The 288,358-nt window shown below is 44.4% G+C and overlaps 4 protein-coding genes across 5 annotated transcripts; 1 reads left to right on the top strand and 3 right to left on the bottom strand.

The window, feature by feature from the left end:
- Positions 1-55,863: 55,863 nt before the first annotated feature.
- Positions 55,864-169,269, bottom strand: KCNQ2 (potassium voltage-gated channel subfamily Q member 2; the record flags this gene model as incomplete). Of its 2 annotated transcripts, none has more annotated exons than XM_083360836.1 (16): positions 55,864-56,586; positions 59,092-59,215; positions 70,494-70,580; positions 72,665-72,796; positions 73,630-73,741; positions 74,997-75,216; positions 93,633-93,705; positions 101,387-101,416; positions 116,962-117,056; positions 118,042-118,137; positions 119,953-120,063; positions 122,188-122,313; positions 125,058-125,233; positions 126,375-126,501; positions 128,616-128,706; positions 168,968-169,269. In XM_083360836.1, the coding sequence occupies 16 exons, from the start codon at positions 169,267-169,269 to the stop codon at positions 55,864-55,866; spliced, it is 2,625 nt and encodes an 874-aa protein (XP_083216962.1). The 2 variants fall into 2 exon arrangements, with proteins under 2 accessions (XP_083216962.1, XP_083216963.1); XM_083360837.1 differs by lacking the exon at positions 70,494-70,580 and adding an exon at positions 89,804-89,837 and having other exon boundaries at positions 93,637-93,705.
- A 27,311-nt stretch (positions 169,270-196,580) lies between these two features.
- On the bottom strand, positions 196,581-226,052 carry EEF1A2 (eukaryotic translation elongation factor 1 alpha 2). Its single transcript, XM_083360917.1, has 8 exons — positions 225,963-226,052; positions 221,896-222,143; positions 213,740-213,919; positions 208,397-208,693; positions 205,310-205,460; positions 203,506-203,762; positions 201,814-202,048; positions 196,581-196,935 (listed from the first exon to the last, which is right to left on the bottom strand). The coding sequence occupies exons 2-8, from the start codon at positions 222,037-222,039 to the stop codon at positions 196,808-196,810; spliced, it is 1,392 nt and encodes a 463-aa protein (XP_083217043.1). The 5' UTR covers positions 222,040-222,143; positions 225,963-226,052; the 3' UTR covers positions 196,581-196,807.
- An 18,018-nt stretch (positions 226,053-244,070) lies between these two features.
- Positions 244,071-260,722, top strand: PPDPF (pancreatic progenitor cell differentiation and proliferation factor). The gene is made up of 5 exons (XM_083361025.1): positions 244,071-244,274; positions 252,849-252,936; positions 256,082-256,159; positions 259,562-259,658; positions 260,302-260,722. The coding sequence occupies exons 2-5, from the start codon at positions 252,882-252,884 to the stop codon at positions 260,414-260,416; spliced, it is 345 nt and encodes a 114-aa protein (XP_083217151.1). The 5' UTR covers positions 244,071-244,274; positions 252,849-252,881; the 3' UTR covers positions 260,417-260,722.
- Positions 260,723-267,550: 6,828 nt separating this feature from the next.
- On the bottom strand, positions 267,551-285,220 carry PTK6 (protein tyrosine kinase 6). The gene is made up of 8 exons (XM_083357719.1): positions 284,903-285,220; positions 283,344-283,465; positions 280,650-280,813; positions 277,302-277,455; positions 276,902-277,063; positions 273,061-273,242; positions 271,262-271,415; positions 267,551-269,708 (listed from the first exon to the last, which is right to left on the bottom strand). Exons 1-8 carry the CDS (start codon positions 285,139-285,141, stop codon positions 269,512-269,514), a joined length of 1,374 nt encoding a protein of 457 aa, XP_083213845.1. The 5' UTR covers positions 285,142-285,220; the 3' UTR covers positions 267,551-269,511.
- Positions 285,221-288,358: the final 3,138 nt, after the last annotated feature.

Genomic DNA, 288,358 nt, shown 5'->3' with positions numbered 1-288,358 from the left:
ACGGGGAAAAAAAAGAATTTCAAATATTTCTGGATTGTTTCCTACAATAGGTATTGATCAGAGTCGCTGCCACGTAGACAGAGGAGAAAAGTATATGAGCCGTGACTCTAGGTTCTTTGAAAATCTATACTAGAGACCCAGTTTGGCCAAATGGTTAAGGCACTAGGCCTAGAAACTGGGAGACGTGAGTTCTAGTCCCTCCATAGGAATGAAAGCTGGCTGGAGGACTTTGAGCCAATCAGCAGAAGACAGTAAGTTCTAGTCCCTCCTTGGGCATGAAAGAGCCAGTTGGATGACTTTGAGCCAACCAGCAGGAGACAGTGAGTTCTAGTCCCTCGTTAGGCATGAAAACTGGCTGGGTGACTTTGAGCCAATCAGCAGGAGACAGTGAGTTCTAGTCCCTCCTTAGGCATGAAAACTGGCTGGGTGACTTTGAGCCAACCAGCAGGAGACAGTGAGTTCTAGTCCCTCCTTAGGCATGAAAACTGGCTGGGTGACTTTGAGCCAACCAGCAGGAGACAGTGAGTTCTAGTCCCTCCTTAGGCATGAAAACTGGCTGGGTGACTTTGAGCCAACCAGCAGGAGACAGTGAGTTCTAGTCCCTCCTTAGGCATGAAAGCCGGCTGGGTGACTTTGAGCCAATCAGCAGGAGACAGAGAGTTCCAGTCCTGCCATAGGCATGAATGTCAGCTGGGTAATTTTGGGCCAATCACTCTCTCTCAGCCCAACCCACCTCACAGTGTTGTTGTTGAGGGGATAAGAGAAAGTGGAAGGAGTATTGTGTGTGTGTGCCGCCTTGTGTTACTTACAAAATAATAAAGGCGGGATAAAAAATTACCAATAAATACGTAAATAAATACGTACCTCGATGTCCATTGATTCAAGATTGGCTTTGTGTGTCCCTGTTCCTAAGGATTGGATACCCATTTCTCTTCCGTTTCAGTATTTCTGCATTGAAACAAGCTTTCATAGTCATAAGGACTAGAAACTTGTGCTTTTAAAATTAAAGCTACGAGTTTGGTTTTTTTTCCCTTCCCAAAGTTGGATTCTGAAATGGAGACTGTTCTTTTTACCTTCTCAAGGATTGTGCTGGATACATTGAATGCATTCCGTTCTAAGCCCCGCCCACCGCCGAGCCCTGTGGTGTGGCTACTTTATTTGATTGCAGTTTGTGTTATTTTGCCGCTTGCAACGCCACAGCCAAAGGTTTCGTAAGTCTGTCGGTCTCTGATGATTCAGCAAAATTTTCTGCTCCGGAGGTAGAGCAGTAATGGACGTTTAATTGAATGTTGTATCCCAGAGAAGAGCTTGGAGGTGTCCACAGGACACGTCCAAAAATTCAAGATCACATGTGTGATGGACATATAGCATATAGCTGCCCTCTTCAGTTATGTGGACATGCCTGGAAGGAGATGTAGTTGGCCAAACAGGGTTTCTCTGTGACATGGATTTTTTTCCATCCAAAACAGGCCATTTCATTGTCAGTTAGTTTCAAGGTCCAAGCCAACATGTTCGTATCTGTATAAGATCACATAAGCATCCATCGCTTTGTGGAATATTGCTCTCTCACATAGCCTACTGCGATGTAAAGAAACTTAATAATGTAAAAAGAATAATAGAATTGGAAGGGACCTTAGAGGTCTTCTAGTCCAACCCCCTGCTCTGGTCGAAAACCCTATACCAGGGGTCCCCAACCCCCGGTCCGTGGACCAGTATCAAACCACGGTATGCCAGTAATCGGTCCGCACAAACAAGCAAAGCCCCATCCGCGAGATGCAGGTAGCACACAAAACCACACACCTCCGGTCCACAGAAAAACCTCCACAGAACCGGTCCCTGGTGCCCAAAAGGTTGGGGACCTCTGCCCTTTACCATTTCAGACAAATGATCATCCAATCTCTTCTTAAAAACTTCCAGTGTTGGAGCATTCACAGCTTCTGGAGGCAGGTTGTTCCACTGGTTAATTGTTCTGTCAGGAAATTTCTCCTTAGTTCTAGGTTGCTTCTCCGCTTGATTAGTTTCCATCCGTTGCTTCTTGTCCTGCCTTCAGGTGCTTTGGAGAATAGCTTGACTCCCTCTTCTTTGGGGCAGCCCTTGAGATATTGGAAGACTGCTATCATGTCACCCCCTAGTCCTTTTTTTCTCATTAAACTAGACATACCCCATTCCAGCAGCCATTCCTTATATGTTTTAGTCTCCAGTCCCCTGATCATCTTTGTTGCTCTTCTCTGCACTCTTTCTAGGGTGTCAACATCTTTTTTACATCGCGGCGACCAAAACTGGATGCCGTATTCCAAGTGTGGCCTTACCAAGGCATTACAAACAACCACCATCCACTACTCTTTAAAATTGGTCTATTTAAAACTGCATTTTGCATTCCTTGGTGCCTCCACAAAATAGGTCAGTCTCTAAATAATAATTAACTTAGTATATACTGTAGAACAAAACAGCTATCAGGGAAGGAAGAGTGGGTTTAACTTGGTTTTAACCTGCGCTACGCCAATGATGCTAGCTTGATAAGAGCTGTGGTGGCGCAGTGGTTAGAATGCAGTACTGTAGGTTAATTCTGCTGACTGCCGACTGCCAGCAGTTTGGCAGTTCGATTCTCACCAGCTCAAGGTTGACTCAGCCTTCTATCCTTCTGAGGTCAGTAAAAGGAAGACCCAGATTGTTGGGGGCAATAGGCTGATTTTGTAAACCGCTTAGAGAGGGCTACAAAGCACTGTGAAGCAGTATATAAGTCTAAGTGTTATTGGGAAGGAAGGAAGAAAGGAAGGAAGGAAGGAAGGAAGGAAGGAAGGAAGGAAGGAAGGGAGGGAGGGAGGGAGGGAGGGAGGGAGGGAGGGAGGGAGTAATGGTTAGAATGCAGCACTGCAGGCAAACTCTGCCCACAGCCTGGAGTTCAATCCTGACTGGCTCAAGGTTGACTCAGCCTTCCATCTTTCTGAAAGTTGGTAAAATGAGGACCCAAATTGTTGTGGGGTAAGAGGCTGACTCTGTAAACTGCTTAGAGAGGGCTATAAAGTGCTCTGAAGCGGTATATAAGTCTAAGTGCTATTGCTGTTACTATAGCCAAAAAGGCAAAGGACCTGCTGGTCCTAGTACAGATAGTCCTCGACCTACGACTACAATTGGGAACAGAATTTCTGTTGGCGGTTTTTAAATGAGTTGCATTCTAGTTTATGAATTTTTTTGCTGTAGTTGTTAATCGAATCCTTACAGTTTTAAGTGGATTGTGCAGTTGTTAAGCGAATCTGCTTTTCCCATTGACTTTGCTTATCAGAAGCCTGCTGGGAAAGTCACAAATGGCGATTACATGACCTCAGGATGCCGCAATCATCACAAATACGTGCCAGTTGCCAAGCGCTTGAATTTTGATCGTGTGGCTGTGGGGGGAAATGCTGCAATGGTCATAAGTGCGAGGACTGGACAAAAGTCACCTTTTTCCAGTGCCTTTGTAACTTCAGATAATTGCTAAACGCATGGCTGTACGAGAGGATTATCTGTAATTAAAATCAAAGAGCAGTGGGGGGGGGAAAGATCTAACATTAATTATAAAGCAGACCAAACTAATGTCAACAGGTAGAACAACCTGCTTTAAAATTGGCAATGAAGATATCAAAGTGGTGGAGAGCTTCTGCCTTTTAGGGCAAGAAGGACTTGATAGCACATCATCAATCAAACAAACTTAAATATGTGTCAAGCGTGAAGGGTCAGGACCACACATTTAAGTTGCAGTTAAGCTGATTTATTGCTCATGCCTTAGTGTGCAATTTTCATTTAGTGACTGTTCAAAGTTACAACAGCACTGGAAAAAGTGACTTATAATCAGTGGTGGGGTTCAGCCGGTTCGCACCACTTCGGCAGAACCGCTAGCTAATTTTTTGTTGCCTAGGCCCAGAATGGACTTCCAGAAGAGGCCTCCACACAGAGAACCAGTTGTTCACATATTGGAATCCCACCACTGCTTATAACTGCTTTCCCACACTTACGACCACTGCAGCATCCCCACGGTGGCAGGATCAAAATTCAGATGCTTGGCAACTAACTCCTATTTATGACAGTCCTGGGGTCATGTGATCACCTGGGGAAGCCAGATTCACTTAACAGTCATGTTACTAATTTAACAACTGCAGTGATTCACTTAGTAACTGTGGCAAGAAAGGTCGTAAAATGGGGCAAAACTCACGAGAGTGAAAATTCGTTCTCTGAGCTTGTGGGTTGGTTTCAGAATGTTTCATTACCAGGCTAGGTAACATCTTCAGTGGAGTTCAGGGGATGTCGGTGTTCTTCTGTTTATAAGGGCTTCGGGTGTGGGTGTGTCAAGTGAGGGTCTTGTGACGGGTCTTGTGAAGCTCACTTAACAACTATCTTGTTTGTTGCTGTTGTTAGTTGCGAAGTTGTGTCCGACCCATCGCGACCCCATGGACAACGTTCCTCCAGGCCTTCCTGTCCTCTACCATCTTCTGGACTCCATTTAGGCTCACACCTTCTGCTTCAGTGCCTCCATCCAGCCACCTCATTCTCTGTCATCCCCTTCTTCTCTTGCCCTCAACCTTTCCCAGCATGAGGCTCTTCTCCAGTGAGTCCTTCCTTCTCATTGGGTAGCCAAAGTATCTGAGTTTCAACTTCAGGATCTGGCCTTCTAAAGAGCAGTTAGGGTTGATCTCCTTAGGACTGACCGGTTTGATCGCCTTGCAGTCCAAGGGACTATCTTGCTTAGCAACAGAAATTTTGGGATCAATTGCGATCGTAGACCGAGGACTACCTATCTCCAAGAATTTAGTCAACTGACTGTCAGCACTAACTTGGCACTAAGTAGGAGTTAACGGAATTCAAGAAGGACTGGACTTGAACCACTTGTGGGAACATAATGACCCCAGGCTGATTCCTCATTTGACTCCACCTCCAGGCACTGCCCGTCCTCCTACAGTATGCTAAATTAAGATCTTCTCTCTGGGGGGGGGGAAAGGCCAACACTTTCAACCTAAATTGCAACCTAAATATGATGCCAAAATCTTTGCAGTGAGCCATCTGGGGTGCTGGATGGAAACGCTTGCCCCATCTGCAGACCAAAAGGGACTTTGTCGTCAGGCAGGACAAACCGTCTGTCTGACATTTCAAGGCACAGCTGCGGCGGCTTTTCCGTGTGCAGTTCAACTTGCGTCCTGGAAACTTCCCGGCTGATGTTTTCCCCTCCTTGGTGTTTTCCGCTTCACTGCGTTAGTCAGTCTGATGCCCTCATCTTCCAGAATGGGCCTCGCCGTTGGCAGTAAATGCATTATTAACTTTCCATTTCTGAGCACAAGCAATCAAAAATTAATAAACTCATACCAAGTCTTTCCAGCTCAGCTTCTTCCCTTCCGCTTCTCTCCCGCCCTTTGTGTGTGGGGGGCTCTCCCTTCCCTTCTCCCCGCAACCCGCAACCCGGCACTTTTGTTAACAAATATTATTGATGCAATCCACTCCTACAGCTGTCACAACTCATTGCTCCACAAATGCCATTTCACGTGAGTGAGTGGGTGAAATTTTCGTCTCTGTGTCTTAATCCAATTCTTTGCCTTTGTTCCATCAGGGGCTTGGCAAACCTCTGACCTCTATACAGTAAGTTCTATTTTTATTGGAGATTTAATGGATCCCTGCTTTAAAGGAATGGAAGGAGAATAAGTAATGCGTCCTTGCGATTGGGTTTGGCAGGAGCCAAATGCTATAAGATGAACATTTCTAGCAAAATATCATGTTAACCCTTGAACGCCAAGCGTGAGCCCGTAGCAGTGTTCAGCGTCAGGCCTTTTGCAGCTCAATCAATTCTAATTTTTAGATTCTGGGTGCCATAAATAGGAGCTGTTAGTCATACGTACAGAGTGGCAAGGCTGGAAATTGGCGGAAAGAGAAATAACAGCCATAAAATACTGTAAAAATTACCTACTTCCTGGATGATCTTTGCGAAATAATTTTACACAATTACATGGGCTTTCTTGAACCAGTGAGTAAATGTTCTTGTTTTAATGCTGGAGATAGTAATACTGGAGAATGCAGATAGATAAATTGGTATAAAAATGTAAAGGTTCCCCCGCACATGCCTGCTAGTCGTTTCCAACTCTAGGGGCCGGTGCTCATCTCCGTTTCAAAGCCGAAGAGCCAGCGCTTGTCCGAGGACGTCTCCGTGGTCATGTGGCCGGCATGACTAGACGCCAAAGGCGCACGGAACGCTGTTACCTTCCCACCGTAGTGGTCCCTGTTTTTCTACTTGCATTTTTACGTGCTTTCGAACTGCTAGGTTGGCAGAAGCTGGGACGAGTAACAGGCGCTCACTCTGTTACGCGGCACTTGGGATTCGACCCGCCAAACTGCCGACCTTCTGATCGACAAGCTCAGCGTCCTAACCCACTGAGCCACCGCGTCCCTTGGTATACTGATACACATAACCTTTACCCTTGGGTGGGTAATAGGGAAAATGAGCTTTAGAGGAGAATATTTGTAGCTCAGGGTTGAAATGATGGTCGCTTGGTGCTCCCTCAGCAAGGTTGTTTTCTTGCAGATTAGGCAACATCATCCGTGCTAGAAGGCAAAGGTGTTTGTGGAGAGGAGGAGGAGGAGGAGGAGGAGGAAGAGGAAGAGGAGAAGGAGGAGGAGGTCTAAGGAGTCCTAGGTGTTCTCTGAACTTATTTTTTTTTCTTGCAGACATTTCAATACCCAACTAGGTAACATTATCAGTGCTAGAAGGGAATGTGGTTTGTTCCCTGTCAAACAGTAAACCAAAGCCTAATCAAGCAACTACTAAGAAGGAAACTACATTCCCACCAACACTAACAGGGCCACCTGTTAGGATCTTTCCCCCTTCCCCCTCTCTCTCTCTCAAAAAAAAGCAAGCCACTGTATATAAACAGAGAACAAACCCTAATCTCTTTTAGCATTGAGGGCGTTACCTAGTTGGGTAATGAAACATCTGGAAGAAAAGGACCAAGCTCAGAGAGCAACACAGAAAATGACCTTGACAAAGATAAGCCAGGTGTCATGTTTCCATTTGCTGTTATGAAAATAACAAGGAGGAAATCACAGGTTAAGTCTAAAAGTCATGCAGAAGTAGCTGGAACAGACACTTCCCTAATTCATAGAGGCACAGAGGCACAACGCTTAAAAGATCCTATCACTATAGTTGCTTTCCAGTTTGGTCTAGTGCAGGGGTAGGCAACCTTGGCTCTTTTATGACTCGTGGACTTCAGCTCCCAGAATTCCTGAGCCAGCTGTGCTGGCTCAGGAATTCTGGGAGTTGAAGTCCACGGGTCATCAAAGAGCCAAGGTTGCCTACCTCTGGTCTAGTGGTTAAGGCACCAGGGTAGAAATCAGGAGAAGGTGAATTCTAGTCTGGCCTTAGGAACAGAAACCGGCTGGGTGATATTGATCCAATCACCAGGAGAAAGTGAATTCTAGTCCTGCCTTAGGCATGAAAGCTGGCTGGGTGACTTTGGGTCAAGTACCAGGAGACTGTGAGTTCTAGTCCCAAGGTAGGCATTTAAACCAGCTGGGTAAGCTTAGGCCAATCTCTCTCTCTCTCTCTCTCTCTCTCTCTCTCTCTCTCTCTCTCTCTCTCTCTCTCTCTCTCTCTCTCTCTCTCTCTCTCTCTCCAACTCATCTCACAGGCTTGTTGTTGTACAGAAAGTAGAAGGAGGAAGGAGTATTAGATATGTTTGCCCCCTTGAGTTACTTTTAAAGACAATGAAGGTGGCAAATAAGTAATAAATAAATAATCTTAGCCTTCCTGGTGGAACTGAAGCTTGGTCTGCTCTACTTGAGAATTGTGACAGCTTCTTTAAGCACGGAGGAGAAACTGAACCTCTTAGAATAATTATAGTTCTATCATCTCTCTTTTTTCCCCCCAATAATGGTTCTTGGGCTATTGCTGACAAATTAAGATAAAGCATTTGTCATCCTGAGCAAAACTCCTGGGGATTTCATCAATGGCTCCGTGAATTTTATTTTGTTTTCCCCCAGCAACAATATGAAAGCCGCATGCAAACCTCCTTTGTTTCATTTTCCGGTCTGACCTAACCATGGTGTTGAAAGAAAAATCTTCATCAGGGTCCAGTCCAAGCTGGGAATAAACAGCATGGAGACTGCTTTGGGAAGAAGGTCGTAGTTTACTGAAGAGGAGAGCCAGACAGAAATGTGGCTCTGGGAAACCTGATCACATGTTGCTGGGACTGGTGGGTTTTTATACCTTCCTGGACTTTTGTTTGGAGTTGTTCCTGTGGCATGAACTTTGACCTGAGTCTGAGTCTGCTCCTCTGGTATTCTGATGGTGGGTTTATTTATTTATTTTTATTTTTTATTTTAATCCCATTTATATCCCGCCCTTCTCCGAAGACTCAGGGCGGCTTACAATTTAAGCACAAACCAATGTGCTTAGCAATAGCCTTCATTCTATGTATATGCCTGCTTATTAGGGATTTCACCCCCCCCCCCCAAGCGGCATTATTACAAAGTCAGCTTATTGCCCCCAACAATCTGGGTTAATCCTATTATACCCCAAAGTTCATATCCTGCTTCCTTGGGGTGTGTGGCTGATGGCTATGTCCTGTGTTGGATTTTTTTGGTGTGAGGGATTGTTGATTCTAGGCCCGTGGTGGTGAACCTATGGCACGCGTGCCACAGGTGGCATGCAGAGCCCTCTCTGTGGGCACGCGCACCATCGCCCCAGTCCTAGGCCTTCAGCTGAGTTTAATAAAACCTTTTCGCTATAGGCCTCCGCCGCCATGTGCAAAAAAAAAAGGTTCAATCAATCAATTTCAACTTCTCGCGGGAAAGAAAAGATCTCGCAAAGTTGGAATTGATTGAACTTTTTAGTCCCACCCAGTCTGCCGCTACCACCACAGACACGCCCACCCCAATGGGCAACGCCCACCCAATTGGACACACCCACCCAATGGGCCACGCCCACCCGGCACCCGACGATACATAAGTGGGTTTTGGGTTGCAGTTTGGACACTCGGTCTCTAAAAGGTTCACCATCACTGTTCTAGGCCATCTTTGTCTTTCTAGCCAAGCTTCCTGATTCCAATCTTTCTGACAAGATCATCACATCTGCATTTCTGCAGACCTGGTTTCTGTTTGGGGCAGAGAGACTTAGGGGGCGGGGGCTGGTATTCTGCCTTTAAGATCCTTTGGGGAAATATAACATTCTGCCTTTTTAATATTTCCCAAAATATTCTCTTTCTCTGGATTCTTCCCACAGTGGGATATCTCCGCAGTCTCCCGCAGGTACAAATAGGGGCATCGAAATGGAGATTTTGCCCAAATGACTTCAGAGCTTCCTGCCTTGAATGTCTCAGTGTAAAATGCAAAAAGGGCAAAGTTTTCATGCACGGTGTCTATGCATTTATAGGCAGTCCTCGATTTACAAGCATTCATTTAATGACCTTTCGTACTTACAGCAGCACTAAAAAAAAAAGTGACTTATGACCGCGTTTCAGCTTACAACCTGTTCTGTCCCCTCCCAATGAGTAGCCTTAAAGAGGCTCAAAAGTCCAGCAGAAGCAAACACAGGCTGAATAAACGGAAGCTGGTCTTTTAACAGTTAAACTCTTTCCCAAAGTTTGACTCATATAGCACTTTTGTAATTACCAGGTGATGTTCCAAGGTCTTTGGCAGACGGCCAGCAGCTTTAAAGTCCAGATGTAGACAAGCAGACACGTTACAAATTTCAAGAACAGTTTGTAATTACACGGCACTCAAAACACCAACAAATTGTTCACCACGCCTTTCCTGCGCAGCCACACCCCTTTTATACTCTGTAGGGTGTAGCCCTACATCTCCTGGCCACGCCTCTTGGGACGTTGCAATGGTTGCTGCTGCTGCTGACAACGTATCCTACATCTTTCTCTTGCATCCAATAGGGGCTCGCCCTTGCTGCTGCCAGCCTCTGCTTGCTGTTCTGTTTCCTCCTCTGTTTGGCTGGGGTCCATATGCACGTCAGCCATAGTCAGTTCTTGCTGATTCACCAGGGGAGTCGGCCCCTCCGGCACGTTGCTCATGTCAGTTTCCTCCTCTTCCATATCATCCTCCGAGTCATCCTCCGAGTCAGCATGCGAAGATAAAGCACCCTCCGGGGCTGGGGTCACCACACAACCGTTACAGCATCCACGTGGTCAACATGATCAAAATTCAGATGCTTGGCAACTGGTTCACGTTTATGACAGTTGCAGTGTCCTGGGGTCCCCTTTTGCGACCAGACAAGCCTATGGGGAAGCCAGATTCACTTAACGACCGTGTTACTAACTTGACACCTGCAGCCATGCACTTAGCAACTTTGGTGAGCGAGGCCATAAAATAGGGCAAGCCACACTTAACAACCGTCTCACTTAGCAACAGAAATTCTGGGCGCACTCGTGGCCATAAATCGAGGACTACCTATATTTCTTCCCCACGCCCAGATTTCTAGGCAACCATGCTTAGCTGTAGGAAGTTTTGGTTGGAATTCTCATTTTTGTTGACGGAGACCTTGGCGCTAATTCTACCTCATTAACTTAGCAATCTGAGTTGGTCTTCCCCATCCTTCATTTTGATTCGTCATTTTTCAGCTGTTGCTCTTCCCTAAACTTTGGTTCCTCTTAAATACTGAATCACAGAGGCACAGGTGTAGCAGGAACATAATTACATTACATCTGAATTGGAGCGTGCAGAACTTCCTTTTTCAATTTGCAGTTCCCAACGCCAAATCCTGTAAAGGGCTATTCCTGATGCGTTGTTTTTGTTGTTGTTGTAAGTATTTATTGCATTCTAAGACTGTGGTTCTTTTTTTTTCTATATGATTTATGATCCAGCAAATCCCAAAGCTACAGAATATGAGTGTATCCTCAGATCTGAGGCCCACTGAATTTAGCATCCTGTTTTTTGTAAAGCACAAGTGGTTTGTCTATTTTATATGCCATGCTGAAACACATTTTTTCCTCTCATCGTTAATAACCCTATAGCATCCGTGCTGGATCAGGGAAGACCACTCACTGGTAGCCTAAGGGGTTGTGCAAGCCTGTCCGGATCAAACACATATACTAATGCCTAGAGCCTAACTCACAAAATCATCACTATATCTGTCTTATTGGTATTCAGTTTGGTCTCTCACTTCTAGTACTTCTAGCTGGAAGACACACAGAGGTTTTCCAGAGACGCAACCCCAAGGAGGGATACAGCTGAGTAACAATAAGTTTTGAAATCACACACAATCCTTTCCAAAGGAAGAACATACAATAATGGGTGTGGAAAGGACCTTGGAGGTCTTCTAGTCCAACCCTCTGCTCAAGCAGGAGATCCTACCATTCCAGACAAGTGGCTGTCCAGTCTCTTCTCGAAAACCTCCAGTGATGGAGCATCTACAACTTCTGGAGATAAGCCATTCCAGTGATTAATTGTTCTCACTGTCAGAAAATTCCTCCTTAGTTCTAGGCTGCTTCTCTCCTTGATGATCTTCCATCTATTATTTCTTGTCCTGCCCCTCAGGTGCTTTGGAGAATAGGATGACCCCCCCCCTCTTCTCTGGGACAACCCCTCAAGTACTGGAAGACTCCTATCATAGCACCCCTAGTCCTTGTCTTCATTAGACTGACATACCTAATCCCCTCAGTCCTTCATCATATGGTTTGAGAAGAACTGTGAAATAAATTGGATTCCAAAATAAGTTGGAATCTTGCAAGAAGTCAGTAGTACAACCCGAGGAACTGAACAAAATTCCCACCATGCCACCACCTTTGATAGCACCAGGAGAATAAGAATAAAATCCCAGCAAATAATGCTCTCTTCTCTCATTGCCCCAACACCAACACACCCACCAACAATCCCTGTGATGTAAGCTTGGCTGAAAGAGAACAACTTGTCCCACATCACTGAGGGAATTTCAATGGCTTAAGGGGGACTTGGATTGGTGTCAGTACAATGGCTTCACCACCACATCACATGGTCCATCATGCTGTAGGAAGACAGATTGTTGCAAGAACTTAAGCCAACATTTGATTGATTGATTGATTGATTGATTGATTGATTGATTGATTGATGGTTGGTTGGTTGGTTGGTTGGTTGGTTGGTTGATTTGTTGGCATACCATATCTTCCATGAAAATGGACAATGTGTTTTCATTAGCTGGACATAGGGATTAACTGGTCTGTGTAAAAAACTGCTGTCATGGCTATAGAATAGTGTTCCTCAACCTTGACCACTTGAAGATGTGCGGACTTCAACTCCCAGAATCCCCCAGCCAGCTTGTCCACACATCTTCAACTGGCCAAGGTTGAGGAACATTGACATACATGATCCATAACTCATCTGGATCATGAGTTAATCCAATATGAATATTTGCACAAAACACTGAATCTCGAGCTACTGTACAGCCAAATGCCCTGGAATCATATAACACACCAAAACCTAACAAAGGCTAACAGTAGCCAAACTCAGTCCATTGTGTGAATACAGCCACTAGATCCCTGATTTAGCACTTTTGTGTGTCCACAGCCAAGCTGGCGCCAGATCTGAAGGCTCAGAGAAATTCAGATGATACAATACAAGATCATGGAGGACCACAAGTCGAAATACATCGGGATGAAGTTGTCCCAAAGAATCATCCTAGCAGGAATTAAAAAGCCAGAAGATTCAACTCTGTTCATGCTCTTGAGCCATGCTCTCTCATTCATAACTACCACCTAGCCAGCTGAGGGACCACCTAGAACAGTGTTGGCAAACCTTTTAGAGAATGAGTGCCTAAACCACACCCCAAAAACCACTTATTTATTGCAAAGCGCCAGGGCCACATAAGCATTGTGGTGCCCTGGGGTGGGGGTGGGGCATGGATGCATGGCCCACTGGGTGGACGTGGCTGCAGTGGTCACAGCAGACTGGGTGGGCATGGCTGGGATGGGCACGGCCACCTCGATGTTGCTCAGGGGGGGAACACCTGTGGGGGCCGGGAAGGGTTGGGGGAGGTCCAGGAGGTCTCTGGTAGGTGGGGTGGTGGGCAGGAGACCCAGCATAGATGGGGGGGGAGGCACGCAATGCTAGCCGGCACTGGGGGGCCATGGCGACAATGGGGATCCAGCTTTCCCCGCTCGGGGTGGCCTTTGGCTTGCTGGGCGTGGGCGTGCTCTGCCACCTCTACTTGGGCTTGCTAGCCGGCCGCTTCACCTCCTTTGTGCTGGGTGGGGCTGCCTAGTGAACCTGCACAAGCCGCTGGCAGCGGCGGCACACGTGCCCACAGAGAGGGCTCTGGGTGCCGCCTCTGCCACGCGTGCCATAGGTTCGCCACCACTGACCTAGAATGAGGAAGTCACTAACTTGTATTGGGGGAAAAAATGGAGGGCGTCTAATGAAGCATCTTAAATAAACTGCATTGCAAACTCTGCCAGAATCAATCAGACACTCGGAATTTTCAGCTGTAATTATGTGCTAACAAGATAAGCGAAAGTGTTAACCACAAGAATGCAGGCCAGCTGCAAAGGATTAACAATTAGCGCTGGAAGCACAACATTTTTAGAGAGCAGACAGGCTAAAATATCAGTTGAGCTACTGAATTTTAGGGCTTTCTTCAAACCACCGGATCCATTGTGTGGGGAAGGCAAACTTCCTTCACACCGGTCCTCCTTATAGATTCAAACATGCATATGAATTAAAACCCAATCAACAAGGCTAAGTTTCTCAGTCTCATTGCCTGCTACATCCTATCATACAACTAATAAGCATCTGCAATTGTAATATGACCAACTAAATAAAAATATGATTTGCATAGGTTTATAAAGAGGGCTTGTAAACACACTCATCTTTTGACTTCTGTTTCTTTGCCTCTAGGAATCCGTCAATAAACCAATTTGTGCTTTGCTGTAATTGAATCCTGCTCTCTCGTTCAAACATATCCTTTGGGGAAAATTTCTCTGCACCTGGATGGGTTTAAAAGGTAACTGGAGAAAATCCGTGGATGATGCTCACATCTGTCAAAGGTTACCAATCTCAAGACTCTGTGCTGCCTCTGGGTTGGGGATAGCATAGCCCAAATACCCCGTGGAGAGGAACAGTGGCAGGATAGCATGAACATCCCTGAAGGCTCCGACCGGGAGGAAAAAAAATGCTGGAATAATTTGGACCTTGGCCTGAGGTAGCAGGCTACTTTGATGTGGTCAGCTTGAACGAGTGCTTAGATGTTGGCCTAGAAATCAAGAGACTCTGAGTTCTAATCCCGCTTTAGGCATGAAAGGCAATTGGGTGATTTGGGGGCCAATCACCAGGAAACTTGAGTTCTAGTCCCACCTTAGGCATGAAAGACAGTTGGGTGACTTTGGCCAATCACCAGGAGATGCTGAGTTCTAGTCCCACCTTAGACATGAAAGGCATCTGGGTGACTTTGGGCCAATCACCAGGAGATGCTGAGTTCATGAAAGGCAGTTGGGTGACTTTGGGCCAATCACCAGGAGACTGTGAGTTCTAGCACTTCCTTAGGCATGAAAGCTAGCTGGATGACTTCAGGCCAATCACTCTGTCTCAGCCCACTTCACAGGGTTGTTGTGGAGAAAAATAGGAAGAGGAAGGAATATTAGGTATATTCACCACTTTTATAAATATAATAAAGGCAGGATATAAATAAATAAAAATGTGGTTGTTGTCATTGTTATACTCACTGTTCTCCTCACCAACGCACTGACATTTGTATTCTCCCTTTTCTTCTAGGAGTTCAAGAAGCATCAATATGATTAACCTCTGACATTATTCTCACAACAGCCCTGTGAGGTAGGTGGGGCTGAGGTCAAATGACTGACCCAAAGGCATCCTGGGAGCTTCTACCTATTTGTGACCAAAGGTGGATTATTAATCTGGATCTCACTGCTTCTGGTCCAGAACTGTCTCAACTATTCCATAGCTGCTCAAAATTAGGATGCCTTTTTTTGTAGCCCATGCATTTAACTAAACAACTTCCATTGTAATCCACATGAAAAAAACTCCACTGTTGTTCTGATTCAAAGCAAAGTGATTTGCTTGTTAATTATCTGGAAAACACTACTATGAATATGTAGTATTTGTCTCTTAAAATATAAAACAAGTTTGCTTCTTTTTTCCCTTTCTTTCTTTCTTTCTTTCTTTCTTTCTTTCTTTCTTTCTTTCTTTCTTTCTTTCTTTCTCTTTCCCACTTCCCCTTCCTTCCCCTTGTTTCCTCCTTTCCTGCTTTCTTGCTCCTTCCTTCCTTCCTTCCTTCCTTCCTTCCTTCCTTCCTTCCTTCCTTCCTTCCTTCCTTCCTTCCTTCCTTCCTTCCTTCCTAGAATATAGAAGGTACAATATATATGAGCCTTGGTGGAGCAGTGGGCTAATGCCTCCTTAAGTAACACCAGCTGCCTGCAATTAGTGCAGGTTCGAGTCCCACCAGGCTCAAGGTTGACTCAGCCTTCCATCCTTCCGAGGTAGGTAAAATGAGGACCCAGATTGTTGGGGGCAATAAGCTGACTTTGTAATAATGCCGCTTGGGGTGTGTGTGAAAGCCCTAATAAGCAGGCATATACATAGAATGAAGGCTATTGCTAAGCACATTTAATTTGTGCTTAAATTGTAAGCCGCCCTGAGTCTTCGGAGAAGGGCGGGATATAAATGGGATTAAAAATAAAAAAAATAGAAGGGGAGGATTGTGACAAAAAAATGGGATTTTCAAGGGCAGCCTCCCAGGTTGAGATCCATTTTCCCAATATTGACAGGCCGTTTTCTCTGGACATGCCAGGCTGAATTGCAAAATTCTTTTAGGTGGAAAATTGCTTAAGTTGCTCTAAAAATAACCAGCATCCAAAATGTTAAGGGAGGAAACTGCAGGGGTCAAAAGCTGGACATGTCGACATAGATTCTTCCACAAAATAATCCAAATCGCTTTGCAGCTGATCAAATGGATTTTCTCAGCCAAGACTGAACTGTCCATTTCATTTGCTCTTAGAGTATTAATCTGTCCTGCGGGATTTCCACCACAGATTTTTAAAAAGGGGGTATGGTCTTTGATCACAAGAGGGGGATTGCTGTTTTGGCTTTTTACACAGACACACAAACACAGAGAGAGTGAAACACACAAAGAGAAACAGAGAGAGAGAGAAAGAGAGAGATTAAAACCGACATACACACAGAGAGAAAAGAAACAGACAGACACAGAAACAGAAACACAGACACAGAGAGACACAGAAGCAGATTTATTTATTTTTTAATTTTAATTCCATTTATATCCCGCCCTTCTCCGAAGACTCAGGGAGGCTTACAAGCTTAGCAGTAGCCTTCATTCTATGTATATGCCTGCTTATTAGGGCTTTCACACACACCCCAAGCGGCATTATTACAAAGTCAGCTTAATTGCCCCCAACAATCTGGGTCCTCATTTTACCTACCTCGGAAGGATGGAAGGCTGAGTCAACCTTGAGCCTGGTGGGATGCGAACCTGCACTAATTGCAGGCAACTGGTGTTACTTAAGGAGGCATTAGCCCACTGCGCCACCAAGATACACTGCTCCACCAAGATACACAGACACACAGAGAAACAGAGAGGGGAAAACAGACTCACAGAGAGAAGGACCTTGGACTCCTAATGGACGATCACTTAAACATGAGCCAGCAGTGTGCAGCAGCAGCCAAAAAAGCTTATACAATCCTTGCTTGCATGAACAGAGGCACAGACTCAAAATCACGTGAAGTATTAGTACCACTTTATATATCCTTAGTAAGATTTACCTGGAATACTGCATCCGATTTTGGTCGCCACATTACAAAAAAAAAAGATGTTGAAACTTTGGAAAAACTGCAAAGAAGAGCAACTAAGATGATTAAAGGCCTGGAGCCAAAAAAAAAAAACATATGAAGAACATTTGCAGGAATTGGCTATGGCCAGACTAGAGAAAAAAAGGACCAGGGGGGGACACGATAGCCGTATTCCAGTATTTGAGGGGCTGTCACAGAAAAGGGAGGGTCAACCTATTTTCCAAAGCACCCAAAGGCAGGACCAGAAGCAATGGATGGGAATTGATCAAGGAGAGACTCAACCTGGAAATAAGGAGAATTTTTTCTGAGAATGAGAAGAGTTAACCAATGGAAAAGCTTGCCTTCAGAAGTTGTGGGTGCTTCATCACTTGAGGCTTTCAAGAAGAGACTGGACAGCCACTTGTCAGAAATGGGATAGGGTCGAAGAGAAGGGTGAGGGGTGACATGATAGCAGTCTTCCAATATTTATTTATTTAATTGGATTTATATACCGCCCTTTCCCGCAGGACTCAGGGCGGTTTACAGGGTATTTAAAACAAGAAATACAAAAGTTAAAAACAATTAAAAATAATTACAACAGTCCCTGAAAAAGTAAAAAAAAAACCAATTAAAATTAAAATTAAAATCTCAGGGGCTGCCCCAAAGAAGAGGGAGTCAAGCTGTTCTCCAAAGTGCCTGAAGGCAGGAGAAGAAACAACGGATGGAAACTAGTCAAGGAGAGAGGCAACCTAAAACTAAGGAGAAACTTCCTGACAGTGAGAACAATTAACCAGTGGAACAACCTGCCTCCAGAAGTGGTGAATGCTCCAACACTGGAAGTTTTTAAGAAGAGACTGGACAGCCATTTGTCTGAAATGGTATAGGGTTTCCTGCCTGAGCAGGGGGTTGGACTAGATGACCTCCAAGGTCCCTTCCAACATTATTATTATTATTATTATTATTATTATTATTATTATTATTATTATTATTATTATTATTATTATTATTATTATTATTTACTTGAGCAGGAGGTTGGACTAGATGACCAACAGGGTCCCTTCCAACTCTGTTATTCTATATTCTATTCAGTCTTTCGCCTCTAAGAAGTCATTTTCAGCAACGGAGAAGATGTTTTTGCACTTGTGTGCACCCGAAGCAATGTTAGTCTTAATTCCATGTAATTTTTTTGCCGAGGAGAAATCTCCGTCTGCCTGTCTCAGCTCATCCATCTGCTTCTTTTGTGATTTTAGCTAACTACATGGGTCACTGTCAAGAATTTGCCAAGCTTGGACATGCAACAGAAATGGAGGATGTTAATTTGACAGCCCTTCTCCCTGAAGGTCGGCTGAGGGAGAAGACACTCGTGTTAGTTTATATAAATCATGATGTAAATTATACGCTTTTGTCCTTTCGTATCGCCACACAAAACGGTGCAAGGAGGTCATCTGTATCATTTGATCCATGATGTCAGGTTGAACTCCATTTCATTTTGATGTCAGGCTGGCTTTGTCAGTTTTCTGGGAGGAAATGCCCTCCCCCCAAGATCCAGATAGCCCCCCCCCCCGCAATGGCATTCCAGAAGGCTTTGAAGATGTAATTATTCCCAAAGTCTTGGGTTAGGGCAGGGGTCTTCAAACGTGGCCCTTTTATGACTTGTGGACTTCAACTCCCTGAATCCCTCAGCCAGGCACGCTGGCTGAGGAATTCTGGGAGTTGAAGTCCACAAGTCATAAAAGAGCCAAGTCTGAAGTCCCCTGGGCTAGGCGTGTAGGGAACCCCTTAGCTGTACTTGATATTTAATTATCGTATTTTAATCCTGCCTTTATTACTTTTATAAGTAACTCAAGGTGGTGAAGATGCCTAATATTCCTTCCTCCTCCTATTTCCCCACAACAACCCTGTGAGGTGTAGTATAGGTATAAGTATAGGGTTGAGAAGGGGTTTTTTTTTTCTTTCTCTTTCCTTTTTTTTTGTCTTTAATATATATTTAATACTATTAAGGTTTGTTCCATTCTATATAAGTTTATATTCTATATAAGCTAGAGAGTGTCCTTTTCTCATTCTAGATTTTTTTTTTTATATATACTTAATATTGTTAAGGTTTGCTTTATCCTATATAAGCTAGAGAGTGATGGATTTTAGAATTTATAGTTGTTAGTATATGGTTGTTTAGGTCTGTTTTTTTTTATATATATATATATACCTTGTATTCAGCTCTGGGAAGTAGGGGGGGAGGGGGGGAGGGAGGGGGGGAGGAGGGAGGGGGGAGGAGGGAGGGGGAAGGGGGGTTCTTTAAAGGAAAATTGTATTTTAAAACTTTTCAATAAAAAAAAAAAAACAACCCTGTGAGGTGGGTGGGGGTAAGAGAGAAACTGGCCCAAAGACACTCAGCTACCTTTCGTGCCCAAGGCGGGACTAGAACTCACTGTTTCCTGGTGAACTACTACACCAAACTGGCTTTCACATATGTTGTACTGTATGTGAGATAGGTTGCCTATGTTTTGGTGTCAGCTGTTCACTTGCTTATTATTTTTATTTTCTTTTTATTTTCTTTTTTTTGTGCTGCGAATCACCCAGGTTTAGTCTGGAGTGGGGCAGTGCTGAAATCAAAAGTAAATTTAAATAAATCATGCAAAGAGAGAGAGAAAGAGATTGGGTAGGTATCTATTACAGAGGGAAATGCAGGCAGTCCTCGAGTTACGACCACAACTGAGCCGAATAATTAATGCTGCTAAGTGAAACATTTGTTAAGTGAGTTTTGTCTTATTTCACGACCTTTCTTGCCACAGTTGTTAAGTGAATCACTGCAGTTGTTAAGTTAGTAACATGGCTATCAAATGAATCTGGCTCTCCCATTGACTTTGCTTGTCAGAAGGTCACAAAAGGGGATTACATGACCCCAGGACACTGAAACCGTCATAAATATGAGTCGGTTGCCAAGCGTCTGAATTTTGATCGCTTGACCGCAGGGATGCTGCAACGGTTGTAAATGTGAAATATGGTCCTAAGTCACATTTGTCAGTGGTGTTGTAACTTTGAACGGTCGCTAAATGAACGGTTGTAAGTCGAGGACTACCTATAAATGGCTTTTTAAATTTCTCCACCCCATTGGTAATCAGAGAAACTGCCTCGAGACCATTTCTCTGACCTTCTCCAGAGGAAGGAGAACGTTCTCCCGCCATTTCTGAGGCGCAAAGCAACTCTTTCCTAACACCGTAGTGAAGGGAACAAAACCATGAAGGAATTCCTCTGGGGCAGCTTGTCTTGGGATTTCACAGACGCGAGGGAAGTTGCAGGCCAACCAAGAGATGAAAAAGGATATTTCATTTATTTAATTTGCCTAGAATTAAAAATTAAAGATAGCCGTTAATTCCCCATCTGTCGAGAATTTAATCATTTCCCAATTCTGCTTCATTAAAAATACGTTTGTGATAACAACTTTCTGAGGTTTGGGGTGGGTGGGCTGCACCTGGGAATGGTGAGGGGTGTGTGTCCAAGGACTTGCAGGATAATTGGGGGCTTCTGGTTTGGTGCCTCTAGATTAAAAAGATGAGAACCAGCGGATTATTACTTAGAATCCAGTTCTCAAGCATTCTGGGAAAAGAGTCTGCCACAACTTCTCAGAAACAAAAGACTGAAAAACAGTTTTAATTAAATCCAGGAGAACAAGTCCATCAAAAGATATGTAGCACTTTTTTTTTAATTTGGTGCCAGAAATATAATTCCACCGAACAGCAGCCAGACAACTTTGAGCTTTGAGATAAGGGGAGGGGGGGGAAATAGAAAAATTAATGCTTTGAAAAGTTTGGGGAGAGTAAAAATAGGGCTTTGGCTTTGCTTGGAATTCAGACTGCAAGATTAGAGGGGAGAAAATACAACACAGTATAATTATTAGAATAGCAGAGCCGGAAGGGACCTTGGAGGTCATCTAGTCCAAACCCCTGCTCAGGCAGCAAACCCTATACCATTTCAGACAAATGGCAGTCCAATCTCTTCTTTAAAACCTCGAATGTTAGAACACCCACAACTTTCGTAGGCAAGCTGTTCCACTGGTTAATTGTTCTGTCAGGAAATTCCTCCTTAGTTCTAGGTTGTTTCTCTCCTTGATTAGTTTCCATCCGTTGCTTCTTGTCCTGCCTTCAGGTGCTTTGGAGAATAGCTTGACTCCCTCTTCTCTGTGGCAGCCCCTCAAATATTGGACCACTGCTATCATCAAGAAATGCTATTTCTGTCTCCCTGCTTGCATCAAACTCCCTACAAATATTGAAAGTGGGATGTTCCACACATCATCTATGAAATTTATCAGTTTGCAGTTAAGTAAGTCATTAATATTGTGTACCTTTTGCAGGCACCAAAATGAACTTGTTCTAATACTACCTGGAGGCTGAATTCACCTGTCCTTTAGCAGGAAGTGAAAAGCTGTGGTTCAGCATACTACGGATATCCAGCCAGGTTTACAGTAAGCAAGGATATATAGGTATCCTTGACTTATAACCATCCAACCAGCCAGGCTTACATTAAGCAAGGATATACAGGTATCCTTGACTTATAACCATCCAGCCAGGCTTACATTAAGCAAGGATTTACAGGTATCCTTGACTTATAACCATCCAGCCAGGCTTACATTAAGCAAGGATATACAGGTATCGTTGACTTATAACCATCCAGCCAGGCTTACATTAAGCAAGGATATACAGGTATCCTTGACTTATAACCATCCAACCAGCCAGGCTTACATTAAGCAAGGATATACAGGTATCCTTGACTTATAACCATCCAGCCAGGCTTACATTAAGCAAGGATATACTGTACAGGTATCCTTGACTTATAACCATCCAGCCAGGCTTACATTAAGCAAGGATATACAGGTATCCTTGACTTATAACCATCCAGCCAGGCTTACATTAAGCAAGGATATACAGGTATCCTTTACTTATAACCATCCAGCCAGGCTTACTAAGCAAGGATATACAGGTATCCCTGACTTATAACCATCCAGCCAGGCTTACATTAAGCAAGGATATACAGGTATCCTTGACTTATAACCATCCAGCCAGGCTTACATTAAGCAAGGATATACAGGTATCCTTGACTTATAACCATCCAGCCAGGCTTACATTAAGCAAGGATATACAGGTATCCTTTACTTATAACCATCCAGCCAGGCTTACTAAGCAAGGATATACAGGTATCCCTGACTTATAACCATCCAGCCAGGCTTACATTAAGCAAGGATATACAGGTATCCTTGACTTATAACCATCCAGCCAGGCTTACATTAAGCAAGGATATACAGGTATCCTTAACTTATAACCATCCAGCCAGGCTTACATTAAGCAAGGATATACAGGTATCCTTGACTTATAACCATCCAGCCAGGCTTACATTAAGCAAGGATATACAGGTAAGAAAGAACGACCCTTGACTCCGTAGGCGTTAGAGAAAAGATACTTTTACTAGAGACATCGGGTGCAGCGTGAGCAAAGCAAAGTTCTGAAGGCAAACCACACAAAAATCATATATCGAAAGCCATTCTCAACATCCACCCCTGGGAAAGTAGTCCATTCAGATTCTGTTCTTTTTTTATTTATTTTGTTTTGTCCCCTTTTTAAGACTAATAGGTAGAATAGTCCATTTCTGTAAATATAGGAACTTTGGGCCAAAAGTAGAAAGGCAGTAAGTCCAATAAATCAGTATGATTTAGTAGAAGGCTTTCTCTTTTCTCTCCCAATGTAGACAAAGGCCGCTAAGGAGGGGGAAGCAAATTGAAGAAGCTTTTGACAGAGAAAGTAGACGATTAGGAAAACAAGAAGGCAATTCTCACCCAGTTTTCAAGTGCTTTGTTGTGTTTTTGGCTTTGGCAGGAAACGGCTAAATGATGGGCCATGGGAGTGGCCAATCCTTTCTTTTTCGGTTCGGACAGTAGCTCCAAGCCAACAGGAGGACCACCTCTCCCCCGCTCATCGCCACTCCAGGGCAACTTTTGACCCCTTTACAGGGACCACCACCCCACTCCCTGATGAAGAAATCCAGGCGACACGAGGAGCGAATCCCACGCACGTCTGGGAGCACCGAAATTCCGGAACCGGAAGCCCAGATTCTGTTCTGATATTTTGGGAAATTGATGCCTCAGACGCTGCGGCAAATTCCTTTCCCAGGGCCGGCATCCTTGAAGGTAGGCAAATGGCTTAGTTTGGTGCCTCTGGATCCTGTTAGTGTCCATACTGCCCAAATTTCCCACGGCATTCTTTCACACCTCCAGCACTTTTCCCCCTCCCCAGTGCCCCCTCCCCCTTGATTATGGCAGTTGCTGGCGAGCTTCAAAGAAAGCCAAAAGGTAGGCGTCTGGAACCATGTTACTAACTTAAGAACTGCAATGATTCACTTAAAAAACGTGAAGTCGTAAAATGGGGCAAAACTCACTTAACAAATTTCTGACTTAGCAACAGAATTTTTGGGCTCAACTGTGCTTGCAAGTTGAGGACCACCTGTAGTGAGATTGTGTTGTGATTCCTCACCAGCCAGTGGAGCCGGCAGCTGAGTCTGAGGAATCAGATGAGGAGGAGGAGGGGCCTGGAGTGACATCAGAGTCAGAGGAAGGCTCTGAGGAGCTCCAAGACTTACAGTTGGCTGAGGAGCCTGGCCCCTCTACTCGCGCTCAGGCTGAGACACAGCTGTGCTGGGAGTCTGAGTTGGACAGTGATGAAAAACATTTGGAACTAATCCAGGATGCACGAAAGCGCCGGGAAGAGAAGCGAGTAGGACAGAGGAATGCATTGGGGCGGTTCCAAAGGCAAAGGAGAAGGCATTAGGAAGCCACGCCTTGGCTGAATTATAAAAGGGAAGATGTGCGAGGTGCTGGTTGCCGAAGGCAGCCGTTCGTGTTGAGGATCGAGTTTCTGTGGACTGTGTTTGTTTGCCTTGGACATTGACCCAGGTCTGTGAGAATAAAAGGGGTTGGTTTTTTTCTTGCGGTTCCTGCCTTTTTCTTGGAAGAGGGGTTTCGCCTTGTGAGCATAACAAGGACTCACGTAGGCTGGGACAGAACAGATTGTTAAGTGACTCTAGCATTTCCCCCATTGATTTTGCTGGGCAAAATCTGGCTGGGAAGGCCACACATGACAATCAGGTGAGTTCGGGATGCTGCAAACTGTCATAAATACATGTCATTTGCCAAACATCTGGAAAAGGACAAATAGATAATTTGTGGCCTGTGTCAAAGAATGCATTTGAAAGCATTTGTTTATAATAGTATGTTTCTGCCTAGTTTTGTTGTTTTTTTTTAACGTATAGAAGGAAAAGCTGAGTATCTTAGAGAAAACATAAAAGGGAATAGGTGACATGAGAAGTCTATTTTGGTAAAATAAAAAATCTCGGGACCTGGAATGAATGGATCCTGAATGAAAGCAAAATAGAGTGGTGAGCATGAAAGGAAACACATTAAGTTAATTTGGCCATAGAGGGAAGGAAGGAGGTTCAAATAATAATAGGAAGTTAAGAAGGAGGCTCAGTGGGTTAGGATGCTGAGCTTGTTGATCGGAAGGTCGGCAGTTTGGCAGGTCGAATCCTGAGTGCCGCGTAACAGAGTGAGCCCCTGTTACTCATCCCAGCTTCTGCCAACCTAGCAGTTCGGAAGCACGTAAAAAATGCAAGTAGAAAAATAGGGACCACTACGGTAGCAGCGTTCCGTGCGCCCCTTTGGCATCTAGTCATGCCGGCCACATGACCACAGAGATGTCCTCGGACAAGCGCTGGCTCTTCGGCTTTGAAATGGAGTTGAGTACCGGCCCCTAGAGTCAGAAATGACTAGCACGCATGTGCGGGGGAACCTTTATACCTTTACCTTTTAAGAAGGAAAATATCTATGGAGATCCTCAGTCACTCCTCCTCTTCCTCCTCCTCCTCTCTTCCTTCCCCCCTCCTCTTCCTCTCTTGCTTTTCCCCTCCTCCCTTCCTTTTTTAAGATAAAAAAGACTTAGCAGGAACTCCTCCATTAACAGACGAAGAAAACAATAAACGAAGCAAGGTAGTCATTCCATACATTGCAGGAATATCGCAAAAACTCAGGAGGATCTTCAACCGACACAACATACCTGCACACTTCAAACCAGACACTTGTCCACCCCAAGGACAAAACACCCGGACACAAACTGAGCAACATGGTACATGCAGTGCAATGCAGTGAGACATTTGCAGATCTGTACATTGGGGAAACAAAACGAACACTTTGGAAACACATGGCACAACATAGGAGAACAAACCCATCAGAACAAGAGTCAGCAGTCCATCTGCATTTAAAACACAAAGGCCACTCTTTAGAAGACAGCAAAGTCCACATTCTGGACAGAGAGGATCGCTGGTTTAAAAGAGGGGTCAAAGAGGCCATTTAGGTCAAAACTGAACAGCCCTCTCTCAACAGATGGGGAGGGATACGACATCAACTATCTCCAGTCTACAACATGGTCCTTTTAGCTCAGGGGTGTCAAACTCAAGGGCCGCATCAGCATTGCAGTTGCCCTCAAGGGGCCGGGTGGGTGTGGCCAGGGTGAGCATGGCCGACTGGGTGGGCATGGCTAGAGTGCGTATGGCCTACTGGGTGGGCATGGCCACCTCTACGTTGTTCGCATCAAGGGTGCCTATGGGGGCCTGGGCAGGAGTGGGACAGATCTGTGGGTCTCTGGCAGAAGGAGGGTCTCTGGGCCAGGGCCAAGGCAGTGGGGGCCGTTCCCTCACTGTTTCCAGGATGGCTTCACGGGCCGCATGAAACCACTTCGCGGGCCGGATCCGGCCCCCGGGCCTTGTGTTTGACTTGTCTGTTTTCGCTGTTCCAAGAAGGCTCCACACCCATTTGCACCACTCAAGTGACCCTGGAGACACAGATAAGCCTCCAGGTAACTTGAATGACTCTCTAAAACATCTGGAAGCCACGCCCACCCCATTACCATCCCGATACGTTGCACGACATCACGTGACATCGCGAGTTTGACATGTCTGCTCTAAAAGAATGCAAATGACCAGCTGTCTGCAAGGAGTATAAATCTTTCCATTCCCCATCATCCAGTCAGAGTTGAAGAAGCTTATAACCATACTCATAATAGTAAAGTTGGAAGGGACCTTGGAGGTCATCTAGTCCAACCCGCTGCTCAGGCAGGAAACCCTATACCATTTCAGACAAATGGTTTTCCAGTCTCTTCTTAAAAACTTCCAGTGTTGAAGCGTTCACCGCTTCTGGAGGCAGGTTGTTCCACTGATTAATTGTTCTAACAGTGAGGAAATTTCTCCTTATTTTGGGATTGCTTCTCTCCTTGATTAGTTTCCATCCGTTGCTTCTTGTCCTGCCTTTGGGCGCTTTGGAGAATAGCTTGACTCCCTCTTCTTTGGGGCAGCCCCTGAGATATTGGAACACTGCTATCATGTCACCCCTAGTCCTTCTCTTTATTAAGGACTTCTCTTGGATGCGAAACGAAACGTCTTAAAAAAAAACAAGAAGAAAGTCCAATTGCCTGATGAAATAGCATCTTTGGGATAACTATGACCACACCTGACAGTTTTCCATAAAAGGGAAAACAGGTAGTCCTCGTTTAGCAACTATGTCATTTAATGACCACCGTTATAATCATGGTGAAAAAGTAACTTCATGGCCAGTCTTCACACTGATGACCTTCACTGGTCTGTAAAGCAAAGAAAAGCTAAAATCCCATAGAAGACGATATTGACCACTCAGGATTGGCGGGTCAACTGTGCTAGTATGGGACAAGCTACTATAGATAAACAGGGAACAAACCCCACCTAGCACTGATGATGTTACCTAGTTGGGTATTGAAATATCTGCAGGAAAACAACCAAGCGCAGAGAGCACTAAGTGTTGTGATTCAGGGTCAGCCTGTGGGTTCGGGAGTTGGGTCGGACGACTCAGAGGAGGAGGAGGGGGGTGTTGAAGACCTTGCTGAGGGGGTTGAAGATCTTGCTGATGATAGCCCTCAGGCAGGCCCCTCCCACTTGGTCACCATGGAGACCCAGCTGTGTCAGCCTGACAGTGTGGATGAAGATGACCCACAGCTGGCCCTGTTCAAGGATGCCCGACGCAGGAGGCAGTCAAGTAGGAGTAAACAGAGGAAGGCAATGGGGCTTCTTGGAAGGAGGCAGAGAGAAGCCACGCCCTGAACTCTTTATAAGGGGAATGTGTGGGGAGGGCTGGTTTGCTGAAAGCAACCGCTCGGATAGTGTTTCAAAGCTCCTGTATCTTGGTTCGTGTCTTGTTTGTTTTTGTAGTAATAAATTTGGCAGACGAATTCCAGCCTCTTGCCGTTTGTAAAGGGGTTGCCTTTTCTGCAGGGCCGGTAGCAGGCTGGTACAGAACACTAAGGACCTCAAAGCTGAAGTCCAATAAAAAGCACAGTAATGGTTTCACTTAATGACTGAGTTGCAGTCCCAATTGTGGTCACTAAATGAGGACTATCTGTGTATACTTAGGAAAGCTATGTGAATAAAAAAAGCAGAAGCAAGAGGGGAAAAAATGATAAAATAATAATACAAAAGAGATTAAAAAGAAAAACAATGTCCCTGGCAAAACAAGAGAAATTCATATAGCTAGGGATTTGTCATAGACAGATAGGAAATTCTATATAACACCTTCAATAAATGATGAATATATTTTACTGGAATCGCTCATACATAATTTATGCCTATAAGCAACTTGTTCAAAAGTTGCAAGTAACATCAGTTTTTCAATGAGTTGAAGAAAATATATTAAGGAAAAGCAACATTGTCTTAGGAGAAATTGCTTGCAAAAATGTTGGGTTTTTTTAGAAAAAGACTGCACAACAGTGGATATATCCACGAAGAAGCTATACAAAATGATACGTACTACAGATAACATGCCAAAAATCCAACTCAATTTTTCTCCAGATTTTTTTTTAAAATGAAACGATAGAATAACGAACTCTATTTTAAATCAGAAATGTGGAAAACTAACCACACTCCAAATCAGCATAGTTACATCTACTTACTAACTCCTTCTTCGAGATGGGACAAATCTAGCATGACAGCAGACGGCAGCAGTCAATCTGAAAAAATGAGAGACTTGGGTTTTCAGTACCCTTAAAACCAGAGCCTGTTCTTAAAAAGGAATACAGAATTGAGCTGGAAGGGACCTCAGAGGTCTTCTAGTCCAACCTCCTGCAAAAGCAGGAGACCCTTAAAAACCTCCAGTGATGAAGCACCCACAACTTCCACAGGCAGTTCAGTTCCACTGGTTAATTGTTCTCACCGTTAGGAAGTTTCTCCTTAGTTCTAGCTGACTTCTCTTCTCAATTAGTGTTCATCCATTGTTTCTTGTCTTGCCTTCCAGTGCTCCTCAAATATTGGAAACCTGCCATCATGTCACCCCTAATTCTTCTTTTGTCTAGACTAGCCGTACCCAATTCCTGCAACCGTCCTTCGTATGTTTTAGTCTCCAGGCCCTTAATCATCTTAATTGCTCTTCTCTGCACTCTTTCCAAAGTCTGAATACCTTTTTTATATTGCGGTGACCAAAACTGGATGACGTATTCTGGGTGTGGCCTTCCTAAGGCTTTCTAGAGCGGTACTAGTCCTCATGTGATAGAATAGAATAGAGGTGGAAGGGACCTTGGAGGTCTTCTAGTCCAGCCCCCCGCTTAAGCAGGAGAACCTACAATCAAGAAGGATCTTGATTCAATCCTACTGTTAATGCAACCAAGGATTGCCTTGTTTTTTTTGGCTGCCCACACACACTGCCATCTCCTGTTTAAGTGATTATCTATTACAGGGGTCTTCAAACTTGGCGCTTTTATGACTTGTGGACTTCAACTCCCAGAATTCCTCAGCCAGCAGACCTGGCTGTGGAATTCTGGGAGTTGAAGTCCACAAGTCATAAAAGGGCCAAGTTTGAAGACCCCTGATCTATTAGGACTCCAAGATCCCTTTCACAGTTACTGCTTTTGAACCAGGTTTCACCGAATCTGTTTCACAAACAGCTCAACGGTTGTCAAAGGTTATCTTGAAGTGTAATGTTTGCATTTAATCGTGGAGGGATGTGGTCCGCAGAAAGTGGTTCCAAAAAAGTCAAGATGGCAGCTGACCCTTACCGTTCTTTTAAATCTGTGATATCCATGATGCATTGTAAAAAGGGGCAGGTCTTTAGATGAACAGTGTCAGCCGCTATCTTAAATTTTTTGGCCCTACCTCACAAAAGCACTTGGCTACTACTCTATAGCTCCAATCCTTGATGCTTAGCCAAGAAAGTCAGCCTGTTGGGTGAGCTTTGGGTCAAACTCTGTTGGATTAATGGCAGGTTCCAGGCCTGGAGTTTGCAAGCCATTCTGAAAATGTAAATAAACTTTTTCTCCCCAGCTTCTCTTGGTGGTTCCTTCCATTTATTCTTTCAAAACATCTCCGAAGGCTTTTTTTTTTTTTGCTCCATCAAGCCTTGAGGGAGGGTAGCTGCAACTTTTTTTGCCCAATCAGATGATTCTTTGAATATTTAAATTCCCAGTTTACTTATGATTATATGGCAATGCATGCTCTTCAGTTTGAATCTTCATCGTGTTTCTGATGATGTTTATCTTCTCTGTTTATCTCATCTGCTTTTAATCCGAGTTACAGCTTCAGGTCCCAAAGATTCTTTTTTCAGGAGGCAACTGGGCTTTCTGGGGTGTGTTTTTTTAAAAAGATGTTTCGCTTCTCATCCAAGAAGCTTCTTCAGCTCTGACTAGATAGTGGGGAGTGGAAGGATTTAAATTGCTTGCAGGTGGTCATTTGCATTCCTTTAGAGAGTCATTGAAACCATTTGGAGGTTTGGAGGGACAACCATACCTGGACGACTAGTCACCACAATGTAAAAAAGATGTCGAGACTCCAGAAAGAGTACAGAGAAGAGCAACAAAGATGATCAGGGGACTGGAGGCTCAAACATATAAAGAACGTTTGCTGGAATTGGGTATGTCTAGTTTAATGTAGAGAACCACGAGGGGTGACATGATAGCAGCCTTCCAATATCTCAGGGGCTGCCACAAAGAAGAGGGAGTCAAGCTGGTCTCCAAAGCGCCTGAGGGCAGGACAAGAAGCAACGGATGGAAACTCGTCAAGGAGAGAAGCAACCTAGAACTAAGGAGAAACTTCCTGACAGTTAGAACAATTAACCAGTGGAACCACCTGCCTCCAGAAACTGTGAATGCTCCAACACTGGAAGTTTTTAAGAAAAGACGGGACAGCGATTTGTCTGAAATGGTATAGGGTTTCCTGCCTGAGCAGCGGGTTGGACTAGACGACCTCCAAGGTCCCTTCCAAACTTTATTATTATAATTAAAATAAAAATAAAATTTTCCTTCGTGTTCCCCCAGGGAGAAGACAAATTACGTCTCGAATAAGCCATGAATCATGAGATTAAATGAATCATGTAAAGATTGACGGGCAAAGAGGCCATCAGTCCGCCTAGCTTCAGCAGATAGGACAGAGAAGTTGAAAGCGAAGTTCCGGTGTGTTGTTCTGGGCCTGTTGTTCTTGTTGACAATTGGGCAGGTTTGCCAAACTGTGCACAGCGTCTGTCAGGAGGCTGGGATGCGCCCCACAAAGAAATGTGTAAGAAAATCTCAGTTTGCTGATGTCACTGCACCGATCAGCTTAGAGACTCAGCAGCTTACAAGATTTAACTCCAGGCACGTGCAAATGCAGAGATCTCCATGGGGTCCTCCCAGCCCTTCCTCCATGTTTGCACCACAGATGTCACAACCGTGCGAGGTTTTACAAGCTGTTTTCCAACAGCTACGGGGATTTGTTTGGATGGCCTTCGAGGAACAACACAGGAGCCTCTGCTTTGCAGGCAGGAAGTTGATTCATGAAAGGTTTACATGAAAATACACTCTGCTGGACACCAACAGGACTTAAACCTCGGAGCGGATAATCATAGGATTGCGGTAGTAATCTGCACATCATGATGAAGGATGACAGTTGAATATCTGGATTATTTAAGCCATTGTTTTTCCTTTGGAGTGAGGGGTAGGAGTTTGCTTCCTTGCACATGTTCAGGGATGGGATAGGCCGCAGGGGTAGGCAACCTTGGCTCTTTTATGATTTGTGGACTGCAACTCCCAGAATTCCTCAGCCAGCCACGCTGAGGGGAAAGGGAGAGGTTTCCAAGCTGAGCCTTCCTGGCTCAGGAATTCTGGGAGTTGAAGTCCACAAGTCATAAAAGAGCCAAGGTGGCCTACCCCTGGTATAGGGTGATGGTGTGTATTCCACCACTGGATGTCCCAAAGGTGCTTTTTTCATGAGGCAACTGGACTTTATTGAGGGTGGGGTTTTGGGGGTTTTTTTGGGGGGGGTTTGAAGAAGCTTCTTCAGCTCTGACTGGATGGTGGGGAACGGAAGGATTTATACTCCTTGCAGACAGCTGGTCATTTGCATCCTTTTAGAGAGTCATTAGGGACGCGGTGGCTCAGTGGGTTAGGACACTGAGCTTGTCGATCAGAAGGTCGGCAGTTTGGCGGGTCAAATCCCGAATGGCGCGTAACAGAGTGAGCGCCTGTTACTCGTCCCAGCTTCTGCCCACCTAGCAGTTCGAAAGCACGTAAAAATGCAAGTAGAAAAATAGGGACCACTATGGTGGGAAGGTAACAGTGTTCCGTGCGCCTTTGGCGTCTAGTCATGCCGGCCACATGACCACGGAGACGTCCTCGGACAAGCGCTGGCTCTTCGGCTTTGAAACGGAGATGAGCACCGGGCCCTAGAGTCGGAAACGACTAGCACGCATGTAAGGGGGAACCTTTACCTTTACCTTTTAGAGAGTCATTGAGGCCACTTGGAGGTTTACCTGTGTCATCAGGGTCACCTGAGTGGTGCAAATGGGTGTGGAGCCTTCTTGGAATCGCTGAAAGGACTGTGTTGTAGACTGGAGATAGATGATGTTGTATTCCCCCCCCCCCATTGAGAGAGGGCCAAAGAGGCCATCTATGTCAAAACTGAACAGCATTCCCAGAGAATTCTGGAAGTCCACACAGCTTAAAGTTCCCAGTATTTAGAGACATTGATTTAAGCAATGAATGCTTCCTCCCATCTCCAACCACAGAAAAAAAAGATATTTAAAAAATTAAAAACAGGAGTTGTTTTCCAGGAAGTGGAGGATTAGGGTAAAGTAGCTGTTTACGATCCTCCTCTTCTAAAGCTAACAGTCTTCACACAAAGATGTTTTGTTATTTGTCCAGGTAACATCTTCAATGCTAGAAAGGATCTGCTTCCTGTTTATACATCGTGGTTTGCCCTGACAGCGTTCATGGGAGTGTTGCTTTCTTCATGGTAGTTCCTTCATTAGGTTGTTCTTTCCTGGGTGTTGATCTAGTGTTAATCCCTGCTCATCTGGTTGTTGATTGGTAGTCAAAAGGTGTTCTTTTTCACTTTTTTATTGTCTTTTATGAATGCTGTGTAAATGTTGTTAATGTACCTGTTCATGGCTGGTTTGTCTTCATGCCAAACTTCCAGGATTCCTCCTCAGCAGGCTTCCTTCTCACCAGCCATCAACACTCAGAGAAGCAAGGATTAACACCAGACAAAAAAGCAGTGAACAACAGCGTAATCAAGGAACTACCATAGAAGAAAAAATACGCCCACCAACACTACAGGCCAAGCTATTCAATATAAACAGAGAACAAACTCCACATTCACTAGCACTGGTGGCGTTACCTAGTTGAGTAATGAGACATCGGCAAGAAAACAAACAATGATCAGACAGCCCCGAGTTCAATTTTGAGCTATTCCGTTCCACTGGTACCAGAACACAAAGTTTGCAGGAGATAGAAAACTACTGTTGTATGGTACAAAAAGGCAGTGCAACCAATTACATTATCCTCACAAGAATCCTTTGTGGCAGGTTAAGCGTGTGACAGACCCTAGTTTTTGGTTTGGTACAACATTACCTTAAAATATGTGGTTAACTGACTCCATGTCAAAAGGCCTAAATGAGCAGAATGTCTTCCGTTTTTATGCAAAGATACAACTGCTGAAAACTACAGACTACACCAGGGGTAGGCAATCTTGGCTCTTTTATGACTTGTGGATTTCAACTCCCAGAATAGCTGGGTCAGGAATTCTGGGAGTTGAAGTCCATGAGTCATAAAAGAGCCAAGGTTGCCTACCCCTGGACTACACCATCATTGTTCCAAGAAAGGTGGAACATTAAGACATTTTTATTTATTTATTTATTTATTTATTTATTTATTTATTTATTTATTTATTTATTTATTTATTTATTTATTTGATTTATATACTGCCCTTCTCCCGAAGGACTCAGGGCGGTGTACAGGGCAATAAAAATAAGAATACAGGATACAAGATTTAAAGTTAAATGATTGTGCCCAATGTAGTAAGTTAGTTAAAAATAATGTTAAAACTCCAAACCCATCAGACCAGGCCAGCTTGTTCGAATAGATAAGTTTTTAGATCACGCCGGAAGGAGCGGAGGGCGGGGGCCATCCGTAGTTCAGCCGGTAAGCGGTTCCAAAGGACTGGTGCACCCACCGAGAATGCTCTCCCCCTGGGGGCCACCAGCCGACATTCTCTGACCGGTGGTACCCTGAGGAGGCCCTCTCTGTGGGAGCGTACAGGACGGAGGGAAGTTGACGCCGGCAGTAGGTGCTCCCGTAGGTAATCCGGACCCATGCCATGTAGGGCTTTGTATGTCATCACCAGCACCTTGAATTTCACCCGGAAGGCAACTGGAAGCCAATGCAGCTCACGGAGCAGAGGTGTAACATGGGAGTATCGGGGGACCCCCAAAAGAACTCGTGCGGCTGCATTCTGTACCAGCTGAAGCTTCTGACAGACCAGAGACATTGAAATTGGAGTATTTGCTTGATTGAATAAAGCAACGGTTCCCCCAATGATGCTGGGTTCCGATGATCTCTGTACCACTGTGGTCCGTGGTCATAAAGAAGAAGGGGGAAAAAAATAAAGGCAAAAGAGACCTGACTAACTATATCCAAACAGAAACATTTCCTGACGGCCTCTATGTAACTATTTCTCTCCACAACGCTCTCTGGATCTGTATGGAAACTCAGGACCTCACTTAAGGAAGTAGTAAGTAACTAGTCTCCCTAAGTTGACTGCACTGATATTAAAATTTGTTTGTGTGTGCCTGGGTAGGGGAGCAACTAAAAGAAAAAAAGATAATACGTGGAGCATAATAGAGGACAAACGAACAGACCATAAGCTCCTTTTCACATTTAGAGATTTGGCCCCATTCATTTTATAGAGGAATTTTTCATGCAAACCTTCCCTGTGTGTAGGAATCAATGGTCACACAGCTACCCCTTGTGCTTCAGAATGGCACAATCTTTATAGATCGGTATTTCTAGGATTTGGGCAGGAAGAGCCAAACCTTTTTTTTCCTTTTTACCTTTCCTAAGACTTTCCTGAAGGAAGCTGGTCTTGTTAGAAGTGCTTCACTGGGCAGGTTAGGACGTCAGGGTGTTCATACTGACTAAGATCTGCTTAGTCACCAGGAGACGGTGAGTTCTAGCACCTCCTTAGGCATGAACGCCAGCTGGGTGACTTCAGGCCAAATAGCGCTCTGTCTCAGCCCACTTCACAGGGTTGTTGTGGAGAAAAACAGGTGGAGGAAGGAATATTAGGTCTATTCACCACCTCTATAAATATAATAAAGGCAGTCTATAAATAAATAAAAATGTGGTTGTTGTCATTGTTATTCTCACTGTTTTGCTCGCCAACACACTGACATTTATATTCTCCCCTTTCTTCTAGGAGTTCAAGAAGCATCACTATGATCTGAGATTATTCTCACAACAGCCCTGTGAGGTAGGTGGGGCTGAGGTCAAATGACTGTCCCAAAGGCATCCTGGGAGCGTCTACCTCTTTGTGACCAAAGGTGGATTAGAATCTGGGTCTCACTGCTTCTGGTCCAGGTTTTTTCTTTCTTTCTTTCTTTCTTTCTTTCTTTCTTTCTTTCTTTCTTTCTTTCTTTCTTTCTTTCTTTCTTTCCTTTCTTTCTTTCTTTCTTTCCTTTCTTTCTTTCTTTCTTTCTTTCTTTCTTTCTTTCTTTCTTTCTTTCTTTCTTTCTTTCTCTCTCTCCCTTCCTTCCTTCCTTCCTTCCTTCCTTTCCATGGTGGCACAGTGGTTAGAATGCAGTACTGCAGGCTAATTCACTGCTCACTGCCAACAGTTCGATCTTGACTGACTCAAGGTTGACTCCGCCTTCCATCCTTCCGAGGCTGGTAAAATGAGGACCCAGATTGTTGGGGGCCATAGGCAATAGGTAAAAACCAGATCGAGAGGGCTGTGAAGCACTGTGAAGCGGTATATAAATCTAAGTGCTATTGCTATAAAAAAGGATCAGAGTTTGATCACATGATTGTGGCTGCCATCTTGATTCTTTTGACCCTTGCAGGCACCCCTGCAATAGATTCTGAAATGCGATTCCTACCAAGCCATTCATTTTTTCCCCTCAAACTTTTCAATGTCGTTGTAACACAATTCACCTTAAAAAAAGTAATACTGAAGAAAAATAAATAAATGGGGGGGGAAAATCATCTTTGCCTCCAGCTAATATTCCACGGGAAATGATGTAGCAATTTTTAGACAGCCTGGAAAGAAAATAAATTTCAGATATTGTCACATATATAATGTAGGGAGTGGGTACGAAAAGATTAAATTTGCAACTGCAGAAAAATTGAGGCACATACAGACGCAATTTATTTTCCCCTGTTAAAATTGCTGTAATAAATATTTTTACAAGGGAAAGATAGGCTCACCTGACTGGATACCTAATTGAAATAAAAAAACACCTTATTTCTGAATAAATATTATAATAGTGTGGAGTGTCCCCCTTCCATTCCATAATAATGGCTGCTGTGTGTATATATATATATTGATAGCCCTCAACTTATGACAGGTCAAAGTTACCCCAGACCCAATTAAAAATACTTATGACCCAGGTTCAAAGTTCCAATGGCTGCTCCTGCCCCTTGCAGTCATGTGATTTCATTTTGGGTGCTTGGCAACTGGCCAGCATTTATTACCACTTGCAGCAACCCATGGTCACGTAAGCATGATTTATGATGGCTTTTTTCCCCCAGAAACCAACATTTCTCATTTCTGTGGTCTCCCAAGCAGTAACATGTCCATGTATCATCACTGCTATGCAAGCTGCATTATCAGCCAGTCAGCTCCCAAGTACAATTCAAAATACAGACTAGACTAGACTAGACTAGACTAGACTAGACTAGACTAGACTAGACTAGACTAGAATAGAATAGAATAGAATAGAATAGAATAGAATAGAATAGAATAGAATAGAATAGAATAGAATAGAATAGAATAGAATAGAATAGAATAGAATAGAATAGAATAGAAGCTTGAAGGGATCTTGGAGGTCTTCTAGTCCAGCCCCCTGCTCAAGCAGGAGAACCTATACCATTTCAGACAAATGGCTGTCCAATGTCTTGTTAAAAACCTCCAGTGATGGAACAGCCACAACTTCTGGCAGCAAGCTGTTCCACTGGTTAATTGTCCTCACTGTTAGGAGGTTTCTCCTTAATTCCAGGTTGCTTCTCTCTTTGGTCATTTCCAACCATTGTTTCTTGTCCTGCCCTCTGGTCACATCACACCCATGTCAGTAGCTCCAGGGCGTTTCTGGGCTGAAAGAATTAGCCAGTGATATCACAGTTGCTTAGGGGATGCCCAATAGTCGGCTTCTTTCATGTTCCCAGCAGGAGCTGGAGTAAAGGACAGGAACTCACCCAATCCCATGGTAGTAACACTCGGGTCTTGAATGCAGGCTTGCTAACTTGCAACCCAGTGTCCTAACCACCTGAACCACCGTGCTCCTAAAATACTCGTTATTACCTCTAAAGGCTGATATGGCAGAGAGCCTAGATATCTGAGAGAGAGAGAGAGCTCTCTCCAGCTGCTTCTTCCAGCACAGAGAGAACATTCCAGGGTTCTTCAGGGTCTTCTGGGGCAGGAGTAGGCCACCTTGGCTCTTTTATGACTCGTGGACTTCAACTCCCAAAATTCCTGAGCCAGCATGGCTCAGCTTGGAAACCTCTCCCTTTCCCCTCAGCGTGGCTGGCTCAGGAATTCTGGGAGTTGAAGTCCACGAGTTATAAAAGGGCCAAGGTTGCCTACCCCTGATCTAGGGCATTTCAGTGTATTAGTTAAGCATTACCTCAGGGATAGGTAACCTTGGCACTTTTATGACTCGTGGACTTCAACTCCCAGAATTCCTGAGCCAGCCACGCTGAGGGGAAAGGGAGAGGTTTCCAAGCTGAGCCATGCTGGCTCAGGAATTCTGGGAGTTGAAGTCCACGAGTCATAAAAGAGCCAAGGTGGCCTACCCCTGATCTAGGGCATTTCAGTGTATTAGTTAAGCATTACCTCAGGGATAGGTAACCAGCTTAGCAGACGGGCCGCGGCAGCTTCCGCAAAGAGCGGCGCCCCTGCCCATTCCGAGAGGTGCGCGCGCACCTCTCCGAACGACCGGAGGTGCGCGCGCACCTCCCCAAACCTTTGGGGAGGTGCGCGCGTACCTCCGCGCGAACGGGCAGCGGTGCCGCTCTTTCAGGAAGCTGCCGCTTTCGGCAGCTTCCTGAAAGAGCGGCGCCGCTGCCCCTTCGCTTTCGGCAGCTTCCTGAAAGAGCGGCGCTGCTGCCCCTTCGCTTTCGGCAGCTTCCTGAAAGAGCGGCGCTGCTGCCCCTTCGCTTTCGGCAGCTTCCTGAAAGAGCGGCGCTGCTGCCCCTTCGCACGGAGGTACGCGCGCACCTCCCCAAAGGTTTGGGGAGGTGCGCGCGCAACTCCGGTCGTTCGGAGAACGGGCAGCGGTGCCGCTCTTTCAGGAAGCTGCCGCTTTCGGCAGCTTCCTGAAAGAGCGGCGCCGCTGCCCCTTCGCTTTCGGCAGCTTCCTGAAAGAGCGGCGCTGCTGCCCCTTCGCACGGAGGTACGCGCGCACCTCCCCAAAGGTTTGGGGAGGTGCGCGCGCAACTCCGGTCGTTCGGAGAACGGGCAGCGGTGCCGCTCTTTCAGGAAGCTGCTGCTTTCGGCAGCTTCCTGAAAGAGCGGCGCCGCTGCCCCTTCGCTTTCGGCAGCTTCCTGAAAGAGCGGCGCTGCTGCCCCTTCGCTTTCGGCAGCTTCCTGAAAGAGCGGCGCTGCTGCCCCTTCGCACGGAGGTACGCGCGCACCTCCCCAAAGGTTTGGGGAGGTGCGCGCGCAACTCCGGTCGTTCGGAGAACGGGCAGCGGTGCCGCTCTTTCAGGAAGCTGCCGCTTTCGGCAGCTTCCTGAAAGAGCGGCGCCGCTGCCCCTTCGCTTTCGGCAGCTTCCTGAAAGAGCGGCGCTGCTGCCCCTTCGCACGGAGGTACGCGCGCACCTCCCCAAAGGTTTGGGGAGGTGCGCGCGCAACTCCGGTCGTTCGGAGAACGGGCAGCGGTGCCGCTCTTTCAGGAAGCTGCCGCTTTCGGCAGCTTCCTGAAAGAGCGGCGCCGCTGCCCCTTCGCTTTCGGCAGCTTCCTGAAAGAGCGGCGCTGCTGCCCCTTCGCACGGAGGTACGCGCGCACCTCCCCAAAGGTTTGGGGAGGTGCGCGCGCAACTCCGGTCGTTCGGAGAGGTGCGCGCGCACCTCTCGGAATGGGCAGGGGCGCCGCTCTTTGCGGAAGCTGCCGCGGCCCGTTTGCTAAGCTGCCGCTTTCGGCAGCTTCACAGACGGGCCGCGGCGGGCTTCCTGAAAGAGCGGCACCGCTGCCCATTCGCGCGGAGGTACGCGCGCACCTCCGGTCGTTCGGAGAGGTGCGCGCGCACCTCTCGGAATGGGCAGGGGCGCCGCTCTTTGCGGAAGCTGCCACGGCCCGTCTGCAAAGCTGCCGAAAGCGGCAGCTTTGCAGACGGGCCGTCGCCATCGGGCAACCGGGAACCGGTTCCATCTCATTTTTTTAAAAATGGCAGCCGCGTGCGTCCGCGCATGCGCAAAAAACCTTTTTGCGCATGCGCGTGCATGGACACACGCACGCGGCTCCCTCTTTTTTTAATTTGTGATGGAACCGGTTCCCAGTGGCTCTTTTTCTTTTTTAGGTTGCCGACCCCTGCCCTATACCATTTCAGACAAATGGCTGCCCAGTTTCTTCTTAAAAACTTTCAGCGTTGCTCCTGGGAGTTGCAACCTGAAAACTTGTGAAGGGCTGCCTCCATGCCAGGTCACTTGAGAAGAGGTTTAGAAGTATAGAAACATAAAAAAACTGACAGCAGGAGAACCTAGTGGTCCATCAAGTCTGCCCTTTGAGTTTATTTGTTTTATGTTTTATTTGTTTATTTATAATTATTATTTTTATATTTAGAATAGAATAGAATAGAGCTGGAAGAGACCTTGGAGGTCTTCTAGTCCAGCCCCCTGCTCAAGCAGGAGAACCTATACCATCTCAGAAGCGGTGATTGTCCAGTCTCTTCTTGAAAATCTCCAGTGATGGGAGCGCCCACGATTTCTGGGGGCAAGCTGTTCCACTGGTTCATTGTCCTCACTGTCAGGAAGTTTCTCCTTAATTCCAGGTTGCTTTTCTCTTTGATCAGTTTCCAACCATTGTTTCTCATCCTTCCCTCTGGTGCTTTGGTGAACAACCTGGCCCCCTCTGCCTTGGGGCAGCCCCTCAGATACTGGAATATTTCTATCATGTCTCCCCTAGCCAAACCTAAGTTCTGCATTTATTCTGTTCTGTTCTGTTGTGTTCTACTCTATTTTCTGCTCTATGTTCTGTTCTGTTCTGTCCTGTCCTGTCCTGTCCTATCCTATCCTATCCTATCCTATCCTATCCTATCTTCTCTATTCTATTCTATTCTATTCTGTTCTGTTCTGTTCTGTCCTGTCCTGTCCTGTCCTGTCCTGTCCTGTCCTGTCCTATCCTGTCCTGTCCTGTCCTGTCCTGTCCTGTCCTGTCCTGTTCTGTTCTGTTCTATTCTATCTTCTCTTTTCTTTTCTGTTCTATTCTATTCTATTCTGTTCTATTCTGTTCTATTCTATTCTATTCTATTCTATCCTATCTTCTCTTTTCTATTCTATTCTATTCTATTCTATTCTATTCTGTTCTGTTCTGTTCTGTTCTGTTCTGTTCTGTTCTATTCTATTCTATCTTCTCTTTTCTTTTCTTTTCTTTTCTTTTCTGTTCTGTTCTGTTCTGTTCTATTCTATTCTATCTTCTCTTTTCTTTTCTATTCTATTCTATTCTATTCTGTTCTGTTCCGTTCTATTCTATCTTTTCTTTTCTATTCTATTCTATTCTATTCTGTTCTGTTCTGTTCTGTTCTGTTCTGTTCTATTCTATTCTATCTTCTCTTTTCTTTTCTTTTCTTTTCTGTTCTGTTCTGTTCTATTCTATTCTATCTTCTCTTTTCTATTCTATTCTATTCTGTTCTGTTCTGTTCTGTTCTGTTCTATTCTATCTTTTCTTTTCTATTCTATTCTATTCTATTCTATTCTATTCTATTCTATCCAGGTGACTTTAGGACCTGGTTCCTTTTTACCTATTTTCCTTCTTAGCTATCTTTGGAAAGGGACTTTTAGGCAAAATTCCTGGGTCTTTGTCCACACTGCTTCCATGCCTGCTTCATCTTTAGGTGTGGAAGCTTCAGCTTATTCTCACACAACTCCTTTTGTGCTGGGAAGCTAAGCAGGGGCAAACGTGGTAGGTATTTGAATGGAAGACCACCCCAGAGTCCCAAAACTGGGTATCCGACTGAAATTGAATAACGTACATTCCTAGCAGATCATAGCTACAGATAACCCTCGACTTGAGAGCATGGAATTTACAGTCCTAAGTCACGTCATTTGTTAAGCAGGTCATCCTACGACTGATCCGATTTTACGTTATATTTCGTGGCAGTCATCAAGCAGGCATGAGTTGAGTTACAAGCTTCAATTTAGCAGTCCTAGAAGGACTTTATTAAACTTCTTACATGGAACTGTGGAAGATCAAACAGGATTCTAAGGATGGCTCTGAAAAAGAAACTCTGTTGAAATGATCAAGCGAGTTGTGTTGTGTAATATAAACTAGCTCCTTGCCATCTAAGAGGTTCTGACATGTATCTGTCTGTCTGCCTCTGTTTCTCTGTCTGTATCTAGCATCTATCATATACCGTGATGCCCCAAAAGTTAGAGCCGGCCCAATAGTAAGGCCTAGCCTGATTTTGAGGGGTAAGCCTAACATAAACCCTACTCCAAAACTAAGCCTTAGTTTTAAGGTGAGGTGCACCCCTAAAAATCAAGCTAGGGCAGGGGTAGAGGAGGGTGAAGCTGCCCCACACGGCCCGCACCTGCTTACCTTACCGGTAGGACCAGCACAGCCAGGCTTCCCACACCCGGACACCTAGTGCGCCACTGCTTGACTTCTGCAGCCGGACACCATGTGGCGTATTGCGGTGTTGCTGCTCCTCCCGGCAGGATGCGCCATGTGGCCTCCCCGAAGCACCACGTGGCCTCCTGCGGCAAGCAACCGAAACAGCCCAAAGTGGGTGAGCAACAGCACCATGCGGCCTTCTGCCGGGAGGAGCCTCAACGGCGCAATATGCCAATGGCATCTGGCCACAAGTGACGGCAAGCGGCGGCAAGCGGCCACAGAAGACATCAAGCAGTGGTGCGACAGGTGTAGGGCCGTGGATGGCCTGGCTGCAGTGGTCCTAAGGTAAGACATTCTCCAAAATTAAGACCTAGTGCCTCTTTTGGATGCAAAGAAATATATAAGACCAGGTCTTAATTTTGGGGAAACACAGTATCTATCTATCTATCTATCTATCTATCTATCTATCTATCTATCTATCTATCTATCTATCTAATCATCTATCTATGTATCTACCATCTATCTATATCCATCATCTATCTATATCTATCATCTATCTATGTATCTATCATCTATCTATATCCATCATCTATCTACATCTATCATTTATCTATCATCTCTCTATATATATCCATCATCTTATATCTATCATTTATCTATCATCTAGCTAGCTAGCTAGCTATTTATCTAGCTATCTATATCTATCTATATCTATCATTTATCTATCATCTATCATCTCTATTTAAGCCTAGGTAGATAAAATGAGGACCCAGATTGTTGGGGGCAATATGGTGACATTGTAAACTGCTTAGAGAGGGCTGTAAAGCACTATGAAGCGATATACAAGTCCTATTGCTATCTCTATCTATCTATCTATCTGTCTGTCTGTCTGTCTGTCTGTCTATCATCTATCTATCTATCATCTATCTATCTCTATCATCTATCTATCTCTATCATCTATCTATCTATATCTAGCATCTATCTATCTATATCAATCATCTATCTATCTATTTATGTATCAATCTATCTATCTATCATCTGTCATCTCTATCTAAGCCTAGGTAGATAAAATGAGATTATTGGGGGCATTATGGTGACATTTTAAACTGCTTAGAGAGGGCTGTAAAGCACTATGAAGCGATATACAAGTGCTATTGCTATCTCTATCTATCTGTCTGTCTGTCTGTCTGTCTGTCTGTCTGTCTAGCATCTATCTATCTATCATCTATCTATCTCTATCATCTATCTATCTATATCATCTATCTATCTATATCTAGCATCTATCTATCTATTTATCTATCAATCTATCTATCATCTGTCATCTCTATCTAAGCCTAGGTAGATAAAATGAGATTATTGGGGGCATTATGGTGACATTGTAAACTGCTTAGAGAGGGCTGTAAAGCACTGTGAAGTCTAAGTGATATTGCTATCTATATATCATCTGTCATCTCTCTCTCTCTCTCTCTCTCTCTCTCTCTCTCTTAAATCTTTTAAATCAGAGACTGAAATGACTTTCAAGTTGTACAAAAGGACGTTTCTGCCCTCTTCTGGCAAACGAGCTGCATTACAATCCATCTCTTGGATATTATTGCACCAACGTTGTTCGTGTGTTCTGAGAATCGTGGGAATGTCTTCCCAAAACATCTAAAGAAGAATATATTGAGGGAAGCTAGCACAACTGAATGGCCTATTTAAAGAATCTACAGTTCTTTTCAGCATGTAGTATACAGATAGTCTTGAACTACCTGCATTTCTCCCTGGGACTTAGCTTTCAGCTAAAACTTTGGTCTAGAAATCAGGAGACTGTGAGTTCTAGTCCTACCTTAGGCATGAAAGCCAGCTGGGTGATTCTGGGCCAGTCTCTCACAGCCCAACCTACATCACAAGATTGTTGTTGTGTGGAAAATAGGAGAAGGGACATTAGATATGTTTGCACCTTGAGTTACTTCTAAAAGTAAAAAAGGCAAGATAAAAAAACTAATAAATAAATAAAATTAAGGCAGATAACTTTTCACCCAAGTTCATTTTTTCCCCATCAATTTGCTCTAGTGGGAAAATATGCCCATCTTCTTCTCCCTTTCTTTTCTTTTCTTTCTTTTCTTTTCTTTTCTTTTCTTTTCTTTCTTTTCTTTTCTTTTCTTTTCTTTTCTTTTCTTTTCTTTTCTTTTCTTTTCTTTTCTTTTCTTTTCTTGGTAGGAGCTGTTTTGAGAGAGCAGTTTTGATCAAAAATGCAATGTTTCTCAATTTTGGTGACTTTAAGATGGGTGGACCAACTCCCAGAATTCTGGGAGTTGAAGTCCACCCATCTTAAAGTTGCCAAGGTTGACAAACAGTGATTCAGAGGATAAGTGTGAATTACATTGACCAATGAAAAGATTTAACATTCTCAAGGACACTTTTTAGAGGGACGCGGTGGCTCAGTGGGTTAGGACACTGAGCTTGTCGATCGGAAGGTCGGCAGTTTGGTGGGTCGAAGCCCGAGTGAGCGCCTGTTACTCGTCCCAGCTTCTGCCAACCTAGCAGTTCGGAAGCACGTAAAAATGCAAGTAGAAAAGTAGATGGGAAGGTAACAGCATTCCGTGCGCCTTTGGCGTCTAGTCATGCCGGCCACATGACCACGGAGACGTCCTCGGACAAGCGCTGGCTCTTCGGCTTTGAAACGGAGATGAGCACCGGCCCCTAGAGTCAGAAACGACTAGCACGCATGTGTGGGGGAACCTTTACCTTTTTAAAGGACACTTTACATGCAAGCCCCCCCAAAAAAAATCAAGAAGGCATGTAAAAAAGAGGTAGAGCTTTGGTCATGTAATTTTGGCTGCCATTTTGACTTTTTTGGGCTGCACCTCCCCCAGATATCCCAAGAGGCTAAAATTCAACAGAGACACACATACAACATGTACACAACTCCTGTTTTGTTCTGTTGTTTGGCTCCAACGCTTTCTCCTTTAGCTTGATGATTAAGAATTGAAGAACCATCAAAGATACATGATTTTATTCCTTCCCCCGCCCCAACGTTTGAGAAAAAAATAAGATGAAACCAAAGACAAGTTTTCTCTTTGTTTCTCGCTTTTCTTTCTTTTTTGAAATGTACAAGGAAAATTACACATTACAAGGAGAAGTTCAACCAAGGTCCAGTTGCTATAATACAAGATAAGGGGAATCCCATTCGATGCATTTTTAAAAAACAGGGGGGGGAATCATAAAATTGTACATCTGTACCAAAGGCATTATGAAATATTCTTTGGAGCAAGAATAAATGTGCAGGAAAGCCAAGACGGGTTCAGCAAATTAAAAGAAACTTTGTGATCCACCAAGCGACCCCAAATAATAATGCTCGGCTGAGTGTGACCGGTAACCAGCATTGAACCAACTTCTCCCTAGGGAAGTCACCCATTTTAAATCATCTCAAATAATCATCCAAATCAACCAATTGGGAAAATTAGATCTCATCTGCCATTCAACCATCTGGCTTGGTGCCTCAGGCAGAAGCAGTGGTGTCCACAAGGTGGTAACTAAGAAATGAAGGAACTCCCGTAAAAACAAGGGACACTTCAATCGCATTGCCATGGCTGCCATTTTGACTTTTTTGACCATATCCTGCAAACATCCCCAAACAGAAGCGATCACAACCACAGTTGTAGAATATACAGTTGTTGAGAATGAGTTGCTCACAGGCAGGTTTTTGGATCAATATTTCTCAAGCCTGGTGACTTTGAGGCCCATGGACTTCAACTCCCAGAATTGCCCAGCCAGCCATGCTTCGGCTGGGGAATTCTGGGAATTGAAGTCCAAAGGCCTTAAAGTCACCAAGCTTGAGAAGCACTACTCTGGGTTAATTTCGACCCAGAGATAATATGCTGTGATCCAACTACAGCAAGGGTCTTCAAACTTGGCCCTTTTATGACTTGTGGACTTTAACTCCCAGAATTCCTGGCTGAGGAATTCTGGGAGTTGAAGTCCACAAGTCATAAAAAGGCCAGGTTTGAAGAGCCCTGAACTACAGTTTATGTATATTAGTTGCAGATGCTGGATGGTTGGGAATAGAACAGGGTAAAAAGAGCTTTAACGTTTATTCCTGTTCCCATCCACAGATTCACACAATCCATTTGGCGTGGCATGAATAAGTAGTCAATCATTGCCATGAAAGCCAGCTGGGCGACTTTGGGCCAGTCTATCTTTCTCAGCCCAACCCACCTCACAGGGCTGTTGTTGTGGGGAAAATAGGATGAGGAAGGTGTGCTGGATATGTTTGCTGCCTTGAGTTATTTGTGAAAATAACAATGAAGGTGGGATATAAAGAAATAAATGTCTAAGATGCATTTATAAATAAAGAAATAAAAATAAGTCATGCGAAATCTCTCAGCAACGTATATGGAAACTCATACAGGTTGGCCCTCGATTTATGACCCATCATTGAGCCCAAAATTTCTGTTGCTAAGCAAGACATTTGTTAAGTGAGTTTTGCTCCATTTTACAACTTTCTTTGCCGCAGTTGTTAAGTGAACCCCTGCAGTTGTTCAGCTAGTAACATGTTTGTTAAGTGAATCTGGCTTCCCGCATTGACTTTGTTTGTCAGAAGGTCACAAGAGGGGATCACGTGACTCCGGACACAGCCACCGTCATAAATATGAGTCATTTGCCAAGTGGCTGAAATTTGAACTCTTGACCATGGGGATGCTACAATGGTTGTGTGAAAAACCATCATAAGTCACTTTTTTTGAGTGCTGTTATCACTTTGAGCAGTCACTAAACAAATTCTTGTAAGTCGAGGACTTACCTGTACATTGTTCTGCCTCATTGGATACAGGTTATTTTCCTAACATTGTTAGCAATCAATATATCTTGATTATTCTCATATTACAAATAACCTAGTCCACAAAAGTGCTTGTCTGATGCTTCCAGAGGAAACCTTTAAAACGAAAGATTTTGAAAATACAGGCAAATGTAGCCGATCATGGCTTAACAGGGCTTAATTTCAGAGGCATTCTCTGGCTAAGTTTGCAATGTTTCCAAATGCAATTTTTTTTAAGGAAGCATTGCAGATTAGCACATTTATTTCTTTATTTGATTCCTATATATTCTTATTTTCCCTTTGCAAACGTGACGTAGGTTATTTTAACTTTATTTCTCGTTTTTCTCGAGAAGAAACGTTGTTTGGTAATAGAACCCATGTTTTTACATTCACACATGTCCAGTTCTTGGCAAAATCTTTCTTGGCTCCCCAGAAAAAAACAACTGGACAGTCTTTATACATCAGCACTGGCAAACTTCTAGATGCATGGACCAACTCCCATAATGCTCTGCTCAGTGGCTGCACTGGCAAGGAATTCTGGGAGCTGAAGTCCGAGCGCTTAGAAATTGCTGCATCTTACTGGTAATCTCACGGTCAATTGATCTGATGGTCTGCGTGCCAGTTTCTTCCAACATCCCCAAAGCCCTTAATTTAATCTGTGTGTCAGACATAAATTTCCATCTACTGACATAATATCTATTTGCCTGTTGCAAGCTGCTGAGCTGCTGAGCTCACAGACGGATGACATTCGTGTTAAAGTTTGGCCTCTAGTTCTTTAGTTTGAAATCCACAGGTTTTTCTTTCCTGCTAATCAAAGATGTCTATGGGATAGGGTAAAAAAAAAAGATGAAATGGCAGCCACAGTGCAAAGCTCCACCTTTCCTTTTTTTTTTTAACTTGCTCATAATAACAGGTAAAGCTTGATTGCACCTTTGCAAGTATCCTCTTGACCAGCGGCCCCCAATGTCTCAGTCACCAGGGACCGGTTCCGTGGAGAGGAGTTTTTCCACAGACCGGAGGAGACATGGTTTCACGCGCTGCCTCCATCCCACGGATGGAGCTTTGCTTGTTTGCACGGATCAATTTCTGGCCCGTTGCTGGTCCATGGACTGGGGGTTGAGGACCCCTGCTCTTGACCACACCTTGTGACACCCCTGATGTTCTTACTAGAGCTGGTTCTGATGGAACAGATAGACGGGTCTTTATTTTTCAAAGAAGAAGTCATACAGTCTAACTCAAGGTTCTCCAAACCTGCCCACTTTAAGACTTGTTCTCTTCAAGCCAGGGTGGGAATTCTGGGAGTTGAAGTCCACAAGTCTTAAAGTAGCCAAGTTTGGGGACACCCCCACACACACCCCGGTCTAATGTCTGGATCGATCCTACACAAAGTGCTTCTTTAGCAAGGAATGAGATCAATGCAACCACATGTCAAAGTTACAAACAGGCTCTTGGAGTTGTTGCACAGGTGGTATCGTATGAACTTTGACAGCTGTAACGGTGCAAGGTACAATCCCCCCGGAGCGTTACACTGTATATGGCCTGGGTCCATGGAAGCCAGTAAGACAAGTATCAAAAGTTCACAAAGTCCCATAAATTTGCAAGTCAGCTTCCAGACCATACTCAAGGTGCTAATTTCACCTTGAAAGCCCTTCATGGCCGGGGACCTGCGCATCTGGGGAAAGATTAGTTCCCCTTCATGAGATCCTTTTTTTAAGACCAAAAGGTATACAGATGACCATCAGCTAAGGCTATTATGAATAAATCAGGCAAAAGCGATTTTTTTTTCCTGCAAGAACACCAAAGTTTAGGGATGAGTTCTCGTAACTCAAAGCATTTCATCCCTTTCCAGAAAGAAAATTCAGAAGTGTGTTTCTGAATGAAAACAAGACCCGCCAGCTGTTGCTTTACAAAATTATGAACTGCGGTGTAGTCTTTAGGCATGGCTTATCATTCTAGTTTGAAAGATGCTTTAGAAGAGGAACAAAGAGCTGGGGAACATTTTAAAGCCACCTTTGTGGTGGGGTCTCCAAATCGGTTGACCTGGAGCAATTCTCCTCTTCAGCCAGCAGGTGTCAGGCTCTGCCAAACAGAGAGAATGGGACTTGTAGTCCAAAGCAGGTGGTTGACTAAGATTGCTTTTAGAGAAAGCAACTCAGATGTGTTGGTTTGGGCATGGTTGCATCAACAGATCACCACACATAAATACAGCAGGCAGAAGAAATTTGCCTCCTGCTTTTAGACTTGTGAGAAATTTTCCATGGCTCTTCTCCTAGAGGCGATGTCCCTGTCCTTTTGCAATATTTAAAAGAGAATGCAGTCTCTATAGATTAACAGCCCTCATGAGAAACACCAGTGCATAAATAGAAATAGAACATCAGCAGGCAGGCCTCGTTGCCATATATATATTGGTGGTTTCGATCTTTTTTAAAAAATAAATAAATAAATAAATAAATAATCAGGAAACAAATTCCTCTATTTTTGCGTTCTGGTAAAATATCGATCTGACTAAAGTATACAAAAGCATTCGTGTGCAGCGATGGGGAGAGAAGGATTTTGTCATTTACAAAGCCAAGGCATGCAATTGATGTGTTCAGCGTTTCAATCCTGAATACGTTGTAGGATGGTGATGATGGGATTATTCGATTGCACGCTCGTTGCATGTGACTTTGGTGAGAAGATGCAACCATTTTAGATCTTGGGGGGGACAGGCAACCTCTGCAAAGAGGAGCTATATATATATTTTAATGATTGTTTTATCAATCAGCACCCAAACTACACCTCTCCTGTCTGGTGAAGGAATCAAAAAATACTTCAGTTGCACAACTAAAGGGACCAGCAATGAGATAGACTAGTTGAGGGGTCTTCAAACCTGGCCCTTTTATGACTTGTGGACTTCAACGCCCAGAATTCCTCAGCCAGGCCTGGCTGAGGAATTCTGGGTGTTGAAGTCCACAAGTCATAAAAGGGTCAGGTTTGAAGACCCCTGATGTACAGCCTTTTGTTTTAAGAGAGTTACTCCAATGAATGAGGTGTCTATTTTTTTGTATATTTCCTATCGCAAGATCAGTATTTTTCAACCTTGGCAACTTGAAGATGTGTGGACTTCAACTCCCAGAATTCCACAGCCAGCATGGAATTCTGGGAGCTGAAGTCCACACATCTTCAAGTTGCCAAGGTTGAAAAACACTGAACTAGATTCTTAAGGTATGGTGATTAGAACTGTCTGTAAGTGTGTACACAGGGATATTCTTGTGTCGGCAGTTAGTTCGAGTTATGTTCTTAATGATTCTAAGTTTGGCACTTTGTCTTACAGAAATTGCATGCTAGGCTAACCCATTCATTGAGCTGTTCTCCTTGCTTCCATGTCCTTTCCTGTTTAGCCACCTTCAGCTTACAGCCTATTAATGTAGAAAGGTGATTTTTAACTCCTGCAAAAAGCTATAATTTCCCTTTGCAGACCTCAGCCCATTTTCTGACCTGAAGACTGTAACCAGACATACTAATGTAGTACCTTTCCAGATTCTGTTGTTCATCAGATTTGTTAGGTAACTTTTATCTACTAGTAGAGGGAGAGAAAAAAAATAATCCTTCCCTGTCCAAAAGAAAGTCAAGAGGAGATGCAATTCCTTCCCACAGTTAGAGGCTCCAAGGCAACTCTAGCCATACCTAAACATGGTATCTACAATTTGTTGTGTCTACAGATGGAGTTGTCCAAAGATGCATCTCCTTCAGAAAATCTGTGCAGGATTCAATCTGGGTTGGTCACCAGAACCAGAAGTTTAGTCTTCCAAGCTGGAGCCCATTTTCAAGGAACTTCTCTCTAGCAGACTGTGTGCTGTTCTTTGTGTAGTATTTATATGGTGTCTGTTGTGTGTAGCTGTTTTAGATGTTGATGTCTGACTATTAAGTCACTGGCTGTTGTTTGCTTGTGCTGCCAAACCCTCGCCTCCGAAGTACTTGATAAGTTGATGGTAAATCACCACTCCTGCTGACTGATGTGGGACCTGTTTCCCAGGCTTCAATCACTTCCCTGGCTGTTTTTGTGCCTGCTCGTCCAACAATCTTATTAGCTGCAAAACTGAACGTATGTCCTTGTTCACTGCAGTGTAAGCCTACCATACGACAGCCTATGATTTAATAGCCAGCCATCAACACCTTAATCAACATCTAAAAAGCCACATACAGCAGGCACTATATAAATACCACACCCAGAACAGAGTGTGTGCTGCTAGAGAGAGGTTCCGTGAAGATGGGCTCCAGTACGAGTCCTAAAGCTCAGGAGACAAAATCTCTGGTCCTGGTGATTGACCCAGATTCAATCCTGCAACATTATCTTGGGACACATATATTCATTTGTGAGAAGAATCTATGTTGTTTATGCAAAACATCAACTTGGTGTGTCTCTGAACCATAAGTCACTTTTATGACTTGGTTCAGAATGTAAGCATTGAGCCTTGAAGGTTAAAGACAATATTTTAACACAGTTTTAGTTACCTAGAATTCTATCCCTCTCTTTCCTTAACACTAAACCCTCTTTCATTCCTTCAGATGTTCAGAATGCACGTGAATATGAGCTACAGTATAGCATAGTGTGTCAGAGATTGGCAGATCCATTTTTAAATTCCTGGGTCAAAGATCTTTCTCTGCTAGGGCACTGTAGGCAGCCCAAAGGAAACCTTTGTTCTTCTCATGTTGAGTTTGCACTCTTAACAGGACAATCTAAAATTTTAATTAAATATGAGATGCCTTATCTTATCCCAGTTATAGTCAACAGAATCCAGACCATTCAAAGAGAATTGCCCTTCTGGTCAACATCCATGGGGTAGCAAAATCCACCAAATTGACTAAGATAGGTAACACGATTATGTCCAGCATGATGGAGTTGCTTGCTAGCATTTTACACATGGGAATACATTTTGCAAGTGCATTGAGCAAGCCTCTGGTAGCACAGGTGGCTTTAACCAGAGTTTTCTGCCTAGGCAGGCATGCATTAAGGCAAAAGCTAAGAGTTTGCTTTTACATATTTGTGTAAAATAAGGGTATTTTTAGAAAAGCTTTCTAGGACATTTCAGCAAGGAACCAGGTTATGAATACTATTATCCCAAGACTAAAAACACCAGCCTGGTTAACAGGTAGCAAAAGATTTGGTTGGTCTCTTGAAGGACACACCGTTTAGGCACACAATTTTGTGCCTGGAGTCAACATCTTGAAAAGAAAAAACAACAACAATCAAACACAAGTGATCTAGTGCCACTGAAGGCCAAGGTTGAATTTGGAATTCCATCAGTGTTATTGCATTGCATTGTGCCTTTCATGTCAATCGCAGATCAAAAATGATTGGCAGTAGATGGTCTCTCTCTCTCTCTCTCTCTCTCTCTCTGTTAAGAAAGGTCAACAAACAAAATGATCCAGAAGATATTGTATAATCCAGAATAAGCAAAGTCCTGGGAGCTTCGTACAGGCCTCAGTTTGCAGAAGACAAGAAGCAATTAACCTGACATTCGTTCCTCAGTGTTGCAAACATTGACTGTCAGGTTTGGAATTACAGGAGTCAAAATGTGACACATCTGGAAGGCACCAGATTGAGGAAAGCTAAGCTACCATTACAGTGATGCCTCAAACTACTTACTCCTTCAAACTAACATGACTACAATTCCCCTGTATAATTCTTAACCTTACCAGGTTGATCAGACAGGAAAACATGACCAGATGAGCTAATTCTACTTCATTACAAGGCTATGTCGACAGAGTCTTGCCAGCTCTGAAAGTACAAGTCACATACTGTCTCCTTTGCAGTCTGAAAAACTAGGAAATGTCTCTTCTGAGCCTTTTCCTCCACCCATGATGGAGCTGGGGGCTATGCCATCTCTTATCTGACTCTTCCCTAATCAGCATCTCTTTGTCTGTCTCCCAAGGTCTTTCCTCACATACAATTGCAATCGTTTATCCAGAATAAACACGAGAGCATTGCAGAAGGCAAAAAGAAGATTTCAGGGCAGGCATTCAGCTTCCAGTTCTTTGCCATGCCACAAGTCTTAAAAATCGGGCTGTAAAACTGGAGCTTCTTTTTGCCAGGATGGTATCATAACTTGGCTTATTTAACAGACACAACAGTGTCGTGAGTGGTGACATCACCCTGATTATAAAGCCCAGCCCTGTCTGCTAATGCTAGGCCAGTGTTGCTTATCCTTGTCAGGTTTGAAGCTATGTGGACTTCAACTCCCAGAATTTTCTAGTCAGCCTGCTGGCTGGGGAATTCTGGGAGTTGAAGTCCACATAGCTTAAAACTCGACACGGTTGAGAAACAGTGGCCTAGGCCAAAATATACTGGTGGGCTTGTGGATCCCTTGCCGACGAATATCACGGGCTGCAGTTGGTTGTTAAATTCATGCACTAAATAGACACTCTTAAAATTTTCCTTCTAAATTTATGCATCCATGAGAGGGGAGTGGGAGGAAGAACCACAATTGATTAGGTTAGTCATTCAAGGAATTTCAACAGGTTTTTAATAAACCATTACTTATCACATTGACCATTGTCAACTCTATAGTAAACTCTGATTAGGCATCCCCCCCACAGGGTATCACTCAAGAGATAGTAACTTCTTGCAAGCTCCATCCGAGAGGGCTTGCTTTCAAAGGGTTTTCATTTCATTGACTTATTTACCCAGATCTGATTAATTTGTAGGATTTCTAGGATTAACCGAGAAGGGTTAGTGAAACTGCATGCCAGCTATGATCCTGATTTCCCCTACGTTAAAGAATTTATTTATTTATTATTTATTTTATTAGATTTATATACCGCCCTTTCCCGAAGGACTCAGGGCGGTTTACAGGGCAGTATTTAAAACAAGAAATACAAAAGTTAAAAACAATTTTAAAAATTACATCAATCCCTGAAAAAAGTAAAAACCCCAATTAAAATTAAAATTAAAATTCTCAGCCTGGGCCAGAGAGCTCGAAGAGCCAGGTCTTCAGGTCCCGGCGGAATGAACGGAGGTCAGGGGCAGTCCTGAGCTCCACGGGCAGCTGGTTCCAGAGGGCAGGCGCACCCACTGAGAAGGCTTTCCCCCTGGGTGTTATCCGCCGGCAATCTTTTACCGGCGGCAACCTGAGCAGACCCTCCCTGTGGGAGCGCACTGGACGAAGGGAACTTGATGCTGACCCAAGCCATTTAGGGCTTTATAGGTCATCACCAGCATCTTGAATCTCACCCGGAGGGCAACCGGGAGCCAATGAAGCTCGCGGAGTAGAGGTGTTACATGGGAGTATCGGGAAACCTCCATCACAACTCGCGCGGCCGCATTCTGCACCAGCTGAAGCCTCCGAGCAGTCCTCAAGGGCAGCCCCATGTAGAGAGCGTTGCAGTAGTCTAAACAGGAGGTCACGAGCGCATGAGTGACTGATAGATTTCACTTAGGCTTTTAAAACCTTCTACATTTTTATTCAGCTGCTTTAGACTCACATAATTCAGTCTCTCTTTTTCTTCCTATAAATGTGTCCCAAAACAAAATCACTCAACTGTGAGTTATATGAAAGATTAAGTAGATCCCACCCATTAAATTTTTAATTTATTTTTAATTTTTAATTTTAATTTATTGCACAGATGACTTTAATTTTAATTTTATCTTAATTTCTGTACTTATTATATGTTATTGTTGTTAGCCGCCCTGAGTCCTTCGGGAGACAGGGTGGGATATAAGTCCCATTAATAAATAAATAAATAAATAAATAAATAAATAAATAAATAAATAAATAAATAAATAAATAAATAAATAAATAAATAAATAAATAAATAAATAAAAAAATAAAAAATAAAATAAAATGCCCACTTCTGAATCTTTCAGACCCAAATCCGTTGAAATTAATCAATCGGTTTCCAGAATATTTGAAAGTCTACGCAGCAAGAGCTGTGGTATGAAAGAAGAGATTAGAGATATCCTTTAGAAACTTCCAAGGTATCCTTGAAAGTCTACTGACTGTTGGAAGTTGCAGAATTAAGTAACTATTCAATTTCACATCGTGAATCGTTACCGTGCAGACATGGCAGTCGACGGAAATAAAAGCAACCCGTGGAATTGAGCTGTTTCCTGTTTCAAGAAAAATGGATTTGAAACGGCAACCTACGATCAAGTCCATCTAAGCGAGGGGAAGACAGAAATGGACCTTCCAGCCCCCATGTCTATGATAACCCTAGTTAGAAGGGATGTTGTGGACACATCTCTTTGTTTTTTCTCAGTTTACTCTCTACAGGAGCTACACCAGGCTTTGAAACTGTCCAGCAAGAAGGAAAACGGGGCTATATTCAAGCAGATAAATGCAGACCAAGAAACTGAGAAGTAATCCGCCAGGCAAAAACAGAGCAAGGAGCCCTAAATTTAGCAAACATTAACCAGAACTCCAGAGAGCATCCATCCCGCTCTGGAAGGCGCTGAATTTTTTAAAAAAATGTTTTTGGAGAAAGTGGAGCAGTGTTCCTTGACCTTTGGTCAGCTGAAGATGTGTGGACTTCAATTCCCAGAACAGAATGGCTGGGGAATTCTGGGAGTCGAAGTCCAGGCACTTTCAAGGAGCCAAGGTGGAGAAATATTGTGCTAGAGCCACGAGGCACAACGCATTGCAGAGGTCATCCCTTCCTACCACCTACTGGTTAGCGCCCAAACAACTCTTCTTCTTCCTTCTACCGTCAAGAATTCTTCTCATCTTTCCAAGGACGGAAGCTTATTCTCAGATTCCTGCCGTAGGATTCTACGCAAGTTCTTTTCCTTCCATCGTTTTGATCTTGCCAACCTGTCTATAAGCGTCACAGTGACTGTAGCAAGCCAGGATGAGGGCAAATGGGTGACCTGGACATCATTACATCATTACCCAAAGGGTGTGCAAATATCACAGCCTAAGTCCACAACTCGTGCCATTTCTATGATGACAAATGTCACTCGTCCCCCGCGGAGACCCATAATTAGGAGGTGCGAAGCAGGAAGCTGTCATTACAGACTGGGTTGATATTAACCTAGATATATGCAAACGCAGAGTTTAGTGTTCTCAAATTCTTGGCTTTCCATCTTAACAGTGGTCACAGCATCCTAAGCAAGATAAACCTACCTAAACCTCTGAGTGTGCACACCGAGAACTGGTTTGATGCCTCTACCCTTCAAATATTTTATTTAACAACCAATATCAAACTCAAATGAAATCGGCCTTGCTTCAGAAATAGACTGGGCAACCATTGACTGAGATGATATAAAGTCTCCTGCCTTGAGCAGGGGGGTTGGACTAGATGACCTCTCAGGTCCCTTCCAACCCTATGATTCTAGGTTCTCTTGAGATTTTGCTGTCTTTTTTAAAATTCAGACGTTTCTTTCAAGTTATGGCCCTAATCCCGATCTAAAACCTCAACGCCGTTTTCCTTTCTGCTACTAAGAATTCATGGACGTGCCATTTGGACATGTGGCATGAACCGTTTTAGATTCCCACTGCGTAACTGCTGAATAATTATTATTATTATTAAGCCGCCATTCCTCAACACCTATGATAGATATGTTTCTTCTTCTCCGAAAGCATTATTTTAAAAAAAAAACACTAGCGTGGTCTCTGTGTGTGATTCGAAAGCTCGGGGCCGTAACGTCTTCTCATTCAAAACTGATTGTTTACCTGTGACACAACCAAGCTCTGACACAATGCCTGCGTAGTAGAGAAGGCTACTACGAGTTGCAGCTATCTACCCAAGCGTATGAAAAGAATTTCACTTATCCAATTTTAGAAAGTCATGAAGATAAAACCATGGACATCGCAAGATGTCCAAGTTACGCGTTCCAGGACTCTCTTGCTCTTTGTAGGTCACAGGTGCCCCATCTCTTCCCCCACCCCCAAGGTAAACTATGATTAAGTGCCCCCTACTTCCGGGTCCCAGAACATGACCTTCCCATCTGCTGAAGAGGTCCTACATGTAGACCTGTGACTGCCTCATGTTCTTGACATTATCTTCAGGTGGCTTCATGGTTTCACTGTCTTGGGGTTGACCAGCCTAGATCACCAAAAGGCCCTTCACCTGTGGCTGATCTCGGCGGAGGGCCACAGGGCGTGCAGAGGTCAGAATCTGTGTCTGACTCGCCTTCCGCAATGTAAGGTCTGATTTTGGCCACCGCGGTGTAGCAACCGTTGTTCAGGATGTCCAAATTTTCTTTGGACTGAGAAATGCTGAAGCCGCTGAAGGAACGCTCCAGTTCCTCATGGTCGACCGACGGGATGGAAATAGAGGTGTCGCTGTCTCTCAGGGCACTTTCGGGGTGTCTAGCAGTCACATCTTCATTCTTGGCATACTCGGAGCTGGCTCGGTTGCCCCCATTGTAGGCCGATAAGGAACGCTCGTGGGACGGCGGCGGTGGGATTCTCACCAAGGAACCGGGATCGCCAACTGGGGACGTCCCGTAGCTCGGACGGGGATAGTGCTGCCAAGAGGTGGAGGGAGGACATGAGTTGTTTGGCATCGTTGTGGCTGGTGGGGCAGAGAAATTCTTCTGGCCTATGGAACTGGTTGAGCGGATGATCTTGATAATGCAGCCGTTTTTATCAATGTGTTCCCGGCTGTCCTCTGGACTGTGATAAGGTGGCGCTGGGTCAGGCTCTTTCGAGCCAAAATAGGCCTCTGTTTCGGTAGGAGGGATCCCCATTCGTTGCATGTAGATGTTGACCAAGAAATCCAACTTCTTCTCCATGGAGAGAACCTGGAAAATGGCCCACAGACCCCCAAGACACAATTAGCCAAATTATTTTAGATCTCAGCTACCTTGATTCAGCCATCAAGAATCTCGAGGACAGCGCCAAGTTTCCTAAAGATTAACAACTGCCACAGTAACACTGAAGGAGGTTGTTTGTAGCTCAGGATTGAAATGTGGGATCCGCGGTGCTCTCTGAGCTGGGTTGTTTTCTTGCAGATCTTTCATTACCCAAACTAGGTAACATCATCACTGCTCAAAGGGAGTGAGATTTTCAGAGTGAAGAAATCAGAATGGGAGGAGGAGGAGGAGGAGGAAGAGGAAGAAGAAGAGGAAGAGGAGGAGGAGGACTGGGGTCCTTGGTGCTCTCTGAGCTTGGTGATTTTCTTGCAGATGTTTCATTACCCAAACTAGATAACATCATCAGTGCTACAAGGGAGTAGGCTTTGCGAGGAGGAGGAGGAGGAGGAGGAGGAGGAGGAGGAGGAGGAGGAGGAGGAGGAGGAGGGAGTCCTTGGTACTGTCTGAGTTTAGTTGTGTTCTTGCAGATATTTCATTACCCAACTAGGTAATATCATCAGTGCTAGAAGGGAGTGGAATATGCTCCCTGTTTATATACAAATAGTTTGGCCTGGCAGTGCCTTGACTAGGATAAGCCACTTATGTATAAACAGAGAGCAAAACCACTCCCTTCTAGCACTGATGATGTTACCTAGTTGGGTGATGAAAGGTCTGCAAGGAAACAACCACACTCAGCGAGCACCAAGGATGCCTTGACTGCCAGAGTGACGTAACAAACTTCCAATTTCTTGGGGGAAATATCCAAATTAAGGAAATGTTATAAATTCTTCCATGTTTTTTTAAGTAACTCTTAGCATTAATTGTTTTTTAAAACATATTAGCTCTAATTCACATCTCTTGTTTGAGTCTAATCAATCTTGGCTTCCAGCAAACACTGCCTCATAGCGAGCAGTGGATTGGCTTCACTACCACCGTTTTCACTTAAGGACTGCTGTAGAAAACATTGTTAAGATCAGGTCCGATCATATAGTGACCTGCTTTACAACCATCACAACTTACAATCATAATTGCAGGACTCAATTATGGTTGTTATTCAAGGTCTACCTGTATACCTACACCAGGGGTAGGCAACCTTGGCGCTTTTATGACTCGTGGACTTCAACTCCCAGAATTCCTGAGCCAGCTTGGCTCAGCTGGGAGACCTTTCCCTTTTCCCTCAGCATGGCTGGCTCAGGAATCCTGGGAGTTGAAGTCCACGAGTCATAAAGCAGCCTAGGCCTAGACCAGGGGTAGGCAACCTTGGCGCTTTTATGACTCGTGGACTTCAACTCCCAGAATTCCTGAGCCAGCTTGGCTCAGCTGGGAGACCTCTCCCTATCCCCTCAGCATGGCTGGCTGAGGAATTCTGGGAGTTGAAGTTCACAAGCCATAAAAGAGCCAAGGTTGCCTGCCCTTGACCTAGACTGACTAGCCACCCAGTAATCTGAAGGTGAAGGTGAAGAAGGGACAAAGGAGAAAAGAGCATCCCCATTTCAATATATTTCAACCATTATATTGCAGAAATGGGGTTTTTGTTTGTTTGTTTATTAAAATTTATATGGCTGCCCAGCTCACTCTCAGTGGCTCTAGGCGGCTTACAAAGATAACAACCCAATATAAAAACAATAAAAAAGCAATAGCCCCTCCCCCCATTTCCTGGTGACAAGTGAGCCATTTGATGGGCTCCATTCCACTCTGGGGTCCCCAGACTCACTGGCCACTTCCAACTCTAGGGCCTTTCAAATGAGTGTCAAATTGGAGGCCAATCTTATTTCCACAAAGATAATAAGGGAGGGAGCCACCACAGAGAAGACCCTTCTTCTTGGCCCCACTAGATGGACCTCCTTAGGAGAGGGGACCTATAACATCCCCTGCCTCCCTGCTCTGGTGGGTCAGATAGACGTTACTGTAGAAGTCAGTCTGTCAAATAACCTGACCTTAAGCCAGGTAGGTGTCATGGTTCTGACTGATGAACCCAACTGAGCACACACCTTTGAGACATTCCAATCTCTTAATGTAAAACTGTATTGAGTACATCACTTTGGCACTAACGAAAGTAAAACCAGCTCTGGCAAGACCCCTCCCAAATCCATATAGTAAAAGCATTGAATTTTCCCTCCCTTCCTCCCTCAGGTCACGTTGCCCAATCAAGCAGAAAAAAAATACTGTTATGAGAAAGTGTCTCTGGGTCTAGCCAGACACCTGGTGTAACGTCCTTGAGTCTCAAGGTAGGGCTTCTTAATCTTTGAAGTCTGCATTCCAAACCTCCTCCCTCCTGCCCAAGTTCGTTGGCAAGCTGAGAAGCAATATTTGTTGCACCAGCAAAAACCGTGCTTCGAAACTTGACAGTAGGGCTTAAAAGGTGACAACCAGCACCTTGATTTGGACCCAGAAGCAAATCAGCAACCAGTGGAACTCTCACAGGAAAGGGGACAAATAATGTTGGAATCGTACCTGTTTTTCCACCTTGCCAAGTCTGCCCATCATACTTGGATCTTCTTGCAGTTCCCCTTCAGCCGAGCCTTTGGTGCGGTCTTTGTCTGTCAGTGATGGTCCGCGCCCAACAATCTGGTCCACTCTGTGGAGAGCAGAGGTCCCACCCAGGAGAAACAAAACAAAACAAAACAAAACCAAATCAAATGAGCAAGCTACAATCAAAGAGATCAGATCTCCATCCTTATCTTCCAGATCTTCAAACATGTATTGTTCCTCCAGTCTTTTATTGTCCAATGATTGACAGAGGTAGCATCAGGCAAATACAGGTAGCCCTCAGCTTACAGTGGGGCCCCAAATTTCCAAGAAAGCAAGACAATTGAAAAGTTAGTTGTGTCCCATTTTTATGACCTTTGGGGCCACCTTTGTTAAGCGAATCACTGCAATGGCCTCCCCCGTTGACCTTGCTTGTCGGAAGCCAGCTGGGAAGGTCGCCAATGGTGATCACATGACCCCAGGGCAGTGCAATTGTCATAAATGCATGCCGGTTGCTGAGTGCCCAAACCTAGGGATGCTACAAAGGTCATGAGTGTTAAAAATCAGGCATAATTCACTTTTCTCACTGCTGTTGTAACTTTGAACGGTCACTAAATGAATAGTCGTAAGTTGAGGGCTACCTGGATTCCACCAGCTTTACTTTTCTAACGATTTAACAAAAATAACATCAGACAAGTAAGTAATTACTCAGATGCAAAGTAATGCGCCTCTTTATTTCTCCTTGCATCTTATAGTTCAAAACACTGTTTCCCTTTCTTAGAGATTAAATCTGGCACAATATGCACAGCAAATTTGCCCCTTGAGATCAAACCTGCATTGTTTTTCCAAACCTTCTTCAGTTTTTCGTCTCTGTTTATTTAACGTGGATTATATTGCTCATTTTAAGTGTTTAGAAGTAACCCAGAAAGAAGACCAGGAACGTGGGTAGTTTTCCATTATATGTCACAGTTCTAAAATAAGTAACGCGCGCACACACAAACACACACACACACACACAAAGAATAAATTTGGAAGTTCAAATAAGTAATACTATTTACTTGACATTGCTGGTGATGTGATAAGGATAATTAGTAATGCTGGATCAACTTCGGTGGTTTCCAATATCCGAATCTCACACTGTATTCTAGGTTGCAGGGGGAAAAATGATGTTGAAAATAGTAGCACCTGCAATATTTCCCAAAGTTATTTTGTTCCTCACTATCCTTTTTTTTTGCTTTTTCACATGGCCATGTATCCTAAAAAAAATTGTGTGTGTTTTTTAAAGGATTTATATTACAGGAAAAAAACACAAATCTAAATCTAACTTTTTGCACAGGTCACTATTATCAAAGATGGGAAACAAACTTATTTTTTACCCAATATACTTGCATATACAACATATAATGCCCTTCAGTTAATACCTATATATCAGCGTATTTCAAACTTGGCAACTTGAAGATGGGTGGACTTCAACTCCCAGAATTCCCCAGTCAGCCCTGTGGCTAAGGAATTCTGGGAGTTGAAGTCCGCCCATCTTCAAGCTGCTAAATTTGATAAACGCTAACTAAGAGTCTACTCTGTCTTCCATGAATAAACCAGCTTGAATCTTAGTTTTGCCTGAGAGTTTATGGACTGAGTCCTTAGCCTTTTCACAGAACTACAATTCATAAGCTCTATTTTAATAACAAGATTAAAAGGGGCAATTATAGAATGTGCATATCCTCTCTCCCAAAATGAAAGTACGCAAGCAAGGAGAAATGATAAACCATTAAGGTATAAAAACTGGTTCCCCCAGTTTGGGCCATAAACAATTAAAAGTAATCGCTACTATGAGGATTTTGTTCAGAAAATGAAATTTTCTGAAAACCACAAAGTGATTTTCTGAGGAATGCTAAGAAATGATTGCTGGCTTGAATGAAAAGAGGAAGAATTACAAAGAGCTATCAGCTCACTTGAAAAATAAAAATGCTTTTGCGGGCTTTGTTAGTCAAGAATTCAGAAAATGGTCAAAAAGGGAGACACTGTTTTGCTGTCCAGATCTGAGTTTGTAAATTATCTGAAGGTGCGACTTTAGGCAGGAGTCATCTATCATTTTCTTAAATACGATAAATAAAATAAAAAATATTCTGAACTCTCTAGAACTGTAGGAAGTTTCCATGAATATGAATTACTAAAAATCAGCAGTCATGTCCCTTTACTTATAAAGCTATATATATAACCTTTAGCAGAATTTTAAACATGGGCTTTGACTTACTGGACATAATCAATTTTATTTCTTGGAGTCTTTTTCTAAAGATTTTTAGAAAAATCTAAAGACTTTTTTTTGAAAAGTCTTTTTTCTAATTTTTATATGGCAATTATCTTACCTCCCCTTGTGTGATCTTTAAAATCTGTGTGTTTTTTCCCAGGAGACCCCTTAAATTGGCAGAGGAGAGGGGGAGAATGGAAAATGGTTTATGATTTCCTCAGAGTTATTGTTTTACGCATGGCTATTGTTTTATTTAGAATTTTTAAAAAACAAATTGGAGAAGATACCAGGAGTCATTTTCAGTTTGGGGATGCCTAAATATGTGTTAAAAAAATAACTAAAGGTAAAGTAAAGGTTCCCCCGCACATGCGTGCTAGTCGTTTCCGACTCTAGGGGCCGGTGCTCATCTCCGTTTCAAAGCCGAAGAGCCAGCGCTTGTCCGAGGACGTCTCCGTGGTCATGTGGCCGGCATGAGTAGACACCAAAGGCGCACGGAACGCTGTTACCTTCCCACCGTAGTGGTCCCTATTTTTCTACTTGCGTTTTTTACGTGCTTTCGAACTGCTAGGTTGGCAGAAGCTGGGACAAGTAACAGGCGCTCACTCTGTTACGCGGCACTCAGGATTTGACCCGCCAAACTGCCAACCATTTGATCGACAAGCTCAGCATCCTAACCCACTGAGCCACCCCCTTATTATAGACCCATCTGTCTTAACCTCAAAAACTTAATTAGCCCCGGTCAATTTTACTTTTGCATAATGTGCCAGATTTATACAGGTAAACTTCTAAAACCCCCAAATGACAATAACCAGGTTATTAAAACCACAAACAAAACAGTATATTCATCATTCTGTAACAAAATTTGTTGTCTGAAGGAGAATTTAAACAGTACTTCTTCCACAGCTCTGGAGCAAAGGCGAGTTCCATGCACAAGGCGTGAATGAGTTATGAGTTCAAGGTCAGGCAAAGAAAGGGGGGAACGGATTAATGAAATGAAACGTTTATGAACATCTCAAAAAACTAAAAGTGCTCCCTTGATTACACATTGTTAACACAAAGCAAAGGAAGGGTCAAGTCATCTGGCTGTTTCAAGTCATACCAAATTGCCTTACTTTGGCAGAAGGATGCTCAGAAATTTGTATGCAAATCTTTTAAAAGAGCTAGGTCCTCTCTGTGACTCATTAAAGCAGCTGTGTATTGTTCACTTGCAATATCCGTCTTCTGTGTGGAAAGCATTTGGTCCCCAGGCTCACACCTTTGCTTCACGAACAGCTAGCAGGAAGTGAGGTGGCTGTGTGTATCACTGTCATGGGCTGTGCAAATTCTTCAAAAGAGCTGTGTCTTCTCTTCGACTCATTAAAGCAGCTGTGTATTATTTATTGGCTGGCAATATCTGTATATTGTGGCACGAATTTGACCTCCAGGCACACATGGCTGCTTCATACACAGCTCCTAGGAAGCGAGGTAGTTATACATGTCAACGCCAAGGGCTGTGCAAATCCTTTAAAAGAGCTGTGTCCCCTATTTGACTCATTAAAGCAGTTGTGTTTCATTTATTTATTTATTTATCTTGCAATAGCTGTATACTATTTCAAGCATTTGGGACTCCAGACCCAATGGCTGCTGGATGAACAGCTTTCAAGAAGCAAGGTGGCATATACGTCAATGCCATGGGCTGCGCAAATCCTTCAAAAGAGCTATGTCTTCTCTTTGACTCAGTAAAGCAGCTGTGTATTATTTATTTATTTATTTTTGCAATATTTATTCTACTATTGCAAGCATATGGACTCCACGCTCCATGTCCACCTTCCAGGAAGCGAGGTGGCTATGGGCATTCAACACACGAAACAGCCTGAAGCAACTTCTATAACATCTGCACATGCCTCAAAAAAAGTTCCAGCTGTTTTAATGTTTTTTAAAAAAAGTCTTTTCTATGTACATCTTCTATGCACATTTTTTTTTAACAACGCAATTACTTGGACCTACATTTGTTCTGGCCCTTGACCATTAATGACCACATTTATGGTGGTTGTTACTATTTATCACAATTTTATTTGGAAGCACAATGGCAAGGGGACAATTGCACGGCTTCACAGAATTAACTAGGCCATTGCTAATGGTAGAAGAGTTACACTGTTTTTCCTTTACTATGCATATTAAGTAGCATCTCTTGGGTGCCATTTGTGGCCATGAGACTTCTACTTTCAAGGTTAGACATCTCACCACAAAACATGGGGTGAGCAACAAATCAGGCTGACAGATACGACTCATCTCATTTCCATGACGAAAGCGAAAAGGTACGGGCAATCCAAATTCTAGAAAATGCAGACCTTGAAGGAGTCAAGTTAGGAAAATAACGTTTACGGTATTTACTTCAATAAGGATGACCACGCTTGGTCCACCTTGCCTAGCAACAGCAATAGGACTGAGACTTATATACCGCTTCATAGTGCTTTATAGCCTTCTCTAAGCGGTTTGCAGAGTCAGCATATTTGGCCCCCAACAATCTGGGTCCTCATTTTACCAACCTCGGAAGGATGGAAGGCTGAATTAACCTTGAGCCCTTCGGAATCGAACTGCTGGCAGTTGGCAGAGTTTGCCTGCAATATGGCATTCTAACCACTGGGCCACCATGGCTCTTTCAGAGCAGGAAAGGCAGGGAACCCATCAGAGTGGGAAGGGAGGGAATGTTACAGGTCCCCTCTCTTAAGGTGAGCCATCTAGAACAACCCTTTGGGCACCAGAAATCAGTTCCATGGAAAACCATTTTTCCACGGAGCAGGGTTCAGGGTTGTTTTGTGTACTACCTAGAGAGGCTTCCACAGAAAAGAGGGGGTTGACCTATTCTCCAAAGCACCAGAAGGCAAGACAAGGAGCAGTTGATGGAAACCAATCAAAGACAGAACCAGTCCAGAACTTTCCAGAGAAAGAGAAATTTCCAGAGAGTTAGAACAATTAATCAGTGGAACAGCTTCTGCCTCCAGAAGCTGTGGGTGTCATTGGATGGCCATTTGTCTGAAATGGGATAGGGTGTCCTGCTTGAGCAGAAGGTTGGACTAGAAGACCTCCAAGGTCCCTTCCAACTCTGTTATCAAATCAACAGGAGTTTGGCGGCACTCCAATCTGCAATATACTTTTAGATCAGACATAGCAATAGCAACATCACTTAGACTTATATATCGCTTCACAGTGCTTTACAGCCCTCTCTGAACGGTTTACAGAGTCAGCCTCTTGCCCCCAACAATCCGTGTCCTCATTTTACCAACCTCGGAAGGACGGAAGGCTGAGTCAACCTTGAGCCAGTCAGGATCGAATTGCTGGCAGTCGGCAGAGTCAGCCTGCAATGCTGCCTTCTAAGCACTGCGCCACCAGGGCCCTCCCTCCCTCCCTTCCTTCCTTCCTTCCTTCCTTCCTTCCTTCCTTCCTTCCTTCCTTCCTTTTTTCCTTTTCCTTCTGGGTCCTCATTTTACCAACCTCAGAACGATGGAAGGCTGAGTCAACTATGAGCCAGTCAGGATCGAATTGGTGGCAGTCGGCAGAGTCAGCCTGTAATGCTGCCTTCTAACCACTGCGCCACCAGGGCCTGCCCTTCCTTCCTTCCTTCCTTCCTTCCTTCCTTCCTTCCTTCCTTCCTTCCTTCCTTCCTTCCTTCCTTCCTTCCTTCCTTAATCTTCCTTTCTTCCTTAGGACTTAGCAATAGCACTTAGACTTATATACCGCTTCACAGTGCTTTGCAGCCCTCTGTAAGCAGTTTACGGAGTCAGCATATTTGCCCCACCCCCAGCAATCTGGGTCCTCATTTTACTGACCTCGGAAGGATGGAAGGCTGAGTCAACCTTGAGCCAGTGAGGATCGAACCCCTGGCAGTTGGCAGAATTAGCCTGCAGTCTAACCACTAACCCCTGCAACCGTGAGCTGATTTCATGCAGAGCTTGGCCTCATTTCAAACCTGTATGCCAGAGAGTAATGCAAAACTGCTACCCTTGTTTTGCAATCTGCCACCTGGAAGAAGGCAAAGAGGATCTCAGGTGGGGGGTGGGGGGGAGAGAGAAAAGGCTAATCCACCTCCTGAAAAAGCATCTCTTCTACTTGTTGACATTACCTTGGCATTGCTCCCTGCCCTAGATTAAACCATGGACGGATGCAGCTAATCAGGGAAAGAATCAATCCAGCAGAAATTTCCGGATAATTAGAACAACTGAGCTTGCTTGTTTTCTTGCAGATGTTTCATTAGAACAATTAACCAGTGGAACGACTTGCCTCCAGAAGTTGTGGGTGCTCCATCGCTGCAGGTTTTTAAGAAGAAATTGGACGGCCCTTTGTCTGAAACGCTATAGGATCTCCTGCTTGAGTAAGGGGTTGGACTAGAAGATCTCTAAGGTCCCTTCCAAGTCTGTTATTCTGCTTTCATTTCCAAGACGGGTTGGTTGTGGACTTAAAACATCTTTGTTTTTCTTACACACAAGTGGCATTCTCCTTACGTTCCCTGAGATATTTTTAAATAAGGGGCCGTGAAATAAGCATTCCTTCTGCTCCTGCGGTTGTATTTCTCTATTTTTCTTTTGACAAGTAGTAACGGATGGAAACTTATCAAAGAGAGATCCAACTTAAAATTAAGGAGGTATTTCCTAAAAGCGATTTAACTAAGAGAACGGCTTGCCTCCGGACGTTGCGGAGGTTTTTTAAGAGATTGGACAACCATTTGGAAGAAGTCGCTCTGGTGAATGATCTCTGGAGGGCTCGGGACAGGGGATATTCCTCTGTCCTAGTCCTATTAGACCTCTCGGCGGCTTTCGATACCATCGACCATGGTATCTTGCTGCGGCGTCTCAGGGGATTGGGAGTGGGAGGCACGGTTCTTCGGTGGTTCTCCTCCTATCTCCTGGGACGTTCGCAGTCGGTGTTGGCAGGGGGGCAGAGATCGGCCCCTAGGTCTCTCGTTTGTGGAGTTCCTCAGGGGTCGGTTCTCTCGCCTCTCCTGTTCAACATCTACATGAAACCGCTGGGTGAGATCATTCGTGGTTTTGGAGTTGGGTATCATCAATATGCCGATGATACCCAACTTTTCTTTTCGACCCCAAACCACCCCAGTGATGCCCTCGCTGTGATGTCCCGTTGCCTGGAGTCGGTTCGGGTCTGGATGGGGAGGAACAGACTTCAGCTCAACCCTGACAAGACTGAGTGGCTGTGCATTCCGGCATCCCGGGATATTCAAAATGTTCCATCTCTTTCTATGGGTGGTGAGCTTTTACCCCCCGTGGATAGGGCTCGCAACTTGGGAGTCCTCCTAGATTCACGGCTTACCCTAGAAGATCATGTAGTGGCCGTGACTAGGCGGGCTTTTGCCCAGGTTCGCCTGGTGCGCCAGTTGCGGCCCTATCTGGACCGGGATGCCCTGTGCACGGTCACTCATGCGCTCGTGACCTCTCGCCTTGACTACTGTAATGCTCTCTACATGGGGCTTCCCTTGAAGACCACTCGGAGGCTCCAACTGGTACAGAATGCGGCCGCGAGAGTTGTCTTGGGAGTTTCCCGGTACTCCCATGTTACACCTTTGCTCCGCGAGCTGCATTGGTTACCAGTTGTCTTCCGGGTGAGGTTCAAGGTCTTGGTTATGATCTTTAAGTCCCTACATGGCATGGGTCCGGGGTACCTCGGGGACCACCTGCTGCCGGCTTCAACTCCCCTCCGCCCTGTGCATTCCCACAGAGAGGGCCTCCTCAGGGTGCCTCCGGTCAGGGAATGCCGACTGGCGGCCCCCAGGGGGAGAGCCTTCTCTGTGGGTGCCCCGGCTTTGTGGAACCAACTGCCGGTGGAGCTCCGGACGGCATCGGACCTCCGAACTTTCCGTCGTGGTCTGAAGACCCATTTGTTTGAATTGGCCGGTCTGGCCTGATGGGGGAGCTGGGTTTTAAATTGTCATTTTAGATTGCATTATTGTTTTTTAATTGGGCACTGATTTAATCTTTGTTTTAACTTTTGTATAGTATTGTATTTTTATTTATATGCCCTGTGAACTGCCCTGAGTCCCCAGGGAGAAGGGCGGTATATAAATTAAATTAACACAACATAATTAACATAACATAACATTTGCGTGAAATAGGATAGGGTCTCCTGCTTACGCACAGGGCTAGACTAGAAGACCTCCCAGGTCCCTCCCAAATCTGTTACTCTTGTGATTCTGTTTAATCTCATTTTAATTTGTATACATTGTGTGTTGTTTATAGCGTTTTAATTGCCCTGTACACCGCCCCGAGTCCCTTCGGAGAGGGGCGGTATATAAATCCAAACAAATAAATAAATAAATGATGTGATTCTGTTCCAATGCACTCATGTCAAGGAAACAATGATATTTAATTTCACCCTGATCGATTTCCACTGAACGCACAAAGGGGGGGGGACCTCTTTTGAAATATTGCTTTTCTTTCTTTGAAATGACACCCGAAAGAAATGTGGATTGTGACACGGTGCATTTTATCTCTCATGCTATATTACATTCCATGCTTACAGAAACATGCAAAGAGGAACATCTGCGTCTCCCGCCTCTGCCAAAAGCAGTTAGCGAAACCCAAAAATTGCTTGAGTGGAATCCAGCCAAGAGGGGAAAAATAAAGAGAGGGAAAAAGAAAGATAAATGATTTTTTTCTTAATGAGAAGCAGGGAAATTATGTTTTCTTTTCAAACACTGCACATCCGAGGCACTGGTGCCAACCCCTTTCATCTAGGTAGGTAACATCATCAGTGCTAGAAGGGAATGGGGTGGAGGAGGAGGAGGAGGAGGAGGAGGAGGAGGAGGAGGAGGAGGAGGAGGAGGAGGAGAACTGTGGGGTTTTGGGTGCTCTCTGAGTTTGTTGTTTTCGTGCAGACATTTCATTACCCAACTAGGTGACATCATCAATGCTAGAAGGGAGGAGGGTTTGGGAAGAGGAGGAGGAGGACTGTGGGGTCCTTGGTGCTCTCTGAGCTTGGTTATTTTCTTTCAGACGTTTCATGACCTAACTAGGTAACATCATCAGTGCTAGAAGGGAATGGGGTGGAGGAGGAGGAGGAGGAGGAGGAGGAGGAGGAGGAGGAGGAGGAGGAGGAGGAGGAGGAGGAGGAGGACTGTGTGGTCCTTGGTGCTCTCTGAGCTTGGTTATTTTCTTTCAGACGTTTCATGGCCCAACTAGGTAACATCATCAGGGCTAGAAGGGAGTTGGGGTTCGCTCTCTCTTTATATATTAATGGATTATTACTAATTATGCTACTGGATTATTATTACTTATTCATTACTTTGAAAGGGTAAACTTTCTTGCTGGGTTTTAGTAAGAAGGCCTGAAAAAAAAACTCTATTCTATCCTAAATAATATGACCATGCTTTCAAACCAAATGAGTAGCACTGTTTCATCTCTCCTTCTATTATTTGAGGTAGGGTAAAAATGCCTATAGGTAGTCCTCGATTTATTGTGGCAACTGAACCCAGAATTATGACACTAAGCCATTGCGGTTGTAAGTCCAGGCATCCTTTGACCAGACGCAACTAATTATACAATATGTTTTGCAGTGGTCGTTAAGCGAACACCTTGGCAACAGGTTGAAGATCTATGCGTATGATATGTCTTCTCTTCCATAACAGAAGGTCAACAAGTAGGAAACACTCACTACATTTGCAGCTGATGTTCCAGGAACATCTGGCTAGTCTGCCGAGGGAGCTTCTCAGTCATCCAGGCAGAGTTGTGTGAAAGATGAATTGTGACAACTGGAGGTCTTTTCTTTGGGGTTTCAAGAGGCTATTCAGAGGAGCAGTGAAACATTTCAAACCAAAATAGAAATGCAGTCCAGTTGCCGTGACTCAACTTCCAAACTCTTGGCTAGTTGAAACTCTTCCCCGATGTATTTCAGCATCGTTGTACAGGTAGCTCCTCGATTTAGGACCACAATTGAGCCCAAAATTTCTGTTGCTAAGCAAAGACAGTTGTTAAGTGAGTTTTGCCCCGTTTTACGACCTTTCTGGCCACAGTTGTTAAGTGGTTAAGTTAGGAACACGGTTATTAAGTGAATCTGGCTTCCCCATTGACTTTCCTTGTCAGAAGGTCGCAAAAAAGGGGAAATCACATGAGCCCGGGACGCTGCGACCGTCAGTTGCCAAGCGACTGAATTCGGATCACATGACCATAGGGATGCTGCAATGGCCGTAAACTGTGAAAAACAGTGACAAGTCACCTTTTTCAGTGCCATTCTAACTGTGAATGGTCACTAAATGAATGGTTGGAAGTCGAGGACTATCTGTCTGTGGTGATTCTCAGTCATCCAGGTCACGATTGTCTGGAAGGTGCTTTTTCCAGAGGCAAATGGACTTCCTTTGTTTTTCCTTGAAGACCTGTTGCTTCTCATCCGAGAAGCTTTTTCAGTTCTGCAGAACTGAAGAACTAAAGAAAGCTTCCTGAAGGAGAAGCGACACGTCTTCAAGGAAAAACAAAGGAAGTCCATTTGCCTCTGGAAAAAGCACCTTGGGGTCAAGAACTACCTGTTAACGGGAGCCCATTGTTCTCTCTCTCTCTCTCTCTCTCTCTCTCTCTCTCTCTCTCTCTCTCTCTCTCTCTCTCTCTCTCTCTCTCTCTGAAGGAATGGCGTTTATCAGCGCCAAGGCTGCATGTCACCGCAATAGAAATTACAGCAGCTAAATGCATGTAAGTCCAGTTGCCTCTGGAAAAAGCACCTTGGGGTCAAGAACTACCTGTTAACGGGAGCCCATTGTTCTCTCTCTCTCTCTCTCTCTCTCTCTCTCTCTCTCTCTCTCTCTCTCTCTCTCTCTGAAGGAATGGCGTTTATCAGCGCCAAGGCTGCATGTCGCCGCAATAGAAATTACAGCAGCTAAATGCATTCCATGCATAAAAAATATAAACCGTCTTGAATGATTTCACCACAATGAAAATCAGACTATTGCGTAAGTGCTCTTGGCCATGTCTAAAGCTGCAGGGTGTGAAGACCCATTTTCAGTGCCTGTAAAAATAAAAAATTAAGCGCATCCAGCAGAGCAAGCCATTCAGAGGGAAATGAATCGGCAAGAGGTGATCAAGAGCACCACTTGAACACGGCATGAAACGTTTCGACAGGAAGCATACCCAAAGCTCAGAACAAAATTGCCTATTATCCTAACCTAGGCGAGTATTGGGGCGATCCTTTGGCTGAATACTTCTTATGCCGGGGAGTTGAAGAGGGTGGGGGACCCACAATCATATCTATCCTGGCAAAAATAAATAAGAAAAAACAAACACACCAGCAAAACACACAATGAAGCAACATGTCGGAGAAAAGAATTGATTTGGGAAACTTTGCAGCGGGAGAAAACTTTTGAAATCGAGACGGCCGAGAAAAGAAACCAAAAAGGGGAGATTATCTTTGCTCAGATAATAATAATAATAATAATAATAATAATAATAATAATAATAATAATAATAATAATAATAATGCTTGTAAGCCGCCCTGAGTCTTCGGAGAAGGGCGGGATATAAATGGAATTAAAATAAAATAAATAAATAAATAAAATAATAATAATGTAAAAAAAAGAAAAGAGTATCCAAACAATCTAATCATTTGGCATGGTTGTCAAAAGCGGTGGACTTTTCAGCAACAATGGAACAATCCTTCTTTGGGAAGGATCCAAAGGAACTCCTTGTTAAAGGATTCCTTGTTTGGCAATGAGCAGGCTAAGTATGAACGGACAAGTTGGAAAATGTATGAAAATATCCCATTGCAACCACAACAAAATCCACAGCTTTGTGCTCCTCTTACTGATGAAGTATTCGAGGCCATTCACGGCTCTAAAAATGAAAAATCCATATTGCTGCAATGAATGGAAGGGAGATCAAACCCGTTAGCTTGAAAGCCAATACACATATATACGGGGTAGAACGAGAGACAGGAGTGACAAGACCTACTTGCAAAAATAGCAAAAGGAGGACAAGAAGAACACAGAAATGCTACACTCTGTTGTAGAATCAGCAGCTGAAATTGAAAGTAAGTTAAAAAGTTGAACGTTCTCTCAGCCCTAGGAAGGAGGGTATGGCAAACCACTTGCCAAGAAAACCGCAAGGGACAATCTCCCAGAATCGTACACAATTGAACGGATACATCAAAAAAAGAAAAACTCCCTTCTGACCTCTTATGGGTAGCTTCGGATCCTCCAACAGAGGCTTAAGAGTTTGAGGGTTCTGCGCAAGATCTTAGCTTAAGCAGGGGGTTGGACTAGAAGACCTCCACGGTCCCTTCCAACTCTGTTATTCTGTTATATAGAATACATACAGACGCAAATTTTGGATATTGAACACAGCAGATAATGGGACAGTGGGGATCTTCCGGGTGTGGGAGCATCCAAAAAGTCAAAATGGTGGCTGTGATTGTGATCAAAGCTCCACCCGTTGTTATTTTTTTAATTTTAATTGACTCATCGAATTCATGGAGTAAGTGGCTCCCGGTGGCTACAAAAATATGTAAAATAAGAAGGTGAGGCTTTTGAACAGCCAACTACATTCTTCATCTTGACTTCTACAAATGTTCCTACAAAGGTGAAAATTTTAAAATCTCCCAGAGTCAGAAAGTACTACAGGTAGTCCTCGACTTATTACCAGAATTGAGCTCAAAATTTCTATTGCTGAGACAGTTGAGTTTTGCCCCATTTTATGACCTTTCTTGCCACACTTATTAAAGAATCACTGCAGTTGCTAAGTGAGTAACACAGTTGTTAAGTGAATCTGGCTCCCCCATTGGCTTTGCTTGTCAGAAGGTTTCAAAAGTTGATCATGGGACCCCGGGACACCGCAACCGTCATAAATACTTGCCAGTTGCCAAGTGTCTGACTTCTGATCATATAATCATGGGGATTCTGCAATGGTTGCAAATGTGAAAAACGGACATAACTCACTTTTTTAGTGGCATTATAACTTCAAACAGTCACTAAATGAATAGTTGTAAGTTGAGGACTACCTTTACTTTCAAGTATATTGTCCAGTCAGGAGAGCAATTTGCCCAGCTGATGTTCTTGCTTTTTCTTGTTTTACAAAAATTTAAACAATATGCCAAATATAATTTCCATTCCTGCTAAGGTTTAGTTCTCACTTCCTGCATATACCCCAAAAAGTATGCTAGTTTCCAGGACAGCCCAATGCAGACCAGAGGAGATGGTCTGTCCACATTCAAACAACCACTTTCACTCTTCCTGGCATACTGAACATCTCAACATTGTGCTCCAGAATACCAAAACCTACCTAGGTCGAGTACAAGTAATAAGAGATACCAGAAACCACCAGAGATGAAAAAGGGAAGACTTGCCTGGACTGAAGATTTTTAATCCGGGAAAGCATGTCCAGATGTCCTGCTGAATACTGTTCAATGACGTCCATCACGTCATATGGTCGCAGGCTCTCCTTGAATTTTCGCTTGGAAACCAGGAACCGCATGATGCTAAAGCAGAAAAATCAGAGTGACAAGCAGAAACCTACAGTGGTTTATTCTTTCTAACTGTCCATCTGTATTAGGATGGTGTCACAATGGGAAACTAGAAATCTATTGCCTCTTAAACCAGCATTTCTCAACTTGAAAATGTGTGGACTTCAACTCCCAGAATTTCTATGCTGGCTATGGAATTCTGGGAGTCGAAGTCCACAAGTCTTCAGGTTGCCCAGGTTGAGAAAAACATTGTTCTAAACAACAAAGCTTTCAATACCTGATAAAGCTATTAAATGTCAACCTTGCAAGGTAGTCTAGGTAAGAGTACTTGATTTACAACCATCTGTTTAGTGACCATTCAAAGGTAGAACAGCACTGAAAAGTGACTTATCACATTTTTCACACTTACGACTGTTGCAGCATCTCCATGGTCACATGATCAAAATTTGGATGCTTGGCAACAGGCATGCTTTTATGATGGTTGCAGTGTCCCAGGGTCATGTGATCATCTTTTGTGACCTTCTGACAAGCAAAATCAATGAGGGATGCAGATTCATTTTACAATCGGGTTCCAAATTTAACAACTGCAGTGATTCTCTTAACCACTGTCGCAAGCAAGTTTGTAAAATGGGTCAAAACTCATTTAACAACTGTTGTGTTTAGCAACAGAAATTTTGGGCTTAATTGTGGTCGTAAGTCAAGGAGTACCTGTACACCAAATCACACAGTCTCTCCCTCATATTTCTTTCCTTCGAGGTTGGCACAGTCCCTTATTCATTAATAACAGTGGACTTTTGAACTCCACTTCCTGTGGTCACAGTTTTATGTAATACGGACCCACAGCTTACCACACTGCCCGGATGCTGGCTTTAAGACCCGGTGTAAGGTCTTCTGTCAAAAATTCACAGTTGCAGCTCTTGTTGTCAGGATCAGCCATGTCTTCTCCTGGGAGGCATGCTTCTAGTTACAGGAGGGGAGAAAGGGGTGAGAAGACAGATGTTCAACAGGGACAGCCTCAGGCTGGGGCAGAAAGAACAGAAACACAAATTAGCATGAAAAGCAGGCAATGAAGAAGATGATGTTGGGAAAAACATATTTATGCATTTTCTGCTGAAAAGTTCATCTGGAGAAGCACTTAGTTTTTACTCGCTGTATTTAATGATCCATTTTGTGGCTGTCCAAAGGCCGCTGGATGGTTTCCAGAATTAAAAGGAAATTAAAAGGTGCAATTTATAACTGCATAAATGCTATATTAAAAGAAAAGGACTAAAGAGAGTTGTATTATCCTAAGTGGATGAAAGCACACATCACATTTCCCTGCAAAATCAGGAATAGAAAAAGGATGTCTTGCCTAGAATGACGTTTGCATTTCAGACAATACCTGGTTTGATAACTTATGCCCCAGTTAAACAGTGGGAAAAAGATATATCTAGGTTTGTGTGACGGGGGGGAAAGAAACACGAGTTAAAGATAAGGAGTTAGAAGATGCAACGGAAAGTGGAGGAATTGGGCTTACCTGATTTGAAATTATATTTTGCAGTTGCTGTAGGTAGTCCTCATTTTACAACCATAATTGAGCCCAAAATTTCTGTTGCTGAATAAGACATTTGTTAAGTGAATGTTGCCCCATTTTACGACCTTTCTTGACACAGTTGTTAGGAGAATCACTGCAGTTATTAAGTTAGTAACATGGTTGTTAAGTGAATCTGGCTTCCTCTTTGACTTTGCTCATCAGAAAGTCACAAAAGGGGATCATGTGACCCCAGGGCCCCATCATAATAGCAATAGCACTTAGAATTATAAACCACCCCATAGTGCTTTACAGCACTCTCTGGGCAGTTCACAATATTAGCATGTTGCCCCCAACAATCTGGGTTCTCACTTTATCGAGCTTGGAAAGATGGAAGGCTAATTCAACCTTGAGCCAGTTGGAATTGAACTCCAGGCTGTAGGCAGAGTTAGCCTGCAATACTACATTCTAACCACTGGGTCACCAGGGCACCGTAAGTGCTAATTAAGATAATTTGTGGCAACAAAGGTCGTAAACTGGGGCAAAACTCGCTGAACAACTACCTTGCTTAGCAATAGAAATATTGGGCTTAGTTATTGTTGTAAGTTGAGGACAACCTGTAATTTGCTGCTTTCTCCTTTCTCCCAACAAAATATCTCCAGACATACACAGACCAAGCCTTGCATGGATCATCATCCACCTCACCTTCTGAATTCTGACGGGACGTGGCTCCCTTGATGCGGAAAGCTTGCCTGGCCCGAGTTTGGTCTCCAAAACTCCAGCTCTTGGGGACTTTACTCGGGCTGTCTTCCACGCTTTGGTCTGCACTGGGGGATCTTCGGACACCTGGACCCTGAGGAGAACTTTTACTTTTCGTGGTGGCACCTCGGGGGCTGGAGAAGACACGATCTTTCAAGCTGACCTTCTGACTGGACACGGAGACAAATCAAAACGAGACAAAAGAAAAAAGGGAGACAAGCGGGGCGGGGAGTCACTTCCAAAAACCACCACAAGGGGGGGGCGCTCCCTTTTAGCCATTCAAAAAAATCAACAGTCTTTCAAAGCAGCAGCAGTAGAAGCAGGGGCCGTGGCGAGATGTGGCTTTGGGTCATTGCTGACTTGAAAAGGCGTCTCGGGAAAGGTTTCCATGGTCAATGAATGGAGATGGAGGGGACACCCATTAAGGAAGGAAGGAAAGAAAGAAGAGAAAGAACCGAGGGGATGAATGAATGGGAAAACAGGAGGTGGTCCGGTCAGATGGAATACTGTAGAGTGCAGATGGAACGTCGGTCATGAAGATTTAGATACGAAGCACTGGGTCCGAGCAGCTCCGTGCAAGGGGAATCGCCCAATGTCGAAACCTGGCCTTTGATTTCTGATTTTTGCTCCCCGAGATATGCCTGTCAAGAGCCATTTCTGCCCCTCTTCCACTTTAAAGCACCTGGCTCCTGTGAGCAAGCAAGAAGGAGGACTGAGAAGACATCTTGCAGACCTCTCTCATATCCTGGATATAAACTATGTCAACGCCTTCCCTCAGGGTGGCCCTGTAGGGCATTGCACAACAACTAGACAACTAGACACCGGGACAAATGGAGGGAGGAGGGTTTGCAGGGAGGAGGAGTGGGGGACGGACTATGCGGTCCATGGTGGTCTCTGAGCTTTGCTGTTTTTCATTAACCAACTAGGGTAGCACTGATGACGTTATCTAGTTGGACAATGAAACATCTGCAAGGAAACAACCATGCTCAAAAAGCACCAAGGGCCTCAGACGATGATGATGATGATGATGATTACTGTTGTTAGTCCTCCTCCTCCTCCTCTACTTTTCCTTCTCCTCCATTCCCCACTCCCTTCCAGCACCGATGCTGTTACTTAGTTGGGTAATGAAACGTCTGCAAGGAACCAACCGAGCTCAGAGGTCCAAATAAGATGTAACTGGCCACATAATACCTCCTGGTGATTAATGCATTTGTATACAATGGAGAAGCATAAGGTGATTTCCGTTTCTTACTTGCTTCCTTACCACACAATATCCATTTCTCCACTGATGGAGACATTCATTGGACATTCAGAGATACACTCCTACTGCAGGTTTTCCTCTGACTTGATTCAAACACGCCTGATGTGATTGAAGACCTTTTACAAAATCATCTTGATCCTCACAAACACTAGCCAATCATACTCTTCACCAGTTCTAAACGCTGGTTTGCTTTCCTGCTATACAATATCGACTTCGCTTCCTAGTTGTAAAAAAAAAAGGAGTATAGAAAAATCTATCATAGAGAGAGATCTACACTATTTAGGACAGCTTTTCCCAACCCCCCACCCCACCCCACTCTCCTACATCCCCCATAACACCCAGCAAGCCCAAAACTTGAGGGCAGCTTGATTACAAACCTATGATTGCTCACAAAGCTGGTTTGAACTCTGCTGTCTTCCTGGGGATTCCATAACTGGCTTTGGATAAGCAATCCAGGGAAAATGACTGACAAACCATAGGTCACTAAATTGGACTAGCGTGCAATGAACATCCTTGCTTGCCAAAGTCCTCTCTTTTATTTCTTACCTCTGGTGCAGGCGGGCTCTGAAACAAGACATCATGCTAGAATCATGTGACCTCAGTTACCTATATATTACAGTTAAAATCCTGGGAATTTCCAGGTGGGTGGACTTCAACTCCCAGAATTCTCATCCATAGTCACGCTGACTGCGGAATTCTGGGAGTTCACGTCCACCCTCCTGGAAATGCCCAAGGTTAGGAAACCCTCAGATAAGGGAAAGATCATTTCTCAAGGCACAAGTCTTGCATGCAGAAATCCCTAGCTTTACTGCCTGGCCTTGTTAATTTGAACACACTGTCAGGGATCCAAGGATGCTAAAATCCATGCTTTTCAGAATCCAAGTTGGATTCTTAAAATTTCCCCTCTGACTGGGAAATCTGGAAGTTGCACAACCATCCAGAAGACTCGAAACTGGAGTCCCCTTACGACCCACCATTGAGCCGAAAATTTCTCCTGCTAAATGAGACAGTTAAGTGAGTTTTACCCCATTTTGCGACCTTTCCTGCAACGGTTGTTAAGTGAATCACCGCAGTTGTTAAGCTAGTAACCTGGTTGTTCAGTGAATCTGGCTTCCCCATTGACTTTGCTCGTCAGAAGGTCACAAAAGGAGATTACATGACACCGGGACACTGCAACCGTTGTAAATAAGAGTCAGTTGCCAAGTGTCTGAATTTTGATCATGTGACAAAGAGAATGCTGCAACGGTCATAAACGTGAAAAAGGTCATAAGCCACTTTTTTTAGTGCCATTGTAACTTTGAATGGTCACTAAACAAATAGTTGTAAGTCAAGGACTAGCTGTATCTAATGTTACATTAAGCGTCCTTTAGCCAGATAGCTACAATCTGTGCTAAATAGCTACAACATTGAGGTAGACTTTGGAAAGATGGTGATATTGGAAAGCACAAGTGAATGAAGAGGAAGACAAAAGAAATGAAGCCTAAATTAAAAGAAGTTTTAATTTATGCAAAGCTTTTTTTTGCATAGACACTTTGAATAATATCTCTCATGGGGCCAATAAACATTTATGTGTATTAGGTTTGTGTATTAGTGTGGATAAAAGTACTTACAGGGGAGATGTGACAACTTAAGTCACAGTTTGTCAACCATGGCAACTTGAAGGTGTATAAAATACAATAGAATAAAACAGAATAGAATATGGAATGGAATGGAATGGAATAGAATAGAATAGAATAGAATAGAATAGAATAGAATAGAATAGAATAGAATAGAATAGAATAGAATAGAATAGAATAGAATAGAATAGAATAGAATAGAATAGAACATATGGAATTGAATGGAATGGAATGGAATGGAATGGAGTGGAGTGGAGTGGAGTGGAGTGGAGTAGAGTAGAGTAGAGTAGAGTAGAGTAGAGTAGAGTAGAGTAGAGTAGAGTATATGGAATGGAATGGAATGGAATGGAATAGAATAGAATAGAATAGAATAGAATAGAATAGAATAGAATAGAATAGAATAGAATAGAATAGAATAGAATAGAATAGAATAGAATAGAATAGAATAGAACATATGGAATTGAATGGAATGGAATGGAATGGAATGGAGTGGAGTGGAGTGGAGTGGAGTGGAGTGGAGTAGAGTAGAGTAGAGTAGAGTAGAGTAGAGTAGAGTAGAGTAGAGTAGAGTATATGGAATGGAATGGAATGGAATGGAATGGAATAGAATAGAATAGAATAGAATAGAATAGAATAGAATAGAATAGAATAGAATAGAATAGAATAGAATAGAATGGAATGGAATGGAATGGAATGGAATGGAATGGAATGGAATGGAATGGAATGGAACGGAACGGAACAGAACAGAACAGAATAAAATAGCAGAGTTGGAAGGGATCTTGTCGGTCATCTAGTCCAACCCCCTGCTCAAGTAGGAGACCCTATACCAATTCTGACAGATGGCAGTCCAGTCTCTTCTTGAAAGCTTCCAGTGATGAAGATCCCACAACTTCTGGAGGCAAACTGATTGTGCTCACTGTCAGAAAATTTCTAGGCTGAATCTCTCTCCTTGATCAGTTTCCATCCGTTATTCCTTGTCTGGCCTTGTCTGTGTGGAGTTCAACTCCCAGAATTCTCCATGGCTGGGGAATTCTGGGAGTTGAAGTCCACATATCTTCAAGCCACCAGCATTGAGAAACACTGACTTAAGTTACAACATTAGGAAGATTTGCAGCATCATTTTTAGTGCACTGTATGGGTAACCTAGGCAAAATATTTTAAAAGTATTATTTTTCTATAAGTTGTTATTTTATGGCTTCTGGTATTGTACCTGTCGCCTATTTTCCACAAGACATGATTTCTAATGATCCTATCTCATGCCTCATGCCTGTCATCTTTGATTCCTAAACCTGGTGAGCATAAAAGAACTTCATGGGGCTATTTCACACTGTGAATTAAGTGAATTGCATAACGGAAAAACTGCATAATGTAATACAGGTAGTCCTCAACTTATGACCACAATTGATCCCAACATTTCCATCGCTCACCGAAACGGCCGTTAAGCGAGTTTTGCCCCATTTTACAAGCTTTCTTGCCACAGTTGTTAAGCGAATCACTGCAGCTGTTTCAGTTAGTAACACGGTTGTTAAGTGAATCTGGTTTCCCCATTAACTTTGCTTGTCAGGTCGCAAAAGGGGAACACGTGGCCAAGGGGGACACCGCGGCTGTCATAAATACGAATCAGTTCTCAAGTATCCAAATGCAAATCAGGTGACCCTGGGGATGCTGCAGTGGACATAAGCGTGGAAACTGGTTGTAAGTCACTTTTTTCCCAGTGACGTTGTAACTCTGAACCAGTCACTAAACGAATTGTTGTAAGTCCATGACTACCTATAATTGTTCTCAGAAAATTTCTCCTTAATTCTAGGTTGAAGCGCTCTTTGATCAGCTTCCATCCATTCCTCGATGTCACAAAAAAAGTGGAAGAATACATCCATAGGAATAAAGGAAATGCTTTTTTACTGCTCCTTACTTAAAAATATAAGGGACGCGGTGGCTCAGTGGGTTAGGATGCTGAGCTTGTCGATCGGAAGGTCGGCAGTTTGGCGGGTCGAATCCCGAGTGCCGCGTTACAGACTGAGCGCCTGTTACTCGTCCCAGCTTCTGCCAACCTAGCAGTTCGAAAGCACGTAAAAAATGCAAGTAGAAAAATAGGGACCACTACAGTGGGAAGGTAACAGCGTTCCATGCGCCTTTGGCGTCTAGTCATGCCGGCCACATGACCACAGAGACGTCCTCGGACAAGCGCTGGCTCTTCGGCTTTGAAACGGAGATGAGCACCGGCCCCTAGAGTCGGAAACGACAAGCACGCATGTGCGGGGGAACCTTTACCTTTACCTTACTTAAAAATATCCCAGGGAATGTTTGGAGAATGCCATTTGTGTTTAAGAATATGAAAAATGGTAACACCTACTGCTAACGCTCTTTGGAAATGAAAGCCATTTATGACAGTTGCAGCATCCCAGGGTCACGTGGTCCCCTTTTGCAACCTTCTGACATGCAAAGTCAATGGGGAAAGCCAGATTCACTTAAGAACTGTGTTATTAACCTGCTTAGCAATGGAAATTTTGGACTGAGTTGTGGCCATAAGCCGAAGACCACCTGTAGCCAGTGAGGATGTGGCAGGGATAAACTGCTGAGAGGGACAAAGCGAGAGGGGAGCAAATATTATGAAACAGAAGCAGGTGCTCCTGAATCTGCAATACATTAGAGGTTTGCAAAGACATTTTATTTTCGCTCGAATTTAATAAATTGGCTGACGAGCCCGGGTAATTAATTGCGGCTTTCAACAGTTCTGAATTTCTCCTTTGTTCCTGTTGCTGAAGTGCAGCTTTGTGGTGGCTTGACGAGTCAAACACCATTTTATTATATTCTGTTGCCATTGGCGTAAAAGGAAAACATCTTTCCTCCCGCCTCTAATGCAAAATGCATATAGTTCCAAGCAGTGCTTTTTTTGTAAAAGAAAAAGGTGCTGGAACTCACACATGTCATACAACCCACCTTGCCTACCCTACAAGGTTCCATCCAAAAAAGGTGCCGGAACTCCGTTCTGAGCGTTCTATGACAAAAAAAGCCCTGGTTCCAAGATTTTAACAGAGGAATTGGCACATTCCTGGCAGATGGCTGAAGGAGATTCACAAACCTGACAAGCATGCACGGACACACAAATAACATAGCATAGAGCTGGAAGGGACCTTGGAGGTCTTCTAGTCCAGCCCCCTGCTCAAGCAGGAGAACCTACAGTATGCCATCTCAGACAGGTGATTGTCTAGACTCTTCTTAAAATTTCCAGCGATGGAGCTCTCACGATTTCTGGGGGCAAGATGTTCCACTGGTTGATTGTCCTCACTGTCAGGAAGTTTCCCCTTAATTCCAGGTTGCTTCTCTCTTTGATCAGTTTCCAACCACTGTTTCTCGTCCTCCCCTCTGGTGCTTTGGTGAACAACCTGGCCCCCTCTGCCTTGTGGCAGCCCCTCAGATCCTGGATTACTGCTATCATGTCTCCCCTATTTCTTCTTTTCTTTAGACTAGCCCAACCCAAATTCAAAGATTCTAGGACACCCTCTCCCAGCCATGCCAAGAATAAATTTAAGCTTTGATTATGCTGGCTTCCTTTCCATTATTTAGAATAGCCCGATCACCATTTTGCCTCTGTCCCTGTCTAAGGAGATTCTCAGTCATCCAGATCATGGTTGTGCTAAAGGTACTTTTTTTCAAAAGGCAACTAGAGTTTGTTTTTCCTTGAAGACATTTCGCTTCTCATCCAAGGAGCTTCTTCACTTCTGCCTGAAGGGCGGAGGATGGAAGCATTTATATTCCTTGCAGTCATCTGGTCATTAGCATAAACCTCCAAGTGGCCTCAACGACTCTCAGAAAGAGTGCTAACAACCAGATTTTTTTTATTATTTATTTTAATTCCATTTATATCCCGCCCTTCTCCGAAGACTCAGGGCGGCTTACAAGCTTAGCATTAGCCTTCATTCTATGTATATGCCTGCTTATTAGGGCTTTCACACACACACCCCAAGCGGCATTATTACAAAGTCAGCTTAATTGCCCCCAACAATCTGGGTCCTCATTTTACCTACCTTGGAAGGATGGAAGGCTGAGTCAACCTTGAGCCTGGTGGGATGTGAACCTGCACTAATTGCAGGCAGCTGGTGTTACTTAAGGAGGCATTAGCCCACTGCTCCACCAAGGCAAGGAATATAAATCCTTCCATCCTCCACCATTCAGTCAGAACTGAAGAAGCTCCTTGGACGAGAAGCAAAATGTCTTCAAGGGAAAACAAAGAACAGTTGCCCTTTTTTTAAAAAAAAAAGAAACAAGAAAAGCACCTTTGTAACGTAGGTCCTTCTTGCTACAACATAAAAAAATGACAATAAAAAAATTAGGTAGGTATATTTTAGAGAGAGAGAGAGCTTCTGTCGTTTTCAGTTAATCTGGGATGCCTTCAGGAACCAAGCTGGATTTCCAAAATGGACACTCATCAACCAATCAAGCATTTGTGACTATCTCACAGGGCCTTGCACCAACAGGTCCACCCTCAACTGAAAAAAAACAAAAACCCGCCACGCGGAGGGAAGAATTAGCAGCTGAAGCGCTACCAGATGTGCATCCTAAGAGTTTGACTTTTACAGAAAGGAAGGAGCTTGGTCACAATAGTTTTTTTAGATCTCGTCAAAGTTACGGGGCGCACGTTTTCCTTACCAATCACGTCAGGTGAAGCAAGCTGATTTAACTCTCTCAGAGTCAACCAGATAACCAACACTGCATGATCTGAAAAACCATGTCCGAACCCTGGTTTGCCACAGCTGAAGTCATGCCCAATTCCCACTAAAGGGGACCTGGCAGTTAAAGTAAATTCAGACTAATGTATCTCTTCCTCCTTAGTAGAAGTAAGAACGGGGGTCCCCAAACCCTGGACTTCAGCCCACTACTGGTCCACAGCCTATTTGAAACTGGGCCGTACAAGCGATAGGCTGGGGCGCACACGCGCAGCTACACTAACATAAGTGGTGCCCCCAAGGCTTCTCTTCTTGTGTGAGTGGAGCTGCGTGCGCACACTGTGTGCCGGCCTGCTGCTAGCGTGGCCCCAGTTCCCCTGTCCTCCTCCCTCAGCCAGGCCACCAAGCCACCAGCTCCCGAAGCTCCAAAAGCAGAGCCGTGAGAGCACAGTCTGAGTGGGATGAGAGGGCCGTGGTCACTGAGACTGCCTGCGCAAGACACCCAATCCACTTTCGGGGCATTGGGCAGCCTCGGTGCATCTGAAGGAGTGCGAAAACCTCGCCCGCAAAGACTTCTCCGCCCTTCAGGTGAGCGATCTGGTGCTGCTTCAGGCCTTCAGTCCCTTTGCAAAAGCTTTTGGTGCAGAGAAGCCTGAAGGGGCGCAGAACCGCACCCCAAAGACTTTTTGTTCTGTCTTGCATGAGTGAAGCTACACGCACCCACGCCAGCCCACCGCTTGTGCAGCCCAGTTCCCCTCCTCCCCCACTTAGCCGGGCCGTCAAGCCACAAAGGTTGGGGACCATTGTGCTAGAACAGGGTCCCTGACCCCCCCCCCAGTCCGTGGAGCAGTACCGTGCCGCGGCGTGCCAGCAACCGGTCCACACAAACAAGCAAAGCCCCATCCGCGCGATGCAGGCAGCACACAAAACCATGCAACCTCCGGCCTGCAGAAAAACCTCTCTCCACGGAAACAGACCCTGGTGCCCAAAAGGTTGGGGACCTCTGTGCTTGAAGATCCATAGGAGGGAAAAGCCCTCCATTTATTAGCTTCTAAAACGAGAATTATCTAGGGCAGAGGTAGGCCATCTTGGCTTTTTTATGACTCGTGGACTTCAACTCCCAGAATTCCTGAGCCAGCATGGCTCAGCTTGGAAACCGCTGCCTTTCCCCTCAGCATGGCTGGCTCAGGAATTCTGGGAGTTGAAGTCCACGAGTCATAAAAGAGCCAAGGTTGCCTACCCCTAGCCTAGTCCGTGACTTACCATTACAATTGGGATCACAATTTCAGTTGCTAAGCAGGGCAGCTGTTAAATGAGTCACACCTGATTTTATGAACCTTTTACCATTGTTCTTAAGAGAATCACTGCAGTTGTTATATGAATCACAAGGTTGTTAAGCAAATCCTGCTTCCCCCGTTGATTTTGCTTGTTGGAAGCTGGGTGAAAAAAGCGCAAATGATGATCACATGACCCCTGAGAATGCTGTGATTGTCATATTGTGACATTGACAAGTGTCCAAATTTTGGTCATGTGACCACAGCGTTCTGCAACAGCTCAAGGTGTGAGAACTAGTCACAAGTCACTTTTTTCAGTGCTGTTGTGACTTTGAATAGTCACTAAACAAATGGTTATAAATTGAGGACTTGCTGTATTGGAACTACAAAAGCATAAAAGAACAAACTTTCCCTTTAATACAGGGGGTTCTTGGCTTACAGAAGCTCATTTAGTGACCATTCAAAGTTACCACAGCAGTGAAGAAAGTGACATGACCCTTTTTCACACTTAATGACCACTGCAGCATCCCCAGGGTCAGGTGATCCAAATTCAGACGCTTGACAGTTGACTCATTTATGACGGTCGCAGTGTCCCGGAGTCATGTGATCCCCTTTTGTGACATTCTGGCATGCAAAGTCAATGGGGAAGCCAGATTCACTTAACAACCGTGGTACTAACTTAACAAGTGCAGTGATTCACTTAAGAACTGTGGCAAGAAAGGTTCATAAAACCGTGTGTGTGTGTGTGTGTGTGTGTGTGGAAACACTCATTTAACGAATGCCTCACTGAACAACAGAAACTTTGGGCTCAATTGTGGTCATAGGTCGAGGACAACGTGAATTACGCGGCAGATCAGAGTGCGGCGTTGTTGCTTTGCAAATTAATACCAGTTGTCCTTGAACCCTTAAATGTTTTGCTTTTCTCCTGCCTGGAAAACATTTTTTGCTAAGTTACACTCCCCGAAGCAAATCGGCCTCTTTGGCAGACCCTGCATTTTTTCCGTCTGCCGGGAAGAGAAAGATGCTGCCAACGTCTTTCACTGAGCACAGCTCACCTCTATTAAGCAGATGAATGGGCAGAACAGAAGGTAGCAAGAAAAGAAAAAAGACACAGAGAGAAGAGAGAGAGAGAGAGAGAAAGAGAGAGAATGAGCGTGCAGCTTTGGATCGGTTCGGTGCAAAGCGATTGCTGTGGTACCTAGAGGTTCTTGAGCAGCATCCACAAAAAGATTTTCTGCACGAAGTGGCTTGACTGGAAATGAGGGGAGAGTAAAAAAGTTAGACCAGATGGCTCCTACCCAAGCAGACACGTTTTCTAGAAGCAAGGGGGAGGGCTATGTTGAACAGAATAACAGAGTTGGAAGGGACCTTGGAGGTCTTCTAGTCCAACCCTCTGCTCAAGCAGGAGCACATAATATCAGACAAATGGTTGTCCAATCTCTTCTTAAAAAACCTTTAATGATGGAGCACCCACAACTTCTGGAGGCAAGTGCTCGAGAAATTCCTCCTTAGTTCTATCTAGGTTGCTTCTCTCCTTGATTAGTTTCTATCCGCTGTTTTTTGTTCTGCCTTCAGGTGCTTTGGAGAATAGCTTGACCCCTTCTTCTCTATGGCAGCCTATCAAATATTCAACCAAACCCAACAAAACCTCAAGTAAAGCTAATCTTGATCTTAACTTCTGTTCATTACTTCAATCCAAAAATTAAATAGATTTAAGTTAAATTAATTAATTAAAATATATGATTAGATTAGATTAGATTAGATTAGATTAGATTAGATTAGATTAGATTAGATTAGATTGAAAAACATGCAGAAGCAATTTTACAAACAAAAAAAAGCCTCTATGTCTTAACAATTTATTTCGAGAGACCTAATAAGAGGTTGTTATTTGGGATTACAATATGGAAATTTATTAGCAGTGTTAGTAGTAGCCTAGTTTGCAATTCTTCTTTAACTGAATTATGCTTTAATTTTTTTCCAAAAAAGATAGTATTTGCCTCTAAAAATTAGTTAGATTAAAGCACCCCCAGGATCCTGGAAAGAGGTATTCCAGGGAAGTTGGATGATGTACCCCCAAAAGTGGAAATTATCAAATAGCTAAAATACATTCACACTAGGGATTGTTTTTAATACAGAGGGAGTCAGAGAAGCACTAATTTAATTTTCTATTAAATTACCCATTCCCATCCCGATACTTCTGGATTCATTCGATTTCACTCCAAATATTCTTAACCAGCATGGCTTCATCTATTACAGAGGTGTCGAAACTGAGACCTGTGGACTTCAACTCCCACAATTCCCTAGCCACCCATGCAACCTAGAGAATTCTGGGAGTTGAAGTCCACAGGTCTTAACATTGCCTAAGTTGGACACCCTTGCTCTACAGCATATTCCGTATCTTTTACAAAGCATCTGGCTTGGCTCAAGGACCATCATGTTATTTCAGGTAACCTGTTCTAGTAGATTCTAGAAAGCATCAATCTAGAGATCCACATCAAATAATTTATGATACCAGCTTGTCTTCATAGCACACCAGACCAATGAGTCAGGCTATCTAATTTGGCCAGTCCTTATGAGTATATTAAAATGCTCAAAAAGCAATAACCAAAATAAAACCAATTTTGTCAAAAGTGTGTTTTTTTTGTTTTTGTTTTGAGGACTGCATTTGTGGACTGGAGCTTCACCACCAGCTGGTCTTCACTTCACCCGTTGTTCACTTCCTACACAGAAGATTCCAGAAAGTGGATCAAAACCTTGTTTATGTCTAGAACAGGGGTCTCCAAATTTGGCGACCTTAAGGCTTGTGGATTTCAACTCCCAGCATGGCTGGCTCAGGAACTCTGGGAGTTGAAGTTCACAAGTCTTAAAGTTGCCACATTTGGAGATCCCTTGACCTAGAACAGGGGTCTTCAAACTTGGCCCTTTTATGACTTGTGGACTTCAACTCCCAGAATTCCTCAGCCAGCGTGCCTGGCTGAGGAATTCTGGGAGTTGAAGTCTACAAGTCATAAAAGGGCCAGGTTTGAAGACCCCTGATCTAGAATCAAAACAATTTCTCCACATCTATTAAAATTCTGCGTATATTTCAGACAGACATTTGTCTAAGAGCTGAATAGGAGATGCCCACATACGTGTACGCACGACTAAAAGTTTGGAGAAAACAAAACACCGCCCACACTTTTCAGCAGGAAAGTGCATGGCAATGACCCTTTTGGAGGCAGTCCTCAGCTAACAACCCGCAATCAAGAACAAAATTTCCTATGTTAAGTGAGGCAGCAGCCAGGTGAATCGTGGCTGATTTTTCAACCTTTTTTTGTTGTTGTTGTTGCTATGGTTAGGTAAATCACTGCAGTTGTCAAAGGAATCAGCTGGTTGTTAAGTGAATGTGGTTTCCTGTGACTTGGCTTGTCAGGGAGTTGCAGAAACTGATCACATGACTCTGGGACACCTCAACATCATAAATACACGCCAGTTGCCAAGCATCCAAATCCTGATCACGTGATCGCAGGGATGCTGCAATGGTATAAGTGCGAAAAATGGTCGTAAGTGACTCTTTTCAGTGTCATTGTAAGTTCAAACAGTCGCTAAATGAGGTTGCAAATCGGGGACTACTTGCAGTGGATTATCTATCATGATTATCCAGAGATGATCACCTAACAAGACTGCAGAAGGTCCATTCTCAATCAGAGTAGGGATGGAAGAGTCCTTAGAGGTCTTCTAGTCAAGGGGTCCTCAACTTTGGCAACTTTAAGACTTGTGGACTTCAACTCCCAGAATTCCTCAGCCAGCTTTGCTGGCTGAGGAATTCTGGGAATTGAAGTCCACAAGTCTTAAAGTTGCCAAGGTTGAGGGCCCCTGTTCTCGTCCAACCCACCGCTCAAGCAGGAGACCTTATACCATTTCAGACAGGTGGCTGTCTTGTCTTTTCTTAAAAACCTCCAGAGATGAAGCACCCACAACTTCTGAAGGCAAGCTGTTCCACTGGTTAATTGTCCACACTGTTAGAAAGTTTCTCCTTAATTCCAGATTGCTTCTCTCCTTGATTAGTTTCCATCCAAACTGGATCTCTCCATCAAGACTAGCCAGGATCAGGTCAACAGATAGTCTAAACGCTTTTTATGACTCATCCAGTTTTCCCCAGAAAGTAGACAAAGTGATCAGAACAGTCAAGAAAGAGGTGGGGATCGTGCCTTCCTATCCCATGGTAAAATTGAGATTCCAGAAACCATGGGGATGCTGCCAGGGTTATAAGAGTGAAAAACAGTCATAAGTCACTTTTTTTTAGTGCCGTGAAAATTTCAAACGGTCACTAACCGAATGGTTGTAAGTCAAGGACTACCTGTAACTAGATAGTCCTGATCTGTCACTGTAGCTAAGTTGAATCCTATATGCAACACACTAGCATCTTCAAGTCAGGGCAGAAAGAGGCAAATTAAGAATAGTAAGAATTTTTATCTTGAAGAAGTCTTGACTTTAGCTTACAATCTTTGGAGGTATAAATGCAGCCTGCTTACTGACTCAACACCTTCCAGAGTCACTGAGATAGAACACAGAATCATAGGATTGGAAGGGAGCTAAGAGGCCTTCTAGTCCAGCCCCATGGTCAAGGCAGGTGTCCTTCTACCATCACAGACAACGAATCTCCAAACTTTTCTTGAAAACCTCCAGCCATAGAGCACCCACAACTCCAGGAGGGAAACTATGTTGAAGTCCACACTTTGTTAAAGTTGCCAAGTTTGAAAAACATTGGGCTATACCAGGGATAGGCAACCTCGGCTCTTTTATGACTCGTGGACTTCAACTCCCAGAATTTCTGAGGCAGTCTGGCTCAGGAATTCTGGGAGTTGAAGTCCATGAGTCATAAAAGAGCCAAGGTTGCCTACCCCTGGGCTCTACCCACTGAACCTTCATTCGACCCACTGTTCATGAATGCTAGAGACCTAACGGCAGCCATTTTGTCCGATCCACATTTGAAGCGGATGAACTGCTGTGGCTCCACCTCATGTTACCGTGGGTTCAGACGAAAGCCTGACTGGAACTAGGATTAGTTCTATTAGCAAAGCTGCCTCCCATAGATATTTAGGCCTTTCGCTTGAACTAAAACCTGCAGTCTGATTTTCAGCACTCCGCCAACCATCACCCAACGTGGACGGCGGATAGTCAGGGGACCCTAGGTGCTTGGAACAAAGTTGGCAAGGAACTGATGTAGCCAGAGAGAACCCTGCCTTTCTTTGCTTAGAAACGGGGACACGTGACAAATGTTGGTGGTTATATGAAAGTCCTTTCTTTCACTGTTGTTGGGACCAAAAGAAAGGTAAAGAGATACAGGTGAGGGAAGAGAGGATTATGGGAAATGATCACCGTTTCGTTGTCACTTCGGAATCGCCTTTCCCAGCCTGGTGTTCTCCCACTGAGCAGCACTATAACTCCCATCCTTCTTCAGCCACCATGATTATGAGCTGAAGACAGATGGGGCACAGCCCAACACACCTGGAATACAACCACTTGGGGAGCCTGGTTTAAGTCCTTAATTTAGGGGATCGAGACCCATTATGCCAGCTCTCCTACAAGGGCTGGATCTTCCTTGTACTTTTTCATTTTTGATAATGCAGTGCCAGATCTCAGCAGTAATCTGGAGGCGGCTGCAGAACCTGTGTTACAACTCCCCCCTGCTAAAAGTCGTATTGTCACGGGAAAGGCAGAAAAAGAGGATCAAAGACCCACTGCTACGGGTTGTCCATACACGGCATGTGGACATGGTTTCCTAGCACGAGATGCGAGCGGGTTGAACATTCACAATGTTTGTTTGAATGGCTCTCAGATCCTTGTTGCTAGGATGCATCACACACATGACATAAAGAGAACGGGCACACCGACATAAAAAGAAAGAGAGTGAAGTGGAAAGGCATAAAGGATAAATTTTGGTAAAATATACAGACCTTGGAGATGATTCTGGCTGTTGTTCTTTCCTTAAAGAGAAACAGAAGTATTTTTATTTATTTTAATTCCATTTATATCCCGCCCTTCTCCGAAGACTCAGGGCGGCTTACAAGCTTAGAAACAGCCTTCATTCTATGTATATGCCTGCTCATTAGGGCTTTCACACACACCCCAAGCGGCATTATTACAAAGTCAGCTTAATTGCGCCCAACAATCTGGGTCCTCATTTTACCTACCTGGGAAGGATGGAAGGCTGAGTCAACCTTGAGCCTGGTGGGATGCGAACCTGCACTAATTGCAGGCAGCTGGTGTTACTTAAGGAGGCATTAGCCCACTGCTCCACCAAGGCTACAGTAAGTATGTTATTCATTCATTCATTCATTCATTTACTCACTTACAGATAGCCCTCAGCTTACATCCACAACCGTGCCCCAAATTTCTGTTGCTAAGCGAGACATTTGTTAAGTGACTTTCGCCCCATTTCACGACCTTTCTTGCCACAGTTATTAAGTGAATCACTGCAAGTGTTAAATTAGTAACATGGTTGTTAAGTGAATCTGATTTTGCTTGTCAGAAGGTCGCAAAAGGGGATCACATGAGCCCGGGACATGGCAACGGTCATAAATATGAGTCAGTTGCCAAGCGTCTGAATTTGGATCATGTGACCACGGGGATGCTGCCACATTCATAAGTGTGAAAACTGGTCCTAAGTCATTTTTTTTCAGTACCAACTGCAACTTTTGAGTGGTCACTAAACAAACTGTTGTTAAGTTGAGGACTTCCTATATTTATTAAATTTCTATGCTGTCCATCTCATTGATCCAGCGGCTTACCGTAAGATAAAAAGTAAAAAAAAAAAAGTAATACAAGTCAGTTAAAATTAGAAGAATTAAATAGAAATTTGAGCAATGAAGCCACGTCTGCAGTGAGGAAAAACATGGATCAGGAACTCCAAACAAAACTGAGTAACAAAACAGAGGAAAGACTTATAGGCTCATGCAAAGAGGGTCTACGCCAACTCGCTCCCACCATCTTACCGCCAACTCACCATAGCACAAGTCTCTATGGGACAACGTAACGTGAGAAAGCTGTTGTCTAGATTCATTCGTCTCTTAATATTATTAGTAACATTATTAATATTATTAATAATAATATTATAGTTATCTCGTATTGAGTTGTCCCATGGTGACTTGTCCCACTGCAAGCTGGCCATGGAGAGCTGGCCACAGCGAGTTCTTCTATTCCAGTGCAAAGATACCCCCCAAAAAAAGACCCAAGACCCAAACGGGATAAGACAAGATAACCTTTATTGTCACTTTTTTGTGTGAACACACTGGCACACGTTAAAAAAAATGCTCTCAAAAGAATCCACCCAAGCTAACATCACTATCCGGAACAGAATGCTTTAACCCACAGGTCTGCAACCCGCGGCTCCGGAGCCGCATGTGGCTCTTTCAGACGTCTCCTGTGGCTCCCAGTTCTCTGCCATGTGCAGTCCAAAAAAAAAAAAAAGTGGGACTAAAAAAGTTCAACCAATCAATTCAAATATGCAGGGTAGGTGCATATCTTGCCTTGGCTCCACTCTTCAGTCAAACCCTGTTCTGCGCATGTGTGCATGTACGCGCATGCGCACACATTTTTTGCGGCTCCCAGTTTTTCCTTTTGTGAGGGAACCGGTTCCGAGTGGCTCTTTCACTGTTTCAGGTTGCTCACCCCTGCTTTAACCAATTGTCTGTTGCAATGATGACACAGCAGTTTCTCACCAGCAGCAAACTCCGCCCCCCGGGTTGTTCTTAAATCTAGCTTCATGTAATCCATTTTAGGCTCTAAGGATCGAACATTAGCAAACAAAATAGACGGTGGGGATACTCTCCACATAGATTAGCTTTTAGCCTAGTTCAGGGGTAGGCAATTTTGGCTCTTTTATGACTCGTGGACTTCAACTCCCAGAATTCCTGAGCCAGCCATGCTGAGGAGAAAGCGAGAGGTTTCCAAGCTGAGCCGTGCTGACTGAGGAATTCTGGGAGTTGAAGTCCACGAGTCATAAAAAAGCCAAGGTTACCTATCCCTGAGTTAATGCTTAACTAATACACTGAAATGCCCTAGAGCAGGGGTAGGCCACCTTGGCTCTTTTATGACTCGTGGACTTCAACTCCCAGAATTCCTGAGCCAGCCATGCTGAGGAGAAAGCGAGAGGTTTCCAAGCTGAGCCATGCTGGCTCAGGAATTCTGGGAGTTGAAGTCCACGAGTCATAAAAGAGCCAAGGTTGCCTACCCCTGCCCTAGGCAGAGTATGGACATTTGCAGTAGCTATTTAAGCCCACTGGCTTACGCAAGGGAAGTAGAAGGAGAGATGGCTGAACCGGAATTCAGAGACGACCTTGAAATTCAATCAGAGATGACCTTGAAAAGAAATACAGAAGCTAGTAGCAAAACATGAATTAAGTTTGGAGAAAGTAGGAGGGATGAGAGAGGAACTTAAAACTGCACTCCTTGACTCTATGGGGGCAATTGCTGTAAGGGTTTCAAAAGTCCGTTATTATGAGCTATTTTCATAAAGCAGACTTGCAGGGGCTCTTAATGGGGTCTGTTTCCTGATTTAGCTTATCTCAAAGGGCTACCTCAGCATTGCTGGCTGGAATATTCTGGAAGTTGAAGTCCACACATCTTAAAATGGTGGAAGGTTGGGGAACATTGTCTTATACCAGGGGTAGGCAACCTTGGCTGTTATGACTCGTGGACTTCAATTCCCAGAATTCCTGAGCCAGCCTGGCTCAGCTTGGAAACCTCTCCCTTTCCCCTCAGCATGGCTGGCTCGGGAATTCTGGGAGTTGAAGTCCACAACTCATGAGGGGGCCATAGTTCCCCCATGCTGGCTCAGGAATTCTGGGAGTTGAAGTCCACGAGTCATAAAAGAGCCAAGGTTGCCTACCCCTGCCCTAGGCAGAGTATGGACATTTGCAGTAGCTATTTAAGCCCACTGGCTTACGCAAGGGAAGTAGAAGGAGAGATGGCTGAACCGGAATTCAGAGACGACCTTGAAATTCAGTCAGAGATGACCTTGAAAAGAAATACAGAAGCTAGTAGCAAAACGTGAATTAAGTTTGGAGAAAGTAGGAGGGATGAGAGAGGAACTTAAAACTGCACTCCTTGACTCTCTATGGGGGCAATTGCTGTAAGGGTTTCAAAAGTCCGTTATTATAAGCTATTTTCATAAAGCAGACTTGCAGGGGCTCTTAATGGGGTCTGTGTCCTGATTTAGCTTATCTCAAAGGGCTACCTCAGCATTGCTGGCTGGAATATTCTGGAAGTTGAAGTCCACACATCTTAAAATGGTGGAAGGTTGGGGAACATTGTCTTATACCAGGGGTAGGCAACCTTGGCTGTTATGACTCGTGGACTTCAATTCCCAGAATTCCTGAGCCAGCCTGGCTCAGCTTGGAAACCTCTCCCTTTCCCCTCAGCATGGCTGGCTCGGGAATTCTGGGAGTTGAAGTCCACAACTCATGAGGGGGCCATAGTTCCCCCATGCTGGCTCAGGAATTCTGGGAGTTGAAGTCCACGAGTCATAAAAGAGCCAAGGTGGCCTGCCCCTGTCTTATACCAATGAGAATCAGAGGAGGTTTCTCTCCAACATCTTCCCATCCCAGACTTAATTCATATTTGTCTCTCTTTCCTCTCCAACCACTCACCTCCGTGGTTCTCTACAATTCCCCTTCGCTGGGATTTACAACTTTGTTTTCAAGAACTTCTGCATAAAACCATAAAAATCCTGTTTCAGCTGCTAAGCTTATTTTCCCAGAAGTCAGTCTAATGGCCGTTACTAACCTGAAAGTTAATCCTGATTTGCTCTTTAGGTTTCTCAGGAGCTCGAGCTGATTCAAAGGTGGAATGAGCCTAAATTGGAAAAAAGGACAAAATCAATTTCAGGCAGAGAGAGGGAGGGAGGGAGGGAGGGGAGAAGGAGAGGGAAGGAGGGGGAGAAGGAGATGGAGAGGGAGAAGAAGAGAGAAAACAAGGGAAACCACCTCGTGGCAAATTCTTCCCTCCCCTGGGTTTGTGTGTCTGTACCATATCTTACAAATACAGAAGAACAGGAGGTGAATTAGGAATTGTCCATTTCTAGATGTTCTCCAAAAGCAGGATGAGATAAAACTAGCATGAGAAAGGAGGGAGGTGTCACACCATGGATGACTGACAGGGGAAAAAATGATGGTAGTATATAGTACGATATATAGCAAGAGCAAGAGCACTTAGAGTTATATACTGCTTCACAGCGCTTTATTTTATTTTTTTATTTCATTTTATTTTAATTCCATTTATATCCCGTCCTTCTCCAAAGACTCAGGGCGGCTTACAAGCTTAGCAGTAGCCTTCATTCTATGTATATGCCTGCTTATTAGGGCTTTCACACACACCCCAAGCGGCATTATTACAAAGTCAGCTTAATTGCCCCCAACAATCTGGGTCCTCATTTTACCTACCTCGGAAGGATGGAAGGCTGAGTCAACCTTGAGCTGGTCAGAAGCAAATGGCCATACTGCAAGCAGCAGAAGTAGCCTGCAGAACTGCATTCTAACCCTAGTGAAATGCTTGATCCCTGCTAGATCACTCTCGTTCTGTCCAGACTGCATGATCCCCGATATTTTCAGCCACAGTGTGATACTGTGCAAGACCTCTACCTCAAATCTGTTTGCCACCCCCTGGGGGGTGGTGGTCACAGCCCACTGTTTGAAAACTCCTGAAAAATAGACTGAATTTCCTTGCATGAACTTCTTTTTTCACCATGTCCAGGAACCGATTCGTTATTCAGATTTGGAATATAATGTGAACATTATTAGCTGACCATTCATTCATTCCTTACCTTGAAATTCATCAGCAAGACTGAATGGCTCATTAACCCAGTTAACAAATTGCCCCCCTCCCCAAAATTTGTTTTAAATGAATTAGTCCCGACCATACCAGATTGTTGCAAAAAAGCAGGGTAACACGTAAATGACCAACACCTTCATTATGACATAAACTTAATGAGAATTCATATAACTTTCTTCATTTTGTCTCGATTCTGGAGACTTTATTCACATTCCTTCCAGAAGATGTGATTTTGTTAGATATACCATGCTTTTGAATAAGAAAAACTGGGCACAAGGAATCATACAATCACCAGAATAAAACACAGAACATGCAGCTGAACATGAAAAATTTAACAAATTTCACCTGGTCTGCAGGCTTTATTTGAGGCCCTGAACACAGAGATTTTTTTTTTTTCATCAGTTACTATCAAGACAATCTGACTTCTTTTTGAAAGCTAAGGCTACCAGCTCTGGGTTGCAAAACCTCAAATGACCACTAGATGGTGATAATGGGACACCACAGATGTGGTCCTTTCCTGCCACCTAATGATAGCCTGTAGTTTGGCAGTCCAGATCTGGAAACATTGATTAAAGTATATAAAACAAAGTCTTGGACAGCGCTCAGCGAAAGACACACTGAGTTGTTACCGGAAGCACACACAATAATCAGACAAAGTCAATATCGCTGATCATGCCTCAAAGCAATCATTTACAAAGGAAACACAATGTGGGTGGTAGAAAGAAGATACACTCCCACAAGTACACACATGCACACACCACAAAAACATATTGGCTATTGGTTGTGATGAAGCCGGTGTAAAAGGAAAAGTGAGAGTGAGGAGGCAGGAGGCAGGAGAGTCAGCAAAGGTCAAAGAGAGATGTTAGATCATCTGACCAAAGCTGTCTCTACAGGTAGTCCTTGACTTATGACCACAATTGAGCCCAAAATTTCCATTGCAAAGCAAGACAGTTGTTAAATGAGTTTTGCAAACTTTCTTGCCACACTTGTTAAGTGAATCACTGCAGTTGTTAAGTTAGCAACACGGTTGTTCAGTGAATCTGGCTTCCAGCTAACTTTGCTTGTTGGAAATTCGCAAAAGGGGATCACACGATCCCAGAACATTGCAACTGTCACAATTACATGCCAGTTGCCAAGCATCTGAATTTTGATCACATGACTGTGGAGATGCTGCAAAGATCATAAGTACGAAAAACGGTCATCAATTAGCTTTTCCAGCGCCGTTTTGAACAGTCTCTAAACAAACGGTTGCAAGCTGATGACGTAGTCAAACTCAAACTGTCTTGCTTAGCAACAAAAATTTTGAGCTCAATTGTGGTCGTAGGTTGAGGACTATCTGTCTAGGGAGATTCTCAGTCATCTGGGTCATGGTTGTCCGAAAGGTGCTTTTTCCGGGAGGCAACTGGACTTCTTTGTTTTTCTTTGAAGACGTTTCGCTTCTCATCCAAGAAGCTTCTCCGGCTCTGACTGGATGGTGGGGAATGGAAGGATTTATACTGCTTGCAGACAGCTGGTCATTTGCATCCTTTTAGAGCAGGCATGTTAAACTGCCTGCATCACGACAAAACCGTGTCCACCCCATTGCCGGCAATGGGGGAAAAGTCGCCATACGTCGCACAACGTCAGCTGACATCGCGAGTTTGACATGCCTGTTTTAGAGAGTCATTGTGTCCTTAGGGTCTCCTGAGTAGGGCAAATGGGTGTGGAGCCTTCTTGGAACTGCTGAAAGGTCTGTGTGGAACTGTGCTTTCTGCAGGATGTTTCCTCCCTTGTGTCCCGTGAACACAGCGATTATCTGTATGACGTCTTGCAGATGTGCACCTATCTTTATCCATGGGGAGAATGAGCAAAAACAGCAGGAACATTCATCTCTCTATGACCTTTAAGCTTGCTGTGGGGGGGGGTGTGTGCGGGGGGGGCGAGTCTTTGCAAACCCAGGTCTGACAGAGTTTGAGAAGGGCCCGCCCTGCCTTGCATCTGACAGAAATTTATATCTGTGTACAACCAAAAGGAGATGACAAGGTGACCAGTAAAAATTGAATGTGAAAAGCAAGGAGATGAATTCACACAGTCCTCGGCTTACGACTGTTCACTTAGTGAACATTCAAAGTTACACAGTTCCCACTCCAACCCTAAAGGCTACTTATGACCCAGTTTTTAAGTTACAACTGCTGAAGTGTCCCTGCAGTTGTTCACCCTGAAGACCTGCCACAGGAATGCTACAGCACCCCTGTTGTGTACTGGGTTCTTTTCTTGAAGATAAGAGACGAGGCGAGTGAGTTCAGGCAGGAACATGTTTTATTCGAAGTGCAGAAACTGAACTGGGAAAACAGGGCTGCGATGCAGCAATTTATACCCTGGCCTCTAGGTGGCGGCCAATAGGTTTAAAGCATCCTATTGCCGCCCTAGAGGCAGCCAATGGCATTTCCGGAGACGGGTTGTCTGAGGAGCTGGGAGCCATTAGCCAGCTTCTTGCTTAAGAAACCTTCCAGCATTCAAAACCACATGGTACACTCAGTTTAAACAAAGCCCAATACATTACAACCCACTCCCAGCCCCCCACCCATCCTGCCGGGTCCCCACAGGTTTTTGGCCTTTTTCCAACAAGGCCACTCAGCCCCCCCCAAAAAAGGAACCTAAAGCTGGGCAACCGAAGCTACCAGAACCAGGGGGGTGATTACGGTCTATAGACAAGGCCTACTTCCCACCTGTGAACCTGTCCTTATTACTATTCTTTTGTCAAGTAGAATAATGGCTTTTGACTTTTTGCCTTCTTGCAAAGCATTGACTACTATCGGGTCTATGGAGATTCTCAGTCATCCAGGTCACAGTTGTCCCAGAGGTGCTTTTTCAGGAGGCAACTGGATTTCCTTGTCGTCGTTTTTTGGAGACGTTTTCCTTCTCACCCAAGAAGCTTCTTCAGCTCTGACTGGGTGGTGTGGGAGTATGAACGGATGTCCAGAAAACATTGCAGGCTACAAGATCCATTTGCGCTTCAATTTGAGATGCAGATAACACAGACTCATCCCCAACAGCCTTGCGCCCGTCTTCAAGGGAGAAAGGACCCAGGGCAAAAAAACATCCTGCAGCCAAGAAGGCTCCACACACAGTTGCACTACTCAGATAATCCTGAGGACACAGTTAAATCTCCAGGTAGCCTCAACGACTCTCTAAAAGAATGCAAATGACAGCTGTGTGCAAGGAACTTTAAGGATTCCCCAGCCATGGGAGCTGAACTCCACGCATCTTAAACTTTCCATATTTGGAAAAAGCACTGATTCAATCCAGGGACAATATCTTAAAAAGGACAGTACACTTATATGTGTCTGGTCAAAGCCACACAGGCATCAGAATGACATCTTCCATGTTGTGGTATCATCACACAAATTATACTAAAAGCCTGATTTGCATTATATCATGTCATGAGTCATGAGGCATTCCTTACTGCCTTCAAATACAATAGACCCGATTGAGATGATACCGTAATGTTTTTAGAGGCCAGGCTGTAACTTCTGGTTTATTGTTGTATCAGCATGCTGGCTGGGCAATTTGGGAAAGTGAAGTCCACCACACATCTTAAAGCTGCTGAAGTTGAGAAACACTGCACTAGAGTCCTGGATTTATCTTCCAGATCTCAGCTCCATTTTTAGCCCAGTTTAGCATTCATACAAACTCAATGGATAAGAAAGTATAGTTTGATGAGTTTTCTATTTCAGGAACACACAGCGTGTAGCGGGGCAGGGAGAGTGTTCAAAAGATGGTTAGCTCCATTTGGCTGTATACCAGGGGTGTCAAACTCAATTTCATTGAGGTCCACATCAGCATTGCGGTTGCCCTCAGGGGGCCGGGTGGGTATGGTCTAGGTGGGTGTGGCCCACTGGGTGGGCGTGGCCAGAGTGCGTATGGCCTACTGGGTGGGCGTGGCCAGCTCTACATCGTTCACATCAAGGGTGCCTATGGGGGCCTGGGCAGGAGTGGGACAGATCTGAGGGTCTCTGGCAGAAGGAGGGTCTCTGGGCCAGGGCCAAGGCAGTGGGGGCCGTTCCCTCACTGTTTCTAGGATGGCTTCGCGGGCCACATGAAACCACTTCACGGGCCAGATCCGGCCCCTGGGCCTTGTGTTTGACATGTCTGGTTTAGAATAACAGTTGTACATTGTTTGCTGGCTGTTTTAATAGTATACCTATATCTATCTATAGAGAGATGCATATACTCTCTCTCTCTCTCTCTCTCTCTCTCTCTCTCTCTCTCTCTCTCTCTCTCTCTCTCTCTCTCTCTCTGTCTCTGTCTCTCTCTCTGTGTGTGTGTGTGTGTGTGTGTGTGTGTGTGTGTCTGTAGGTGCGGATGGCTCAGCAGTTACAGATGTTGAGCTTGTCTGGTGAAAAGTTGACAGCCCAGGTTTGAGACCTGAGCACTGTGTGATGGGGTGAGCTCGCGTTCCTTGCACCAGCTCCTGCCCAACTAGCAATTCTAAAGCATGCAAATGTGAGTAGATCAATAGGTACCACTTCAGTGGGAAGGTAACAGTGTTCCTCATGGCATATATATGGGAAATCTAGATTAATTACTAGCATACGAGCCCTACCTTCAGTTAAAAGGTCTCCACTCACCAATACTGCACTTCCTGACCTGTTACAGTAATTGCAAAGAAATCGTTGTATTCCATCCCTCAGATGGAATGGGGAATTATTGTTTTCTGCCCAGTAAATAGATGAGAGAGAGAGAGAGAGAGAGAGAGAGAGAGAGAGAGAGAGAGAGAGAGAGAGAGAGAGAGAGAGAGAGAGAGAGAGAGAGAGAGAGAGAGAGAGAGAGAGAGAGGACTGGATGGCACCAGAGTACAGCTATAACGGCATATGGGAATGACCTTGGGAGACAGGGGGAAAGCAGCAGCTAGGGAAATAGTGGATAAGAGGCAGCTGAGTCTGCAGAGGCAATGGGGACATGGAAACATATCAGAAGGAACCATCCCTAGTTACTTAGGCTGTAAAGGTGAGGGGGGAAGAGAAAAAATACTTTCAGGGTTGCAAAATTCTTTTAATGCAACCTTACAATATAGTAGAGCTTATACTTCTGGGCGAGCTTCTTGTCTGGACTACCTTGCAAGGCTGACCCAGCTAGCACAAGATAGTTTAATAAGCTAAGGCTTTGCTCCCACACACATTTAGCCTAGTTACTTAATTAACTACTTTTCTAGGTGTTCTAAATACAGTTCAGCTGCCAACCCAGTCAAACTCTTGACTCCACACACTTCAGGCCATGCCACAGAAAAAATAACACAGGTTAACACAGGTGGGGTCCTTCGTGTTCTCTGAGCTTGGTTGCAGACATTTTATTACCCAACTAGGTAACATCATCAGGGCTAGAAAGGAAAATAAGACCCAGTCTTATTTTCGGGGGAATGTCTTAGTTTGCGGCCACCTGCCCACTCCATCCCACCATCTGGTTGACCGCAGTGGTGCTGCCGCCACGAGTTGAGGCGAGGCAGGTGGGGGAGTGGCCTGGCTGTGGGGGCCCTGAAGTAAGCGTGTGGGGGTGTATGGGGCAGCTCCCCACCTGCCTCACCTCAACTTGTGGCAGTAGCACCAGTACGACACGTGCTTTCCTGCCCCATTGCAACAGCGAGCAACCAGACAGTGGGACGGAGTAGGCAGACTCTTAACTAGGACTTATTTTGGGGGTAAGGCTTATATTAGGCGCATACCCAAAAATCAGGCTAGGGCTTATTTTCTGGGGGGGTGTCTTATTTTCGGGAAAACATGGTACAAACATTCCCTTCTATTGCTACTAAACTTAGGACGGTAGCCGTACAATTAACATCTAGTTAAGCATGTTGATATAACCCCAGTGACTACACAGAGGAAGGAAATAAGGCTAAAGATTATGGATGGAGGCAGGAGAAAAAGGGAAGTGTGCAGTGGGGTAGAAAAGCCATAAACTGAGCAAATATGGGAGACAATGAAGAAGTTTGTAGGAAACAAAGCTACCTAGAGCAGAGGTCTCCAAACTTGGCAACTTTAATACTTGCAGACTTCAACTCCCAGAATTCCTCGTGCTGGCTGGGGAACTCTGGGAGTTGAAGTCCACAAGTCTTAAAATTGCCAGGTTTGGATAACCCTGCTCTAGAGTGAAAGTAATTTGATGGCTAATAGACCAATATCTGTGTTTACATCGTGCCAGGCCAGGCTAATAACAGAAATCAAGTATTCTTCTAATTTAGGGAAAGCCAGTGACCAGAAATAGCTGTGTAAATTCAAGATAATTCAAATATTTGCTGGGTTAAGCCAACTGAATTCCACCACTGTACTCACCTGCTGTCTTCTACAGTAGCTTGAAAATATCTTTTCTTAAGCTGTGGGTCACAGGATGAAGTCAAAAAAGTCAAGATGGCTTCCACCATGGCGTGTCTGAAGTTTCCATCTTGATTTTTTTAACCATACCCTTCAGATAGTTCTGTGGTCACAATGCCCAGCACAATTTGATATGCATGTAAAAGAATACACAATCCTTGGTTTGATGATCCACACGAGGTGATTTTTGCCTTACTGTATTTTGTCGAGAAGCTTTGCCATTTAGGGGCTCTTGTTTTACACGCAATACAGAAAAGCTGAGTGAGTTTCATTCCCAAACAAACTGACAACAACAACAACAACAACAAAAGGAGAGCCACAACATGACATACAAACACCCATTCACATGCACTGCATACCTGGAGGCACCATAGGTTTGCGTTTGTGAGCTTTCAAGTATTTTCAGAAAAAGGAGAGGAAAAATGGGGAGGAAGGAAAAGGAATACATAAACAATATTTTCAAATGAAATAGGAGGAGGGGGAAGAAAAGAACAAGGAAAATTAGCATTAGAGGCAATTAGGTCCCATTGACTGGGCAAATTCCATACATGAATCAGCTGGTGAGTATCAACGTGCCTGAGAGATTATACTTTGACAGACAGGTTATAAATATTTTTAATAAATTTATCAACCATGTCAAGTGCAATTTGAGGCTCCAAAAACTGAACCATACCCTACTTCAGAGTCATAATTAAGAACACAAACTCAACAGTATTAGAATGTATTACTGGGTATGCTAGGGGTGACATGATAGCAGCCTTCCAGTATCTCAGGGGCTGCCCCAAAGAAGAGGGAGTCAAGCTATTCTCCAAAGAACCTGAAGGCAGGACAAGAAGCAACGGATGGAAACTAATAAAGGAGAGAAGCAACCTAGAACTAAGGAGAAATTTCCTGACCATTAGAACAATTAACAATTAATTTCCTGACAGTTAGAACAACCTGCCTCCAGAAGTTGTGAATGCTCCAACACTGGAAGTCTTTAAGAAGAGACTGGACACCCATTTGTCTGAAATGGTACAGGGTTTCCTGCCTGAGCAGGGGGTTGGGCTAGATGACCTCCAAGGTCACTTCCAACTTTGTTATTCTGTTATATAGGTAGTCCTCAACTTACAAACATGATTGGGACCAGAATTTCTGTCGTTAAACAAAACAATAACAATAGCACTTAAGACTTATATACCGCTTCATAATGCTTTACAGCCCTCTCTAAGCAGTTTACAGAGTCAGCATATGGCCCTCCAACAATCTGGGTCCTCATTTTACCAACCTCGGAAGGACGGAAGGCTGAGCCAGCCTTGAGCCTGGCAGGATTGAACTGCTGACAGTGAGCAGAGTCAGCCTGCAATACCGCACTCTGACCACTGCACCCCCACGGCTCTTCCGAAAAGAGTTGTTAAATGAGTCGTGCCCAACTTCAGGACTGTTTGCCATGGTTGTTCAGCAAATAAGTGAAACAAGTGGTCGTTAAGTGAATCCAGATTTCCCCCATTGATTGCTAGTCGAAAGGCAGTGGGAGCGGGTCACAAATGGAGATCACGTGACTCTGGAATGCCACGATTGTCATAAATACATGCCGGTTACCAGCTGTCTAAATTTGGATCATGTGACCCTGCGGATCCTGCAACGGTTTTAAGTGTGAGGACCCATCGTAAATCACCTTTTTCAGTGCTGTTGTAACTTCAAACAATCGCTAAAGTTTACAAATGGTTGTAAGCAAAGGACTAGCTGTATGGAGGACAAAGTTCAAGTTTTTTAAACACCTATTTATTGGGGAATACCTAGCCCAGGGGTAGGCAACCTTGGCTCTTTTATGACTCGTGGACTTCAACTCCCAGAATTCCTGAGCCAGCATGGCTAGCTTAGGAATTCTGGAAGTTGAAGTCCACGAGTCATAAAAGAGCCAAGGTTGCCTGCCCCTGCCCTAGCCCTCAATGTCCTGTTCAGCTTTCCTGCAAAAATGTTTTTTTCTTTTTTCAGTGCAGTATCTTCATCCTGCTCTTTTCATACCTATCTGTCAGGCTCCTAGTGAAACAGGGCTAAACATAGCTAGTTATTTTATTAGAGGAATAAGCCATGTAAAATAGATAAGGCTTAGTTACTATGGTATACGAGAGAGTGTGCAAGATTTACACTCATTACATTACATTCTTCCTTCCCCCAAAAGACTTCGTGTTCTCATTTTCCACCCACAAGCTACATATCGATGACAAATACATTCTCACTTTCCTTGCTCTTTCCTAGTTTTGGTCACCACAATGTAAAAAATGTAAAAAAGACATCGAGACTCTAGAAAGAGTACAGAGAAGAGCAACAAAGATGATCAGGGGACTGGAGGCTAAAACAGACGAAGAACGGTTGCTGGAATTGGGTATGTCTGGTTTAATGAAGAGAAGGACTAGCAGTGTGACATGATAGGAGTGTCCCAGTATCTCAGGGGCTGCCCCAAAGAAGAGGGAGTCAAGCTACTCTCCAAAGCGCCCGAAGTCAGGACAAGAAGCAATGGATGGAAACTAATCAAAGAGAGAAGCAACCTAGAACTAAGGAGAAATTTCCTGAGAGTGAGAACAATTAACCAGTGGAACAGCTTTGCCTCCAGAAGCTGTGAATGCTCCAACACTGAAAGTTTTTAAGAAAAGATTGGACAACCATTTGTCTGAAATAGTAGGGTAGGCAACCTTGGCTCTTTTATGACTCATGGACTTCAACTCCCAGAAATCCTGAGCCAGCATAGCTGGGAGTTCTGGGAGTTGAAGTCCATGAATCATAAAAGAGCCAAGGTTGCCTACCCCTGGTATAGGGTTTCCTGCTTGAGCGGGGGGTTGGACTAGAAGACCTCCAAGGTCCCTTCCAACTCTGTTGTGATGGTGGTGGTGGTTTTATTCATTAGGCTCTCTTTTGGCCTCTGAGTCTTGATATATCTCCCACCTCAGATCAGTCACAGAATCCATCTATGACTGCTGGATGGCCAGCACATCCCTACATTCATCTCCAATGTTAGAAACCTCTGATAACCAGACTATCAAAATATGAGCTGAGCTAATTAACCTTCAATTATTCAATCATTCAGCCATGTCATTATAGCAGTCACACATCTCCTAAGCAAAAGATTTCTTACCTATGTTGAAGGCAAGAAGCAATGGATGGAAATTAATCAAGGGGAGAAGCAACCTAGAACTAAGGAGAAATTTCCTTAGGAGGTTAGGAGCAGGAGGTTAGACTAGAAGACCTCTAAGGTCCCTTCCAACTCTCTTATTCTGGGTTTTTTTTCTGATTAATCACAACAAGCTAAGCCACTGACCCACATCATGGCTGGGTTTGTTCCATACATAAAAGTCAAATCCAAAAAAAAAAGTCACATTATGGTTTAATCTGCAAGAGCTGGCCAATTTATCAACACTAATCACTGACAAGCTATCATTTCTGCAGAAAAAAAAGCTGGTATGGTACAATATGGTTTAGGTGGAACTCAGTCAATCCTGACAATGAACCAAATATCAAGATGGAGTAACTGTCTTGAACAGGGTCCAGTGTTCAAGTCTGTCGAGATCCTTCTGGATCTTAAGCCTATCTTCCAAAGCATTAGCCAATTTCCCCAACTGGGTGTCATCTGCAAATTTGATGAGTTCCCCTTCTAACCCCTCGTGTAGATGAAGATGGAGCCCACAGATCTTCTGCTGAGCTCCAGGCCGATGAGAGGGTAGCAAGAAATAAACCAGATTAGAGGTTTAGGGGGGAGGGAAGCAAAAAAAAACCACACTAAAAAGCAGAGACATCACCCTGCCAACAAAAGTGCGTATAGTCAAGGCTATGGTCTTCCCAGTTGCAATGTATGGCAGTGAAAAGTTGGAGCATAAGAATGGCTGAGCGCCAAAGAATTGAGGCCTTTGAACTACGGTGCTGGAGAAGACTCCTGCAAGTCCCTTGGAGTGCAAGGCGATCAAACCGGTCAGTCCTAGAGGAGATCAACCCTGACTGCTCTTTAGAAGGCCAGATCCTCAAGTTGAAACTCAAATACTTTGGCCACCTAATGAGAGGAAGGGCTCACTGGAGAAGAGCCTAATGCTGGGAAAGATTGAAGGCAAAAGAAGAAGGGGACGACAGAGAATGAGGTGGCTGGATGGAGTCACTGAAGCATTAGGCGTGATCCTAAATGGACTCCAGAAGATGGTAGATGACAGGAAGGCCTGGAGGAACGTTGTCCGTGGCGTCAGGATGGGTCGGACACGACTTCGCAGCTAACAAGAAGAAGAAGAAGAAGACGACTTCATGATTTCTCTATTAGCCTACCTGGAGTAGAGCAGGGGTCTCCAAACATGCCAACCTTAAGACTATGCTGGCTGGGGAATTCTGGGAGTTGAAGTCCACAAGTCATAAAAGGGCCAAGTTTGAAGACCCCTGCTTTATTCTGTTAGTTCTCTCTTATGCAATGATTCAGCATCAATCCTAAGAGCCCATGAATTCACAGAGGAACAGGACAATTAATGTAAGGCCCTGCAGATACAAGAGCCATTTGCACTTTTCCACTGGCAGATGGTAAATCGATTGTTCCATATCACCTCACCGCTGCATGTGTGCACTTTTTGCCAAGCTGAGGAGAGGAGCCAGACCAAGAAGTGTTAGAAAATATGGAGCTGACAGTCCAGGACATACAGACAGCTTATTCTTTATTTAGTCAGTTGATTTTATCCAATCTTTATTACATGATAACCAATTGAAGGCAGTGAATGTGCATAATACTCCTTCCTCCTTCTATTTCCCCCAGTACAGCCACCCTGTGTGGTGGGTTGGACTGAGAGAGGGGGCGGCTGGCCCAAGGTCACCCACTCAGCTTTCATGCCTAAAGCAGGATTAAAACTCACCATCTCTTGGTGATTGGCCCAAAGTCACCCAGCTGCTTTTAATGCCTAAGGTGGGACTAGAACTCACAGTCTACTGGTAATCAATCCAAAGTCATCCAGAGGGCTTTCATGCCTAAGTCACAACTAGAACTCACCATCTCCTGGTGATCGGCCTAAAGTCACCCAGTTAGCTTTCATGCCTAAGGTGGAACTAGAACTCACCGTCTCCTAGTGACCTGCCTAAAGTCACCCAGTTGGCTTTCATTCCTAAGGTGGAACTAGAACTCACCTTCTCCTGGTGATCGGCCTAAAGTCATCCAGTTAGCTTTCATGCCTAAGGTGGAACTAGAACTCACAGTGTTCTTGTGATTGCCTAAAGTCACCCAGGCAACGTTCATGCCTAAGGTGGGACTAGAACACACAGTCTCCTGGTAATTGGTCCAAAGTCACCCAGTGGCTTTCATGCCTAAGGCAGAACAAGAACTCACTGTCTTCTGGTGATTGACTCGAGGTTGCCTACCCTTCTGGCTTTCATGCCTAAGGTGGGACTAGAACTCACTGTCTCCTGGCTTTAATCACTAGAGCATTAACATTACTGCACTAAGCAGAGTTGGACTCAATGCTCCAACTCAAAATTCTAATTCCGAACCTACCCAATCTGTTTTTTTCTTTAAATCAGGAAGTCCCTTGTCCAAGGATTAACTAGCTTCTAGTCCCCTGCTGCATTAATACCAGGGCTAGAAACTTTAAACTTTAAAAGATTCCCCGTTTCCTTGATTAGAGCACAGACACAGTGCGTGTATTATGGAGATTTTATTTACCTTAATCGTGCAGCTCCTTAACTGACTCCGTGGTGACTTATTAATAGAAAGCTGCAAAAATTGCTTAACGTACATCCTAAGTGGATTGCTTCGTAAGGTTGAAAACGCCGCCTGTGATGAAAAAGCTCTCCAGGGGCTGACAAGCATTAATTAATCTTCTCCCATCTCACGTTAAGCTTTATTAAGCCTAATTATTAGGAGGAAAATGAAGCCCATAAAATCTGGCGAGTGGGAAATAATGATGGAATGCCACAACGGGGGTGTTTCCAGAGACAACGTCTGCTGAAGCATCGTCGTGACCTCTTTCATACCTGGGAAGGAAATCCAGGTGATATTGTCCTCCATTTCTGACCACCTGGTGGCTTCATGGCTTCTTTCACACACTGCTTTTTCCTTACCCCACCCCCCCCACCCCCAAAGAAGGAAAGTCTGCACAACTGTGTTCACACACAACACATTTACGATAAAGTCTTCCTTGAGCAGAACCCAAGTCCTGGAGACACCTTGAAATTTCTTTCTTAAGAAAATTCATACAGGTAGTCCTCCGCTTAATGACCAGGACTGAGCCCAAAATTTCTGCTGCAAAGCAAGACAGCTGTTCAAGTGAGTTTTGCTCCATTGTATCACTTTCCTGGCCAGAGTCGTTAAAGGAATCGCTGCAGTTGTTAAGTCAATCACCCGGTTTTGTTAAATGAATCTGGCTTCCCCATTGACTTGACTTGTCCGAAGGTCCCAAAAGGAGATCACGTGACCGCTATCATAAATATGCAACCGTCGTAAATATGGATTGGTTGCCAAGCGTCTGAATTTTGATTATGTGAGCAAGGAGATGGGCGTTGCAATGGGCGTTAAACGCTCGTAAGTCTCTTTTTTCAGAGCTGTTGTAACTTTGAATGGTCACTAAATGAATGGTTGTAAGTCAAGGACTCCCTGTATTTTATTCTATTCTAGAGCACATTGCACTGATGTAGAGTGGCATTGTGTGAATGCTCTCCAGAAGTTGTGATTGCTCCAATATTGGAGGTTTTTAAGAAGAGATTGGACAACCACTTGTCTTGAAATGGTACAGGGTTTCCTGCTTGAGTGGGGCGCAGGGGGGTTGGTTTGGACTAGAAGACCTCCGACGTCCCTTCCAATTCTGTTATTCTGTTATTCTGTTATCCTCATACCACGTTCTTGCTTGGAATATTATGCCCTTTCAAGTTTTGTGGTTGTTTTTTTAAGGAAAGAGAGTCCTGATGAATATTAGTAGGAATATCCTGCTGTTCAGAATAGCCATTCAGTGGGATGATCCATCTAAAACTGTAGGAGTCAAGGGTGGTTTGTGGGAATCTTGCGCTGAGTTGGGGATCGACTTAATGACAAAAAAAAATCATACATTCTGTGACTGCCAAATACATATCGCCTAGTGGTCTCCCATTCAAACATTGCCCAGAACAGCTCCTGAAATTATAATTTGGAAACACTCTCAAAGCATAGCTCAGAGCTTTTAAACATTGATACAAACCATGTCCATCCAGTCACATCTACCAGTTGGCAAGGATTCACCTGTCCAATTTATGTATTTATTTATTTTTTTTATTTGTTTGTTTGTTTGTTTATTAAATTGATAAGTTGCCCATCTCGCTATTCAAAGTCTTCTCTACCACTGCAACCAGAAAAGCAAGGGACATCAGCAGAGCCCCAGCAGAAATGCAGCCTTTTTGGCCCAGAAGTGAATTTGATCACAACAACTCTTACTGGGGACTTCTGAAGGAGATTAAAAATTCACCACCCCAATCAATTATTCAGAGCTCGGCTTAGCTTAGGTGCCTGAGAAGCTCTATAAAAATAGATCTAGGGCTGGTTTCTTGCTAATCGTGAGCAAAGTGATTATATCAACGCTTCCAAATACATATCTTGGCATATCCGGGCTGCCGAAGCAAGCAAAAAAGAATGAAATAAGCCAGGAGAAACGCAGCGGTCTGTGATTATCTGATAAACTCTCCGTGAACCAGGGTTCCCTGTGCTGAAATCTTTCACGTCTGACTGGCCTCCACTGAAGTGCATCATCTTGGTACACACTCATCCAGAAGGATAGGGATGATGTGGGCCTTATCCAGGATTCCTGATCTGATTTTGTTTTTGTTTTTAAACAAGGAGACAAGATTACATTTGCTCTTACTGAAAAGGATACCGTGCTGCTTAGGTGCAAAGACAGCTAGTTTGGTATAGTGCAGTGGTAGGCAACCTTGGCTCTTTTATGACTCGTGGACTTCAACTCCCAGAATTCCTGAGCCAGCATGGCTCAGCTTGGAAACCTCTCCCTTTCCCCTCAGCATGGCTGGCTCAGGAATTCTGGGAATTGAAGTCCACGAGTCATAAAAGAGCCAAGGTTGCCTGCCTACCCCTGGTCTAGTGCTTAAGGAACCAAACTAAAAACCAGGAGACTGTGAATTCTAGTCCTACCCGAGGCATGAAACCAATTGGGTGACTTTGGGCCAATCATCAGGGGATGGTGAGTTCTAGTTCTGCTTTAGGCATGAATGCCAAGTGGATGACTTTGGGACAATCACTAGGAGAGTGTGAATTCTAGCCCGGCCTTAGGAATAAAACCCGGTTGGGTGACTGTGGGCCAGTCATTCTTTCTCAGCCCAACCTACCTCACAGGGTTGTTGTTGTTGTTGTGGGGAAAAGCAGGAGGAGGGAGGAGGAGTATTAGATATGCTTGTTACCTTGAGTTACTTACAAAGTTAAAAAGGCAGGATTAAAAAAAAATCTAATAAATTCATAAATGAATTATTCATTCATATGTAAAAAGCAATTTGCTATACGCTAAAAACGCCGTGGCTCAGTGGGATAGGACAATGAGCTTCTCGATCAGAAGGTCGGCAGTTTGGTGGGTCGAATCCCAAGTGCCATGTAACAGAGTGAGCGTCTGTTACTCGTCCCAGCTTCTGCCAACCTAGCAGTTCGAAAGCACGTAAAAAACGCAAGGAGAAAAATAGGGACCACTACGGTGGGAAGGTAACGGCGTTCCGTGCGCCTTTGGCGTCTAGTCATGCCGGCCACATGACCACGGAGACGTCCTCGGACAAGCGCTGGCTCTTTGGCTTTGAAACGGAGATGAGCACCAGCCCCTAGAGTCGGAAACGACTAGCACGCATGTGCGGGGGAACCTTTACCTTTACCTTTTCAAAAACTGCAAAACAAAGTTGTGCAAGGAAAGAAGCTAATTACCCCTGAGACATTCCTCCTTCAAAAGACACTAAGCACACCTGATAAAAGCCACAATGATGTCAGAATGAGGTTGCATGGATCATGGCATCTTCATGCAAATGACATGCAATGGCTTCATGACCCCGCCCCCAAGGACCTGTTGTCTATCCTTACAGAACACAGACCAAGAAACCCCAACCATGAGCCACAAATATCCTCTTCTATTGATACCTTGGAGATTTTATCCCCCCCCCCACCAGCAGAAAGAGCTGCACATATAAAACAGAATCTGTGATGAGCCAGGGCACAGCACAGAGGCAACACAGAGTCAGCTGGCAATTCAAACCGCCCTTTAACTGCTCCAAATTTACTCCAAATGCTCCCACGTTTCTGGCAAGCCTCCAAACCAAGGAAGACACACACACACACCTTCAGCCGTCTCTGGCTGCAAGTAGTTCCACGTACAGTCTGATTAGAAGAGGAATTTACTCAAGGCCACGGAGATAGCAAGGAATGACACATACACCAGAAACCTAAGGCGTCTGTGTGAATACAAGCTTGCCTGAGCAGTTTCAGAAGAGAAGCCAAAATACAGTCCGAGGTCTTTGAACATCCAAGCAACGTTGTCAGTCAGTCCAATGGTCGGAGTTTCTAGGTTTCCGAGCAGAAATCACAGATCAAGAGATCAGCAACAAGACACAAAACTCCCAAGGAATCAGCGTTTGTTCCCAACAAATGCCTCTCCCCACAGCATCTCCTTAAGTCTCAATCCCCAGGTATACCTTGTGGAGAGGGGCGGGGCGCTCTCCACCTGAGTAGTCGGGCCTGCCTGTGTTGTTCCCTCCTTCTCTCCACTCTCCGTGCTCTAGGATCAGGTGGGGGTGGATCTTGCTCATCACCTGAACTCTGTCTCCCCTGTTCAGCCTGTCCCAATCCTGAAGGGCCCTGGCCTGCCTCGGCCTGCTCTTCCCCACATTCCTCTGAAGCCACAGACACCTCTCTCTCACCCTCCTCATTTTCCTGTGCAGATTCAGGCTCCAATGGAGGCATCACAGAATCCTGCAAAAACCTCCATCAAAGGCATAGCAATGCCAACTCTATTCTGTGCGCACATTCATAATACAATAGTCCTCGACTTATGGCAATTCATTCAGTGACTGTTCGGAGTTACAACGGCACTGGAAAAAGTGACTTATGACCACACTTACGACCGTTGCATCCTCCCCGTGGTCACGGGATCAAAATTCAGATGCTTGTGGCGACTGACTCATATTTATGACGGTTGCAGTGTCCCGGGGTCACGCGATCCCCTTTTGTGACCTTTTCACATTAATGGGGAAGCCAGGTTCACTTAACAACCGGGTTGCTAAATTAACAACTGCAGTGATCCACTTAACAACTGCACTGAGAAAGGTCGTAAAAATGGGACAAAACGCACTTGATAATGTCTTGCTTCGCAACAGAAATTTTGGGCTCAGCTGTGGTCATAAGTTGAGGACTACCTGTGTTTTCATGCTGCTCACTCTTACACCCTCTAAAGCAGTGATGGCGAACCTTTTAGACACCGAATGCCCAAACTGCAACCCAAAACCCACTTATGTATCTTCAGGTGCCGGGTGGGCGTGGCCCATTGGGTGGGCGTGGCTGCGGTGGTAACGGCAGACTGGGTGGGAGTAAAAAGTTCAATCAATCAGTTCCAACTTTGCGAGATCTTTTTTTTTTCCTATGAGAAGTTGAAACTGATTGATTGATTGAACCTTTTTTTTTTTTTGCACACAGCAGCGCGGGCCTAAAACGAGAAAGTTTTATAAAAGCCAGCTGAAGGCCTAGGACTGGGGTGACGGTGCGCATGCCCACAGAGAGGGCTCTGCATGCCACCTGTGGCATGTGTGCCATAGGTTCACCACCACGGGTCTAAAGCCTTTTTTTTTTTAATGAGAATGGACAGAGAAAACCACAAGACATTATATCTGCCTGGCCTTATAAAACCCCACCAAGACCTTGTTTGTTCGTTTAATTTTCTTAAAGGCACCTCAGGCTATTTTCAGATTGAAGCAGTCAAGCTTACAGATTGCTATTCCAAGAATGTCTCTACATTAAGGAAACCAACGATCTGGAAACCAGACCGATCCTCTTTACTCAGCATCCCTGAAAATATCCCAAATTTTCTAAGCTCGAGATTCCATACTGAGTCATTTGCCGACAAATTACACAGCCTGTTTCTCAACAAGAAGGATTTTGGAAAATCTCCAGATGGGTCTATGGTTGGGAGTTTCCCATAATTTGTCTCTGCATTCCCTGGATGACCATCTCTTATTAACAACAACAAAAAAAAACACGCAATGGCTGTGTTATAATTTAGGAAACCAGCACATTCCAATAGCCGTTTCCTCAGCCCCTCTCCAATGGTATTCTTATTAGCCAAAAATATCCAGATTCATTTCACCAGCTAATTGCTATTTGCTCTAATTTTAAAAAAAAAAGAAAATTCTTTTGCTCGCTCATTTCAATTGCAATTCTGAGTTTTAAGTCCTATCTGATAAAGCCCTCGTGAAAAAAAAAAATCAAGGTTATTGTTCAAGGTATAAAACTGCATTATTTGCATGCATGTAAATTATTGTTTAAGGTTTTTATAAGAATGTGTGGCGTTTAGCTTTACAATAAAAGTTCCTACGTAGCCTAATCTACAACTCAAAACACAAAAGACAACAAACAGCTAAAACACAAAATAAAGGCAATGTGTGTATAGAAATACTGCCGCAGCCCCAATTTGGAAGATGAAAAATAAAGCTGATTGAACAGAGGAAGGAGGTAAGCTTAGTCCTCGACTTAGGACCACAATTGAGCCCAAAATTTCTCTTGCTAAGTGAGACAGTTGTTGCCCCAGTTTATGACTTTCCTTGCCCTAGTTGAGAAGTGAATCGCTGTAGTTGTTAAGTTGGTTAACAAGGTTGTTAAGTGAATCTGACTTCCCCACTGACTTTGCCTGTCAGAAGGTCGTAAAAGGGGATCACGTGACCCCTGGACACTGCAACCGTCATAAGTACATGACAGTTGCCAAGAGTCTGAATTTTGATCACGTGACCATGGGGGATGCTGCAAGAGTCTTAAGTGTGAAAAACGGTCATAAGTCACTATTTTCAGTGCTCTTGTAACTCCGAATGGTCACTATATGAGTGGTTGTAAGTGGAGGATGACCTGCTTTTAGCACCTTGTGGCTTTTCCTGAAGGTCCTGAAGTCATGGTTTTGTCAGTGAGCTTGAGGACCACGAATGGAGAATGGAGCAGATCAAGTGGTTGATTTGCTTGGTTTGCTGCTGCCATGGGGGGGTGGGGGTGGGGGGGCTTGAGGAAGGAGTTAAGGGTGGTGCCTTATGGTTTTCATGCTCCAGATTTTTATTGTTGTAAGCCACACAGAATCAGCTGTGTGTGACTGGGACAGCAGCCATAAACCCTAAATGCACGCACATCTGACTGTAAAGCTCTGGTGTACGCCTCCACCACCTAGACCAGTTTCTTCAATCTGATGTCCTCCTTGTTAGCTGTTGTAACTCAAAACCAAAATAAAAGAGTTGGAAGGGACCTTGGAGGTCCTGTAGTCCAACCCCCTGCTCAAGGACGAAACCCTATACCTGTCAAGAATGAAACTTTGGCAGCTACGTGCCTCTGTGTTTCAACTTGCCTTTAGATTACGGGGAGGTGGGAGGTGTTACTTTCAAGTGCATAGATGGAGAAACGAAACTCTCAATGTATACATGGTTGTACTTTGACAATAAAGGTTCATTGAGGTCAGCTGAAGACCAAGTGAGCTTGAAGCCTTGTCAAGGACTAGAACTTACCTTCTCTTCATGATTGGCCCAAACTCACCAGTGGCTTTCATGACTAAGGCAGGACTAGAACTTACTGTCAACTTCTGAAATGAACCTGGGTGAAGCCATCTTTCTCATTTCAGACAGGAAGGCGGTGCAGAGAGTGGTGAGGATGGCCAAAAAGATCATTGGCAGTTCCCTCCCTTCCATCCAGGACGTGGCACATAAGCATTGCTTGAGCAGGGTCCATAAGATTATCTGGGACACTACTCATCTTCTTCACGACCTGTTTTCCTTGTTCCCTTCTGGGAGGAGGGGGCTTCGTGGTATCCGTAGCAGAACATCCAGATTCAGCCATAGTTTCATTACATACAGCATTAACCTTGTGAACTCTCAGGCTTTCTCCTTCCGTTATATATTATATATCTGTTATATATTCAAGTATTTAATATTTTATTGTTATGTATATGTAGGGGGGACGCGGTGGCTCAGTGGGTTAGGACGCTGAGCTTGTCGATCAGAAGGTCGGCAGTCTGGCGGGTCGAATCCCGAGTGCCGCGTAACAGAGTGAGCGCCTGTTACTCGTCCCAGCTTCTGCCAACCTAGCAGTTCGAAAGCACGTAAAAATGCAAGTAGAAAAATAGGGACCACTACGGTGGGAGGGTAACAGCGTTCCGTGCGCCTTTGGCATCTAGTCATGCCGGCCACATGACCATGGAGACGTCCTTGGACAAGCGCTGGCTCTTCGGCTTTGAAACGGAGATGAGCACCGGCCCCTAGAGTCGGAAACGACTAGCACACATGTGCGGGGGAACCTTTACCTTTTTATATGTAGGTGTGTGGGTCTATACATAGGTTGTATATAGTATGTTTTAGATGTGTGTCATGTATGTGTTTCACTTTGAGAGGGGGTAACTAAATTTCATTTTTGATGTGTGTTGTTGTGCCCACAGTATAAAATGACAATAAAGATTATCTTATCTAAGTTGCCACAGGTTTTGGGGGAGAGGGAGAAGGAAAACAACAGCATTACTAGACTAAACACGGAGCGGTCCCGTGGGAACCAAGGTCATTCCCACAGGAGCTGGAAAGTGGAGAGAAGAAGTTTCACGGAGCCCGTCAATTGCTTTTATTGGGTAGCGTGTTCAATAGCATAGCAGAGCAGAGGGAACTATTACATTTAGTTACATTGAATCCCTAAGGAGAATTTTAGAGTTGGCTTCACTTTTGACCCTGCCGATATTATGTATCCAATAAACATGTTCTTTGAGGAAACTTCAAGCCTCGGTGTTCTGATTTATTTGGTTTCATTAGTTGGAACCTTGACACTTACCATATCCTGGTGATTGGTCCAAAGTCGCCCAGCCAGCTTTACTGCCTAAGGTGAAACTAGAAATTACCGTTCCTTGAGGATTGGTCCAAAGTCACCCAGTTGGCTTTCATGCCTACAGATGGACTAGAACTCACCGTCACCTGGTTTCTAAACCACTACCTTAACCACTACATCACACTTGCTCTCTAATAAATGTTATGATATTGTTCATTTTATTTCATTGTCACTTCTTGGGGATTTTTCTTCCCCCCCCCAATTTCTAATTTTTTTTCTAATTTCTAATTTTCTAATGGTTTTCCAATCTTCCAATCTCCCAATATGTCCAATATTAATCAGGCCTGAAATTGCTTAGCTTCTACATCCAAACAGTCAGATTCTGCTCCTTGCTCATTCAACAAAAGAAAGAATTTACAAGTATCCATTATCACCAATCAACTACAACCATTTCTATAGTCAGCTAAAATTCTCTTAGTGGAGTTGAGTCGATAAATCTATGGCTACTTTCCCCAATCTTGTTCTCTCCCAATCAGGGGGTTCTTTCTTCCCCAAATTCCCAATCAGCACAGTCCAGGGAATTCTGGGAACTGCAGTTCCTATATACCTGGAAGACACATGCTAGAGAGGTCTGCTTTATGCTGTGACCATCATTCTGCCTGAAGATTATTTTCACAAAGAATTGGAAACCGTGTTCTCTGTGTGTTCTGCTTCCCACTAAATTTCTTGTTAGAAACTGAAATCATTTAGTTACTCTAAGCCACTGTTTCTCAACCTTAGCAACTTTTAAGATGTATGGGCTTCAAGTCTCCCTGCCAGCTTACGTTGGCTCTGGAATTCTGGGAGTTGAAGTCCATACATCTTAAAGTTGCTGAGGTTAAGAAATGTAACTCTAGGCCAGGGGTCTTCAAACTTGGCCCTTTTATGACTTGTGGACTTCAACTCCCAAAATTCCTCAGCCAGGCACGCTGGCTGAGGAATTCTGGGAGTTGAAGTCCACAAGTCATAAAAGGGCCAAGCTTGAAGACCCCTGCTCTAGGCTGATCAGGGAAGGAATCAGAAAGGATGTTCCACAATTCATTTTCCACATCACGGACAAAAACAGCACAGGTCAAAATGCTGAATGTTACAGGAAGAGAAAAGTCATGGGAAAGAACTGGAAAATGGGGTTATTATTTTTTTTTACCTACTTTTCAAGGCCAGCCTTTCAGATCGTCTTCAGGTTTCTGACATGGCAATTGTCAGAAAATAAAACCCACCGAGAACAGGTGTAGAAAAATAAAGACGGTGGCCAACGCAAGACGGAGAAACATAAATGTGCAAGAAAAGAAAAACAAATTAATATAAACCAATAGAAGCAATGGAGAAATAAATCTAAATCCAGCATTTGAAAACAAAAAAGTGACTTCCGAAAACAGAACTTCCCAGTGAGTTTTTAAAACACACACAAACACACACACACACAATGAGAACAGAACAGTTTCTCTTGAATGTAACAAAAAAAAAATAAGCAAAATGGACAGAAGTATAGGTAGTCCTCGAGTTACGGCCACAATTGAGCCCAACATTTCTGTTGCTGAGCAAAACAGTTAAGTGAGTTTTGCCCCATTTTACAACCTTTCTTGCCACTGTTATTAAGCGGATCACGGCAGCTGTTAAATAAAGAAGACAACAGAAATAAATCTGGCTTCCCTGCAGACTTTGCTTGTCAGAGGGTCGCAGATGGTCCCAGGGTCATGCAACCGTCATAAATATGAGTCAGTTATAAGCGTCTGAATTTTGACCACGTGACCATGGGGATGCTACAACGGTCACAAGTGTGAAAAACAGTCATTAATCACTTTTTTTTACTGCCGTTGTAACTTAGAATGGTCACTAAACGAATGGTTGTAAGTCAAGGACTACTTGTGGAGAAATCATGGACCCAGAGGAAACGCTTACCTGTACATGGGAACGGTGACAGTTCGTTCATAGTAATTCCAGGTAGAGTGCAAATCGGTTCGGGTGAGGTTGGTGGCGTAGAACCTCCAGGCAGCCTGAGAGAAAATAGGAAGGAGAGGCAGACGTGATTTCAAAAAAAATAAAACAAGCAAATAATGAAGTTAACTTGCTGGTGGCGCAGGGGTTAGAATGCAGGATTGCAGGCTGACTCTGCCCACTGCCAGCAGTTCAATCCTGGCCGGCTCAAGGTTGACTGAGCCTTCCATCCTTCTGTCGTCGGTAAAATGAAGACCCAGATTGTTGGGGGCTGACTCTGTGAATTGCTTAGAGAGTGGGCTGTAAAGCCCTGTGAAGCGGCATCTAAGTCTAAGGGCTGTCCACTTTGCAGGGGAGAAACCACATTGTCCTAATCTTTAGCTTACAGGTAGTCCTCATCTTACAACCACAACCGTGATGAGAATTTCTGTTGTTAAGCAAAGTGGTTATTAAGCAAACCGTGCCCCATTTTAACAACCTTTTTTTGCCACAGTTGTTAAGCAAATCACTGCAGTTCAGGTCCACAAGTCTTAAAAGTTGGCTGGCTGAGGAATTCTGGGAGTTGAAGTCCACAAGGCTTAAAGTTGCCAAGATTGGAGACCTTGCTCTAGAATAGACATGTCAAACACAAGGCCCGGGGGCCGGATCCGGCCCGCGAAGTGGTTTCATGCAGCCCGCGAAGCCATCCTGGCAACAGTGACCCTCCTTCTGCCAGAGACCCTCAGATCTGTCCCACTCCTGCCCAGGCCCCCATAGGCACCCTTGATGCGAATGATGTAGCCACGCCCACCCAGTAGGCCATACGCACTCTAGCCACGCCTACCCAGTAGGCCACGCCCACCCTGACCATACCCACCCGGCCCCTTGAGGGCAACCGCAATGCTGATGCGGCCCTCAATGAAATTGAGTTTGACACCCCTGCTCTAGAAGGTTTTGCAGCGTGAATCGATTCTCTTTCAGCACCTTCTTGATCCATTTCTCTCTCCTCAAAGATCCGACCTTCCCTGAGCCCCACCCTCCCACCCACCCCTTCTCTCTGCTTACCTGAATAAGGCCAGCTGCAGGATTCCTCCTTTTTTCAAAGTGCTTCTGACGATGCTGCTCTTGAACCTTCAGCGCAAAGCCGGAACCTAGAATTCCCTGAAAATTAAATAAAATTAAATTAACCAAATAACAGAGTTGGAAGGGACCTTGGAGGCCTTCTAGCCCAGCACCCCGCTCAAGAACCTACACACTTCAAACAAGGGGGTTGTCCAATCTCTTCTTAAATACCTCCAGTGAGGTTTTAAACCCACAACCCACAACTTCTGGAGGCAAGCTGTTCCACTGGTTAATTGTTCTGTCAGGAAATTTCTCCTCAGTTCAAGGTTTGATTCTCTCCTTGATGAGTTTCCACCCATTGTTTCTTGTCCTGCCTTCGGGCGCTCTTCTTCATGGTAGCCACTTAGATAGTGGGACACTGCTATCATGTCACCCAATCCTTGTTTTCCTTAAAGTAGACATCCCCAATTCCTGCAACTGACCTTCATATGTTTTAGCCTCCAGTCCCCTAATCATCTTCTTTGCTCTTCTCTGCAATCTTTCTAAAGTCTCAATAATGTTTCTATATTTTTTATATTAAGTACAGTATTATTTCCCAGTAGGTTTGTCAATTATTTCTTTCCCTTCTACTCCTTCCTTCTGAAGATCCCAGGCTGTATTCCTTGGGCAATTATACACATGCAAAGAAACTCCACAGGTCCACAAATGTTCTTCAAGTGCTGAAGAAAAGATCTCTTATCAGGGGTAGGCAACCTTGGCTCTTTTATAACTCATGGACTTCAACTCCCAGAATTCCTGAGCCAGCATGGCTCAGCTTGGAAACTCTCTCTTTCCCCTCAGCATGGCTGGCTCAGGAATTCTGGGAGTTGAAGTCCATAAAAGAGCCAAGGTCGCCTACCCCTGTCCTAGATATTTAGGGACAATGAATCTTAGTTCATCACATTCGATCCAACTAAAGCCCACAATAACAAAGTACAAGAAAGCAAGTCTTCCCTGAAGGCCACAAATCAAGATTACGCAATACTTGGATGTGTGATTGAAACATCACAGGCTGTCCTTGACTAATGACCACAATTTTGATCACAACATACAACCACATCTGAGCCGCCCAAAATCGATCTTGTATGGGAGATGGGAGGCACAAAAAAGTATTATTTTTATTGTTGTTGTTGCTATAATTATTGTTGTTGTCATTGTTGTTGTTATGCCAAGCAAGGTGGATTTTAAGCCAGTGGTCCCTGATTTTACATCTTTTCTTATCACAGTCTTTAAGTGAATCACTGAAGGTTTCAAGCTGATTAGGTGGTTGCTAAGCAAATCCAGTTTCCCCCGTTGAGCTGGCTCGTTGGAGGCTAGCTAGGAAAAAAATGAATGGAGATCACATGACCCCAGGACACTGCGGCTGTCAATTAAACACATGCCATTTGTCAAGCGCCCACATTTTGATCGAGTGACCGTGGAGGTGCTGCTCTAATTGCAAGTGCAAAAAAATAGTTTGCGAGTCGGTTTTTCCGGTGCTGCTGTAACCTCGAACAGTCAGTAAACGAAGGTCACAAAATGATGGCGGGGTGCTGAGGCCATCGCCAATGTGGAATGGTTGACAAGTGCCTGGATCACAATCACAGATCCGTGGGGAGGCCGAGTCATTTGTTAAATGTGAGGACACTTTTTTCCAGCAGCGTTGTCACTTCAAATGGACACTAAACGAACGGTCGTAAGTCAAGGACTACCTGTAGACCCATTCAACTTCATCACCGAGTAAAACAGTTCTTTCTTCCAACAAAAATGGCACGATCCAGGCTTGGAAACTATTCTGAGATCAGAGACAATCCATGATGCTTTCCATCCGGAGTGAGTCACAACCCCGGATATGATTTGGCTTTATTTTCAAGGAAAGGAGAAGACTTTACTTACTGCTGGGAGAGCGAAAAAGGAAACCCCAATCAAAGTGAAGGTTGCTGCCAGGAGACGCCCATTCCAGGTTTGTGGATACTTGTCCCCGTAGCCAATGGTGGTCAGGGTAATCTGGACGAAAACAAAGATGGTTGCGTGAAATCTTCAAGGTCAATATTGGCGCAGGAGCACAATCAAAACGATCTGCTGTATTTAAGTCAACCTAGGCCAGGGGTAGGCCACCTCAGCTCTTTTATGACTCGTGGACTTCAACTCCCAGAATTCCTGAGCCAGCCATGCTGAGGGGAAAGGGAGAGGTTTCCATGCTGAGCTATGCTGGCTCAGGAATTCTGGGAGTTGAAGTCCACGAGTCATAAAAGAGCCAAGGTTGCCTATCCCTGAGGTAATGCTTAACTAATAAACTGAAATGCCCTAGATCAGGGTAGGCCACCTTGGCTCTTTTATGACTCATGGACTTCAACTCCCAGAATTCCTGAGCCAGCCATGCTGAGGGGAAAGGAAGAGGTTTCCATCCTGAGCTATGCTGGCTCAGGAATTCTGGGAGTTGAAGTCCACGAGTCATAAAAGAGCCAAGGTGGCCTACCCCTGGCCTAGGCATTAAAAACAAGCTTTTGAGATTGTATAAAGGCGAGTGATAGATAAGATGCTGAAGCTGAGGTTCAAATACTTTGGCCACCTAATGAGAAGAGAAGACTCCTTAGAGGAGGGGTCCCCAACCCCCAGTCCCTGGACCAGTACTGGGCTGCATGTCAGCAACTGGTCTGCACAAACAAGTGAAGCCCCATCCGCGGGATGGAGGCAGCAAATAAAACCACGCACCCTCCAGTCCGTGATAAAACCTCTCTCCATGGAACCGGTCCCTGGTGCCCAAAAGATTGGGGACCTCTACCTTACAGAAGACCCCTATGTTGGGGAAGATAGAAGGTAAAAGGAGAAGGCGATGGCAGAGGAGGAGATGGTTAGATCAGAGGTCTCCAGCCGTTCTTGGTTGGTGACCCGGAGGGAAAGGCAGGGGGAAGCATTTTAGGCACATGCATGCACACAAACGGGGCCAGGAGCACACGTGATGCAAACAGGGTAGTACTAGCGCCCTGGTGACACTCACTAGCACCACCCAATTTTTGCTGTGCAGGCACTAGCACTGCCCCGTTTTTGCCACATGGCACCACGTTTTCACTGCACGGCACCCCGTTTTCCCCACATGGCACCCCATTTTTGCCCCATTTTCTTCATACAGTGCCCCATTTTCCCCATGTGGTGCCCCATTTTTGCTGTGCAGCACCCCATTTGCATAGCGGCACCAACGCTAGCATGAGTGAGGGTGAGTGCACACACAGACACACGTGCTCGTACTGGCCAGCCTGTTCCGCAGCCCGGTGGCCAGTAGGCCACGGCCCAGTAGTAGGCCGTGGCCCACGGGTTGGGTCCTCCTAGGTTAGATGGTGTCATTGATGCAATGAAGATGAGAGACAGTGGATGACGGGGGGTGCAGGCATGCTGTGGTCCATGGGGTCATGAAGAGTGGAACATGAGTTAACGACTAAACAGTTGTTATTAACACGATTGTTAAGTCCATCTGGCTTCCCCAATGACTTTGCTTGTCAGAAGGTGACCCTGGGACATTCTAAACCAGCGGCCCCCCAACCTTTTGGGCACCAGGGACCGGTTCCGTGGAGAGAGTTTGGGGATCCCTGCTCTAACTGTCATAAATATGAGCCAGTCGCCAGGCATCTGAATTTTGACCACGTGACCATGGGGATGCTGCAAAGGTCATAAGTGTGAAAAACAGTCACATTGTAGCTTTGAATGGTCACTAAAGGAATGCTTGTAAGTTGAGGACTTCCAGTACTTCTGATGCTACTGTCAACACTGCTAACATCAGATGTTCTGGCTTTGACAAGAGATGGAAATGTAGCCATTTTTTCTCTATCGCTTTTAGAGTTCGTTGATGCTGGGAGGGGGAATGTGGATGAGAGTCCAACTAGTCATAACAATAATAACTCAGCTGTGGGAACCCAAGGTTATTGCGCCCAGAGTTGATAAAGATTTGGCAGGCTGGAAAGCTGGGGAGAAAGCCCACACTTCAAGCTAATTGGGGAATGTGGTTTATGACTGATTCTTTAAGGTAAACAATGCCTCGAAGTTCTTTTGAAGAGATTCATCTGTCGAAACCATGACAGCTACGTTGATAGCCAGAAATTCGTGGCCTGAAACTGGCAAGCAAAAGATACTCACGAGGCCCCACCACAGAGCATCTGCATAGGTATCAAAATGGTCGTTTTCTCCTTTCTCAGCCAAGTACACCAGGAAGGAGGCTAAAATTAGGCACAGGAATCCGATATACCAAGCCGTGATCAGCTCCTGCAAACAGCGAAAGAGAAAAATGAAGGGAGGAAAAAATATTGCTGGGATACTGGTGCCATGAGAAAAAAGGGAGGGACACACATATGCCACAGGCAATTTGGTTTAGAGATAAAGTTGCTGGTCTAGAAACCAGGAGATGGTGAGTTCTAATTCTGCCTTAGGCATAAAAGCCAGCTGGTGACTTTAGGCCAATCACCAGGAGATGGTGAGTTCTAATTCTGCCCTAGGCATGAAAACCAGCTGGGTGACTGGAGCAATCACCAGGAAACTGTGAGTTCTAGTCGCGCCTTGGGCATGAAAGCCAGCTGGGTGACTTTTAGGCCAATCACCAGAAGACTGTGAGTTCTAATCTCGCCTTAGGCATGAAAACCAGCTGGGTGGCTTTGGACCAATCACCAGGAGACTGTGAGTTCTAGTCACGCCTTAGGCATGAAAGCCAGCTGGGTGACTTTGGGCCGATCACCAGGAGATGGTGAGTTCTAATTCTGCCTTAGGCATGAAAACCAACTGGGTGACTTTGGGCCGATCACCAGGAGATGGTGAGTTCTAATTCTGCCTTAGGCATGAAAACCAACTGGGTGACTTTGGGCCGATCACCAAGAGACAGTGTTTTCTAATGAGTTCTAGTTCTGCTTTCGGCATGAAAGCCAGCTGGGTGACTTTGGGCCAATCCATCTTTCTCAGCCCAACCCATCCCCCCCACCCACCCCGTGTTGTTGTTGTGGAGAAAAATTGGAGGAGGAGGTAGTATTGGGTATATTCGCCTCCCTGAGTTCCTTATGAAGTCATAAAGCTGGGATTAAAAAAAATGCAGATGATGTGAACTTGGAGCAGATTTCAGAGGCATCAGTTACAGATTCAAATATGCAAGTAAAAGTTTTGGCCACTGCACCAGGAGGTCTACATCATAATTACTACCCTCGCCCAGCACAACCAGAGCGACACAAAGCACAGAACGAGGAGTAGATCCAGACACAGATAAATAACCTCAAAACAGGCTTAGCCCATAAACAGCTCTCCAGCAATAGCTGACAATCAAAGGATCTAAAGATAGACCCCACGATTAAAGAAGGGTTAATGGCAATTCAGGCAGTTGAGTGACCAAGGGATTATAGGCACCGGATGCCAGTTGCGATAATAAATAGGGAGAAAAAAGCTTAATTGAGGGGAAACTGATCTCTGGGCATGTGACACTTCCATGCTTCAGTAAGCAGGAAGAACAAAGGCACCCATTGTGCATCCAGGTTTCTCCTCCAACTTCTGTTTGCCATGCTCAAAACAGCTTTTTTATCCCAGTAACTCTTGAGAAGAGGGAAGAGAAGAGAAGAGAAGAGAAGAGAAGAGAAGAGAAGAGAAGAGAAGAGAAGAGAAGAGAAGAGAAGAGAAGAGAAGAGAAGAGAAGAGAAAAGGAGTAGAGTAGAGTAGAGTAGAGTAGAGTAGAGTAGAGTAGAGTAGAAGAGAAGAGAAGAGTAGAGAAGAGAAGAGAAGAGAAGAGAAGAGAAGAGAAGAGAAGAGAAGAGAAGAGAAGAGAAGAGAAGAAGAGTAGAGTAGAGTAGAAGAGAAGGCAAGAGAAGAAAAGAAGAGTAGAGTAGAGGAGAGTAGAGTAGAAGAGAAGAGGAGTAGAGTAGAAGAGAGTAGAGTAGAAGAGAAGAGAAGAGAAGAGAAGAGAAGAGAAGAGAAGAGAAGAGAAGAGAAGAGAAGAGAAGAGAAGAGAAATATAAGCCCTTTGCCTTTTAAGGAAATGTAATCATCGATACATAATCTACATCTGTAGTGAGCTGTACTTAAGACCAGGGCTTCAATTCTTTCAGTATGAGATTGCATAAATTTAACTTTTCAAGATTCAAAAACTAATTTTTTAGCAATAAAAAGGACATGGCAGATCCACTGCCTAGTCATTGCTTTGCATGCATACATAGATACATAGTTCCAAAGAATAGGAAACATTCAACTTTTATTGAGTCTTCTCTCAAATTCAACTATGTAATTACTCTTTCCCTGAATGTAATCTGTTTTATAGGCTTTCGTATTGTTTGTTCATTTTTTTATATTGCTGTATTGTTTCTTCTCCTTTTATATTTGCTTTAACTGTTCGGAACCCATCCACTTTTATACATATACATATAGATATAGATATACATATACATATACACACACATACATAGAAAGAGAGAAAAAAGATAAAAGATAAAAATTTGGCATAATAAATAATAACTTTAGATCAGGCATCCCCAATCCCTGCTACCACGTCTTGAGCCAATCGGAACAAAGCTGTAGAAGTGGCGGGCAACCACGCACGCACGTGCTCCATTTTGCACAAGTGGTGAGCGCACACGCCCGCTGCTTGTGCTATAGAGCTGCAGGCGCAGGCACACTTGCCCGCCGCTCATGTAGAACCAGCGGAAAGGTTGGGGAACTCTGCTTTAGAAAAATCATTACACAAATAACCCTCAACTTACGACTGCAATTAAGATTAGAATTTCCATTGCAACCCAAGGCAGTCGTTAAGTGGAGCGAAGACGAGTTTACAACCTTTTTTTGTCACCGTTGTTAAGTGGATCACTGCTACTCTTAAATGAATCACAGGTAGTCCTCGACTTCCAATAGTTCATTTAGTGACCGTTCAGCTCCATTCCCAGAATCCTTTGTGCTGCCTAAGAATTCTGGGAATTGAAGTCCAACCTGTCTCCCAAAAACAGCAACCAATTTGGCTGCTCAGATTGACCTCAGACCACTCAGACCTTGCTATGGGCGTACACCACTGATCCCAGAAGCTTCCAGGTGCCTCCTCTGCGGTCCATTCGAATCATGCGCAGGATCTGCAGGAAGCGCAAACTTCTGAGAGCCGAGGTGGCGAAAACGTTCCCCTGTGACCCAGCCGCCAGCACAGCGATGGAGGCGATTAACACCATGATGTCTGTATAGAAGGAAGAGGACTATATCAAAGAATCTGCCAGACTCCAAAAACCAAGGACACATGAGATTCTTCTAAGCAGTTTCCTTTATTGTTCCTCACCTATAGACAGAAATCTGGCCAACGTAAAGCAGACTATTGGCACCATAAAACATATTCTGGGAACTGTTAGGAAGGAGCTGTCTTTGCCCTCTTTCTCATACACAAAGGATCTAAGCTGCATTGTTTCTTGCTCCTCTGGAATGCAGCCCCTCCTCCAGGGAATCTGGACTACATTTTAAGGAGGGAGGGAGGGAGGGAGGGAGGGAGGGAGGGAGGAAGGAAGGAAGGAAGGAAGGAAGGAAGGAAGGAAGGAAGGAAGGGACTCCAAAAATCAAGAAAGACCATGAGATTCTTCTAAGCAGTTTCCTTTATTGTTCCTCACCTATACACAGAAATTTTGCCAGATTAAGCAGACTATTTGCACAATAAAACATATACTGTGGGAACTAGCAAGGAGGAGCCAACTTCATCCTCTTTCTCCTACACAAACTACCTAAGCTGCATTGTCTCTTACTCCTCTGCAATGTAGCCCCTCCTCCAGGGAACCTGGACTACATTCTAAGGATGGATAGATGGATGGATGGATGGATGGATGGATGGAAGGAGGAAGGAAGGAAGGAAGGAAGGAAGGAAGGAAGGAAGGAAGGAAGGAAGGAAGGAAGGTCAAGCTAGGCTCCAAAACCCACAAAAGATACAGTAGCAGGGAACAACCGCGTTCACCCTCTTTCTCATACACAAACTACCTAAGCTGCATTGTGTCTTGCTCCTATGTAACACAGCCCCTCCCTCCTGGGAATCCAGACTACTTTCCACCACAGAAACATTGCTGAGTCCAATGTTTCTCCATTTCCCCATCCCGGGATATACAGTACAAGAATCATTTAACCCCAACTTTTCTTGCGTTTTCACCTCCACCTGAGCTTTGTCCTGAAGATCAGCAGTTCCCCAAACGGGTGCACCCCAGTTTTGTTGAGACAACAGCTCCACACTGATTGCAAATTCTAGCAAAAGCAGTCCTGCCCTCTCTAGCGAGACTCTGATCCTCTCCTGAAGGGAGATTTGAGCTTAGCATCAACCAACTTAGCAATGAAACGGTTCTTACCGATCACACAAAAGGGCTTGCGGGCGAATTTTAATCTTCCTCTCCAGCCTCGGTACCGACAACAGCAGCCAGCGGCCCAGATTCTTACAAAGTACTCTACTCCGAAGACCACAATCGTGACAATTTCCTGCAGGAGAGACAGAGCTCGTTAGTATAGTAGCATAACAACATATGACAATCCTGACACAACAATGGTCTGTTCATTTTTTTGTTTTCCAAGAAACTCTGGTACATCTGAAACTGTTCACGGCAAGGGAGCTTTTTGGAATAATCCCAAAGTTTTTATAAAATCTACTTCAGATGTGTGTTTTTTAATTTGCAACCTACTTCAATCTTGTCCTTCTCAGCTTTATAAAATCCCAAAGAAAAATCTTTTCAGTGGATTGTTTATGTTGCCCACCCACACATAGATAGGTAGTCTTCAACTTATCACCAAATTAGGGCCAGGTTTTCCGTTGCTAAGCGATGTGATTGTTAAGGGAGACGCACCTGATTTTACAACCATTCCTACCACAGTTATTAAGCGAATCACTGCAGTTGTTAAATGAATCATGCAGTCAAAACTCACCTAACAACTGCCTCATTTAGCAACAGAAATTTTGGGCTCCATTGTGGTCGTAAGTTGAGGACTACCTGTATACTTGATATAATACCCTGTATTGTAGGTATAATAATGCTACAGGGCACTGCATGCCAAAACAATTAGACACAACGATTTTTTTGCCCTTTGCCATCATTCTGTGGAAAAACCTAATTCCCACAGTACTGTCTTATATCTAAGGATATTTACCCATGTAATATGGCTGTATTAATATTACCCTTCTCATCTTTTCTACCACCTTCTCTTACTGGTATCTTATGATTATGTTACTTTTTTGTGTGTATGTACACTGAGACCTTATGTACTGGAGACATATTCCTTGTATGTCCAATTACACTTGGCCATTAAAATATTCTATTCTATTCTATTCTATTCTATTCTATTCTATTCTTCTATTCTATTCTATTCTATTCTATTCTACTCTATTCTATTCCATTCTACTCTATTCTATTCTATATAGGATAGGATAGGATAGGATAGGATAGGATAGGATAGGATAGGATAGGATAGGATAGGATAGGATAGGATAGGATAGGATGGTCTATTCTTCCATTTCATTCCATTCCATTCCATTCCTCTCTTCTCTTCTCTTCTCTTCTCTTCTCTTCTCTTCTCTTCTCTTCTCTTCTCTTCTCTTCTCTTCTCTTCCATTCCATCCAATTCTTCTATTCCATTTCTTTTCTATTCCATTCAATTCCATTCTTCCATTCCATTTCATTCATCTATTCCATTCCGTTCCATTCCATCCCATATATTCTATTCTATTCTATCCTATTCTATCCTATCCTATCCTATTCTATTCTATTCTATTCTATTGTACTCTACTCTACTCTATTCTATTCTATTCTATATAGGATAGGATAGGATAGGATAGGATAGGATAGGATAGGATGGTCTATTCTTCCATTTCATTCCATTCCATTCCTCTCTTCTCTTCTCTTCTCTTCTCTTCCATTCCATCCAATTCTTCTATTCCATTTCTTTTCTATTCCATTCAATTCCATTCTTCCATTCCATTCCATTCCATTTCATTCATCTATTCCATTCCATTCCATTCCATCCCATATATTATATTCTATCCTATTCTATTCTATTCTGTTCTGTTCTGTTCTGTTCTGTTCTGTCCTGTCCTGTCCTGTCCTGTTCTGTTCTATTTCTATTCTATTCTGTTCTATTCCATTCCATTCCACTCCACTCCACTCCATTCCATTCCACTCCATTCCATTCCATATTTTCTATTCTATTCTATCCTATCCTATTCTATCCTATTCTATTTCTATTCCATTCCATCCCATATATTCTATTCTATTCTATTCTATTCTATTCTGTTCTGTTCTGTTCTGTTCTGTTCCATTCCATATTCTATTCTGCTTTATTCTATTCTGTTCTGTTCTGTTCTGTTCTGTTCTATTCCATATTCTATTCTGCTTTATTCTATTCTGTTCTGTTCTATTCTATTCTATTCTATTCTATTCTATTCTGTTCTGTTCTGTTCTATTCTATTCTATTCTATTCTATTCTATTCTATTCTATTCTATTCTATTCTATTCTATTCTGTTCCGTCCCGTTCCATTCTTATTCACCAAATGAATGGCTCCCCTTCCTGGATTTTAGTCTTAGACGTTTGGCCTCCCACTTACCAGGCTGTAAAGGGCCCATTCAGAACTCTCTTCGTAATCATCAATGGTGGAAAAGACAGAGAGGACTAAGCAGGAGAAAACTAGCAGGAAACTGGACGGCAGAGAAACAAAATAAAACAGAAAGAGAAGGGGGGAAAAAACATTAATTTAGCCAGTGGCAGACTTGTTGGGTTCTATTTTTCTTCCAGGCCACAAATGACAGGTTTGCTTCATATAAGCTGCTTAATATGATTAAAGAGTTAATACGTATTCACACACAATATTGAAAACCAAAACTTTGGGTTGGCATTTTGGACCAAGCCACGCACACACACACACAAACACACAAACACACACACACACACACACACACACACACACACACACACAAAACCAACTAACCAAGTTTAGCATTTGGTATAAATGGAGTATTTATTTCAACTACCTTCAAGGTAGTGTGTGCTAACACTACTTTTATTATTAGGCTACAGAGAGTCCTCAACTTACAACTGTTCATTTAGTGACCATTTGTACTTGCAATGGTCACAGAAGAAAGTGACCTATGATCATTTTTACACACTTATGACCTTTGCAGCGATCGGGTGATCAAAATTCACATGCTTGGCAACTGACTCCCATTTATGACGGTCGCAGTGTTGTCCCGGGGTCACACGATCCCCTTTGGCCACCTTCCGACAAGCAAAGTCAATGGGGAAGCCAGATTCACTTAACAGCCGTGTGTGTCTAACTTTATAACTGCAGTGATTCACTTCATAACTGCGGCCAGAAAGGTTGTAAAATGGAGCAAAACTCACTGAACAACTGTCTCGCTTAGCAACGGAAATGTTGGTCTTAATTGGGGTCATAAGTCAAGGACTAACTGTATAGTAACAAAACAGCCCAAGCCTGAACAAACGTTCCCCCTCACGCCCTTTATATTCATGAGAACTAGTGAGGGTTTTGACTGAGACACTAGCTCCAATTACGTTTCTACTGTAGACTTAGCTTTCTTTTATCTAACTCAGGGGCCTTCAAACATGGCCCTTTTATGACTTGTGGACTTCAACTCCCAGAATTCCTCTGCCAGGCACGCTGGCTGAGGAATTCTGGGAGTTGAAGTCCACAGGTCATAAAAGGGCCATGTTTGAAGGCCCTTGGTCTAACTGTTCTCTCCATTGCAGATCTTCCTCTTCCTCCTCCTCCTCCCCACTTTATGTTTTAGCTCAGAATTCCCCAACTTTTCCGGTTTTGTGGACCGGCAAAGGGGTGGGGAAAGAGAGGGTGGTTCTGCATGAGCAGGGAGGCAAATGAGCCTGCAGACTAATTTGTCTGAGTGGCGGGCACACGTATGAGCACAAGTGGGGATCTGGGTGCGTGATCACCCACCCACTTCAGGTGGACAAGTTCTAAACAGCTCACAGACAGTTACTGGGCTGTAGCCCAGGGACTGGGGACCTCTGTCGTAGCTGACCTGGCTAGGTGTAATACATGATCCCAGCCATTTCTTGTCCAACTTTTAGCTCCAGATTAAATATGACATGCAGCCCAGATTGAGAAGTAATGAAAACAACTCCTGGGCAAAGGAGATGGAGTTATGTCATGTTTGCATCCATAAGGGAGACAATTTGGCTTAGCGGTTAAGATGCTGGCCTAGAAACCAGCAGACAGTGAATTCTAGTCCCATCTTAGACACAAAAGCCAGCTAGGTGACTCTGGGCCAATTACCAGCAGACTATGAGTTCTAATCCTGCCTTAAGCGTGAAAGCCGATTGATTGGTTGATTTCAAGCCAATCGCCAGTTCTACTCTCGCCTTAAGCATGAAAGCCAGCTGGGTGACTGTGGGCCAATCACCAGGAGACTCTGACTTCTAGTCCCACCTTAGGGGCAAAACAAGCTGAGTGACTTTGGGCCAGTCACTTTCTCTCAGCCCTAGAAATGAGCCAATGGCAAACCCCTTCTAAAAAAAACCTTGCCAAGAAAACGTCAGGTTCCTTTCCAAGCAATTTCTGAGAATCAGGCACAACTGAATGGAAGCACAGGAAAACAACACACACACACACAGAGTATGCTGTATAAACACACATACATTCCTGTATACTTCCCTACTCCAGAAAAAGACATAAATATAAATACACAAAGGGGAGGTGTGCTACCTATGGCAAGGGAGGTGTTAAGTGAATGCATCCGTGCACACACAAAGGAAACAGCTGAAGCTGTGCAAGACATCCCAATTTCTAAACATCGCAGCTCAGAAGATTCAAAATACCCTTTCCAGCTCAGATGTTTTGCGCTTAAAATACTGCAGGGAGGTCAAAAGTATTCTTCTGACTCTTCAACTGGGAGTTGAAATGGAACATCGGCGCTCAACACATTCTGGATTTCACAGGTTTTATGGACCCCCAGACACAAGCGTTGAAAGCCTGATCAGCTGTCTGTTTCCCAAACAATTGCTCCCTGGATGATGCTACTATTCTCCTAGGCCAGGGGTAGGAAACCTTGGCTCTTTGATGACTCATGGACTTCAACTCCCAGAATTCCTGAGCCAGCATGGCTCAGCTTGGAAACCTCTCCCTTTTACCTCAGCCTGGCTGGCTCAGGAATTCTGGGAGTTGAAGTCCACGAGTCATAAAGCAGCCTAGGCCAGGGGTAGGCAACCTCGGCCCTTTTATGACTCGTGGACTTCAACTCCCAGAATTCCTGAGCCAGCATGGCTCAGCTTGGAAACCTCTCCCTTTTACCTCAGCCTGGCTGGGTCAGGAATTCCGGGAGTTGAAGTCCACGAGTCATCAAAGAGCCAAGGTTGCCTACGCCCTGGTCTAGGCTGCCTTTCCAAGATGGATGTGCTCATTACAGTTCCCATCGCTGTAAATAAGACATGGCCAGGCTACCTCGGAATGATTGCAGCTCATCAGCGGTTTTCATATGCCTCAGAAGAGGATCAGGGGGGGAAAAACACTTTCACCAGAGAAAACATGGAAGCAATGTTCTTTTATCTATGACACAACAAGATTTCCAGCAACTGGTTGCCCGGCTATTATGAAACCACCCTTGCTTTTCCAAAAGTGACATCAACAACCAGCAGAATGAGTCAAGCAAGCAAGCAGAAGAAGCCACAAGACATGGCACCTTCCGTGCAGAAAACATGAAAACCTCAGCTTATGCAAACCGCATTAAAGCATTTGTCTGGCTTGGAACAGCATCACTGCTAATTCACCTTCGAATATTGGTGAGATTCTCAACGTGGGTGCGATTGGCGCCCTAATAATTTGAAGGTGATTTTTTTTTAAAAAAAATTACCTCCAAAAAGGAATGTCTAGGGAGATTCACAGTCATCCAGGTCATGGTTGTCCCAAAGGTTCTTTTTCAAGAGACAGCTGGACTTTTTTGTTCAATTTTGAATTTTGAACAGACCTCTCAACAGAGGGGGAGGGATACGACATCATCCATCTCCAGTCTACAACACGGTCCTTTCAGCAGTTCCAAGAAGGCTCCACACCCATTTGCACCACTCAGGTGACCTTGAGGACACACAGAAGGACTTCCAGGTGGCCTCAACGACTCTCTGAAAGGATGCAAATGACTAGCTGTCTGCAAGGAGTATAAATCCTTCCATCGTCCACCATCCAGTCAGAGCTGGAGAAGCTTCTAGGATGAGAAGCAAAACGTCTTCAAGGAAGAAAAAAAAAGAAAGTCCAGTTGTCTCCTGAAAAACCATCTTTGGGATTCTAAAGAGGAAACTAACCATCACACAGCGGAGCATTTACAGAACAACAGAGTTAGAAGGGACCTTGGAGGTCTTCTAGTCTAACCCCCTGCTCGAACAAGAAGCCCTACCAGGGGTAGGCAACCTTGGCTCTTTTATGACTCGTGGACTTCAACTCCCAGAATTCCTGAGCCAGCCATGCTGAGGGGAAAGGGAGAGTTTCCAAGCTGAGCCAAGCTAGCTCAGGAATTCTGGGAGTTGAAGTCCACGAGTCACAAAAGAGCCAAGATTGCCTACCCCTGCATACCATTCCAGACAAATGGCGGTCCAGTCTCTTCTTAATACTTTAAAAGTGTATTGCAGTTCACGAGTATTCTTGCCCTGCTTATGTCACTGTTTCTTAAGTCCACACACTTACAACCATTGCATCATCCCCCAATGTCATGTGATCCAACTTTAAAAAAATTAAATTAAAATATGGTCCCCCCAAGATGCCCACAGCAGCCCACGAAATCAAAATTATTTGCTAGCTATTGAAAATATTTGCAAAATTCAAAACGTCACTCTTTCATTATTATTTTTATTTGTTCAAAAATAAGGCCTTTCATATTTTATTTATGTTAATATCTAATGGGTTTAGTGTTGCTATTATTATATGGTTCAGTAAATACAGATAGTCCTTGACTTGCAACTATTTGTTCAGGGACTGTTCAAAATTATGGTGGCGCTGGATAAAGGGACCTATGGCCTGCAGCCTAATAACTACCCTACTATAATTCCCAGGGTCTCCTCCACCCACTGAGGCACTGAGCTAAGCAGTTTGACTTCCAATTTGACTTCGAATGTAGAGGTTGAAAGCCTGCAAGCAAGGAAGGAAAAGGAATCTATTGCCCTTTATAATCTGTGATCCGATAGCTGCATCTCAAAAAAGATACCGTAGATCTCAAGGAGATTTTTAAAAAGGCAAGGAAAGCCTTTAGGGGACTAAAGCATCTTCTCCATGTACCTCTGAGGCGTTTTGCAAAGCTTCGAGCAAAGATAGAGACAGGATAGAATGTTTTGAATTTCTTTTTCCCAGGCTATTTGCAGAACCAAGGGAGACTACGTGATAAATTAGCAATGACCATCTGCTGACTGATGGATGTAGATATTCCTTCATATCTCTCAGCCTCACAGCAATTCCTCAAAATGAGAATTTTGCTTAGAATGAATCATTTTGGGTTCAGGAGGATGGCCAAGAACCTGAGAGGGGAGAGATTTGGAAATGCATTGTGGTGTTCAGCATTCAACCCAAAATGATGCACTGGATCAGGGATATCCAACCATGGCAACTTTAAGACACAAGGAATTCTGGGAGTTGAAGTCCACAAATCTTAAAGTTGCCAAAGTTGAACACTCCTGGACTAGATTGATCTCTGGCCTACCTCACAGGGGTCTTTCTTTCCTTGGAGGTACGCCAGAGATCAATCTAGTCCATCATTTGGGGTCAAATGCTGGCCAGCCCAATATATTTGCAAAACGTCCTTTCAGTTTGATTAATTCTGAAGAGTTTAAAGAGGGTTAATGTTGTTATTTAAAAACAGGGATTCCTCAATATATGACTGTAAACAAACCTGCCCATTATGTTCAGATGTCATAACAGTTATAAAATGGGTCAGTTATGTAACCGATCTGATTTTACGAACTTTCTTGCCGCAGTCGGTAAGCAAACACAATTGTAAAGTGATTCAATAGTTAACTATGGTTGCGGTTTTGCCACACGCTGGACGTGTTAACCATTTTCAGCAAAACCACCGTGCAATGCAGTCACATGACCACAAAATGCTGCAAATCTTTGTACATGTTCTGATCATCAGAGCTTCAAATTCAAGTCCCCTTTTTCAGGTCAGTTGTAACTTCAAACGGTCACTAAACAACCGCTTATAAGTCGAGAACTACCTGTATGGCTTTAATACCATTAATCAGTTTGCTGTCCAAGATTCCCAAATGCCATTACTTTTTGGTGGGAAGGTTGCCCATGAGTAAAAGCATTATTTGATTAACCAAAAAAAAAACAACCCAAAAAAATCTGGCCACCACGTCCCTGTCTGAAGAACAGGATGCTCCTCGGAGGCGATCTGAAAACCAGAAGATCGTATGAATCAGCAAAAGGAAAAAAAAACGCAGATTCCACAGCAGAAATATCGTAAAAGGGAGCATGAAAGCTTCCAAGATTTAGTGCTTTTTCATCTAAAGTGGTTCCGCCATCAAATACGTGACCGTTCGGGTCAGCATCAGCTGGAATGCTGACACAGTGATGAACTGCAGAAAAATCAGCAAAAATATTTGGCTCCGGAAAGACAGTTCAAGGCAATAAAACAAACAAAATTGTCATTTATGGCATACTTGGGGAAAAAAAATCTGCTTACATCTCCCCAGTGTCCCATTAATTGTATTCCAGACACAATCAAATATCAATAATAACTTTTTTCTTCCATCAGGCTGACCTGGATTGATGATGGGTTTTTAAATATGTTTTAATTTTTAACTGTAGTTGATTTATTTTGGGGCTGTTATTTAATTCGTTTTTAATTTTTGTATTGTTGTTTTTTTATTGTTGTAAGCCGCCCTGAGTCTTTTGGGAGATAGGGCGGCATATAAGTCCCAAAAATAAATAAATAAATAAATAAATAAATAAATAAATAAATAAATAAATAAATAAATAAATAAATAAATAAATAAATAATTCGTCCTTTACTTGAAAACTATTAAAAGGAGGCCTTTTATTTCACCTTTTCTCGTTTGTTTGTTTGTGGAACACCTGGTCCCGATCTGGGATCCTGTTCTGCCTTTTGCAAAATCATTACAGCAATTATTCAGGCTTATAATTCCCCAAAAGACTAGGTTATAAATTGGCTTCTCTTAAATTAATCCAGGAGCGGAGCAACCTAGAACTAAAGAGAAATTTCCTGACAGTGAGGACAATTAATCAGTGGAACAACCTGCCTCCGGAAGTTGTGGGTGCTGCCACGCTGGAGACTTTTAAGAAAAGATTGGATAAGCATTTGTCTGAAATGGCATCACGTATTGTCTAACAAGTTCCATCTCTTTTGATGGGGGCGGAGGTATTGCCCCCCCTCAGAAAGGGCCCGCAACTTGGGTGTCCTCCTGGATTCACGGCTTAATTTGGAAGATCATCTAACGGCTGTGACCAGGGGGGCCTTCGCACAGGTTCGCCTAGTGCGCCAGTTACGCCCCTTTTTGGACCGAGATGCCCTATGCACGGTTACCCACGCCCTCGTCACTTCTCGCCTGGACTACTGCAATGCTCTTTACATGGGGCTGCCCTTGAAGAGCACCCAGAAGCTTCAACTGGTGCAAAATGCGGCCGCGCGGGTGCTTATGGGAGTATCTCGGTACTACCATGTTACACAACTCCTGCGCAAGCTGCATTGGCTTCCAGTTGCCCTCCGGGTGCGATTCGAGGTGCTGGTACTAACCTTTAAAGCCCTGCATAGCTTAGGCCCAGGGTACTTGTGAGACCGCCTGCTGCCATTGTCAACATCCCATCTCCCGGTTCGCTCCCACAGAGTTGGCCTCCTCAGGGTTCCGTTGGCCAGACAATGCCGGCTGGTGACCCCCCCAGGGGGAGAGCCTTCTCTGTGGGCACGCCGACCCTATGGAATGAGTTGCCTCCGGAGCTGCGGATAGCCCCTTACCTTCGGTCCTTCCGCCGTGACCTGAAGACGTGGTTGTTCCAACAAGCGGGCCTGGACTGTCTATGATTTTTAATTAGGCTTTTTATTGGGTTAAATTGTTCTGTAATTTTGCCTTTATTGTTTAATTCTCTTTTAATTTTTTACTCTATGTTTTTTTAAGTTTTATTGTTGTGAGCCGCCCTGAGTCCTCAGGGAGAAGGGCGGCATATAAATTTAATAAAATGAAATGAATGAAATGGTCTAGGGTTTCCTGCCTGAGCAGGGGGTTGGACTAGAAGACCTCCAAGGTCCCTTCCAACTCTGTTATTGTATTGTATTGTAAGTTTCTTCATGGGTATTAAAATGACCAACAACAAAGGTACTTCAATATTAAAGTTCTTAGAGGCCACTGCAGAAATTTACGGAGATTCCAGAACACAGAATATAGAATAACAAGAGCTGGAAGGGACCTTGGAGGTCTTCTAATCCAGAGGTCCCCAACCTTTTGGGTACCAGGGACCAGTTCCGTGGAGAGGTTTTTCCACGGTCCGAAGGGAGTGTTTTTTTTTTAAAAAAAATCCCATTTATATCCCGCCCTTCTCCGAAGACTCAGGGCGGCTTACAATCTAAAGCACAAATCAATGTGCTTAGCAATAGCCTTCATTCTATCTATATGCCTGCTTATTAGGGCTTTCGGGGGGCCCCAAGAGGCATTATTACAAAGTCAGCTTATTGCCCCCAACAATCTGGGTTTTGTGTGCTGCCTACATCTCGCAGATGGGGCTTTGCTTGTTTGGACGGACCGGTTGCTGGCATGCCGCAGCCCGGTACTGGTCCATGGACTAGCTCAAGCAGAAGACCCTACACCATTCCAGACAAATGGTCGTCCAATCGCTTCTTGAAATCCTCCAGTGTTGGAGCACCCACAACGTCCGGAAGCAAGCTGTTCCTTTGATTAATTGTTCCCACTGTCCGGAATTTTTTTCCATGGTTCTAGGTTGCTTCTCTCCTTGATAAGTTTCCAACTGCTACTTTTTGTCTGGAGCTCAGGTGCTTTGGAGAATAGGCTGTACCCCTCTTCTTTGTGACGGAGGGAAGGGAATTGTGTTTAATACGATGTGTTCAGGGGAGGAGAATTCAGATTTTGGCATCCATCCATGAGTGACAATGCTTTGTTCTCATTATTATAGACTTTTTAGAATAAACCATGCCTGAAGATTCTTTGAAGTGTTTCATTAGTCAGAACCATGACACCTTCATTGGACTAGACATGCCCAGTTCCTGCAACCATTCTTAGTATGTTTGAGCCTCCAGTCCCCTAATCACCTTTGTTGCTCTTCACTGTACGCTTTCTAGAGCAGGGGTCTTCTCTAGTGTGCCTGGCTGAGGAATTCTGGGAGATGAAGTCCATGAGTCATAAATGGGCCTAGTTTGAAGACCCCTGTTCTAGAGTCTCAACATCTTATTATAGCCTACTTTGTGAGTTAAGATTATCAGAGCCAGTTTGGACTAGTGGTGAAGGCACCAGAATAGAAACATCAGAGACTATGAGTTCAAGTCCAACCTCGTCATGAAAGCTAGCTGGGCGATTTGGGGGCAGTTCCTTCTCTCTCAGCCCAACCCACATCACAGGGTTGTTGTTGTGGGGAAAATAGGAGGAGATGTGTTGGATATATGAACCCAATTTATGCAGTTAAAGAATGGCCACGCAAGCATGCTGGAAAGGCTAGAAAAAGCTGAATTATAAAGTACCTTTCAACAGATATTTTATTTTTGCATGGAATAATTATACCAAAAACAGGCACTAATTTCAGATATTAAAAATGTAATAGTTATTAATCAAGGACACACATTACACTGCTTCATTTTTTTGGAGCAGTAGCTGTTTGTGAAGATCACACTCCAGTCTGCGTCTGATAGACTGGACAGCCATCTGCCCTTAAGCCACTCACTGCAAGATTCTCTGCAGCTTTTTAATAACCCAGAAGTTGGAGCAGGGGTTTTAATGAAGTTATTATTCCACTTCAAAACATCACGGAAATTGTGTGAAGAATTAGATCATCTTAAGAAGTGAGAAACAGAAGCTGGCAAGTGACAGTATCTGGGTTCGCCTTCAAAGGCTCCACTTTGAAGCATCACATCTGGCGTTTTCGGGATGGCCAAAGATAAAGCAGATCTGCAAAGCATTTTATCTAAGATTCAAGTTACCCGGCTGAAGGACAAAGAGAAATAATAATAAAAAAAAATAGTTGAGAAAGGTTCACATAATTCGTTTAGCCCAAGAAAAGACATCTGCATTTGTACAACATGCAAAGTCTATTTGCTGTTAAACCTTGGTGTGCTTTTTCATAGTTTATAGACATTTAGCCATGCACTTTGGAATGAACGCCCTTCAAATGGTGCGGGAGCGTGAACCGATTTCCAGAAAACATTGCAGACTACAGGAGCCATTTGCACTTCACTTTGAGATGCAGACACCCCCAACAGCCTGCGCCTGTCTTCAGAGGTGAAGGGACCCAAGGCAGAAGAACATCCTGCAGCCAAGAAGGCTCCACACACATTTGAACTACTCAGGTGATCCTGAGGACACAGATGTGGCCTCAATAGCTCTCTAAAAGAAGGCAAATGACCAGCTGTCTGCAAGGAGTATAAATCCTTCCAATCCCCAACATCCAGTCAGAGCTGAAGAAGCTTCTTAAATGACAAGTGAAACATCTTCAAAGAAAAACAAGATAATCCAGTTGCCTCTTGAAAAATCACCTTTGGGACAACCGTGACCTGGATGACTGAGAATCTCCACAGCTATTTAGCTATCCATTGCCACAATAAAAAAAGGATGAGGTTTCAATTACAAAACCACAGCCTCCATCTTGACTTTTTTGACTCTCACGGATGCCTCTAACTGCACAACTTATCAGCAAATCATTTTAAAACATGTACCAATAGATAGATGGATGGATGGATAGTTACTGTAGATGATAGATAGATAGATAGATAGATAGATAGATAGATAGATAGATAGATAGATAGATAGATCAGGGCTTTTCAACCTTTTCACCCATTGTACCACTTTTAGGATATGGCAACATCCGAGTACCACCAGGTTTCTAGCAAGGTGTCAAAAACCTGACCAAAAAAAAACAAAAAGGAAAAAAGTGATGAAGTACAGGTAGTCCTCGACTTACAACAGTTCACTTAGTGACTGTTCGAAGTTACAATGGCACTGAAAAAAGTGCCCCCCACAAGCCACAGCCAAGCAAGACACTGTTGTGATTCAGGATCAGCCTGTGGGTTCGGCAGTTGGGTCGGACGATTCAGAGGAGGAGGATGGGGGTGTTGGAGAGCCTGCAGAGGAAAAGCTCTGTGGCTTCGCAGAGCACTCAGCCAGGCCCCTCTCATCTGGTCACTACGCAGACCCAGCTGTGTGAGCCTGACATCGTGGATGAAGATGACCCACAGCTGGCCCTTTTCAAGGACACCCGACGCAGGAGGCAGTCAATCAGGAGTAAACAGAGGAAGGCAATGGGGTACCTCGGAAGGAGGCAGAGAGAAGCCACGCCTTGAACTGTTTAAAAGGGGAATGTGTGGGAGGGCTGGTTTGCTGAAGGCAACCGTTTGAATAGCTCCTGTTTCATGGTTCATGTTTTTGTTTTGCTCTGTTTGCTCTGTTTTGTGTCAATAAATTTGGCAGGCTTAGTTCCAGCCTCTTGCCTTTTTGTAAAGGGGTTGTCCCTGCCTTTTCTGCAGGGCCAGTAGTAGGCTGGTACAGAACAGAAACCTGCCTGCCTGCCCGGCGGCGCTCTTCCTCCTGTCCGAGGTTTTCATTGTTGTGGGCATTTCTGTTGAGGATTGGCAGCGGGGGTGGGGTGGGGAGTGTTTGGTTTTTATCCCCCCCCCCCCGAGTGGTTGCAGCAGGTTTTGGTCACTTCACATGACCCTGGGACACTGTGACCGTCATAAATATGAATCAGTTGCCAAGCATCTGAATCACAAGACCCTGGAGATGCTGCAACATTCCAGCTGATCGGCGCTTCTTCTGGGCTCAGCAGAAGCACCAGGATCAGCGCTGAGCTTCAGCTGGAGCCTGGCGCTGATCCTGGCGCTTCTGCTGAGCCCTGACAGCCCTGCAGCTCCAGCCATCTCTCACTCAGGCTTCTGCGGTGCTGCCACAGGTTCAGCTCATTCCCCTCTCCCGCTACCACTTTTGTAGGATGGTCGTGTACCACCTGCCAGGTGCCAATGTACCACAGGTGGTACCTGTACCACTGGTTGAAAAGCCCTGAGATAGACACAGATTTGAGTTGCAATGACCCGGTCTCTCCTCAGGTCATGTGACTGTGACTTATGATTTTTATTCTGTTTTTTTACTAGAAACCAGTATTTACTTCCAGTTTTTGGCAAAAAAAAAGCCCATTGTGGATGTTGGATTCAGTTAATGACCGCCACAAAAAAGGTAATAAAATTGGGGAGAATCACATCATGACCCATTTAACAACTGGCATGACTTACAACTGTGATTTCAGATTCCATTACAATCATAAATCAAGGATGATACACACACACACACAGAGAGAGAGAAGCACACACACACACACACACACACACACACACACATATATATGTATAAATATATAGTGATAATTATATATGTGTGTTTACTGTACTAATTTATTATGTACATGATAAATCTTACCCCCAAATATATAATTTGTAATATACTGTACATGAGACTCTAGAAAGAACCGAATTTGTTTCTTATTCTTTTAGAGGAAACAATGAATATAAATAAACATTTTAATATTTCCTTCCCACACCCCAAAGGATTGTTGATGCCTCTGGGGAGGCCACTGCGGCAGACAAACAAGTTGCTCGAGAAGAAGAATAAATTGTTATTTTGTTTTAGGCTCTGAATCAGCAACGCAGGAATACATCAAGTGCAGATGTGCTTCTGGTTACATCTGGCTCGGGAAATTTGAAGATAAGCAACTCCAAAATCTGCCAGTCAGCATCAGGCAAGCATGGGTATCCATAGAGGGACAAGTGATAAAAATGCATGCCAACATCCTAGGCCAGGGGCAGGCAACCTTGGCTCTTTTATGACTCGTGGACTTAAAACTCCCAGAATTCCTGAGCCAGCATGGGGGAACTATGGCCCCTTCATGACTCGTGGACTTCAACTCCCAGAATTCCTGAGCCAGCATGGCTCAGCTTGGAAACCTCTCCCTTTCCCCTCAGCATGGCTGGCTCAGGAATTCTGGGAGTTGAAGTCCACGAGTCCTAAAAGAGCCAAGGTTGCCGACCCCTGGTCTAGGACAACTCTACTTTTTATATTCTTGAATGCAACTCACAATAGCTACCCTCCAAACTAGACCAAACTAGGAAACCAAAGCCTAAAGCTAATGCTAATTTTCTTTCTTTCATTCATTCACTCAGTCATAAATTCCTTCTCACTTTCAATTTTTATCCCGCCTTTTATTATTTTTATAAATAACTCAAGGCACAGAGCAAGTCAAATATTCCTTCTTCCTCGTATTTTCCCCACAACAATCCTGAGGGGTGGTTTGGACTGAAAGAGACTTGACTGGCCAGAAGCCACCCAACTGACTTTTAAGCCTAAGGCGGGACTAGATCTCACAGCCAGCTGGTGATTAGCCCACAATCACCCAGTCAGCTCTGATGCCTAAGGCAGGACTAGATCTCCATTTTCCTGGTGATTGGCCCAAAGTCACTCAACTACCTTTCATATCTAAGGTGGGACTAGAACTCATAGTTCTATGTTATGCTTTTAATTTCCCCTGTAAACCGCCCTGAGTCCTACGGGAATAGGGCGGTATATAAATTTAATAAAATAAAAATAAATAAATAGTCTCCTTGTGATTGGCCCTAAATCATCCAGCCAGCTTTTGTGCCTAAGGCAAGACTAGAATTCATAATTTCCTGGTGACTGACCCAAAATCACGCAGCCGGCTTTCATGCCTAAGGCGGGACTAGAACTCGCAGTCTCCGGGTGATTGGCCCAAAGTCACCCAGGTGGCTTTCGTGCCTAAGGAAGGACTAGAATTCACAATCTCCTGGTGTTTGGCCCAACGTCACCCAGCTGGCTTTCGTGACTAAGGCAGGACTAGAACTCACAATTTCCTGGTGACTAACCCAAAATCACCCAGCCGGCTTTCATGCCTAAGGCGGGACTAGAACTCACAGTCTCCGGGTGATTTGCCCAAAGGTCAACTCTGTGCAAATACAAGAGAAGAAAGCAAACATTTGTTTTCTCTCCCTAAGCCTAAGGGAACGTTGTGATGGAAAAGGAAAACCCCACAGATGGTGATGAAAGATTTTTGACTGTAGGGATTAGTCATGCTAGAGATCTCACCTGGGAATTTCAAACCTGTTTACTCACAGAAGGGGGGGGGGAAATGAAGACAAATGGTGGGGTCTACAAACCATCCGCCACCTCCACATTGGATACACATCTTTTTCCCAAATGAATTGCCCACCAGCAACTGGCTAAGCAGGTCTTCCAATTGAATGGAGAAACAGCTAATGGCTCCCTCCGTGGACTAAAACTGAAGACATCAGCCTTCCTCAACCAGAAACTGTTGGAACTGCAGCCCAGCTGATGCCCCCGAGGGTGGTCGGTTGTAATTATTATTATTTTATTTATATCCTGTGTTTATTGCTTTTATTTATTTATTTTTTTAAAAAAAACGCTCAAGGCAGCAAACATATCTAATTCTATATTCCTTCCTCCTCCTATTTTCACCACCACGACAACCCTGTTAGGTGGGTTGGGCTGAGAGAGAGTGTCATCCATCTGGCTTCATGCTTAAGGCAGAATTAGAACTCGCCACCTCCTGGTGATTGGTCCGGAGTCACCCAATCGGTTTTCCAACCTAAGGCGGGACTAGAATAAACAGTATCCTGATGATCGGTCCAAAGTCACCCAGCCAGCTTTCATGCCTAAGGTAGAACTAGAACTCACCGTCTCCCAGCAACTAGCCCAAAGTGGCCACCCAACTTTCAGGCCTAAGGCGGGACTGGAACTCACCATCTCCTGGTGATTGGCCTAAAGTCACCCAACCAGCTTTCATGCCTAAGGCAGGACTAAAACTCACTGTCTCCTGGTGATTGGCACCTCACATCACCACAGGGACACCATGCCAGTCAAAAAAGCAAGGGCTAATTCATAAGTCTTTTTTTCCCATACAAATTGTAATTTGAAATGGTCATTTAATGAGTGGTCATAATTCAAGGACTATAGTGACACTTTTGAATTTTGGTGCTGCAGAAGACTCCTGAGCAGGGGGTCTTCAAACTTGGCCCTTTTATGACTTGTGGACTTCAACTCCCAGAATTCCTCAGCCAGGCACGCGTGACACACTCCTGGCTGAGGAATTCTGGGAGTTGAAGTCCACAAGTCATAAAAGGGCCAAGTTTGAAGACCCCTGTTCCTGAGAATACCGTGGGGAGGGGGGGGGAAATAGCTGCTCAAACAAAGCAACTCAAGAGTTCTCACTCAAGGTGCAAATGATCAGGATCAAATTACCCTACCATAGATATAGACAGTTCAGGTAGTCCTCAACTTATGACCACAACTGCATCCCAAAATTTCTGTCGCAAAGCGAGAGTTGTTAAGTCAGTTTTGACCCATTTTACGACTTTTCTTGCCAGCCTTTTAAGTGAATCCCCATCGCTGTTAAGTTAGTAACACGGTTGCTAAGTGAATCTGGCTTCCCCATGGAGTTTGCTTTTCAGAAGATGATCACACGGCCCCGTCATATGTATGAGCCAGTCGCCAAGCTCATTCTGATCACATGACCGTGGCTGCAAGTGTTCTAAGTGTGAAAATCCGTCGTAAGTCTCTTTTTTCAGCGCCGTTGCCACTTTGAACAGTCACTAAATGAATGGTTTTAAGAGGAGGACTGCATGCATAATTCACACAGTACAAAACTCAAAGAGGTCGTGTGGATTGAGACGTCTGCGTAAAAATAGTGAGAACGATGGATCATTCATTTCGGGACATCATTTGCAAGAGGGCGCTTCACGTGTGCGATGTTACCCTCCCTCTCTTTATTGGATGAGTCCAGACAGCCATCTGCCAGAGGGATGTGCCAATTCCTCTGCTAAAATCTTGGAATTATATGCATTTTGCATTAGAGGCGGGAGGAAAGATGTTTTCCTTTTACGCCAACGGCAACAGAATATAATAAAATGGTGTTTGACTAGTCAAACCACCACAAAGCTGCACTTCAGCAACAGGAACAAAGGAGAAATTCAGAACTGTTGAAAGCCGCAATTAATCACCCGGGCTCGTCGGCTGATTTATTAAATTCGAGCGAAAATAAAATGTCTTTGCAAACCTCTAATGTATTGCAGATTCAGGAGCACCTGCTTCTGTTTCATAATATTTGCTCCCCTCTCGCTTTGTCCCTCTCAGCAGTTTATCCCTGCCACATCCTCACTGGCTACAGGTGGTCCTCGGCTTACGGCCACAGCCCAAAATTTCCATTGCTAAACAGGTTAATAACACGGTTGTTAAACGAATCTGTCTTCCCCATTGACTTTGCATGTCAGAAGGTTGCAAAAGGGGACCACGTGACCCCGCGACACTGCGACCGTCATAAATATGAGTCTGAGTTTTGATCACGTGACGATGGAGATGCTGCAATGATTTGTGTGAAAAATGGACATAAATCATTGTTTTCAGTGTCATTATAACTTTCAGTGGTCACTAAACGAATAGTTGCAACTCGGGGACTACCTGTACCAGTTGCTGCCTAGCAACTATTCATAACAGGCCGCTGGAAAAAAAAACTCAGAAATGATTTTAACTTATCAGGCTGTCAAAAGAGACAGTGGGAGTCTGCACTTTCAAACTTGCAAGATTCCGTTTAATGTAGCCTTGCAATAAAGTACAGGTGTGGTCCTCGACTTACACCAATTCATTTAGTGATCATTCGAAGTTATAACAGCACTGAAAAAAGAGACTTTATGACCATTTTCACACTTAAAACTGTTGCAGCATCCCCACAGTCATGTGATTTATATTCAGATGTGTGACAACTGACACACACTGTTGTGATTCAGGGTCAGCCTGTGGGTTCGGCAGTTGGGTCGGACGACTCAGAGGAGGAGGAGGGGAGTGTTGAAGACCTTGCTGAGGGGGTTGAAGATCTTGCTGATGAGAGTCCTCAGCCAGGCCCCTCCCACTTGGTCACCACGGAGACCCAGCTGTGTGACCCTGACAGCGTGGATGAAGATGACCCACAGCTGGCCCTGTTCAAGGACGCCCGACGCAGGAGGCAGTCAATTAGGAGTAAACAGAGGAAGGCAATGGGGCTTCTCGGAAGGAGGCAGAGAGAAGCCACGCCCTGAACTCTATATAAGGGGAATGTGTGGAGAGAGCTGGTTTGCTGAAGGCAACCGCTTGGATAGTTCGTGTTTCTTAAAGCTCCTGTTTCTTGGTTCGTGTCTTGTTTGTTTTTGTAGCTATAAATTTGGCAGGCGTAATTCCAGCCTCTTGCCGTTTGTAAAGGGGTTGTCCCTGCCTTTTCTGCAGGGCCAGTAGCAGGCTGGTACAGAACACACACTTATGACGGTTGAAGTGTCAATGGGGAAGCCAGATTCTCTTAACAACCATGATGCTCATTTAGCAACTGCAGTGATTTGGTTAACCAATGGGGCAAGAAAAGTCGTAAAATGGGGGCAAGGTTCACTTCACAAATGTCTCAGTTAGCAACGTAAATTTTGGGCTCAATTATGTTGTACATTGAGGACTAGCTGTGGAATCAGCTTATATGGTCATGTTTCCCGTCTGATCCAATTAGGAAGGCTGACACAGCCTGAGATGTGGGATTCATGTTTGGATAGGAATGTGCCTGGACATGCCCTTCCTAAAATCATGTTCTCCCAACGGTGCTTCTTCACGAGGCAACTGGACTTTCTTATTTTTCTTTGAAGACGTTTTGCTTCTCATCCCAGAAGCTTCTTCAGCTTTGACCAGATGGTGGGGGAAACGGAAGGATTTATACTCCTTGCAGACAGCTGGTCATTTGCGTGGTACATGCAGTACAGTGCAGTGAGCCATGTGCAGATCTGTACATTGGGGAAAGAAAACGACCACTTCACAAATGCCTGGCGCAACATAGGAGAACAAACCCATCAGGACAAAAGTCAGCAGTCCCTCTGCATTTGAAAGACAGAGGCCGCTCTTTCGAAGACAGCAAAGTCCACATTTTTATTTATTTATTTATTTATTTTAATTCCATTTATATCCCGCCCTTCTCCGAAGACTCAGGGCGGGTTACAAGCTTAGCAGTAGCCTTCATTCTATGTATATGCCTGCTTATTAGGGCTTTCACACACACACACCCCAAGCGGCATTATTACAAAGTCAGCTTAATTGCCCCCAACAATCTGGGTCCTCATTTTGCCTACCTCGGAAGGATGGAAGGCTGAGTCAACCTTGAGCCTGGTGGGACTCGAACCTGCACTAATTGCAGGCAGCTGGTGTTACTTAAGGAGGCATTAGCCCACTGCTCCACCAAGGGACCCTCAGATTAACATTGGACAGAGGGGGCCACTGGTTTGAAAGAGGGGTCGAAGAGGCCATCTAGGTCAAAACGGAACAGCCCTCTCTCAACGGAGGTGGAGGGATACGACATCAACTATCTCCAGTCTACAACACTGTCCTTTCAGCGGATCCAAGATGGCTCCTCACCCGTTTGCACCACTCAGGTGACTTTGAGGACACAGAAAAACCTCCAAGTGTCCTCAACGACCCTCTAAAAGGATGCAAATGACCAGCTGTCTGCAAGGAGTATAAATCCTTCCATTCCCCACCATCCAGTCAGAAGGTTCTTGGTTGAGAATTGGAAAAGGGGAAAAAAAATCCATTTGCCTCCTGAAAAAGCTCCTTTGGGGCAACTATGACTGGGATGCATGACAATTTCCATAGATAAAATCATGTTTTCAACCTGAGCGGTTTCCAGATATATGGAGCATCTGTTTAGCCAAAACAGGAGACCGGATGGAGAAAATTAAAGATCTGTAACTGCTGGTAGAAAAATAACGGGTTGTAATGAAGTCTGCTAGGAAAAAAAAAATCAGTATCTACCAAAGGAAGCAAAACTGTCTGGAAGAGCAAGTCTCCACCCACATGTTTATGGCTGGATATAAGCAAAATAAAAAAATAAGCTGAATGCTCTGGGAATCGGCCACTCGCAAAACGAGATCGAGAATGAACGGATGCTGAGAAACATGGTTTGATAAAAAAATGGGGAAATTGAGCCCCCCCCCCAAAAAATACAGCTAGTCCTCGACTTACAACACTTTGTTTAGTGACCGTTCGAAGTTACAACGGCACTGGAAAAAAGTGGCTTATGCCCATTTATCACACTTACGACCACGGCAGCATCCCCGTGGTCACGTGATTGAAATTCAGACGATTGGCCACTTGGCTCATATTTATGACGGTCGCCTGTCCCCGATCGTGGGATCTTGTTATGCAGCCTTCTGGCAAGCAAAGTTAATGGGGAAGCCAGATTCATTTAACAACCGTGTTACTAACTGAACAAGTGCGGTGATTCACTTAACCACTGTGACATGAGAGGTCATATAATGGGGCAAAACTCACTTAACAACCATCTGGCTTAGCAGTGGAAATTTGGGGCTGAATTGTGGTCATTTTGATTCACTTTTAGATCTCTCTCTCTCTCTCTCTCTCTCTCTCTCTCTCTCTCTCTCTCTCTCTCTCTCTCTCTCTCTCTCCATCTATGTATTTCCTACTTTTATTATTTTTCCAAATAACTCAAAATGCAACACACCCTTTTTCTCTTATTTTCTCTTATTTTCCCCACAACAACAATCTTGTGAGGTGGGTTGGACTGAGAATCACCCAGCCAGCTTTCATGTCTAAGATGGCACTAGAACTCACGGTCTGGGGATTGGCCCAAAGTCCCCCAGCCGGCTTTCATTCCTAAGATGGCACTAGAACTCACGGTCTCCTGGGGATTGGCCCAAAGTCCCCCAGCCGGCTTTCATTCCTAAGATGGCACTAGAACTCACGGTCTCCTGGGGATTGGCTCAAAGTCCCCCAGACGGCTTTCATTCCTAAGATGGCACTAGAACTCACAGTCTCCTGGGGATTGGCCCAAAGTCCCCCAGCCGGCTTTCATTCCTAAAATGGCACTAGAACTCACGGTCTCCTGGGGATTGGCTCAAAGTCCCCCAGACGGCTTTCATTCCTAAGATGGCACTAGAACTCACAGTCTCCTGGGGATTGGCCCAAAGTCCCCCAGCCGGCTTTCATTCCTAAGATGGCACTAGAACTCACGGTCTCCTGGGGATTGGCCCAAAGTCCCCCAGCCGGCTTTCATTCCTAAGATGGCACTAGAACTCACGGTCTCCTGGGGATTGGCCCAAAGTCCCCCAGCCGGCTTTCATTCCTAAGATGGCACTAGAACTCACGGTCTCCTGGGGATTGGCCCAAAGTCCCCCAGCTGGCTTTCATTCCTAAGATGGCACTAGAACTCACAGTCTCTGGCTTTCTAGCCTGGTACCTTAACCACTAGCCCAAATCGGCTCACAACTTCTGTTAAATTAATAACCAAGGAGTGCAGCTTTCAGCTTCAAGAAATTTGCATTATTTTGCTTTTTTTTTTAATTAGCACCCTGATGACCACTTTGAAGCAACGTCAGCTAGCACAAACATCCTACCTCCACTTTGAATCCCAGATTCTAATTTAGACCTAAAAACTGGTGTTGCAAAAAAAAAATATATCCCAATCTATTTATTTTTTTAAAAAAATTGTTCTTCCCATCCACTTTGTGTAATATTTTTCCAGGTTGCCAAGTGGTTTGGGCAGAGAGCTCCAGGGCCAATGTAGCATCTGAGCTCTTAAAATCCAGCCTCTGAGCATTCACAGAATCAAACTACGCTCTGTCTTAATTGTGATAATTTGACAACAGTAAACTTGCGGTGTGCATCCTGGTTGCCAAGGTAACTTTCCAGTCCAATCCGTAGGTCTGCGGCTCTCCCATGCGATGAGAGAAAAGATGAGAATACATTAACATGGCGCTTTCATCTTCAGGTAGTAAGAGAAATCCAAGATATTTATGAACTGTAGAGGTCATAAATGGATTTTAAAATGTCACTAATGTCTCCTCGCAGCAAAAAAAAAATCTTTTTTTTCTTCAAATGGCTGTAAATATTTCAACTGGGCAGGTAGCAATAAAACATGATTTACCCTCCTATTTATGTGCGCACGGTTTTACTTCTCCCTTATTTTCACATTAAGGCAAATCTTTTTCTCTTCATGTTCCCACACCCTCCCAAAGACGGAAGATCTTCAAAGAGAGAAACAATCCCACTCATGAAAAGATGTGTAGAAAGAAAAGAAAAGAGACCGGTTGTGTGCACACAATACACACAACTGATGGGTTTGGGTTTTATCACTGTTTTTATGTAATTTATTTGTGATATTGGGCATTATGGTTTAATCTCTTCTTAATTTTTGTATTTCTGTATTTTAGTATTTATTGCCCTGTTCACCGCCCTGAGTCCTTCGGGAGAAAGGCGGTATACAAATTAAATAAAATAAAAAAAATAAAAAAAATTCAACACATCAGCTACCATTTCCACAAGACATGCAAGGCTTGTTTAGCATTAATCCACCTCTTTAGGTAATCTTCCAATTTCAATCGTTTATTTAATGACAGTTCAATCTTACAGCATCACTGAAAAATGTGACTTATGATCCTTTTTTAGTTACAAACATTGCGGCATTCCCCACGGTCACATGAGCAAAATTCGAAGGCTGGGCAACTGGCTTATATTTAATGACAGTTGCGGTGTCCTGGGTGATAGAAGTCAAGGAAAGGTCTTCAAAATTTAATATTGAAAGAGAAATTTAAAATTGAAGTGGAAACTTACTGCCTGGACAAACAAGATTACCAAAAACTATAAGGGCTGGGAAACAGGAAAGGATAGCATAAAGGCAAGATGTAAGATAAATACGTAGGCCAAAATTAGCTGGGTTTTAAGAGTGGGAAAGGAAGAAGACAAGATATAAAAATATCTGTAAGAGGAAAAGGCTAGCTAGGAAAACTTAACTAAACTGAAAAACAGGAAAGAACCTATTGTTCTTAGGGGCCCAGAACTCAAAACCAACAATTAAATATGTCTAATATTTTATATTATTAATCTACATGTGATGTATGATTTAGTAAGTAGCAGGAAATAGGTAGGAGGCTGTTGGAAAGAGTGTAACCTCATAGTACCTCAGCCAGTGGGGAAAGAGGAGGGATGTGGCGGCCGGGACAAGGCTGTATAAAGAAGGGAATATTTGGGGTTGAAACTTTGGAGAGAACCAAGCTTTGATAGCTTCTCTCCCCACTTATTGCAATAAATGAAACAAAAGGCCTTCACTGTGTCTTGGCTGGTTATTGGTCAGGCGAACTTGCCTTGGTCACGAAGGAAAGTAGTCAGGGGCACATAACACAGAGTCATGTGATCCCCTTTTGCAATCTTCCACGATATTTGTGGCCATTTTGCGACCTTCTGACACGCAAAGTCAATGGGGAAGCCAGATTCCCTTAACAACCATATTGCTAATATCAGTGATTCACTTCACAGCTGTGGCAAGAAAAATTGTAAAATGGGGCAAAACTCACTTAACAACTGTTCTTGCTTAAGGAATGGAAATCTTGCACTCAGTCGTGGTTGCAAGTCGAGGACTATGTTATACTATTAAAATTCTTGTTGTCATTACCATCAATTGGACAAAAATTTAAGGTCACCCCCACATAGAGCTAAAAGATGCTAACTGACACATTTCATTCGTTTCCCAAATTTTGATCTGAGCAATTATATTAGCATTTTGCTCCACCCTTTATTCAGCTTCACATTGTCATTGGGCAATGCACAGTTTCCAAAAGAGATTTATAAACTGTCCCTTGAGTCCCAAATTCAAGTCTCAAGCATTAAACAGATGGTTTGTTTCTAGAATTAATTTAATCCTTCTCCTTACATAAAAGCAATAAGCAGAGAAATGCTGCTTCAATTAAATTCTTAATTTGTTGTGAGACTGTTGAAGATCTATGATCATGCACAGCTTCTACTGACTCATAAGTGCTGGGGAAACAGGTCACAAAAGAGGGACCAAATTAAAAAAAGTTAAGTCCCATGGGATAAAAACAAAGTTATTATATAGGAAATGTGCCTATTTTCACAAATTAAATGTTTTAATTTTCACAAGAAACTTTAATTGATCTACGTAAGGCAAAAAGCTAAACACCAGGAGACAGTGAGTTCTAGTCCCACCTTAGGCATGAAAGCCAGCTGGGTGATGATGGACCAATCAATAGGTGACTGTGAGTCATCGTCCCACTTAGGCATGAAAGTCGACTGAATGAGTCTGGGTCAATCACCAGGAGACTGTGAGTTGTAGTCCCACCTTAGGCATGAAAGTTAGTTGAGTGACTCTGGGCCAATCATGAGGAGTTCTAGTCCCACCTTATGCATGAAAGCCAGCTGGGTGGCATTGGGCCAAACACCAGGAGATCGTGAGTTCTAGTCCCTCCTTAGGCAGGAAAGTTGGCTGGGTGACTTTGGGCCAATCACCAGCAGATTGTGATTTCTAGTCCTGCTTTAGGCATGAAAACTGGCTGGGTGACTATGGGCCAATCACCAACTGGCTATGAGTTCTAGTCCTGCCTTAGAAATGACTTTGGGCCAATCACCAGGAGACTGTGAGTTCCAGTCTTGCCTTAGGCACAAATGCACAGTCTCTCATTTTCCAACCCCCTGCCTTTAACCATTACACCAAACTGTCTTCTCTTGAGATTTCGGTCCCATCCCTATTTATCCCACACGTTCTCAAGATGAATATTTTTTTTTTCCTCGTGAAAACAAGCACAGAACAGAGGCTCATCAAGTCGTCTCTGTATTTGTGTCTTGGGAGTCGTTCACTCTTGCTTAATCACATCCACTTTTTCCAGCTAACCACTTGCACAGCTAATCCTTCTGAGATACAACAGGCAGCCTCCTCAGAGAGAAACACTGTGGGTTCACAAGAGATTCTCAGAGGAAGGACACCGTTTCCTTACAGCAGGTTGGTTCCACTTCCTGCCTCTGAGCAACGCGAAGACTGCCATCTGTCAGTCCATTTTTTTCCTCCTTCATTTTCCTTGCTCTATAAACCAAGGATGAATCAACTCCTTCTGCTTGTCCCCAGGATGCAGAAAGGAAGAAGAAAGAAAATTTAAACAATTACTGAAGGCAGGGGGGGGGGACAATCCTGGAGGAGGGAGGGATTTTCCAAGTTGCACAGTTTAAATCAACCTCGGCCAAGTTTGATCAAAGGTTTCAAAGGAAAAGTACTATAGGTGGTCCTCAGCCTACGATCGAAGTGGAGTCCAAAATTTCCAACGCTAAGCAAGGCCGTTTTGCCCCATTTTGCGACCTTACTTTGTTAAGCAAACCAAGGTCATCAGAGGCAGTTGTTAAACCAATCACAGCAGTTCTTAAGCGCAACAAAGATGATTAGGGGACTGGAGGCTAAAACATATCAGGAACGGCTGCTGGAATTGGGTATGTCTAGTTTAATGAAGAGAAGGAAGAGGGGGGACATTTATTTATTTTATTTTATTTTTTTATTTTAATTCCATTTACCCTATATCCCGCCCTTCTCCGAAGACTCAGGGCGGCTTACAAGCTTAGCAGTAGCCTTCATTCTATGTATATGCCTGCTTATTAGGGCTTTCACACACACCCCAAGCAGCATTATTACAAAGTCAGCTTATTGCCCCCAACAATCTGGGTCCTCATTTTACCTACCTCGGAAGGATGGAAGGCTGAGTCAACCTTGAGCCTGGTGGGATGCGAACCTGCACTAATTGCAGGCAGCTGGTGTTACTTAAGGAGGCATTAGCCCACTGCGCCACCAAGGCTCATGATAGCAGTCTCCCAATATCTCAGGGGCTGCCCCAAAGAAGAGGGAGTCAAGCTATTCTCCAAAGCGCCCGAAGGCAGGACAAGAAGCAACGGATGGAAACTAATCAAGGAGAGAAGCAATCTGGAACTAAGGGGAAATTTCCTGACAGTGAGAACAATCAATCAGTGGAACCACCTGCCTCCAGAAGTTGTGAATGCTCCAACACTGGACGTTTTTAGGAAGAGACTGGACAGCCATTTGTCTGAAATGGTATAGGGTTTCCTGCCTGAGCAGGGGGTTGGACTAGATGACCTCCAAGGTCCCTTCCAACTTTATTATTATTATTAACATGAGGTTGTGAAGCAAATCTAGCTTCCTCCATTGACTTTGCACCTCAGACACTGAAACTTTCACATGTCCTCTGACATTAACTGGCTTAACAGAATGTAATCCAGGTGATCCTCAATTTACCACCGTTCAGTTAGTGACCGTTCAAAGCTACAAGGGCACTGAAAAAGTGACTTGTGACCGTTTTTCCACACTTACGACCGTTGCAGCATCCCCAAGGTCATGGGATCCAAATTCAGGCATTTGGCAACCGGCTCAAATTTATGTCCACTGCAGCGTCCCAGGGTCATGTGATCCCCTTTCGGACTAGCAAAGTCAATGGGGAAGGCAGATTCACTTAACAACCCAATTACTAACTGAAGAACTGCAGTGATTCACTTAACAACTGTGGCAAGAAAGGTCGTAAAAGGGCGCAAAACTCCGTTAACAACTGTCTTGCTTAACAGTGTAAGCGTTGGGCTCAATGGGGGTCATAAGTTAAGGATTGTCTGCATCACCGTCCCAGCCTGGATTCATAAATATGCTAAACCCTAAAGGTAAAGGTTCCCCCGCACGTGCGTGCTAGTCGTTTCCGACTCTAGGGGCCGGTGCTCATCTCCGTTTCAAAGCCAAAGAGCCAGCGCTTGTCCGAGGACGTCTTCTGTGGTCATGTGGCCGGCATGACTAGACGCCAAAGGCGCACGGAACGCTGTTACCTTCCCACCGTAGTGGTCCCTATTTTTCTACTTGCATTTTTTATGTGCTTTCGAACTGCTAGGTTGGCAGAAGCTGGGACGAGTAACAGGCGCTCACTCTGTTACGCGGCACTCGGGATTCGACCCGCCAAACTGCCGACCTTCTGATCGACAAGCTCAGCGTCTTAACCCACTGAGCCACCGCGTCCCTGCTAAACCCTACACTGAGTTTAATAAACCATGGCTTGATGTTCCTAGAAACCATAATATGAATCAACAGATTGGTCAGACAATGGCTATACCCCTCATTCACGATACAACAAAATAGCCCATCTTGTTTTTGACTAGTTTAGCACTTTATGCAGCCAATGAATCTTTACACACACACACACACACGCTGACATGAATTAGGTTAACACAACGCACCGTAACATAATCTAAATTCCAAAGGGTTTTTTTTCAGGAGGCAACTGGACTTTCTTATTTTTCTTTGAAGGCGTTTCGCTTCTCAGCCCAAGAAGCTTCTCCTCAGAGCCGAAGAAGTTTCTTGGGATGAGAAGCGAAACATCTTCAAAGACAAACAAGGAAGTCCAGTTGACTCCTGAAAAAAAAACACCTTTAGGACAACCATGACCTGGAATGACTGAGAATCTCCATGGGCAACATAATCTAAACTCAACCAGATGGCTATTAAAACAACAACAAAAAAAACCCTCCAACCACGATTTTGAATCCTTGACTTTGGAGGCCCTAATTTTAAAAAAATGGAAATTACATTTCGTCCAGAGCCATAAGTTCCTATTAACCACATACCATATGTCCTCCAGCAATCATGAGACACTCTCTTGTCCCCTTTAGGCTCTGACTGTGCATAATCACAGCTGAATTTTAAGATGGATTGGGACTATTTCCCTGCAGGCACAGAATTATAATGCTTAATTGGCAATGAACTCAGTTCGACAAGGAATATGCACCGGCATTCAATCAGTATCTATTGGAAGGATCAAGGTTTGCTCATACGCCCAGGGCAGTTTTCAGATTTCTACAGAGGTTGTGTTTCTGCAATTCTTGCTCCAACTTCACTACCGCCCTTGATTTTTATTTTTATTTTTCAAATCACACCAAGAGAAATTCAATCAATCAATCAATCAATCAGAATTGAGCTGGAAGGGACTTTGGAGGTCTTCTAGTCCAACCCCCTGTTCAGGCAGGAGACCTTATACCATTTCTGACAGGTGGCTATCCAATGTCTTGTTAAAAACCTCCAGTGTTGGAGCACCCACAACTTCTGGAGGCAAGCTGTTCCACTGGTTAATTGTCCTCACTGTTTGGAAGTTTCTCCTTAATTCCAGGTTGCTTCTCTCCTTGATTAGCTTCCATCTGTTGCTTCTTGTCCTGCCCTCAGGTGCTTTGGAGAATAATTGGACCCCCCTCTTCTTTGTGGCAGCCCCTCAGATCCTGGAATTTAATTTTTAATTTTAAAGTTTAATTCCCACTTGTAGGTTCAGAGATTGGTAAGAAACTTCAGCTTGAAGCTTGGGCATAGTTTCATTTCCACGCTGGAGCATAGCATCCCAAAGCAATGTTTTCAAGGTGGGTTTCCGCAGCACACTAAAGTTTGGTTTGGTTTGATTTTGTGTTATTTTATCTAATATTGATTGATTGATTTTCATTTGATCAAAATTCATGACAGCTGCAGTGTCCTGGGATCTTGTCACCACCTTTTGCGACCTTCTGACGAGCAAAGTCAATGGGGAAGCTGGATTCGGTTAATGCCCGGGTTACTAACTGAACCACTGCAATGATTCACTTAACAACTGTGGGAAGAAAGGTCGTAAAATGGGACAAAACTCATTTTCCAACTGTCTTGCTTGGCAATGGACAATGTGGTTGTAACTGCAGGATTGCCTATAGATGGCTGGACTGGATCAGCCAGACCCAGCAGAACAGGTTTTATGTTCTATGTTCTGGAAATAGAGAGAACAGGTCCACGGGGTCATGATGTCATCATATGTCATTTTCATGATGATGTCATGATCCGTGTGACATCATTTTGACACCACCGTGGCTTTTATCAGGTCCTATGAATCTCATTTTCTATCACGCACTTTCAAGATCCTTTTAGGTCTAGCTCAGTTTTCTTAAGGTGAAAAATGCCCAATTTTGCCTTCATCTGTCTTTCTCTGTTTTTCTCTGCACCCATTCCTTCCTTCCTTTCTTCCTCTCTCCTTTCCTCCCTCACTCCCTTTTTTCCTCCCTCTCTTCCTTCTTTCCTTCCTTCTTCCCTCCCTCCCCTTTTTCCTTCCTTCCTTCCTTCCTCCCCTCCTCCCTCCCTTTCTTTTTCTTTCTTTCTTTCTTTCTTTCTTTCTTTCTTTCTTTCTTTCAAACTTAATTTCTGACTTCTTCGTTTCTCTTGGAACTAAATAACAGAATAACAGAATAATAAAGTGGGAAGGGAATTTGGAGATAAATAAATAAATAAAATAAATAAATAAACCTTTATTGTCAAAGTACAACATGTGTACATTGAGATTAGCTGAGCCTCCCCCTGTGCTCTCTCCCCCCAACACACAGTGACAACAAACCCTCCATCCCACCACACCATGTGAACCAACTACACCACACACCGGCCTCCCAAGTCAATTCTGCATAAGATTATGTCCCATTTAAAAGCCTAACAGCCCACAGATAAAAGCTATTTTTCAGATCTTCTAGTCCAACCCCCTGCTCTTGATAAAGTGTTTGGACACATGCAGAAAAAAGTATTTAAAAGGGATTACGTCCAGTCATTTGGAAATTATCCATTGATGCAACCTAAAACTGCAATGGCCTGTTTAACAAAGGTGTGACAGCGCTGACTGTGGTTTCAAAACCCTTTTCACGCCCACGGTTGTGTGTGTGAAACACAGAGCTATCTTCTTGTCCTAGATCTCAGTTAGGACAGAATGTTTCTGACACAGTTTGGGACAAGAGAGAGAGAGAGAGAGAGAGATGCATGCTAGTGCAAAGTGAGGTTATTTTGTCCTGTCTTGCACAAACATAAAGGAGAGGTTTAAAGAGAGAGAGAGAAAGGCACTTTTTAAATAATGGGCAGAAATCAGACAGCAGGCAGTCCACTTGCTAAGACTGCCAATCACATTCTTAGAAGATTGCCACGATGTAAAAAAAGACGTTGAGACTCTAGAAAGAGTGCAGAGAAGAGCAACAAAGATGATCAGGAGACTGGAGGCTCAAACATATAAGGAACCGTTGCTGGAATTGGGTATATGTCTCTAGTTTAATGAAGAGAAGGGCGAGGGGTGACATGATAGCAGTCTTCCAATATCTCAGGGGCTGCCCCAAAGAAGAGGGAGTCAGGCTATTCTCCAAAGCACCTGAAAGCAGGACAAGAAGCAATGGATGGAAACTAATCAAGGAGAGAAGCAACCTAGTACTAAGGAGAAACTTCCTGACAGTTAGAACAATTAATCAGTGGAACTGCTTGCCTCCAGAAATTGTGAATGCTCCAACACTGGAGGTTTTTAAGAAGAGATTGGATGGCCAATTGTCTGAAATGGTATAGGGCTTCCTGCCTGAGCTAGATGGCCTCCAAGGTGCCTTCCAATTCTGTTATTCTATTATTCCATTAAAAAGGTAAAGGTTCCCCCGCACATCCGTGCTAGCCGTTTCCGACTCTAGGGGCCGGTGCTCATCTCCGTTTCAAAGCCGAAGAGCCAGCGCTTGTCCGAGGACGTCTCCGTTGTCATGTGGCCGGCATGACTAGACACCAAAGGCGCACGGAACGCTGTTACCTTCCCACCGTAGTGGTCCCTATTTTTCTACTTGCATTTTTACGTGCTTTCGAACTGCTAGGTGGGCAGAAGCTAGGACGAGTAACAGGCGCTCACTCTGCTACGCGGCACTCGGGATTCGACCCGCCAAACTGCCGATCTTCTGATCGACAAGCTCAGCATCCTAACCCACTGAGCCACCACATCCCTTTATTATTCCATTAAGATGCACCATTTCCATCTTCTTGGAGAACCACCTCCGACCATGGTTAGAGAAAAGGGAACTCTAATGAGATCTGACATTTTGCTGAGTGTTGCAGACTTTAAAGCCAGACAGGACAATTTATCTCTGTCCAAAGTTGCTGGCCAGGTTTACTTTAATGCAAGGAGATAATTAAATAAATGTTCCTTTCTGGACAAACATCCAGCAGACTCTTCAAATAATGGAAGTTGCAAAAGTAGAGGCCTCCATTTTCTCTCTTTGTTCCTCCTAAATGGAGAATGGGGGAGGAAGATTTTATTGAGGTGTTAGCAAATAAGAGTAAAATCTTTCCAAAATTGCAGTACTAGCCATCATTACTGCCACCATCACCCATCTCTTCTCTCCATCAACATTAGACACTGGGGTGAAGAGACCCAGATTCTGGTCTTTCCTGAACCACAGAAACTCCCTTTTTCAGTCTGGCTGAAGGAGATATGCGCCTGCAGGCGAGACAGCCATCTCCCAAGTCAATAAGATTTAAAGAGAAAGAAACCCACACATACGATTTTCACATGCTACATTAAACCATCATTTGTATACGTCTCCATTGGCTGGGTTCACGCGACATGCCACGCGTGCTGCTGATGTGCAAACCATCAGTCACGGTTTATTAAAGATCCAATGGTGTGCAAACCACCAATCATGTTTTGGTAAGCACACTGTTGGTACACACAAACCATCCATCATGTTTCGCACAGCACAGCAAACGGTAACACAACAGACGTGAAGTAAAAAGGAAAACGAATGAATCCAATGAGCAAATTCAACCATTTTCCTTCTGGCCTCCTGGCAAGCAGACAGGCATTAAAATTAAGAACAGCATTTATTTCAGTTGACTGCTATTAACTGTTCTTATGAAGGGCATCCCAGAGTAGTAATTTGCCAAGACGTCCACAAAGCATAATATAAAAACTCGAGGTAGCCGTCTGAAAACAGTACAGGAAGTCCTCAACTTATGACCACAACTGAGAGCAGAACTGATGTTGTTATGCAAAGTGGTCATTAAGTGAGTCGTGCCCAATTTTACGACCTCCTTGCCACGGTTGTTAAGCTAATCAATGCAATTGTGAAGTGAATCATGCAGTTGGCAAGTAAATCTGGATTCTCCCATTGACTTTGCTTGTTAGAAGCTGCTTGGGAAGTTCACAAATGGTGATCACACGACTCTGGGACACAACAATTGTAAATACATGCCAGTTGTCAAGCATCCAATTGTTGATTACATAACCATGGAGATGCTGCATTGGTTATAAATGAGAGAATCAGTCCTACTTTTTCCAGTGGCATTGATACTTGAACAGTCACTAAACAATAGTTTGTTAAGTCCCAGCCAAGTTTCAAGTTGATGGTTAGCAACTATACCTGGACTGTTTTTAATCTCATTTGTCTCCAGTCACCTCCATGCAAATTAGTGGGAAGAGTTTATGTCAGTCCTGCCTCCAGGTTTGTTTCCTTACCTCAGGGGTCTTCAAACTTGGCCCTTTTATGACTTGTGGACTTCAACTCCCAGAATTCCTCAGCCAGGCACGCGTGACACATGCCTGGCTGAGGAATTCTGGGAGTTGAAGTCCACAAGTCATAAAAGGGCCAAGTTTTGAAGACCCCTACCTTACCTGACCGGGCTGCAAAGAAGAAGGAACATTACATTTCAGAGGGGTGAACAACTATGGTCCCTTTAAGTCCTGTGGACTACAACTCCCAGAATTCCTGAGGCAACCATGAATGGCTAGCTCAGGAATTCTGGGAGTTGAAGTCCACAGGTCGTAAAGGGACTATAACTGCCCACTCCTGCATTTCAGCCTAGTTTTTCCTCTTTAGCTTCATTCCCTCAGGAATTATTTTTTTGGAACTGAACTGTACAAATTGTCTCAGCTGTTTATGGGCTGTCACCAGATAGGACTGGAAAAAGCAATAATGCATTTTTTTCTAAAAGCCAGTAAGGAGTCCAGTTTAAAATATTATGTTCTGAGATCTCCTGGTGGTCTCCTTTTCACGCCTTACTTAGAGCCAACCTACAATCTAGCCTATAGTTCTGAGACCTCCTGGTGGCCTCCTCTCCACATCTTACTCAGATACAACCCACAAACTAACTTATAGTTCTGAGATCTCCTGGTGGTCTCCTTTCCAAGTCCTACTCATAGCCAACCCCATTAGCTTAACCCTAACACACAGCCATATTGAAAACACACAGAAGTGATGGTGCATTTTTTTTTAATCGGGATCCTAACAGGACAGGACAAGTACACCTCCCGCAGAGAAAATGCTCTTCATGAACTAAATGCATTACGACCACCATTGAGCCCAAAATTTCTGTCATTAAGCGAGGCATTTGTTAAGTGAATTTTGCCCCATTTTAGGATTTTTCTTGCCACAGTTGGTAAGTGAATCACTGCAGCTTTTAAATTAGCAACCCGGTTGTTAACTGAATCTGGCTTCCCCATTGACTCTGCTTGTCAGAAGGTTGCAAAAGGGGATCACATGATTCCGGAACACCGCAACCGTCATAAATATGAGTCCGTTGTCAAGCAACTGAATGGAAATCACGTGACCATGGGACTGCTTCAACGGTCATAAATGTGAAAAACACTCAAAAGTCACTTTTTTCAGTGCCGTCGTAACTTTGAACAGTCACGAAATGCACTGTTAACAACAACAACAACAACAATAATAATAATAATAGTTGGAAGGGACCTTGGAGGTCATCTAGTCCAACCCCCTGCTCAGGCAGGAAACCCTATAGTACCATTTCAGACAAATGGCTGTCCAGTCTCTTTTTAAAGACGTCTAGTGTTGGAGCATTCAGTTTCTGGAGGCAGGTTGTTTCACTAATTAATTGTTCTAACTGTCAGAAAATTTCTCCTCAGTTTTAGGTTGTTTCTCTCTTTGGTTAGTTTCCATCCGTTGCTTCTTGTCCTGCCTTTGGGTGTTTTAGAGAATAGCTTGACTCCCTCTTCTTTGGGGCAGCCCCTGAGATATTGGAAGACTGCTATCATGTCCCCCCTGGTCCTTCTCTTCTTTAAACCAGACATAAGCAATTCCTGCAACCGTTCCCTATATGTTTTAGCCTCCAGTCCCCTGATCATCTTTGTTGTAAGTCAAGGACCACCTGTAACCCAAAACCAGGATCAATACAAAGAAATCTTGATGAATAAGGAAGATGAACTCCAGAACAGGACTCAGTTTTGTACCTAACCCGAGATGTGTTTTGTAGAACAGCCATCTGGAACAAGGGATTGTGGGAGAATTTAAACAATTTTAATTTCAATTTTGCACAGGGCTCCTGAGCATAGCAAGAGTTTGAAATACAGCAACTGTAAATTAGCAAGCCCATAGCACAGCTATGTATTAGTGGCTAGGTTTCAAGAAAAGTAGGACAGACAGAACTAGCGGAAAGTCATCGCATATTTATTTTTGACTTTTGACTTGTTCATAACCAGTCATGTTTTTTACACACTTGTAGTTCTTTGTGACTCAGTAATAAATCTGCTCTGTTTTTCGGTGTTGGAGCCTAGCCAGAGAAATGCTACTGAATATACTCACGTCTGCGTGACCTAGCTTTGCAAGCCATCATAAATTTTGGAGTCTGGAGGGTAAGGTGGAAAGGAGAGGAAAATGGAAGAGGTAGAAAGGATAAAATAAATTCAAAAGTTCCCTTGCACAGATTTTTTTTCCCCCAATAATACCTTCCAGAGGTTTGGGATTTCAATTCTCATAATTCCCAGGCAGCCTGATTCAACATAGATCGAAAAGTTTTGATAGAGGCACCAAGGACAGCTAAAGATAGATCAAGATTTCACGATGGACAAATCTAATTTGGTTTTCTACTAGAACCTCAAGACACATCACAGACAAAGATTTAGTCTGCCTAATATGGTTTCCCCTAGCCAGCATCAAAGATGGAAAGAACCAAGTTAGGGGAAAGGCTGATACCCACAACCACTGTGTGTTGTGTAGCACGTCTAGCTGCTTACAGAATTAAACGACCTTCTGGGTTTATATATAGTGAATCTTGAAATTAACAAATAAGCAGGGTTTGCGCCTTAGGCTAAACCATGAAATGATTAACAAAGTTAGAATAGAGGAGGAGGAGGAGGAGGAAGGAAGGAAGGAAGGAAGGAAGGAAGGAAGGAAGGAAGGAAGGAAGGAAGGAAGGAAGGAACGAAGGGGTCCTTGGTGCTCTCTGAGCTTGGTGGTTTTCTTGCAGACATTTCATTACTCAGCTAGGTAACATCAGTACTAAAAGGGAGGGTTGTTTGTGGAAAGGAGGAGAATGAGGATTATGGGGTCCTTAGTGCTCTCTGAGCTTGGTGGGTTTTTTGCAGACCTTTCATTACCCAACTAGGTAACATCATCAGGGCTAGAACAGAATGTGGAGGGAGGAGGAGGAGGAGGAGGAGGAGGAGGAGGAGGAGGAGGAGGAGGAGGAGGAAGACGACGACGACGACGACGACGACTGTGGGGCCCTTGGTGCTCTCTGAGCTTGGTGGGTTTTTTGCAGATCTTCCATTACCCAACTAGGTAACATCATCAGGGCTAGAACAGAATGTGGAGGGAGGAGGAGGAGGAGGAGGAGGAGGAGGAGGAGGAGGAGGAAGAGGAGGACTGTGGGGCCCTTGGTGCTCTCTGAGCTTGGTGGTTCTTTTGCAGACCTTTCATTACCCAACTAGGTAACATCATCAGGGCAAGAAGGGAGTGGGGTTTGCTCTACTTTTATATATACTTTTTATATACTAGTGGATTGCCTTGTCCGTGCCGGTGGAAGTATTCTTGGTGATTCCTTGATTAGGCTATTGTTCTCTGTTTGTTTGCCTGAGTTGGTAGTTCTAGAATTGGTGTATTGTTCACTGCTTGATTGTTGGTCTAGTACTAATCTTGGTTTTAATCTTTGCTTATCTCGGTGTCGATTGCTGGCGAGGAGGTGTTTTGGTCTTTCCCCCCCCAACTCTTTTCAGCTTTTTCACTGCCTCTTTTGAATAGCATCAGCACTTAAACTTATATACCGCTTCACAGTGCTTTACAGCCCTCTCTAAGCGGTTTACAGAGTCTGCATAATGGTATGTAGATGTTGTTTATCTCGGCGTGGCTGTTGATGTCTGATTTACTCAAGTGTCAGGCTTCCAGCTTTTGGGATTTAGCTTGGCTTAGGATACTCACAGTTTCCTAGTTAAAAACTATGGTTGTGCAATGCGGGTTGTGCAATTAAGCAGTTCTAATCACATCTTCTGACTGTGAGTTGGCCTTCATCAATCTACTCTGCTGGTCTTTTGTCTCATCTGTCTCATCTGTCCACCCCCTTCTGGCACTGATGATATTAGCTAGCTGGGTAGTGAAATGTCTGCAAGCAAACAACCTCAGAGCATTAAGGAATCCTCAACTTAAAATATTTGAATAGATTTCTAAGTAACCTAGTTACACGTGCTGTCTTAAGACAGTGATAGAATTAAAGAGCTAAGACGTGCCGTGAGCCTAGGATTCTTTTCTCCGTGCTGGCTGGGGAATTCTGGGAGTTGAAGTCCACATATCTTCAAGCTGCCAAGGTTGAAAAAAACTGTGCTAGACCAAGGTGAGTTTTCTCCAAATCTAGAATAGAATAGAATAAACAGATTGTAGAATAGAATAGAATAGAATAGAATAGAATAGAATAGAATAGAATAGAATAGAATAGAATAGAATAGAATAGAATAGAATAGAATAGAATAGAATAGAATAGAATAGAATAGAATAGAATAGAATAGAATAGAATAGAATCTGGGAAGGAATAGAATAGAATAGAATAGAATAGAATAGAATAGAATAGAATAGAATAGAATAGAATAGAATAGAATAGAATAGAATAGAATAGAATAGAATAGAATAGAATAGAATAGAATAGAATAGAATAGAATAAGGAATGGAATAATAGAATAGAATAGAATAGAATAGAATAGAATAGAATAGAATAGAATAGAATAGAATAGAATAGAATAGAATAGAATAGAATAGAATCTGGGAAGGAATAGAATAGAATAGAATAGAATAGAATAGAATAGAATAGAATAGAATAGAATAGAATAGAATAGAATAGAATAGAATAGAATAGAATAGAATAAGGAATGGAAGAATAGAATAGAATAGAATAGAATAGAATAGAATAGAATAGAATAGAATAGAATAGAATAGAATAGAATAGAATAGAATAGATAGAGCTGGAAGGGATCTTGGAGGTCTTCTAGTCCAGCCCCCTGCTCAAGCAGCAGAACCTATACCATCTCAGACAGATGAATGTCTAGCCTTTTCTTAAAAACCTCCAGTGATGGAGCACCCACAATTTCTGCTGGCAAGCTGTTCCACTGGTTGATTGTCCTCACTGTCAGGAAGTTTCTAGTACCAGTCTTCTGATGTTCTTAGGATTGCAATGTTTGGTTGTGTGTTTGTTTTAGACAAGAACTCTGAAAACTGGATTCTACCAGATGGTTCATTTTACAAAACCAAGTATGTTCCTTCACACCTGTGAAAGGAAACAAAATTTCCACTCTATGTATTTTGCATGCATGATTATTACAGCAATGTAACAAAGTATACAAGAGCAGATCTACAGCTGTTATGGATTTCCCCCTCCTTATCATTCCGAACTCCTCCATCACGGAAGCACTGTACACAGTCCTCGATTTACGACCACAACCGAGTCCAAAATTTCTCTTGCTAAGAGAAAGACAGTTAAGTGGCTTTTGCCCCATTTTACGACCTTTCTTGTCACGGTTTTTAAGCGAATCACTGCAGCTGTTAAGCGAGTAACAGGGTTGTTAAGCGAATCTGGCTTCCCCATTGAATTTGCTTGTCAGAAGGTCGCAGAAAGGGATCACGTGACCCAGAGACATTGCAACGGTCATAAACGTGAGTCGGCTGCCAAGCGTCTGAATTCTGAGCACGTTGGCTTGTCTTGTCAAAAAGCACCGTAGCAAAAGGTGATCACATGACCGTCCTAAGTACAAGTCACTTGCCAAGTATCCAAATTTTGATCCCCAGACCACGGGGATGCCGCAAAGGTCGTAAGTGTGAAAAACGGTCATAAGCCACTTTCTTCAGTGCCGTTGTAACTTCATATGGTCACTAAACGAGCTGTTGTAAGCCAAGGACTACCCGCATTGTTGTGCAATGAAAAGCAACTGGCATGCAAGCAGCTGACAGTCTTTTTTTCCCCTCAGATTGAAGAATTGCAGCTTAAACTGCAAAGCTTTTAAAACATTTTCCACTGAAATACTTTAAAAGCTTTTGCAGTCGAATCACTCTGCCGAATGCAGAGTCCAGCCTGAGTTTAGTTTTTATTTTATTTTATTTTATTTTATTTTATTTTATTTTATTTTATTTTATTTTATTTTATTATTTTTCTTTCTTCAGGAATAACAACTTCTTTGGAATTAGTTAATAAAACATTTCTCTGGAGCCCTCTTTGCAAACTGGCAGATATCCAGCACGTAACAGCCCCAAATGGATCTTCTTGACATCACTGCCAACAGAAGACCACAAATTTGATATGAAAACAGAGGGTACCCAGATCACCATATTTTGTTAAGGTTGTTTAGGAAGGAAAGAGGGAAGGGAGGGAGGGAGAGAAGGAAGGAAGGAAGGAAGGGAGGGAGGGAGGGAGGGAGGGAGGGAGGGAGGGGAGGGGAGGGGAGGAGGAAGGAAGGAAGACTAAATGATTTTTCTATGATATTCAGTTTGAACAAGAAACTGTAATTTAAGTAAGAATCTGTAAAACTAACTCATGGGATCCAAGGAATCCTCAAGATACAATATTTTCCATTCATAGCTACTATTTCAAATTCCTAGTAAAAACTTACTTACTCATGCACATTTCCATGGGCACACTTGTACGTAGAAGCGCAAACAGACACCCTGGCTGAGGAATTCTGGGAGTTGAAGTCCACAAGTCATAAAAGGGCCGAGTTGGAAGACCCTCCCTCTAAAGGTTTAGCATTTCCTGAACATTCTAATACAAGAGCGAGTTGGATCTACTATTGGAGGCACCAGGCCAGAAACGAGGAGACTGTGAGTTCTAGTCCTGCTTTAGGCATGAAAGCCGGTTGAGTGACTTTGGGCCAATCATCAGGAGGCTCTGAGTCCTAGTTCCACCCTAGGGCCAGTCCCCACTCAATGCCCAACCCACCTCATAGGGTTGTTGTAGGGAAAAATAGGAAGGAAGGATTCTTTGGTATGTTCGCCACATCGAGTTACTTGTAGAAATAACAAAGGTAAAGATTTAAATAAATATAAATAAATAAAGATGAAAGATAAAGAGCACCAGCAAGCAAGTCGAGCATAGTTGGGTAATGAAACGTCTGCAAGAAAACAACCAAGCTCAGAGAGCACCAAGGACCCCACAGTCCTCCTCCTCCTCCTCCTCCTCCTCCTCCTCCCTCTCCTCTAGCACTGAAGATGTTACCTACTTCGGTAATGAAATGTCTGCAAGAAAAGAACCAAGCTCAGAGAGCACCAAGGACCCCACAGTCCTCCTCCTCCTCCTCCTCCTCCTCTAGCACTGAAGATGTTACCTACTTCGGTAATGAAATGTCTGCAAGAAAACAACCAAGCTCAGAGAGCACCAAGGACCCCACAGTCCTCCTCCTCCTCCTCCTCCTCCTCCTCTAGCACTGAAGATGTTACCTACTTCGGTAATGAAATGTCTGCAAGAAAACAACCAAGCTCAGAGAGCACCAAGGACCCAACAGTCCTCCTCCTCCTCCTCCTCTTCCTCCTCTCCCCCGTCTCCTCTAGCACTGAAGATGTTACCTACTTGGGTAGTAAAACGTCTACAAGAAAACCACCAAGCTCAGAGAGCACCAAGGACCCCACAGTTCAACCCTGAGCTACAGAAATTTTCTCCCAAAGATTTAAGGTAGTGTTTTGTCCATGAACACAGGCCTTGTGTTTGACCACTCTTTCTACTTAAAGCCACATAAGTCAGCCCTACATTACCTGGTAGGGACTTTAAGCAGATTTCCAGAAATTACTCACACTGTGGCAATCTATGACCAGAAATATACCGAATTTCACAAGCAATGGGCTCCAATTTAGGTTTGCAGAAATTGCACACAGAAATCCTTAACTTAAGGTCGTTGCTTGATTATCATTTTACTGTAAAGTATGGAGATCCAATGTTGGAGAAGACTTGTGGATGGGGAATTGCTGGCTGGCTGGCTGGGGAATTCTGAGGCCTGAAGTTCACAAGTCTTAAAGTTGCCCTGGTGGGACATCCCCTCTGTAAAACATTATTCTCAGATTTCTTTATTAAGTGTTAGGAAAGTGACTTTTTATTATTTATTTTTATTTTTTTACCTTTCCCTTCCCTCCTTCTGCTTTATTTCTTCCCTATCTTGGTTGCCCTCAACTACGGACCAAGCAGTAATGGAGGGTTTGTGCAACCTTGGGAGCAAGCAAGGTTTCCTAGAACCGGGATTGAAATAGTGTAGTTCCCCCCTCTGAAGTTTGAACATGTAGCTACCTGCTAAATGGCCCTTCTACCTGCATGTGGAGGGAGGGGGGGAGAGGAGAAGAATAGTGGGGGATACCAACTGTGAAGGGGAGCATTTCTCCTTTGGCTCCTGAAGCACAGACCTAAGGGGAGGAAGGGGCTGGAACGGGGTGACTATGGAAAAAGTGATGGATGGGGAAGCTGGCAAGGATGGCAGAGCAGCAGAAGAGGCAAAGCAGGATGAGGGATGTTTGCAAGAAAGGGGAATCCCCAGGGCCGCTCTTGATAGAGGGATGGAGATAGAGAGGCCAGGAGGGATGGAAAAGGCTGGAATTCAGGGAGGGAGGGAGGGAAGCCGGAAAGGAAGAAGGAGGGAGGGAGGAGAGAAAGCTGAGAGGAAGGAAGGGATGGAGGAAGGAGAGGAGAGAGATGGAAAGAAGGAGAGGGATGGGATGGTGGAAGTGGGGAAGGAAGGAAGGAGGGAGGGAAGGAGGAAGGAGGGAAGGAGGATGTGGGAAGGGAAAGAAGGAAGGAAGGAAGCAGGATGTAGGAAGGAAGGAAGGAAGATGTGGGAAGGGAAGGGAAGGGAAAGAAGGAAGAAGGAAGAAGGAAGGAAGGAAGGAAGGAAGGAAGGAAGGAAGAAAGATGTGGGAAGGTAAAGAAGGAAGGAAGGAGGATGTAGGAAGGAAGGAAGGAAGGAAGGAAGGAAGGAAGGAAGGAAGGAAGGAAGGAAGGAAGGAAGGTGTAGGAAGGAAGGAAGGAAGGAAGGAAGGAAGGAAGGAAGGAGGATGTGGGAAGGAAGGAAGGAAGATGTGGGAAGGGAAGGGAAGGGAAAGAAGGAAGGAAGAAGGAAGGAAGGAAGGAAGGAAGGAAGGAAGGAAGAAAGAAAGATGTGGGAAGGTAAAGAAGGAAGGAAGGAGGATGTAGGAAGGAAGGAAGGAAGGAAGGAAGGAAGGAAGGTGTAGGAAGGAAGGAAGGAAGGAAGGAAGGAAGGAAGGAAGGAAGGAAGGAAGGAGGATGTGGGAAGGAAGGAAGGAAGATGTGGGAAGGGAAGGGAAGGGAAAGAAGGAAGGAAGAAGAAAGGAAGAAAGGAAGGAAGCAGGATGTGGGAAGGTAAAGAAGGAAGGAAGGAAGGAAGGAAGGAAGGAAGGAAGGAAGGAAGGAAGGAAGGAAGATAGATGTGGGAAGGTAAAGAAGGAAGGAAGGAAGGAGGATGTGGGAAGGAAGGAAGGAAGATGTGGGAAGGGAAGGGAAGGGAAGGGAAAGAAGGAAGGAAGAAGAAAGGAAGAAAGGAAGGAAGCAGGATGTGGGAAGGGAAGGAAGGAAGGAAGGAAGGAAGGAAGGAAGGAAGGAAGGAAGGAAGGAAGGAAGGAAGGAAGGAAGGAAGGAAGGAAGGAAGGAAGGAAGGAAGGAAGGAAGGAAGGAAAGATTCTCTGGCGAGCGGGGAGGCTGCGGATAGCCGGCCGGGGCTGGGCTGGGCTGGGCTGGGGCCGGGCGCGCCGCAGCCTCCCCGCTCGCCCGCCCGCTGGCCGGCCGGGGCTGCCTTTACTCACACGTAAGCGTGGTAGATGAACGCCCAGCCGCGGGGCCTCTCCAGCACGTTGTAGAGGAAATTCTGGAGCTTGCGGTAGAAAGCGTTCCTCTTGGGCGGCTTCCCGCTGACGGCCGAGCGGGGCTTGCTGAGGATCGAGCCGCGTTTGCCGCCGCCGCCGCCGCCCTCGCCCTCGGAGCCGGCGATCAGCAGGGCCCCGTCGCGGGAGGACTCGGGGGCGCCGGGGTCCAGCCCCACGAAGCCCACCTTCTTCTCGCCCGAGCTGCCCGGATACACGCCCCCGTTGCGCGACTTCTGCACCATCCTGCGGCGGCGGCGGCGGCGCGGAGGCCGATGGCGGGCTCAGAGCGGGCGCGAGCGGGGCAGCCGCGCAGGGCAGAGCCGCTGCTGCCCGGGGCCGGAGCGGGGCAGCTGCATGGCAGCGGCTGTGACGGGCGGGACTGCGGCGGCCGCGGCGGCTGACTCGCTTCTGGCCAAAGCAGCGGCGACGGCGGCGGCAGCGCGGAGGAGGCGAGGAGCGGCGCCCGCAATCTGCCCGGCCTCCCCTCCGCCTGCTTTGCGCAGCTCCTCCCGGACCCCCCGCGCCCGCCGTTAACTCTTCCCGCGCCGCTCGCTGAAGGTGTGGAGGGGCGGGCGGGGGGGGCGACGCTTGATCGGAGGAGGAGGAGGAAGAGGAGCACCCCTGGGGCTGCAGGTGACCTGCCCCCCTCCCGGACACACGCAAGCACGCTACTCGCGGGGAAAAAAGAGCCCCAGATCCAATCTTCGTGCTTCTTTGGTGGCGGCAGTCCAGTTCAAATATATTGGCAGATAAGATTTGCGCAAGATTGTAGAGTTGAGATTAACATCCACGGAGGGAAGGAAGGATGGATGGGAGGATGGATGGATGGAGAGGGGGAGATGGATGGGTGGGTGATGGATGGATGGATGGATAAAAAAGGGGAGATGGATGGATGCATCGATCGATCGATGGATTTATGGATGGATGGATGGGCGGACGGATGACAGAGAAGGAAAGAGACAAGACAAACAGATAAAAGGCAATTATGGATCTTGCACACACACATACATGTACACACACACACACACACACACATATATATATATATGTGTGTGTGTGTGTGTGTGTGTGTGTGTGTGTGTGTGTTTTCTGATATATATAAAGCCTAAATCTGCTTCATGTAAACCCCACTTGGGATTTTTGTGTGTGTTTAGTGTGTGTTGCGAACCCCATTTCTCTGGTTAAGGGGCGGGGGGGGAGGGCTGGGGAGGATGTCTCATGCGATAAGTGAGTCCAAAGCAAGGGTTAATTCGGTAACTACGTGACGCGCGAGTCTCCGAAAAGCGAAGGTGCGGCGGGGTTGCAGACCGTCTGCCAATGGGAAGCTTCCGCTGAAGCCACAGAGTGAAAGGGAGGGGGCGGCAGAAGCAGGTTCCCCACGAATCACAAGCAGGAGGGCTAACAAGAGAATCTCACAACCACACGTGCGTCGCGGAAGCAGGAGGCGGTCACCGGTTGGCTCCGGAGAGGATTTGCCCACTGGCAGAAATTTGGGGGGAGCGGGGGTGTCTCACTTGCGTGGGGGTTTCCGAAACCTGTTTCCAGGTGGCCGGGACTTCAAATCCCAGAAATCCACAGCCGGCAGGCCCTCTGCTGAGAATCCTGGGAGTAGGAGTCCACTTACCTGGAAATGCCGGAGCTGGGGAAACGCTACCCAATCGAAACCCAGCCAAGCAATTACGGTTGAAACACTTCCTGCCTCGGATGGGGAAAAGAAAGAGGAAGCAGAGGTTGTTAAGAGGAAGGCTTGGGGAAGTCGTGAGTCCAAAGCAAGGGTTAAACTAGAAGAATTTTATGCCAAGACTTGGGTTGCTTTTGTAGGACAGACACATACCTAAAGTGAAACTAGAATTCAGTCTCCCAGTGATTGGCAAAAGTCCCCAGGTTAGCATTCAGGCCTAAGGACCAAGAGTCAGTGGTGCCTTAAGTGCAATCCCAAAACATCTGGAGCACCACTTGAACAGCACTGGCATTGACAAACTCCCCATCTGTCAATTGCAAAAGGCAGCTTTATTTGGAACAGCTTCCATCCTGCAAGGATATCATTAACACCCTCATACACCCAGGTGCATAAATTGGTCGGTGTATCTGTCTGTCTGCCTATCATCTATCTATCTATCTATCTGTCTGTCTGTCTACCTATCTATCTGTCTATCCAGAGATAGGTGGATAGAGATAGGGAGAGGGGGGAGAGACAATGATAGATAGATAGATAGATAGATAGATAGATAGATAGATAGATAGATAGATAGATAAATAGATAGATAGACAGACAGACACCGATAGACAGAGATGGATGATAGATAGATAGATAGATAGATAGATAGATAGATAGATAGATAGATAGATAGATAGATAGACACAGACAGACAGCCAGACACCGATAGATAGATGGATGATAGATAGATAGATAGATAGATAGATAGATAGATAGATAGAGAGATAGAGAGATAGATAGACAGACAGACAGACAGACAGACAGACAGACACCGATAGATAGAGAGATGGATGATAGATAGAGAGATGGATGATAGATAGATAGATAGATAGATAGATAGATAGATAGATAGATAGATAGACAGACAGACAGACAGACAGACAGACAGACAGACACGGATAGAGAGATGGATGATAGATAGATAGATAGATAGATAGATAGATAGATAGATAGATAGATAGATAGATAGACAGACAGACAGACAGACAGACACCGATAGATGGATGATGATAGATAGATAGATAGATAGATAGATAGATAGATAGATAGATAGATAGATAGAAAGATAGATAGATAGACAGACACCGATAGAGAGATGGATGATAGATAGATAGATAGACAGACAGACAGACAGACACCGATAGATAGATAGATAGATAGATAGATAGATAGATAGATAGATAGATAGACAGACAGACAGACAGACAGACAGACAGACAGACAGACACCGGTAGAAAGGAAAGAAAGAAAAAGAAAGAAAGAAAGAAAGAAAGAAAGAAAGAAAGAAAGAAAGAAAGAAAAAAAGAAAGAAAGAAAGAAAGAAAGAAAGAAAGAAAGAAAGAAAGAAAGAAAGAAAAGGATGGATGAACGGATGGACACAAACAACTGGACTGATACAGGTAAAGGGGCCATAGAATGAAGCAGTTGGTAGCATTCGAAGCTGCTGCTTGCTGCATAGGGCTGCATTTGGGAGATATTTTTCTGTATCTTTTTCCTGTGCGGTTTCTGCCGCATCAGGTCCATTCTGCAACTTCCACCCCCAGCGCTGTCTGCCGGTCCTTGTCTGCTGCCGTGATGCCTGGTTGATTGGCTCGCACTGTACCTCCCTGTCTCTCTGGATCTGGAAGTGCCACCAGATTTCAGCCCTGTGATTCTCCACGACCTTCTGCAAAATCTGACTTCTGCAACTTGGGAGGGTCTGGCTGGGCATTTTATGGCTTGCGGGCCACATTCCTGCCTAGCCGATGGCGTCAGTCTCAGTGGCCGCTGGGCATAGGCAGGGGGCGGGGCATAGGCAGGGGGCGGGGCATAGGTGGAACAGCAGCAACCCTTCACAACAGCCCAAGTTTTTCAGGTGATCAGTTGGAAGGCTTTATAATACCTTAGTAACACCACACCTGGAATACAGGTGGTCCTCCAGTTACAACCTCAACTGAGCCCCATGTTTTTGTTGCTAAGCAAGACATTTCTTAAGTGAATTTTGCCCCGTTTTACGACCACACTTTCTACAGTCGTTAAGTGAATCACTGCAGTTATTAAACCAGTAATATGATTATGAAGTGAACCTGGCTTCCCCATTGACTCTGCTTGTCAGAAGGTCGCAAAAGGGGATCACATGAACCCGGGACCCTGCGACCGTCATAAGTACATGCCATTGGCCAAGCGTCCGAATTTTGATCACGTGATCAGGGGGATGCTGCAAAGGCCCTAAGTGTGAAAAATGACGATCATGTCATGTTTTGAGTTCTGTTGTCACTGAACGAACCGTTGTGAGTGGGAGACTACCTGCACTGCATCCAGATTTGGTCACCACGTTACAAAAAAAGATGTTGAGACTTTGGGAAAAATGCAGAGAAGAGCAACTAAGGTGATTAAAGGCTTGGAGACAAAAGCGTATGAAGAACGGCTGCAGGATTTGGGTTTGTCTAGTCTAGAGAAAAGAAGGACTAAGGGGGACATGATAGCAGTCTTCCAGTATTTGAGGGGCTGCCACAAAGAAGAGGGGGTCAACGTATTCTCCACAGCACCTGAAGGCAGGCCAAGAAAGAATGGATGGAAATTAATCAAGGAGAGAAGCAAACTGGAATTCAGCAGAAATTTACTAACAGTGAGAACAATTAACCAGTGGAACAACCTGCCTCCAGAAGTTGTGGAGTATTTGGGACAACCATGACCTGGATGACTGAGAATCTCCATAGACACTTATCACTGGAGGTTTTTCAGAAGAGACTGTACAGCCACTTGTCTGATATGGTTTAGGGTTTTCTGCTTGAGCAGGGGGTTGGACTAGATGACCTCCAAGGTCCCTTCCAACTTATTATTATTATTATTATTATTATTATTATTATTATTATTATTATTATTATTATTATTATTATTATTATTATTATTATAGAAGACCTCCAAGGTCCCTTCTAGCTCCATTCTATTCTCATCATCATAATCATTTTAGCCATTGTCTACCCACTGCAGGATGAACACCTCTTCTGCACATTTCCAACCAATACACTTTGCAGATGCTCCTGTACACAATGCCGGTTACACGGTTGTGTAATTTTATTTCAGATTTTTTTCTTAAAAAAAAAGACAAAAACTAAGAAAACTAAAGCGAGAAACGTAAATGAAGAAAAAAAATCAAAGAGAAACCTAAACAAACAGAAAAAGGTAAAAGGAAAATAGAAAAGGAAGTACAAAGATACAAAGAAGCAGCTTTGAATCTAATAAGAATAAGAATAAGAATAAGTTGGAAGGGACCTTGGAGGTCATCTAGTCCAACCCCCTGCTCAGGCAGGAAACCTTATACCATTTCAGGCAAATGGCTGTCCAGTCTCTTCTTAAAAACCTCCAGTGTTGGAGCATTCACCACTTCTGGAGGCAGGTTGTTCCACTGGTTAATTGTTCTAACTGTCCGGAAGTTTCTCCTTAGTTCCAGGTTACTTCTTTCCTTGATGAGTTTCCATCCGTTGCTTCTTGTCCTGCCTTCAGAGGCGCTTTGGAGAATAGCTTGACTCCCTCTTCTTTGTGGCAGCCCCTTCTATAGTATAGTATATCTTCTATAGTAACAAATGCAATTATACATACAATTATAAACTTACCTCCTTTTGTATGGTTACAACATAAATCTTTTATTTCCATCATTGAGCCTGTCTGATCATCAAAAATATAAGTTCATTTTTTTGTCAGTTTCATGCAAAAATATCTATAAAGGGTTTCCGCTCAGCAATAAATGGAAGTATTCAGGACTCTGAAAGAACAAAAAAAAATATCTTTTTATACCGTATGTTTTCATCCTTATCCTGAGATTTTCCCTTATTTCATATGTTGATTCTCTTCGTTGTCTTGATTTAAAACCAAGGCAGTCCATTCAAGATAATCCTGAAAACTGCTTCCTCTGTAGGTTTGAGAAGTATTTGATTTCATATTTTAATGCATTAGTCATATACAGTATTCATATTTAAATATCTTTAAAAAAGATCATTTCTAGCTTTTTTTATGTACCATAAACCAGGAGCATCAAATGGGATTCTAAAAACATGAGTACAGTGTCAATTATAGCACCGAAAACATCAGTATTTGAATTTGGCACTTCTGATAACAGATACACACCTCAAAGGTGGGGGGAACGTCCAGGTAAATGCTGATATGCACGCTGCAAGTCCTTCCTAACATTTAATTTAGCTGCTATTGAACATTTTTATTTTATCTTACTTTTATTATTTTCATGAATAACTCAAGCAGTGGGCATATCTAATGCTCCTTCCTCCACCTCTTTTTCCCGCAACACCAGCCCTGTGAGGTGGGTTGGACTGAGAGTGAGTGACTGGCCCAAAGTCACCCAGGTGGCTTTCCTGCCTAAAGTGAAACTAGAATTCACAGTCTCCCGGTGATTGGCCAAAGTCCCCAGGTCAGCGTTCAGGCCTAAGGACCAAGAGTCAGTGGCGCCTTAAGTGCAATCCCAAAACATCTGGAGCACCACTTGAACAGCACTGGCATTGACAAACTCCCCATCTGTCAATTGCAAAAGGCAGCTTTATTTGGAACAGCTTCCATCCTGCAAGGATATCATTAACACCCTCAAGCAACTACTGGATAAAAATGTCAAGCCCAGTCTAAACATCTGGTTGACTGTGTGACCCACCACAATAATGATGTTACCTAGTTGGGTCATGAAACATCCACAAGCAAACCACCATGCTCAGAGAGCACCAAGGACTGTATGGTCCTCCTCCTCTGTGCAAATCCCACTCCTTACTAACACTGGTGGTGTTACCCAGTTTGGTCATGAAACATCTCCAAGAAAACCATCAAACTCAGAGAGCACCAAGGACCTCACCCTTTCCTCCTCTCTGCAAACCCCACTCCCTTCTGGTACTGATTGCAGTGTATGCCTCCCAGCATACACAAAGGACAGCACAGCAGGAGGCTGATGGTGCAGATCAGCAGAGGGGTTGGACAGCTCCGGGCGATAACTGCTCACTCAGGATAAGCCTAATGAGTTAAGCTGTTGACAGCCCCAGGCATGGTCAGCCTGGTGGGAAGCCAGGATCTACACCCATTGTCACCTGCACTGGCAGGAAGCCCAGGTTTGAACTGATTGGATGCCATCCACCTGGGCAGGTACAAATAGACGCCAGGCTTCCCTGTTTCCCCAGTTCGTTCTGTTCAGAATAAACTCATCTTTACCCCAGCTCTGTGTCCGTCTCTATGTGAAGCACGCGACCTTACACTGTTGATGTTACATGTGCAAGAAAACAACCAAGCTCAAAGAGCACCAAGGACCCCACAATTCTCCTCCTCCTCCTCCTCTCCCCCCCTCCTCCTCCTCCTCTTTGCAAACCACACTCCTTTCTAACACTGGTGATGTTACCTAGTTTGGTCATGAAACATCTGCAAGAAAACCACCCAGCTCAGAGAGCACCAAGGACCCCACAATCCTCCTCCTCCTTCCTCCTCCTCCCATTCTGATTTCTTCACTCTGCAAACCTCACTCCCTTCTAGCACTGATGATGTTACGTAGTTTGGTCATGAAACGTCTGCAAGAAAACCACCCAGCTCAGAGAGCACCAAGGACCGCACAGTTCATCCCTGAGCTATCGACATTTCTCTTCTAGCGAGGCACAGAAAAATATTTAAGCGATTTTGCTCCGGTTGTCCAGCGTGGGGGAAAACAAACCACTTTGCGCATCACACCAGGGAAATGTACAGCACAGCACAGCATAGCGGATTGAAGCTATGCTTTGCAATGGCCCAGACAGAGCGCTGGGAATTGCTAGGAAGTACTGGTGAAAGATGCCAGGAAACCTTCTCAGTTGCCAAATGGGCAAATAAAAAGGCCTCTCTCGTCTTCCCACCAGGAGGGATTTGGCCAGCAAGGAAGGTGCAGAGTGAAGCAGCAATTTATGCCTTTAAGTGCAGTTCACGGCAACTCGTTTCCCTCCTCAATCAGAGCTGTAGGAACAAGGCTAAAAGGGAGAAGCACCTTTCTCTTTTTACTAACACACACACACACACACACACACACACACACACACACACATATATACCTGGGTGGTTTGAGCCAATGAGGCACCCAGATTTTCTGTTTTAAATAGTTTTAAAGCAAGAAAGAATACATACAGGTAGTCCTTGACTTACAACCACATTTGGAACCAGAATTTCCTTTGCTAAGCAAGGCAGCTGCTTTGCGTCCCGCCCAATGTTATGACCTTTTTTTTGCTGTGGCTGTTAAGCAAATCACTGCACTCGTTAAGTGAACCACCTAGTCATTAAGCGAATCCGGCTTCCCACATTGGTTTTGCTTGTTGGAAGCCAGCTGGGAAAGTGGCAGAATGACAGTCCCATAATCCCAGAATGCTGCAATCATAATAAATAAATAAACAAACAACAACAACAATAATAATAATAATACCTGGTTGATACCTAGGATGCTGGCAGCAACCCGTGTCAACCATTAGTGCCGGTCAATTTGAGTGTTCAGTTGACTGAGTTTCATGTTTAATGAATAAAAGTTACATAATAATAATAAAGTTGGAAGGGACCTTGGAGGTCATCTAGTCCAACCCCCTGCTCAGGCAGGAAACTCTATATCATTTCAGACAAATGGTTGTCCAATCTCTTTTTACAAATTTCCAGTGTTGGAGCATTCACAAGTTCTGGACGCAGGTTGTTTCGCTGATTAATTGTTCTCACTGTCAGGAAATTTCTTCTTAATTCCAGGTTGCTTCTCTCTTTGATTAGTTTCCATCCGTTGCTTCTTGTCCTGCCTTCGGGCGCTTTGGAGAATAGCTTGACTCCCTCTTCTTTGTGGCAGCCCCTGAGATATTGGAACACTGCTATCATGTCCCCCCTCGTCCTTCTCTTCATTAAACTAGACATACCCAATTCCAGCAACCGTTCCTTATATGTTTTAGCCTCCAGTCCCCTGATCATCTTTGTTGCTCTTCTCTGTACTCTTTCTAGAGTCTCAACATCTTTTTTACATCGTGGCAACCAAAACTGGATGCAGGATTCCAAGTGTGGCCTTACCAAAGCCTTGTAAAGTGGTATTAGTACTTCACTTGATCTTGATTCTATCCCTCTGTTAATGTAGCCTAGCACTGTGTTGGCTTTTTTGGCAGCTGCAGCAAACTGCTGGCTCATATTTAAGTGATTGTCCACTAGGACTCTGAGATCCCTCTCACAGTTACTGCCATACTACCATATGCCAATGCTGTTATGTCAGTAGCTTGTTGCAAATCTGTCAGTAGCTTGTTGCAAAGAAGGTTCCTTTGAAGCGGGAGATTCTGGTGCAATTATTGGTTAATGTTATAAAGGCGGGAAAACCCGGGCTTGTGATTGGATACAGTTTAAACAGCTCGAGTATAAAAGCCAGAGTTATTTGACAGTTGTCAGTTGACATATGTGTATTGAATAAACCTTTTGCTGTTAACCTCACTGAGTCATTCGTCTGTCTGACCCAAACAACTGGCAACGAAGGTGGGATAGACGGCGGACTAGTGAAGGATCGGTGACAAGCAGCTGCGCGTAAAGCAGCAAATTTAAAAATTCACAGTCAACTGCAAGCGGCCGCGGCGGAATCCTCAAACCTCCGAATGGCGCAAATTGGTTCTTTAAAAGAATTCGATCCAAACTTCCCAGAGGACTGGGAAGAATATGTGGGACAGGTTGAAGGATTTTTGCTAGTGAACGGCATAACCGACGACCGAAAAAAGGCGGCTGCCTTACTGACTATCTGTGGCACACCTGTGTACCGGGTTGCCGTGGGACTTTGTCAACCATTGCCAGTATCAAGCGTTTCATACGCCGACTTACTGGCCAAATTAAAGGTACATTTTACACCAAGAAGATCAGAACTCTTTTGGCGGCGCATCTTTGAAAAACGAAATCAGAGACCGGGCGAGTCAATAACAAAATTCGTTGCGGCAGTCAGAGAAGCAGCGGTACGTTGTAAATATGATAACTTAGAAATAAGAATCCGGGACAGAGTGGTGCTCGGGCTACGAGACGAGCAGTTACAAAATAGAATTATCGCTAAGCCCACCGGCGACTTGCAAGAAGTCCTTGATGAACTTTTGACTTATGAATCCACTGGGTATCGCGACCCCCCCCCACAATAGCATGGCTGCTTCTGCCGAAATAAACCAAGAAAGCCCTGTGGACTGCGGGGAGGTGGACCCACAATGGGAAGCCGATATAGCCGAAGTCACCAGGCGGTTTGGAAAAATGGCGGCAAAACCATTCCGCAGTGAAGGACCAGAACCGAGTCGCCGATTCCAAACAACAACACCATAACGACAACCAACAACACCGCAACGACAACTGAGAGAAGTTCCAGCTAGACAGCGCGACAGTGACAACCGATGTGGAAGCTGCGGGGGAAATCATGCCCGAGCAACATGCAGATTCCGCTCTGCCAGATGCAGATTGTGCGGAAAGACCGGCCACATTCAAGCCATTTGCAGGGGTCGTGCACGCGACAATCGTCTACACGAAATCGACGTTTGGCCCGAAGGTAAGGTAACCCCTCACTATTGTGGCAAGGAGACCCCTAGACCTTGGGCACAATACCCCAACCGCGGGGAGGTGGCGCGAGTTAATCACATAGGGAAGAGAAAAATAAACCACATTTTGGGATCAAAATTAAAAATCGTAGTCCAGTTGCAAGGAATTCCTTGCAAAATGGAAATTGATTCTCGGGCCTCAGTGTCCATAATTTCAAGTGAGACCCTTAAAAAGATTGAACTTAAAAGTGGTCGAAAAATTCCACTAAGTTCAACCAAAATTCAATTGGCAGACTTCCAAAAAACCCCAATAAAAATTAAGGGAAAAGTTACCCTTAGAGTTAAATATAAGGGGTTTAATGGAATACTAGACTTAATTGTTACAGAAGGCCATAGAACTAGTTTAGTAGGCCTTAACTGGTTCCCTGCCCTGGGAATTTGGGTCGGGGGAATAAACACCGTTACTAATAATAAGACCCTCAAATCTGTCTGCGATGAATTCGCAGACGTATTTGATGGGTCTTTGGGTAAATATAAAGGGCCCCCAATTAATTTTAATTTAGACCCATCGGTTAAACCCATCAGGCTTAAGGCCCGACGGGTGCCTTTCGCCCTTAAGCAAAAAATCGAGGCCGAGCTCGATAAGCTTGTAGGCCAAGGCGTTCTAGAACCGGTCGAGGGTGGTTTGTGGGAGACGCCGATCGTCACACCCCTCAAACCCAATGGGGATGTGAGGATCTGCGCTGACTACAAGGCCACCCTGAACCTCGGAATGAAAAAACATGCTTACCCGGTCCCGACGGTGAAGCAGGTCCTCGCCACGATACAGGACGGCGCCATATTTGCCAAGTTAGACTTGGCACAGGCGTATTTGCAACTTACTGTTTCCAGGGAGGCTGCTGAAGCTCAAACTATTGTTACCCACAAGGGGGCGTTCCGAGTCCACAGACTGCAATTCGGTATTGCAGCAGCTCCAGGCATCTTCCAGGAGGTGATGGAGAGGACCTTAAAGGGCATACCTGGTGTATGCCCTTACTTTGATGATGTTCTAATAGCTGGAAGAAATGAAGAAATATTAGCAGAGCGTCTGGAACAGGTACTGGGAAGATTTAAGGGGGCTGGACTTAAATTAAAAAAGGAAAAGTGCTGTATTGGAGTTAAATCCACAGAATTTTTAGGATTTAGGATAGATAAAAATGGAATTCACCCTACACCTGATAAAATTAAGGCAATCAAATTGGCACCAGAACCAAAAAACAAGGCGGAATTACAAGCCTTTTTAGGATTAGTCAATTTTTATCATACATTCTTGCCACATAAAGCTGCCATCGCGGAACCACTACATAGACTATTAGATAGAAAAACCCCATGGCAGTGGCAAGATAAACATAGAGTCAGTTTTCAAACATTAAAAGATATTCTTTCAAGCCAATCCACAGTTACTCATTTTATTGAGAATAAACCAATTTATTTAGCTTGTGATGCTTCACCTTATGGCGTGGGGGCGGTTATCAGTCACATGGATAGTCAGGGCATTCAAAAGCCAATTGCATACTATTCCAGGACGCTTACCAAAGCTGAACGGAATTATGCACAGATTGATAGGGAAGCATTAGCAATCGTGGCAGGAGTAAAAAAGTTCCATGATTACCTTTATGGTAGGAACTTTACCATATTCACTGATCACAAACCATTATTGGGACTGTTTACCACAGATAAACAGACACCCCAAATAATGTCTCCCAGAATGCTGAGGTGGTCAATTTTCCTCTCAGCATATTCATTCTCACTGCAACATAGACCTGGTAAGGAAATGGGCCATGCAGATGCCCTTAGTAGACTGCCTTTAACCAACACAGAGGAGGACCCTGCCCCAGTAGGACAAATTATGTCATTACAGGAAATTCCAGAATGCCCCTTAACTGCTAAAGAAATAGCTGAGGCTACTAAAAAAGACCATATTCTAAAAAGGATTATGACCTGGGTTCTTGGTGGTTGGCCTAGTACTAACCCTGACGCCAAGTACATCCCATATTTTAGGAGGAAGAATGAACTATCATCCCATTTGGGATGTATATTGTGGGGCAACCGTGTTGTTATTCCTGAACTTCACAGATCTACAGTTTTAACGGAATTACATGAGGGTCTCCCTGGAATTGTGCGAATGAAGGCATTAGCTAGAAGTCACTTGTGGTGGCCAGGGCTTGATAAAGATATTGAAGAATGCGTTTCAGGATGTTATTTGTGTCAGCGATCTAGACCAGAGCTGCCACACACACACACACACATAAGTGGGAATTGGCCAGGAATCCTTGGTCTAGGATTCACATTGATTATGCAGGGCCATTTCAAGGCTTAACCTTCCTAGTTGTGGTGGACAGCTTCTCTCGGTGGCTGGAGGTAGTGCCTGTTAATTCAATGACATCTAGTAGAACAATACAGGTTCTAAGGGGCCTCTTTGCCACTCACGGGTTACCTGATGTGATTGTATCGGATAATGGGCCCCAATTCACCTCTGTTGAATTTCAGGATTTCCTCAGGGCCAACTCGATTAGACATGCAACATCAGCACCACCCGTCCACCAATGGCTTGGCTGAACGCAACGTGAGAACCACCAAAGACGCTTTGAAGCGAATCATCCGTGGCGACTGGCACCAAAGACTTGCAGACTTTTTGCTGACCCAACACACAACCCCGTGCACGGCTACCGGGAAAAGCCCTGCGGAAATGAGGTGGGGCAAACGGCTAACCACCAAACTGGACAGGTTACATCCTGACAAACTACCCTCAAGTGCTGAACCTGACATCCCAAACAGGTCCTTCAAAATCGGAGACTTAGTCTGGGCCAGAAACTATGGACAAGGGGACAAATGGGTTCCTGGGGTAGTCACTGACATAATGGGGCCTTTGTCTTACACCATTGAGGGGGAAGGGAACAGAATAAGTAAAAGACATATTGATCAATTAAGGAAGAGAGTTGCCGGAAGTATGCCAGTCGATGGGGGTCAAAACGTACACGGGGGTGATACTGCATCTGGGCTTAATCAAAACAACTTGCCAGTTAGCGGTGAAGCGGAAATTCAAACCAGTGTGACTACAGCTAACCCACAACATTGTCAAATTGACTGGGAGCTGTCCCCTATGAACAGGCCAGCAGTACCTGAGCAACAACAACAACAACAAACACAACTGCAATCACAATCTGTTAGTAGGGAATCTTCAGAGCCTGTAATTCAAAATTCCAGACCCATAAATATCAGCCAGCCAGTCAGACAGTCAGTTAACAATGACTTAAGTAATCAAACCAATAGATACCCATCTAGGGTCCATAGGCCACCCAAATACCTGAGAGATTACGTCAACAAATAACATCAACTGGGGGGGAAGGGGTGTTATGTCAGTAGCTTGTTGCAAATCTGTCAGTAGCTTGTTGCAAAGAAGGTTCCTTTGAAGCGGGAGATTCTGGTGCAATTATTGGTTAATGTTATAAAGGCGGGAAAACCCGGGCTTGTGATTGGATACAGTTTAAACAGCTCGAGTATAAAAGCCAGAGTTATTTGACAGTTGTCAGTTGACATATGTGTATTGAATAAACCTTTTGCTGTTAACCTCACTGATTCATTCGTCTGTCTGAACCAAACAAATGCCAAGCAATCAAATTTGAAACTTGTAATTGTGTGTGTGTGTGTGCTGTAGTGGTCGTAAGTGTGAGGATCGATCATAAGTCACCTTTTTTCATGCTGTTATTAACTTTGAACGGTCACTAAAGGGGTGTTGTAAGTTGACTCGACTTACGACTACAACTGAGCCCAAAATTTCTGTCGTTAAGTGAGAAGTTTGTTAAGTGAGTTTTGCCCCATTTTACAACCTTTCTAGCCCTAAGGTGTTAAGTGAATCATTACAGTTGATAAATTGGTAACCCAGCTGTTAACTGAATCTGGCTTCCCCCCATTGACTTTGCTTGTCAGAAGGACATAAAAGGGGATCACATGACCTCAGGGGACACTGCGACGGTCGTAAGTATGAACCAGTTAACAAGCATCTGAATGTGGATCACATGATCGCGGGGAGACTAGAAAGGCTGCGACTGTGAAAAACGGTCATCCGTCCCTTTTTTTTTTAGTGCCGTTGTAACTTTGAGCCGTCACTAAATGAACTTTTGTAAGTCGAGGACTACCTGTACATGGATACTGAGCTTAGGAGTAACGAAGCATGGAAGTGAGGCAGAAAATGCGAGTGATCCAAAGTAGAAACAAAATCTCAGAGAAAAATCGCATTGTATTATTTATTTATTTATCACTGCAGATGGGGACTGTAGCCAAGAAATTAAAAGACGCTTGCTTCTGGGGAGGAAAGCCATGGCAAATCTAGACAGCACACTAAAAAGCAGAGACATCACCCTGCCGACAAAAGTGCATATAGTCAAGGCCATGGTCTTCCCAGTTGCAATGTATGGCTGTGAAAGTTGGACCGTAAGAAAGGCTGAGCGCCAAAGAATTGAGGCCTTCGAACTATGGTGCTGGAGAAGACTCCTGCGAGTCCCTTGGACTGCAAGGCGATCAAACCGGTCAGTCCTAGAGGAGATCAATCCTGACTGCTCTTTAGAAGGCCAGATCCTGAAGCTAAAACTCAAATACTTTGGCCACCTAATGAGAAGGAAGGACTCACTGGAGAAGAGCCTAATGCTGGGAAAGATGGAGGACAAGAGAAGAAGGGGACGACAGAGAATGAGGTGGCTGGATGGAGTCACTGAAGCAGTAGGCGTGAGCCTAAATGGACTCCAGAAGATGGTAGAGGACAGGAAGGCCTGGAGGAAAGTGGTCCATGGGGTCATGATGGGTCAGACACGACTTCGCAGCTAACAGCACAACATTTATTTGGCGTATGGCATATCAGACACGGATTAGCAACATAAATTGCATTGTAAAGGAATGGCCTGTGCTTTGAGTGCAACAAAAATCAAATCAAATCTTGATGGCACTTTGGTTTGGTGCTTTGGTGCCCTGGGTTTTGCTTCCTTATTAAATCCTGGTAATCTCTATTCACTCGGAATGCTTCCAGATTCCCCTTTTCCTTCCCCAGAGTTATTTTATGCTGCTGATTTTCCGGAAAGATTCAAAGAACGAGAAGCTTGAGCAAACGTAAGGAAAGAGGCTGAGACCTCGGAAAGAGCGCAGAGAAGAGCATAAGAGTTGATCAGGGCTGGAGGCTAAATTGTATGATGAACAACTAAACTAAGGAACTAGGTATCAATAAAAGATAATGTTTGTAGCTCAGGGCTCAAATGAGGAGAGTTTGATGTGCTCTGAACTCCGGTTGTTTTCTTGCAGACATTTCATTACCCAGCTAGGTAAGGTCATCAGTGCTAGAAGGGAGTGGGGTGTGTGGAGTTGGGAAGGAGGAGGAGGAGGAGGAGGAGGGGGAGGATGACGACGACGACGACTATGGAGTCCTTGGTGCTTTCTGAGCTTGGTGGTTTCCTTGCAGACATTTCATTACCCAACTATGTAACTTCATCAGTGCTATTAAGGATCAGGGTTTGATCTCGGTTTATATTAAAGTGGCTTGTCCTGTCAGGGTTGGTGGGGATGATCTTAGAGGTCCTTTGATTGGGATGTTTATTGTTATCATGTTTGGCCGTTCTTTGATTGGGATATTGTTTACTTCTTGATTGTTTGTCTGATGTTAATCTTGGAGTTACTCTATGCTAATCAATCAAGAAGTAAACAATACTCCAATCAAGGTACTGCCAAGCATGCTAACAGTAAGGACCTCTAAGAGTCTTAGACTAAGACCATCCCAAGCAACGCTGACAGGGCAGGGCCCCTCTTTGAGCGATGTTTTCAGGAACCAGGAATGTCTTTAATTAAGGCTTCTAGTCCTCAATGAGGAACTGCAACGTCTGATAGGAACCTGTTCAAAGCAATCAAAGGCAAGCACCGTGGAAAGATTTGAACTCTTATTAAAAGTTATTGCAAGTTAATTAAACTCAGGATGCCTCATTATAATGTGGGGGGAAAAAACCCCACCCCTCTTGAATATGAGGATGAGCAATAACAAGATCATGCCGAGAATATTATGGGGTGCTACGAAATGCTACACGCTACGTGGATGATGTCAGCAATCCGTCAAATGACGCTGCCGAATGAAAGAATTCGTTCCAAATCCATCATGTTTGAACTGTATATCAAATGATTCTATGCCTTTCTACGCTGCTGTCTCTCCACTCTTGGGTGATGAGGACCATGTAGGATAGGCTTTATGGTACTTGCAATATGGATTTTGTAGTACTGGTGCACTGACTAATGAGTCTTCTTGTGTTTTAAATTGACTTTTTCTCAAAGATATAGCTAAGAAATTGCCATAACCCTTAAACCTTCACGAAACGCCTCCCTTTTAGAAACCAGGAATGTTCACTTGCTCTCAAGCCTCCATGAACAAACCAGACAAAGAAACAAATATTCAAATCCAGCGTTGACAGAACACAGAGAATACTGGTAGTCCTTGACTGATGACGACCAAATAAAGCAACTCAAGAGTTCTCACTCGAAGTGCAAATGATCAGGTTCAAATTATCCTGCTGTGGATATACATTACAGGTATCCTCGAGTTACAACCACATCTGAGCCCCAAATTTCTGTTTCTAAGCGAGGCATTGAGCTTCGTCCCATTTTACGACCTTCCTTGCCACAGTTTTTAAGTGAATCACTGCAGTCGTTAAGTTAGTAGTATATTTGTTAAGAAGTGAATCTGGGTTTTCCGGCAACTTTGCTTGTCAGAAAGTCGCAAAAGGGGATCAGGTGACCCCGGGACACTGTGGCCGTCATAAATGTGAGTCATTTGCCAAGCATCTGAATTTTGGATCACGTGACCACAGGGATGCCGCAAATGGTTGCGCGCGGGAGAAAATGATCATAAATCACTTTTTTTTTTCAGCGCCATGGTAAGTTTGAATAGTTCTTAATCAAATGGTTATAACTTAAGGACAACCTGTAGCTGATTTTCAAACTTGGCCTAAAGAATATGCTCTAAAAATAAAGCATGATGCTTAAATCGTAGGGATATTTTCAACTTGGGAGTCCTCCTAGATTCACGGCTTACCCTGGAAGACCATATAGTAGCCGTGACTACGGGGGCTTTCGCCCAGGTTCGCCTGGTGCACCAGTTGCGGCCCTATCTGGACCGGGATGCCCTGTGTACGGTCACTCATGCGCTCGTGACCTCTCGTCTGGACTACTGCAATGCTCTTTACATGGGGCTCCCCTTGAAGACCACTCGGAGGCTCCAACTGGTACAGAATGCGGCCGCGAGAGTTGTCTTGGGAGTTTCCCGGTACTCCCATGTTACACCTTTGCTCCGCGAGCTGCACTGGTTACCAGTTGTCTTCCGGGTGAGATTCAAGGTTTTGGTTATGGTCTTTAAGTCCTTACATGGCATGGGTCCAGGGTACCTCGGGGACCACCTGCTGCTGGCGTCAACTTCCCTCCGCCCTGTGCGTTCCCACAGAGAGGGCCTCCTCAGGGTGCCTCCGGTCAGAGAATGTCGGCTGGTGGCCCCCAGGGGGAGGGCCTTGTCTGTGGGCGCTCCGGCGTTATGGAACCAACTGCCGGTTGAGCTCCGGATGGCACCGGACCTTCGCTCTTTCCGGCGTGGTCTGAAGACCCATTTATTTGAACAAGCTGGCCTGGCCTGATGGGGGACGTTAGGGTTTTTAATGGGTTTTTATATTGTTACTGTTTTTTATCTGGGCAATTGTTTAATTCTCTTTTAATTTTTGTATTTGCTATTTATATATGCCCTGTTCACCGCCCTGAGTCCTTCGGGAGAAGGGCGGTATACAAATTTAATAAAATGAAATGAAATCAAATCAAATAGGTTGTATATGGAATTTTTACAAGTTCATTTCATGACATACAGCAACTTAGCGTCATTCCAGTTTGTTTCGTGGGCTTCACTAGCTTGACAAAAAAAAAAAAAAACATTTCAAGTGTTTTCTCAACCTTGGTAACTTGAAGGCGTGTGGACTTCAATTCCCAGAATTCCTTCTCTTGACATGGCAGAAGAGGCTCCCTTGCTAAAAAAAAATCACTGCTCTTCATGAAGCATTTTTGCTTCTTCACCTTGTCAATAGTATCTGCTTTCCCAGTAAAAAGGACGATGGAGGATCAAATTGCCCCAGCTCAGCATGGCTACAAATAGCTTCCATATTCTCAGGGTCCTGATGAATATTTTAGAAGTTCCTGCCAATCAGAAGCAGCCCAGAAACGAAACGTGCCTTCTGTTGAGATGGCGTGAGAAGAATTTTAGATTCAAGGATCATTTTATTCAGGAACTGCCTGTGACCAGCTTGGATCAACAACTTGACCTGTCAATAGGCAAACAAAAGAGGTACCAATATTCCTCGAAAGTCTGACCACAATTGCATCCCAAAATTTATGTCACTAAACGAGACAGCGGTTAAGTGAGTTTTGCCCCATTTTATGACCTTTCTTTTTTAAAAAATGAATCGCTGAAGTTATTAAGTTAGCAACTTGGTTGTTAAATGAGTTTGGCTTCCTCACTGACTTTGCTTGTAAGAAAGTCACAAAAGGGGATCACATGGCCCCTGGACATTACAGTGGTCATATTTTTTTAAAAAATTCCATTTATATCCCGCCCTTCTCCAAAGACTCATGGCGGCTTACAAACTTAGCAGTAGCCTTCATTCTATGTATATGCCTGCTTATTAGGGCTTTCACACACACCCCAAGCGGCATTATTACAAAGTCAGCTTAATTGCCCCCAACAATCTGGGTTAGGAGACAGTTGCCAAGCCTACAAATTTTGATTACGTGACCATGGGGCTGCTGCAATGGTCATAAGTAAAAAAATTTAAAAAAACCGTGTGAGAAATGGTCATAAAACCCATTTTTCAGTGCCATTGTAATTTTGAACAGTCACAAAAAGGATGGTTGTAAGTCAAGATGACATGTGCAATAGCAAAGATCATTTCACTGCCAGCCTAAATAGTTTTTCAGGTGAAAAGTGCATCGTTAACTATGGGGGGTGAGATATTACCCCCTGTAGATAGGGCTTGCAACTTGGGTGTCCTCCTAGACTCACAGCTCTCTTTGGAAGATCATATAGGAGCTGTGACTAGGGGGGCCTTCGCCCAGGTTCGCCTGGTGCGCCACTTGCGGCCCTATCTGGACCGGGATGCCTTGCGCACAGTCACTCATGCACTCGTGACCTCCCGTTTGGACTACTGCAACGCTCTCTACATGGGGCTGCCCTTGAAGACTACTCGGAGGATCCAACTGGTGCAGAATGCAGCCGCGCGAGTTGTGGTGGGGGTGTCCCGACACTCCCATGTAACACCTCTACTCCGCGAGCTGCATTGGCTTCCGGTTGTCCTCCGGGTAAGATTCAAGGTGCTGGTTACGACCTATAAAGCCCTAAATGGCATGGGTCCGGGTTACTTACGGGAGCACCTGCGGCCGGCATCAACTTCCCTTCGTCCAGTGCGTTCCCACAGAGAGGGCCCCCTTAGGGTGCCATTGGTCAAAGAGTGTCGACTGGCGGCCCCCAGGGGGAGGGCGTTCTCTGTGGGCGCGCCAGACCTGTGGAACCGTTTACCGGTGGAGCTCCGGATGGCTCCTGACCTTCGCTCCTTCCGACGTGACCTAAAAACATATTTATTTGAACAAGCCAGCCTGGTCTGATGGGTTTAGGGGTATTTTAATGTTATTGTATTAATTGTATTAAATTAGGCTGTAATATTTAATATTTTTTTAATTTTTGTATGTTGTATTTTATTGTATTGCCCTGTACACCGCCCTGAGTCCTTCGGGAGAAGGGCGGTATAGAAATTAAATTATTATTATTATTATTATTATTATTATTATTATTATTATTATTATTATTATTATTAGTATTAGTATTAGTAGTATTAGTAGTATTAGTATTATTATTATTATTATTTCGAAAGAATAGCAAACAAGACAAAACCTTTTAAGGTTTGGGTTTGAGTTGGCTAGTTGGATTAGTTGGTGCCCTCAAAGTAATTTGCTAAAGATAAACACTTCAAAACACATAGAACTTCTTTCTCTATAAATATCCCCTACCTGGAAACTTCAAATGGTACAGATAGTCCTCGTCTTATAACAGTTCAGTTAGTGACCATTCAAAGTTACAGCGGCACTGGGAAAAGGGACTTTTGACCATTTATCACACTTATGACCGTTGCAACATCCCCCTGGTCACATGATCAAAATTCAAACACTTGGCAACTGACTCATACTTATAACGGTGGCTGTGTCCTGGGGTCACGTGATCCCTTTTTGTAAACTTCTGACAAGCAAAGTCAACGAGGAAGCCAGTTTCATTTAACAACCCAGGTTACAAACTTCACAACTGCAGAGGTTCACTTAACAACTGTGTCAAGAAAGGTCGTAAAATGGGACTAAACCAGGCTAATAACATGGTTGAGTAAACCTGGCCTCCCCCTTAATTTTGCTCCTCAGAAGGTTACAAAAAGGGGATCACGTGACCCCAGGACACTGCAAGCATCATAAATATGAGTCAGCTGCCAAGTGTTGTGATTCAGGGTCAGCCTGTGGGTTCGGCAGTTGGTTCGGACGACTCAGAGGAGGAGGGGGGTGTTGAAGAGCTTGCTGAGGGGGTTGAAGATCTTGCTGATGAGAGCCCTCAGCCAGGCCCCTCCCACCTGGTCACGACGGAGACCCAGCTGTGTCAGCCTGACAGCGTGGATGAAGATGACCCACAGCTGGCCCTGTTCAAGGAAGCCCGACGCAGGAGGCAATCAATCAGGAGTAAACAGAGGAAGGCAATGGGGCACCTCGGAAGGAGGCAGAGAGAAGCCACGCCCTGAACTGTATAAAAGGGGAATGCGTGGGAGGGCTGGTTTGCTGAAGGCAACCGCTTGATTAGTTCCTGTTTCATAGCTCCTGTTTCATGGTTGGTGTCTTGTCTTGCTCTGTTTTATGTTAATAAATTTGGCAGGCTTAATTCCAGCATCTTGCCGTTTGTAAAGGGGTTGTCCCTGCCTTTTCTGCAGGGCCGGTAGCAGGCTGGTACAGAACACCAAGCATCTGGATCTAGATCACCACAACCACAGGGATGCTGCAACAGTTGTGTGAAAAACGGTCGTAAGTCACTTTTTCCAGTGCCACCCTCACTTTGAAGTCTGCTAAACAAATCAGACACGACTTGGCAAACTGAACAATAACAACAAAGTAGAATTTCTAGCCTATCCTGCAACATATTTGTTTTAAAGTGGCTCTTCCACCGGAGAAACGTCGAAGTGCCATCAGCTGAAAGGACCCACCATGGGCAGATCTGTGCCCTTAAAAGGATGCATGGACTGAAAGCGGCCTCAGACGAGGAAGCCAGGAAAGGCAGAGAAAAGCGGCTGGAAACAAATTCCGTTAAGCATGAAAGAGCCGTTGAAAAAGTCCAAGGAAATGAAAAGGTCTTTGTCTAAAAACCCAGAAAGTTGAGAAATGGAGCTGATCTCCCTGTGGAAAAGAAAAGAAAAAGCTACTGTCTTCATCAAGTCTCACTTTGCTCATCTTATTCAGTGGGGGGTTTTCCCCTCTTGCCCCAAGAGAACGGCTTCAGTTCCCATCATTCTGGTTCCTTTAGCATAGCATAGAAATAGCATAGCATAGCATAGCATAGCATAGCATAGCATAGCATAGCATAGCATAGCATAGCATAGCATAGCATAGCATAGCATAGCATAGCATAGCATAGCATAGACTAGACTAGACTAGACTAGAATAGAATAGAATAGAATAGAATAGAATAGAATAGAATAGAATAGAATAGAATAGAATAGAATAGAATCTGAAAGGGACCTTGGAGATCTTCTAGTCCAGCCCCCTGCTCAATCAGGAGAACCTATACCATCTCAGACAGGTGATTGTGCAGTCTCTTCTTGAAAACCTCCAGCAATGGAGCGCTCATAATTTCTGGGGGCAAGCTGTTTCACTGGTTCATTGTCCTCACTGTCAGGAAGTTTCTCCTTAATTCTAGGTTGCTTCTGTCCTTGATCAGTTTCCAACCGTTGTTTCTCATCCTTCCCTCTGGTGCTTTGGTGAACAACCTGGCCCCCTCTGCCTTGTGGCAGCCCCTCAGATACTGGAAGATTTCTATCATGTCTCCCTTAGCCAAAGCTAAGTTCTGCATTTATTCTGTTCTGTTCTGTTCCATTCCATTCCGTTCCGTTCCATTCCATATATTCTATTCTATTCTATTCTATTCCATTCCATTCCATTCCATTCCATATATTCTATTCTATTCTATTCTATTCTATTCTATTCTATTCTATTCTATTCTATTCTATTCTATTCTATTCTATTCTATTCTATTCTATTCTATTCTATTCTATTCTATTCTATTCTGGTGGCTTTAGGACCTGAAGGACCCATAACTTGATGCAATGGGTGCATCAATGGAATAGACCAGGGGTAGGCAACCTTGGCTCCTTTATGACTCGTGGACTTCAGCTCCCAGAATTCCTGAGCCAGCATGGCTCAGCTTGGAAACCTTTCCCTTTTCCCTCAGCATGGCTGGCTCAGGAATTCTGGGAGTTGAAGTCCACGAGTCATAAAAGAGTCAAGGTGGCCTATCCTTGGAATAGATCATCAGCACTGGAAGATGCCAGTTTAGAAAAAGCTGGAAGAATTCACTAGAGTTGTGGCAGGTCAAATTCCTTTTCCTAACCACAAGATGGAGCTATTGAGTTGTATTGTAATCAACAACTAAAAAGCATCTCTCTCTCTCTCTCTCTCTCTCTCTCACACACACACACACACACACACACACACACACACACACACACAAAGAGAGAGAGAGAGAGAGAGAGAGAGAGAGAGACAAGCAAACAATGGATTTGCATGGCATGCTTAATTAGGTTACTAAGTTAACCTATTTTGGGAGTTAGTGGGAAGCATTAAGCTGCACACTAACTTCATTTGGGAGACTTCACACAACACACCAGTAAAAAAGGACACAAAGACAATTGTGTGTCCAGTGATGGAAGAACAATGAATTTCCCACAATGGAGGAATGGCATGGGGAAAATGTCAGACATTGCTTACATGGCAAAATTCACCTGTTTCGTCAGGAAAAAAAGAAAAGAGAAGAAACAATACAACTTTTCTGAAAGATTGGAAACCTCTACGGAGGTTTTGCTGAAGGGATTTTAAAAAGGCCTTGATGATTTAGGGATTTGAAGATTAAGAAAGTCGTGGATGAAATGCGGGTCTGCAGGGACTTGCTAATATCTAAGAGGGTAAAGATCTAAGATTGGAAATCACCATTTCTTAACTTCAGTTTCTTTCTAGTTTCTTTCTTTTCATTTTGATTTCTATTTTCTATGAAAAACATTACATATTTTTTTAAAAAAAAAGAAAATCTATCTTGTTAAGAGTCAGCACCCACTTGATGGCGTATACAGGTAGTCCTTGACTTACAACAACACATTTAGTGACCGTTCAAAAGTTACAAAGGCACTGAACAGTGTCTTGTGACCGTTTTCCACACTTAACGACCGTGGCAGCATCCCCGTGGGCATGTGATCTAAATTCAGACACTTGGCAACTGACTCGCATTTATGACGGTTAAAGTGTCCTGGGGATCATGCGATCCACTTTTGCGACCTTCTGACAAGCAAAGACAATGGGGAAGCCAGATTCACTTAACAACTGTGTTACTAACTTAACAACGGCAGTGATTCACTTAACAACTGTGGCACGAAAGGTCATAAAATGGAGCAAAATTCACCTAACAAGGGTCTCACTTAGCAACAGAAATTCTGGGCTCAGTTGTGGTTATAAGTTGAGGATTATCTGTAATCAGTCCATCATAGTAATAGTAATAAGTTGGAAGGAACCTTGGAGATCATCTAGTCCAATGCCGCTGGGGGGGGGTGAAAGCCCTAATAAACAGGCATATACATAGAATGAAGGCTATTGCTAAGTACATTGATTTGTGCTTAGATTGTAAGCCGGCCTGAGTCTTCGGAGAAGGGCGGGATATAAATGGGATTAAAATAAAAAAAAAAAACCTGCTCAGGCAGGAAACCCTAAACCATTTCAGACAAATGGCTGTCCAGCCTTTTCTTAAAATCTTCCAGTGTTGGAGCATTCACAGTTTCTGGAGGCAGGTTGTTCCACTGGTTAATTGTTCTCACTGTCAGGAAATTCCTCCTTAGTTCCAGGTTGCTTCTCTCCTTGATTAGTTTCCATCCGTTGCTTCTTGTTCGGCCTTCAGGTGCTTTGGAGAATAGCTTGACTCCCTCTTCTTTGTGGTAGCCCCTGAGATACTGGAAGACTGCTGTCATGCCCCCCTTATCCTTCTCTTCATTAGATTAGAGCCGTGGTGGCGAACCTATGGCACGTGTGCCACAGGTGGCATGCAGAGTCCTCTCTGTGGGCACGCACTCCATCGCCCCAGTCCTAGGCCTTCAGCTGGGTTTTATAAAACCTTTTCGCTTTAGGCCTCTGCCGCTGTGTGCAAAAAAAAAAGGTTCAATCAATCAATCAATTTCAACTTCTTGCGGGGGGGGGGGAAAGATCTCACAAAGTTGGAATTGATTGATTGAACTTTTTAGTCCCACCCAGTCTGCCCTTACCACTGCAGCCACGCCCACCCAATGGGCCACGCCCACCCAATGGGCCACGCCCACCCGACACCCACCGGTACATAAGTGGGTTTTGGGTTGCAGCTTGGGCACTCGGTCTCTAAAAGATTCGCCATCACTGGACTAGAGGACAGACATATCCAATTCCACTGCCTGGCTGAGGAATTCTGGGAGTTGAAGTCCACAAGTCATTAAAGGGCCAAGTTTGAAGAGCCCTGGCATACGGTCTCTTGCTTGTGCAGGAGGTTGCAGCTCTATTCTGTAACGTAACTTTTAATTACTGTAACTTTGAATGCTCACAGACACGTAAGAGGTTCGGAAAGCAGCTTGCCTCAGGCTTCTGATGCCGTCTTCCCAGTTTTGTGCAGACTTTTAAAACCTTTTGAGAGACACCTTACCTTTCACTTTAGGAAGAAGCTTCACTATCTGGATATTCCAGGGGGAGGATCCCAGCCACGTGTCATCTTCTCTAGCAGATGGTGGAACGGATTCTCAGGTTTCCTAGACTCCTCTTGACCTTCAGAGTAGGCAGAAGACAGCCTGGCCTTAAAGCGTTGGGGACTTGGGTAGCATTTCTAATTTATGAATGTCAGAATACGGAATAACAGAGCTAAAAGGGACCTTGGAGGTCCTCTAGTCTAGTCCAACCCTCTGCTCAAGCAGGAATCCCTCTACCATTCCAAATGGTTGTCCAATCACTTCCTGAAAACCTCCAGCAATGGAGCATCCGAGATTTCTGGAGATGAGTCATTCCACTTATTCATAGGTCATTCCCATGTGTGTCTAGGGCAGGGGTAGGCAACCTTGGCTCTTTTATGACTCATGGACTTCAACTCCCAGAATTCCTGAGCCAGCCATGCTGGCTCAGGAATTCTGGGAGTTGAAGTCCATGAGTCATAAAAGAGCCAAGGTTGCCTACCCCTGGTCTAGGGATAAGAGACAGACAGACAGACAGACAGACAGACAGACACACACACACACACACACACACACACACACACACACACCCTTGTTTGCATGATGTACTTCTCTGGGTCAAAAAGAGGAAGCAGAATGTATTGTCTGAACACCCTAATCTGGGGTACCCAAATCAGTGAACGCTGAGAGGATACATTTTAGCTCTCGTAAACACTGGAGTTCATTGGGGTTGTGAGGGCACAACTAGAAAAGAGGTCTCCAAACCTGGCAACATGGAAGACTTGTGGACTTCAACTCCCAGAATTCCACAGCCAACCCATGGAATTGTGGGAGTTAAAAGTCCACCAGTTGCCAAGTTTGGAGACATCTGTTCTAGAGAAAAACCTACATGGTGGCTGTGAGTTGACATTGACCAATAAGGAATCAATCAGTTAAGGATTCAGATGTCTGCAGGGAAAACTTAAAATGTCCAGATCAGGGGTCTTCACACTTGGCCCTTTTAAGTCATAAAAGGGCCACGCCTGAAGACCCCTGGCCCAGATGATAGCCACCAGCAGGTGATGGAAGCCCTGCCCCTTTTCACACGCTGTTTTAGCCACCATCTTGGAACTTTTTTGACCCTTCCCCCCGCAAGACACTTCGAAGGAGGCTATTAGCTTCCTTGGCATGTTTGCATTCTAACTGGATGTGCAAACCTACATTCTGGGTGAGCTTAGCCTTCAAATATATATTTTGAGTCAGCCACTCAGAGTCGCTCCAGCGGTGAGATGGATGGCAAGTAAATTTAATAAATAAATAGATAAATAAAATTGGGCAAGCCCAGGATTGAGATTAAGGGTACCAGTGGAAGAGAATATTCGTAGCTCAGGGTTGAATTGTGAAGTCCTTGGTGCTCTCCAAGCGTGATTTTTTCCCCCTGCAGATGTTTCATCACCTGACTACAGGGAGTGAGGGTTATGGGGGAAGAGAAGGGGGAGGACTATGACCCACAGTCCTCCCCCCCCACAAGCCCCACTTCTTTCTAGCACTGATGTTACCTAATTGGGAGCTGTGTGTGCTTGGTTGTTTTACTTGAAAACATTTCATTACCCAAATTAGGTAACATCATCAGAGCTAGAAGGGAGTGGGGTATTGGAGGAGGAGGAGGAGGAGGAGGAGGAGGAGGAGGACGACGACGACGACGACGACGATGACGACTCTGGGGTTCTTAATACACTCTAAGCTTGGCTTTTTTTCCTGCAGATATTTCATTACCCAATTAGGTAACATCATCAGAAGTAGAGGGGATTGGGGTGTGTGGAGTTGAGGAGGAGGAGGAAAACTGTGGGGTCCTTAAGTGTTCTCTGAGTTTGGTTGTTTTACTTGCAAACATTTCCTTACCCAATTAGGTAACATCATCAGTGCTAGAAGGGAGTGGGGTGTGTGGAATTGAGGAGGAGGAGGAGGAGGAGGAGGAGGAGGAGGAGGAAGAGAACTGTGGGGTCCTTGGTGCTCTCTGAGCTTGGTTGTTTTCTTGTAGATGTTTCATTACCAAACTAGGGAACATCCTCAGTGCTAGTAGGGAGTGGGCTGTGTTCTCTGCTTATCTATAGGTGGCTTGCCCTGTCAGTGTGGATGAGCGTGTTCTTAGTGCTTCCTTTATTAAGGGTGCTGTGTGAACGCAACCTCCAAAAGAAGAACCAGCGGCAAAAGACGCCACCTAAGGAGCTAAACCTCTCCCTCTGCCTACGGACATTACAGGCAAAACAGAGGACGCCAGGATGCTGCGGGAACGGGATGTTGTACCAGTTTTATTGGTAAAATTGAACACGAAGGCTCACGAACGCTGGGACATGCTTTTCCTTTTAAAGAACTTCCACTGGACCTTAATGGTGAGCATCCAGTCGTTCACGTACAAACTTTTACAAGCCGATGTGTAGACATGCGCCTCGGGGGGAAGATGACGGCATCCGGGTCGGGGCGACGGGTGCTGGGCGAGGCACGGGGCACCCACGATTCATTTGCCAGCCTTCTGAGCTTTCTGTGCCGACTTGGTGACCTTGCCAGCCCCGCCGCTCTTCTTCTCCACGTTCTTGATCACGCCCACCGCCACCGTCTGCCGCATGTCGCGTACGGCGAAGCGCCCTGGGAAATGACAGGGAGGGGAGGGAGGGAGTTAAAGCAGCCCCTCTCTTGCCAACCCTTCAAAACAAGGTCAGGTCAGGTTTGGGGAAAAAGGGGGGGGGGTTCTCCGAAAGGAAGACAGACCTGGCCTTGGAAATCAGAGAGGAAAGATGAGGATCCATGGAAGGGAAGGATTTGCAGAAAAGAGGATGCCTCTTTGAGAAGCGTCAGAAAGAAACTTCAATTAACCCCATCCTTGTCCCAAAGGTGCTTTTTTCAGGAGGCAACTTGATTTTCTTGTTTTTTCTTTGGAGACGTTTCGCTTCTCATCCAAGAAGCTTCTTCGGCTCTGACTGGATGGTGCGGAATGGAAGGATTTATACTCCTTGCAGAGAGCTGGTCATTTGCATCGTTTTAAGAGAGCCGTTGAGGACACCTGGAGGTATATCTGTGTCCCCAGGGTCACTACTCATTACAAAACACTACTGTTTGCACCACTCAGGTGACCCTGACAACACAGGTAATAAACCTCCAGGTGTCCTCAATGGCTCTCTAAAGGATGCAAATGACCAGCTGTCTGCAAGGAGTATAAATCCTTCCTTTCCCCCACCATCCAGTCAGAGCCGAAGAAGCTTCTTGGATGAGAAACGAAACATCTTCAAAGAAAAACAAGGAAGTCCAGTTGCCTCCTGAAAAAAGCACCTTTGGGATAACTATGGCCTGGATGGCTGAGAATCTCCACAGACAAACCCCAACCTTGGTTTTTTTTATAGCAACTTGGGACAGCTTTTCTAGATTCCGTTATAGTCCTTGATGTACGACCACAATTGAACCCAAAATTTCCATTCCTAAGCAAGACAATTGCCAAGTAAGTTGTGCCCCATTTTCTTCTGCCATGGTTATTAAGCAAATCACTGCAGTTGTTAAGTGATGCACACTGTTGTTAAGCAAATCCGGCTTCTCCCGTTGACTTTGCTTGTTGGATGTCGGTTAGGAAGGTTAGCAAATGGCGACCAGATGACCGCCGGAGGACATTACAACCGTCCTAAATACATGCTGGTTGCCAAACACCCAAATTTTAATCACGTGACTGTGGGGGATGCTGCTATCTTTGTTAAGTTTGAATACTGGGCCATTAGTAACTTTTTTTCAATGCTGCTGTAACTTTGGTCACTAAATGAATTGTTGTAAGTCGAGGACTACATGTAAGTAGTACCCTGTTTTCCCGAAAATAAGATCCAGACTTTTTTGCCTCCAAAAGAAGCACCAGGTCTTATTTTCAGGGTAGGCCTTACCTCACCTCCGGCACCGACAGCCCCACCCAGCCAGTCCACTTCTTCTGGGGGCGAAGTTCTGCAGCTGCATTCGGGCCTGCATTTTGCAGTCAGGCCTTTCTAGAAGGCCTAAGCAGCCAAGTACCAAGCTATGGATTCAATCCTTAGCTCGGTGCTCGACTGCTGAGATCTTGCAGAACCGAGCTACAGATTGAATCCGTAGCTCGGTTCTTGGCTGCACAGGCCTTCCGGAAAGCCCTGTTGACTGAGAAATGCAGGCCTGGCTGCAAAAGAGGCCTTAGAAGAAGTGGGCCGGCGAGGAAAAGCCTGGCTGTGAGGTAAGTGGGTGCGGGGCACATAGGGCAGATCCGCACCCACACCCCCAGCCTAACTTGATTTTTAAGTGTGTGCCTTGCCCCCAAACTAGGGCTTATTTTTGGGATAGGGCTTATATTAGGCCTACCCCTAAAAATCAAGCTAGGGCTTATTGTTGGTGTAGGCCTTACTTTCGGGAAAACACAATAGGAGTCCAAGAAGGCTTGGAGGTACCAAGGTAAATTGCCAGTGTTGGAGGGGACCATCAAGTGGTGTTGAGCTCCAACACATAAAGTACCACTTTAATTTTTCAAAATAAAAATCACTCTAAACTTCACGTTGCTCTCAAATGTCAAAGGATGCTAGTGTTTTGCATCCCCACAAACTTAGAACCTAGCTCTTATGCTAAATCTCACCCTAGTTCAAGCATTCTTGCAGATCCATTCCAATCCCAAATCTTAGCAGGGTCTTGAATGCTCTGGGTCATTGAAAGACAGAGGTTTAAAATATTGGGAGTTTCTGCCAAGTACTGTCTATGGCAGAGGTCTTCAAACTAGTCCCTTTTATGACTTGTGGACTTCAACTCCCAGAATTCCTCAGCCAGGCATGCTGACAGAGGAATTATGGGAGTTGAAGTCCACAAGTCATAAAAGGGCCAAGTCTGAAGATCCCTGGTCTATGGCAAGGGGGTCCCCAAACCTTTTCTTTCATTACCCCGGTGTTATCAAACTTCAAAGACCAGTGGTTATGTCAGCACCCTTGTAATGTCGATCGGTCACTAAATAAATGACCGTAACTTGAGGACCACCTGCATTATAAAAAAACAAGACCCTTCTTTACATCTCTTTAACAAGGTGCCATTGGTAATTTCGTCAATTTTCAACTTGACAGGAATACGTACCTGGGGGTCTTGTGCGGCAATCTTTTAAGTCTGTTAAAAAGGTTTTTTGTGGTGATGGGTAATGGCTTTGTGTATTGTTACACACACACATACACACACACACACAAATACAAAACAGTGTTATCCAATTTGGGATAATTGACCCAGGTAAATTTGGGAAGCAGTGGCCTAAGAGCATTGCAAACTCCGTGTTACAGGTTGTGCCAGCCCCGTCTTACAAGTATCTTATCTCTTAAGATACAAAGATGGCATCACAAGGATGAGCACGAACAGGCACCTCTGTCGCAGCCAATCCCACGTAACAAGGAGAACATTCCAAGACTTTTCTTAAAGAAATAATAGGATGCCAAAGGAGAGGGACAAAATACAGGTAGTCCTCAACATATGACCATTTGTTTAGTGTCCGTTTGAAGTTGCACTGGAAAAAGTTGACTTAAAACCGTTTTTCCAACACTTACGACCGTGGCAGCATCCCCCACGGTCACATGATCAAAATTCAGATGCTTGGCAACTGGCTCATACGTAGGATGGCAGCCGTGTTTCTGGGGTCACATGATCCCCTTTTGCGACCTTCTAACAAGCAAAGTCAAGGGGGAAGCCGGGTTCACATAAAAGACTGCAGGAGTCTCATAACAACCGCAGTATTTTTGTTTCAACAACTGTGGCAAAAAAGACCGTAAAACTGAGTCTGACTGTTTTAGCAACCGCCTTGCTTAGGAACAGAAATGGTGGCCTCGGCTGTGGATGCAAGTAGAGGACTACCTGCGTGTGGTCCCTAGGAGTCAAAGATGAGAGCACCGATCTATCAACCAACCAACCAACCATCAATTTCGGACAATCTGGCTAGTGATGGCAGCAATGGGACAAGGAGGCCCATGCATCTCTAGGGTCGCCAAGTCGGAGAAGAGGAATCTCAGAATACATTTCATTAAGTTTCTAGGCATCTATAAGGTAGGTGTTAGGAGTGAAAAGGTGGCAGCCACGAGCCTTGTCGTTGCATCTTGCCATTAGAGTAAGGGGGCCCAGGGGGAAGGTAATGATTACGAAGGGGTTAGTTAGAGAAACGAAACTTCTCCAGTTCCACTGAAGCCTGTGAGTGTCCAGAGTCTGAAACCTTTTCAAGGACATCTTAACAGGTGTGAAGAAGAAGGCAGATGGTTCCCATAACAAAGAAAACTTGTTTACCTGAGCTACGTGGAAGCTTGGGGGTTTGACTAGGAAAATCATTGTTTTAAGACTATGACCTAATGCCTTGGGACTTTTAGAGTTCGTTTTACCTCGCCATACCATACCATGGGGTGTATTCAATAAGCAATAAGCTTTTCAGAAATTATAAGGATCCTGGATCTTTATTTGGATACTCAAGTGGGCTGTTGACAGTAGGGTGTAGGTCTATGCATATGTTGTATATAGTATGTTTTAAATATGTTGTGTATGTGTACACTTTGAGAGGGAGCAACTAAATTTCATTTTTAATGTGTGCCATTGTGCCCACAGGGGGGAAAAATGACAATAAAGGTTATCTACCTACCTACCTACCTACCTACCTACCTTTCTTTCTTATCTATCTATCTATCTATCTATCTATCTATCTATCTATCTATCTATCTATCTATCTACCTACCTACCTACCTACCTACCTACCTACCTTAATGATCATTCAAAGTTAAGACAGGGCCCACAAAAGTACTTATGACCTGGTTATGGGCTTCTGAAGACGGCACCCCCATCCCACAGTTACATTACCACATTTCAGGCCTTTAGCAAATCATGTTATAGAATTCCGCAGTCACATGATCACAGTTTATAATGCCCATGCTTTAGGACCGATGTGTTTGCTTGATGATTGTCACAAAAGAGGGACAATTGGGTCAGGCAAGTGAGGTTCCTTGACTTATGACATGGAAACCCCAGGCTCCATTATGGTCGTTAAGTCGAGGACTACCTGTATGGATTTCAGTAGAAAGGGTCGGTCAATTACAGCTAGTCTTACTCATTTACTGACCGTTCAAAGTTACAACGGCACTGAAAAAAGTGATTTATGACCGTTTTTCACACTTACGGCTGTGGCAGCATCCCCATGGTCATGTGGTCAAAATTCGGACAATTGACAACTGACTCATATTTATGACGGTTGCAGTGTCCCGGGGTCACGTGATCCTCTTTTGCGACCTTCAGACAAGCAAAGTCAATGGGGAAGCCAAATTCACTTAACCAGGATACAAACGTAACGACTGCAGTGATTCACTTAACAGCTGTGTCAGGAAAGGTTGCAAAACGGGGCAAAACTCACTTAACAACCATCCCACTTAGCAACAGAAAAGCTGAGCTCAGTTGTGGTGATAAGTCAGGGACTATCTGTATCTTGTAATGGCATTCACAAGGATTAATAGAAGGAGCCCGGCTCACCTAAAGGTGGGTACTGGGAGAAGCTCTCCACACACATCGGCTTCCCCGGGATCATCTCCACGATCGCAGCATCTCCAGATTTCAAAGATTTGGGATTGTCTTCCAGCTTCTTGCCAGAACGCCGGTCGATCTTCTCCTTAAGCTCGGCGAATTTGCAAGCGATGTGGGCGGTGTGGCAGTCAATGACAGGCGAATAGCCAGCGCTGATCTGTCCAGGATGGTTCAGAATGATCACCTGATTGGGCAAAATAAATAAATACAAGAATCACTAAATTAGCCTGGGATCGAAGATACGTGATGCTAAAATGATTGCGTTCCACCTGCGTTCTTGGGATATTTTTTTTAAACCCTTCATTTGTGTTATTCCGTTTTGTGGTTTTAATTGTGAACATGTTTGTCCACCGGCATTTCTCAACCTCGGCCACCTTTAAGACGTGTGGACTTCAACTCCCAGAATTTCCCAGCCAGCCATGCTGGCTGCGGAATTCTGGGAGTTGCAGTTCGCACGTCTTGAAGTGGCCAGGGTTGAGAAACATAGCCGTACACTGCTCAGAGCCAGCTTCCATTAGATGGACAGCTATATAAATCTATTAAATTAATCAATCGATCGATCGTTGAGGTGTCAGAGGAAGATGGAACGATCACCTTGACGAGGGTGGGATGGGGGTGTGTGAGCAATGTTGCCCTCTTTTGGACAATTATGGAGGATCATTCGGTTCAAAATGGGAAGTGATATAGAATACAGGTAGTCCTCGACTTATGACCACAATTAAGCCTAAAATTTCTGCTGCTAAGTGAGACATTTTGTTAAGTGAACTTTTCCCCAATTTGTGACCTTTCTTGCCACCGTTGTTAAGTGAATCATTGCATTTATTGAGTTAGTAACACAGCTGTTAAGTAAATCTGCTTCCCCCTGGGAACACTGCAACCGTCATAAGTATGAGTCAGTTGCCAAGTGTCTGAATTTTGATCCCGTGACCATGGGGATGCTGCAACAGTCGCAAGTGTGAAAAACGGTCATAAGTCACTTTTTTCAGTCCGTTGTAATTCTGAATGGTCACTAAATGAACTGTTGTAAGTCGAGGACTACTTGTATAGCTGGTAGTCATTTACCGCTAGTTTTCGGGGGGAAAGCTTCCCATGGCAAACAATGGCTTTGCTTAGCAACCATATTATTCACTTAACAACCTTGATGAATCACTTTATGACCATTGTAAGAATAATTGCAAAACTGGGTCCAGTCACATGGTGACTTAACTTACAACCACACCAACTTAGGACCAAAATTCTGGTCCATATTGGGGTCGTAAGTCGAGGACCACCTATACCTGATTTGGCTAAAGCACGTCGGAAGAGCATGGTCAATATTTGGCCTCAATGGGATACAAATATAGCCCTAAAAATTAGTTGTGGGCAAAGGCTGGAAGGAGGAATCAAGTGAGGGCCTAGCTTGGAATCCTTGCATAGTCATATGTGACATAAACTTGGATCTCCCACAAGATCCTTATAACCTTTTCTGGTTGTTCCCAGGGGGAAAACAAGCAGTGTGGGGAGATTCTTATAACAAAAGTGACAAGACAATACAGTAACTGACTTTCACTATCAAGAAATGGCTCTGATTGGCTTGGTCCTGACAGTTAGGATCCGATGACACAGCTATTCTAAATGGCCACCCTCTGGCCCTCTGCTCACCTGAGAAGTGAACTGGGCTGCTTCCTGAGGTGGATCAGATTTGCTGTCCCCACAGACGTTGCCCCGGCGTATGTCCTTCACGGACACGTTCTTGACGTTGAAGCCCACGTTGTCCCCTGGCAGAGCTTCACTCAAGGCCTCGTGGTGCATCTCAACCGACTTCACCTCGGTGGTAATGTTCACAGGGGCAAAGGTGACCACCATGCCAGGCCTGAGGATCCCGGTCTCCACACGGCCCACGGGGACAGTCCCAATACCTGTGAACGGCCATAAAGGGTGTCAGATCAATACGACAACCATCAGGGAACATGGAGTTTCAAAGACATCGGAAAGGCTTCTCCTGATAGGTTGATCTTCAATCCCCATCTTCTTTCCATCTGCATCATTCACCTGCACATCTGGAAGGCCCCATTTTGGTGGCTGTTCCCATAGAATAATTTTTTGTAACAGATTGCCATGGGGGAACATAGTATTTATTTAAATGATGCGCTTAGAAATTAAGACTTATTTACAAGCAGCAAATTCTGTTGTAGGTTCTAACTAAGTGCTATACAAATGTATATAAACAAATTGCTATTTTATAGAGTTCCTTGATATAGTTGTGCAGAACTGGGCTGGCACATTAAAGACAAAGGGCTAAAAATTATTTGCCTGTACTGAAGGAGAAATGCAGAAGTGAGAAAAAGTGTTTCAAAAATCTATCTTACTTTTTCTTTCTTTTTCTCTTTCTCTCTCTCTCTCTCTCTGTCTATCTGTCTATCCTTTCATCTTAACTTTATAAACTTACTTCTTGCAAAAAGGAAAGACACAAAATGTTGCTTCCAAATTTATGAAGGGAGAAGCCAGCAACATTTTCATGTCAGGTAAAAACCGAGCAAAAATCAAACCCAACCTCATGGCTGCCACAAAATAAAAATTAAAAGAAATGTATTGGCTGAAATCTCGATAAACTTCTGTGTTCTTTATGAGGTCTACTAGAAACAAAGGGCTTCCAAAGCGTTGCAATTTCATAATTCTGGTTTTTGGTTTTTTGGAGTGGGTTTTTAATGTTTGTAAACAATATTTACAGATGGTCCTGCTTGGTTGCCTGCAGCAGTGTGTTATTATGTTTTGCAATAACAATTTGCTGCCCAGAGTCTCTGAAACAAGATGGGTAGCAAATAAATGTAATAAATAAAAAAGAAATGAGGTGATGTAAGACTTAAGACTACCTGTATTGACTGACCCCTTTTGCTGAAATCCATACAGGGTCATGACCATGGGGCTGCTGCAACGGTTGTAAGTGTGAAAAACGATCACCAGCCATTTTCTTCAGTGGCATGGTACCTTTGAATGGTCATTAAACGAACGGTTGTTAAGTCGAGGACTACCTGCAAATAAGGTCCAGCCTGCAGAAACTTAAAACCGCAGCCACAGGACCAGGCAAGGATTGCCTTTCCCTCAGAATCAGGGGTAGGCAACCTTGGCTCTTTTATGACACCTGGACTTCAACTCCCAAAATTCCTGAGCCAGCCATGCTGAGGGGATAGGGAGAGGTTTCCAAGCTGAGCCATGCTGGCTTAGGAATTCTGGGAGTTGAAGTCCACGAGTCATAAAAGGGCCGAGGTTGCCTACCCCTGGCCTAGGCCTAGGCCGCTTTATGACTCGTGGACTTCAACTCCCAGAATTCCTGAGCCAGCCATGCTGAGGGGAAAGAGAGAGGTTTCCAAGCTGGGCCATGCTGGCTCAGGAATTCTGGGAGTTGAAGTCCACGAGTCATAAAAGAGCCAAGGTTGCCTACCCCTGCCCCAGATGTTCCCCTCACCTCCAATTTTGTAGACGTCTTGAAGAGGCAGGCGCAGAGGTTTATCTGTAGGGCGAGTGGGGGGCAGGATCGTATCCAGAGCCTCCAGAAGGGAGACCCCGCTGGCGTTGCCTTCCTTGCGTTCCACTTTCCATCCTTTGAACCACGGCATCTACGCGAGAAAAGGGCAAAGGTGTTTTTTGAGCGGGGCTACCTGTACAACTCAAATCTTCCATGTCGGAACAAAGACGCACTTTCCCTCCACAAAAAAAGAGGAAGATCACCACAACTTTTTTGGTTTACATACGTAACTGCTATTGACACTTTTAAACGAGGGATAAAAATTAACACAAACTAAATAAGAAGCAGGGGAAAAGAAACAACAGAAGCTTTGCTGGCACCAGTAATTAGAATGCAGCACTGCAGGCTGACTCTACCCACAGCCAGGCGTTCGATCCTGACCGGCTCAAGGTTGACTCAGCCTTCTATCCTTTTGAGGTCGGTAAAAATGAGGACGCAGATTGTTGGGGTCAACATGCTGACTCTGAAAACCGCAAAGTATTATGAAGCAGCATATAAGTCTAAGTACTGTTGCTATTATTGCTGTGGAAAATAACTGGAAGTAGTGAGGAAATTTAAAAATAAAAATATATATGCTTTTAGTATTATTATGTAATCATATTTTATATTTTATAATAATCATTTTATAATCAATTGCCTGAGTAGATGCTTTGAGTATATGGGGGGAAATACAAGCGTCAAGTGGAGGAGGGAGAGAACAGGAGTTACCATGGGGCCCAGTGTGAGTCACCATCTAGGAATTGTTTTTAAGTACCTTCTGGTGCCTGGTACCCATGGCAGGTGTAGAAGATAGGAGACATCTCTCCTCTAGAACTGATAGTAGGGGAGGGATCTTATTAGTATAATGCAGACATGTCAAACACAAGGCCCGGGGGCCAGATCCGGCCCGCGAAGTGGTTTCATGTGGCCCCCGAAGCCATCCTGGAAACAGGGAGGGAACGGCCCCCATTGCCTTGGCCCTGGCCCAGAGACCCTCCTCCTGCCAGAGACCCTCAGATCTGTCCCACTCCTGCCCAGGCCCCCATAGGCACCCTTGATGCCAATGATGTAGAGCTGGCCACGCCCACCCAGTAGGCCATACGCACTCTAGCCACGCCCACCCAGTAGGTCGCGCCCACCCTGGCCATACCCACCCGGCCCCCCGAGGGCAACCACAATGCTGATGTGGCCCTCAATGAAATTGAGTTTGACACCCCTGGTATAATGTAAGCAAACAAGGGCAGAGATAATGTATTCTGTTTAGGCGCTTCTGATAGGTTGTAACCGCCAAAGCCTAAGCCAATGGGGCCATGGGGGAGGGAATGGGGTGTTGCGATAGGATGTATAATAATATGCAGGGCTTTTTTTCTCATAGAACGCTCAGAACGGAGTTCCGGCACCTTTTTTGGATGGAACCTTGCAGGGTAGGCAAGGCGGGTTGTATGACATGTGTGAGTTCCGGCACCTTTTTCTTTTACAAAAAAAGCACTGATAATATGTGATTTTGGAATTTGGGGTGTGGTTCAGTGCTTGGCTACATTGCAATGTTTGCCTTCCTGAATCCACCAGGCTTTGCAAACCGTTACCTTTTAGACTTTGCTGTGAAGTCTAATAAACTTCTTTTCTATTTGTAACTCAAACAGAGTGGATTTCAATTTGTGACTATTTTTGTGTCTAACATTGCAAATGAGTGTGTGGTTTTGCTTGCTCCTTGTTTATATACAGTGGATTGCCCTGCCAGTGTTGATGGGGTTTGGTTTTGTCCTTAATTAGGGAATTATTTTCTGCTTGATTGTTGTCTGGTGTTAATCCCTGCTTATCTGGCTGTTGAATGATGCAGAAGTTGTATTCATTTATTTCCTTCTTAACCACTTTATTGTCTCTGTTCAATGCGGTGCAAATGGGGCTTATGTCTATGTGTCTTTTGATGGCTGGCTTGGCTAAATGCCAAGCTGCCAGGAATTCCTGTAGGAGGACAGGCAGAGCCTGGTGGTGGAGTCAAGAGAGGAATTATCCTGGAGTCATTATGTTACCACAAACTGCCTAAGTCCAGCCCCTCTTGAATTCCCTTTCTTCAATGCTGCTAAGCCGGTGCATATCTTTTTTTAAAAAATGGGAGAGGACTTTTTCCTCTCATACTAAAGAAATCTCTCTCTTTCAAGTCCCTTTTAAGAAAATTATAAACACTTGCTTAGACCCATTTAGTTATTTGTTAGATTTTTATCCCGCCATAATTACTTTATAAGTTAACTCAAGGCAGCGAACATATCTGATAATCCTTCCTCCTATTTTCCATACAGCAACCACCTTTAGAGGTGGGTTGGGCTGAGGGACTGGCCTAAAGTCACCCAGCTGGCTTTCATGCCTGACGTGGGACTAGAATTCACCGTCTCCTGGTGATTGGTCCAAAGCCACCCAGCCAGCTTTCATGCCTGATGTGGGATTAGAACTCACGTCTCCTGGTGATTGGACCTAAGTCACCCAGCCAGCTTCTATGCCTGAGGTGGGACTACAACTCACCATCACCTGGTGATTGTCCCAGTCACCCAGCCTGCTTCTATGCCTGAGATGGGACTAGAACTCACCATCACCTGGTGATTGGCCCAAAGTCACCCAGCCGCCTTTCATGCCTGGAGCAGGACTAGAATTCACCGTTTCCTGGTGATTGGCCCAAAATCACCCAGCCTACTTTCATGCCTAAGGCTGAGCTGGAACTCCCAGGACCTGGCTTCTAGGCCAGCACCTTAACCACTATATCAAGCTGGCTGTCTTTTCCACTAAAGCGAGCGAAGAATACAGCATTTAAGTCGCTCTGGAATTATTGAGCTGCTTGAGGTTCAAACACTTTTAAAGAAAGGTTTCAGAGATGAAAGCAGGATCTGGGGTCTTTCTGAAAAAGCAAAGGCTGCAATATTTCTAAAAGGCCACCTTTAATTTTGAAAAACTCTTAACGGCTAACCAGCCAGCAGTAGCCAAGTCCCAGAATAAACCCAAAACGGGAGCGCTCTCTCTCTCTCTCTCTCTCTTAGTTGCCCTCCCAAAGCTTACGTTGGGAGACGGTTCCAGCATATTATCGCCGTGCCAGCCCGAGATGGGGACGAAGGGGACGGTGGCCGGGTTGTAGCCGATCTTCTTGATGTAGGCGCTCACTTCCTTGACAATCTCATCGTAGCGCTTCTCGCTGTACGGAGGCTCCGTGGAGTCCATCTTGTTGATGCCGACGATCAGCTGCTTGACGCCCAACGTGTAGGCCAGCAAGGCGTGTTCGCGGGTCTGCCCGTTTTTGGAGATGCCTGCTTCAAATTCCCCTACCCCAGCAGCTACAATCAGGACGGCACAGTCAGCCTGCAGGGGAGAGGGAGGGAGGAAGTCAATTTGCAGAAGACGACACAAACACAGCTCTAAGGTCCCCCCCCCCCCGCAGTGTGACTTGGCCAGGTGATCTGGCTGCCCCAGTTAGCCTTGTCCCCAATGCAAGCAACTTGCTCTTGGTCTGGTAGCAAAGAATCCTGGATGACCTGGTCTAGTGACCCATTTCCAGCCCCTGTAAAGAAAGCTCTGACTTCTGACCCAGGCAAAATATATTTAAATATCTACAAGGGCCCAATTGGAGATGTCACCACTGCAGAGAGCCCTCCTTTCCTTCCCAGGATCAACCTTGGCCATCTGGGTGCAAAGGGGAAGGAATAAAAGAATACAGAGAGACTGAGGAGAGCCATGTCTCTTGGGGCCAGTCTAGGACTTTGTCTTTGTATGCACAGCTAGTAAAAGGAAGGATTAACTCAAGTGTTTTTCAACTTTGGGCTACTTTTAAGATGGGTGGACTTTGACTCCCAGAGTTCCCCAGCCTGCAGGATTGGAGAATACTGGGAATTGAAATCCACTCACTTTAATGGAGCCAAGGTTGAAAAAGACCCAATTAATTCATCATCCATCTTTTTTCTGCCCGTTATGGAAGTACTTAGGTTTCTCCAAACGATCGCAAGCTATATACTCTTCTTTGTTGACTTCGGCTCAGGATGTTCATACAGCACACACCGACCTTTCCTTTGACTTAGTTAAGAGGTTTGTGAGAACAGAGTCAATTTGGGGTGGGGTGGGGTGGGGGAATGATTTTAAAAGATTACAGCACAGCAATCTTTTAGTGAAGTCCTCGGGAACTGAGTGTCCTAGACACCTGTTGGAACTACAAGTCCCACCTGTATAAGAAATACACAAATCAAATATAAACAATGTTTTAGCACATCAGGTGATTGATATTATCAATGAGCAACTGTGGTCCCAGAGAGTTTATTCATTTGATTATTTTGCCACCCATCTCACTTTAAGATGACTCAAAGTTTAACTGAGTGTTTTTTTTATAAGCTACTGGAAATGCGCTGAGACACCATTTCAGTTCTCCTATTACACAAGCAGGGTTTCTTCCCCAATAAAAAAATTGGAAGGGACCTTGGAGGTCATCTAGTCCAATCCCCTGCTGAGGCAGGAAACATACCATTTCAAACAAATGGCTGTCCAGTCTCTTCTTAAAAACTTCCAGTGTTGGAGCATTCACAGCTTCTGGAGGCAGGTTGTTCCAACAATTAACCAGAGGGTTGGACTAGATGACCTCCAAGTTTGTTTTTATTATTATTATTATTATTATTATTATTATTATTATTATTATTATTATTATTATTATTAACTATCAGCAATTCCATAAGACTCACCTCCTGAGCTTTGAAGTCTGGCAATCCATGTCCTATTGGAACACTGTTTTTTTATTCACTCTAAATATTTTAACATCATTGTTGAGGAATATTTGGAAATATTACATTCATTTACAGTCCATAAAGGAATGTAAATATAGTAGGAATAATGTTGACACTTTTCACAACAACGATAGGAAAAAAATATACAGGTAGTCCTCGACCTACGATCGCAATTGACCCCAAAATTTCTGTTGTTAAGCAAGACATTTATTACGTGAATCGTACCCCATTTTACAACTTTTCTTGACACAATTGTTAAAAGAATCACAGCAGTTCTTAAATTAGTAACATGGTTGTTACCTGAATCTGGTTTTTTTCTATTGATTTTACCTCTCGCAAAAGGTGATCACATGACCCTGGGACTCTGCAACCGTCTTAAATATGAGTAATGTCGCCAAGGATCTGAATTTTGATCACATGACCACAGAGAGGCTGCAACAGTCTTAAGTGTGAAAAACGGTCATAAGTCCATTTTTTCCAGTGCTGTGGGTTTTTTTCAGAGCTTCTGCTGTTAACAGTAGTTAGAATGCGGTATTGCAGGCTGATTCTGCCCACTGCCATCAGTTCGATCCTGACCGGCTCAAGGTTGACTCAGCCTTCCATCCTTCTGAGGTCTGAAGGATTGGGGGGGGGGAAATAGGCGGCCACTGTAAACCACTTAGAGAGGGCTGTAAAGCACTGTGAAGCGGTATATAAGTCTAACTGTTATTTCTATCTATCTATCTATCTATCTATCTATCTATCTATCTATCTATCTATCTATCTATCTATCTATCATCTATCTATCTATTCCAATGTATCTATTCCAATCTCTCTATTAGAATGCATTATTGCAGGCTAACTCTGCATTCCACTGCCAGCAGTTCGATCCTGACCGGCTCAACGTTGACTCAGCCTTCCATCCTTTTTCCGAGGTCAGTAAAATGAGGATCCAGATTGTTGGGGACAATAGGCTGATTCTGTAAACTGCTTCGAGAGGGCTGTAAAGCAGAGGTCCCCAACCTTTTGGGCACCAGGGATTGGTTCCGTGGAGAGAGGTTTTTCCGCAGACCGGAGGGTGAGTGGTTTTGTGTGCTGCCTGCATCCCACAGATGGGGCTTTGCTTGTTTGTGTGGACCAGTTGCTGGCATGTTGCGGCCCGGTAGTGGTCCACGGACTGGGGGTTGGGGACCCCTGCTGTAAAGCACTGTGAGGCGGTATGCATATAAGTCTAAGTACTATTGCTATAACTTTGAACAGTCATTAAATGCACTTTTGTTTCAGTTGAGGATATACAGGAGGCCAACACATTTTCAATGCTTTGAAAAAAATTGGGGCAGAGTATGGGCATTTCATGAGCTTTCTCTCAATGGATTCACCCGAAGTGCTTATTAACCCATCCAGTCATCCTCTGGGAACTCAATGAATTCTAAAAATGATGGACTGATTACCTAAAACCCCACTCATCCCCCTGATTCTATGAATAGGAGATGAGCTACTGGAGTAAACATTCCTGGGGGAGGGAAGGAATTAGACATGCTTCAAATGGATTTGTACGGGTTTCGCCATCTACCAAGGGCTCCGGGATCTGCCACGACACATAAAAAAAAATAATCAAGTTTGCAAGCTGTATTCCTAAGACAGGTCGTCCTCAATTAACAACAGTTCATTTAGTGAACTGTTCAAAGTTACCAGAAACTGGGGGGGAGAAATGACTTACAACCTTTTTCACATTTATGACCGTTGCAGCATACTCGCGGTCATGTGATCAAAATTCAGGACACACACCCCCCAGCTTGACAATTTGCTTGTGTTTATGATGGTTGCACTGTCCCAGGATCCTGCCTTTTGCAACCTTCTAAGGTAGGGGTCTTCACACTTGGCCCTTTTATGACTGGTGGACTTCAACTCCCAGAATTCCTCAGCCAGCCATGCTGAGGGGAAAGGGAGAGGTTTCCAAACTGAGCCATGCTGGCTCAGGAATTCTGGGAGTTGAAGTCCACGAGTCATAAAAGAGCCAAGGTGGCCTACCCCGGCCTAGGCCTAGGTCACTTTATGACTCGTGGACTTCAACTCCCAGAATTCCTCCACCAGCCATGCTGAGGGGAAAGGGTGAGGTTTCCAAACTGAGCCATGCTAGCTCAGGAATTCTGGGAGTTGAAGTCCACGAGTCATCAAAGAGCCAAGGTGGCCTACCCCTGCACTACCCCTCCAAGGTCCCTTCCATCTCTGTTATTCTGTTAATCAGACAAGGGCTGTTGGTAACCCCAGAACAAACAGCAGCTTCTAGAAGGATTCCCTCCATGTATTGTCAAACACATAGAAATCTTGACATCTGACTCCTGCAAGCGAGAAGGAACTGAGGCAAGTGCATATTGGAAGAAAACCCCGCCAGAGATCTTTGCCTCTTGCTCTTGTCCCCAGTATAGGATCAAGCTAAGAGATGAATGTCATTGGCCCTTAAAGGCCTTGTGCAGCAGTGGCAGAGCCTTGGTGGAGCAGTGGGCTAATGCCTCCTTAAGAACACCAGCTGCCTGCAATTAGTGCAGGTTCGAGTCCCACCAGGCTCAAGGTTGACTCAGCCTTCCATCCTTCCGAGGTAGGTAAAATGAGGACCCAGATTGTTTGGGGGCAATTAAGCTGACTTTGTAATAATGCCGCTTGGGGGGGGGCGAAAGCCCTAATAAGCAGGCATATACATAGAATGCAGGCTATTGCTAAGCACATTGATTTGTGCTTTAAATTGTAAGCCGCCCTGAATCTTCGGAGAAGGGCGGGATATAAATGGGATTAAAAAAAATAAATCAATCCATGGTTCTGGATAGCTGCCAATCAAGACTATAAAGGAGAATTTTCAATGCTAGCAGACTAGCATTGAAACCAACCAAGCTCAGAGATCATCAAGGACCCCACTATCATCATCATCTTCTCCTCCTCCTCCTCTCCACAAACCCACTCCGTTCATGAACTGATTTTTTTTTAATTTTAATTCCATTTATATCCCGCCCTTCTCCGAAGACTCAGGGCGGCTTACAAGCTTAGCAGTAGCCTTCATTCTATGTATATGCCTGCTTATTAGGGCTTTCACACACACACACCCCAAGCGGCATTATTACAAAGTCAGCTTAATTGCCCCCAACAATCTGGGTCCTCATTTTACCTACCTGGGAAGGATGGAAGGCTGAGTCAACCTTGAGCCTGGTGGGACTCGAACCTGCACTAATTGCAGGCAGCTGGTGTTACTTAAGGAGGCATTAGCCCACTGCTCCACCAAGGCTCATTACATTATGATGTTACCTAGTTGGGTAATGAAACATCTGCAAGAAAACCACCCAGTGTGGAGAGCATCAAGGACCCCCACTGTCCTCCTCCTTCTTCTCCTCCTGACCCCCAAACCCCACCCCCTTCTAGCACTGATGAGGTTACTTAGTTGGGCAATGAGATCTCTGCAAGAAAGCAACTTATCAGGGGAGGCAGAACTAAGAGGTGTCCTTCCTGAATTGGTAGTCCAGCCTCGGTGTACTCCCTCGGATATACAGGATCCTGTTGCCCTTGTCTCTAATCCAGGGCCCTCCAGCTCAGCCAATTGGACAATGCCAGAATGGGAAAAGCAGAGTTCAGGCACTGAAGCCAACTGTTGCTGGCTTCGCCGCTTTCTTACCTGTGAAGTCCCCGTGATCATGTTCTTGATGAAATCTCGATGGCCTGGAGCATCAATGATGGTGATGTAATACTTGGTGGTCTCAAACTTCCACAGGGAAATGTCAATGGTGATGCCTCGCTCGCGTTCAGCTTTCAGTTTGTCCAGCACCCAAGCGTACTTGAAGGAGCCCTTTCCCATCTGGCAGGTAGGAAAAAGAAGAAGAAAACACACACACACACACACACACACACACACACACACACACACACCATGTTAGATACAGGCAAGAGATGAAGGGAAAATTCTGAGAAGCATCCGACGAGAAAGGTGCGTCTGTCTTTTTGAATCCCAAAGGTGCTTTTTTTTCAGGCGGCAAATGGAGTTTCTTCTTTTTCCTTGAAAACGTTTGGGCTTCTCACCCAAGAAGCTTCTCCAGCTTCTCTGACGGGATGGTGGGGAATGGGAGGATTTATACTCCTTGCAGACAGCTGGTCATTTGCATCCTTTTAGAGAGTCGTCGAGGCCACTCGGAGGGTTACCTGTGTCCTCAGGGCCACCTGAATAGTGCAAAGTGTGGCTGCAGGATGTGAAAGGACCCCGGGCAGAAGACATTCTGCAGCCATGAAGGCTCCACACCCATTTGTACCACTCAAGTGACCCTGAGGACACAGGTAAACCTCCAAGTGTCACCAACAACCCTCTAAAAGGATGCAAATGACCAGCTGTCTGCAAGGAGTATAAATCCTTCCATTCCCCACCATCCAGTCAGAACCTGGAGAAGCTTCTGGGATGAGAAGCGTCTTCAAAGAAAAACAGGGAAAGTCCAGTTACCTCCTGAAAAAATGCACCTTTGGGATAATTATGACCTGGATGACTTGAGAATCTCCATAGACACCTGTGTCTAAACCATGAATTTTGCTGCTGGGTCGCCAAAGAAATGAAATGAAAAATGAAAATGAAAAATCTTGAATAGACAGGTAGTCCTCGACTTATAACCATTTGTTTAATGACAATGACACTGGGGAAAAAAAAAAGAGACGGCCACTTTTCACATTTACCACCACTGTAGCCTCTGCTGTGTCATGTGATCAAAATCCACATCAACTGACATGTATTTATGATGGACGTAGCCAGTGGTGGGATTCAGCCGGTTCACACCACTTCGGCAGAACCGGTAGCTAATTTTTTTTGTTGCCCAGGGCCAGAACGGACTTCCGGAAATGGCATCCACACAGAGAACCGGTTGTCTACCTATTTGAATCCCACCACTGGGTGTAGCATCCCAGGGCCACGTGATTGCCACTTGCGACTTTCCCAGCCAGCTTCCAAGGAGTAAACGGGAGAAGCCGAATTCACTTAGCAACTGCAGCAGTTTGCTGCAAAAAAGGTCGTAAAATGGGAGATACTGGTCCCAATTGCAGTCATAAGTCGAGGACTACCTGTAATCATCTCAGTGGCAAGAAGGGGACGGGAGGCTAAATCGTATAAAGCAGGAGTCTTCCGACTTGGCCCTTTTATGACTTGTGGACTTCAACTCCCAGAATTCCTCAGCCAGCGTGTCTGGCTGAGGAATTCTGGGAGTTGAAGTCCACAAGTCATAAAAGGGCCACGTTGGAAGACCCCTGATATAAAGTATGGTTGCTGGAATTGGGTATGTCTTCTAGTCTAATGAAGAGAAGGACTAGGGGTGACATAATATCTTAGCTTAAACTTTGCTAAGAGTATCTTAACATCAATCTTCCTTCGAAACAAGCCGACATCAAGAACATTATTAACATGCAACAACACTGCTAAGTATAATTCTCTCTTCAACTCCAGCCAACAGTATGCATCAGGGAGGGGGCGAAAGCTATTATTTCTATACAGTAGGCATCAGGGAGGGGGGGAAATCTATTATTTAGAAGCAGTTTCATCTGAAGAAGAAATAAAAAGACCTGAAGATAAATTTCCGCTTCGTGGACAATCAGATTATTTCAGAGGCCCTGCCCCACCCAACTCAGCTAAATTGCACGAGATTAAATAAATAAATAAATAAAACCCCACTAACAATAAACTGGTGTTTTTTCTCGCTGGAAATTGAGCATGCTAGATTTTGCTGTATCACGAGAAGCCTCTTTGACGGTCCCACCCTTACCCGCGTATCAATTGGTTACGCCCAGGGATGGAGACAAATGAGAAGGCTGTATTTTCTAGCTTCGTACAGTGCCAGCTCTGTTTGACAAACTGGGGGAGGGGAAAAAAATCTTTATTTTACTGCAAAGAAGCAGCAGGCATATGATTAAGCCTTTTCAAAGCCAGAGAGAGAGAGAGAGAGAGAGAGAGAGAGAGAGAGAGAGAGAGAGAGAGAGAGAGAGAGAGCATTTAAAGCACTCCATCTGTTCTTTAAAAACAAGCCTCTAATTTATTGCACCTCTTTCTTTCTTTCTCTTTCTCTCTTTCTTTCTTTTTTTTTCTCTATGTTCCCCCCCCCCTTTTTTTTCAGTTCTTCCTTTGATAGTCTTATTAAAGCCGGCCTCCATTTCCTATACATGCAATCAAGTGGGGAAAAAATCCACAGCCTTGCATCAGAAAATGGAGTCGCAAAGCACAGTCACTTGGCTATTAATAGCCGGCTTGCAGCTCGTTGGCAATGCCAAGGAAGGTGGCAAATCAATGCCTGCTTGGCTTAAAGGCACAGATCATGAGAGAAGAAGGCAGGCGGCAAGGCAGGGGTAGATTATTGGGCTAAGCAAAATAGAATAATGTCTAACCTCTTCAAAAGGACGGATTTCAAAATAAGATCTAACCTCTTCAAGAATATCAGAATTTATTTATTTTTTTTAATGTAACTATCCCTGTTAAAAAAAGAACAGAGCAGTGATTCTCAATCTCGGCAAGTTTAAGACGTGTGGACTTCAACTCCCAGAATTCCCCAGCCAGCATTGAGTTCAAAGTTCACACTGGTCGGGGGAATTCTGGGAGATCAAAGTTCACACTGGTTGGGGAATTCTGAGAGTTAATATCCATACATTTTAAAGTTGCCAAGATTGAGAAACACTGGAGTTTTGCGACATCAATAAATAATAATAATGGGGAAAAAACTTGGATAGAACCGTTGTCAATGAACAAGTTTCTATTTTCTGAAGTAGTAAAAGAAATATCCTGAAATATTGCTCCTCTGTTAAAAACAAACAAACAAACAGGAAAGCATCTCCCCCCCCTGGTAGGTATCATATTACAGTTCTAACTTGGCTTGTTCCTGCCTTAATAAGCCAACATTGTAAGCTATTCAGATATAATACTCTTTTTTAACTTTTGTATTTACATTTTGATATTTATTGCCCTGTACACCGCCCTCAGTCCTTCGGCAGAAGGGTGGTATTAAAATTTAATAAATAAATAATAAATAAATAAATAAATACTAGTGACAGTCTTTCTGGTTTCTTTGCCTATATCCATTATTACGGTGTTTCTCAACTCCGACAACTTTAAGATATGAATGAATGAATAGAATAGAGCTGGAAGGGACCTTGGAGGTCTTCTAGTCCAGCCCCCTGCTCAAGCAGGAGAACCTATACCATCTCAGACAAGTAACGGTCTAGCCTCTTTTTAAAAATGTGGACTTCAACTCCCAGAATTCCTCAGCCACCATGGTTGGGGAATCCTGGGAGTTGAAGTCCATACATCCTTAAAGTGCCGTGGCTGAGACCTGAATTAGCAAAAGAGATCAAACAAATGCAATTTAATTCACTGGTTCTGAATAAGGCAGAATTATGGTAATTTTAGCTTAGCTTTGTGACTGAATTAGGAGAATTCAGCCGGAGAATACAGAATATTAGCAAACTGGTGACATCTTTGCCGATTTCTAATTTGTAGCTGAATAAATTAGCACAGAATATAAACTGACGTTGCTAAGTGCGGGGAGGGGGGGAGAGGAAATCCCACTGTTTTACCAGGATACGGTTTAACTGTAAGCAGACTTGTAGCTAAAGTACAAATCGGTGTAAAACACCCAATATTAACAACCGATCCTCAGAAATTCTGTTATCAGTCGCCTTTGGCCAATGACAGAAGAGTCGGGATAGAGAAGAGCTTATTGTGGTTGCCCCCCCCCCCCATCAATTCTTCTCTAAAAAGCCAAGTCGTGCAGCTGCGTTTTAATAAACATTATGAAATGGCTTCTTATTCTGCCAAACAGCTCTTCCCCAGTGTCTTGCTAGCAATTATGCAAAAGCCAGACAAAGAAATAAATATCTGACACACCTTTCGGGATTATGCGCCCTCTTTTGGCGGCTCTACATACAAAAATTAACGATGTACAAATTGGGCCCCAGTAAAGGATGGATTTAGGTTCTTTTTTAAAACATGTGAATAGTGGCTGGGCTGCTTTGCATAATTTATTCAGCTTCTAGAGAAGAAGGATAAGTGCTTTCGCAGTGGCGCTAAGAACTCGCTTCCTGGGCACTAAAATGATCTTAATTTGCTATTCTGGTCTCTTGCAATGTCACTGCATATGGCTGTCAAACACGGGTCATTTTCCCCAAACGGTCTGTAAACCTTAAGGACTAGAAACTTGCAGAGTGCTGAGAAGAGAAAGCCCACCCGGCAAAAATTCAGATTTGTAAAATATGATCACAACACTGCAGAATTCATGAAATCTACCAGGGAATAAGAGCCTTGGTGGAGCAGTGGGCTAATGCCTCCTTAAGTAACACCAGCTGCCTGCAATTAGTGCAGGTTCGAGTCCCACCAGGCTCAAGGTTGACTCAGCCTTCCATCCTTCCGAAGTAGGTAAAATGAGGACCCAGATTGTTGGGGACAATTAAGCTGACTTTGTAATAATGCCGCTTGGGGGGTATGTGTGAAAGCCCTAATAAGCAGGCATATACATAGAATGAAGGTTACTGCTAAGCTTGTAAGCCGCCCTGAGTCTTCGGAGAAGGGCGGGATATAAATGGAATTAAAATAAAATAAAATAAAATAAATTGGAAATATTGCCATATGGAGTATTTATTATATTTTGCTCAAAAGCTTTACAAAAGCAGGATACGCATTTATTTCAGGGAACTGAGCAGGGAGAAATGAAGGAATCAAGGTTAGATATGTACCTGTTGTAAAACTAAAAATAAACTCTACTTTCTTCCGGCTAAGATGGGACAGGAGTTTACTCACTATACTGAATTTAAGCTTCATAAAAAAAAGGGGGCTGCCCCAAAGAAGAGGCAGTCAAGCTATTCTCCAAAGCGCCCGAAGGCAGGACAAGAATCAACGGATTGAAACTGATCAAGGAGAGAAGCAACCTAGAACTAAGGAGAAACTTCCTGACAGTGAGAACAGTTAACCAGTGGAACCACCTGCCTCCAGAAGCGGTGAATGCTCCAACACTGGAAGTTTTTAGGAAGAGACTGGACAGCCATTTGTTTTTAAGGAGGCCGTTCACATTAAACCTTTAGTTTAGTTTTGGCTTGGTGCGCAAAATGAATACAGCTATCTTGGTTTGCAGACCACAGCACATGGCTTAGCATACTGGATATACCCAGTCAATGGGATGTTAGTCAATATGGTGACCTAGTCAAATTATGGTTTAGGGTGTTGTGTGAACTCAGCTGATGATATGAAAGACGGAATCTGGGTTAACTATAATCAGACCCAGTTCTGAAGAACCACGTTTACAAATACGTGCATACGTTTATGTATATTTCGAAGGGTAACAAAAAAAAAAATCTAGGGATTTTGTTTTTTGTTTTTTTAAAATAAAGGAACATGTCATCTTCTGCTGAACGATGTTGTCTGGCTACCTGTAGTATTTTTCCTGAATAACTGGAGAAATTAGCTAGATGTAGGACGCTGAGCTTGTCGATCAGAAGGTCGGCAGTGTGGCGGGTCGAATCCCGAGTGCCGCGTAGCAGAGTGAGCGCCTGTTACTCGTCCCAGCTTCTGCCAACCTAGCAGTTCGAAAGCACGTAAAAAGGCAAGTAGAAAAATAGGGACCACTACAGTGGGAAAGTAACAGCATTTTGTGCACCTTTGACGTCTAGTCATGCCGGCCACATGACCACAGAGACGTCCTCGGACAAGCGCTGGCTCTTCTCTTTGAAACGGAGATGAGCACCGGCCCCTAGAGTCAGAAACGACTAGCACGCATGTGCGGGGGAACCTTTATGCCTTTATCTTTAGTAGCACCAGCACCACCTTTAACAGAAAAGACTGTTCTAAATCCCTCCTTCCATGAATGAGCTTGCTTAATTTAAATTTAAAAAAACAGATATGGCCCAATTCAAATTAAGCCACAACCCTGAACTGCCCTTGGCTGATCTGGGGACCTAAACATGGTTGATCCCAGTTTAGTCCTTGGGAAGAGTGACTCCCGAGATTCCAGAGCTGGAAAGAAGATTAAAAAGTCAAGAACAAAATGGCAAACTCCATCCCTTACAATATCTAGGAAACCGTGCTAGGAGTTCAGCTTCTTTCAAGAATGGCTTATCTTCCCTTTATTTATAGTATCTGATGTGGCCACTACAGATTGCAACGGGCAGCTGCGAAGCCGCCTGCTGTGAAAAAAAATCCTACCTCCTCATTTTTGCATAGATCCAGAGAGGTTTTCTGCACACAAAATGAATGATTCGTGTTTTCAATCTGGGGAGTCAGTAAAAACAATTGCACCCCTTTGTAGGTGCCATCCTAACGAGAGGAGCTGGTTGGTTTAGTCCTATCCAACACAGAGAATATTTGTGCCTAAGCAGACGACTTAGAACCAGAAACGCAAATATTATCAGTGTAAAGAGAGAAAGATCCACAATGGGGCAATGAATGAAATTGTCCCTGCCAGGAAGTACGGTGGAATTTTTCTTATAGAGTTCCAAGTCTTTTTTCTATGCTAGTTGTCTTCTCCCAAACAGGAAGGAAGGAAGGAAGGAAGGAAGGAAGGAAGGAAGGAAGGAAGGAAGGAAGGAAGGAAGGAAGGAAGGAAGGAAGGAAGATGGGAAAAGGAATTGGGAAGGAGGGAGATGGGAAGAAGGAAGGGAGGAATTGGGAAGAAGGAAGGGAGGGAGATGGGAAGAAGGGAGATAGGAGAAGGAAGGAAAGAAGGAATTGGGAAGAAGGAAGGGAGGGAGGGAGATGGGAAGAAGTAATGAGAGATGGGAGAAGGAAGGAAGTAATTGGGAAGAAGGAAGGAAGGGAGATGGGAAGAAGGAAGGAGAGATGGGAAAAGGAAGGAAGTAATTGGGAAGAAGGAAGGAGAGATGGGAGAAAGAAGGAAGTAATTGGGAAGAAGGAAGGAAGGGAGATGGGAAGAAGGAAGGAGATAGGAGAAGGAAGGAAAGAAGGAAGGAAGGGAGATGGAAGAAGGAAGGAGAGATGGGAGAAGGAAGTAAGTAATTGGGAAGAAGGAAGGAAGGGAGATGGGAAGAAGGAAGGAGATAGGAGAAGGAAGGAAAGAAGGAAGGAAGGGAGATGGGAAGAAGGAAGGAGAGATGGAAGAAGGAAGTAATTGGGAAGAAGGAAGTAAGGGAGATGGGAAGAAGGAAGGAGAGATGGGAGAAAGAAGGAAGTAATTGGGAAGAAGGAAGGAAGGGAGATGGGAAGAAGGAAGGAGATAGGAGAAGGAAGGAAAGAAGGAAGTAAGGGAGATGGGAAGAAGGAAGGAGAGATGGGAGAAAGAAGGGAGGAATTGGGAAGAAGGAAGGGAGGGAGATGGGAAGAAGGAAGGAGAGATAGGAGAAGGAAGGAAAGAAGGAATTGGGAAGAAGGGAGGGAGATGGGAAGAAGGAATGAGAGATGGGAGAAGGAAGGAAGTAATTGGGAAGAAGGAAGGAAGGGAGATGGGAAGAAGGAAGGAGATAGGAGAAGGAAGGAAAGAAGGGAGGGAGGGAGGATGAGAAGAAGGAAGGAGAGATGGGAGAAGGAAGGAAGGAAAGAAGGAAGGAAGGAGAGACAGGAGAAGGGAGGGTGGGAAATATAGAAGGTAGGGAGGAAGGTAGGGAGATGAAGAAGGAAAGAGATGGGAGATGGTAGAAGGAACGAGAGAGGACAAAGAAGGGAAGGAAGGAAGGAAGGAAGGAAGGAAGGAAGGAAGGAAGGAAGGAAGGAAGGAAAGGATAAGAGAGGGAGGGAAGTATGGGAGGGAGGAGAGGGAGGGAGGGCCGATATGAAGGTCAGAGGGATAAACACCCAGAGAAGCCCCCTCATCTTACCTCTGCGGCTTCCTTCTCGAATTTCTCGATGGTCCGCTTGTCGATGCCCCCACATTTGTAGATGAGATGGCCGGTGGTGGTGGACTTGCCAGAGTCTACATGTCCAATGACCACAATATTGATGTGGGTCTTTTCCTTCCCCATATTTCCTCTCTTGGCCGAGGCCTGGGCGTACAGGGGGCCGGCAGGGGAGGGGGCAGATTATAGCCCAAAGGGTGGGAAAGTGGCGCAGCGGCTGCGAAGAAAAGCTGTGTGCAAAGAGAAGAGGAGCGATCAGCTGGTTTGTTGTCAGGAGCAACAAGAGCACAACACAAGAGCCACATAACACCATACTGCCAAGCCTTGGGTTCCACAGGCAACAAAACCCGAGTGTGTGTGTGTGTGTGTGTGTGTGTGTTAGTTATAACAACATCAAGCCTCTTCCTCAGGCATTACATTTATTGTTTGTGAAATGTCAGCCAGGTTTTCAGATCCAGATTTTGGATCGATCCCGTTTCAAAGTTTCATCAAACTTTTCCTGCCTTCATGAGTAGACCTCACCCTCCCCACCACCCGTCTGTGTCTCACATTCCAAGTTTTAATTGTTTTATTGCATCGAAAAATATAAGCAATAGGATACGGGAACACAGATGGCAACCGGGCGCGGTGGTGTTTGTATGAAAAACACCGGGGCAAGGTGAAAATACAAACGAAAGCTTTAAAGGTAAGAAAGTATACCTGGTGTTTTGACACAATTTTTAAAATGCAAAAATGAACGCCTGGAGGCTTATGCTGCGCAGCTTAGGCGAAGGTCGTCAAATAAAAGGCAATAAAAAAGGGGCAATTGATTCATTTATAAGATGACAAAAAACCTGATTCTCTAGCTTTATACTAAATCCTTAATACTAATATCTTGTTATTTATGAATATTGAGAGAAGGTGGTGGTGGTGATGGTGGGTGTTAAGGGCCTCTTGTCATTCAGCGCAAAGCACCCCACAACCAAATGCAGAGGGATCAATCAATTTCCATCTGCTATCAGATAACTACTTTTTTTCTTAAATGCTTTAACTTGGTCCTAAACTAATACAAAATGGGGGTCCCTTGCTTCCTGGTGGTCCTGAATTGAGAAGCTGGGTTGATATGGACAGCACCCCCCCCCCACACACACACACTTTTTTTTCAAACACACTTTCCGTTCTGGATAGGATGCAGAAAGGGGAACCCCTCGCTTATCTGAATGCTGAGGAAGATTCATTTAAGCTGCACCCCGTTTTTGACCTCGGCGCCAAATAAGGAGGCAACCTAACTTGAAGCGATCCAACGCAGCAACTACTAGGCCAAGCAGCCTGAATTTAAGCCGTGGCTTTCTAAAAGCTTGCAACCGAGGGGATGTAGCCCAAGGTTGGCTGAGAAAAATTACGCGTTTTGTCCCGTTTCTTTCAGCACCCCATTTTCCCCAACCCTGATCTTTGCTTTTACAATGGGGGTTCAAATTAGCTGCATCTTCTCCTCCTGGCCTAAAGTTGCACGTTGAGTAGACTTAGAAGATGACTTAGCCTTCGGCTCCAGTCATCCTTCAAGACAAGGGCTATTTTTACGAGAAGATGATTTATTCATAAGCCATCCATTATCTCCAATCCACCCGCCCCCAAAGATGATTCAACTCTGCTCCATTTTCCAACCTGTTCCTTCTCAGTCACTTTATTCCCAGGCAGTTGAGGAGTTTCATTATAAATTTGTCTTCCTACAGCCCAATATGGTGCTGCAAAAGGGAAGGGGGGGTGGAAACCATAAATAGCTTTTTTGCATGAGCTGCCGGAAGGGGGAGGGAGGGAAAGATGGTTATAAGAGCCTTTATTTTCTCCCCCTGGAATACCGCAAAATATAAGCCAATATACGAAACAGATCAAATCAAATAGCTTCAATCCTCTTTTGCAAAATAAAAAAATAGGCCTTATATTGCACCTAAGCAGCCATCTCCGCCCACCCCACCAAAAAAAAACCCTTTTCCCCCCTTCTCTTCCCTTGAAAATGCAATTTTATTCGTTTTTTGCAAAGGGGTGGGTGGGTTCTCTTAGCTACACCCCCCCTTTTCTCAGCAACCTGGGAAAGAGGCAGAACAGGTGCATCCCTTAGGAATTTGGCAGGTTCTCAGCCTGACTTTAGAAGGAGGGAGGTGGGGGGGGCGGGTGTTAGAAAGAAAGAAATATATGCAAAGCCCAGATCTCGGTCCAAAATCTGCCGCCTATATCTCATTCTAGAAGACGCCATCTGTGCAAAATAAATAAATAAATGCTTTTTTTTAAAAAAAAAAGTGCAAAAAAAATAAATCATGTATTTTTTTTTAAAAAAATCTTTTTTTAAAAAAATTGGCTGGGGTCTCCCGAAGAGGCCAAAATGCGCGTTGACATCAAAGGAAAGGTTCAAAAGCATCTCGGCATCGTCCCTCCCTCCCTCCCCCCTCCACCCCCCCGAGCCGCTCCAGGGTCGTGCTCGGTTCGCAAGGCACGCGCTTCACTCCCCCCCCACCCCACCCCCATCCTTTTTGCACGGTTATTTTTAAAACCCAAAGCCCCCACCCCGGGTTTAAATTTGAGATCTCGCCTCCATCTCCCCGGCTGGCGTGAAAGGAGGGGGGGGGGAGGGAGGGAGGGAGGGGGCAGAGCGTGCTCCGCCCGGCCCCATTGAGAAATAAACCCCCTTTTTTATTTTAAAAAAAAAAGGGAAAAAAATCCCTTTCTTTGCTCGAGGCTCCCCGGCTTGCAAAACCCCCCACCCACCCACCCAAAAGGAACCCGGGTTAACCCGCCCTCACCGTCTAGACGGCTTTTTTTTTCTTTTTTCCTTTGCAAATCAGGGGCGAGAGAAGCAGACGGCCGCGCAAGGTCAACTGCAAAGCCCGGGGCGCAAGGAGCGGCTTTTTGCCCACCCTCGCTGGGAAGAAATAAGGAATAATGATAAAATAATGAAGGCGGGGAGAGGGGGGGGCGTTAGAGAAAGGTGCCCTTGCTCTCCCTGTGTGTGTGTGTGTGTGAGAGAGAGAGAGAGAGAGAGAGATGCGCCAAAAGGGAGAGATCCTGTTCGACCCACGAAACCACCACCACCCCCGGAGCGGTGGGATCGCTTTTCTCTCTGTACCGTGACCCCCGCGCCCCCTTTTCCAACACTTACGCAGCTGGGTGCGTATATACGTGCGTGTGTGTGTGTGTGTGTGTGTGTGTGTGTGTGTGTGTGAGAGAGAGAGAGAGAGAGAGAGAGAGAGAGAGAGAGAGAGAGAGAGAGAGAGAGAGAGAGAGAGAGAGAGAGAGATGCGCCAAAAGGGAGAGATCCTGTTCGACCCACGAAACCACCACCACCCCCGGAGCGGTGGGATCGCTTTTCTCTCTGTACCGTGACCCCCGCGCCCCCCTTTTCCAACACTTACGCAGCTGGGTGCGTATATACGTGCGTGTGTGTGTGTGTGTGTGTGTGTGAGAGAGAGAGAGAGAGAGAGAGAGAGAGAGAGAGAGATGCGCCAAAAGGGAGAGATCCTGTTCGACCCACGAAACCACCACCGCCCCCCCCCCGGAGCGGTGGGATCGCTTTTCTCTCTGTACCGTGACCCCCCGCGCCCCTTTTTTCCAACACCTGCGCAGCTGGGTGCTTATATATGTGCGTGTGTGTGTGTGTGTTTGTGATGGAGGGAGGCAGAAAGGGAAGTGTGTGTGTGTGTGTGTATGGGGTGGGGAGTTGAGGGCCCCAATCTACAACCTACAGCTGGGGAAAGCCGCTTGCACACACACGCACCCGTCCACCCCACGCCGCCGCCGCCGGCCCGCACCTCTCCCCCTCCGCCTTGAAAAGCCTTCTTGCAACGACCTCGCCTCGCTCGCCCCCCTTGGAAAGGGCAGCGTGGGACACCCCCCCCTCCCCTCCCCAACGGCGCCCCCCTCCACACACACACACACACACACACACACACACACACCCTCCTTCGGCAAGGCATGCCCACCCCGCAAGCCAGCAGACGCGGACAAGCCGGTCCCGGGTCTTTGGAGGCGCTGCCAAGCGAGCGCTGCGCTGCGCTGCGCCCGGCCGGAGCTCTTACCGGCAGCGGCGGCTGGAGACGAGAGGCTGGCGAGCTGGGCTCGGAGCGCTTTATTGCGCCGAGCGAGTCCACCTATTGACGGCGGCGGCGCAATGCAGTCGCCCCGCTCTCCCCTCCCCTCCCTTCCCCTCCTCGCACTACGGCATTGCGGTAGAGAGCGGAGGCGGGGAAGGAGGGAGGGGAGGGAGGAATACAAATGCCCGCTAATGGAGGGGGGGGGCACATCGGAGGCACCCCAGCCGGCAGCAGGTGGGCAGCACGCCGGGGCGCCCGGGATGCTCAAGCGGAGCGCGCAGCTGCCTCCTTGGTTGCCCGGTCCGGAAGAACTAGGGGGTGGCGGGGGTGGGAGGAGAAGGATGCGTTCCCACGACCTGCTGAACCCAGGTCAGGAGAAGAGAGAAAGAGCGGGTTTGGTTCTTTTAGGGAATTGCTGATGGGAGGAGAGTGTTCCGGAGGGGGTGGTGGGGGGTGTAAAATCATGCTTATGTTCCGGTTGGGTCTTATTTTTGGGGAAACACGGTAGCACTGATGATGTTACCTAGTTGGGTAATGAAACGTCTGCAAGCAAACAATGAAGCTCAGACAGCACCAAGGACCCCACAGTTCCCCCCTTCCTCCTCCTCCTCCAGAATAGAGTAGAATAGAGTAGAATAGAATAGAATAGAATAGAATAGAATAGAATAGAATAGAATAGAATAGAATAGAATAGAATAGAATAGAATAGAATAGGAAGGGACCTTGGAGGTCTTCTAGTCCAGCCCCCTGCTCAAGCAGGAGAACCTATGCCATCTCAGACAGGTGAATGTCTAGTCTCTTCTTAAAAATCTCCAGTGATGGAGAGCCCACAATTTCTGGAGGCAAAGCTGTTCCACTGGTTAATTGTCCTCACTGTCAGGAAGTTTCTCCTTAATTTCAAGTGATGTTACCTAGCTCATAGAGCACCAAGGACCCCACAGTCCTCATCCTCCTCATATCCCCCACTGCCTTCTAACACTGATGATGTTACCTAGTTGGGTAATGAAACGTCTGCAGGCCAACAACAAAGCTCAGAGAGCACCAAGGACCCCACAATTCAACTCTGAGCTACAGGTACAGTATTCTTTCCTATCGGAGTACAGGTAGTCCTTGATTTACAACAAAATGTTTACAATCATTCGACGTTTCAACGGCACCGAAAAAGGTTTCTTTCAATTGTCCGCTCACTACCATCAGAAGCCTCCCCACAATCACGTAATCAAAATTTGGTCACTTGGCAACATGGGTGTATTTATGACAATCTCAGCATCCCAGGTTCATATGGTCATCATTTGTGACCGTCCCAGCCAGTTTCCAACGAAGCAAAGTCAGTGGGGAAAGTTGGATTTGCTTAATGATGATGTGATTCGTGTGTTTACTGCCTTCAGTTATTTGTAAAAATAATAAAGGCGTAATAATAAAGTTGGAAGGAACCTTGGAGGTCATCTAGTCCAACCCCCTGTTCAGGGAGGAAAACCCTATACCATTTCAGACAAATGGCTGTCTAGTCTCTTCTTAAAAACTTCCAGTGTTGGAGCATTCACAGCTTCTGGAGGCAGGTTGTTCCACTGGTTAATTGTTCCCACTGTCAGAAAATGTATCCTTAATTCTAGGTTGCTTCTCTCTTTGATTTGTTTCCATCCGTTGTTTCTTACCCTGCCCTCGGGTGCTTTGGAGAATAGCTTGACTCCCTCTTCTTTGGGGCAGCCCCTGAGATACTGGATGACTGCTATCATGTCACCCCTAGTCTTTCTCTTCATTTAACTAGATGTCCCCAATTCCAGCAACTGTTCCTTATATGTTTTAGCCTCCAGTCCTCTGATCATCTTTGTCGCTCTTCTCTGTACTCTTTCTAGAGTCTCGACATCGTGGTGACCAAAACTGGATGCAGGATTCCAAGGGTGGCCTTACCAAAGCACTGCAAAGTGATATTAACACTTCACATGATCTTGATTCTATCCCTGTCAATGCAGCCTAGCACTGTGTTGGCTTTTTTGGCAGCTGCAGCACACGGCTGGCTCCTATTTAAGGGATTGTCCAAATGAATACTGGAGAATGCGGGCATCGATCTCGCACGGTAAGCGAGCGCTCTACCATTTGAGCTAATGCCCCTCCCTTAGTAAGTACCAGAGTTCTCCCTCATTGCACTAATGACTGGACTGAAATAGTTAACACTTTGGACACAATGCAAGACCCCAAATTCTTGAAAATTCTGATAATTCTTGAAAGATAGACAATTCTGATAATTCTGGAAAGGTCGAAGTAAAAGGAAGAGGATGACCACCAGCTACCAGTAGATGGAAGGACTCCATTACAGTGGTGACGGATGGACATTGGAAGGTCTGCAAGACCAGGCTGGGGACAGTTAGTGTTTAGCAAATAGGAGTCCACTCCGTTGGTTTTGCAAGACTAGCCACACTCAGGAAAGCCCACAACCTCAGTGTGAAAGTAGTCAGAAGGACCATAGGTGACCCAGTTTTCCAGAAGTGGTTTGCCATTGCGTCTTTCCCAGGGCTCTGAGAGGTTGGCTGGCCCAGGTTTACCCAGCTGGCTTTGTGCCCAAGGCAGGACTAGAACTCATTGTTTCCTGTTACTAGTCCGATTCCTTGGCCACTACACCACTACACCAGATCGTAGCCATACAACCCATTTAACCTGGTCACCTCACCAATGGCTGAATTCACATTTGCAACTTTTAATCATGGTTTATTTTGGGAGGCTGGACCAATGAGTCAGTGAATTATGAATATTAATTTAGCAGAGAACTAGCTGAACAATCCTTTATAATAGAAATAAGCCGGACCACCACATTCACACAACATACTTCAGCAAGCTGGGGAAACATTTTTTTGCAGCATGTAAGAACCCATGGATGACGTCTATTTATGTGGTCACCTTGTTGGCAAAGAATTGAAACAAATATATCAAAAGATGGGGTTAATTACTCCCTTGTTATAACAACAACAAAAATGGAAACTACAGATGAATAAAAATACTCTCCGTTAAAGGACTTCACAGCACTCTGCTCTTCGTGACATTTTGAGCAAGTACGCCATTTTCTACACTTCAAAACACCGTCGACCTAACTAAGTACTCTTATTTTATATACAGCATTATAGACAGATTGCATGCAGTATTATTTTGACGTAGTATCTCTGGCAGTAAAGAAAACAAAAAGCATCACGGCTTCCTTGTTGCTTGTTTTGTACATCCTACCTTAGGATTAATTATTAAAGATTACTCTTCTTTCTTTCCAATTTCTTCAAAACCCTTTCAAGCAAAATGCTTGCTAATGGACACTAGGCAACCTCAAAACATTTTGATTGATGCAATCTTATTCCCAAGGGGTATAATACCGCCCATAAAGTATTCTTAGCTCATTCCCATGATAATCATTTTTGCAATGATTAACAAAACCTAGTTTTCCTCATCTGCTTGAAAACAGTGGCATCAGAGCCGTGGGTACAGTATTTCGTCCTGGGACTTTAGAAGTCAGACAGACAAGCACCTGCTACACAACACCCCTGACTTAACAATTGTCAATAAGAAAGGCAAAAATGTCTAGATGGGGGCCTTGCAGTACCTGAAGACAGCAGAATAAAAAAAGGAAGAACTGGAAGAAAATCACAAAATATAAAGACCTGCAAATAGAAATAGAATGACTTTGGCAAAAGAAAGCAAAAAATTAAGATAGCAATTTTTTTTTACTTTTTTTTCTGATCTGGGAAATACGAAGATAAGAGGAGGGTTGACTTAAATAAAACTTTCAGCTATATAAATGTAATTAATATTGAGAAAATCATAACTGATAAAGATATTTCAAATACCGATGGGAAATTAAACCTTAACAAGAGCCCAAAAAACTGGATATTGATTAATGAATTGACATTACTGATTTATGAATTGATATTACTGTTATTTGTATGATATTAGTAGAATTTGACGAAGATGCTTATATTACAAAAGAGGATCACATGATGCCGGGACACTGCAACTGTCTTAAGTACAAGTCAGTTGCCAAGCATTCGAATTTTGATCATGTGACCACGGGGATGCTGCAATGGTCACAAGTGAGAAAACAGTCATAAGACACTTTTTTCAGTGCCGTTGTAACTTCAAAGGGTCACTAAATGAACTGTTGTAAGACCCTTGGTGGAGCAGTGGGCTAATGCCTCCTTAAGTAACACCAGCTGCCTGCAATTAGTGCAGGTTCGAGTCCCACCAGGCTCAAGGTTGACTCAGCCTTCCATCCTCCTGAGGTAGGTAAAATGAGGACCCAGATTGTTGGGGGCAATAAGCTGACTTTGTAATAATGCCGCTTGGGGTGTGTGTTAAAGCCCTAATAAGTATTTAAGTAGTTAAGTAGTTAAGTATTTCTCTTTCTTTCTGTCTGTCTGTCTATCCATCCATCCATCCCCATCCATCCATCCGTCTGAAAACATCAACTCCACATTATTAGAATGTTGAATTTCTGAGCCGCATTTGAATCAGAGCCATTTCGGTTAAAGACTTATCACAATGAGGAAGGTTATTGCTGCATTGGCATATGCCTGCGTTAGAGTTCAATTTTCTAATCATCTATAATAGAAAATTAATCTATTTAGTGCATGCCAAATAAGAGATAGTAACTGGACAAGAGTTTCTGTTCTTCAGTAGATCTAATCAGAACATCCTGCCCAAGTATTCAGAGAATTATTCACCATCTTTCAAAAACAATTTTGTACCTACAACTTGGCTTTACAAAGTATTATTGTAGTATATACAGTATATGTGATTAATATATATATATATGGGTGTGTGTGTGTGTGTACGCATGTATGAATATGGATATATATATATATATATATATATATATATATATATATATATATATATATATGTCAAATGTTAACTATTTAGATTACCTTGCTAGGCCCCAAATATGGGGCAAATCTTTATTTCCTGTTTTCAGCCTATCTTGAAGGCCATCGAACAGGCTGTAGTCACACCGGACAGTTCATATATTTGTGTAAATTACTAACAAAGAATTAAAGGGAAACTGAGATGCATTTCTGACTCTTTAGTCTTCATCAGTCAGCTATACCATGCTGAGATTCGAACCTGGGCTGATTGCATATTAGGCAGTGTTATTTACCTCTTGAGCCACAGGATCTCTCTCGCTTTGTTAGCTTTCTACAAGGGGAGATATGAGTCAAATGTTAACTATTTAGATTACCTTGCTAGGCCCCAAATATGGGGCAAATCTTTGGTCATTCGGGTTTTTTCCCGCGTAGAGTTGAAGGTGTAGGAGCAACGTTTCGACGGAATCCCATCCGTCATCCTGAGGTTGGTGGGTTCAGCTTCCTTCTTCTGTACAGTATATATATACTGTATATAATTTCTAATATATGCTTTACATGTCGTATCACTATATTTTCTTTGTTTTCTTTTTCCTTGTTTTATTGTACTTTTGTTTAAACTTTCTTTTTATTTCTTCATTTTTTTATGCTTGTGAGCTGCCTAGTGTAGCCCCATAGCAAGATAAGCAAATACATTTAAAACTAATAATGACAATATATGGATGTAATAAAATAAATAAAGAAGAAAGAATGGCTTTAGTTTTTTTAGACCTAACTAACTATCTTTGCAATTGTTACTATTTAACCCATATACATCCTTACATATGAATTTACACCTGTCCTAAGGTAACTGGTTAGAATTTATGGTCTTCATCTTAACACACGGATGAAGAAGGAACTGGCTTGGTCCGTCATGGCTCTTATTTCAATGAGACACAGCCCAGCAGCCAGGATGCTGTTATAAATAGCAGAGCACATAAATCAAGACTCAACCTACTCTAACTAGTTTGGCCAACATCATATGCCTTTCTCTGCTTGAATCAAAAACTACTTCAAGTCAAATATTTCAGAATCGTTCCTGCATCTTCTATTTTGCTTTACCCATTAATTTCTGAATTAATGTCACCCAACGATTTACAGTCTCCATTTCTTCAGACACACGGAAACCCCAAACTTGGTTTGTTTTCATGACCACAAATCTCAATTTGTTTCTTTCCAGGCCACAAAAATAATGTGATAGGCAAGAACTGCTGGACACTAATGAATATTTTAGAAAATGTTAATGTTGTCCAGATGTGTTTTTTGGGATGGGGTTGAGAGGCTGTGCAGGTGGTCCTCACATTACAACCATTCGTTTAGTGACTATTTGAACTTACAAAGGCATTGGGAAAAAGTGACCTAGGATCATTTTTTGCACTTATGACCGTTGTAGCATCCCCATGGTCACATGATCAAAATTTGGAAGCTTGGCAACTGGTTCATATTTATGACGGTCACAGTATCCCGGGGTCATGTGATCCCCTTTTGGGACCAAAGAAGCAAAACCAATGGAGAATCCAGATTCACTTTACAACCCTGTTGTAGCAGCAACAACTGCGGCAAGGAAGGTTGCAAAATGTGACAAGACTCATTTAACAATTGTCTTGCTTAGCAACAGAAATTTTGGGCTCAATTTTGGTCGTATGTTGAGGACTACTTGTATTTCATGGGGCAGGGATTGGTTTTTTTAGGAGATGGGTGCTTTATGACCATATTTTTTATTGTACCATTTTTTTAGCAAGGCAGTTATTTGATTCATACCTGATTTTATGACCTTTTTTTTTGCTAGGGTTGTTAAGCGAATTCAGCTTCCCCTATTGATTTTGCATGTTGGAAGCCAGCTGGGGAAAGTCAGAAATGGTGATCACATGATCCTGGGATCCTGCTGATCACATGATCCTGAGATCCTTCGTAAACACAGACCGGTGACCAAGTGCCTGAATTGTGATCGCGTGACCATGGGGCTATTGCAATGGTTGTAAGACTGAAGACCAGTTGTAAGCCATTTTTTAAGTGCAATTATCACCCTCAACGGTCGCTAAACAAATGGCCATAAGTCAAGGAATGGGGAGAGAAGAAGAAACTCAAAAAATACAAATATACATGCCGGTTGCCAAACATCCAAATTTTGATCACGTGACCACGGAGATGCTGCAACGGTCATAAGTGTTAAAAAAGTCATGTTATTTTTTTTTCCTTCAGTGCTGTTGTAAATTAGAATGGTCACTAAATGAAACGGTTGTAAATCGAGGACTTACCTTTAACGGAGGAGGACCGAGTTCTGTTAATGTGGAAAAACAGAGCAACCATGTTCACTGGAAAAGCCGTTGTGCAAACTACCTAGTAGTATTTGCAGGTGCCTGTAAAGGGGGAAATGAAACCGTCCAAATTTTTGCTACTGCCCAACCAAAGTCAGGAACTTAAAAATAACCCCTATGCTCAGGTCAGCTGGGGGCTAAATTTAACACTGCTTGTCGTCTCTATTTAAGCGTGTTTTAAATGGCAGTGCATGCTTCACCCGCCTGCCCAGTTCAGACAGGCTGGTGTCACTCATGAGCTTTCGAAGGCACAACTTGGAAGCCCTGAATAGGCGGTCAGTTTCGAGGACAAGCTGGAATGGTGTCGCTTTCCTCAGGGCATCGTGCCCAGAGGGATCATGTGCCCCTTCCCCACAGATGCCCGCAGGGCAGTAAACATGTCTCACTCCCTCCATTATGACTGTATTAATACCACTGTACAATGCCTTGGTAAGGCCACACTTGGAATCCTGCATCCAGTTTTGGTCACCACGATGTAAAAAAAGATGTTGAGACTCTGGAAAGAGGGCAGAGAAGAGCAACAAAGATGATCAGGGGACTGGAGGCTAAAACATATACAGTAAGGAAGGGTTGCTGGAATTGGGTATGTCTAGTTTAATGAAGAGAAGAGTGAGGGGTGACATGATAACAGTCTTCCAGTATCTCAGGGGCTGCCCCAAAGAAGAGGGAGTCAAGCTATTCTCCAAAGCCCCTGAAAGCAGGACAAGAAGCAACGGATGGAAACTAATTAAGGAGAAAAGCAACCTGGAACTAAGGAGAAATTTCCTGACAGTTAAAACAATTAACCAGTGGAACAACCTGCCTCCAGAAGCGGTGAATGCTCCAACACTGGAAGTTTTTAAGAGACTGGACAGCCATTTGTCTGAGCAGGGGGTTGGACTAGATGACCTCCAAGGTCCCTTCCAATATATACACACATACATGTAATTGCTACTGTGATTAGTGTATACTTACTATGTCTTATTCCTTGCAACTGGCTGAAGAATATAGGGCCAGGAATATTTTTATAATCCTTAACATCTGGATTCTTACCACAATAAAGGTCTACATGTTTCTTAAAATGCAGCTGTGCTTATGGCCTTAGTACAAGGATAGGATAGGATAGAAATACAGAATAGAATAGAATAGAATAGAATAGAATAGAATAGAATAGAATAGAATAGAATAGAATAGAATAGAATAGAATAGAATAGAATAGAATAGAATAGAATAGAATAGAATAGAATCTGGAAGGGACCTTGGAGGTCTTCTAGTCCAGTCCAAGCAGGAGAACTATACCATCTTAGACAGGTGATTGTCTGGTCTCTTCTTAAAAATCTCCAGTGATGGAGCGCCCACGGTTTCTATCGTCCTCACTGTCAGGAAGTTTCTCCTTAACTGCAGGTTGCTTCTCTCTTTGATCAGTTTCCAACCGTTGTTTCTTGTCCTTCCCTCTGGTGCTTTGGTGAACAACCTGGTACTTCTCATGTTGAGCCCAAAATTTCCATTGCTTAAGCAATAAAGTTGTTAAGTGAGTTTTTGCCTTGTATTACCAGCTTTCTTGCCACAGTTGTACAGTGAATCACTGCAGTTGTTCTTAGGTTGCTAAGGGAATCTGGCTTCCCATTGGCTTTGCTTTACAGAAGTCACACAAATGATCACCTGATTTCTTGACACTGCAACTGGCATAAATATATGCCAGTCACCAAGCATCCAAATTTTTTTTTTATTGAAAAGTTTTAACATACAATTTTTCTTTAAAAATCCCCCCTCCGCCTCCCTTCTCCCTCCCCCCCTACCTCTCCCCCCTCCCCCCCTCCTCCCCCGACTTCCCAGAGCTAAATACAAGGTATATATAAAAAAAACCAATCATAAACAACCATATACTACCAACTATAAACTCTAAAATCCATCACTCTCTAGCTTATATAGGATAAAACAAACCTTAGTAATATTAAATATATATAAAGAAACTAAAATAGAAAAAGAAAAAAAGAAAGAAGACTTATTCAAATGCTACATGAAACTTCTTAACCCTATACTTGTTCTGGATAAACTCAATCCATTTTCTCCATTCCATAATATAGCATCCAAATTTTGATCACCTGACTATGGGGATGTGCTGCAACTGTCGTTAAGTGTGAAAAATGGTCATAAGTCGGGTTTTTCAGTGCTGTTGTAACTTCGGTCACTAAATGAACAGCTGTGATCAAGGATTACCTGTATTGTTCTGCTTTTACTTCCCTGCTCTGCATTCATATTTATTTATTCTTTTGTCACATTGATGCAATGTATATTGGAGAAGAAGAGATGGCAAAATTACACAGAAGAACTATACAAGAATGAGCTTAACGTCCCTGATAATCACAATGAGGTGGTCACTGACCTCGAGCCAGACATCCTAGAATGTGAAGTGAAGTGGGCCTTAGAAAAGCTGAGCAACAACAAAGCTAGTGGAGGTGACAGTACTCCAGCTGAGCTATTCAAAATCTTAAAAGACGATGCAGTAAAAGTGCTACACTCAATTTGCCAGCAAATTTGAAAAACTCAACAGTGGCCACAGGATTGGAAAAGATCAGTTTACATTCCAATTCCAAAGAAAGGCAGTGCCAAAGAATGTTCAAACTATCGCACCATTGCACTCATTTCTCATGCTAGTAAAGTCATGCTTAAAATCCTACAAGCTAGACTCCAGCAGTATGTGGATCGAGAACTACCAGAAGTACAGGCAGGATTTCGAAGAGGCAAAGGAACTAGAGATCAAATAGCCAACATACGCTGGATCATGGAGAAAGCTAGAGAGTTCCAGAAAAACATCTACTTCTGCTTCATTGACTATGCTAAAGCCTTTGATTGTGTGGATCATAACAAACTGTGGCAAGTTCTTAAAGAGATGGGAGTACCAGAACATCTTATTTGTCTCTTGAGAAACCTATATGCGGGCCAAGAAGCAACAGTGAGAACTGGACACGGAACCACTGATTGGTTCCAAATTGGGAAAGGTGTCCGGAAAGGCTGTATACTGTCGCCTTGCCTATTTAACTTATATGCAGAGCACATCATGAGAAAGGCAGGGCTAGAGGAGTCAAAAGTTGGAATTAAGATTGCTGGAAGAAATATCAACAACCTAAGATATGCAGATGATACCACTCTAATGGCAGAAAGTGAAGAGGAACTGAAGAGTCTCTTGTTGCGAGTGAAGAAGGAGAGTGCAAAAGTTGGGTTGAAACTAAACATTAAGAAAACCAAGATCATGGCATCCGGCCCTCTCAATTCCTGGCAAATAGATGGGGAAGAAATGGAGGTAGTGACAGATTTTATTTTCCTGGGCTCCAAGATCACTGCAGATGGGGACTGTAGTCAAGAAATTAAAAGACGCTTGCTCCTCGGGAGGAAAGCCATGGCAAATCTAGACAGCACACTAAAAAGCAGAGACATCACCCTGTCAACAAAAGTGCGTATAGTCAAGGCTATGGTCTTCCCAGTTGCAATGTATGGCAGTGAAAGTTGGACCATAAGAAAGGCTGAGCGCAAAAGAATTGAGGCCTTTGAACTCTGGTGCTGGAGAAGACTCCTGCGAGTCCCTTGGACTGCAAGGCGATCAAACCGGTCAGTCCTAGAGGAGATCAACCCTGACTGCTCTTTAGAAGGCCAGATCCTGAAGCTAAAACTCAAATACTTTGGCCACCTAATGAGGAGGAAGGACTCACTGGAGAAGAGCCTAATGCTGGGAAAGATTGAGGGCAATAGAAGAAGGGGACGACAGAGAATGAGGTGGCTGGATGGAGTCACTGAAGCAGTAGGCGTGAGCTTAAATGGACTCCAGAAGATGGTAGAGGACAGGAAGGCCTGGAGGAACATTGTCCATAGGGTCGCGATGGGTCGGACACGACTTCGCAACTAACAACAACAACAACATATTGGAGGTGGTTACCCTTTGAGAGCTGTATGCAACGAAATTTCATTTTAATGTATGATTTATTTTTTTTATTTATTTATTTTAATTCCATTTATATCCCGCCCTTCTCCGAAGACTCAGGGCGGCTTACAAGCTTAGCAGTAGCCTTCATTCTATGTATATGCCTGCTTATTAGGGCTTTCAAACACCCCCTAAGCGGCATTATTACAAAGTCAGCTTAATTGCCCCCAACAATCTGGGTCCTCATTTTACCTACCTCGGAAGGATGGAAGGCTGAGTCAACCTTGAGCCTGGTGGGATGCGAACCTGCACTAATTGCAGGCAGCTGGTGTTATTTAAGGAGGCATTAGCCCACTGCTCCACCAAGGCTCTTATAATGATGATTAGTGTACATTTAAAGTGACAATATTTCTATTCTCTTCCTGTTCTGTTTCTATTCTATTCTATTCATTCCATTCCATTCTCCATTCCATATTTTCTATTCTATTCTATTCTATTCTATTCTATTCTATTCTATTCTATTCTATTCTATTCTATTCTATTCTATTCTATTCCATATTTTCTATTCTATTCCATTCCATTCCATTCTTCATTCCATATTTTCTATTCTATTCTATTCTATTCTATTCTATTCTATTCTATTCTATTCTGTTCTGTTCTGTTCTGTTCTGTTCTGTTCTGTTCCGTTCCGTTCCGTTCCGTTCCGTTCCGTTCCATTCCATATTTTCTATTCTATTCTATTCTATTCTATTCTATTCTATTCTATTCTATTCTATTCTATTCTATTCTATTCTATTCTATTCTATCTGACCTTCTCTGCTGGACTCCCATCCAACTCTGCTTAGTTTCTGAGCCCAGCTGAGACGGGCTACTGACCTTGCTTTTGTCGCCAAAGTCCTATGGCTTCCTTATCCCACATTCTGAAAAGAAGCTCTTTGCAACAAACCAGAATTTATGTGCTAGTAAACCTCCATAGGTTGGGCTGTCCTGCTTCTGGGATTTCTGCTCCTTAAAATAGTGGGACGACTCTAAAGAAATTGCAGCCTTCCTAAGTGACAAAGCACATTGCTCCCTGTGCAGATGAGTGGATGGAGAATACAGGTGGTCCTCGACTTGCAACAGTTCGTTTAGGGACCCTTCAAAGTTACAACGGCACTGAAAAAAAAGAGACTTATGACCGTTTATGATGGCTAAGATGGCGGCGCCTGGAATGGCTGCAGCTGCATTGGCTGTTGAAGGCGAATAGTTTCAGGAGGGATATAAGGGATATAGGCCACATGATCGGGAAGGTTTTGATGTGTTTGAGCAACGTGGTGAAACTAAGCTTAACATACGACCGACAATCTTTGCTGGCGTGGCGAGTTTCTAGCTGTTTCGGAACTGTTGGTGAGACCGTTAAAAGTCGCTGGCGCTGTTTGAATTTGTTCCACCAGCAGCAAGATCTGACTGCTGGCCCAGTGATGGATTCTATTGCAAATCAGGGCTGTTTCCAAAGGAGGCAGAGGAGGAGGCTTATGGAGCAAAAGAACTGGAGGAGGCTGTCGGTAGAGCCAGAGGAAGAGACAGAAGCTTCCGGAGGAGTTAGTGGCTGGCGGTGGCAGCGTGCTCCAGGGGCGAAAAGAAGCAAGGCCTCTTTAAGGAAAAGGTGGAAGAGTCAGGATCAGAAAAAGGAAAGGAGGCGAGGTTGTGGTGCAGGAATACAAGCTAATTTGAGGGCTAATCCACGTGGAGCCCCGTTTCCATCTGTCCCGTTTGCCGTCGCTCGCTCCCTAGAGGCTAAAATGGGCGATCTGAAACTTGAGCCGGCCACGAACAAGGAATGTATATCGGAGGTGGTGACCCTATGAGAGCTGGATGCAACGAAATTTCATTTTGAGGTATGCCGATTGGTGTACAAAGTGACAATAAAGTTGTTTGTTGTTGTTTTTCACCCTTACGGCCATTGCAGCATCTCCGTGGTCACGTGATCGAAATTCAGACGCTTGGCGACCGGTTCGTATTTATGACCACTGCAGGGTCCCAGGGTCACGTGATCGCCTTTGGCATCCCTCTGACAAGCAAACTCAATGGGAAGCCCGGTTCGCTTAACAACCGTGTTACTAACTTAACAACGTCAGTGATTCGCTGAGCAACTGTGAGAAGAAAGGCCGCCAAATGGGGCAAAGCTCCCTTAACAACTGTCTCACTTAGCAACAGAAATTTTGGGCTCAGTTGTAGCCGTTAAGTATTTGCCAAGCGTCTGAATTTTGATCACGGGAACTACCTGTAGTCCTAACACGGATTTGGTTTCTTCTTTCTCTGAAGCAGAGACGCCTTTGCTTTCCGGACGCACAAGGAGGTGGAACAGATCACTAGACAGATAGATCTCTTTCCCCCTCTGTCCTGGGAACCCTGCTGCAATCCGACTAAATTTAATTTCTTTAATTCCTAAAATCACCCTGTTAAAGGCACCTCTTTTATTCGCAAACAGGCAAGAGAAATAGGGAAGGAAGACCCAGCTTCTTGCTGTTCTGGGCTGTTTCTTTTTCTACTGCAAAGAGCTGCATCCCGTCACCATGGAAACCGACTGCATTCCAGCCTCCCCTTTTACCCTCTGGGTGTTTGCTAAATCCTCTAATGCCCAATCAAGTCCAATCATCGAGAAGGAATTGCTGGAGCAATAAAGCCAGATCGCTCCATCTTGCACTGGAGGCGGATCTCAATCTGTCTGATAATTTCCCGGATGGAAAAATGTCCAAAAGCCATCAGCACTCGGAGAACAAAGGCAACCGGAATCGGCCCTGCCGTTGGATTGAGAAGCTCATCGTTTATTCAGCCTGGAGACACAGGTAGTCCTCGACTTACGACCACAGTTGGGGCTGTTGCTTGCCATGCAGCTTTTTGCCGTAAGCCAGAGGTTCAGCAAAAACATCGCCAATCGTGGTCGCGTGGATGCCGCAAACAGCCGTGAAGGCAAACCACTGGAGTGCAGTCACGTGACTCCCAGGGTGGGAGTAAGGGCCAGAACCCAATCATAAATGAGGGTGGTCCTCGACTTACATTGAGCCCAACTTTTCTGTGGTTAAGGGAAACATTTGTTAAGTGAATTCTGCCCCATCTTACGATTTTTCTCGCCACGGTTGTTAAGTGAATCACTGCCATTATTAAGTTAGTAACACGGTTGTTAAGCGAACCTGGCTTCCCCCTTGACTCAAAGGGGGAATCCCATGACCTCCCCCCCACCCCGCCCAGGACAAGGCAACCGTCATAAACGTGAACCGGTTGCCAAAGAGTCAGAATTTTGATCCTGTGATCAGGCTGCAACAGTCGTTAAGTGTGAAAAAGAGTCGTAAGTCCCTTTTTTTCAGTGCCGTTGTAACTTTGAACGGTTACTAAATGAACTGTTGTAAGTCGAGGACTACCTGTAGCTTTGGGAGGGATCCGTCGTAATTTTGAGTGGTCGCCAATGGCTGGACTGTCTGTACCGAAAAGATTTCCCTAGAAGTCAATCTTTAATAAGATAAATATCGTGGCTTATCAATCCGCCGATTAATTAAGCTGCCCAAAGTCACCCTGTAGCAAGATGAGCGGCTAATAAATTATACCAATAAATAAATAAATATTCGAGTTTCTCCCTTGGGCGCCTCTGTTTGAAAGGATCCCCAATTCTCAAATGCCAATGACTTTACAGTAACGTAGAGATGATATTTTTATATTATTATTATTATTATTATTATTATTATTATTATTATTATTATTATTATTATTATTATTATTATTATTATTTTTCTTTTATCAAATAATAATAATAATAATAATAATAATAATAATAATAATAATAATAATAATGTAGTTGGAAGGGACCTTGGAGGTCATCTAGTCATATCCCTATACAGCTAGCCCTTGAGTTACAACCGTTCTTTTACTGACCATTGAAAGTTACAACGGCATTGGGGGGAAAAGTGACTCAGGCCCATTTTTTACACTTATGACCGTTGCAGCATCCCCATGGTCATGTGATCAAAATTCAGACACTTGGCAACTGGTTCATATTTATGACGGTTGCAGGGTCCCGGGGTCATGTGATCCCCTTTTGTGACCCCCCCCTTCTAGTGGGGAAGCCAGATTCAGTTAACAATCGTGTGACTAACTTAACTGCGGTGATTCCCTTAGCAACTGTGGCGAGGAAAGTAGTAAAATGGAGCAAAATTTGCTTAACAACTGTCTCACTTAGCAACAGAAATTTTTGGGCTCAATTGTGGTCGTACGTCGAGGAGTACCTGTATGCTTCCTGGGTGAAATATACATAGAAAAGCAACTAATTCCCACACTAGCACACCAATTCTATGACATGTGCAGAGAAAAGATCTTGATAAGTACTTACTAAACAGTAATGGGGGCGTTTGAATTTTTTTCTCCAAAACCTTGTCCTGCAAGAATGCACTCTCTGTTTCCAAACTAGAGGAGGATGACTGGAGAGATTGTTCCCACAAACAATTGGGCCTTTGGCTAATTTATGTGAAATGCTAGAAAAATAGCCCTGGAGGTTAATTGCCAGCCCCTGCGATTGTTATCTTGCTGCCTCAGAATATTTATATGAAACAGAACACGGTTCTCTTTCTTCTGCTTTGGACTTTCAAATAAGTACCTGTAGTCCTAACACAGCCACGCTGAGGGCAAAGGGAGAGGTTTCCAAGCTGAGCCACGCTGGCTCAGGAATTCTGGGAGTTGAAGTCCATGAGTCACAAAAGAGCCAAGGTTGCCTAACCCTGGCCTAGGCTGCTTTATGACTCGTGGACTTCAACTCCCAGAATTCCTGAGCCAGCCACGCTGAAGGGAGAGTTTTCCAAGCTGAGCCATGCTGGCTCAGGAATTCTGGGAGTTGAAGTCCACGAGTCACAAAACAGCCAAGGTTGCCTAACCCTGGCCTAGGCTGCTTTATGACTCGTGGACTTCAACTCCCAGAATTCCTGAGCCAGCCACGCTGAAGGGAAAGGGAGAGGTTTCCAAGCTGAGCCATGCTGGCTGAGGAATTCTGGGAGTTGAAGTCCACCAGTCATAAAAAAGCCAAGGTTGCCTAATAGCAGAATCTTGCAAGATGGATGGTACCGTTTTCCTTCTCTCTCTTATACCTCCATGAATAAAGGGGGGGAGGGGCATCAACTCTCACCAGCTTTCAAATGTTATCTGGAGATTCTGGATTTTTTTAAAAAAATGTTTTCAACCTCTTTGGCCTAGGGAAGATGGCCCACATTTCCATTATTGTTTGCTGATTCATTTTTATCAGACCTTTCTTATTTTTATCAATAAGCATGGCAGCAAATATACTTAATGTTCCTCCCTCCTCCTATTTTCCTCACAACGACAACAACCCTGTGAGGTGGGGAGGAGGGAGAGAGAAGGAGGGAGGGAAAGAAGGAAGGAGAAAGAGAGGGAGGGAGAGAGAGAAAGAAAGAGAGAGATTGGTCCAACTCCAAAGTCTGCTTTCATGCCTAAGGGGGAACTAGAACTCACAGTCTCCTGGTGATTGACCCAAAGTCAGCCAACTGCCTTTCATGCCTAAAGCCAGATTTTTGATCAGTCTCTTTCTCTGGCTAATCTACTTTATAAGGTAAAGGTAAAGGTTCCCCCGCACATGCGTGCTAGTCGTTTCCAACTCTAGGGCCCGGTGCTCATCTCCGTTTCAAAGCCGAAGAGCCAGCGCTTGTCCGAGGACGTCTCCATGGTCATTTGGCCGGCATGACTGGACGCCAAAGGCACACAGAGTGCTGTTACCTTCCCACCATAGTAGTCCCTATTTTTCTACTTGCATTTTTACGTGCTTTCGAACTGCTAGGTTGGCAGAAGCTGGGACAAGTAACAGGCACTCACTCTGTTACGCGGCCCTCGGGATTCGACCCGCCAAACTGCCGACCTTCTGATCGACAAGCTCAGAGTCCTAACCCACTGAGGAGGAAGGAGTATTACTATGTTCTCTGTCTTGAGAACATAAAAGTAATTATAAAGCAATAAAGGCAGGATAAAAAAAAATCTACCGATAAAAGAAATACAAATAAAGAAACCACCTGTCAACATACGGACCTCCAGTAGGTGGCTGCAGAGAGACGCTCTTCTGACGGATTTTTTTCCTCCCCTCCGGAGGCCGCCGGGATTCCTGCCAGTCCTGCCTCGGCCCCCAGGCGGCTCCTTACTTCCACCAAACCCAGGGGTAGGCAACCTCGGTTCTTTTATGACTCGTGGACTTCAACTCCCAGAATTCCTGAGCCAGCACAGCTCAGCTTGGAAACCTCTCCCTTTCCCCTCAGCATGGCTGGCTCAGGAATTCTGGGAGTTGAAGTCCACGAGTCATAAAGTGGTCTAGGCCTAGGCCAGGGGTAGGCAACCTTGGCTCTTTTATGACTCTCGTGGACTTCAACTCCCAGAATTCCTGAGCCAGCACAGCTCAGCTTGGAAACCTCTCCCTTTCCCCTCAGCATGGCTGGCTCAGGAATTCTGGGAGTTGAAGTCCACAAGTCATAAAGTTGTCTAGGCCTAGGCCAGGGGTAGCAACCTTGGCTCTTTTATGACTCTCGTGGACTTCAACTCCCAGAATTCCTGAGCCAGCACAGCTCAGCTTGGAAACCTCTCCCTTTCCCCTCAGCATGGCTGGCTCAGGAATTCTGGGAGTTGAAGTCCACGAGTCATAAAGTGGTCTAGGCCTAGGCCAGGGGTAGGCAAATTCGGCTCTTTTATGACTCGTGGACTTCAACTCCCAGAATTCCCGAGCCAGCCTTGCTGAGGGGAAAGGGAGAGGTTTCCAAGCTGAGCTGTGCTGGCTCAGGAATTCTGGGAGTTGAAGTCCACGAGTCATAAAAGAGCCGAGGTTGCCTACCCCTGGCCAAACAAAAACCAAGGCCGGGCTCGGTCGCTCCCCGAGCGGCCGCAGGAGGGCGAGATCGGCCCGCGGAGCGGAGGCCAGAGGCAGCCGCGGGGGTTCCTCCGCCGCCTTGTCGGAGAAGGGAGCGTGGCCTGAGCTGACGCAACCCGCCCGGCTGCCTATAAAAGGCGACCGCGGCGCCCTCCGCCTTCAAACCATCAGCGCCTGGGTGTCTTTTTCGTGGACGTGGAGACTCGCAGTAGCTCCTTCGCAAATGGGCTCGGTCGCCTAGCGGTTGCTTTCCTGAGCCAGGTCACCTGTGGTCTCAAGCCGTCGGGATTCTGCTGGGCGCAGCACTAAGACTTCAAGGTAAGGGGGGTGGGATGTGGGCGGGGGGGGGCTTCTTTGCAAACTCTTTCCACCAACCCCCTCCCCGTTTTCTGCCTTCGGTCCTTTCCTCCGTGAGGATTCCCACGTTGAGGGAGAGAGAGAGACTTTATCGCGCGTGGAAGTCCTTGGCGGATAACGGCTTTGCTTGCTCGGGAAGGCGCGCGTGGCTGCGTTCACACGATACCCTAAACTCGACCCGTATCGAGCGCCGGGGATAGGTTGGAGCGGGTGGGGCGTGGGGCGTGGGGTGCGGAGCGGAGTCGCAACCCTAGGTTGATGGGCTGCTCGGGACAAGGGTTGAACTCGAAAAGGGAGAGCAAGGCGAATCCAGACACTTTGTGACACGCAAGACAACCGGGAATCCTCGAGGCCCGGCCATGTTTTCGGACCGCTTCCGGTTTGGGGCCGTAGCTTTGAAGTACTACCATATGCTCCGGTTTGAATGCGGCTTCGAACCCTTCTGAGGAGTGGGATCCCTGAATTGGGGGTCTTATAGACCCGTGCTTACTGGGGGTGAGCGTTACTCACGCCTATACTACTACGACTACTACTACTACTATTATTATTATTATTATTATTATTATTATTACTATTACTATTACTACGCCTAACTATTACTACTACTACTACTATTATTATTATTATTATTATTATTATTATTATTATTATTATTAATAATAATGTTGGAAGGGACCTTGGAGGTCATCTAGTCCAACCCCCTGCTCAGGCAGAAAACCTTATACCATTATACCTTATACCACTACTCCGGAATAAAGCCTTATAAAGTTCAATTCGGTTTCTTCCCATTGCTGCAAGCGCGTGTTTGACAGTCCCAGCCGAAGTCCCGGGAACTTAAGCTTTGGATTCGACTCGAGACCAACTACTAGACTTTTAGGATCGGGACGCTACTACTACGGCTGGGGCCCGGTAGTAATGAGAGGCGAAAAGGAGCGCTCCGTGGTCTACTTTTCGGGCTGGGAGGGAATGGTGGTGGTGGTGGTGGTGGTGGTGGTGGGTCGTCTGCGGGTCGGTATCTTCTATCCGCTGTTTTATTTATTTTTTATTTATTTTATTTATTTAGATTTATATACCGCCCTTTCCCGAAGGACTCCGGGCGGTTTACGGGGCATTTAAAAAAACAGTCAATACAAACGTTAAAACAAAAATGAAAAGAGATTAAATAGAACCCTGAGAAAATTAAAACCCAGTTAAAATTAAAATTAAAAAATATTCGTTTAGAAACTAAACTAAACTAAAAACGTCTTGGTTTCGCTCGGCGGTTCCGGTTCCCATCCTGGCTGGGGGGACACGTTTCTTCTTTTTCTCACGCTTTCGCGACCCTCCCACCCCTCCCCCCCCCGAGTCGGAAAGGAGGACGTGCGGCCCGAACGTTCTGAGCTTTCATCCAACGTTCCATTCTGTCCCCTCCGCGTTCCATTCAATGTCTCAACGTTCCATTCGGGTTTTCGCTTTTCTCGCCAGCCGTCGAAAACCACCGGGGGTTTTTTTGGGGGGGTGGGTGGGTGGGGGGTGGGCGGTGGAATGTTTATTTATCAAGGTTATTTTACTTCTCTAAAAACATATCTATTTGAGCAGTCTGACCTGGTCTGATGGGTTAGGGTTGGGGTTTTAATTTATTTTAATTACTGTTTTATTGTTTTAATCTGGGGCACTTATTTAATTCGTTTTTAACTTTTATATCCTGTTTGTATTTATTGCCCTGTACACCGCCCTGAGTCCTTCGGGAGAAGGGCTGTATAAAAATGTAAATAATAATAATAATAATAATAATAATAATAATAATAATAATAATAAATCAGTCGCTTTGACCCGGCTGCTTGCCAGGATGGCAGCCTTGTTTACTCCCCCCCCCCGCCCGACACACACAGACACTTATCATAACGTTAATAGTTAATCCGCATTATATTGCAAAGGAAGTATTTTTAGTGATTCTGACTGGCCGCCGCGTTTGTTTGGCTGGCGGCTGTCTGGTGGCCATGTTGGCCCCAAATCGGGAAAAAGGGAGAAATATATATATACAGGACAAAACAATTAACAAAAATGCAAACTCGCTCTTTTGAGTTTTACGTAACGGCTAATTCTTTTAACATACGGAGTGCTACTGCAGCGGGCACGGGGGAAAAAACACCACATTTTGCTTGCTTTGCTAAATGAAAAAAAGGTTGTGCTTAAAAAAAACAACAACGCAGTTTCTTAAAGTAAGCAGGCGGTAAGCCAGTTTATTCCGGTTTTCAGATGAGGTTTCCCCGTCCTTAGTAAAACAAAAGACTGCAACGAGAGAAGTGAGCAAGAATGAATATCTCAGCCTCCGCTTGAAACTCAACTGCATTTAAAAGAGAAAATGGAAGATTATTCTTTTTAAGATAAAAGTTATCCTTTCTTGCTGGTAAATTGAGTGCATCCCTCAATCTCTGGGAGTGTTTAGAGAAAAGGATTAGGGGGGGGACATGATAGCAGTATTCCGGTATTTGACAGATTGCCACAAAGAGGGGGGGGGGTGGTCAATTTATTTTCCAAAACACCTGAAGGCAGAACAGGAAGCAACGATGGAAGTTGAGAGGCAGCCTGGAATTAAGGAGAAACTTCCTAACAGTGAGGACAATTAACCAGTGGAACAGCTTGCCACCAGAAGTTGTGGGTGGAGGTTTTTAAGAAGAGACTGGAGAGCCACTTGTCTGAAATGATATAGGATCTCCCGCTTGAGCAGGGGGCTGGACTAGATAAGGCAGTTTTGCCTTGGCAGACTTATTGCAGTTAAGTGAATCGCATGGTCATTAAATGAGTCAGACTTCCCCCATGTGCTTGTGAGAAACAACCTGAGAAGGTCCCAAGTGATGGTCACATGACCCCAGGATGCTGCAACTGTCATAAACGCCAGTTGCCAAGTGCCTGAATTTTGATCATGTGACCGTGGGGATGCTACGACGGTCATAAGTGCAAGGAGCGGTCGTAAGTCACATTTTTTCCAGTGCCAAACGATTGCTAAACAGATGTTTGTAAGTCAGGGCTTTGTTTTGTAGCAGACCCGTGGAATCCCTTCTTCCTTGTATCCAGCTGACCTGCTTTTCTCTTGCGGTCACCCTGTAATTGTATTTTACTCACACCCTATTGAGTAAGTAGATTATTTTTCACCTTGCAGACCAAGCAGTGTTCCTTTGTTTTTCAGAGCTAGTCAGCAGAGTGTAGGTAATCCCCTCGACTTACGACCACAAGTGAGCCTAACATTTCTGTTGCTAAGTGAGACGGTTGTTAAGTGAATTTTGCCCCACTTGACAACCTTTCTTGCCACAGTTCTTAAATAAATTACTGCATTTGTTAAGACAGTAACACGGTTGTTAAGTGAATCTGGCTTTACCGGTGACTTTTTCACAATCGCAACCATTGCAACATCCCCACGGTCCCATCATCAAAATTCAGACATTTGGCAACTGACTCATACTTATGACGGTTGCAGTGTCCCACAAGTTCTGTCATCACCTTTTGCGCCCTTCTGCGCAAAACTCACTTAACAGATGTCTTGCTTAGCAACAGAAATTTTGGGCTCAATAGCCATACTCTGAGGACTACCTATAGAAGAAAAATAACCAAATTACAACAGAATGCTTAACCTGAATTTGTTTAAAGCTGATTTTCTTCCTTTGGGGATGGCCCTCCTAAAAACCTCTAAAAAGTCAAACTTGTCCTGAAAAAGTTGTGCTCCCCTGTTAGAATTGGAGAACTAGTTAAATTCAACCGGGAATGGTTAGTTGCGAACTTTGTGGTTTGATTTGATGTCGGCTAAGACTTTCAGATGTTTGGAAAAAGTGCAGAGAAGAGCAACTAAGATGATTAAGGGCCTGGAAATTAAAACACAGGGAGGTTTGCAGGAATTGGGTATGGCAAGTCTAGAGAAAAGAAGGATCAGGAGTATAATGATAGCACTGTTCCAGTATTTGAGGGGCTGCCACAAAGACGAGGGGATAGACTTATTTTCCAAAGCGCCAGAAGGCAAGCAAGACAAGAAACGATGGGAATTAGTCAATGAGAGAAGCAACCTGGAATTAAGGGGAAACTTCCTAACAGTGAGGACGATTGCAGTGGTACGGCCTGCCTTCAGAAGTCAACACTGGAGATTTTAAAGAAGAGACTGGACAGCCACTTATCTGAAATAGTATAGGGCAGGGGTCACCAAACATGGCAACTTGAAGACTTGTGGACTTCAACTCCCAGAATTCCTCAGCCAGCCATGCTGGCTGAGGAATTCTGGGAGTTGAAGTCCACAAGTCTTCAAGTGGCCATGTTTGCAGGCCCATTGGTAGGGGTCTCCTATTTGAACAGGGGGTTGGACTAGAAGACCTCCGAGGTCCCTTCTAGTCCTACTCGGATTGTTTTATTGATTTGCTGATCCAGCTCACAGAGAGAAACCCAGCTTCTAAGGGTGTGCAAAGGTTCTCACAAAATCTGCTAGTGCCACATAAAAATATGTTGACGCTTCCATTGTGGCTCTTCAAAGGGGGTGGTGGTTGGTAAGTGGAATTAGTCAGGATTTTAGGCTGAGGTGGCAGTGTGAATCCTAGCAACCTGGCAACAGCTGCGGGGAAAGTATGAGGTTGTCGACTCCTATGTGAATGAATCAGATCCATAGATGATTCACAGCCTTTTATGTCTTAAGCCTTACCAGTCATTCCGTCTAGGAAGGGGACCCCAGCAAGAAAATTAGAAGTCTGATTGTTCCAAAATGTATGTGTCTGACGTGTGTGTGTGTGTGTGTGTGTATGTGTGTTTACAGACTTACTTGTCTTAGTCCAGGGGTAGGCAGCCTCGGCTCTTTTATGACTCATGGACTTCAACTCCCAGAATTCCTGAGCCAGCATGGCTCAGCTTGGAAACCTCTCCCTTTCCCCTCAGCGTGGCTGGCTCAGGAATTCTGGGAGTTGAAGTCCACAAGTCATAAAAGAGCCAAGGTTGCCTACCCCTGATCTAGGGCATTTCAGTGTATTAGTTAAGCATTACCTCAGGGATAGGTAACCTTGGCTCTTTTATGACTCGTGGACTTCAACTCCCAGAATTCCTGAGCCAGCATGGCTCAGCTTGGAAACCTCTCCCTTTTCCCTCAGCGTGGCTGGCTCAGGAATTCTGGGAGTTGAAGTCCACGAGTCATAAAAGAGCCAAGGTTGCCTAATGAGACAAAGCGGCAGGATGGCTGATAATTTTATTTCATGTACAGGTAGACAATTTATTTCATGTACAGGTAGTCAATGGAGAGTACTGACAACTGGGTTGTTAAGCAGAGCAGTCGCTAAGTGCAACTGGGAGTGTGCTTATGCTCTTACTTCAGGTTTCCTTTGCTTTACAGACCTGCAAAAGTTGTAGATAGAAGGATTGGTTATCGAGTTGCTTTTTCCTCGCCATAGGAACTGAGAACGGTCGCTAAATGAGGACTAACTGTAGCTAACTGACGCAGTGTTTGTCGTGAAGGAAGGAAGCAAGTCTTTTTCTGACCTCAGCCCCCCCCAAATATATCCCAATATTAAAATATTTGCAAACATCATAGACAGCATTAATTGCAGTATTAGAAATAATAATATTGTGGTAGAGAAGAAATGATTGTAGACTTTCTACCAGCTAATTACAATAACAGATTGTTAACGGGGCTTTGAAGTTTAACTTTGTTGTTGATTAAACTATTAACTGTTGTAGTAGCTAGATTGTCCAATTGGCTGCAAATAGATGTAGAAATTTATTAGAGACCTATTTCACAAGGGAGAAAAGCTACTGTTCTTGCTCAACTTGGGGGAATGTAATGTGTTTTTGTTTTGTCTTTTTAATCCACATATTTTTAATGTCTTTAGTTTTGTTTTATCCGTCTAAAAAATCTCCGTTCCCTCCCTTCCTCTTGGAGTTTGTATTTTAATTTTCTGTAGAAGTTATCGTAGGAGCAGAGACTTGAATATTCAATTTGCAAACGATCACTTAGCGAAGGTTTAAAGTTATGACACACTGAAAAAAGCTACTTACAATCCAGATATAACATTCCAACATGTCCCCCACCCCCATGGTCATGTAATCACATTTTGGGTTCTTGGCAGTTGATCCACATTGATGGCCATTTACAGCTGTCCAAAAAAATAAAAAAATTCTGAAAACCAGCAGTTACTTCCAGTTTTTGGCACGTGCCCATTGGTAAAATGGATTTGCTTAACAACCACCATTTTCACTTAACCACTGCAAAAAAAAGATTGTAAAATCAACTCTGGTCACATGGTGACCCACTTAATGACTAGCCTGACTTTAGAACTAATTCCAGGCTCAACTATGGTTATATGTCAAGGACTACCTGTATGTTGTGATTCCTTGCCAGCCAGTGCATCCGGCAGCTGATGAGGATTCAGATGAGGAGGAGGAGGGGCCTGGAGTGATGTCAGAGGAAGGCTCTGAGGAGCTCCGAGACTTACAGTCGGATGAGGAGCCTGGCCCCTCTACTCGCACTCAGGCTGAGACACGGCTATGCTGGGAGCCTGAGTTGGACAGTGATGAAGCACAGCTGGGAAATATCCAGGATGCACAAAAGCACCGGCAAGAGAAGCGAGTAGGACAGAGGAATGCAATGGGGCGGCGGCAAAGGCAAAGGAGAAGGCATTAGGAAGCCACACCTTGGCTGAATAATAAAAGGGAAGGTGTGGGAGGTGCTGGTTGCCGAAGGCCACCGTTCATGTTGAGGATCAAGTTTCTATGGACTGTGTTTACCTTGGACATTGACTCAGGTCTGTGAGAATAAAAGGGATTGGTTTTTTTCTTGCGGTCCCTGCCTGCTTGTTGGAAGAGGGTTTTCACCTTGTGAGCATAACAAGGAGTCATGTAGGCTGGGACAGAACACTGTAAGATTACACTATCATAATGCAAGTGCCATATTTTTCATATATTATGACACATGTGCAGAACAACAGTCCTTACAGAAGCCATGTTGCTTTTGTTAGCTTGAAATCAGCTTCTGCTTGGGTGGATGTTTGTCACCCCAAATCAAAGAATTGGTTTCCCCTGAATAGACGCATTGTCACTAGAGAAGAACATGCAGGCAGCCCTCAACTTACGACCGCACTTGAGCCCCAAATTTCTGTTGCTAAGTGAGACAGTTGAGTGAGTTTTGCTCTTTTACGAGCTTCCTTGCCACAATTGTTAAGGGAATCACTGCGGCTGTTAGAAGTTAGTAACCGGGTTCTTAAATGAATCCGGTTCTCCCGATGACTTTGTTTGTCAGAAGGTGATGAAAAGTGGATGACATGACACTGAAACAATCAGTCATCATAAATATGAATCAGTTGTGCCAAGCATCTGAATTTTGATTATGTGCAAAGGTGATAAGTGTGAAAAACGGTCATATAAGTCACTTCCTGGAATGGAATTTTTTTTCCATATCTGTCTTAAGTAGGTACTAGATGTATCTCTGCCTTGGGAGAAAAGTGGAGGGGGGTGTCTTAATTTGTTTTTTTACTGTTTCCTACCTTCTGATAAGAGGCCTTATAGTTTTTATAAATAGTTTTTATCCCAGAGCTGTAACCATATTAAATGCTACTGTATAGTGCAACATTCAAGTATAATATTAGGGGCAGCACAATGGAGAATAGAATGTGAAGTATGTCTGTGTATAATATATGTTCTTATTTCTGGTTTTTACTTCCATGTAGTGTGCATTGTGGACAGTACTTAATTTCGTTGTGAGTTACACAATGATAATAAAGATTATTCTATTCTATTCTATTCATTCCACTATTCTATTCTATTCTACTCTACTCTGCTCGCAGAGGGAGGGTCTTCTCAGGGTGCCGCCGGTAAAAGATTGCCGGCGGATAAACCCAGGGAGAGGGCCTTTTCTGTGGGTGCGCCTAACATCTGGAACCAGCTGCCCGTGGAGCTCAGGACTGCCCCTGATCTACGCTCATTCCGCCGGGACCTGAAGACTTGGCTCTTTGAGCTCTCTGACCCAGGCTGAGAATTTTAACTGGGGTTTTATTTTCAGGGATAATTTAATCTTTTAATTCTCTTTTAACTTTGTATTTTATATTGATATGATTTTAAAATGCCCTGTAAACCGCCCTGAGTCCTTCGGGAAAAGGCGGTATATAAATCTAATAAAATCTAAAAATCTACTCTACTCATTCCGTTCTGTTCTGTTCTGTTCTGTTCTATTCTATTCATTCCACTATTCCATTCCATTCCATTCAATTCCTTCCATTATTCTATTCTATTCTACTCTACTCTACTCTACTCTACTCGTTCCGTTCCATTCTATTCTATTCTATTCTATTCTATTCTATAATCTGTTTATTCTATTCTATTCCATGCTACTCTACTCTACTCTATTCGTTCCATTCCATTTTCTATTCTATTATTCTTATTCTATTCTGTTCTATTCTACAATCTGTTTATTCTATTCTATTCCATTCCATTCCATTCTATTCATTCCACTGTTCTATTCTATTCTATTCCATTCCATTCCACTATTTTGTTCTATTTTATTCTATTCTAAACAATTTTTTTTCTTATGTGTCTCAGGATTTACAACCCGCGCAAGAAAGATCAAGAAACATGGCAGCAATCCCGTCCAGTGGCTCCCTCGTGGCAACCCACGACTACTACCGAAGTAAGAGAAGAAAGCCATTGTTAGCCATTGACAATGAAGGGGTCAAGAAATGCTTAACGGGATGGGATGTGCTCTGCCTTTTCCATCTTGCTGACCTGGGGTGTACAGTTCAGATTTGCACACCACGTCACATCACACACTGCTTGGGCTACAGGGGGGGAGGAGGGCCTTCTCCTCCAGTGGAGTGGGAAGAAGGTGGCTTGTCCCAACTAGTGCCCCTCTTGTGGCTGAGTTTGTGAATTCAGCATATTGTGCAAATTGCAAAAAATAGACATGATGAATGCAGTGAGGAGGTGGATCCCCCGGAGGGAGGGGGTGCATTCCAGAGGATTAAGAGGCAACTCAGCCCATCTATCATGTGTGAGTGAAAGGGGATGAAGGCAGCCCCTCCTCAATAGTTCCCAGAGGATATGGTAGATGCAGAGAGCAGAATCGAGATTTTGCCCGTAAGAGTGAAAACAATAAAGAAGAATCGCCACATGTCATTCCTGTTTTGGGTCTGACACTAGATTAGTTTACTAACCAGGTTAAATGTGTATAAACATACTCTTGTCACTGTCTTGGATGTAACATTTGAGATGAAAATAGTGGAAGGAGCTTTCAAGGGACAAAAAAATTGGTTTATGTGAACTCAGCCATTGGGCCAATCACCAGGAGACTGTGAGTTTTAATCCCGCGTTAGGCTTGAAAGCCAGCAGGGTGACTTTGGTCCCATCACTAGGAGACTAAGTTCTAGTCCCGCCTTAGCCATGAAAGCCAGGTGGGTGACTTTGGGCCAATCGCCAGGAGACTGAGTTCTAGTCCTGCCTTGGGCATGAAAGCCACCTGGATGACTTTGGGTCAATCACCAGGAGACAGTGTCAAAGCAAAAACTTCCAATGTTTACAGTGACTTTGGGCCAGTCGCCAGGAGACTGTGAGTTCTAGTCCTGCCTTAGCCATGAAAGCCACCTGGATGACTTTGGGCCAATCACCAGGAGACAGTGTGTCAAAGCAAAAACATCCAGTGTTTGCAGTGACTTTGGGCCAGTCGCCAGGAGACTGTGAGTTCTAGTCCCGCCTTAGCCATGAAAGCCAGCTGGGTGACTTTGGGCCAATCTCCAGGAGACAGTGAGTTCTAGTCCTGCCTTGGGCATGAAAGCCACCTGGATGACTGGGCCAATCACCAGGAGACAGTGAGTTCTAGTCCTGCCCTATGCATGAAAGCCACCTGGGTGACTTTGGGCCACTCGCCAGGAGACAGTGAGTTCTAGTCCCGCCTTAGCCATGAAAGCCAGCTGGGTGACTTTGGGCCAATCGCCAGGAGACAGTGAGTTCTAGTCCTGCCTTGGGCATGAAAGCCACCTGGGTGACTTTGGGCCAGTCCACCTCTCAGCCTTAGGGAGGAAGCAATGGCAAACCACTTCTGAAATCTTGCCAAGCAAACTGCGGAAACTCGGTCAAGCAGTCGTCACGACTCAGTGAAGGCACTAAAAAAAAAAACAGCTCCAAAACAAGCTCCTTTCCTTACCTTGTTTACAAAGAGAGAAGTCATGCATTTCCTGGTAATAAGTAAGCCAATGAGTTTTGAAGCTCCTCTCTGTTTGGCATGGGCTGATCTCCGTTTGGGCCGTTGAATCAGATTAATTAAGAAAGCCCATGAAAAACGCTTCACCTCCCGTTCCCTGACCCGACAGCTTATCTAAACGGGGTTGTCTGAATCTCTGTCCCAAGTTCTTGCAATCCTTTTATTGTTTGCTTTTCCACCCCGGGTGGAGTTTTAGAACACAAAGGAACTAAGATAAAGTTTAAGGTGGATATCGATCTAGTGGGAAACGTGGCAATGTGGGCTGTGCGTTGGATGGTGCGCAAAGGGTTGCGTTCCTTTCCTGGTCTTTGCAGCATTCCTGTGAGAAGAACGAGAGGCTCGTTGAGTTGGGATTTTGAAGCTACAGGCTGTTACGTTTTGGAAAGTTTTTTTGGGGTCTCTTCCTTCCAACCCCAAAGATCTCCCGCTTCGTTGCAACCTTTTGAAAAGTGACATTGATAAAACACCTGAGGCATTTCATTTATTTATTACACAAAGTAAAAGTCAAAAGCAGGGGTATCCACCCTTGGCAGCTTTGAGACCCGTGGAGCAAGGTTGGACACCCCTGGTATAAGGAGTTAAGAGTTTTAAATTAGTGTGACCCCAATGAATGTCTATGACAGCGTAGGCAGCCTCCGCTCTTTTATGACTCGTGGACTTCAACTCCCAGAATCCCTGAGCTGGCATGGCTCAGCATAGAAACCTCTCCCTTTCCCCTCAGCTTGGCTGGCTCAGGAATTCTGGGAGTTGAAGTCCACGAGTCATAAAGCGGCCTAGGCCAGGGGTAGGCAACCTCGGCTCTTTTATGACTTGCGGACTTCAGCTCCCAGAATTCCTGAGCTGGCATGGCTCAGCATAGAAACCTCTCCCTTTCTCCTCAGCATGGCTGGCTCAGGAATTCTGGGAGTTGAAGTCCACGAGTCATAAAGCAGCCTAGGCCAGGGGTAGGCAACCTCGGCTCTTTTATGACTTGCGGACCTCAACTCCCAGAATTCCTGAGCTGGCATGGAAACCTGTCCCTTTCTCCTCAGCATGGCTGGCTCAGGAATATTTTTAATATTTTACCATTTTATCATTGGGGCTTGTTAGTTTAATCTTTTTTAACATTTGTATTATTGTGTTTTATTGTTGTTAGCCACCCTGAGTCCTTCGGGAGATAGGGCGGCATATAAGTCCCAAAAATAAATAAATAAATTCTGGGAGTTGAAGTCCACGAGTCATGAAAGAGCGAAGGTTGCCTACCCCTGGTCTGTGAAAAAGGCTCTGAGTATTGTTTATGTCTAAGTGCAGGTAATCCTCAACTTATAACCATAGTTGGGATCGGACCTTCCATCACTAAGCAACGCAAGTCAGTGAGTTGTGCCTGATTTTAGGATCTCTTTGCTATGAATGTTAAGTGAATCTGGCTTCCCCCATTGACTTTACTTATTGGAAGCCCCCTGGGAAGGGCATGAAATGGAGCAAAACTTACTTTACAACTATCTTGCTTAGCAACAGAAAATTTGGGCTCAATTCTGGCTGTAAGTTGAAGACTACCTGTAGCAGTATTTTAGCTAATATGGTGCCTTGTCTTCTGCAGGACGCTTGGGTTCCACCTCCAGTAACAGCTCCTGTGGAAGTTCTGAGTACTCTGGAGAAGTCATCCCGCACCATCCAGGTCAGTATTTTATAGAATGTCAAAATTCATTCTTGATTGTAGTGGAAGGCCTTTGCAAATCAAATTCCCTGATTTAACGTACCAAGGTGACAGGAAGGATGTCAATGGAGATAAATCTTCATTGAATGGTGGATAGAATTTTGTGCCTATGTATCATGAGTGCAAATTGTGTGAATGTTGACTGGACTAAATCATCATGCAGTAAACTGGGTCTGTCTTTTGGGGTGAAATCTGTCACTGCTTGAAATTTGTGTGTTAAATCCATAGTCCATTAAATCCATAGTCTGTTGAATCAACATGTTTGTTCTTCTCATATGATTAAAGATTTTTAAATCCTTTTTGTGAAGCCTTATGATGATTTATTACCAGGACCCTGGGTTGGTTTGCACTCGTGTTATCAAGCATTGCATTGTGATTGCTTGTCTTGTAGTATTCTCTGCTCTATTTTGAATTTGGGTGAGCTGACACCTAGGAGTATTACTTAAGCAAACGTTGGTTGTATTCAGACCCACCAAGAGTGGCTGAGATTTTCAGTAGACAATTCTAATCCAACAACTGTAGACTAGGTGGGACCAGCTTTTGGCTCTCTATAAAATTCAGAGGATGGCTTGTTGATTCAGTACCCAGAACGTTCGAACACTCTATTAGCTATTTATTTTGATTTTGCTATGCAGGTGCATAAACATCTAAACGCACACTTTTTTGCTTGCACATGAAAAGATGGCTTCATGGAGAAAGGTTGAGAAATACAGGGAGTCCTCAAGTTGTGACAAGTCACTTAGCAACCATTCAGAGTTATGGTGGATCCCCTGAGGGTATCTGTGAGCTACACTGAAAGTTCCAATAATCTCCCCACTCCATCATAGGAATCATGTGGCCCAGTGGTGGGATTCAGCCAGTTTGCATTGGTTCAGCAGAACTGGTAGCTAAATTTTGCTGCGTTCAGAGAACTGGCTTTATGCATAGTGCTTCCAGAACTCCAGTCTAGGCCTCAGAGGTCTGGAGGAGGCCTCCCAGGCCTAGAACGGCCTGCCAGAAGTGCGTGGATGCCACTTCCAGAAGTCCGTTCTAGGCCTCGGAGGCCCAGGCCTGCATCCAATAAGAGAACTGGTTGTTCAGGTATTTGAATCTCACCACTGATGTGACCGCACTTTGAGCCCTCAGCAACTGGACCACATTTTTATTTGACCACATTTTATAACGGTTTTGCTGAAAATCCAACATCATCTTCTGGGTTTTGGCAAAACCATGCCCATAGTGAACTAAAGGTTCGCTTAATGACTCCAGATTTGTTTAATAATCATGGGGATGATTCTCTTAACAACCGTCACAAAAAAACCCCAGTAAAATTGGGTTGGTCTCCTGGATGATCCGATTGACAACCATCGTGAGTTATGATCCTGATGGGCAGGTTCCATTGGAGGATATAACAGTTTACAGAGCCCATGACCAATTTTAATAAACTATTGAGTTGGCTGGCATAGCAGCATGGTGACTTAGTGGTGAAGATGCCCACCTCCCACTCAGGAGGTTGAAAGTTAAATTCTAAGTAGAGCAGATGTTTCCCTCCTAGAGCGCAAAGAAAAAAAAATCTGCTGTGAACTCTGTGTAGGCGTCAGGAAGGGCATCCGGCCGGTAAATGCTCTGGTCAGTTGCTCCGACACTACCCAAATTAAGGGATTATGGAGTTGTAAAAAGAAAAAAGTTGGATGGCATGTCATTTCTCATAGAAATAGGAGAACTTGTGGGGAAGTAAATCCACCTGAATTTTCTGCTTTCTTTGCACATCTTTAATTTGGTTTCAGTTAAGAAGAAGGAGATCCTAGATAAGTTCAAAGATGCAAAAATTGACTTGCTGCCATTTGGGCGCAGCTGGTGAGCTGGTCTCAGCCCCTTCTTTGGCCAAAACATTACATCTCTCAGCCATTTTTCAGATCTGGCTCTTTTTGTTACACCTTTCTTTTGTTAAAGAAGGGGGACGAAAATGTCCTTGCGTGATTTAACAGTTTGGCAGGAGAGTAAATAATTCAAAATACCTTCAGTTCTTTCACTTGGGGTTATCTAAGGCAAGAAGGATGGATCTAAGAAAGTTTGAGCATAAGCAAAAATCTCATTGGCCGAGATTTGGCTGGCTGGCTTTCTCTAAATTAAACTGAAAGCTGACGTGCTCTGGGATTGTTGCATTCGGCAGCCATTTCTTTTCTCCCGCATGTTCACTCTAGTCAAAAAGGAGAGCATATAGAGTTCTCACTTTATAGCCATAATGGAGTCCTCCAATTATGGTTGTAAAGTGGGTTGTCATGTGACCAGACCTGATCTTAACTACGTTTTTTGTGGCAGTCATTAATCAAATGTCGGGTCACTAACTGAAGCTTTTGTTCACTAACAGTCATCTTTACTGAAACCTAGAAATAAAGACTGGCTTTTCCTATGTTAAATAAAGTCACGTGAGGGTAAATGTGGGCCGGTTTCTGAGCACCCGAAATGCTGTCGCGTAGCTGTGAGTGGGTGGGGGAACTATGTTAGAACTTTGGGACCAGGTTGTAAGTACCTTTTGGCGGTCTGTTGTAACGTCAAACGGTTGCTAAGCGACCAGTCGTAAGTTGAGGACTACCTGCAATCTAGAACCAGGAAGACCCATTGTAAATCCATTCTTAATACAGGAAGTACACTTGAGTAATTTTGTACCAGTCGAACCAATGTATCTTACCAGATGAGGTGGTAAAAACAGTAGGAGGACTTCCTCTGCCACCTTGAGTTTCTAGACTAGGGGTTCTCCAACCTTGGTAACTTTACAACTTGTGGACTTCAACTCTCAAAATTCCTCAGTCAGCATGTTCTAGAGCAGGGGTGGGGAACCTTGGCTCTTTTATGACTTGCGGACTTCAACTCCCAGAATTCCTGAGCCAGCATGGCTCAGCTTGGAAACCTCTCCCTTTTCCCTTAGCATGGCTGGCTCAGGAATTCTGGGAGTTGAAGTCCACGAGTCATAAAAGAGCCAAGGTGGCCTACCCCTGATCTAGGGCATTTCAGTGTATTAGTTAAGCATTACCTCAGGGATAGGCAACCTTGGCTCTTTTATGACTCGTGGACTTAAACTCCCAGAATTCCTGAGCCAGCATGGCTCAGCTTGGAAACCTCTCCCTTTCCCCTCAGCATGGCTGGCTCAGGAATTCTGGGAGTTGAAGTCCACAACTCATGAGGGGGCCATAGTTCCCCCATGCTGGCTCAGGAATTCTGGGAGTTGAAGTCCACAAGTCATAAAAGAGCCAAGGTTCCCCACCGCTGTCCTAGAGCAACGGATGGCTGTAAATTAAATTAAATATTTGGTAAGACAAAGTGGTCTCTAAACAGCTTTCTTGTTTCTGATCACTATTTTTCCTTTTTCCCCTTTCTTTGTAGGTCTTCCCAAGTCTGATCCTGGACATTGGTGGGCTAGTTTTTTCTTTGGGAAACACACCCACCCAGTGATGACAACTGTGTCGGAATCTCCAGAGAAGTAAGTGAGCTGGGATTATAGCAGTGTTTCACAACCTTGGAACTTTAAAATAGTGGACTTCAAGTCCTAGAATTCCCTAGCCCTCAGGTGGGGAATGGCTTGGAGGAGGACCTTATAGTTAGTCCTTGACTTACAACCATTCATTTAGCAAACATTGGAAGCTACGACAGTGCTGAAAAAAAGTCTGGTCTGGTCTTTCCACTTACAGTCTTTCCACCTCTCCCTACGTCCTTATGATTGCAATTCAGATCCTTGGCAACTAACTGACTTGCACTTACGACCAAATGCAGTGTCCTGCATTCGAGCAATTGCGATTCACAACCATTCTTGCTAGTTTCTGGCAAGAAGAAGTCCATTCAGAAGAAAGGGTTCATGGTACGTGTTTAACAACCAACAGATCTCTTTTAACGACCATGATCTCTTAATGACTGTCATAAAATTGGATCTGATTAAACTTACGACCGCCATGACTTGGGAAATTCCAGTCCCAACTGTGATTGTAAATCGAGGATTACCTGTGTTGGATAATCTAACATGTGAGTGGGGTGAACCTGGCAGAACAGAGTTGTAAGTTGTAATGTAAGCAGCACATAATGGAGTTATGTCTGAAAAGTAACATGCTCTTATCTGGGGTCTCTTACAGCTCAGGAACCTTCCAGGTAGCCAATGGCAAGATCACCTGTGACCTGGCCCAGGAAGTCATGAGGAAGCGCCACGCCAGTGAACCCAGCAAGTCCCATGCAGGTCCCACCGCGTGAGGAAGGCCGGCGTTCACCAGCTGACGCTTCTGATTTGACCGCTAGGGGCTACAGCCCATTTTCCACTCCCCCTCCCTGTAGACTAGTTAGGCTGCTTCTGAGTACAATTAATTAGACGTAGGTTTTTATAAAAATGAAAACGACAACTAAAAATATATATATATTCCACACGCACCATTCTTTTCTACTTGCTTGGGGATCAACACGACTACGTCTTTTTTTCCACACCTCCGCCTTGATAACGCGTTTTTCTTTCATTTTGTACTTGTTGAATGGGAACTAATAAATTCTGAGCAGCCTTTTAAACTGCAGGTGTCTGTTGTGAATTCTTGTTAACTCAAGATAAAATTGGGAGGGGGCATTTTTTTAACAGATCGGCCACTGAGTTTTGATTTTTGTCAAAAAAAGTTCCAAACCGCATGAAGAGCTACACCACAACAAGCCAAAGATGCTTCTGTATTGAACTCTGGTTTGTCTATTTTGGAGGCTGTTCAAGTTCCTGCTGGAGGAGAATTTGGACATCAATAATTGTTGTTCCAATATTGGAGTAAAATGATGCTGTTCATGAACATAGGATCTTTTTCTGAATAGGATGCCTCCAAACTGAATTGACTATTTGAAAAGGAGTTTGCATATTACATAAAAAGCTTTTTAAAACTAGAAAATTGGAAAAATGTGATTTTGTGACCTGACAAGCCAAGGCAAACCCTATGAACAGAGCGATCTAGATATTTGATAAAAAAGAGTGACTTGATTTAGTAAATTCTCCAAACTTGAGGTTAGCTGGACATATCTGTGATCAACATAGAAACAATTTGCTATTGCTTTTTCTGGTTTTCTTGTCTTGCCAGTTTGCTGAAACCCAAATATAATTACAGCGAAGTAACTAATACCTTCCTTATACCCTGCATATTTAATATATATTCTACTTAATAAACATTTTAGGTAGTCTCGACTTAAGACTATTTAGTGACCACAATTACAATGTCACTGAAAAAGGTGACTTATAACCTTATAAAGGTGACTTGTGATGACTTCACACTTATAACAATTGCAGCACCCCCATGGTTACATGATCAAAATTCTGACGCTTGGCAACCGGCATGTATTTACGATAGCTGCAGTGTCCAGGGTCCTGAGATCAGCTTTTGTGACTTTCTGAAAAGCAAAGTCAATAGGGAAGCCATTTAACAACGGTGTTACTAACTTAACAACTGCAGTGATTCACTTAACAACTGTAGTAAGGTTGTAAAATGGAGCAAAACTCACTTGAAAATTAGCAACAGAAATGTTGGGCTCAATTGTGGTCGTAAGGCGAGGACCCCCTGTACTGTTGCTAGGCGGCTTTGGGAAGGGCCTTGTGAATCTTTGGATTGACAGGCAGATCTTGCTTTCTCCTCCTAAAGTTAAACGTAGTCTGAAATCAACTCGGCTCCAAGTAGCTACACAGCCACAAACCCATAGTTGTAACCCTTTAGCCTGCTGGTACATTTTCAGTTGCTGTAGTAGGTTAATCATCTGTGATAGACTTCTTCTTTTTTCCCCCCTGGACACTACAATTGCTTTACATGGTTTTTCCTACTCCATTGCTGGCCTTGCAGACTCCTGAGTTGCCACCCAACAACTACGGCTGGCCTTGCGTTATATCCCCAGCCGATGCTTTGGCATCAAGAAAGGACCCCCCACCCATCCACTCCCAAAGTCTTGACTTCAGTTTTTCTGGTATTATGTGTGCTCATTCACTGCTAGGAAATGGGTTGGGCTTTGCATGGGGAAAGACTGATGCAATAGCGAGAAAGAGTTTGAACTCTCGGTGGGAGGCCTCAGGAGATGGCTGTTGCTATCTAGGATACTTCAGTCTGCTTTTGATGGTCCTCAACTCCGCGCACAGGTTTGCATGTTATGGTCCTTGTAATCTTGATTGTGTGCCATCAATTTGTTTTTGACTCTTAGCCGCCACACAAGTAGACGTTCTCCACGATGAGAGGCCCGTTACCCAGTCTTTCAGGACTTCTAATGGCATCCCCATCTCTACTATGACTGAGTCCATCCAAAATTATGTGATATGGTTGTTTTTGACTCTTAGTCACCACATGGGTAGACGTTCTCCACGATGAGATGTCCCTCTCCTGGTCTTGCAGGCCTTCTAATGTTGCCCCCCATCTCTATTGTGATTGAGTCCATGCACAATTATGTGGCATCAAGGTTTTTTGACTCTTAGTCACCATGTAGGTAGACGGTCTCCATAATGAGATGTCCTTTTCCTGGACTTTGAGGTCTCCTAATGGTGCGCCCCACCTCTACCTGAGTCCATTCATCTTGCTGCTTAGCTTCCTTTCTTTTTCCTTCCATGTTCCCCAGCACTATGCATGTATCAAAGGAGCTCGGTCTTCCCATTGATTGATCCTGTGCCACCAAGTCAGTGTTGACTCTTAGTGACCATATAAATCAATCTTCCCCATGATGATCCTCCCCTAGCCCGGTCCTTCAGATCTTCCAATGGTACACCTATGACCATTGTAATTGACTCCATCCACCTGGCTCCTGGTCATTCTCTTCTTTTCTTCCCTTCTTCTTTTCCAAGCATTGGAGCCTTCTCCAAAGAGCTGGATCATCTGCAGGTTTGGAGAATCCTTCTATCTGCTTAGAAGGATCTCCTTAGAAGACCTAGAAGAATTTTGCACCAAGCATATAATTTATTGTGATGACCCAGGGCACGGCACAGAGGCAACACAGTCAGCTGGCAGTTCAAACCGCCCCTTTATTGCTCCAAATGTTCCCACGTTTCTGGCAAGTCCCAGAACAAGTAACAACACACACACACACACACACACACACACCTTCAGCAGCCTCTGACTGCAAATAGTTTCAAAAGTTCTCCACTCTCTCAGGCAGGAAAAGTGTGTGTATGGAACAAGCAGTCCTCTTTTCAGGTTTTCGACTCGCACAGGGATAGATTAGAACAACAATTTACTCAGGGACAAGTAGATAACAAAGAAAGGAACCTACATCAAAATCTAAGGAGTCTGTGGAAATACAAGGTTGGCTGAGTAGTTTCAGAAGAGAAGCCAAAATTCAGTCTGAGGTTTGGAGCACCAAATCAAGTTTGTCAGCCACTCCTCCCCCTATTCCTCCAAAGCCAGTGACACTTCCCCCTCGATCTCCCATCTCCATGGACTCCAATTCCAGCTTCATCTTCCTCAGCAGATTCAGGCTCCGACGGGGACATGACAATTTATAATGCAGAATAACAGAATTGGAAGGGACCTTGGAGGTCTTTTACTCCAGACCCCTGCCCAAGCAGGAGACTTAGTCTATACCAGGGGTAGGCAACCTCGGCTCTTTTATGACTCATGGACTTCAACTCCCAGAATTCCTGAGTCAGCGCAGCTGGCTCAGGAATTCTGGGAGTTGAAGTCCATGAGTCATAAAAGAGCCGAGGTTGCCTACCCCTGGTCTATACCATTCCAGACAAATAGCTGTCCAATCTCTTCTTAAAACCTCCAGTAATGGAGCACCCACAAGGCCAGCCGTTCCACTGGCTAATTGTTCTCACTGTCAGGAAAATTGTCCTTAGTTCTGGATTGGTTCTGTCTTTGATTGTTTTCCATCCATTGCTTCTTGTCTTGCCTTCAGGTGCTTTGGAGAATAGGCTGATCCCCTCTTCTTTAGGGCAGCCCCTTAGATACAGTATTAGAAGACTGGTACCCTGTCACCTCCTAGTGTAGTCCTTCTATTTGTTAGACTGGACATATCTAGTTCCCTCGATTATTTCTTCATGTGCTTCAGCCTCCAGTCAGCCCCCCTAATCATCTTAGAAATGATGATTTTTTCCAACATTTTCCTCTGGGTTTGGATGAGACTGGAGTGGCTTCTAAATTTGGAAGTTGCAGAGGAATGGAAAAAGCCACGCAAAACCCTCAAAGTAGGATTGAAAACACATTGAAGCTCAAAATAAGAACCGGCTTCTGAGGTTTAACACATTTCAGATGTCCTAAAGCAGTGATGGCGAACCTTTTAGAGACCGAGTGCCCAAACTGCAACCCAAAACCCACTTATGTATCGTCGAGTGCTGGGTGGGCGTGGCCCATTGGGTGGGCGTGGCTGCGGTGTTAACGGCAGACTGGGTGGGACTAAAAAGTTCAATCAATGAATTCCAATTCTGCGAGATCTTTTTTTTTTCCCGCGAGAAGTTGAAATTGATTGATTGATTGAAACTTTTTTTTTTGCACACAGCGGCGGAGGCCTAAAGCGAAAAGGTTTTATAAAATCCAGCTGAAGGCCTAGGACTGGGGCGACAGCGCACATGCCCACAGAGAGGGCCCTGCATGCCACCTGTGGCACATGTGCCATAGGTTCGTCACCACGGTCCTAAAGCATGTTTTTGGACATAGAAGAATAGAATAAAATAATAACTTTATTGACACTTTGAATGTACACTAATCTGCATACATTAAAATGAAATTTCATTGCATACAGCTCTCAAAGGGTCAGCAGCTCCGATATGCACTACATAAATGTGACACAAATAAGTAAACAGAATTATTGCATATACCCACATATTTTATATGACACAGAGAAACAACACAGTCTAGTTCGGCTTATGTATACATGTGCATGGCGAGAAAAACGAATCTTGCAAGTTTAACAGATGGCATAGGGAACAAAGCTATTACAGAATTGGGTGGTCGTGCTATAAATACCCCAAAACCTCCTCCCAGAGGGGAGCAACAGAAACAATGGCTTTCCCATTGACTTTGCTTGTCTCAAAGCCCAGGCACCATTGCCTGCCATATTTTACCAGTGCAATACCAGTTGCTTAAGCTATTCTACTATTTATTGTCAGTGAAAAATCTTTCTTTGTTTGTTTGTTTCCTAGAATTCCTCTCTTTTCTTTCTCCACTTTGTTTATTTTGGCACTCCAAAACAAGCAAAATTATAGATCACTCTGCATTGTCTATGGAGATTCTCAGCCATCCAGGTCGTGATTGTCCCAAAGGTGCTTTTTCAAGAGGCAACTGGACTTTCTTGTTTTTGTTTTTGAAAAACAAAGAAAAACAAGAAAGTCCAGTTACCTCTTGAAAAAGCACCTTTGGGATCACTCTGCATTGCTCCCCTAAATTGTACAGTGTGTTCTCAACTGCCTGCTTCCCCCACCCAGGACCAGGAATTTCTCCCTCTTCCTGAGTTTAAACTAAGGTTATTTTTAGATGCCAGGAATTTTCAAGGTTTTGGCAGGCAGCAGAGAGGAAAGAATTATAAGGCAAGAGACTGAAGAGAACATATGTTATCCTTCTGCCTGGATAAATCGAGGTAAGGAAGAGGAGTCATTTTTTCACACCAATCTAGCCAGAGAACTTTTGATTGCCAGTGCAAGGATATATATATATATATATATATTTGTCAAACTGGAGGCTATTCCAGGGTCAGAGAAACTGCATAGGTTAATAATTGGTTTGGAAACAGTTTCTTCAAGACAGAAACTGCAGTGAATTGCACTCTGAAATTCTCATGTTTTCCTGAAATGGTTGCCAAAGGCTGCTAAATTTGTTTTCTGGGTTCACATAATACAGTGATTCATAAAGGAGTGAATCAGTGGTTGGCATAGCACAACAGGCAGGAAAAAAAATATTTTTATATATATACTGCAAGAACTCCCTTGCTCCCTCCCCCACCTGACAGCAGACAGGTGAGAGGAAGGAAGGAAGGAAGGAAGGAAGGAAGGAAGGAAGGAAGGAAGGAAGGAAGGAAGGAAGGAAGGAAGGAAGGAAGGAAGGAAGGAAGGAAGATTTCTAATGTGCCCTGCCAACTTCCCATAAGCAAACTCACTATGGAACTAGCAGGGAATTGGAAGTTTCTCCCACTCCCACCTTTTTGCCCACCTGTGGTCATTTCTCTGTTTAGGTGAGGAACTCTCTCTGAAAAGGTGACCTAACTGGTCGTGGATTGACGTATGTCGAGGGCTGTCTGTATTCTAGTGGGAAATAGCCTAGCATAAATATTCCCCAATCCCCAAATCTAATGAGTAATTGCTATTTAGATTTAGAAGCTGCTTTTCCTTCAGGAGTACCAAAGTTATTTACCATCTCCTTTCTGTCATTCAGACATATTTCATTGCTCCTTTTCTCCAAGGAAGCTTACCAGGGATCTCTTTCCTTGAAAATACACCACACCCATTGAAACCTGAAACCTGCTGAGCAAGTTATCTATTCAGGTTAACCATCCAAAGCAACCCACTGGCCAAAATTGCTTCGGGGGAAGCTTCTTACAAAGGCAGGGAGAGGCAAAACCACAGGCAGACCAGCCAGTCTTGTGCTCTAGAATGGTTTTTGGAAAAGCAATCTGAAGAGCAGGAAAAATTCGGAATTTTATCTGCCAAGGTTTTACCACCCTCTGGCGGATAAAGACAACCTCCATCTCATCAACCTTGGCTGGATTCAGTCACTCTCTTGAGTTTTTCAAGGCAGAATTCCCAGGAGGCTAATCCTGGCTAGTGAATTAAGCCATTTTCTGGATGTTTCTGGTGTAAGGTGGTTTTTTTCTTTTTCTTTCTTTCTTTCTTTCTTTTTCCTTTTTCCTTTCATTTTTATATCATTTTTATCATTTGTTCTTTCACTCCTTTTCTTTTTCTTTCATTTTATTTCTATCTTATCTCTCTCTCTTTTTCTTTCCTTTCTTTCTTTCATTTTTCTATCACTTGTTCTTTTTCTTTCTCTTCTTTCTGTTTCTTTCATTTTATTTCTATCTTATCTTTCTTTTTCTTTCTTTCATTTTTCTATCATTTGTTCTTTCTCTTTCTCTTTTTCATTTTATTTCTACCTTATCTCCTTTCCTTCTTTCTTTCTTTCTCTTTTTTTCCTTTGTCTCTGTCTCATTTTTATATCTCTCATTCTTTCCTTTCCTTTTCTTTTTCTTTGTCATTTTATTTCTCTTCTTTTTCTTTCTCTTTTCTTTCCTTTGTCTCTGTCTCATTTTTATATATTTCATTTTCTTTTCTTTTTCTTTCTTTTCTTTCTCTCTGTAATTTTATTTCTCTTATCTCCCTTCCTTCCTTCCTTCCTTCCTTCCTTCCTCCCTTCCCTTCCCTTCCCTTCCCTTCCCTTCCCTTCCCTTCCCTTCCCTCCTTCCTCTGTCTTCCTGTATATCATTTTTCTTTTTATCCTGTCTGTCTGTCTGTCTTCCTCTTATTCTCCACTGGGCATAATATGCCTTAATCCAAATGGGAAGAACTTGCTGGCTACATATACTGTAGAGATATTTTTGCCTAACGGGAAGACCAAAGGAGCTTGAGTTTCTTTGCCTATTTAAAGCCGTAGCTTCGAGCAGAACAAAAAAATGCTGAGTCCTCAGCCCAGAGACAAATGGATTTGGGGGTGGATTCTGCCACCTGTTAGACATCTGACTTCTCCACGGTACTCCATAATTCAGCAATATTTGCTCTCCAAAAAGCAGCCATTATTAGGGGTTTGTAAAAGACAACTGGATCCCGTTCTCAGGGCAAACATCTCTAGGCAGTGTCTGTCTGGAAGAGAATCATAGTTTTATATTTACCTACAGGGAAGAAGAGAGCTTGGACACACTTCCAACCATCTGCTCAGCTGGCACCGTGTCATCCAGATCTATTTGGCAAAACTGAGAGTGCCCGGCTGCCAATTGTACCCATTAAGTGCCCTTTGCTGCACTTGGTGGCTGAAAGTTGCTGCTGATGTAATTAAGTTGCAAAGGGAATTGAATCAGGCACAACGATGCCCAAGCTGAGTCATAGGAATGCACTATGACAGACCTGCAATGAAAACTTAAAGAGAAGCTGACACTGAGGATTCTTTCCCAATTTCTATGTTACTGGGTCTTACAAGGGGTGACATCATACCGATGGTCATACTTGTAACCATAAATCTTGAAGTCAGATGGAATTTCAACTGCATTTGATTTTATTACAAGCTTCTAAAACTGCTTCAAAATCTTGGTAACTTTAGTTGTCTGGACTTCAACTCCCAGAATTCCCCAGCAAACATGGGAGTTGAAGTCCATCCATCTTAGAGAAAAGCGGTCATAAGTCATTTTTTTTCAGTGACGTTATAACTTCAAATAGTCACTAAATGAATTGTAAGTCAAGGAGTATCTGTATCTTTACATATAGCTTTTCAACCAACAGGAAGATAGGAGCAGAATCCTGAATGGCTTAAAATTCCTGAAAGATCCCAGACACTCTTCCCCAGTCAGATTCACACTATATTCTTAACCTTCAACCCAGATGAATAAGCAATATTTCTTATCCAAAGCTCTGCCAAAATGAATTAACTCTCAAATGTGCTCCATTCACACAACGTGTTAAGATAATGGTTGGATTCCCACAACTGGCTGAACCACCAGTTTTAGCGTCATGCATATTGGATGGACAAACCCAGTTTGGGATCTTCTCCTGTCTCTGAAGCAAATGAGAAACATTCAAGATTGAATTTTGCAGAACCCAAAGGCACCAACAGGTAGTTCAGGAAATATATAGATCCATTTAGGGAACAGCCCAGTCTTCTGCTTAGGGTTTTCCAGTCTGGTCCATACTGCAAACATTGGAGCCAGATTTTTGCCTTGTACTTAAGGGCTTCTCCACCCACAAGAAGATTTCTGGAGTGTTGTGGGTGCTAATTAAATGGTGTGTTGCAAAGTGCAACAAAAGACAAGGAAGGCTACTCATGGCCCACTGGATCATTCATAGAACATAGAATAACAGAATTGGAAGGATCTTGGCGGTTTTCTAGACCAAACTCCCGTTTGAGCAGGAGACCCTATAGCCTATACCATTTCTGACAAGTGACAGTCCATTTTTTTCTTGAAAGCCTCCAGTGATGAAGCTCCCACAACTTCTGAAGGCATTTTTTTCCATTGGTTGATTACTCTCACCTTTAGGAAATTTCTCCTTAGTTCGCAGGTTCAAAGTCCTTATTTTGCCTTTTTGGTTAAATCTACATCCTTTCCTTCCCAGCAGGGCTGATTGTGCAATAATTTGTCAATCACCTTGATCTGTTCCTCTCTCCCTTATAGGCAGGTGACTGTGTATCGGGGAACAACTTCTCCCCAATCATTGAAAGGGAAGTTTAAGAGAAGGCTTCAAAGTTCTCGTATCTGGTGAAATTCTGGAGGAGTTCTCTGATGTTCTGGAAGTCCGGCCTTTGATTGGGATCCAGGTTCCAGCATTTGCACATGATGGAGTACATGACAGCGGGGCACCTGGCCGGGCGGTGCATCTGGAAACCATTTTGAACCTGGGTGGAGACCTCGCAGTTACTCATGCCTGTGGAAAGAATGGAAAATGCAGCATTATGTGTTTTGTGTAGTAGGGCGTGAAATACATGGATTGCAGTACAGGCAGTCCTCGACTTATGACTACAATTGAGCCCAAAATTTCTGTTGTTAAGTGAGATATTTATTAAGTGAGCTTTGCCCCATTTTACGATCTTTCTTCTCACAGCTGTTTTAAGTGAATCACTGCAGTTGTTAAATTAGGAACACGGTTGTTAAGTGAAACTGGCTTCCCCATTGAGTTTGCTTGTCAGAAGGTCACTAAAGGTGATCACATGACCCCAGGATACTGCAACTGTCACAAATTCATGCCAGTTGCCAAGCATCCAAATTTTGATCATTTTGACCACAGGGATGCTGCAATGGTCATAAATATGAGAAACTGGCATGTCACTTTTTCAGTGCCATTGTAACTTCGAATGGTCACTAAATGATCTGTTATAAGTTGAGTATTATCTGTAGTAAAGATGTATTGAAGGAACACATACTAATATGGTATATCTATGGATATTCTCAATCAACCAGGCCATGGTTGTCTCAAAGGTGCTTTTCCAAAAGACTTTTCATTTTTTCCCCCCTTGAAAACATTTTGCTTCTCATCCAAGAAGCTTCTTTATTTCTGACTGAATGGTGGGGAATAGAAGGATTTATACTTTTTGGATCCGCTCTGGGGGTGTCGTTAGATCTCTAGAGTTGCAAGGAACCATAATAATATGTCAAAGAACTGCGTAGCCGCTGTCCAGATGAAGTCCGAGACAATAACACCAACTTGTGGTCTTTTATATACAGTATAAATATATTCAACATTCAAACTTTAGCAGTCTTTGTCATCATCCAGAAAGAAAAAACCAAGATAGTCAGGAACGCAGAAACATCATGAGGTAAATTAAACAGCACCCAGTAAACACAGAAGAAAAAAGGCGGGAAAAAAGGAAACTCCCCCTTTATACCCACAGCAACCAATCATAACGTAAATTACATCACGCCTCTGAGTCAGCACTCTCTAACTTAGGGGTGGTGAACTATGGCCCTTTGATGACTTGTGGACTTCAGCTCCCAGAAGTCCAATGGCTGGCTCAGGAATTCTGGGAGTTGAAGTCCACAAGTCATAAAAGGGCCATGGTTCCCCACCCCTGCTCTAACTACTACAACTGTGTGTTGAATGTCTATGGAGATTCTCAGTCATCCAGGGATGGTTGTCCCAAAGCTGCTTTTTTTTTTCCCCCTCAGGAGGCAACCGGACTTTCTTTTTTCTTTTCCTTTGAAGACATTTCGCTTCTCATCCAAGAAGCTTCTTCAGCTCTGACTGGATGGTACGGAGTGGAAGGGAAAAAAAACACACCCTGGAAACAAGAAAGTCCAGTTGCCTCCTGAGGAAAAAAAAAAGCATCTTTGGTAAAATTGTGTGTCCCAGCCTATAGTACATCTTACCTTTCCAGCAGCTAAATTCAATATCCTAACATAATAACTCTCAGAAAGGGATCCAGAAGGGAAAAGGCTGGTCCTGAGCATCCCCAACCAAACTCAGTACCCTTGTTCCCATACCTGGATAGGGGTTCTGCCCCCGAGTCATGACTTCATAAAGGAGGATGCCGAAGGACCACACGTCAGATTTGATGGAGTAGCATCCGCAGGAAAGGGCTTCCGGTGCGGTCCATTTGTAAGGCACATTGTGTGAGTAAGAGAGGTAAATATCTTCCTGCAAGACAAAAGCACAGGGTGATCCACTTTGTACGGAGTCTTTGGAAAACTCGACATTTCTTGATCCGAAAAAGGGGTCTGTACAGACAAGGTCCAGTCAGGAGAGCCAGTGTGGGGTCGTGATCCACACCCTGCCCCTTCTGTACACTATAGGTAGTCCTCGACTGGCAACAATTTGTTTAGTGACTGTTCAAAATTGCAAGGGCGCTGCAAAAAGTGACTTAGGACCGTTTTTCACACTTATAACCGTTGCAACCTCCCCAGGGTCACGGGATGAAAACTTGGCTGCTGGGCAACTGGTTCATATTTATGACGGTTGCAATGTCCCGAGTTCGTGTGAGCCCCTTTTGTGACCTTCTGACAAGCAAAATCAATGGGGAAGCCAGACTGACTTAACAACCGTGCTACTAACTTAACAATTGCAGTGAGTCACTTAACAACTGGAGCAAAAAAGGTCCAGAATTCACTTAGGAAATGTTTTGCTTAGCAACAGAAATGTTGGGCTCAACTGTTGTAAGTCGAGGATCGCCTGTAATGTCAGGGGCATATTATATTCCTTTTTATTTTTCATATTATTCTTAGTTTGCATTAGTTTTTTACTGTTGTACTTTTAAACATCATTAAAAGTTATAAAAAAATCTGACCAATCTCCATCCCTATCTTTTCAGCAATAATATGTATATATTGACAGATCCAAATCTTTCTATATATAAATCTATAGAGCAATGCTAAATAAGTATATACTGCATAGACATAGAGAGATCTGAATTTTATCTCTGTCTATCTATCATCTATTTATCTATCATCTATCTACCATTTCTCTCTCTCTCTCTCTCTCTCTCTCTCTCTCTCTCTCTCTCTCTCTCTCTCTCTCTCTCTCTCTCTCATCTATCCTTATTCTACTTCTATTTCTTTTTTAGTGTCATGCCTTAGTATTAGACCAATAATATTCTTGGTTTTTTTGGTACTAGAGACCTAGCTTACAGTGGCAACAAGAATGACAATATTATTGCACATTATTGTTTTAGCTTGTGTTTTACGCTGGCCTTCCTCTTTTATTTTTAAACAACTTGTTAATTATTGTGTTCTCGATTTATGACCTGAAAGGAGCTTACCCATTACTCTTGTAAAGTCATCATGACTGTAAAGCGGGTCAACACATGACTGACCCAAGATTACAACCTTTTCTGTGAGGTTGTTAAGCAAATCGCCATGGTCATTAAGTGAATCTATGGTCATTAAGTGTATCCATTATTTCCTCTGGTTTGCTCTGGTAGATTTTTGTCAAAAACCGGAAGTAAATGTCAGTTTTCAGCAAAAACATTGTAAATTGTGGCCATGTGACCGCAGTGTGCTGCAAATAGTCATAAATGGGGGACAGTTTCTGAGCACTGACCACTAGAGTGTGGGGCAGTCATTGGAATTTCAGAACCGAGTCATAAGTACCTTTTGAGGTGGGGAAGTTCATTGTAACTGACCAATTATTGAGTGTTCGTAAATAGATTACCTGTCCGGTAATCCTCGATTACCCGTCTTAAACTGAAATAAAGTTTAACTGGACATATTCACCCTGCAATTTGGCCTTTCTGGATTAAATCCTATTTTTCTGCATGCTTTTGAGTCCCAGAAGGATTGAAAAGTACCTCAATCAGCCTGGCCATGCCAAAATCTCCCACTTTGCAGATGTTGCTTTCTCCCACCAGGACGTTCCTGGCAGCCAAATCCCGATGGATGAAATTCTGCGATTCCAGGTAACTCATCCCTTCGGCCACCTGGGAGGCCAAGCTGACTAGCTCCACCATCTCCAAGTGTTGCCCCTCTAGACCTGGAAGAAACGGACAGCGACAGCCTCATGAGAACATCCTGGACCATGAGTTTTTTTCCCCAAAAAAGTTTCACTGCCTTTTTGGATGGAGATAGCAAGCGACCTCATCTTGCACATGGAGATCAGAAAAAGATAACCCGATACCCACAAGCATCAAAAGGTGGTTTCCCCCTACAGGGACCACCCAGTAGTGGGCCAGATGTTTCTAGCCTGAATTTTAAATTCAGCTGATCTGATGCTGGACACTTCCTGTCTGAATAGAAAGCATTGGGCATTAGAAACAACTCAAGGTGGTGAACATATCCAACATACCTCGCTCCACCTATTCTCCCCACAACAACGACCCTGTGAGGTGGGTTGGGCAGAAAGAGTCCCTGGCCCGAAATCACCCAGCTGGCTTTCATAACTAAGGTGGGACTAGAACTCACTGTCTCCTAGTGATTGGCCCAAAGTCACCCAGCTAGCTTTTATGCCTAAGTCAGGACTAGAACTCACTGTCTCCTGGTGATTGGCCCAAAGTTACCCAACTGTCTTTCATGCCTAAGGCGGGACTAGAACTCACTGTCTCCTGGTGATTGGCCCAAAGTTGCCCAGCTAGCTTTTATGCCTAAGGTGGGACTAGAACTCTCCCTCTCCTGGTGATTGGCCCAAAGTCACCCAACTGTCTTTCATGCCTAAGGCGGGACTAGAACTCACTGTCTCCTGGTGATTGGCCCAAAGTTGCCCAGCTAGCTTTTATGCCTAAGGTGGGACTAGAACTCTCCCTCTCCTGGTGATTGGCCCAAAGTCACCCAACTGTCTTTCATGCCTAAGACGGGACTAGAACTCTCCCTCTCCTGGTGATTGGCTCAAAGTCACCCAGCTGAATTTCATAGCTGTGGCGGGGCTTGAACTGATAGCCTCTTGCTTTCTATGACTAGACTGAACCTAATGTAATTTTTAAAATATTATTTTAATTTAAAAAGGAGGACTATCTGCACTTATGTGTGTCTGTGTGGTTGTTTTAGGAAAGTCAAGATGACTTCATGCCACACAACTGAAGCCTGGTGTCTTTTTTCAGGTAGTCCTCGACTTACATCCATTCGTTGAGCAATGGTTTGGCGTTACGACAGCGATGAAAACAAGTGGCTTACAACTGGTCCTCACTCTTACGTCCCTGCAGTCACGGTCTTGCTACTTGGGCACTTGGCAACCATCTTGCATTTATGATGGTCACAGCATTTTCTGCTCACATGATCACGATTAGTGACCTTCCCAGCTGGCTTCTGACTTAGCAAAGTTAAGGCTGGATTCCCTTAACAACCAAAAAAAATTGTTTAATGACTGTGGTGATTTGCTTAATGACCGCAGTAAGAATGGTTGTGAAATCAGGTCTGGTTACTTGATGGCTCGCTTAACGACCAGATTGCTTAGTGACTAAAATCCTGGTCTCAGTTGAAGTTGTAAACGAGAGGTCACGAGCGCATGAGTGACCGTACGTAGGGCATCCCGGTCTAGATAGGGCCGCAACTGGCGCACCAGGCGAACCTGGGCGAAGGCCCCCCTAGTCACAGCTACTATGTGATCTTCTAAAGAGAGCTGTGAGTCTAGGAGGACTCCCAAGTTGCGAGCCCCATCTACGGAGGGTAATAACTCACCCCCCATAGTAAGAGATGGAATGATCTGAATTTCCCAAGATGCCGGCACGCACAGCCACTCAGTCTTGTCAGGGTTGAGCCGAAGCCTGTTCCTCCCCATCCAGACCCGGACCGCCTCCAGGCAATGGGACATCACGTCGAGGGCATCACTGGGGTGGTTTGGGTTCAAAATAAAAAGCTGGGTATCATCAGCATACTGATGATAACCAACTCCAAAACCACGAATGATCTCACCCAGAGGCTTTATGTAGATGTTGAACAGGAGAGGTGAGAGGACCGACCCCTGAGGAACTCCACAAACGAGAGGCCTCGAGGTTGACCTCTGTTCCCCTGCCAACACCGACTGTGAACATCCCAGGAGGTAGGAGGAGAACCTCCCAATCCCCTGAGACGCCGCAGCAAGATACCATGGTGGATGGTATCAAAAGTCGCTGAGAGGTCTAATAGGACTAGGACAGAGGAACAACCCGTCCCAAGCCCTCCAGAGATCATTCACCAGAGCGACCAATGCCGTCTCCGTGCTGTGCCCGGGCCTGAAACCCGATTGGTACGGGTCCAGATAATCAGCTTCCTCCAGGAACAAAGGGAGCTGATGCGCCACCACGCTCTCAACAACCTTCGCAAGAAATGCCTTGGAAAGATGACAAAAGACTAGAGAAATTGCCTTTTCGTCACCAAGGACGATGCAACTGACTGTAACATCATTTTGCGAACAGGCGACATGAAAACAGTAACAATTGTGGCACAGCAGAACAATCTGCAATCAAAAGAGTCAAGATGATGACTGCCACCATGGCGTGGAGGGCTTGACCCTTTTTTAAGTGCAATTGCGTAGGTTTTTTTTCTACCATCATCATCATCATCATCATTGAGTTGGAAGGGAACTTGGAGGTCTTCTAGTCCAACCCCCTGCTTTTCTGACCCCTTTTGGGAGGGGGACAGCATCACAACGGGCTATCCAATATCAAAATAGGGTCACTGCCCCCCCCAAGTACTTTCCCTTTGGGGTACATGATTGCAAATCACACATGAGGAATGGGGGAGAAAAAAACCCAAGCCTGCAGCACACAAAAACATGAAACGGCAGATTTCATAATGAAGCTGAACAAAATTATGCATTTTGAGTGGATCAGGAGAAGCTACATTCCCCCCCCCCCAAACAAACAAATACTAGAACTAGAAGGCACCCGGGGTAAATTGAACCCTGGAAGAATCAGCACAAACCAAAGGAAATATAGGTAGTCCTCGACTTGTGACCATAATGGAGCCTATACCATTTCAGACAAATGGCTGTCCAGTCTCTTCTTGAAAGCCTCCAATGATAGGGCACCCACAGCTTCTGGAGGCAAGCCCCTTACAAGAAACTATGGTTGGAAACTGACCAGAGAGAGAAGCAACGTGGAATTAAGGAGAAACTTCCTAACAGTGAGGAGAATCTACCAGTGGAACAGCTTGCCACCAGAAATTGTGGGCACTCCATCCCTGGAGTTTTTTTTAAGAAGAAACTAGACAATCACCTGTCTGAGACGGTATAGGTTCTTCTGCTTGAGCAGGGGGCTGGACTAGAAGACCTCCAAAGTCCCTTCCAGCTCCATTCCATTCCATTCCATTCCATTCCATTCCATTCCATTCCATTCTATTCTATTCTATTCTATTCTATTCTATTCTATTCTATTCCATTCTGCATTCTATCCTATCCTATCCTATCCTATCCTATCCTATCCTATCCTATCCTGCCCTGCCCTGCCCTGCCCTATTCTATTCTATTCTATTCTATTCTATTCTATTCTATTCTATTCTATTCTATTCTATTCTATTCTATTCTATTCTATTCTATTCTATTCTATTCTATTCTATTCTATTCTATTCTATTCTATTCTATTCCAGCCTGGCCTAGCCTAGCCTAGCCTAGCCTAATCTAGTCTAGCCTAGTCTTGCTTTGCTACGGATCTACTCTGGCTTTGTTATGGATACCTCTGGATGAAGGGGGTGAGACCAGGAAAAAGGCGAAGATCGTCTTACCTCTGAGGAAGGTGAGCAGGTTCCCTTTGCTCATGATTTCGGTGATGATGTAGACTGGATCCCCGCCAGAGCAGATGGCGTAGAGGGAGAGAATGTTTTTGTGTTTCAACAGCCTCAGGGCCTCAATCTCGTTCTTGAAGGTGTCCTGGCACGTCAGATCAGCTGGGATGGGAGCAAAAGCTATGGTAAAACATTCCATTCTGGTCACTTTCTGGGCATACAGGTAATCCTCAACTTACAACCACAACTTAGGTCTGTTGTAACTTCAAATGTTTGCTAAGTGAGTGGTTGTAAATCGAGGACTACCTGTCTAAAAACGGGGTGGGGCTTCATTTGCATGGAAAGCCCCAGCAGAGGGATCTCGTCATATGACGCTTTCGTTTCTACCGCTCAACTTTACCTCTGTGTAACACCTTCACTGCAACTTTCACTTTCTCTTTCCAAAGTCCCTCGTAGACTTCTCCAAAGTAGCCAGCGTCCAACTTCCGGATGAGCCGGAATTCGTCTTTGGGCCTCTCCCAATTGTCCCAGTGGGGCATGGTCTTTGGCTGTGGCTTGGTCAAAAGAAAGTCAAAATGGGCTTAACTATCTCCAAGACTTATTGTGCGGACCAGTTGCAACTTTTGTTCTCCCAATTACAGGAAGTCCTCGGCTTACGACCGTTCATTTACTGACCATCCGAAGGTACAATGGCACTGAAAAAATATGACTTAGGACCATTTTTCACATTAATGACCGTTGCAGCATCGCCATAGTCACAGGATCAAAAATTCAGATATTAGAAACTGGCTCGTATTTATGATGGTCGCAGCGTCCCGGGGTCACGTGATCCCTTTTTGCGACCTTCTGACCAGCAAAGTCAATAGGGAAGCTAGATTCGCTTTACGACAGTGTTACTAGCTTAACAACTGCAGTGATTCACTTAAGAACAGTGGCAAGACAGGTTGTAAAGTCAAACAAAACTCACTTAACGAGGGTCTCTCTCTTAGCAACAGAAATTTTGGGATCAATTGCGGTCGTTAAGTCGGGGACTGCGTGAATCTCTTGCCCTGCTTGTTTTGCAAAAAAAGCAAAAACAGCTACAAACCTGTAGGTTTAGGAATAGACTAGAATAACAGAGTTGGAAGGGGCCTTGTAGGTCATTTAGTCCAACCCCCCACCCAAGCAGGAGACCCTACACCAGGGGTAGGCAAGCTTGGCTCTTTTATGACACGTGGACTTCAACTCCCAGAATTCCTGAGCCAGCCATGCTGAGGGGAAAGGGAGAGTTTCCAAGCTGAGCCATGTTGGCTCAGGAATTCTGGGAGTTGAAGTCCACAAGTCATAAAAGGGCCAAGCTTGCCTACCCCTGGCCTAGGCCTAGGCCGCTTTATGACTCGTGGACTTCAACTCCCAGAATTCCTGAGCCAGCCACGCTGAGGGAAAAGGGAGAGGTTTCCAAGCTGAGCCATGTTGGCTCAGGAATTCTGGGAGTTGAAGTCCACAAGTCATAAAAGGGCCGAGGTTGCCTACCCCTGGCCTAGGCCTAGGCCGCTTTATGACTCATGGACTTCAACTCCCAGAATTCCTGAGCCAGCCACGCTGAGGGAAAAGGGAGAGGTTTCCAAGCTGAGCCATGTTGGCTCAGGAATTCTGGGAGTTGAAGTCCACAAGTCATAAAAGAGCCAAGGTTGCCTACCCCTGCCCTACACCATTTCTGACAAGTGACAGACCAGTCTTTTCTTGAAAGCCTCCAGTGATGAAGCTCCCACAACTTCTGAAGGCAATCTGTTCCATTGATTGTTGATTGTTCTCTCTCTCAGAAAATTTCTCCTTATTTCTAGGTTGAGTCTCTCCTTGATCAGTTTCCATTAGTTATTCCTTGTCTGGCCTTCAGGTGTTTTGGAAAATAAGTTGACCCCCTCCTCTCTGTGAGACCCCCTCAAATAGTGGAACCCTGCTATTATATCTCCCCTGGTCCTTCTCGTCATTAGACTAGCCATTCCCAGGTCCTGCAACCGTTCTTCATATGTTTTAGCCTCCAGACCCCTAATCATCTTTGTTGTTCTTCTCTGCACTTTTTCTAGAGTCTCAACACCTTTTTTACAGTGCTGTGACCAAAACTGGTTGCAGTATTCTAGGTGTGGCCTTACTAAGGCTTTATAGAGTGGTATTAGTATCTCACGTGACCTTGATTGAATCCCTCTGTTAATGCAACTTAGGATTGCATTGGTTTTTTTGGCTGCCGCTGCACGCTCTTGGCTCATATTTAATTGATTGTCCACTAAGACAGGGGTCCCAAACCTTGGCAACTTTAAGACCTGTGGACTTCAACTCCCAGAATTGTCCACTTAGTCAGGGGTCCCCAACCTTGGCAACTTTAAGGCCATGCTGGCGGGGGAATTCTGGGAGTTGAAGTCCACAGGTCTTAAAGTTGCTTTAAGACTCCAAGATCCCTCTCACAGTTACTGCTATTAAGGATGCTGAATGCTGAAACTGTTCAACATCAAATGGAAAACTTTTTTTTTGAAACTGGACTTTGACTGCCAGATTATTTTCATAACTGTATCCTGCCTTGGGGAATAACAAACCACAGAAACATTTTCTTGTCAGCCTGCTTTAAGGATGTGCTTAGGCTCCTTAAATTCATAAATCATCCAACGGTAGCTAACAGAGATCCTATTTCCTCTTACATCTCTGATCAATTGCTACCTCCATCAGAGGAGATGCAGTTGCTAAGACAGCTTTTTCCAAACTTGGCAACTTTTTAAGATGTGTGGACTTCGACTCCCAGAATTCCACAGCCAGCATGGCAGGCTGAAGAATTCTGGGAACTGAAATCCAGACATTTTTAAAGTGGCCAAGATAAACACTGTGCTAAGATTAGCAGAGCGCCACCTGGTGGAGATATCCGTCAGCTCAATTCAAAGGCTGGTTGGAGGGCGGCAGATTGAGGGAAAAAGTGTCTTCCAAATATTTCACTCACCTCATCCTGAAGGAATCAGACAAAGAATACTAGAAATTACACACACGATCCGACTATATTTTTTTATTTTCCTGTAAATACATGCCAGTTCCCAAGAACCTGAATTTTGATCACGTGTCCTGTGGTATTGTAAATGCGAGGACCAGCCACAAAGTCACTTTTTTCAGTGCTGAGGTAACTTTGAACGGTCACTAAACAAATGGTCGAAAGTCAAGGACCATCTGTAGCACCACCCATCTCACCTTAAAAGTTGCTAAAATTGAGAAGCACCGGCCTACAGACATATAAACAATGCCGATAATGTGTAATAGATGCATGCAATTGACTGCACACCACACATCCACGCAACCAGTGCGTCCCATGTACAACTGACTGTGCCACTGGACACTTGAAAACCAGTCCCTCCTGGTCCCCAGTTGAAGATCGGAAGCTGTAGGTCAGCGGTGTCCAACTTGGGCAACGTTAGGACTTGTGGACTTCAACTCCCAGACTTGTGGGGAATTCTGAGAATTGAAGTCCATGAGTCTTAAAGTTGCCAAGGTTGTCCACCCATGCTGTAAGGTAGGGGTCACCAACCCCAGGTCCATAGACCAGTACCGGGCCGCAGCACTCCAGCAACCGGTCCACACAAACAAACAAAGCCCCATCCAGGGGATGCAGGCAGCACACAAAACCATGCACCCTCCAATCCACGGAAAAACCTCTCTCCGTGGATCTGATCCCTGGTGCCCAAAAGGTTGGGGACCTCTGCTGTAAGGCATCCTGTGCCCAGCCCTCTCTCACCTTATAGCAGGGAGCCAGAAGTTTGAAGCCATGCTTAAGAACCTTTTCCTTATAGCACGTAATCAGGGTGAGCAAGTCGGGGAACGTCCTTGTCCCATTCATGTAGAACCTCCCGTCGCCGTTCCGCAAGATCCTGTAATGCCTGGCCAGGTTTCCATCGCGGACTGTCAAAGTCAGGAAAGCAAATTTAAAACAAGGCAAGGGAATGCTATTTTGGGGCAGGGGATTCAGGAACCACCACCCCCTCTCTTTGAAGGTTTTTGGTCTCTTCCTGTTCCCGTAAGGAAAAGGGGATAAGACACTAGCTTGCTGGGGGGGGGGGCGCTGCATAGTGGAGAACAGCAAATGAGGTGATTTGCAGAATGTTGCTTGCTTTGAAGGCGACAATGTTTGCAATGGGTGGAGGAAATAAAACAAGGTCCCAGGGATTAAGAGGTTAAAGGGGATCCCAGAATAAAAGAGGATTGTTTAGCAACTGAGCATATGGCAACATTTAGCTGCCCTTGATTGACTGTAATTCAGACTAAGCCAGGCTGATATTTGGATGGGAGATCGTGAGGAGATCCTCCAGGCATTGCTGCAAAATCAAAACATGATCTTGGAGGTGTTGAAAGAAAAAAATCTTCCTCAGGGTCCAGTCCAAGCCGGGAATAAACAAAATGGAGACAGCTTTAGAAAGAAGATTTTTATTTATTGAAGAGCAGAACCACAACAGCATGTGGCTCTGGGAGAGCTGACCACATGTAGCTGGGAATGGTGGGTGTTTTATACCTTCTTGGGCTTTTGTGTTTGGAGTTGTTCCTGTGGCATAAACTTTGACCTGAGGTTCAGTATGCCCTTTTAGTATTCTGAAGGTGGTGGGTTAATCCTACTATGTCTTAAAGGTCATATCCTGCTTCCCTGGGGCTGTGGCTGGTGCCTATGTCCTGTGTTGGATTTTTTTGGGTGTGGGGTTGCTGGTTCTAGGGATCTTTGTCTTTCTAATCCCATCAGCTCCAAGCTTCCTGGCTCCAGTCTTTCTGAAAGGATTATCACATCTGCATTTCTACACACATGGCCTCTGTTTGGGGCAGAGAGACATGGGGGGGTGGGGGTGGTTTCTTCCTTTTAAGATCTTCTCCATTATTCCTTTGGGAAAATATAATCTGCTTTTTTAATATACCCCCAAATGTTTCTTTCCCTGGGGAGGGGGGGAGGCAGGGGGGGAGGTGCTATCTTCCTACAGAGGAAAGGGATGACAAATCACTCCAACCCTATTGCCTAAGAAAACAGGGTGTGTGCACAAAGCCATGCTGGGCCTTTGTTTACCTTTGGGAAATTGGCAAGGAGATTGTAGGAGATATCTACAGAAAATGTCACCAATTTTTTCTCAGTTGGAGTTGAATTGATTTGAATTTGAATTTGAATTTGTATTTGAATGGGAGGGAGGGAGGGAGGGAGGGAGGGAGGAAGGAAGGAAGGCAGGAAAGAAGGAAGGAGCAGAAGCAGGATAAAAAGGGAGCGAGGGAGGAAAGGAATGAGAAGAGAAAGTAAAAAGAGGAATGAAGGAAGGAATTGAATTGAATTGATTTGAATTTGAATTTGAATTTGAATTTGAATTTGAATGGAAGGGAGGGAGGGAGGGAGGGAGGAAGGAAGGAAGGCAGGAAAGAAGGAAGGAGCAGAAGCAGGATAAAAAGGGAGTGAGGGAGGAAAGGAATGAGAAGAGAAAGAGTAAAAAGAGGAATGAAGGAAGGAATTGAATTGATTTGAATTTGAATGGAAGGAAGGAAGGAAGGAAGGAAGGAAGGAAGGAAGGAAGGAAGGAAGGAAGGCATCTATTTTAATGAACTCTTTAGATCTGTGTTTCTCAACCTCAGCAACTTTAAGATGAGAGGATTTCAACGCACAGAATTCTGGGAACTGAAGTCCACGCATCCTAAAGTTGCTAAGGTTGCCTTAGTTAAACTCTGACCATGCCATGGAAAGCCCCCCCCCGCCTTCTTTTTACATGTACTAGTGTACAATGCAGTTGAAAAAAGAGAAGTGGGCTCAAGAACATGGTTGAGGCCATTATCTTGACTCTTTTCATCCTGCAGCCCCACTTAAAAGTTTTGCAAATTCTGGCCCAAAGAGAAAAGAGAGCCATATATCTATATGTATTTATATATATCTACTGTATATATATTCACACACACACACACACATACACACACACATATCCTGATTTCCTCCCTCTTCTTAAGAGTTGTTTCAGTGGGTGAATCGGAGCTCTCGTTTCTATTCTCAGCTGCTGCAGGAGACACTACAAGAAGTCCTCAACTTATGACCACAATTAAGTGACTCACATGCTGATTTTTACAAGCTTTTTTTGGCCACGGTGGTTAGGCGAATTGGTGCAGTTGTTAAGTGACTCACATGCAGCCGTTAAGCAAATCTGGATTCCCCCCCCCCGCTGACTTCGCTCGTCCGAAGCCAGCTGGGAAAGTCACAAATGGGGATCACGTGACTGCAACCGTCATAAATACATGCCAGTTGCCAAGTGACCATGGCAGTTGGGGGGGGGAGGGGAGAGGCTGCAATGATTGTAAATGCTGTTTACAATGCTGTTGTAACTTTGAACAGTCACTAAACAAGCAGTTGTAAGCCGAGGACCGCCTGTGATTCAGAAAAGAACTCAAGAATCCAGTACTCCTTTGCGGCACAAAGTCTTACCTGAAAGTACGAAATCTGCTCCAATTTTCTCACTGATACGAACCAGGAAAGCTCCAGATTTATTCTCTTTGGACATCAGCCGTAGCACCGCTTCGGAACGGGAGATTTGCCCAAAAAACCATCTATACGAGGACGGTAGAGGAAAAAAGAAGAAATAGCCATTGTATCAGACCCAGGTCCATCTATTCTAACAATCTTTTTTCCCAGCCGGAAAAAGGGGTGGGTGGGGGTGTTGAGCCCAGGCAGGGGATGATGGACCGGAGAGCCCTGCATTCCTGTCACTCTTCAGTTTCTATGACCCCATTGCTCTGTCTGCAGTTTTCACCTGTATGCAGCTTGGCTGGCTAACTTGAGTCATCTGCAAGCCTGATCTCTATGTGTGGCAGCCACGGGCAGCAAGGGTTGGATTTCCTAGCAGGGACTGGGAGGGAAAATTGGGGGGAACTGGTGTGTTTGGGGAATACTTCTTAAAAAATGAGCTGAATTGGAAACTTTGGTCTTTCCGTGAAAAAAATGTCCAGGGAAAGAGGTTGGTCGTCCTCAGGAACTGGAAGGAGATTCTCACGATGATGAGGGGGTGAAATTTTGACGGTCTAATAATCTAGTGCTTCTCAACCTTGGCCGCTTTAAACTGTCTGGACTTCAACTCCCAGAATTCCACAGCCAGCCATACTGGCTGAGGAGTTCTGGGAGTTGAAGTCCAGACGTCTTCAAGTTGTAAGATTGATAAACCCTGCTCCAGCCTCTCTGGATGCCCCCACTCCCTGTCAATGAGGTGCGGACTTCAGCTCCCAGAATTGCCCAGTCCCCTCCATCTTAAAGTAGCTAAGATTGACAAACACTGCTCCAGCCTCTTCTGGGTGCCCCGTTTCCCTGCCATGTATGACTTGAAACAGTCTGAAAACACATCTGGATCTCAAGTTGTCCTGGCAGCCAATGTTTACTCACGCAGAACTACATCAAGTCCCCAGTAGCAATAGCAATAGTAATAGCAATATCGCTTAAAGTTATATACCATCGCACAGTGCTTTACCACACTCCCTGGGCAGTTTATGTCAACATATTGACACCCACCCCCCACCCAACAATCTGGGTCCTTATTTTCCCAACCTCAGAAGAATGGAAGGCTGAGTCAACCTTGAGCTGCTCAGGATCCCACTGCTGGCAGTGGGCAGAGTTTGCCGGCAATACTGCAGTTTAACCACCGCGCCACCAGGGTTCCTCAAACTCAGCCACTGGACCCATTGTGGCTTTTTGCAGCAAAGCTGCCGCTTTGATTTGCAAGCTGCTAATTGTTACTTGTCCCAGCTTCTGCCAACCTAGCAGTTCGAAAGCACATAAAAATGCAAGTAGAAAAATAGGGACCACTACGGTGGGAAGGTAACAGCGTTCCGTGCGCCTTTAGCGTCTAGTCATGCTGGCCACATGACCACGGAGATGTCCTCGGACAAGCGCTGGCTCTTCGGCTTTGAAACGGAGATGAGCACCGGCCCCTAGAGTCGGAAACGACTAGCACGCATGTGCAGGGGAACCTTTACCTTTTTTTAAATTATACTTACGGCTCCGTCTCAACCGTCTCTTTCTTGGCAAGATAGCTGTAGGGAACGTAGCCTTCTTCGTATCTTCCCCCCACAGCATCCACCTGCTTGACCCAGCACCATTCCCCGGTCTTCTGAATCAGCTGGAACAGGTCCCCTGCTTGGAAACTCAACTCCGTCTCAGTCCGGGCTTGAAAATCCCATAAACTGGCATAGAGAGAGCATGCGGCTCCAGGCACTTGCTCTCTCTTGAAGGCCATGGCGAGCACAGGGTAGAAAAGAGGGAACGGATCGCGGTTGGCTTGTCTCCTTTCTGTCTCCACGGCTGCAAGTCCTGTTCACACAAGCATGGTTCTGCAGTCCTGGAATGTAGCAGAAGAATTTCTCGTAAACCCCGGGAGGCGTTCCCTCCTGCAGGTAAGCAGAGCCAGCGCAAGGTGTGCAAACTGGAAAGGCAGAAAGAGAGGGAGGGAAGGCAGGAACAGGGGAAGTCCCATTCTGCCTTCTATTGCCAAACGAACTTCCACGATATATTTCAGCCCAGCCCTTTCTGGCTTCTACAATGGACGTCTTTTAAAGCTTTCTTTTTTTAAAAAAAAAATATGCACAAGGCTTTCCAGTGTGGTGTGCAAGAAATGTATAAGTGGGCTTATATACAGAATAATACAGAATAATAGTTAGAAGGGACCTTGGAGGTCTTCTAGTCCAACCCACTGCTCAAGCAGAAGCACCATTTCAGACAAAAGGAATGTCCAATCTCTTTTTTTAAAAGGTTCCAGTGAGGGCGCAACGCAACTTCCAGAGGCAAAGCATTCCGCTGATTAATTGTTCTCACTGTCAGGAAATGTCTCAATAATTATAAAATAATATACGGTTTATAGTTATATTCTGAGGGCGATGAATTGCACTCTTCCCTAAATTGTGTTATGGTTTTATTGCAATTCGTGCTCTGGGGTGGTTGTGATTTATTTTTCAGATTATTTGTTATGCTGTTCTTTTAAAACTTAGTTTGTCACCCAGACACACGTGCTGTACGTGAGATGGACAGCTATATAAATTGATAAGTAATTAAGTGAGCAATTACCAATAAAACAGTAATTTGTCAATTAAAAAAAACAAAAAAACCCCAAAATTAAAGACAAATCAAACCAGAAAAATAAAAAGAACAAAACTAAAAAATATATCCAAAATTGATACTTACTGTATTAGAAATTGAAACAGAAATTTAAAAATATTTATTTGATTTTGCAGACCCCCACAGAGCCCAGATCACACTTGGAAAAGCACTGGTCTAGCTGATCTTAAGGTGCCCTCCAACTCCTAACTCTGTGCTTCACAGTTATAAAGTTCTTTGCGTTTGGCTGAGATCCTCTTCTCCTTTCAAAGAGATTCAGAAAGCAAAACTGTCTGGCATTAGCGGCAGTGGAATTTCTGAGTAAGATCAAAGGGTGGAGGACTGGTCCCTGGCACTCATAAAAAAAAGATCGATTGATCTAAGTAAGTGAAAGTTCAACCTGGAATGAACTCCTCCCTTCCTGACTGGTGAAAGCGATCTCATTTTCCCAGTCCCTCCCTGCTGAAAAGACACCTGTTCTGGGGTGGGGGATGGGGGAAACAAAGACCCCTTTGTGGCTTTGGCTGCAGGCGTTGCAAGGGGAATAACACGGGGGAAATAAAGATTGAATTGGAAGATTCGTCTTTCAGTGCAACCCACAGCCTGCCTTGTAAGCCTCAACATTTTCACTCCCTTTTGCCGTCTGTCTTTGCAACCTCCGAAGGCATTTGGGGTAAATTTCAGCAAAAAGCCTCTCTTTTTTTTTTCTTCACTGTTATCTGGATCAGAGCTTCCCAACCTCAGGAACTTGAACAAGTGTGGACTTCAATTCCCAGAATCCTGGGAAATGCTGGCTGGGGGATTCTGGGAGTTGGAAGTCCCTACATCTTCCAGTGGCTGAGGTTGAAAAACCCTGCTGTACGCTACAGAAGAATGCAATTATTAAAAGATGTTTGCACAGGAAGGCATCCTGGGCCCAGCCTTGACATGAGTTCAGCCTCAGATTGTTCGTTTATATATTATTAGATTTGATGTCACTCATTTTGCTTTACTAAAAAAAGGTATTTATTTCATCCATCAATTATAAATTAGAGAAATGTATAATGTATCAACAAAATAAATCATGAATTTCTTGATTAAACACATTTATTTTTGATCAGTTACATGTTAATTCAACAAATTTGTTTCCTTGATAAATTTACAGTTATTTTTTGTTAAACAAATGTATTTATTTTATTGATAAATTGAACACTTATTAACTAAATGAATGTATTGATGAATTCTACATTTGTTTACTTATTTAACAAAATTATTTAACAGTAACAGTTCTGTATACCCCTGGTAGTGATTTCAGATTAGTGCCCTAAAGCGAGTTGGTTTGGGCTCAGCTTCTTTTGCACCTAATGACCTGATCTAGATAGAAAGAAAGTAGGATTGCTTAATTAGAGCTGGAAAAATTCCCACCACCACTAGAAGTCAGCAAATCGTTGGGGCGGGGGGTTGCCGCCATCTAGTGGCCAAGCTGGGTTTTGCAGAACAGAGGCGGTAAACAACTCACTGCTTCCTTGGTTTGCCCGCAAACAATTAAGAGGAATCACCACTATATAGAAAAGGGTAAATGGCTGGCCCAAATAAACAGTTGCTAAACCCGGGTTAAAAATGCATAAATGCTAAATTTGTAAATAAAAAAATATTAGCTTAAAAAGAGTTCCTTGTTACTCGGTGTCCTAAAAGAGCTGCAATGCAAACAATGACCAATAGAGGGCTCAGCATTGAAACCTCTCTAGCCTCTCCTTCGAGCGGCTTCTATGTCACAGACAGGTCCGAGACTGTATGTAACCCAGGGGTCTTCAGACTTGGCCCTTTTATGACCTGTGGACTTCAACTCCCAGAATTCCTCAGCCAGGCAAGCTGGCTGAGGAATTCTGGGAGTTGAAGTCCACAAGTCATAAAAGGGCCAAGTCTGAAGACCCCCTGATGTAACCGAAAGTTGCTAATTTTCCTGCGGTGGCCCCTAGAAGGCATTGCACGGCAAAAAAAATGTGAGATTTCTTGGGATTTCCTGTTTTTGCACCTTTTTACATTCCTGCTGTCTTCCAGAGAAATTATTTCTTTCTCTTCCTCTTTCATAAAAACAATGCCATTACAATATACAATATGCTAAACATATCTTCAGTGGCTGTCATTATAGCACTTGGTGGTTTCATTAAAGGTTGTTTTCTTTTTAGTAAGCTTGTTTGCTTTCCACGAAGAAATCCGATGTTTTTGAAACCGCACAAAGGTAGATTTTATTTATATTATAAAGTTGCTTTCTCCTAGGTTTATGGCAGCGTTGTGGCATGTTGCCAAGGAACAAGCTTTTGCAGTTCAATGAAATTTTGCTAGGCAGTTTTAAAGGAGTTTCAACCTCAAGAAAGAAAATT

The sequence above is a fragment of the Vipera ursinii genome (assembly GCF_947247035.1).
Source record: "Vipera ursinii genome assembly, chromosome: 3".
In the NCBI taxonomy this organism is placed as follows: domain Eukaryota; kingdom Metazoa; phylum Chordata; class Lepidosauria; order Squamata; family Viperidae; genus Vipera; species Vipera ursinii.
Note: the sequence above shows the minus strand (reverse complement) of the source record. Positions and strands in the feature narration are given on the sequence as shown.

Bases quoted from the DNA above. Each gene is read 5' to 3' on its own strand.
- EEF1A2 (XM_083360917.1), bottom strand. From the start codon at position 222,039: ATGGGGAAGGAAAAGACCCACATCAATATTGTGGTCATTGGACATGTA. The intron at 213,920-221,895 runs GTAAGATGAGGG...CCTACCTGCCAG, and splicing joins TCGAGAAGGAAGCCGCAGAG to ATGGGAAAGGGCTCCTTCAA. The intron at 196,936-201,813 runs GTGAGCCGGGCT...GTCATTTCCCAG, and splicing joins CTCCCAGTACCCACCTTTAG to GGCGCTTCGCCGTACGCGAC.
- PPDPF (XM_083361025.1), top strand. From the start codon at position 252,882: ATGGCAGCAATCCCGTCCAGTGGCTCCCTCGTGGCAACCCACGACTAC. The intron at 256,160-259,561 runs GTCAGTATTTTA...CTTTCTTTGTAG, and splicing joins AGTCATCCCGCACCATCCAG to GTCTTCCCAAGTCTGATCCT. The intron at 259,659-260,301 runs GTAAGTGAGCTG...GGTCTCTTACAG, and splicing joins GTGTCGGAATCTCCAGAGAA to CTCAGGAACCTTCCAGGTAG.
- PTK6 (XM_083357719.1), bottom strand. From the start codon at position 285,141: ATGGCCTTCAAGAGAGAGCAAGTGCCTGGAGCCGCATGCTCTCTCTAT. The intron at 283,466-284,902 runs GTAAGTATAATT...GTCCTCGTATAG, and splicing joins GAGACGGTTGAGACGGAGCC to ATGGTTTTTTGGGCAAATCT. The intron at 277,456-280,649 runs GTGAGAGAGGGC...CTTTTGACCAAG, and splicing joins TTCTGGCTCCCTGCTATAAG to CCACAGCCAAAGACCATGCC.